We start from the raw sequence: 287848 nt of genomic DNA, 5'->3' as shown, positions 1-287848 counted from the left end.
ACCAACAATGTTCCAACATCTAGGGAAAACCCTAAAAGAGTTGCGGCTGCTAGGGCATCAATGGTAGGCCATATTTCATACTAATATCCTTTGTTTGGGAATGTGATGCCGGAAGGGTAGGAATCCGGATACTTCTATCAAAATAGTGTATGTTTGTAATTACGCCCCGGGGTCTTTGTAATGGACACTGGTGACATGTTTTAGTTATAAACAAGCTGAATATACACATAAAGAAAGCTTGGGTGAGGTATCTGCCACAAACATCCACACCCTTTTCCCACTGAAAGAAACGGTGTGTTTTTCCCTTTCCTTTAAAGCCATGTTTTACAACATTTCTGTCTGTATTGCAATCTGATTTGACCTCTGCTTTCTGATGAAATCTTTGTATATACTGATTGAAAGGAGAACATGGTAGGCATAGGCGGAGGGTGACTTTTTTGTTTGGGGAGGCTAAATATGGGCCGTACACAGACTGACCTATAGCTAATGTGAGACTTAGTGGATTCGCTGCTGGTGTAAAAAATTAACCTCCCAACTACCTCTTGCCGTTCCCACTGACTCCCAGGGATACTGTGCAAAAGTAGTGGTTTAAACAAGAGATGGGAATATGAATAGTTAAGGGGCCTCCATGGAAAAATAAAACTGTAGCTTCACAGAGCAATACTTTTTGGTCAGTGACCCTCATTTGAAAGCTGGAAAGAGGCAGAAGCGAAAGGCAAATTATTCAAAAACTATAAAAAATTAACTAGGAAGACCAATTGCAAAGTTGCTATGAATAGGCCATTCTATAACATACTACAAGTTAACTTAAAAGTGAACCTCCCCTTTAGATGTGTTTAAGTTAGCTTTATAGAGAGAGAGGCAGCAGGTACTGACATCCCAGGCACGTTATATACAGTGAGATGCAGTCTTTAGATACAAAACCAGCACATTATATGCAGTGAGACGCAGTCTTTATATACAAAACCAGCACATTATATGCAGTGAGACGCAGTCTTTATATACAAAACCAACACATTATATGCAGTGAGGAGCAATCTTTATATACAAAACCAGCACATTATATACAGTGAGACACAGTCTTTATATACAAAACCAGCACATTATATACAGTGAGACGCAGTCTTTATATACAAAACCAGCACATTATATGCAGTAAGGAGCAGTCTTTATATACAAAACCAGCACATTATATGCAGTGAGACGCAGTCTTTATAAACAAAACCAGCACATTATATGCAGTGAGACGCAGTCTTTATATACAAAACCAGCACATTATATGCAGTGAGGAGCAGTCTTTATATACAAAAACAGCACATTATATGCAGTGAGGAGCAGTCTTTATATACAAAAACAGCACATTATATGCAGTGAGGAGCAGTCTTTATATACAAAAACAGCACATTATATGCAGTGAGATGCAGCCTTTATATACAAAACCAGCACATTATATGCAGTGAGGAGCAGTCTTTATATACAAAAACAGCACATTATATGCAGTGAGGAGCAGTCTTTATATACAAAAACAGCACATTATATGCAGTGAGATGCAGCCTTTATATACAAAAACAGCACATTATATGCAGTGAGGAGCAGTCTTTATATACAAAAACAGCACATTATATGCAGTGAGATGCAGCCTTTATATACAAAAACAGTGAGTACAATGAGCTTTGTCAGGGGGAAAAGTTAACTTACCCTCCATCTGTTAGGGTAGGGGATAGGGATATTATAGATATCAGGTGACAAAAAACAATTTAATTTCAGCTAGTGGGTCAGTCTTTAGAACATATAAAGTATAGTACTTGTGTACAGTACCTGTGTATAGTGCCTGTGGGATTAAAACTGCAGCAAAAGTTCAAAGTTGGTTCTTGGGTAAAGTTTACAGCCTGAAGATTCTTCTTTTTTTTGTCTTCAAATCTGCACTGCCTCCAGTTTGCAAAATCTCCCGATCTCCCGATCCCTGTCTGCATCTGCACCTTGACCTTGGTCAATTTTACTGCCTGTCAAGAAAGCTGTGCTCTGATTGGACAATCCACAAGAAGAAAGATCCAATCAGAGCACAGCTGAATTCTGCAGAACCTGGAGAAGATTTGCAGGACAGTGCAGAAATGGAGCCAGGTTTTAAGGTGCCAAAGCAGGTTTGGGGAGGCTTAGCCTCCCCTAGCCTTATTGAAAATCCGCCTATGATGGTAGGGTGAGTTTGACAGTTACCCAAACTCTGACCTTGGGAGCCATTCAACATTTAAACATACTTGAATGTGATTTTAAAGCTCAAAGGGATACAAAAAATCCTTTGTGACCTTCCCACAAATCCAGGCCTGTGTTCGATCTCCTGTGCTTGTGTCTTCCTTTAATAAATGAGCCAATTAATCCTAAGGATGACTGTATATGTGTTTCACACAACTACTGGTTATGCCCACCCTGCAAAATGATGTAAAGGAAAGTGTATTAGAGCTGGTCTTTAAACAAATGTCATCAGTGCAGAGACTCAAAACTACATTAAAAAGAAATGCTCCCAGGGCCAAATGTGACGTTGCTGGTAGTGATGAGCGAATCTGTCCCGTTTCGCTTCGCCAATAAATTTGCGAATCTCTCAAAAGATTCGCGAAATGGCGAAAAATTTGTGAAACGGCAAAAATGTCGCGCTGAAAAAAAATTGCCGCACGACTATTCTTTTGACGCCTGAGACTATTCTTGCAACAGTTTGGACGCGCGACTATTCTTTTTTTTTTCTTTTTTTAAACTTTTATTCAAGATTTCAAAAAGCAGTGTATACAAATATGCGATATATTAAAAAGATTATGTTGCAACATGTTTTCACAAAACATTCTTATGTTTAGTAACCGATCTTTATATCCTGCGTCTTTTTGTCAATAGGATGTTCACTGGAAGGCTGGATTCTTTCCCTTCTTAGGTTCCAGACCTATCCTGTCCTTTGTTACTTTTTAACATGCAGTGTAGCAAATATTAAGTTCGGTAATGTTCGTAACCGTTCTTTTTACAGTTCTATATTTGTATCCATTAAATCTTCCTTAGCATTAAAACAAGTTTCTTAAAGATATAACAAAAATATATGGCTACTCATAACTTGTAAAAGTTTAGCACAATTACAACCTTAATGAATTTAACAAATTTAACAAGTGGTGCCTCCTTTTCCCTCTAGTCCAGGGATCCCCAACCTTTTTTTACCTGTGAGCCACACTCAAATGTAAAAAGAGTTGGGGAGCAACACAAGCCTATAAAATGTACCTGGGTTGCCAAATAAGGGCTGTGATTGGCTATTTAATAGCCCCTATATGGACTGGCCGCCTATAGGAGGCTCTGTTTGGCAGTACAACTGGTTTTTATGGAACCAAAACTTGCCCCCAATCCAGGAATTCAAAAACAAGCACCTGCTTTGAAGCCACTGGGAGCAACGTCCAAGGGGTTGGAGAGCAACATGTTGCTCACGAGCCACTGGTTGGGGATCACTGCTCTACTTCTTTATTTCCCTGGTACTTTAACATAAACAGTTCCTATCATAACAGTTTGTTTTCAGATATAGTCTTGTTCGTAATAGGTTTTCCCTAGATTATTAATTGGTAAAGATAGTTCAGTTTACTCTCGAGTTTTGGAAATTAGTTCTTCCTCTTTGGATATACTTTATCCTTATTTACCTTAGTCAGTTGGAGAGGAGGGCATGGTTCCCACTGGGTGATGCTATATAGTTTAGCCATGGTTCCCATATTTTTTTAAATTGTGTTTGCTTATCGTTGAGGATACTTCTAAGTTTCTCATTCACTAGTATCCAGTTTATTTTATGTTTAAATTGTTTTATTGGCAGAAGAGGGGATTTCCACGATTTAGCAATGGTCAGCTTGGCTGCTATGAAAATTTGAGAGATAAGAATTCTTGTATATCTGTTTATATTTGGGATTCTGGTTCCTATCAAGGCTTAATCTGGTGATTTACGTAGATTTATCTCAGTTACTGAGAAGATTAACTCATAAACTCTGCTCCAGAAGCGTTGGGCTCTGGGACATTGCCACCAGATATGATAAACTGTGCCCTCCCCTCCACAACCTCTGAAGCATAGGGGACTATAAGAATTATTTATCTTGTGGGGACCAGATACCATCTTAGCAGGACCTTATATCCTGCATCCAGCAGGGATGTATTAATTGAACTGCGAGCCGTGGAGTCCCATACCTTTGTCCAGGTCTCTTCGTCTAGTGGGTGACCCAGGTCGCCCTCCCAAGCTTTTATATAGGGTAAGTTGTGTGGGGAGTATGCTTCTAGTAATATTTGGTAGAGTCTTGAAAGAACTCCTCTGGAATAAGGATATGCTATACATATAGTTTCCAAATACGAAGATGGTGGGGTTTTAGGTTCTTTATGTTTTGATTTCAGATAGTGTAATACTTGGTGGTACCGGAACATTTCTCCCGGGGGTGCCAAGTATAGTTGCTGAAATCTCTCCCACTTCAATGGGCCTAAAAGGCCGTACATATGTTTTAGACATTTTACACCTTTATTTTCCCACCATTGAAACGCTTTTCCCTCCAGGCCTGGGGGGGCGACTATTCTTTTGATGCCTGCGACTATTCTTGCGACAATTTGGACATGCGACTATTCTTTTGATGCCTGCGACTACTCTTGCGACAATTTGGACGTACGACTATTCTTTTGACGTCTGCGACTATTCTTGCAACAATTTGGACGCGCGACTATTCTTGCGACAATTTGTACGTGTGACTATTCTTTTGACGTCTGCGACTATTCTTGCAACAATTTGGACGTGCGACTATTCTTTTGACGCCCGTGACTATTCTTGCGACAATTTTTGGACGCGCAGCGAATTTTTCCACGACAAATTTTTTCATCCGTTTCGCAAAACAATCCGCTAATGGCGAAACGTGGAAATTCGCCGCGAATCCATGCCTGGCGAAACATTTTGCCCATCACTAGTTGCTGGGTCCAAAAGCTTGTGGGAAACTATATCACTAGATTTTGTACCTTTATTGGTAAACATGACAGTGGCCCTGGAATTATAAACACAGTTTTTAAGGCAAAATTGTAATTCCACAATTACAACAATAGAGAAAAGATGTAATTCATTTTCATGGATAGTAGCAGAGACAATATGTAATTAATTCAAAGAAAAGGGGCCACTGTGGGGGGAGATGTTTAAACCTTACAAGGTTTCAGTGTGCAAAGCTGTGTGAGTACAGGTAATGCTCAGGGAGACATCAGTGAGACACAATGTCCTCGTGGATGATCTGCTTTAGTCCAGACAAGGAAGAGATCAGACCTCTCCAACTAGAATATTTCAATTCAGTACCACAACTCCAGCTACACATTGTATAACTAATGGCCTGTATCTCTCAGGAAAGAGAATACAGAAGATGAAGAAGCTGCTCTTCTATTAATGGGCCTCTACTTCTAACATCAATGTGCTTGGCACCTCATTTTATTCCTGGACTCTAACTATTCAAAGGAAACACGAGAATCAAATGCCATGCACACCTGGTTTATCTCAAAAGCAATTTATGACTAAAATTAAAAAGTCAAAAAATACAAAAGTCAGTCATTGATTATCAATGTAATGAAAAGCAAGAGGCCTGCAAAGATTTTAGCCATTGGAAGTAATGGTGGGCAATCCCTTTAACTAATGGACTTTGGACTTCCTGCAGTCCTCAGTTTGGAAAAAGGTGAACTCAATGCAGAAAATAAGAAGTCCTTTGCCTCCATCCTGGGGGACCTCCTTTGCCTGAGGGAGGTAATGGACAGAGTTTAGCACTAAAACGGGGCAGGGCCACACTAGGTCAGCTTAAAGGGGTGGTTCACCCTAAGTTAACTTTTAGTATGTTATAGAATGGCCAATTCTAAGCAACTTTTCAACTGTTCTTCATTTTGTATAGTCTTTAAATTATTTGCCTTCCACTTCTGCCTCTTTCCAGCTTTCAAATGGGGGTCACTGGCCCTGGCAGCCAAGAAACTATTGCTCTATGAGGCTACAATTTTCTTGTTATGTTACTTTTTATTATGTATCTTTCTATTCAGCCCCTCTGCTATTCATATAGCTAAGAGCTACAACAAAACTAAGAGGCTGCAGAACACACTGTAGAACACAACCGTATAACTGTAACCCTATGGCAGGACGCTCTTCTCCAAGGGATTGCTATAGCCTTTAACCTGCCTAAGAACACCCCCAAGACTAGTCATTTTTTAGTGTCATCATTATTTCAATGAGAAAATAAGCTCCTATTTGCTTATTGACAGACACTATGGGGCTGATTCACTAAAGGTCGATAAAACGAACACTATTTATAGCATGCGTTAAAAATTTTATCGCTTCTTATTTTTTGCAACTTAACGCACGATTCACTAAAAGAACAGGCAACATGATGTTCTTTGCGTTATATAACACGCGATGAGCGTTCTTCTTGCGTTAATTCCCGCCGTGTGCTTTATTTCCCGCTGTGCGTAATATATTTTGCCGCTTGCTATATTAGCGCACGATTTTATGCACGTAACCATTACTTTCGGAAAACTACTTTTTCTGAAAAATACCATTTCCCTGAAAACTGGAGGCTGCATCACTCTAGGGCCAACACAGACTTGAATAAATCCCACTGCAAAGTCCATATTGTGTTGCCAAAAGCTCACGAACCACAATTTTCTTTAAGTACTGCCTGCCCCATGTAGGTGTTAATCTTCACACAGACTAATGCGATATTTAGCGTGTTTAACGCTTCATATGTGTTTGTGAATCATGCGTTAGTATTATTTCTATGCGAGAATTAACGCAATGCGAGGTAAATAACGTGCGGTTTTTTGCGCATGTGATTTTTTGCACATGTGATTTTTTGCGCGAAATGACTTTGATGAATCGGGACGATAAGCGTTATCGACCTTTAGTGAATCGGCCCCTATGATAACTATAAATGATGGGTTGTGGGCACAGTGGGTGCATGCCTATGTGGGCAGGGCTATCAGAATTCTATTTATACCAATAAAACATGTGTGACACCAATTATTTGTTGATAATAAGCAATAAATGTTGCTTAATGCTATGGTGGGTCCCCATGAACCTTGATCCAAAAATATCTGACACCCCTGGTTTATAACACAACAGCAGAGAATACAGTAAAGGCAGGAGATACACTCTCTCTATACTACACTAAAACTTTTTAGAAATCCTGCCAGCGTTTAAAAAGACCATGGAAAACAGTGTAGCATTCCCCAAAACATTATCAGTATTCGTGTCTCTGCTTTCTGTCACTTGTTTTCAAATACTTCTCAGTCCTGATACATTTGGCCCATGATGATATGGCTGCACCAGGAAAGCACTCTTTTATATCAGTAACTATAAATAACTAAATATATTTCAGTGAAAGTTGCTGCAGTTTGTTTTAACCTACATTTTTTCCTTCATCTGAAAGATAAAAAAGGTATACCCCTTTTAAAATTATCAGAACTCTAACATCCTGGGGCATGGCCTGTGCCTGCCAAAACATGCCATTCCCCCTGGCAGAAGTGCCTCATGCATGGGCAATAAGTGGAACAGTCTTCAGCCCTTTTGTGCATGCACAGTAAATGCCCCCCAGGGTTTCCTCTACTTTCACCCTTTGAAAAATATGCCCCTAAAATCCTATACAAGAGAGAGCTGTGCAGTTTAGCTTATGGCAAACCATGGCTTCACTCCTTAATAAATATGCTTCCTTGTCACCTTATATTACATATATTATACAGTATAAACTGTGATATTATCTTTATTTCTGGTTTCCTTCTTTTAGCACCTTCCAGCCCATGGTGATTCTGGGTTTAAATCATTGCTGAAGGCACAGGATACAGTCAAATCCATTTCTTAAACTAAAAACCCCACCATGCGTCTGCTGTGTGCTGAGAAGTGGTGAAAGAGTGAGGACCTTGGCTAGCCCATGCACAAGCCTCTGACAGTCTGTACTTAGCAGGGGAGTGTTCTTTACAAGCATTACATCTGCATTAGGAAACGTGCTCAGTAAACACATCCAAGCCTGACTCAAGGAAGGGGCTGACATCTTGCTGGAGCTGTCATAAAGTTCCATCATGAGACTTTGTCTACCAACTTCGATTCAATGGGATGTATGCACAGTCCTTGCATTGATTGTCCTTAATGTTCAGGCATTTCCACAGACAGAGATTAAACTCAGTCAAGGTGAGTGTACTTTACTAATGCAAATTGCTTTTATAATTGTAGTCTTATGCTTTTTAATGCATACGGTATGCTTTAGGCAAGCCACTTAATCTATCTGTACTTGAAGATTCAGAGGGGTTTCAGTGTGCTTATAAATTCTCTGTATTATACTACATGCATATTGGCTAAACTGTAAAACAATAATAATAACAAAATAATTATCATAAATTCCCATTATATATAATAAGTGGTTGAAGTACTAAACACTTAAATATAGCTAATGAAATGCCAGAGTCTAAAGTGTCTTAAGCCTCCCTTTTAGACTTTAGATACGGGCAGTAGTGGTGGATAATAACAGGGATCAGAAAAAAAGCAATTAAAACTTTTAGTGTTATGTTTTAGAACTGTATTCTTCAGATCATTAACCAGCTCTAGTCACTGTCAATACAGCCCCTCCAGATAGTGTATCACAGCTTATTGCTCACTAGCACTAGCCCTTCTAGCCACCTCTGCTGTTGGCAAGACACCTGCGTATGCTGGTACCCACCCTGCTAGGGTGCCTAAAGAACTGGTGCTGGGGGACCTACAAAGCTATGACTAAAAAGCCAGTGTATATTTGAATATGTAGACCAGGTCTATGCAATTCAGAGGAAACTAATGGAGTCACATGCGGCAAGGGGTTTGTTTTAATTTCTACACCCCCCCAAAAAAATAAAGCTTCAGGGGATAAGCTTCAGTGACAATATATCGATGTGGCACCAGGAGTTGTAGAAGTGTAGAGTTATAGCTGCATAATAAAAATGTGTAACCTATAATTTTTACAATTGCATCTTGCCTCATTTAAGGTGGCCTTAAGGTGGCCATACATGGCCATACAATCTAGCTGCTAATATTGGTCCTTTAGACCAATTCGGAAGCTTATCTGCCCATGTATGGACACTAACGATGGACCTGCCTGAAATCGGGCAGATTTGATTTTTCCATCATATTGGGGACCGCATTAAGTCTGAACCGACGGTGCCTATACCCACCGTTCTAATTCTTTCCCAGGGTCAAACAACTGAATTAGCCTGATATCGCCCACCCATAGTTAGGGATATCAGGAAAAGATCCGCTTGCTTGTCGACCTCTCCTACCGAGCGGATCTTACCATGTATGGCCACCTATACACGGGCCGATCCTAGCTGCCGATATCAGTCCTTTAGACTGATTCAGCAGCTTCTGACAGTGCCTATACCCGCCGTTCCAGGGCCAAACAACCGAATTAGCCCGATATCGCCCACCCGTAGATGAAGATCTGCTCGCTTACCGTGTATGGCCACCTTTAGCCTTGCTAGTATTTACTGGTATTAACATCATTCAGCATCATTCGCCAGCCCAGGAAACCCTGAATAACTTTTTTTAGGGTTTAGAAACTTACATTAGAGGCAGAAGCCATAGTATTGCATCAGTGATGAAAGGCATACACAGACTTGAGCATCACTGCTTTCGGCCCGATTAAGCATCTTAATATCCATCATTTTAGTCACACAAGTTAATAAGGGTTATTCAACGGCACTGGAAACTCTATGAATACACTGGCATCTCAAACTACCGTGGCAGTCAAGCAAGAGATTGGCTGTTTGTGGGCAGTAGTTCGAAAAGATTCCTGCCTGGAAACCAAAAGGCTGTTCAACCTGCAGTACTCCTACCACAGTAGGCAAAATAAGTGCTGAAACTTTATCCCACTGTGGCTGTTGGGGTATGTTCTGAAACTGAATACAGCTTCAGAACATACATGATTGCAACTATTATCCACCCCTTCAGTTCACTACTGCTCATATCTATGGTTATCAGGGTGCCTTGAGACAGTTAGGTTAAAGTTACAGCACTAATTGTGCTTACTGTAGTGGGGGGACAGTAGGGTAAAAAGCCATTTTGGTTTCCAGGCAGGAATCATTTAGAATCACTTGTCGCAAGCAGCCAATCTCTTGCTTGACTGCCAAGATAGTTTGAGGTGCTAGTCTATCCATAGTGTTTCCAATGCTGATGGAAAGCCCATAATAACTTGTGTGGCAGGAATGATGGATATTTGATGACATTGCACTGATGCCTTTGGCTATACCTGTGTATGCCTTTGTGTAGGATGTGTATGCTGCAGAGACAGGTTTAATGGTCAGTAGCAGGCCTGAAAGGCAAAGCTTAGTAGGAAATGAGTCTATAATCCATTTCAATGGTTTAATGCAGATACACTGTATATTTTAAAAATGTTCAAAAAACAGGGGGCAACTTTTGCACCCAGCTGCAACCAATAGAGACCATACGGCCCTGCATAGGCTTATATATAAGTACCTGAGTGTACAGTGCTGTACCTTGAAGGAAATTATACAGACATGCATTTCTCTTGGATGAGGCAGAGATAGTTTACATGTGTCCAGTGTTTCAGTGTTGTGCTTTTATGACCTGTAATTCATTCAGCATTTCACTGGAAAATTCTAGACAAGGAGTGGCACAGCAGAGGCAGCTTGCATTACTCCCAACCAGCTCTAACAATCCGACCTACTGTGCAATCAAGGTAGAAATCAGCATTGCTTTCTTCTGTCTCTGTGGGCATCTGACATCCACTGAGATATTGCACTCCCCTTACTCATGCTCCTCTCAAATTGTTACCAGTGTTAACTGGAATGTTTGACCTGTACATAACATAAATAACAAACTCCTTATGTCAGGTTTTCCATTCCAGCCAACAGTACAGATTTTGTTTATTACTGTTGTGGGAATGAAGGCATCAATTTCTAGCTCTTTAATTAACCTACAAGGTTGCTTTTGGTTCCTTGGAGATATTATTTAAGAAAAGTTATTTTTCTGATACTATTAGTTGTTTTGCAAAATACTTGTTACTGCATGTGTTAATCTTTGCTCTATAGTTCAGTCCTATATGTATGATACATTGTTTATCAGCAAATATTTGTAAAATTGTTATATATAAAAAATAATGAGGAAAAAAAAAGAAAGTTCTTTCTGTCTGACAGGTAGCTTAGCTATGCATTTCTCTCAATGTTGAATTATGCTGTTATAGTCATGATTGCAGTCATGATCCCCTGTATTATCTGTTTTATATGCACAACTATTCTCATCTAGATCAGCACATGCAGAGTACTGTGCAAAGCCTGGCAACCAGATCCCTTTGGATTCCTTGCCATTCTGAGCCCTTATCTTGGCATTAGTGTTCCTTCAGTCAAAGCTGTGTCTTTCCAAATTAGGACTACCCACATTATTCTTCCCACTGTGGGGCAGATTTGTCTTCTAGACACCATTTCTAGCTGTAAGTTTTAGAGCAATGCTGCACAACCTTTTGCCGAGGTGGCCAAGGGATTCCGCCCCCACTTTCCCCTCCGCTCTCTTTGCGTTGATGGGGGCTGCATCACTAGTGCAGAGAGCACAATAGCAATCTTTGCACAAGAAGAGCCAAATTCCAATTTAAAAATTGGAATATGGGTTTTTGAAGTTACCAGGAGTGACTTTTTGCTGCCTCTGGTAACTTCAAAGGGTACCTCCCCTGTTTATTTGCATTCACTAGGCTGATTTTGTAAAGCAGAAGAAATTCCTTACATTTCCATGTTCATGGGATATTCTATAAGCTAAAGCTTACCCACTGGGTTCTAAATCACAGTCAGGACTACATATACATTCTGTGGTATGGGGTATTCTATGAAAATGTTAATACCAAAACTGGATTTTAATTCCTTGTGCTTTGGGAAAGGGTTTACTCACTCTAAATTCCTTGTATCAAGGTTGATTATTTGATATTCTGCATGTTTGAGGACCACATTAAATTATTTCATACAGAGATGTCTGTGGAGTTCATTGGCAAGCTTGGGGTCATTACAGTCCTTGGAGTGCTGCGCACGCCAGTTGAACATTAGGGTTATGTAATAACAGGTGCAAGGTTTGCTATGGATAATATCCCTCACAGCAAGCAATCAGCAGGTAGCATATACTAGTCACCTTTTTAGGAACAAATATTTTATTGGTTGCTATAGGTTACTGCACCTGAGCAGACTCTGTGCCTTTTATTACATACGGGGGCTAAAGCACTTGATAAAGCATTTGATTGACTGGATCTTTGCTGAAGTTCCCTTTAGCTATAGGATGTTGGCCATCAGCTTCCCAGCACATAGTATACTGATTACACCAAACTGGGCACAGATTTCTAAAATTGTATGCATATACTAGAATTGTATTGAAAAATCCATACCCATTGTACAGAACATTGAATGATTGGCATGTAGTCATTTTAATACTAATTATTGTTTAGTGCTTACATATCCAGTATTCTTCTTATTTTCAGTTATACAATTGCATGTTCAAATTACCTGCTGTATATAATCGCCACCCCCAATTCTTTATTCTTTTCCCAGCATTCACAGATATAAGCCAACCTTTCACTTGCCCACTGTTTTGGACTGAGTATAATGGCAACTGCTACAGGTTCTTCCCAATGAATAAAACATGGGCAGAAGCAGATTTTTACTGCTCAGAGTTCTCACTTGGCAGGACGACCGCTAAATTAGTTTCTATCCACAGGTATGTTTATTCTTGGAACCCCAATCAAGCCCTTAAGTTGTTAGTAACACAACACTAATAGGATATTACATTCAGTAGTGCAACAGCATCAAGATGTGCTGCCACCAGAAGCTCAAGCCTGATGTTACCCCACTTCACCCCCTCTAAAGCTTACCTTGAGGGCACAGGGTGGGATGAGGGGGCTGCATCTCTAGTGCAGAGATAATCATTTAAAATAAATTCTTCTTCTAAAAGAACAATGGAATTGGGTGCAGTGCCACTGTCCCTTGAGACTTTGCATTTATTAGTAAGGCATGCGCATTACAGAAAGACAGAAGAACATTTTACTATACTTAGCAACATGCCTGGGAGCTCAGTAAAATGGCTTGTAGTGCTCCCTGCAAAATAGCCAAGCATGGTGTGTTTTTCTGCAAGAGGAGTCCCAGCCGTTGGTCCAACGATTAACAAATACATTCACATGAGGGGTGCCTAACAATTTGGGACCCCCCCCCCAAGCCATTTTCACCTTTCTTGCCTGTTAAATTTATCAAGAAAGGCTTTTTGCAGCTGTTTGCACTCCTGTTCCACACACTAGGATGCTGACACAAGAGCTCTGTCCATTGAACTTATGAGCAATTTTGTGCCGCTTAGTTCTCTTGCACTTACCTCCATGGCAAGTCATTATTTAGTTCCAGGGTCACTCCTGCCATCAGTTATGGTGAGAACCTTGCCTTTAACGGCAGTATGGGGCAGGTTATAAGTGGCGGGAAAAGCCACCTCTGTATTTCTATTTTTTTTTCATGGAAATTTTTTCAAGTTAAAAGACCACGATTGGACTTTCTGCACTAGCCACACACCCCCTCTCAAACTGCTCCGACACAAACAAGGTAAACTAGGTGGGGTGAGGGGTGGCGGTATTGGGGCACTGTCTCAAGAGGCAGCTGCAGCCCCTGAGTCCCCCTGTAGACTTCCCCTTTACAAGCAATCTATGCACATCCACTACTTCAGACAGTTCTACAAGGCATGTTAAGCAGATCACTCTGCCCCAAATATTTTTACAGGGTGTAGGGCTGCTGTGCAGAAACCTTATACACTGAAAGCTTTTGCCCCATTCTCCTGCCTTCCAGAAACACTGTCTGATCCTCCTTCATACTTGCAGGGGGTGCAAATGCATCTGCTATGTATACTGTCTGGAAATGAAGGATCCCAGTGCACGTGTGGGCTGATACAGACATGAGCAGGGCTGCGCATATGAACATATAGATCCAAAAGGTTATTGATAAAGCAGCTAAATGTATATTTGACAAACAGTACAAAATAGAAAACTTAATATCAACTGCACTTTATTCTTTTTCATTGCATGTTCCTCTTACCAGCTGGGATGAAAATGTTTTTGTCTTTGACCTTGTTAATAGCCAAGTAACAGGAGTCCCCACAGATATATGGATAGGATTAAGCGACAGAAGGCAGGTAAGCACCAAACCTAAACACATACAGCGTGTTATTCTTATACAGTTGCATGTGCATTTTCTACTGCATTCCCAGAACTGCTGTCAGAGACACCCCTTTGATTTCCCAGCAACAGATAAGGCCACATTTCTATTACAAGGAGGTGAGAATGATTGCAGATTTGCTTCCCTGGGGCAGGGAAAGTGTGAAGGCAGCCCATGCGTTCAAAGTTTTGGAGTTTTATTACCTTTCCCTATAATATTTGTATTGTGGATAACAATTCCTTCCCAGTTTTCTAAATTAATAATTCAAACAGCTGTGCTAAAAGGGCCCTTTATTCACTGACAGGAAGGTGAGTTTGAATGGACAGATGGGACACCAAATGATTACAGTTACTGGGATGGAAACCAACCAGATGATGCAACCAACTCCAGCCCTGAAGATGAAGATTGTGTACAGATGTGGTACAGATACTACAGCGGTAAGTACCTTATCTGCATAAAAAGTAGGAGTCTTAAGATATTTAATAAGGTATATTTATATTTAATAAGGTGATCAGAGCCTTTAAATCTGTGCCTTTTTTTTGTACTTAGTGCTTACCTTTTTTATGTATGCTGCCTTTGCTCTCCCTCCTTGCAACTGCCCTTGGTGCACATGCAATAAATGGAGAGAAGGCATCAAGGTCATTCCAAAGGCAAAATTATCTGTATACAGTTACAGGAGCTGCTGGGAAGAAGCTACCTGGTGTTTTGTGGAAAATACTGTGGGTGAAGTTGCTTGAGCCATTGCTGGAGGAAAAAAAGGATGTACCTATTTCTTACATTAGGAATCATTCTATTAACTTTCCCTTTACTAACAATATGTCTTGTGTGGGGTACGTACTATAACCCAGAGGCTTATACAGTGAAAAAATGATGTCTAACAAGTGAATCCCATGTACAAGGCACATTGTTTAGTTTAGTGTGGCCTAAAACCTGAGCCTTAAAAGGATTATTCCTGTTTAAATAGTAATTGTACTATTGCAAATGCATTATGTTATTACTATTAGAAGTGTGTGGCATGCCGTGCCAATGCAATCTGTAGCCGAGGGTGGATGCTTGTCATGTCCTATTAGCATATTCCTTCTAAAGGTTAATTATCTGCATTCCGCATATGTAAATTCACATCTCCAGGCTTTCAGATTTGTACTTCTGGTGTGTGGATCGTCATCCTGTGCATTTATTTGTGCTGAACTCTTCCTTTATTCTAATATTTTAGTAGCCCTAAATAAAGAATTTCAAATGTAGGTTTAGTGGCTTTTTTGAAGCCCCCCGTAACTGCTTGCTTACTGCCGCCTGAGGCAAGGTTGGAAGGGCCCTTCTTAGGTGACAGTTCAACTGAGCGAGCAGCAGGTCTGACATCTCAAGTAATACAAACTAGGAGCCACACACCAATACATAGGCTGATTGCCAGTTATTTCCAGGCATAGAGTGACATTGGGTTAATGCTACCCCAAGCATATTCTATAGGGAATAATGTGTCTACTACTGTAAAATAGAAGTTACCAAGGAGTTCCAAGACCATATATCCAGCTTTTATACAGGTCACTGCACTCTAAATAGTGGCTTCTAATAGCCTCAAGTCCTCTGATATCTATGCAAGAATGGCAAAGCCATGTGACATTACCTATGTCAATGTTTTTTTTTTTCACAATGCAATTTTTTTTCCCAGAAATTGAAATGTAATTGTCCATACAATTTAAGAAAAATAATGCTATGGGTAGAAGCTATGTAGCAACATCAGGCATTTTGGGTGTTAGGCAGGTGAGCCATGAGCATATAATTCCACAATTGTCTTTCTAAAGGTGCAGAAAAATTGCACGTGCAGGCACAATGCACAAAGGGGCCTTGTATTCAACTCCTGGTCAAAAGCAGGTGTAAAGTATATGTTTCCATTGAGCTCTCTGCATGTTGCACCTTGAACCTAGTCCCTAGTTTACATTTATAGTGCAGGGGGGCCATTGGCTCGAAGTGCAAGTAAACTCCTCCTTTGTGTATTTCAGACAGTGAGGACTTTAAAGGAACAGTAACACCAAAATATGAAAGTGTATTAAATTAATTACATTATAGTGCACTGTTGCCCTGCACTGGTACAACTGGTGTGTTTGCCTCAGAATCCCTAATATAGTTTATATAAACAAAGCTGCTGTGTAGCCTAGGCGGCAGCCATTCAAAGGAGAAAAGCATATATATTACTTATAGCAGATAACAGATAAAGCACCACGTTATTCCACAGAGCTTATCTGTTATTGACTATGTAACCTGCACCTTTTCTCATTTTTTCCAGCTTGAATGGCTGCCCCCATGGCTACACAGCAGCTTTTTTATATAAACTATTGTAGCAAACACACCAGTTGTACCAGTTCAGGGCAAACTCCTTAAAATATGAGTAAAGCACATTAGCATTTGCGCTAGGTGTACAAGACCAAATGTATCTTAGCAGTTATACACATTATCACACATGGCCTGTACTCTGTACTGAATCAGACTTTTATTACCATAACCCAACTGCAAAAAATCTATCCACAGATCCACATGAAAAATCCTTCAAGGTTTTCCCAGGAATGTTCCAGCAGATTTGCTTGGGAGCAGCTCACACATGTTTATCTGTCCTGCACAATAACATGTTAATTGTAGATGACAGGGAATGGTATGACTGTTACAAGTGGGTGAGCATGTGTCTGTGTAACTGGAGAAAGAGTCAGTATTTATAGGGTTCCTAGTATTAACTGATGCAATTCTTCATTTGACAAATCATCATTGCTTGACGGTTTCCAAGTACCCTCTAAACCATATATGTCAAACACAAGGCCCGGGGCCAAATCCGGCCCACTTGGCTGTTTTATGTGGCCCTTGGTGAGTGTGTCTGACCATCCAGATAGCTCAATTTCAATTTTCCTTACATAGTAACTAAGACTAAGGGGTATATTTATCATGCTGTGTAAAAAGTGGAGTGAAGCATTACCAGGAATGTTGCCCAAGGCATCCAATCAGTAATTAGATTTCAACAGTAGTAAAGCATCTATTGGCTGCTATGAGCAACATCTTACTCCACTTTTTATACATTGTGATAAATATACCCCTTAGTACCTTACTAAGTATATTGATAAAAAATTTGGCCCGCGACTTAGCCTGCGTTTTATATTTTGGCCCCCTTTTGTGATTGAGTTTGACACCCCTGCTCTAAACCAACTAAAGACTTTTTCCAAATTGTAGGCATAAACTAGCTTTTTAGGAGAAAGATATGTACAATGTTGGCATGGTTACTCCTATCACTCCCTCCAGGGAAGCTTATGGCAAAGTTCTTTGCTGCTTGTATCACTTATTCTATGATGTTTACATATAATTCAGCTAAGGTGCATGTTTCATACCATAAGCAATGGGTGGATGTCTTCTGGTAAGAAGTTCTATGTTATTATGCTGTCAAGGTCAATCTACTGATATCATAGACAGCTCACAGTTGATGTCATTTTTTGCATAATAGTAACAATAAGGCTAATGGCACTTTGGTTGTACTGACCTCCTGCATAGGCAGAAAAGAGGGGTTACCAGAATATGCCTATCCACCTGTTACCAAGCTACATAAAGATATATGGGAAATGGACTATCTATTGTAGACATGCCACTGGAAGTGGTAACAGGCATATAAGGTGCCTTTTTTACTTTTTGTAGTTAGCCCCTACAATTCCTGTTTTACTACAAAGAGTGATGAGAGATGAATTGCATTTTTGGATGTGATTTTTACCATAGAAAGAGATTGGACTGGGAAAAATAGGAAAGCTAGCATGTGTAACAGTTTGTGCATTGGGACCTTTTGACCATTTAAGACATAGCTGCTGCATTTGGGATGCCTTCCAAGAACAGCCAATGCTTCTTTGGGGTCATGTATTGGAAAGAGGCTATAAATCTAAAATGATTAGGTCTGTATATGAGAAAGCAAGAGTCTGGGATAGGAAGGAGTTGTTGAACAATAAATCTGGATGAGTATGGATACTTGTATGGAAGAACATGATTTGACCAGAAAATCTGATGGTAATAAAGAGGTAGGATACAGTGTACCCAGAGTGTTTCTGTTAGAAAACATGATTTAAACAGAAAAAGTTAGAAATGTGAAGAAATTCAAAAATATAAGCTCAAAACAACTGAAAATGAAGGGGTGTAAAATCACGAGTGGGAGTTTAGTTTATTGTATGTATGACTTTGGTTATTGCTCCCGACACATTGATTTATTTGGGTTTTTTATGTTTTGTCATCATTGGTGGGTGTTAGGAACACAAAGTACATGGAGGAAAGGTAGGGAGCTGCTTGCATGCCTCCTAGATGATTACAGCCAGTGTTCTTGGCCTTTTTCTTTTGAGACACATATTTATTTTTTTGTGGAATAAGGCTGGCAACCCACAAATTTGTTTACAATCAGTTATTCACCTAATTTAAAATACCACTGTCTAGCAGGATATTTTTTTTATATACAAGGGGATCATAGAAACCCACCAAGAAATAGCATGTTGACCCATTTTTGTGTCCCACCGCATAAGCTACTAATCCTTGTCCTAGATCAATGGTTCCTAAACTAAAGGGTTGGCCTTTAAGGGGGGTTGGAATAGTGGCAGGGGGGCTCAACCTGAAGGTCAGTGGTTAATTAAGGTGAGATTTGGCAGGAATGCCTATTTTCAGGCTTGAAAGTCCTTTCAGATAAGAACATATTTCTCCTAGATATTTTTAGCACTGTAGCTGAATGACTGGAACTTTTGATGAAATTTTTTTTCTATATCTGTAACCTTATCTTAATTTGAGGGGGACCTGGAACAAAGGTTGCACCTCCTAGGGTAATTGAGTTAGGGATGTAATCTAACTCTAACTTTGGTCTCCAACATTCCATGCTGCTTTTAATCATTTTTAATATGTATCTTATACTTAATGGTTTTCTAACCATTTTATATTGCACAAAGCTTTAATGGCCAGGTAAGTACTTCAACAATGTCCCTATATTTTTAGCTTAAAAAAACTTCTGGCACATATTCACTTCTGCCAGCCATTGCAACTATGTGATAGAATGCACGCTGTTGGCTTTTCTGTTATATTGTTATTAATAGCAACTATGGGAAAAGTGACTACTTTGCATGAGTGGATGTAAAGATAGCTTTGGCTTAACAGCTATTCCTTAATTTGGCACATTTGGTTACTATAGAGTTTCTCACTCATCTAATGTTTTACCCCTCAGCACTGCGCTCCTGGAATGACAACAGCTGCAATCGTGGGTTCCCTTTTGTCTGCAAGATACCCACCCCGACCAACATGTGATTGCTCTTCCTACCGTCACAAATAACAAAAAAACAGTGACTTTTTTATGGATGATTGGCAGCCCTACAGAATTAAAGATGCCAAGTCTACAACCAAAATTGACTGTCAAAAAAAAAAATCTTAGTTAATGGGTAAGCCTGAAGTGTACACATAGAACACTATTGATCTAGTCACAGAGGATGGAATCTCTTTTGGTCTGTACAAGCGCAAGACAATAAAGGACATTCCTGATTTAGCTCAGCTATGTGAGTGGACTTATTTTTCAACCCTTTTCATTTCGTTAATGTACATTATAGGATCCAAATGAAGTCATCCAGTCAAGCCACCCCATGTTATATAATGCATTTTTGCATCTATATCACTTTTCCATGCATTTGAAGTAGCACCTAGGCCAGCCGACATAATATTACTGGGTTACAATACTAAGTAAGGTACAGAGAGAAGTGTATTTCAGATTAACACCCCAAGTACAGTATTATATGAAAACATATAACAAAACATATTTAATTGTTTGCCTAAGTGTATATATATATAAACATTTCTACTCTGCATAATGCACTTATACATATGCATTGGGAGAGCCATACTGCTTGTCTTAGATGAAAATTACATAACCACACATTAGTGTGCCTATTATGTGTGCCTATTGGGCACAACTGGTCCAGTTGAGCCTGAATGGTGTTATGAAGAGGCAATAAGTAGAATGTTCCAAATGTGCTTGCAGGCATTTCTGTACCATCAGAAAACCTTGCTGGTAAGGAGCATCCAAAAGGGCACCCACATCCCAACCTTTATATGGCAAATGTTAGCCTTTACATGGCAAATGTTAGCTTAGCCTCCAGCTTCCCATTCACTATATGGAATGCAAATAATTGCACCTGACAGCAGTGGTGGCAAAAGAGTCTGGGGAAAATGACCTGTGGGCAAAAAAAACGTGTTTTGCCTGTTTGTCTGCAGCTTGCACATTGCCAACCTATAGAGCTCTATGGAACATTCTCTCTATAGGTTACAAAAGCTCGACAAGATGTTGGAATAACTTAATATTGTATATTTTATTCGGCTTTCATGTAAGCTGTAGTTAATGTACAAGATGCTAAAAATAAATTTATTTTGCACATACACTGTATCATATTCCTTTTCTCTGAAATGTAAAATAAAATCATCAACACATACAGTAAGTCAGGGCCATACCTTACCCAATATTTATTACAAATGCTCCATTCAACTTCTTTATGTTAATAAGCTGACTTATTTTGCTGTAAATATCAACCATTTTATTTTAAGACCAACACCACTACTAGCTATATTCTAGTCTTGTGCAAATCACTAGACTAGAATGTAGCTAGTAGTGGTGTTGGACTCATTCTTTATGATTCTTAAGCAGCCATGTCCTGAAACAGCACCAGTTTCTTACTCCTAGCCCTTCTATCCACCCATATCCCTCAACCTAATGATGCTTTGGGTAATGTCCCTTTCGTGCTACCATTTCTTTCTTCTTTTCTGATGAAGGATCTTATTATTTTCACCAATGAGGGTTCAAGTGCAGGCCCTAGCTATCCTCCTGATCAGAGATCAGAGTGCATACAGCTCTGGTATGTTCTACTTGTTCAAAGTGACACATTATTCCTTATTTTTTCTTACCTTGGTGCAAAAGTTCTGTGTAGGCTCTTGTAGTATTGATTGGCTTTCACATCTCACAATAATTGGCCTTGTTCTATTGAACTCTTCATCCTACTTTTAAAAGCTGGACTTTCTAATGAGCTCTTTTTCGCAACATTAAACTTAAATAGAAAATTTCCAAAGGTTTCTAAGACATGGGGCTGCCCACTCCCTTCAATGAAGCCCTATAAAATGGATGAGATTCAACCTAATTATATTAACTATTATAGCAATATCAAATGGATCTCTTACCTCGTTTATTAATAGCCTAAAGCCTATACAGATTCTAAGCCACAAAGGGTGACCCTGGAACCAAAGAAGTCAAAAGATCTCTCTTTACCAGCTGTGAAGTATAGCATTGTAGCTTAAGTAAGAATTGGCTCTCAAATTCTGCTTCTGACCACCATGGCAGGGATTTTTTTGTGCAGTAACACGTCTAAGCCTTTTATGTGGCAAGCAAAATGGCAGATCCTATTCCCAAACATAATACTGTATTATGTATCTATGCTCATATAATAGTAACTTGCTGTGAATTTTCAGCTTACCATTTTCCATTATAGGAACTTCATATGGAATTCAAGAATTGCCTCTTGTTAATGTCAGCATAAAATAAAATAAACTGCAGTTTTGGGTGCATAATGATCTTTTATGGAGCTAACCTTGCGACATGTGCCATAACACCGGAAAGGCTTGAGACTTAACGATTTGCTTTGTGGCATTTTCCCATATACTATTACACACATGCAGTATACATATAAATGAGTATATCAGATGGGAATGGATGGAGCTATCAATCTAACCTCTTTCCATATGTTTATAATTTCCCTTTTCTGTCATCAGTCAGCAATGACTGTGATATGAAACAATTTCATGAGCTTAACCCTTTGCATCACAGGCAAAAGCATGCCCATCTCCATAGTACAATATATTAAAAGGCATGTCAGCCTAAAAATAACATCTTGTCTAATGAAAGAAACTGTAATTCATAGCAGCTGTCCAATACATATTCATTCACACATTTTCAGTGGTTTATTAACTACTGATTTATTGGTATTTATTGTTAATGTATTTACAACTGAAGGCAGTATTGACCATGGTTGTATACTTTTTTTTGGTCTTACACTCCTTCTAAAGGGGCAGTTTTAAAGCATGATGCTTAAACAGTTCTCCTTTCTGTGGTCAGTGACCCAGTGGATATTAAGGTTTGTAAGTTCACACATTTTGGAGAAGAAATAGTTAAATATTTCCCCTCCATATGTAATAAAAGGCTCTAAGTTTGCCTAGGAGCAGTAGCCCTTAGCAATAGGATATTTGCTTCTAATCTGTCGTGGTACCTATGGACTGGAAGAAATCTCATTAGCTTATTTAAAAAGGGAGTAAGATCTCAGCCTGGCAATTATAGGCCTGTAAGTTTGACATCCGTGGTGGGCAAGTTATTTGAAGGCTTGTTAAGGGATCACATAAATGATGTACTGGAGAATGCCATTATGAGCAGTAATCAGCATGGCTTTATGAAGGACAGGTCATGTCAGACCAATTTCATTGCTTTTTATGATGAGGTAAGTAAGAAGCTGGACAGTGGGGATGCAGTAGATATAATCTATTTGGATTTTGCCAAAGCATTTGATACCGTTCCCCACAAACGACTGCTTTCTAAGCTAAGGTCTATTGGTCTTAGTGAAGTCGTTTGCACATGGATAGAAAACTGGCTACAGGATCGGGTACAGAGGGTGGTTGTTAATGGTACATTCTCTACTTGGAATAAGGTTCTCAGTGGGGTCCCTCAGGGTTCTGTACTGGGTCCACTTTTGTTTAACTTGTTCATAAATGATTATTATGAGTAATATGATATGATTATTATAAGTAATGTATCAGTGTTTGCAGATGACACAAAATTCTGCAGCACAGTCAATTCTATCCAAGATAGATGTGGCATCCTTGCAGCAGGATCTTGACCAACTGGCAATCTGGGCGGCAAATGAGATTTAATGTGGATAAATATAAGGTCATGCACATGGATGTAAAAATATGCAGCCACTTATACCCTTAATGGGACTGCACTAGGCAAATCCATAATGGAGAAGGACCTTGGAGTCCTTGTAGATAATAAACTTGGCTGTAACAAGCAATGCCAGGCAGCAGCTGCAAGGGCAAACAAGGTTTTGAGCTGTATTAATGAGGGTATAGGAGGAGGGGGTTATTCTTCCCCTTTACAGAGCGCTGGTAAGGCCTCATCTAGAATATACTGTTCAGTTTTGGTCTCCAGTGCTCAAACGGGACATTATTGAATTAGAGAGGGTCCAGAGAAGGGCAACTAAGCTGGTAAAGGGTATGTGAAAGTCTCAGTTTACACTGGGTCTGTTTACACTGGAGAAGAAGCGCTTAAGAGGTGACATGATAACTATGTATAAATATATAAGGAGATCATATAATAACCTTTCTAATGTTTTATTTACCAGTAGGTCTTTCCAACTGACACAAGGGCACCCATAACATTTAGAAGAAGGGAGGTTCCATTTAAATATTTGGAAATAATTTTTTACTGTGAGAGCTGTGAAGTTGTGGAATTCCTTCCCTGGACCAATCGTACTGGCTAATTATATACCTTTAATAAGGGGCTGGATGGCTTCTTAGCAAGTGAGGGGATACAGGGTTATGGGAGATAGCTCTTAGTAAAGTGAGGGAATACAGGGTTATGGGAGATAGCTCTCAGTACAAGTGAGGGAATACAGGGGTAGGGGAGATAGCTCTCAGTACAAGTGAGGGAATACAGGGGTATGGGAGATAGCTCTCAGTACAAGTGAGGGAATACAGGGTTATGGGAGATAGCTCTCAGTACAAGTGAGGGAATACAGGGGTAGGGAGATAGCTCTCAGTACAAGTGAGGGAATACAGGGGTAGGGAGATAGCTCTTAGTACAAGTGAGGGAATACAGGGTTATGGGAGATAGCTCTCAGTACAAGTGAGGGAATACAGGGTTATGGGAGATAGCTCTCAGTACAAGTGAGGGAATACAGGGGTAGGGAGATAGCTCTCAGTACAAGTGAGGGAATACAGGGGTAGGGAGATAGCTCTTAGTACAAGTGAGGGAATACAGGGTTATGGGAGATAGCTTTCAGTACAAGTGAGGGAATACAGGGTTATGGGAGATAGCTCTCAGTACAAGTGAGGGAATACAGGGGTAGGGGAGATAGCTCTCAGTACAAGTGAGGGAATACAGGGTTATGGGAGATAGCTCTCAGTACAAGTGAGGGAATACAGGGGTATGGGAGATAGCTCTCAGTACAAGTGAGGGAATACAGGGGTATGGGAGATAGCTCTCAGTACAAGTGAGGGAATACAGGGGTAGAGGAGATAGCTCTCAGTACAAGTGAGGGAATACAGGGGTATGGGAGATAGCTCTCAGTACAAGTGAGGGAATACAGGGGTAGGGGGGATAGCTCTCAGTACAAGTGAGGGAATACAGGGGTAGGGGAGATAGCTCTCAGTACAAGTGAGGGAATACAGGGGTATGGGAGATAGCTCTCAGTACAAGTGAGGGAATACAGGGGTAGGGGGGATAGCTCTCAGTACAAGTGAGGGAATACAGGGGTAGGGGAGATAGCTCTCAGTACAAGTGAGGGAATACAGGGTTATGGGAGATAGCTCTCAGTACAAGTGAGGGAATACAGGGGTATGGGGGATAGCTCTTAGTACAAGTTGATCCAGGGACTCATCCGATTGCCATCTTGGAGTCAGGAAGGAATTTTTTCCCCTCTGAGGCAAATTAGAGAGGCTTCAGATGGGGATTTTTTTCCTTCCTCTGGATCAACTAGCAGTTAGGCAGGTTATATGTAGGCATTATGGTTGAACTTGATGGACGTATGTCTTGTTTTCTACCTAACTTATTATGTTACTATGTAAACAGGTGACCAGTAAATGTTACTGATAAGGTATTGCTATGGTTTTCTGCACCAATGTAAACTTACTGACTTTTATTATGTAATCCCACAGTGTATTAAGACCATATGTAGTTTAGAAGAATTGGCACACTATTCAGCATATCCTAGCAGGCTGACCATAACCACAAGATGGGTTTTTGCTGCTATCCTACAATGCAAATTGCCTGTGGCTCTCTAGAACAGACCTAGAAAACAAGCAGTGGCCTCGAATGGTGCTAATAATGATTTTTGGGGAAATAAATATTCATTAAAAACACAAATAATTAAACATGCAATGGCAAGTGTTGATCTTTCATGCTGTATGTGCCCTTTAAGTATGGCTGAACAAAGTGATAGCATAACTACCACGCAGCTGCACCTCTCCCAAGCCCTTTCTGGCGGTTTCATTTTTATCGTCTGCTGCAAATAAACGAGTGGACAGGCAGCTGGCAAAGGGGTGGCTGAATTTAATTCTGAGCCTCCTAAGTTTTCTTTTGCCAGAGGAAGGGGCTTGGGCATAACTAGCTATGCCACTCATTCTCATACTTCAAGCTGTTGTATTGTTACATAATTTTAGAAGGCCTTGGCCACCAGTATTATGTAGCGATTATTAATGCAAGCCCCTTTGCATTGCTGCAGAATTACCATGGAAATGCATCACAGAAACTGTGCAGCTGCAAAAAAGTAACATTTTTGACATTTTAATTTTAGTAAATAATGACTTAATCTGAAAGGCAAGTTGGGGTGACCCTGACATTCAACTTTGTCAGACTGAAATGTGAAACGTGAACTTTTCCCATCTGTGACTTATACTGTAGCTAATGGTTGTGGGCGGCAATAACCTGTCCTGCATTGCTCTGAATCGTGATGTTTGTCACAAAGCAGAATTTGATGTTTCACCTTGAACTTTCAATGTAAAGATGAATGGAGATTTCAACCAAATTCTACTCTTGAATATGTATTTTCTGGAAGAATAATCTACTGTATGGCTTCTTTCTTGGAAAGCAGCCTTCTCTAGAGAGCTATGAGTCAGAAAGAATGAGTACTTTATTAACCAGTGGAAATATATACTGTGCAGTTATCTAAGCTACACTACATAGTCCATTATATCATTGTTTTTGCATGGTTTGAGCTGGAATTATTGGGTCAGCTTGTATAAATATTAGATAATATGTTTATTGCTTCTCCTTTCTTTTTATTTTTTTTGTAAGAATATGATACACTGTGGGCTGCCTGTATTATCCCCATGCTATAATAACTGATTTATAGAATATTGCTCTTCCAATAGACTCAGAGCAAGATTAGCTAAGGCAACCATCTTTTAATTCACTGAATATGGTTGGATATCAGAAACTAAATTGACACCAGGCCTGGACTAGGATTCAAAATAGGCCCTGCCATTTCAAGTACACAGAGGCCCAAAAAGCTCTACAGGCACAATAAATAGTGACTGTCTATGGCATCTTACAGCAGCCTCTGGGCCTGCTTGGAATGGATTACTAGGCACTGACACTGGCAACGCAACATGGATTCTAGTTCAAGACTCATTTTCACATTCAGGCTTGTAATACCAATTATGAAACAAGTAATTTGCTCAGACTGGCACCAGATATTCTTTCAACCAAATCTGAATTCGTTCAGTGTCATGCTGGTAGTTGCAGCCATAAGCTCCTTGTTTATAGTCATATGGCTGCATTATATTGCATATTAAACCTTAACATTGGTTTGGGGGCAGTATGAGGTTCTGACATGCCTTTTTCTTTAGTTCATTGAGACTGGCCTAATAGGTGTTCTGTAACCAGTGCCAAAACTAGGGGTAGGCAGAAAAGACATGTACTTAATGGTGGGGGGGGGGTGAATGCGTGCCATGGAAAGAGGGGCAGCCTTGCATTGGGTGCCCTGAAGCTTAGGTCCGGCATTGTCTAGGGTGCTCCTATGCCAAGCCACTTATCATTCTGCTTTAACATTGTAGCCATATTAAGCCATGACCGCAGAGTTGCCATCTGGATTGTAATTGTAAAATCATGTTTTTCTGAAGCCATTGATTGATGTAGCTTTTCTAAAGATTAAAGCAGACACTGATTTTATAGTACCATATGTTTATGGTTACATTTTTTGGTTACGTCTTTATTAACACCTTTCTTGAACCTCACTCCTTTGCTTTGTACCCTTCCCCCTATCCCTATCACTTACCCTATACCTTTACCCCTTATTTTCCTAGGTGGAATAAATAACCTCTTACACAGCAAAAAGCTGTTTTAAATGGCACTAGCAAAATTCCTATATTATGTAGGAAACAGTACAAGGGGCAGTCACTAGACACCTAACCTAAACCTTAGTAGGAGAAGTTCAATAGACCCCTATTTCTATATCAATATATAGTCTATATAGTATATACAGTATATAGTCTATAGAGTCAAACACCAACAACTCGAGCAACTATGGTTTCTTATATATCCTCTAAACAAATCATTGCACCCGTAAAAAGGACTTCTATAAGAACACTAGACTAGAATGTAGTAGTAGCTCCTAAATCTTGTGCACATAGCACACAAATCTGGGAGGTCACAAAGCTCTCATTGACTGAGCACTACACTTACCCTTTAGACTGCAGATGGGTGTGTTGGTAAAAAGGCTTCATGTTTGCTATGGAACATGCATGACATTATTAAAAGTGAAAAGCTATATTTACATTATATTCTCCTTTCGGCTACTGTAGGCAGCTCGGGGAGTAATAGAAGAAATATGTATGCAGATCCCATTTTTCAAAAAATGACATGTTAATAAATATAATGCAGTCCTTGTGCTTAGAAAGGTTGGATTTTTTTCAGAGAGCGTGTTGGGGAAACTAAAGTGAAACAGATTTATTCAGAGACATTTGTATTGCTACTGACATCAGCTATACGTATGAAAGCTGAGCTACAGTCATATCCAGCTGTCTGGTGAAAAGATGATGTGACCACATCTGGGGGCCTGGAAGGCTGCACAATACTGTAATTCCCACAGAAGAAATCAGCATCCCTTGAGGTTTCCTACTGCTTTTTATAAATTCCAATACCAATAGGAATATTGCTTCAGACACCACTTTATACAATTACAAGCCCCCAGCAGCCATCTCCTGCTAAAGGTTGGGGGCTTCTCAGTAGCCCGTATTTTATTTCATGATTACAGCCCACTCCATAGCCCTGGGGGGAAATTCATGTTTCCCCTTAGTTAACAATGGGGTCTTGGGGTCCCTTAAATTGTTTGATAGCCTCAAATACTTACATTATAGATATCTTGCAATCTAGAGGATATGCTTATCACTTTTGGGCAAGTTTAATCTAGAATTCTTTTTGCAACAGATAAACAGGAGCACTAAGGGTGCAAGAGTTTTCTCCTTAATGCTCAATCAGAGAGCACTTGTCTGGGTTCTGGATGCACACTACATCATTGCATTCCGTGCTGACACTCCCTAACTTGACCATCTAAATGACCCCACACACCCATCATGAATACAATGTACCCCTAAAGTGTCAGTCACAGAATCAGGCATAACAGAGGCTAGTTATGCACCAATTTGATGGTATTAACATACCTATTGCTAATTCACATGGGCCGCAAACAAGTAAAATAGGCTTTTACTTCCTGGTCTTCTTAAAGATAGGTTTCTCACTATTAGGAGATATTTGAGGATGAACAAATGATATTTGGACTATGGTATTTCTCAGTAAAAGCAATTTAGAATGGATACATCTAGTCTTTGCTATTTGTCCATTGTTGGTCCCCCAAAGTGCCCTGTACTACCACTTTGCAGCAGGTCTAGTAGTCCATAGCAATGAATCAGATATTTTCAACAGGTCCAGGAAATGCTACCTATCTACTGATTGATTGATATGGGTTGTTAAAACAAGGGTACAAATTATTATTGTAAGTTTCATTTCACATTTTTGCTGGCATCATTTCGGTTTCCAAAAATAACACCTTGAAAAGGAGGCATTATAGTCATTTATTCACTGGTACAAGGGCATATTTCATTAAAATGCAAGATCCCATTTCAAGTCCAGTTAGAATGGCAAAGTGTCTGGGTGTGACATTTAGAAACTGCACATTACATTTCTAAGTTTCCATGGCACTTTCTGGAAACATCTGGAGTTTGGCTCTGACTCTAATAGGAATTTCCAGGTCACTATAATAAAGGTTTTTAAGGCACCCCTCCCATTCTTCAAATGCAAACAAGAAATGTCCATTATTTTTGCATTGGGGATAAAATGTATCCCTTTCTGCCGACTAACGAAATGTTCTTTCGATTCTCCCTTGACATTTCAGCAATAAATCCCATTAGAAATTCTAAGAATTCTGTTACACTAAATGTTTCTTTTATGTGAAAATTCCTTTACAGTGAGAGCCACATCTTGTAACGTGGGGCTGGTTGACTAACGTAGGTGGGGCTGGGGTTGACTGACTAACATATAAGCTATACAGCATCAATACATTACATTGCAAATACATAGCATAGTGCATAGCAATTAAGCAACCATTATTTTTAAACAGTTTACAAAAACTTGGAAAATTAAAGCTAAAATATGATTGATGGCTATGGGAGACAGCACTGGTGCAATTGAGTACCTATGTCAGCCCCTTGTTTCTTTACCAATACTGCCCTTAACTTTGATAAATGTGAAATCTCTGTAGTTACATCATAGACAAACAGAAGTTACCAAATGTTTGGGTTCTAAAGGGAATATCAAAAAGTAGTGCCCCTTGGGGACAGCAAGGAAATGTTGTAACTATCAAGCTTTTGGTTAGTGTATAGCAGTGATCCCCAACCAGTGGCTCATGAGCAACATGTTGCTTGCTGACCAAAGCTTGGGATCCTACATTCAGGTAGTTGTGTCTTTTGGGATAGCTCTGCCCTGATTTCATCTTTTTTAAATGACATATTTTTCATCAAGGGGTTTTTTTATACTTGCAAAAGTGGCACGTCACTTTAGTTGGAAATTTTAGTGAATGTTTTAACTTATTATATTGGGATCACTATGGGAGGATTGTCTCACCTCCCTTACTGTATTTAAACTTTTAAGACTGTCACTAAACAGTATGGGAACAATTTGGAAGGACCACAAGGGATTCTGTCATTATTTTTATGGTGTACTTTTTATTTCTAAATTACTGTTTACATGGCAAATAATTCACTCTACCATTTAAAATTTTATCCGTGAACCAACAAATGTATTTGTTTTTATATTGGTGTGTAGGCAGCCATCTCAGTGCATTGAGTCTCAGCATGTTTCAGAAGGAGCCAGCGCTACACATTAGAACTGCTTTCATGTAACCTATTGTTTCTCCTACTCCCATGTAACTGGAGGAGTCCCAAAATCCACAACAGATATTTTTCATGCTTGTGTGGCTCACCAACACTTTTACAGCTGAGTGTGGCTCACAAGTAAAAAAGGTTGGGGATTCCCAGTCTAAGGTTAGGGATACAAGGGTATGTGCATGTGATGGAAGAAATTAGAATGAAAAAAAAAGAGTAAAATAGAAAAGGGGACCAGGAAGAAAGAGGAGATGGCAGCAGAAGATTACATGAGATAGGAAAGGGGGGTGGATTGAAAGAAAAGGAGTAAAGTAAAGCAGAATGTGCTTGAAAGGGGAAGGAGAAAATAGAAGAGGAGTCTTGAATATAATGAAGAAGAGAGGGATTCAGGTAGAGAAACATGAAATAAAAGAGAAATTGGGAGAACAGCACAAGATTACTAAGGAGAAAACATAAAAAGAAGGGCAAATAAGGAATGTAGGAGAGAAGGGAAAGGGGCATATTAAAAAGGGAAACAGGTTGAGGAAGTTGCAGAGTTTAAAGTGATCATTAAATAAGGATGAAAGGAGAGACACAGAAAATAAGAGAATGAGAAAGAAAACTGGAGAGAATACAAGGCAGTGAAAGTTAAAGGAAATAGGGGTTTTGGGATTAAATGCAATGCAAAGGGAAAGCAGGTGGATAAAAATGTTTATCCAATCTATATGATTTGTCAACCAAGAAAGAGGATTGATTTACCCCTTCCAGGCACAATGTATTATTCCAAGTAAAAGTACCAGAAATGGCCACTCTAAAGAGTATGGAGCCTCCAATACATAATCAGGACAGATGCAACAGTGTCCAGCAAGCCCTGTTGTGTGCCCCAGCCTCACTGTGCTGGGGGTAGCTGATGATTTCCTATTCAAACCTTTCACTGACATCCTAAGTAGGCAGTTAATAAATGTTCCCAAAACGGGACTTCTTGTTTACCACAAATAAAGTACCTCACTCCTATCAACCACACAAGTTTATTTTCTATCTGCTACTAACATGACTCATGGCTTGATTTTATTTCAGCAGATTCCATCATTGGAGTAGAAATGTTAAGCTTTGCGTTGTTTGGAATCTTTATAAACACTGTTCTTGGCTCATGATTTTCTAACATTGAATAATGTGCTTTCTGGCCTTGAATAATTGGCTTTTTATGGAATCAAAATAAATGAAACAGCTTGGGAATTGTAGAACTGGAGGATTGCTGCATACATTAACCCCACAATATACAATGCCTGCTATAGAGATTGATATCCCTGACAGCTATTGCTGAAGATAAACACGTTTTTATTAGATATTCATGAACATAACAATCTCTCACCTTCACTGAAGTGCTCCTATACCCTTTGTGGTATTGTGAGAGGGAAACAAGTGTTTTCTGCTACACTTAGGAAAACAGGAATGCAAATAGACAAGTCATGAACAAGTTTAGTTTGGCTTTTGGTGCATGCATCTACTTCGGTTGTTTTTTGACTCATTGGGATCATTTACAAAGGCTAGTGAAACCACCGAGTGTGCATTTTAATGGGTGCAAGAGTTGCATTTTCAGAGTTGGGGTTGTGTCACTTCCCAAGTTCCTTCAAAACAGCATTTGAATTTAATCATTGGGCGCAAGTCTGGTGCTCCTATTGATGCAATCGGCTGTGAAAACCATGGACTTGCTATCAAGTCTAGCACATTGGTGGCTATAGGGTTTCCTAATCCCTAATACAGTGTTCCCCAACCAGTGGCTCGTGAGCAACATGTTGCTCCCTAACCCCTTGGGTGTTGCTCCCAGTGGCTTATTTTTGAATTCCTGGCTTGGAGGCAAGTTTTGGTGGCATAAAAACCCAATATAATGCCAAACAGAGCCTCCTGTAGGCTGACGGTCCACATAGGGGCAATTAAATAGCCAATTATAGCTCTTTTTGGCAACATGCTTGTGTTGCTCCCCAACACTTTTTCCATTTGAATGTGGCTCATGGGTATAAAAGGTTGGGGATCCCTGCCCTAATAGGTGCAATTTGGCACACAGGTACTTTTGAATTGCAAAAAGAGCACCCCTATTGATTTTCTACCATAGATTGACAGGGGAAATCTTCATTATAAGGAATATTTGTGGCACTGTTAACAGCTGTGATGCAGGAGGAGCAGAAAACAGGTTGATATTACATATTTGATGGTCTGTAGTCCAAATGCAGAATGATCAGACTGTCCCTGAAGACATCAATCGTAATCCAAACTTAAACCAAATTTACCACTGAGACTGGTGGAAGCCAAGACAGTAATTTGATTCAACTTTAATAGGCCTTCTAAAGAAAACTAATTCTTCAGCACATCACTTACACATTTCAAGGGTGCATTCAGTTCCCTGGCTGCTTCCAAGCCAAACAACATCATGTCCTTTTAAGACACTGGGTCCTGATACTAAAGTGGAAACATTTTACTGAGGTGTCAGGGTCTACATGGACTGTAAGGTACATTTGTGGAAGCCTGGAATTCATGCATTTCTTTGTACCACACTTTTGAGAGTAACAAATGTCTATGGCAATGTCTAACCTAACCTGGAGTAGGCTCTGAATTTTTACTGGTATTATAACAGCACAAGTAATTCTGCACTATGGAAGAAAGTGCAAATAATTAGTGCCAGTCTCTGTTACTGTCTGAGAACCGTTAAAGGAAAACTATACCCCCAAACAATGTAGGTCTCTATAAAAATATATTGCATAAACAAGTTCATATGTAAAATCCTGCTTCATCTAAACTAAACTTCATCTCGCTTGCGAAGGGGACATGATTACTCTGTACAAGTACATTAGAGGGGATTATAGGCAGTTGGAGGATGTTCTTTTTTCCCATAAAAACAATCAACGCACCAGAGGTCACCCCTTTAGATTAGAGGAACGGAGCTTCCATTTGAAGCAGCGTAGGTGGTTTTTCACGGTGAGGGCAGTGAGGTTGGGGAATGCCCTTCCTAGTGATGTGGTAATGGCAGACTCTGTTAATGCCTTTAAGAGGGGCCTGGATGAGTTCTTGAACAATCAAAATATCCAAGGCTATTGTGATACTAATATCTACAGTTAGTACTAGTGGTTGTATTTATAGTTTATGTATGTGAGTGTATAGATTGGTAGGTGTGGGTTAAGTGTGCTGGGTTTACTTGGATGGGTTGAACTTGATGGACTCTGGTCTTTTTTCAACCCTATGTAACTATGTAACTACTATGTAACCATTCTCTTAAAAATATAGTTTTTTAGTAGTATGTGCTATTGGCTACTCAAATAGAAAACTGCCATTTTAAGAAATAACGGCTGCCTTGTGGGATCATAGGATTCACAGTGCACACAAACAAGCCGCGGCACACATACATGCTAGGCCCCATCCACAGTTCCACACTTCTTCCGGTTATAAGTTAAAGCTGAAATATTTCTGGTCATGTGACCTTTGAGGGAGCACACAGCCCATCACTAAATGGTGGATCAAGGGAAAGGATGTAAAAGGACAATATTTACTGATATACTGTATATATTCCAGTTTGGCGAGATTCTTTAACTGGTCACTTAACATAATATAAACTGTCTGTTGGTCAAGTATTCATTCTGGGGGTATAGGTTTCCTTTAAGGCCAACAATGGGCATTTGCCAAATTTATAAAATCTAGTCAACTTGGCTGGAAATAGAGAGATGGATATGATCAACTCCCACTGCTCTAAACAGAAGAAACAACCTCTAAGTGTGTACAGAAAAGTAGGGAACAATTCACTTTAAAAAAATCTGTGCTTATTAGGGATGCACTGAATCCAGGATTCGGTTCGGGATTTGCCCTTTTTCACCAGGATTCTGATTCAGCCGAATCTGAAAAATCACATCACTTTTTGTCACATGAACACAAAAGGTGAAAATTCTTCGCTGTGTGCTTCATGTTCGGCAACATTTAACCCTTCCAAAACCTAATTGGCATATGCTAATTAGGTTTCGGTTTGGTATTCGGCCAAATCCTTTACGAAGGATTTGGGGGATTGGCCAAATCCAAAAAGTGGATTTGGTGTATCCCTAGAACTTATCGGCACCATTCACGTCACAAGGAAATAAGTTCCTATGTAATGCATGAAACTTTACGTTACTGGTTTCATAATAGCCAGATAACACCCACAGCCATGTCTCTAACATGTGTCTTTTTTTTAAGATTATGAGTTGAAGTTGTCGTAAATAAAAACAAATGTTTCAGTTAGCTCTACATACAGTAGATATAAAAAGTCATAGAAAAACATCTTTTGCAATTGCTAAACTTAAAGGTTTGTCCAGTAAGATGTCAAGTAAATCAGATTTGCACATGCTGAAGGTCATGGACCAAGACCAAGGCCAGCAATGGCCATTAGTCCTAAAGTGGCCACAGCTGTTTACAGGCTCTCTGGTTGTGTTGAAGGTATTGAATAGACAGTTTTGTTGCACGGGGAGGCTGAGATGTTCTGTCTCTTTTGACCACCTCATGCTCTCTCTCCTCCCCACTCATGCCTCCTTGTTTGGTGCCTCTCTAACCCTTTTGAGTCTACAGATAGCTCCTAAAAACTCTTTTCCAGCAAGAATACAATCCGACAACCTGAGAGTTAAGCCACTTTTCCACCTATTTTGCAATAGATACCCCTCACTATTCTTTGGTTACTGTGCACTACACCTAACACCATATTTCCAATCAAGCACTAGGGGCACAGCGCTGCCATACTATAGGTCTAGCTGCTTTTTAAATGATCCATAAGGGGTGAACTTAGTACCACTCAATGAGCCATAAGGGGTGAGCTTTTGTACCGCTTAATGCTCTAGCATTAGCATTTGAAGTTAATGACCCCTACACTTTTTGTCTTGTTTTTTTCTTTGGTGTTTCCTTTGCAAGAGACAGCATGCCATCCACCAACTCATTGTGCTTCACCACAGTTACCAGTTAAGAAGTATTGCCCTTTTTTTCTGTTTTCTTTCCTGTTATTCATAATTAAAATGGTACAGCCATGTAAGAATAGTTGGAGCTGTACTGAGCTGAATCTGGCTTAATATTGACTTGCGCTTCTGGCTAGCTAAAGCCTGTTACAGTATGTTTTTAGATCTTGAGACAATGAGCTCACCCTCGCAGCTTTGTTTAGTTGTTCATTTATCCTAAGCCCCATGAGGAAGAAGGCGAAAACAAATTGAAGCACAATGGCCTTTAAGCGATGTCAAGAAAATATGTAAATATACAGCAGGATAACAACCTTTCATTGGTGTCTAAAGCACAGATACAGTTTTAATTGCTGTAATCATCTTATTATATACATTTGACCAAATCGAATATTTTCTACTTAAAGAACTAAAATCTGCTAAGAAGCTACTGATCATTTTCCCGAGAACACGGTGCCAGCAACAGCTGAGGATCCCAGCTGCGTCCATTCTTCTGCACAATGACATTTCTTCATTGCTCTCTTATTTCTTGGTTACAAATGTCAACACTAAAATACACCATCAATGAAAACTCAGCAGCTCTTGGCCCTAAATAAAAAAAGAAAAAACTGGTGCAGAAAGGAGTAAATGTTAAATACAAAAGCAAGTGTAGGATGGTAGTGTTTAATAGCTAGTTTTATGCTACAGCTGGACACCATCTTGAGATGTTTTCTATATCCACAGCACCGGGAGATACTGGCATCCAGAGCCAAACTATGAAGTATTCTATTACTGTATTTGGTTGGCCATGTCTCCCGATAATGACATGTCCCATCTCTGGTCAAATGCCCACACACCCAATGTTTTTTGTAAATACATTATTTAACACCAAAGGAAAGTTATAGGAGGTGGTAAGGAGGCTGCTACCCAGCCCGAGTGATGTTAGTAGCTCCTTCATAGAATTTGGGGCAGCGAAGATATTGTAAAAAAATGGTACCTTCCCTTTCTGATAAGTTTATGAAACATTTATACACATATAAAGGGAAAATAGATTAAAATAGATGCTAACCTTTTCAACCAATATTCAGCTAAGCCTGGATCAGATATCAGTAAGCCAACTAAGTCAGAATGCCCAGGTTGGCAGTCAATATTGGCCAATGAATGGCCAGCTGTAGATTAGTCAAAGAATTAGTGCCAAGGACTCGGCACTAGTAGTCCTAGTTTGGTGCACACCAACAATAATTTGATGATTTTGTCGGATCACACTGAAATGGTATGGTCAGCTTAATATATAATTAATCCATGTTGGAGGCAAAACAATTCTATTGGATTTATTTAATTTTTAAATTATTTGAGTAGACTTAAGGTCTTCCAAATTACAGAAAGACCCCTCATTCAGAAAACCCCAGGTCCATTCTGGATGACAGGTCCCATACCTGTATTTATTAATGTCTAAACATTAACCTTTCCTAGCAGCTGATTTTACTGAGCCAAGCTCAATATTACATTAGGAAACCATTATGCAAAATTAAATAAGCAAAGAATAAGGAAATTCTATATTTAATAATATCATCCAGTAATTATCATTTTGGGTCACATCACTAGAACTCTATGAAATGGAACACATTTAGTGAAGCACAGTGTTGTAGAATGTGGCCACATTTCTAACAAGTTTCATGGTCCCTACACACATGATCAGGGGGAAACAAAGTCTTCTAAAACCGTTTTAGATATCCATCAAATAAGTATACTGTTTTCAGACATAGGCTTGCTTTCTGCCTCTCTCTTGGCATGTCATACTGTATTTATGAAATTACATATAAAGTCAATAGGGAAATTTAACAACAGAAATCTCAACAGGACACCTCTTAATCACATTGGCTAACCAGAAACAGATGAGGGCATGTAGGGCCTCTTCTGCTCTACACCCCCCCAGAGGGAAAAATGTTCCTCAATAAATTTCAAAGACTCTGATAAGGAAACCAATTACCAACCTCCTGCTGAGAGGAGCTGAATATGAATTTTCCTGTCTAATGTAGGCCTGAGCAACTGTAGAAGATACATTGCAGAGTTATTTTAAAAGTTCCACAAGGGTGAATCATAACAATAGAGGAAAATGTAACAAACAGTTATTTCTTTTTGACAGTTTTGCCTTCACTTTTAACAAGAAAGAATACAAATTCACTGAAGCAGTAAGGCTAAATTCCATTTCTTGCCTAAAGTAGTAGCTTCTTAGCTCCCTTTGTGACATGTTCCTTAGACTAAGACTATAAAAAAGATTCCAAACTGGTAAACCATTTACCTATTATGGATGTGTTCAATTATCCTAAATTGTACACAAGTATTAGTTCCATGCAAGATGTTGGCACTTGGCGTATTAAATTGGACAACTGAGCAGCAAATTAACATATGAGGTTCAATGTTGATAAATGCATGGTTATGCATTTGAGTAGTAATAAAATAAATTCCAGTTATACACTGTATGGTGGTGGGTTGGTGGTATGTTTAGCTGAGAAGGATTTGGGGATTTTTGTGGATAACCAGTTGTGTAATGCTAAGCGTTTTGTCACTCAGTGGCTATTGTCTTGCAAAAAAAGGGCATTAAGTTAAGTGATAAAAACATAATTATGCCTTTTTATAGATCCTGGGTAAGGCCTCATGTTGAGTGCAGTTTTGAGCCCCAACACTGCAGATATTAATGAGCTAGAAAGTGCAGAGACATGTAACTTAAAAGGTTGAAACAATTAAAGAACATGTCCTAGTTGTGTTTGTCATCTAAAAGATTATGTAAAACATTTTAATTCCATCATCCTAACACTACTACCAGATCTTCTACATGCCCAGAATAAGCAGGTGCCTTACTGTGATTGTATGAACGTGCATCACCTGTGCATTGTGTAACTGCAGAGCACAAGCTCTTCACATTTCCAACATTACAGTGTTCAAGGAACAGAACAATCTGGTCTGTGGGTGTGGCTGGAAGCAAATGTACTAAACATTAAGCACACCACTTGTTTTCATCCAAGATGGCGACCTATTGTAAACTGAGCAGTTTACAAAAAAAACTATTTCTGGTGCCTTTGAACAGACATAAATTGTTACAGTGGGTTTCCTTGTCCTTTAAACTATAAGCAAAGAATATAAAAATTGGGTTGTTTTATTGGCTTGAGTAAATTCTTGGACAAGCATAATATCCAAGGCTACAGTAATATCAAGGTATTTAAGGCAGTAGTGTATATGCAGGCACATTTAAATATAAGTATGTTTGTATTTATAAATGGATGTACAATGAGATTATTTGGAGGTGTTAAACTTTTCTCAACCCAAATTAACTATGTAATGATTCTACCAGAGTTGCCCCAAGCAACAACAGAACACACCCCTCATCTTGCTTCTTATTATTATAATACAGGAGAAAGTGATAAAAATGTTGAGATCAGTCAGACTTGAGGTAGCTTGAGATAGGCTAAAATATTCATAAATACAATTACAAAATTTCTTTGCCTAATTTAAACATTCAAGAGGTGGGCAAAGTCAAGCTAATCAGAAAGTTTGGAACTCAGGCCAATGATTAGATAATCTGCGGAGTAGTCCTTCAGTGGTCGAGTACAGTGCGGGTTGCAGGTAGGATTTTCAAATGCGTGAATAGATGGGGGTCAGCAGGTTGCAGATCTTATCCAAATGTCTTTGTTATATTATATTAACTATATTATCTATATGTTACTCCTTTAAACATTTTTTCTACCCCTGCCCACTTCTGATCATGTCTTTTCCTGTTTGCAGCAACAGCACTTCCTGTTATTGGTGGTCAGGGAGTTACAGATCAGGTTGCAGATAAGGTAGTTGCAGGTCGGGTAGCGGGTCAAAGCAAGCAAAAAATGCGTGTTGCGGGTCTGGGTCAGGGGTCCGGGTCTCTCTAATGTGGAGTGATAGTGATGAGCTGTTTGCTACAAGATACCGATGGTATAATGCAGTACTCAGGGTTTTCTGCCTGGCCCAATAGATATCTAAAAGCCCAGACGAGAGAGGCATGTCTGGCTGTTTATAGGCACCTTCAGATAGCAAACCGAGTTATTTTCATTAGACAATAATGAAAGAATAGTGTTCCATTAAAACAAGAGAAGCGTCTATCATATTTAGTTTTCCTTTGATAATCTATTTAACAGGAACTCAGGGATATGAAAATTTTAATTTTCAATTAAAAAAAAGTTTAATTGGTGCACTGTTCTTTAGATTTATTCAGAACCAGGTATAAATAAGAAACACCTGCTTGCTACAGAGCCTCCAAGGTATTTATCTCTGGATAACTGGATGCTCAGAAAGTAAGTTTTCTTTCACTATTTATTTTTTTTCATACTTTGTTGACACACCCCTTTAAAGGAGAAAGAAAGGTAAAAACTAAGTAAGCTTTATCAGAAAGGTATATGTAAATACAGCCATAAGCACTCACAGAAACATAGGATTTCTTGTTTTCTTTTTTGTAAACATGTTCATCGGGTATCTGACTTCCTCTTTCAGAAAAATCCTTCATTCTTGGGGCTCCAGTCTTCACAGCTCTCTCCCTTCTCCTGCTCCCCCCTCCCATAAGAATTCACTCCCCCTCCCTTAAGAATGTGTGATCTGAGCTATAACAGCTAGAGCTGCAGCAGGAAGCTACGAAGACCAAGCTAAAATGGCAGCTGCTATCTTAAACAAATGGAGGGAACTTCAAGAGCTCTTTACTCAGGTATGGTGAAGCTTTCTGCAGAATAAATATATTGTTCTAGGCACTAATGTGGCAAATCTATTGGCAGTAAAATGCCAAAATGACTTTCCTTCTCCTTTAAGTCAGTTACAATTAGATACATTAATTGCTGTCAAAACTTTAAATCAGGGAATATTTTCAGCGAGGGCTGAATCTGCTGCTACTGAAAAATCCAGAAACTAATGCATAAAATTGTTACAGGTTAGAATTGTCAACTTGGCTTGCTGAGCAGCTATTGAGATCAATTAATTGCAGCATCAGCCCTGGACTGAGACCATCCCCTTCCCCCCCACCCCCCTGTTCTGCCCCCATCATGCCCCAACTCCTTTCCCCGGTAGTTTCCCTTCTCCACCATGTAGCGGTGATGGGCTCCCTGAGACCTCCTGGATAGGCCTAATGGTAATCAGCCACTGAACAAACAAACTCAGATTCATGTGAATCTTAGAAAAATGGTGACAAAAATATATAGCAATTTTTAAAATTTATCATTATCTGTGATGTTCTGTTTGAAAACTCTCACTCAGAATACTGATCAGAGAGACAGAAGAAGGACTGAGTTAACAGTTTTAAAAAGTAGCTTTAACAGTGGCCTTTTTAGTTTTGTACTGTTTGTTGTTGTCCCAAATTCATGAAACTGCAAAAATTTGCAAGATGCATTGTAGTCAATGAGTGGAATTTCAGCCATTGGAGTCCATAGAAAAATGTCATCAAAATGACATATGTGCGTGATTCTTTATGGTGCGTGTATTGATCCAAATCTGTACAAAAAAGCTGCATCAATTTCATTTTAAGAAATAATCAATTTTAACAGAATTAGTAGAGATATAAGAAAGATTTACCATCTGATTAAAAGGAAAGCTAAAGCCACTCCAATTCAGCACAAGCATACGATCACCTATCATTAACCTAAATCTAAATTGGAAAAAATATGCACAAAGCAAAACTTTTCTTTTTGGTGGGAACAAGTTTAATTTCTATTTATTACATACAGGTATTGGATCTATTATTCAGAATTCTTGGGGCCTGGGGTTTCTGGATAATGGATCTCCATAACATAAGTATGCTAAAAATCATTACAAAAACAAACCAATAGGGTTTTTCCCCAATGACCCAATATGGTTTCGTGCAGCTTAGTTACCATCAAGTATGAGGTACATTTTTCTTATTACAGAGGAAAAGGGAATCATTTTTGTCTCTGTAATAAGATTGGGTATCTATGGGAGGTTTCCTTCTCATAATTCAGGACGTTCTGTATAACAGGTTTTTGGATAAGGGATCCTATACCTATATTTTAAAACCCTTACTTCATCTCCCAGAAGACTGCACATTTTATTGTTTACACAAGGGCACATAATAAATAATAAAACTTCTTGCTGACAGAAAAATTCAAGCAAGTCTTATAATATGTTAGGCACAATTAACATTAGCAGTGTCATAACTGTCTAATGTACAATATTACATTGCCGAGAGCAAATTTTTGCTCTTTATTGAGAATATTTTTCCATTTAAAACTTTTATTACATTCCCCCAACAGAGAGATTTTTTTTTTTCACCCATTCTGAAATCAGTCCAGATGGGAAAGCATTGCAACATGCAGCAATCATTTAACTGCTTAGAGATTAAATAAACATCTCTAATGTCTGGATTCGATTAGCAGCAAAGACTCCTTACATCACACTTACTCAATACATTGTTTTGCTTAGCTTAGCTGTGTAACATAATATTTAAAAAATGACAATGTACCTAGCTTCCTTTAAAATATCAAGGAAACATTCTAATGTTTATTTAGAAAGCAAACAGCAGAGACACGCCCATGAATCTTGTTTCTTGGAGGCCCTCTTGTGGCTACTATTTGAGAGAAAGTTAAATGTCATGTCTATGTTTATATATATTTTCAGCAATATGACCATGAAAAAAGCAAAATACTGGATCATGTGGGACAGGGAGAAAAGCAAGCACCAGCAAATAGTCACTAGATTAATGCCCAAGGCATACCCCATTACCTAACCCTCTACAACTCCAATTGTGCATGCACAGTACAGACTACAGTCATATGATAAGGCTGGAGAGTGGCCACCACAGCATTAGATTGGAGATTTTTTTTAAAACATAGTTATTTACAGGCACGTGCCTTGGGTGACTATTTACAAAATACAGCCCTGGTCCAAGTAGTGAGATTCAGTAACTTGGGAGACACATTTACTCCTCAAAAATATGAGACAGTGCAAAAGTCTCCATCTGTATTTTTCAAACAGAAAATGTTGCTTGAGTTCTGTACTATCAAGAGGAAGGGTGTCACTTCTAAAAAATGCTGTGAATCTAGAGGGAAATGAAGTCAGGCTCATGATTTTGATCATTGCCTCGTTCAATTGAAGGGCTCCATGGATGTCTTTTTACAATATCATTAGTTTAATATATTATTTATTATTCCATTTATTACCATATAATAAAACTAGGTTACCATATCCTCCCGATTCTCATGGGGTTTCTGTAGTGATTTAGGCTGATGGCTCAGGGTGTGGGTATCAGCCAGCCAGCATCAATGTTTTCTGGTTTTAAAAAATGCATTACCCATTTAGGTTAATTTTAGGGGCAGAGTCGCAGAGGTGATTTTGGGCCATTTTCAGATGGCATAAAATAGCCCTGTGTGCCAAAACATGTAAAATGATTCTTAATGATTCTACAGCTTAACTGTAACATGTTGTGGGCAAAAAAATCCAAGGCATTATAATTGTTTATAGAAGTAAGTTATGCTAGCTGCTGGGGATATCTCAGATGAGATAAGGGCAAGGATGCACTTCTGTATGCCAGTCACAGAGCAGTGCCCATTGGTGTACAACATTTATGTCAGTGGAGTAAGAGTATGGCTGTTGCATGCAGGGCCGCCATCAGGGGGGCATAGTTGTCCCGGGCCCAGACGTTCTTTGCTCTTTAAAGGGGGCCTGGCCGTGATACAGTTTTTTAGCTCGGGCCCCCATTAAAGTATTAGGGGCCCTGATTGCTTGCGCCCCGTGCGTGCGCATGACATCAGTAAGCAGGGGGCGCAATAATTTAAAAATGTGCTGATGCAGCGGGGAGCCGGGGACAGATGCAGCCGAAGGACAGAGGAAGCGGGCAGAAGCAGGAGGATGGAGCTGGGGGAGCCACAGGAAGCTGTAGGCCACTGGGGGGGAAAGATGGAGGATGCTGGGGGGAGTTGGAGGATGTTGGGGAGGATGCTTGGGTGGAGTTGCAGGATGCTGGGGAGTGGAGATGAAGGATGCTGGTGGGGAGCTGGAGGATGCTGGGGGGGAGCTGGAGGATGCTGAAGTGAGCTGGAGGACGTAGGGGGGAGCGGGAGGAAGCAGGGGGGAGCGGGAGGAAGCAGGGGGGAGTGGGCCATAGTATGAGGACACTGGGGGAGGATCAGCAATGTTTAGGGGGCCCTTGGCTGGCACCAATGCAAAATGTAACCCCTGGCTACCAATGTTTTGGGGGGGGCCTGGCTACCAATGTTTTAGGGGGGCCCTGGCTACCAATGTCTGTGTGTTCTTTGTACTGATGAAAGGGATCACTGGGGGAGGGGCCATTGGGGGGGCAGGGTGTGGGAGGAGGAGGGCCCAGAAAATTTTGTTGTGATGGCCCCGTGATGGCTGATGGCGGCCCTGGTTGCATGCCATAAGCTTAAGGTTCTCCTTGTTCATATACTGATGAAAGCACATTACATATTTTTTGGCCCAGATTAAAGGTTTTGTTCAGTAGTTTATTCAATCTTTTTTTAGCATCAGCAGTAGGATACCTGCAAAAAATGAACAGGGAAAGGTTACACTTTTATTGGCACACCACTAGGCTTATAGTTAAAATATCTTTATTAAAGTTAATGTTAAAATCACAAAATCATAAAAAGATAGAAAAAGATAAGAAGCGGAAAAGATAAGATATCCAGTAGGATACCTGGTCACTTTAAGGTATCAAAGGGCCAAGGGCAAATATATAATTTCAGCCCGATAGCTGCCCTGAGAGTGTGTGGCAGAGCTGCCTTTCAGAATTTCAATATAACAAGGCAGGTAATAAAGAAGTGGTTTCTGATAACCAATGAAGGACCAATAGCCATGGGAAAGAGGAGAGTTCTTCCTGTTGATTAAAATGAAGAGTGTGCCATTTCTGGGGATACTACTCTCCCGGTGGGCTCTGGACAAATGCACCTTTTGCCAATTTATTAAAACCGCTTACGTAAGATAGCAGTAGCGACTAAAGCTCTGACAAGGTTTAGTTAATGCTGCAGAAAGACTGCAAGTTATAAGAGAGGAAGGTGAATGTAATGTAGGGGCTGGAGGATGTTGGGGAGGATGCTTGGGTGGAGTTGCAGGATGCTGCCTAATTGATTTCTGTCAATTGACCCAACAGCCCCTGTGCCAGTCATTTGGTGTCCAAAGTAGTAAACAATCTAGCAGAAGCCAGCCAAGGTGTATTGTTTTTAGAGTAAAAACTAGGGATGCAGCGAACCCAAAATTCTTTTCCCCCTAAAATTTAACCCTTTCCGAATGCTAATCAGGATATGCTAATTTTGCTAATTAGGATTCGGATTCAGTTTGCCCGGGACTGTGGATTCGGCCGAAAATGAATCCATCAAAAAAAGGCTTGATTCGCCCCGAATCCCGAACCGAATCCAGGATTCAGTGCATCCCTAGTAAAAACCAAAGAAGAGAAACGGTTAAACACTGTTTTCATTAGCAATTACATTTACAAATAACAAACCATTAAAAATGTGTACTTATAATGTATATTGGAAAGTTGCTTAGAATTACATTTTCTTTCATTACGAAATAAACAGATTTTGGGTGGAGATCCTTTTTTATTATCATGTATCTGATTTTGGAGCATCTTATTTTTGACTAATGAGAGCAATTGGGAAGTATTAGGTTATTACACCATGTGCAATATGACATCAGCTAAAAAGCTTCTGGCAAGACATTAGGATGTTTTTATAAACAATTTCAGGAAACATTCATAAAAACTCCCTCTTCTGCTCTCTAAATGGTGAACTAAGGATTCTCCTTTGGACTATCATCCTGGGACTTCATGGCATGAAACCATCATCATAAGGAGAGCAGACTTGCGTAGCTTAATTCATAGTCCTAGAAAATCAATACCTCCAGAAATGGAGAGAAAGCAATGCTGCAGGGTTATTTTTCACATTGGCTTTGGCGTTGCTCACGCCAGATACACTTTGTTTATTGTGTCCTCTTGTGTGCATCAAACAAGGTTAGGAAGAATTGATGAAAAAGTAAAGTGACATGGCAAGATGAACCTGTACTGACTTGCATGGCTCCAAGACACATATAAATATACTGTGTGTGTATATATACAGTATATATATATCTATATATATATATTTCCCCCCTCCCCTTTATATAAGAGCTATGAATAGGGTTGCAATTATTCCAGAGTTGGAATTAGTGGTAGGCAGAAGAGTAGAAGTCAGAAAATGCCTGGGGGGCAGAACAGTTGGGGGGTGCTAGGTACACACCTCTTGTTTCTACCTACCCCTAGTTTGGGCCCTCTCCCCCCACTGGTGCTGTTTATGTACCTCCTTCCCCCACCCTCTGTCACTGTGCATGTGTTGGGGGGGGCGAGGTGACAGGCCAGATTGACTAGGGTGCCTGGATACCTTGGCCCAGCTCTGGTAAATTCTATCCTTATAAACAATGCTAATCAGGATATCATTAGTTATAACTGGTGCTTAGTAATGTAATTTCTGTCATGTGACTCACCAAATCTTGAGTGTACGCCCTGCTATAAAATATGAAAAAATTAGACATCATCTCTGAGTTCAATGACCTGTATGAAAAAAAAAACTTGTCCTTGGAAAATGATAACATCCTTATATTTTAAACAGGATGTAACATAGTAACATAGTAACATAGTAAGTTGGGTTGAAAAAAGACATACGTCCATCAAGTTCAACCATAATGCCTATATATAACCTGCCTAACTACTAGTTGATCCAGAGGAAGGCAAAAAACCCCATCTGAAGCCTCTCTAATTTGCCACAGAGGGGAAAAAATTCCTTCCTGACTCCAAGATGGCAATCGGACCAGTCCCTGGATCAACTAGTACTAAGAGCTATCTCCCATAACCCTGTATTCCCTCACTTGCTAAGAATCCATCCAGCCCCTTCTTAAAGTTATATAATGTATCAGCCAGCACGACTGATTCGGGGAGGGAATTCCAGAACTTCACAGCTCTCACTGTAAAAAATCCTTTCCGAATGTTTAAATGGAACCTCCCTTCTTCTAAACGGAGTGGGTGCCCTCGTGTCCGTTGGAAGGACCTACTGGTAAATAAAACATTAGAAAGGTTATTATATGATCCCTTTATATATTTATACATAGTTATCATGTCACCTCTTAAGCGCCTCTTCTCCAGTGTAAACAGACCCAACTTGGTCAGTCTTTCTTCATAACTGAAACTTTCCATACCCTTTACCAGCTTAGTTGCCCTTCTCTGGACCCTCTCTAACTCAGTAATGTCCCGTTTGAGCACTGGAGACCAAAACTGAACAGCATATTCTAGATGGGGCCTTACCAGCGCTCTGTAAAGGGGAAGAATAACCTCCTCCTCCCGTGAATCTATACCCCTTTTAATACAGCTCAAAACCTCGTTTGCCCTTGCAGCTGCTGCCTGGCATTGCTTGCTACAGCCAAGTTTATTATCTACAAGGACTCCAAGGTCCTTCTCCATTATGGATTTGCCTAGTGCAGTCCCATTAAGGGTAAACGGGGCTTGCATATTTTTACATCCCAGGTGCATGACCTTACATTTATCCACATTAAATCTCATCTGCCACTTAGCTGCCCAGATTGCCAGTTGGTCAAGATCCTGCTGCAGGGATGTCACATCCTGGATAGAATTGACTGGTCTGCAGAGTTTTGTGTCATCTGCAAACACTGATACATTACTCATAATACCCTCCCCTAAGTCATTTATGAACAAATTAAACAAAAGTGGACCTTGTTTACATTTATCGTGTGTAACCCTTTAAGCACCATATCCTGTGCCAACCACTGTGCAGTTGGAGCTGAGGCAACAGTGCAGCTATTGGGTGGGACTTGGCCCACTGGCTCCTCTACTGTATACACAGAAGAAAAGAACTGATTAAGCACATCTGCCTTTTCTGTATCCGCTGTAACCATATTGTTATTGTAACTCAATGGGGCCACACCCTCAACCTGCATCTTTTTACTATTAATATACTTAAAAAACTTTTTGGGGTTAGTCTTGGCCTCGGCCGCGATGCGCTCCTCATTTTCTATCTTTGCCTTCCGGATTGCTGTTTTACAACACTTGTTATAGTGTTTATATTCATTAAACGCAGCTACTGTCCCCTCTGACTTATATTTCTTAAAAGCTTTCCTTTTTCTCCCTATTAACTTCTTTACCTCAGAGTTAAGCCACATAGGGTGATTCTTAACACTTCTACTTTTTCTTATTAATGGAATAAATTGAGAACAGTAATGATTTAATATCATTTTAAATGACAACCATTTCTGCTCCGTGTTTTTATCAGAAAACATAATGCCCCAATCTATGCCCTGAAGCGCTGCCCTTAAGGAGCTAAAATTTGCCTTCCTAAAATTCATTGTCTTTGTTGCCCCCGTGTAAATTTGTTTCCTGCACCAAACATTAAATTAAATAACATTATGGTCACTATTACCCAGGGGTTCAACCACTTGCACATTTGCTATACGTTCTGGGTCATTAGAGATCACTAGATCTAGTATAGCATGGTTCCTGGTTGGCTCCTCAACAACTTGTGACATAAAGTTGTCGTGCAGCAAGTTTATAAACTTGTTCCCATTTACTGTCCTGGCAGTACTATTGCCCCAGTCAATATCAGGGTAATTAAAATCCCCCATTATTATCACTTGCCCCAAACTAGCAGCCTTTTCTATTTGCAACAGGAGCTGGGCCTCCTCCTCTTCGCTTACATTAGGGGGTCTATAGCATACCCCTACAATTAGTTTGGTAGATTCCTTACTATCTGTGAGAAGCTCAACCCATAAGGATTCAGCTCCCTCTGTTAACCCCATCACTTCCTCCCTAATACTTGCTTTTAATTCCTACTTAATGAACAGACACACTCCTCCTCCTTTTCTATTGCCCCTGTCCCTCCGAAACAATGTATACCCCCCAATATTAACTGCCCAGTCATGAGACTCATTCAACCAAGTTTCAGCAACTCCAATCACATCATATTTCCGCTCCAACGCCAGTACCTCCAGCTCTCCCATTTTACCAGTCAGACTCCTTGCATTGGTAAACATACATTTAATACTGGTTCCGGCGTGAGAATGACGTGTAAACAACTTATGGGCCTCCCTGCCATTATCAGTATCCCGAAGCAAGTCTCCTCCCCCATTTTCCCTTACTATGCCCACTACCTCATCTATCCTGTCTACCACAGAATTTCCCTCTGCACCCTCCCCCCCCACTCCTAGTTTAAAATCTCCTCCAACCCTCTAGCCATCTTTTCCCCCAAAGCAGCTGCCCCATCATCATTGAGGTGCAGCCCATCCCTGGCAAAGAGCTTGTAGCCGATTGAGAAATCAGCCCAGTTCTGGAGAAACCCAAAGCCCTCCTCCCTGCACCAATCTCTCAGCCACGCATTAATCTCCCTAAGCTCCCGCTGCCTTCTTAATGTTGCTCGTGGCACAGGTAATATCTCTGAGAAAATTACCTTGGAAGTCCTCGCCCTCAACTTCGCACCTAGCTTTTTAAAATCGTTCTTGAGGACTTCCCCCCCTCCTCTAACTTTGTCATTGGTACCTATGTGTACCAAGACCGCCGGGTCTTCCCCAGCCCCTCCCAACAATCTGTCCACTCGTTCCACCACATGCCGAACCCTAGCACCAGGCAAGCAACACACAGTTCGGCATGTAGGGTCTTTGCGACAAATTACCCTATCCACCTTTCTAATAATTGAATCCCCTACAACTATAGCCTGCCTTCCCTTCCTAGCACTATTCCCCCCACCTGTATTAGAGGTGCCGGCTCCCAGGGTGCTCTGAGAGTCAGCCCGCTCCATACATGCCAGCTCAGAGCTGTCTTCCCCAGCATCTTCACCTAAAGCGGCAAATCTGTTGGATTGTACAAGCTGTGAACCAGCCCCCCTACCCTTGTGTCCCCTACTTCCCCTCTTAACTGTTACAAATTTGTCTCCCTCATTAACCTCCACTGTCCCTTCTCCACCCCCCACTACACCGGCCCCTGCCAGTGGTTGCTCAGTGAGCCTCCTGTTCTCCCCCATGTTTGCAGCTGCCCTCAGTGCTGCCAGTTCCCCCCTTAGATTCTGCACCTCAGATTCCCAAAGGAAAACCCACCTGCATCTCTCACAAGTAAATGCTGCATGGAACTGCTGCTCCAGGACCACATACATGCGACAAGATGCACACTGAGTAACACCAGCAATCATACTGCAACTCATATTGCCACTGGGTACTTACAGTCTCCCGAGTGCAATCCCTTGTATAGTGCCTTTTAAGTTTCAAACGCCTTTTTTGTTTTTAACGCCTACTATACACTTAGGGGCTGATTTACTAACCCACGAATCCGACCCGAATTGGAAAAGTTCCGACTTGAAAACGAATATTTTGCGACTTTTTCGTATGTTTTGCGATTTTTTCGGATTCTGTACGAATTTTTCGGATCCAATACGATTTTTGCGTAAAAACGCGAGTTTTTCGTATCCATTACGAAAGTTGCGTAAAAAGTTGCGCATTTTGCGTAGCGTTAAAACTTACGCGAAAAATGCGCAACTTTTCGCGTAAGTTTTAACGCTACGCAAAATGCGCAACTTTTTACGCAACTTTCGTAATGGATAGGAAAACTCGTGTTTTTACGCAAAAATCGTATTGGATCCGAAAAATTCGTAAAGAATCCGAAAAAATCGCAAAACATACGAAAAAATCGCAAAGTACCGATCATTACGAAAAAAACGCAATCGGACTCCATTCGACCCGTTCGTGGGTAAGTAAATCAGCCCCTTAATCTACATGCAACACTTTAAATTACATGCAACACTCGCTAGCAGCTCCCAAACTCGCTGTGCAGTCAGAAACTTATTGAGGTTCAAACCAAACAGCCAAAAGTCTGCTGAGAATTTACCAGATTTACTCCACCCCCTTAATTAGTATGCTCAATCAGCCAGGTAGCCCTCGAAATGTTAGTTTACCCACAAGCAGTACTTTACACACAATTCCTGTGTAAGTTCATGGGTTCCACAGTGTCAACAGGGGCAGAAGAGGCAGGACAAATACAAAGGCGCTGGTGCAAACCCATACAGCACAAATACAATGGTGCCTGGTGCGTACCAATACAGCACGAATACAATGGTTCCTGGTACATACCAATACAGGACAAATACAATGGTGCAAGAAATATGTTTAGATGTAAATTCATTAATTCATCAATGAGCACACTTGTGAACGTGTTCATAAATGACCTTTTTTAAACATGTATTAGGGAGGTACCTTACAGGCTGCTTTAAATACTATAAGCTTAGGGGGTTTAGTATATAGTAATTGCAGGAAAAGGTGATGCACCGTGCTAGCCAGACAAAATGTATATAGTAATTGTATCTACAGAAAGCTACTTATTCTCTATGGAAGATAGGTTAGATTAGGCAGAGGGAAAGGGAAAATGGGGTTGGAGATTAGGCTAGGGGTAGCAATAATGGCAGAGAGCAAGGCTGCCTTGCAGTACATGTCCATGCAGGCATAGGGCAAGGTGGCCGACCAGGCTGCCTAGGGTGACCAGCAAGGAGGACCACAAGTTGTATTTACACAAGTTACAAGCTAGTACCAGTATTAAATGCATGTTTACATATGCAAGAAAGCACTCTGGTAAAATGAGAGAGCTGGAGGAGACATATATAATTGGCATTGCTGAAACATGGCTGAATGAGTCACATGACTGAGCAGTAAATAAAGGAGGCTATACTTGGAGGGACAGGGGAAATAGTAAAGGAGTGGTATGTCTATTTGTTAAGCAGGATTTAAAGGCCAATATAAAGGAAGATGTGATGTAAATGAGGTAAATGAAGCCTTATGAGTGGAGCATGTACACAGACTGTAAACCCATCCAGCAAAAAGTGGTAGAGGAATGCTATAGACCCCCTCACATTTGTGAAGAAAAAGAGACTAAGCTACTGTTGCAAACAGAAATGGCTGCTAGTTTGGAGATTTGTAATTACACCGATATTGATGGGCACAACAGTGCTGCCAGGACAGTTAATGAAACAAGTTTATTGACTTGTTGCATAGCAATGTTATGTCAAAGGTTGTTGAGGAGCCAACCAGAAAGCATGCTATACTGGATCTAGTTATCGCTAATGAACTTTGCTAAGGTTTCGCAAATGTGCAAGTAGTTAAACTCTGGGTAACAGTGACCATAATGATATCTCATTTAATGAATGTTGCTAAAAAGCAAAAAACAGAACTGGCTGTCATTTAAAATTATATAAAATAATTACTGTTCTCAGTTGAAATGCAAGCAATGTCAGCCTGCAATGCCAGGGGTCCTCTAGACAACCGTGGACAATGGGCCAACTCTCCAAACGTATTGCTCCTCTCTTCTGTTAACCCTTAATTATACTAGTCTGTTTTCTGTTAATACTATACGTTATTCTTCCAACTATTAAGCCTTTTTGATCCCATACAGAAATAGGGAATAACTATGATATAAGTCAAAAAGTCAGAAGCAGGACGGCTCACTGACACACGGGCCCACTGGGAGTTTTCCTGATATCCTGGTGGGACAGTCTAAATATAAGAGGGTTAATGAACCACTCTATGGGGTGAATTCACAAAAGTGGTGATATTGAGACAAAATAAAAGTGGAGATAGATTTGTCGGATTTTCCACCATATTCACAAACCTCTATCTCCACTTTTGTGAATTTGTCTTTTAAACAGACAGTTTTCAGATTTTGTCATTTTCCAGACCTTTTTTTTTTTTTGAATTTGCCTTTAGCTCTTAGGTGCCATCAAACCCAGTCCCACAGCTACAGGAGCCTTGGGATAAGGATTTTACCAGCAGGATTTGGCATTTCATTTGCCATTTGTCATTTCACTTTGGGGCATTTCCTGAGGGGTAATTTTAGTTTGGCCAGGGAAGCGGCCAGGAAGCGGAAAAACGCTTGCCGAAAAATCAGCCCTACGCCTGCTACCTGTTCCTGCACCCGAGCGTATCCCATTCATTCGGGTGCAGGCACATGTAGGAGGTGTAGGGCTGAATTTTCGGCAAGCGTTTATCCGCTTGCCGAAAATTTCAGCCCTACGCCTCGTGTGGCATTAGCCTAAGAGAATATTGGGAGCAACAACACCATGAAGTCCAAAGAACACACCAGACAGGTCAGGGATAAAGTTATTGAGAAATTTAAAGCAGGCTTAGGCTACAAAAAGATTTCCAAAGCCTTGAACATCCCACGGAGCACTGTTCAAGCGATCATTCAGAAATGGAAGGAGTATGGCACAACTGTAAACCTACCAAGACAAGGCCGTCCACCTAAACTCACAGGCCGAACAATGAGAGCGCTGATCAGAAATGCAGCCAAGAGGCTCATGGTGACTCTGGATGAGCTGCAGAGATCTACAGCTCAGGTGGGGGAATCTGTCCATAGGACAACTATTAGTCGTGCACTGCACAAAGTTGGCCTTTATGGAAGGCCAGAAGAAAGCCATTGTTAACAGAAAACCATAAGAAGTCCCGTTTGCAGTTTGCCACAAGCCATGTGGGGGACACAGCAAACATGTGGAAGAAGGTGCTCTGGTCAGATGAGACCAAAATGGAACTTTTTGGCCAAAATGCAAAACGCTATGTGTGGCGGAAAACTAACACTGCACATCACTCTGAACACACCATCCCCACTGTCAAATATGGTGGTGGCAGCATCATGCTCTGGGGGGGCTTCTCTTCAGCAGGGACAGGGAAGCTGGTCAGAGTTGATGGGAAGATGGATGGAGCCAAATACAGGGCAATCTTGGAAGAAAACCTCTTGGAGTCTGCAAAAGACTTGAGACTGGGGCGGAGGTTAACCTTCCAGCAGGACAACGACCCTAAACATAAAGCCAGGGCAACAATGGAATGGTTTAAAACAAAACATATCCATGTGTTAGAATGGCCCAGTCAAAGTCCAGATCTAAATCCAATCGAGAATCTGTGGCAAGATCTGAAAACTGCTGTTCACAAACGCTGTCCATCTAATCTGACTGAGCTGGAGCTGTTTTGCAAAGAAGAATGGGCAAGGATTTCAGTCTCTAGATGTGCAAAGCTGGTAGAGACATACCCTAAAAGCCTGGCAGCTGTAATTGCAGCAAAAGGGGGTTCTACATTGACTCAGGGGGATGAATAATTACGCACACCCCACTTTGCAGTTTTTATTTGTAAAAAATGTTTGGAATCATGTATGATTTTCGTTCCACCTCTCACATGTACACCACTTTGTATTGGTCTTTCACGTGGAATTCCAATAAAATTGATTCATGTTTGTGGCTGTAATGTGACAAAATGTGGAAAAGTTCAAGGTGGCCGAATACTTTTGCAAGCCACTGTATGTAGCTAAACTAGTTTTGCACTATAGGCAAGTACTGAATTGGGAACTGTGCATAGTTAGGAACTCTAGAAGCATGGGTAACCAATGGAGTACTATATAAGCTACGTTATTGTACCAGTTTGATGAGTAGGCGGTAGGAATAAATGAAATAAGTAAATGAAAAGATGGGTGTAATTTTCAACTCAGGCTTGATAGTGACAGTGATGGAAAATTCAGTCAAATAACAGGCAATTCCGAAAATAAACATTTAAATAAACATTTACATTTATGAGACTTTTCACTAATAATCACACTCACCCAAAGTGTGATATATCTTGGATAAAAATTCAAAAATAACTGATATTGTCATATATCCATGAGAAAGCCTAGGAAATGAACTTGTTTTTAAAGGATAGTTCTTTAACAACAAACGTGCCCATTTCTATTTTTCCCAGTATTTTTAACTGGTTTTGTTGACTATTATGGGCTCAATTCACATTTCTTTCAATATGTGTTAATTTTACAGTAAAATTGAAGAAATTAATGAAAATAACTCTAGTGCAGGGACTGGTCCAATTGTCATTAATAAATACTGTATTAGCAATTAGGCAGGTTTTCACAAAAAATTCATGTCTTGCAACCTCATCTACTATGCAACCTCTACGTGAATCTACTGGATATTATGGAACAACAAAACATGCAGGGGACATCTAATAAGGTAAATGTTGTGGACATTATTATTATAACAATAATTGCATTCATTAGCCAGTACCTAGAACATCAGGTTTGTGGGGTGCCAAAGATCTCCCTTCCTTTCCCTTGCCTACTTTTCACATGTCCTACAAGACTTATGAGAAATGTTGCCAATATGAGTACATTTTTACTGATTCCTTAATAGATATTTGGAAAAACAATAATAATGGTCGTGATTGTGACGTGCTGCACTATTTTTACTTAGAACCTTTAGAACTATTTTATTTACGTATCTTTATTATCAAAGTGGAAAATATATTTTAGTAAAACTTATCACTTTGGAGACAGAAAAAAATAATGTTGCGCTTCTTTATCAACATATATGTGCATAAATGCCTGAATCATTATTCATATTTAATCAGAATGCACTAATTAATATCATTTTTGTAAATAAACACATACCCTGTTAATTCAGTGTGCTGCTGTGCCTATTTAAATAAAAGGAGCTCAAATCAAACTCGAATTGCAAACAAATGTAAGGTCATGAAGTTTCCATAGCTACTCCAGATGAAAATGAAGAGTGATCACATTAATTAAGGCCGTGTATTTGAGGCTAGCAGGAAAAGAATAGAAATATAGTATGGGGTCCCTGTAGGAGACAGAATTCTCCTTTAGTAGTATAGACTTGCCCTGCATTAAATGAGGTAATGAACCCGGGTAATTTGTTTAAAATCTACTAAAGATAGAATTGCTGGGTACCACTCTGTAAGATACAGTAGGTAAACCTGCAGCCAGCAGTGATGCTGCCCCCCCCATTAAATCAACAGTTCCCTCTCCCACAGCAGCAGTAGAGCTGTGTGCCCTACTGGCCTTGCTAGTGTCTAGCAAGGAGGAGTGGCTTCCTCTTTTGGCTGCATGCTGTGTCCCAAGCAAAGCTCCATATGAGCCTGGGAGCAGACTGTAGGCCCCAGAAGCCATTGTACCCTAGAGGACACTATACCTCTAGTGAAAGTCGGGGACAGGGCCCCATGAACGAGGATAAGCCAGCACAGCAGATTATTTAAAAGCACTTTCTAGGAAAGTGAGCATAGTCAGCTCTAGCTAGAAAGGGCAGCCATTAGCCCCACCAAAGGAGCGATTAGATTCTGGAGTAGTCTCCTATCCGGCAATGTTGCCTCAGTGCAGGGCCACGGAGTAGAGATAGTGACAGGCAGGATAACCCCTGATCCTACTCACCCGGAGGACTCATCCAATAGAGGTTATCAACCTGAAGGAGTCCCTATTACCTGAACTACCTTCTAAAGGGTACTGGTTGAAAGGTGTGTATCCCGGCCCAGACTCTACCAAGAGGTGGGATAAAAAGGTGCATACCCTCTCTTCTACAGCAGAGCGTATCTCAATTGTACCATCTTACTGCTTGTAAGTTTTTGATTACCCTGCTTAACACCAGTGGGGTGTAACAATAAATCTGTATCATAGTTTCACCATAAGAACCTCTCTGACGTCCATTTATACCATCCGCACCACACAACCTCAGCAAGTTGTAGTTCAACTACACCCTCAGCTCCATCTCATTTCTCCCACATAGCAGAGACCCATGCCTAAGAATTAAGAGTCGCATGTAACACATGCTCTACACTACGACACTAGCCTGGGTTTGCCTAATCTAAGTCAAAATAGTGTTACACATGTTTTGCTTTCTTTGTCTTTTAATAGAAACCATTCCATCTACTGTATTAAAATAGCATTGATTTTAGCAAATAAATGTCTGAAACTAAGCACATTACAGCAATAGAGAAATACCCTTTTGGCATAAATGATCCCCATTACCTGGAGAGCATACCCTTTCCCTATGATTAATGGAGTAAAGGTAAAACTTTAAATTTTCAGTATTATAAGAGAATCATCATTTATGTGTCCAAATTAAGTACAGACAAATGATGCACCTACCTAATAGTTGTCATGTGCATGCTATTACTTGTATAAGGCCATAATTAAATGATTGGACTAGTGCTTCACTTAAGCCTAAAATGGGACATAGTACATACAGTATGCCACATGGGTATAATTAGCAGTTATGCTCAAGCACTATTTTTAATTAGCAGTAGATTACTAAAAGAGGCCAGACATATGGAACTGCTTTCAGGTAAACGGTGCACTTAGTTTTAAAAATGTAGGAAATTCCAGGGGCAAGTATTTGGTACAGAGCCTTGTCTGGGTGTGTGCCACTTGCTATAGTGCTTTCTTAATCCGTAGCCAGTGTTGCTGATGGATTTCAGGGATGGAATGAGGAGGTTACACATCGCCTTAGAGTCTGAGGTGATCCTGGCTGTACTTGACTGCTACACCATTGGCATCTCAGGATCCATTGGCCACCATTAGGGCTGTCACACTTTGTGTTTTCTCTGCCAAAAATGCTGCAGAGAAACCACTGATTCCTTGCTTTCCATCTTGACTTGCACACATAGGGTAGAATGCAGTCTGATAATGCTTATTGTCCCCAATGCCATTCCTATAAGTGCATGCCAAAGTCAGGGCAGAAGGTAGCAAATTGGCGTATTTTATGCAGGTATATTCTGGCCAGCAGAAAAAAAATGCAACATGGGACATAATCCTTTAGAGACACAGACCTCTCACTGTCCTACACTGGACTTGTGTAAAAGTCACTGCCACTGGGCTCTGGAGAAGTGGAATTTTGTGTTTCCTACTTTGTGTTAACAGTTCTATAAAGGCCCTTTTCTGTTTTAGCAGGGTGAAAAACCCTCGCACAAAGCAAGGTCTGCACAGGATTAGTTTGCTGTAAGGGACAATGCAGAACTTAAAATAAATGCACATCCCTGACCTCAACCCATCTGACCACATGAGGGAAAAATTGGCATGCCAACCGCCAATGAAAAGCCTTTTCAGAAAATTAGAGACTGTTACAGCAAAAGGAGAACCTACCTGATATAAATATCTGTGATTTCAGAATTAGATGATGGACATGCAGGTGAATTGGTATTTTGGTAATGCAGTATAAATTCTAATATGAACATATATTTTAAACTTTGGGTTTATTTTGTGGGGGTAATTTTACAATCCTCAACACATACAATTACACAATCCTCAACATTTTGTGCTCAAGAACAAAACATTTTTTTCATTTTAACCCAATAACTTTTTATTAAAACTATACCCAGATGATGCAGGAATATAAATTTAGACTGGTATGGTAGGTTAATATCCCATTATTTAAAGAGGGACTTGCAAACGTGTCCTGAAGAGAAGCAGGCAAATTTGCTAGACATGGGAGAAAGGGACATCTGGTTTTAGTAAATGTTTAACATTTTGGCTTAATCCGCAAGCTATTTACTACTTTCTACCGACCCTGGATTATATATGAAATCTTTATTACTGTGTTGAAGCAGATCTAATGAATAGTGATTAAAGACACCCACACATTTCTAATTTGGTAATGATATACATATGTAAAAGGGTTGTTAAATGTTGCTCCTTACCAGAGATCTGCAATTTTCTTATCTTGTTTCAATACATATTAAACTCTCCAGGTATATCAACTTGACAGCTATTCAGCATGATTATGGATGGCATTTTTCAATACTTCATTTGTTGCAAAGAGCAAAGACATTATTCTGCACCTCCACTAACATATTTTCATTACCGTTTTGTTCTTTTATGAGAGTATCAGGAAAACATAAAATAAGAAGATATAAAGAGCATTACCTGATACCTTATACATATTTTAAAAGTGCCTTATACATAGTTTAAAAATATCAAGCAAGATATTTATGGACACACAAAAAAATAGGGGAAAAATGATTTAGCATTTGACAACTTCAGGAGTCTTAAGTTAGCCATACCCACACACATATATATAGTAATTTTATATGATGGGAATTGTAGTTCACACTTCAGCTCAGGGCCGGAACTAGGGGTAGGCAGAAGAGGCACCTAGTAATGGTGGGGGGGCACCAGGCAGGTACCTCTTCTTTCACCAACCACTAGTTCTGGGCCCTTTCCCCCTCACTGCAGTCCCCCCGCCAGCAGCCCATAACCCCGCTGCCCTGTGTGCGCATGGGGGGGGGAAAGGTAGGCGGGCAAGCGGACCAGGTTGCCCGGCACTGCTTTTGCTACAGTGTCATCTGTTAGGCTAGTGCCACATGGGGCTGATTCTTGGCCTACGGAAAAATGCAGGCTGAGAATTAGCCCCTAAGCTGGCACCAGTCTCCTACCTTGCCTGCACCTGGAAGTATTGTCACCACCTGGGTGTAGGCAGTTTCGGGCGGATATTGGCTGTGAAATGCAAACTCTTGTCTTTTTTTGCTGTGTTTATTTGTTGCCCCTTAGACTTTCCTTATTTACACAATTCATTTCCTCAATTTGGGTAGAGGTCAAGGTTGATTATAAGGTCAAAAAGGAAATTTGCCTTGAGCCACAACATTTACAAAATGCACAGGTATGGAATGTGTTTTATGGAATCCCATTACCCAGAAAGCTCTGAATTATGGGAAGGCCCTCTCTTACAGACTTTATTCTAATAAAATAAGAATCTGTAATAAAACAGAAAATTGTACTTTATCCCAGCTTAATTTATTAAAATTACAGAAAGAATCCTTATCTGATAAACCCCAGGTCCAGAGCATTCTGGATAATAGGTACCATACCTGTAAAGTACTGCCCAACTGTTTCCATATAATGAGAAAATTATTTACTATGCCACATGCACAGTGGCCATCTTGAATAAAAAAGATAATGTCATCTAAATATGTCTGTGTATCTGTGTAGCTCTTAAGCAGTACAGGGGCAATAAAAATCCTTGCAGGGCCATAGGCCTTCAGCTGGATGGCCCTATGTTAGTATACACATTAGAAATCCACGCTGCAGCCCCCTATCTGATGCTGTGGTTCAGCCATAGCTATTATTACCACTTTCGTTTATAAAGTGATAACATTTTTTACAGCATTGTACATAACAAACATAAAGAAAAACCCCATACAGTAGGAATCTTAAGGGCTTGCAATCAGTCACACCTGTAGTGCTGAAGGACCCCGTGTCCTTTTGGGCATGCTCCCCAGGCTTCCATAGTTGCCTGGGCCCTCTATTCTTTCACGTTATCTCTTTGCAAAAGTTGATCCAAAATGAGCCTCTTCACTAACTTTATAAATGGACTCCAATAATATATGCATGTACTGCTGTTATACTGTAAATACAAAAGCAAAAATGTTATGCATTGATTTCTAATTCAATTCCCCATTGCAAAATAACATATGCACAACACTATTTTTTGCCTAATGATTTCCTAAGAGAGAAACATGAATATAACATCATTTATCCACTGCATGCCATATTTGTCTTGACGTATAATCCCAGGGAGCTCTAGCTTAAAACATTCAAACTTGCCTTTTTGTTTTTGAACAAGGCCTGTTCTGTTGTTTTACTTCCATCAAACCAGCCTGTCCTCATCCTTCCATACAATTAATTTATGAAATCAGCTCACGTTTAGTAAAATAAATAAGAAAACATAAAGTATTTTTCTCTCCATGCTTCATTAAAGATTGTTTTCCAGACTTGTAATGGTTCCATTAATCAAATTTAAAACAAATATTTCTCAACCCATTTAAATCAGTGCAATGAATTGGCATGTCCCAGCAGGCATACATTAAATTAATTTTAAATTATATTCCAAATATATTTGGTTCAGCCTCTACCAGCTTAATGTGCTCAGACTGGGAATTATGATAGAGTAATAAACTGATGAGTGCTGAATCATACTGGTCTCCAAAATATTTTAATAATATTAAAGCATTGGTATAACTAGGCTGTGCTGGACCCCCGGGCAAAACCATTTATGGTCCCCCAAACAGCAAAACAGCTTATTTTTCCAAACATAAACAGAATATACACATTACTCAGAGCCTGCCATTTATCAGAATCTGCTGTGTCTCTTGTTACATCTCTGCATAGAATGAAGCATACAGTTACAATTTAAAATATGTTTGGCAAGTGCCAAAAAAAAAGCTTGGACAACTACTAAATATCCACAATTCCACTCTATTTGATACACTGTGATTTATCATTCACATATGTACATAAAATGTAAAATATAAGATGTGTAACAGCCAATTATCCTTATGTTTCTAGTACAGACTATGGTAATGCTAGGCGCATTAGAAATATATGACTAGTCTAAACTAAGCCCTGAAAGAACTCCCTGGAGCTTGGCCTACATACTGAAAGGATTTTTGATTGGGCTACTATAAGTCAGGGGTCAAGCTTGTGCTTAGGGTAGTAGCTGTCATTTTGTGCTCAAGCAACCTGAAATTACCATCCCTAAAATCTCCTTTTCCTTCACAAGGTCCTGCCTAAACTGTACCTCTTCTTTTGTCTCTCCATAATTTCCCTGTTTGCTCTCTTAATGTCATACATGTTAAAATGCGTTGCTTTCCTCTCTTGAGATGACTACTAGAGAGTACAAGAAGGGAAATGAGGGCAAAGTAGATATAGGACAAAGGTCCACCAGGCTATAACAGTTATAGGATCGGTTATGCTGAATGCTTGGGACATGGGGTTTTCTGCATAAAGGTAGCCATACACAGGCCAATTCTAGCTGCTGATATCGGTCCCTTAGACAAATTTGGCAGCTTATTGGCCCATGTATGGCCACTAACAATGGGCCCGCCCGACCAACATCTTGCATGAAATCGGGCAGATCTTAATCGGGCAGGTTTGAAATTTAGTCGGTTCGAGGACCGCATCAATGTCCCCAAACTGTCGGACGCCTATACTTGTTGTTCTGTACCCTGGGGCCAAACGACCGAATAAGCCTGATATCGCCCACCCGTAGGTGAGGATATCGGCAGAAGATCTGTTGCTTGCCGACTTTGCCAAGTGAGCGAATCTTAGCATGTATGGCCACCTTTACTGATATTTTAGTAATTTAGATAACTAAGATTTTTTTGCCACCAATATGGATGCTTTGGTGGCATCTGCTCTGTATGTAAATATTTAATGCAGGGGACCTATAATATTAAAGGGACAGTAACACCAAAAAATAAAAGTATTTGAAAGTCATAAAAATATAATGTACTTTAGCCCTCACTGGTAAAACCGTTTTGTTTGCTTCAGTAATACTACTATAGTTTAGGTAAACAAGCTGCTGTGTAGCCATGGGAGCATTCATTAATCCCTACACCCCCCCCCCCAATAAACATTACCTTTATTCAAAAGCCCTAGGTTACTTCAAGCAGCAGTAACGTAACTGGGACAAGTGAGTGCTCACCACTTAGTAGATACTGAACAATAATTAGAAATATGATTAGAGATTTAATCTATTGTAAGACTTCAATAAAAGGTCTTGTACACAGTTTTTCTACTTTTTAATTTTTTTGTTGTTTTGGGGAAAAAAATGCATATTTGAACTATAGTGAACAATTTCTGTGTTTCTTTTAATTTTAGATGTAATCTTCTTTGACAGGTAACTATGTTTAGAAATGGCTCAAAAGTGATTCTCCTTTGGGGCCCAGTTGCTAAGCAGCCATCTCCTGGCTCTTGTGATTAGTTTGTTAGCAGGTGGATAGCAATGTTTTCATACACTGATCACCTTGACAAGTAATGCTACTGTGTCTTAGCAGTATAATTCATTATCAGTATATTTGTTCCTTACAAGTTGTTTATAGGTTTATAGTATAAGCAACATGTTATTGCAGTAAAGCACCCACAGAGCAGCCTGTCTGCAGAGGGGCCCATATCTGTAGAGATGGTCATGCAGTAAAGCCAAACTATTGTTCAGTGTCAAGAAGTGGGGTGATGGTAGAACCGTGGGTGTGGTAAACCTTAAATTCTATTGTAAGTGAACAGCAGAAGCTCTAATAATTGTTAACAGTATGAAGGAATGTAGTAGATAGCCACCCCTAATTAAATTGTGGCCCATATGTTAGCTTTTCATAGGGGGAATGTCAGTGCTGTGCAACACCACTGGCCACTGGCAGAGGTCAGAGTAGCAGTTGTATATGCTCAAATGGGCATAACCTGTAGCTTACAAACCAGCACTTGTGCTCATGCTTATACAGGTATAGGACCCGTTATCCAGAATGCTCGGGACCAAGGGTATTCCGGATAAGGGGTCTTTCCGTAATTTGGATCTTCATACCATAATCCTACTAAAAAATCAATAAAACATTAATCAAACCCAATAGGATTGTTTTGTATCCAATAAGGATTTTTTATATCTTAATTGGGATCAATTACAAGGTAATGTTTTATTACTACAGAGAAAAGGGAAATCAGTTTTAAAATTCTGAATTATTTGATTAAAATGGAGTCTATGGGAGACAGGCTTTCTGTAATTCGGAACTGTCTGGATAACAGGTTTCAGGATAAGGGATCCCATATCTGTACTAAATAAGCTCTTTAATTTGACTATGTCCTGGTGCCTCATTCCACACCTTGCCAGGATGGATCATGAGAATGGCTATATTTGCAAGGGGACAATGATTGACACAACAAACAATTCTGGCTTGTACTGGTTTCAGTTTTATGGCCACTTAACAATACAGCTATTGTGGCATTTTTAGCCAAATAATATTGTTAATAGTATCAAATAAATAATATTGGAAGCCAGCTAAACAACTACAGCAGCATTATTTTATCTAGAGTCATTTTCTCAAGATACAAATTGATTTTCATTTAAATTAATGTGCATTTAATCTACTTAATTGGAGGCTGGGGTCTACACCTTTTCTTAGGCTGATATTATTAGTCACTAACTGTTCAAGGGTTAAAAGGACATTATTCCTTAAGCCAGAAAACCATCCAAGCTGCCTAGTGCCTTCTGCGTGTCTATAAAGCACTTGCTTACAGCTGCACATACATACTCAAAGGGGCTGATTTACTAAGACACGATTTCGAATCCGAATTGGAAAAATTCCGATTGGAAACGAACATTTTGCGACTTTTTCGTATTTTTTGCGTTTTTTTCGGCGTCTTTACGATTTTTGCGTAAAAACGCGAGTTTTTCGGCGTCTTTACGTTTTTTGCGTAAAAACGCGAATTTTTCGTAGCCATTACGAAAGTTGCGCAAAGTCGCGATTTTTTCGTAGCGTTAACACTTGCGCGCAAAGTCGCGCCTTTTTCGTAGCGTTAAAACTTAAAAGGCGCGACGTTTCGCGCAAGTTTTAACGCTACGAAAAAAACGCGACTTTGCGCAACTTTCGTAATGGCTACGAAAAACTCGCGTTTTTATGCAAAAATCATAAAGACGCCGAAAAACTCGCGGTTTTACGCAAAAATCGTAAAGACGCCGAAAAAAATTGCAAAATTACCGATCATTACGAAAAAAACGCAATCGGACACATTCGGCCCGTTCGTGGGTTAGTAAATGTGCCCCAAAGACTTATACAAAGGGTTAATGATGGTTAAAACAAGATTGCAGAAAGTGACTTAACTAAATGCCCTGCCCACTTATATTAACTGGTACTCTCCTATACAGTAGCCCCCACCCCACTCCAATACCACAGGTTGGCTTTGGGGAACATTTTCTTTGTTGCAAATGGTACCTGTTGCACAGCTCTGTATATCAACAGCAAGTTGTAGATACAAGGGAACAGCTGGCTTTTAGGAAGTGGGGTTAATGTAGCTGGGTAGGAGTGGAAGGACTGTGCAAAGGAGCTAGCAGTTTAAAACTAATTAGGCATTTAGGCACCTTGCTGTTTTATCTATCAGGAAAACTGCAAACAGACTTTAACCTTATTAATTTTTAATAGGTAGGCTTAGGCAGCTGGCCATATCCCCAGGCTTTAATTTTAAAGTTCAATTAAGTTTGTAAGTTCAATTAAAGATTCCTGTATTGGTTTAAGTTGGTATTTCCCACCTTTTATGATGTTAACAAGAACAATATGCTGCAATACTGGAAGAGTCCACACCAAGTGCCTCTGGTGCCACAGACTTCAGGTGTCAAGGCATAGACTCTTGGGTACATCCTTCAGCCTGCAATTAAGTGCAAATGCCAAACAACTCACTTTCAGAACCAACTTCTATGCCTATTTGACAGCCAGCCAGCTTTCAGACAGGGAGATTAGCCTGTGAGTTGATTCAAGTGTGCAAGCATTGCTGCTAACAGGTCAGAATTATGCCTATCAGATAGTGTGAGGCAGTGTGCAAGCATTGCTGCTAACAGGTCAGAATCATGCCTATCGGATAGTGTGAGGCAGTGTGCAAGCATTGCTGCTAACAGTCAGAATTATGCCTATCGTATAGGTTGAGGCCTGCAGTTTCACTGCAGGCTGCAAATCTCCTGCAGCAGATGACATGGGAATGTGTCTTGTTTTTTATGGTTGCCCTGAATTAGTTTAGGTGCTTTGTTGCAACTTCTAGATACAGAGGTGACTGATTGGCATGTAGGCGATCTGTGCAGATTTGGCTTTTCATACCCACACTATTGATTTGTGTAGTTTAGACTTGCAGAAGTGTCATTTAAATAAATACATATATTCAGTGCAGTGTCTCATCTCCGGATGGAGCTTTGCAAGGTTTTCTATTAAAGCTGCAAAGTGATCCCCTCATGAAGCTACACATATGGGTGGTAAGAAACTTGTTATCATTGTGTTGGGTTGAAAACCCCAACAGACTGTTCTTCGACTTTGGCTTATTCTTCCGCTTCTTCTTCTTCTTCTTAACACCCCCCATATTCTAAACGCTACTCCTCCTACAGTTTTAGGGGTACAACACCCAAACTCTCCACACATCTTCGCCCTATAGCGGAGCAGGTTGCTTGTGCTTTTCTAAGCGATCCGGCCCCCCATCTTTTTGTGGCGCCGCTCCGAACCCCCCAATTTTTCCATTGACTTTGACAGGGAAGATTTTCAAACTGCTGCCACAATTACAGCTTTGAAGCTACACCCCCCAAACTTGAATAACATAATCATGGGTCACCCCGAATGAAACAGCAACATTTGTTGGATGACCCCAAAGTGGGAGGGGCCAACAACAGCCAATCAAATTGCACCCATTGACTTTAATGGGGAAATTGAAACTGCTGCCAATCTTACAGCTTTGAGGCTACACTCCCCAAACTTGAATCACATAGTCATGGGGTCAGCCTGAATGAAAATATGATGATTGCTGGATGCCCAAAAGTGGGCGGAGCTGTGAACAGTCAATCAGATTTTACCTATTGATTTGGCGGAAATTTAACCTGCTGCCATTCTCACAGTCCCCAACACCAGGGTCCCCAAACTTTTTACACTTTTAGATTTGAAAAGTGGGCGGAGCCACCTACAGCCAATCAAATTTCACCTATTCATTTTTATTGGTTTGATGCCAGGGTTCCCAAACTTTGCACAGTCAGTCACTGGGTGACTACGCATTCAAGTTTTTTTTGTTTTTGTTTTTTTTAAACCCATAAAGTGGGAGGGGCCAACAATAGCCAATCAAATTTTACCCATTGACTTTTATGGGGAAATTGAAACTGCTGCCAATCTTACAGCTTTGAGGCTACACTCCCCAAACTTGAATCACACAGTCATGGGTTCAGCCTGAATGAAAATATGATGATTGTTGGATGCCCAAAAGTGGGCGAAGCTGTGAACAGCCAATCAGATTTTACCTATTACTTGCCATTCTCACAGTAATAACATAATCAGATTTTACCTTTTGACTTTCAATGGGGAAATTCACCCTGCTGCTATTCTCACAGTAATAACACCAGGGGTAAGAAAAAGTGGGCAGAGCCACCAACAGCCAATCAGATTTCACCTATCGAATTTTATTGGTTAGGTGCCATGGTTCGCAAACTTTGCACTGCGTGACTTCGTACTCAAGGTTAGAAAAAGTGGGCGGGGCTGCCAAAATCCAATCCCATTTCTTTCATTGTTTTCAGTGGGGAAATTTTAATTGCTGCCATTCTCATTTAGTTTTGAAAAGTGGGTGGAGCCACCAACAGCCAATCAAATTTTACCTATTGAATTTTATTGGTTTTATGCCAGGGTTCCCAAACTTTGCACAGTCAGTCACTGGGTGATTACATATTCAAGTTTTTTTGTTTTTTTTAACAGTGGGTGGAGCAACCAACAGCCAATCAGATTTTACCTATTGACTTTTAATGGGGAAATCCAACCTGCTGCCATTCTCACAGTACTAACACCAGGGTCCCCAAACTTTTCACAGTTGGTCACTAGGGGGCTGCAGTGTTAGTTCGGCGGAACCACCAACAACCAATAAGATTTCACCTATTAAATTGTATTGGTTTGATGCCAGGGTTCCCAAACTTTGCACAGCGAGTCAGTGGGTGACTACGCACTCAATGTTAGAAAAAGTAGGCGGGGCCTCCATAAGCCAATCACATTTCTTTCGTTGTTTTCAGTGGGGAAAATTTTAACTGCTTCCATTCTCACATGTTTAATGTCAGGGTCCCCAAACTTTGCACAATTTGTCACTGGGTGACTATGTTCCAAGTTTGGGAAAGTGGGCGGGGCCAACAACAGCCAATCAGATTTCACCTATAGACTTCATACTGTATGTTTAAATTTAAACTGCTGCCATTCTTTAAATATTAGTACTAAGGTCCCTAAACTTTGCAGAGCTAGTCACCAGGTAACTGCGGTTCCGAGGGAGCCACCAACAGCCAATCAGATTTTAACTATTGATTTTCAATGGGGAAATTCAGCCTGCTGCCATTCTCACAGTATTAATACCAGGGTCACTAGAGGACTGCATTTTAAGGTTTTTATGTCAAGGTTCCCAAACTTTGCACAGTCACTGGATGACTACATATTCAGGGTTAGAACAAGTGGGCGGAGCCACCAACAGTGTATCCATTTCCAACCATTAAATTTCATTGGTTTATATTTAAATTGATGCCATTTTTTAAGTATTAATTCCAGGGTTGTTAAACTTTTCAGAGTTAGTCACTGGGTATTTGCCATTCAAAGTTAGAAAAAAGTGGGTAGAGCCACCAACAGCCAATCACATTTCACCTATTTACTTTCAATGGTGAAGTGTAAAATGCTGTCAGTCTCACAATTTTTACGCCCCAAACTTTGCACAGTTGGTCACTGGGGCACTGCAGTCCAAAAATAGGAAAAGTGGGTTGGGCCACTTACAGCCAATCAGCTTTCATCCATTGAATTTTATTGGTTTAAATTTAAAATGCTGCCATTCTCACACTATTTATGCCAGGGTGCCCACTGTTTGTCACTGGGTGACTTCGACTCAAGGTTAGAAAAAGTGGGCACACCCACCAACCACCAATCACAATTTACCTTTTGACTTTTATTGGTTTAAATTTAAACTGCTGCCATTATTTAACTATTACTCCTAGGGTCTCTAAACTTTGCAGAGTTAGTCACTGGGTAACTGCAGTTCCAGGTTAGAAAAAGTGGGTGGAGCCACCAATCAGATGTCATTCGTTGACTTTCAGTGGGGAAATTTAAATTGCTGCCAAGCAGACACTATTACAACAAGGGGCCCCAAACTTTGCACAGTGGTTTTTACTATATAACTGTGGTCCAAGGTTAGAAAAAGTGAGCGGAGCCAACAACAGATCAGATTTCATTCAGTAACTTCACGTTGTTCAACCCAACACGAAGTTTGTTCTCAAACTTGCCTTTCTAGTTAAACTTGCTTTTCTTTTTCCAAATGATTTTAGTCATTACATATTTTACAGAGTCAATGTAACAAATACTATCTTATTATGTAATAACATTATTTGCTTATTGTGTTGGTTATCCCAGCTTGTATTAGCTGCAGATATCAAACAGATGAAGTCTAAATGCCAGAGGATAAGCTGCTACTGGGTTTGATCTTTACAAATTTTGCATCTTAATCACACTATACCCTGTACAGCAATATAACTCAGAATGGTCAGACTGAGCCACCTGCTGGTGCTTTATGATATGACATTGTGGGTATTTTTATTTGCTTGAATCATATTTCCCCACCCACTCTCACTGTGTGTTCCACTATCCAGCTCCTGAAAGGTGCACTTGAAGAAGGGCTGGAGGGCCTTTTACTACATACTAATGAGCATAGCTTTTATTTATCCAATTATCTGCTTATTTATTAATTTCTGTTTGAAGTAAAAAAAAACCCTACCTTGTGGGCCCTGGTCTTAGTATTTTTCATTTTATCTTTCTGGGGCTCCTGTAAGTCAGGTAATCACACCCAAAATTTGGGCAACTGCTTCTTCTAGCATTACTTTCGGAGTATAGGTGCCCATTTACACCCAAAGTGCCATGAGGAAGCCTGAAAGAGCAAAATGCGCATTGGGCCTATTAACCTGGGACTCATGGACTTCTACTTACTCTAGCATTGATGGTGGTGAGAAATAATTAAAGATCTGTGTCCAGCCAGAACAACATATAATGGCATTGTGATTTACATGTTTGAGGATCAATTTTGTTTAGTCATTTGTGGTAAATGCACTTTTGGTATTGATGTGCTCTGGATAGACACATGTTATAACTCGTTTGGTTACCGTTTGCCATTCTAAGCAGATCCATCGTGTACCAGGGTGTACCTATTTAAATTTTAGTCTGGGCCCAGAAAGGATATAACAGAAACAAACCAGGCCAGAACATCTAACACAAAGTGTATATTGTGTGCTTCTACCTATGAGTCTCATGGAGTGGGACCTTTACAGGAATTCCCCTGTGTGCCTCAGGACACCCATTTCTGCAGCTGTGGAATTTCTCACTGTTCTTGTGTTGTCCTTATCTGCACTTGGCATATTCTGCTGCTCAGCCCTAATCATCATTGCAGCAAAACATTGCAGGGGTCACTGTGGAAGTTGTGCTGGACAGGTATATACATATCCCAGTTCAGAAAGTAGTCGTAGTACCATGGAGAGCAAACAATAGGTGTAGCAATAAAACAAAAGAGAGAATACACTTTAACTGAAACAATTAGAACATGCACATAATCAAAGTGTATAATGCGCATTTCAATATCTGGTTATCACAACACCAAGGAGACCCCCCAGAATGAACCGCTGCCCCATACTTGAACTGCAAAGGCAAAGTTGTAGGCTGCTAAGTCTGGCCTTCCATTACCTTGCCCAAATCAACCATCCAGCAGCATACATACTGGAATCTATTCCTTGCTTCAACTGCACATGTTCCAGGTCAACAATTTCTACCAGAAACCCAAGGACAAGAAGTCAAGCAGCCAGACACAGTGGCTACTAACTGCAGTGTGCTTTTCAGGTCAGGCATGCGCAAGCAGAACTACTCAGAGGAGCTCTTCTTGGTGTGATTGGAAAAAAGTAGCCTGTGCATCATTAAAGTATGGGTTTAATTCTTTTTTAAGAGACCAGGGTGAAAATCTGGTTTTAGAGGAGACCAAATAGCACGTATTTCACCATGAGAGAGAAAGAAAAGTGAATATATAAAATTATATATTCCTACTATAAAATACAAAGATATTGGAACTAGTGGAACTAATTTCATACAGTACTAAGATTTCTTGAGTCGTCTACCACCAACCTTAGTGGGTGGTACAGGTACTATAAGTACTTTTGTGATTGAGTTGTGGCAGCGCAGTAAAAGAATGTAAAGAAAAATACAAAAATCAAATGCTCAAGCACTGCTAATATAGGGTGTTTCCATTATTTTAAAACTTTTTTAGATGTCCCCTCCTGAGAGCAGATGGATGTCTGGCCTCTGGCATGTATCGTTGCTCAGCTACATCTTAGTCATCCTCTTTACTCTAAAGATATTGACTTCACCGTCCTTCATTACATCTGAGAATAAGGCCGTCAAGTTTCTTCAGGGAGGAAATAAATGACACAAAAAATGAAGCTACACCTGGCCATTTAAAAGGTTGCTTTTATACATATAATATAGGGACACTAATACAACTGCTCCAGGTATAGAGGAGAGAGACTGTACTGGTGGGTATTCTCCATTGTCTTGAGCCTCCACGGGATATATTCTTGTACTTCAAGGGGATCTAAAACCCAAATATGAATTAGTTTTTTTAGTTAAATTAATTTTCTGCTTTTTAGACTGCTAATACTTGCCTTTTGGCATGTCAGTGTTATCTAACAGTCATCAACACTAGGGTTAATTGAATACAGGAAGTATACATAAAGTGCATAGGCAGTTAGGGTCACTGGTGCTTGTATACTTTGGGTGATTATTGCTTTAAATGGCCATAAAAGGATCCAGTGGAGGCTTTAGACCAGTGCTGTCCAAGTTCTGTGGTACCGAGGAGCAGGATTTTTCTGGCCTACATGGTAGAAGGACAATAATAGAAGCCAGTTTTGACCACTCCCCCTTTTTCAACTGCACCCAGTTCAAACCGCACCCATGTAATCACAAGAACATTTTAATGATAGTGCAGCAAAAACCCAAATGGTTGGTGGTCACTGTAGGGATATCACCCCTACAAACAGTGACACAATGCTGGCACTGCCCCTACAGTCTGTCATAGGTGTAAACAGGTAAACAATGTGGGGGCTTACAGCCTGATGTGTGAACAATGCAGTGTGTGAATAATGCAGGGACTAATAGGTTTACAGCCTAAATCTGGGATGTGAACAATGCAGGGGGCCAGTTAATCTCAGTACTGATACTAAGTTTACACTAAGGTAAGCAGTCACAGCAGCCAGACAGGTTGGGGGCCACACAGGGGTGTGGGCTGCATCTGGCAGTTGCACAGCACAGCTCTAGACCATGGAGGAATAGCCAAGGTAAATAAAAGTACAGTAAGATAAGGAAATGTGCTCCAACATCAATGGAGAAGAATAAGGAGGCACAATGTGCCAGATGCTCAGAAGTGGGTTGCATAATACAAAAGTAAGAAAATATCAAAAGAACATGTACATCGGGTACTCTCAAGAACTAGTCCAGCAACTACTCCTAATCAAGCAGCAAATCTTCTCTTATGAGCTGAAGCCTAAGGTGAGATCTCACAGTAGGCTTGTTTCTACTAATGAGATGCCTGAATTCAAACACAGAGTACCATTCAGAATACTGTTTTTAGGGTCTAATTCATGCAAGCCAAAAAAAAAGCCATCAAAGTCCCAATCCACACCTTTCTATTCCTGGCTGCCCATTGTAGACAGCAATAGAACAGCATCACCACCTACAACTAAGACACAGCACTGATGTCTGAAATATAATACAATACAGCTCTCTCATATATGGCACTGTCCTTGTTTTAATAGCCTGTGAGCTCTAGGGCATGTTGTTTCCTAGACAATATTATATTATGTCTTTATTAAATAGATTTTTAGTCTACTGTGGCACAATTATGGGCCTTTAGGCCTTGCAATAAACTCTTATTTTGAAATTATTTTGCATTGCCAGTTGAATCTAAGAGACTTAAGGCCAATTAAACAGTACTGTGATGGAGCAGATTTATCAAAATGTGAGTTCAGAGCTGAATACATAAAAACTCACCCACATTCTATTCATTCCTATGGGATTTTAAGAAGTGTATTTATCAATGGGTGAACGTTAGAACTCACTTTTTGATTAATATGCTTCTAAAAACCCCATAGGAATGAATAGAACGTGGGTGAGTTTTTATGTATTCAGCATTTTGATAAATCTGCCCCTTATTGTTCTTTTATAGAGGGACCTACTTCCCTATGTCTGGACATTTTGTTTAAATCATACCAATCAATTAGCTTATATTTCATAATTATACCACCTCCATGCCCAGAGGGTTTTGCTTTTAAATACGCAAATTTGTGCTTGTTTGGTCATTTATATGACTCTGACTCAAGACCAGCATAACAGTGAGCTGTATATATGCTCTTCTATGCATATCAATAATAAAACTATTTCTAACTAAGTCTTTACTAAGTCAAAACATGAATCCATATGAATAAAAAAAAAATACAATTTACAGAATCTGATACAAAGGGTACAAAGTGCCCTGCTAATCAACACCATGCATGCCAGTACAGTTCTAGTACAGCTGGTAAAGTTAGAGGGAAGATACGGAAAATAGAAATATAAAAGTAAACCTTATTAGGAGTGAGGCAGAGAGAGAAAACCTCTGTACACTTCATGGAGGGATTGTTTTAAAAGGGAACATTATCATAGAAAGACACTGGAGCTCATTTATCAACACTAGGCAAATTTGCACAAGGGCAGTTACCCATAGCAAGCAATCAATGTTTTTTTTTCAGCTAGCTGCAGGTAAAACAATGAATGCCATAATTTGATTTGTCTGCCCAGTCTTGACCTGTCCTTTTTTATAGTGTAACCCTTTCTTGGCACAAATACAGTGCTTAAAGGGGTTGTTCTCCTTCGAGTTAACCTTTAGAATGATGTTGACAGTAATATTCTTAGACATTTGTCAATACTTTTTTCAATATTCTTTGTTCAGCAGCAATCCAGGTTTGAGTTAAAGCAGTTATCTGTTTGCTAGGGTCCAAATTACCTTAGCAACCAGGGAGTCAGTTGAATAAGAGACTGGTGTATAAATAGGAAAAGTCCTGAATAAGAATATAAGTAATAAAAAGTAACAATAACAATAAAACTGTAGCCACACAGAGCAATAGTTTTTAGCTCCTCGGGTCAGTGACCCCCATTTGAAAACTGCAAAGAGTTATAAAAAGAAAGCAAATAATTCAAAAACTATACAAAATAAATTAAATTAAAAAGTTGCTTTGCATTGGCCATTTTTTAACATACTAAAAGTTAACTCAAAGGTGAACCACCCCTTTAAAGGGATTCTATCATAATTTTTATGGTGTACTTTTTATTTCTAAATTACACTGTTTACATAGCTAATAATTTAAAATTTCATTTTTTAGCTGTACTATTGGTGTGTAGGCAGCCATCTCAGTGCATTGTGCCTGAGCTTTCAGAAGGAGCCAGCGCTATACATTGTAACTGCTTTCAGGTAACCTTTCTTTTCTCCTAATCCCATGAAACTGGAGGAGTCCCAAGATGGACTTGGATTTCTTACTATTGAGTGCTATTCTGATACTGGGAGCTGCTATCTTTACCTGCGCAGCAGTAAAGTGTCACTGAAGTTTATCAGAGCACAGGTTACATGGCTGTGGCACTCTGGGAAATGAAGAATATGGCTAGCACTATAACTTTCTGACGGATACTTGCGGTTGATGTTTGGAGGAAGGGATGGTGTTGCTAAACTACACAATAAATGCTGGGTAGCCTTAAGACAGTAACATTTATTGGCAGAGAAAATACACTGGCCCAACTGTGGAAATTGGACTATTCATCCAAGTTCACCTTGTGAAGATACACTTTATTGGTCCGATTCCCCTCCAGCAGAAGCCTCAAAAAGTAAGTACTAGCCAGTGTCAATATCCAGCTCTCGTCCCAGTTTCAGTATTAGCTGCGAAAGCTACCTCGAATCTATTGATCCTAGTTGGAGCTCAGTGCTTCTGCTTTTAGCTAGCCTGCCTAGCTTACACTCCTGGGGTGTCTTATCACTGTCTAAATACTTTGTTCATGGGGACTGTTATAAGTTCTGGCATACTAGGAAGAGGGCACGTAAGAGCCTGACCATCCATGGCCCTGTTCTGACTATCCTTGGTTCTGTTTTGATGTGGTGCTACCCTGGGAGCTAAACCTTCTGTTCTCCTCAGCTGCCTGACCTATTCAAAGCACCCTTTAAGACGAGCTCCAAATCATACTAGCTGGCCTGACTACTCAGAAGTAAAAAGAAGATGAAGTGAAGATGGGTCTTAGCTCAAACTCACTTGGGTCACTTGGACCAGCTATGTAAAGCACAGCATTTTATCTTTTATCCTATGATATAACTGTAGGCTATGTTATGTTTGCTGTTTGTCTGGGGTTTATATAATGCACTGACCCCTATGCCATTAGCATTAAAAATATTTAGAAGCCTATATTTTATACTTGGACTATCTAATGGGTTGTGCGGTTATCAGAAATAATATAGCAAGTCATGTGCCAAGAAATGTGTACTGCTCGTGTACCTATTCTCTGTGCTGTAGGCTGCCTGTCTGTGCTGTAATCTAATACACAGGTCCCAGAGCCCAGCAAAGTGTGTTAGTCTTTACCCACAGTATGGAAGCCATGAAACACTGCTTGCTCCCCCCCGAAAGTTATAGTTTAAGTATCAACCACAGCAACACATGCCAACATCCCCCCATCATCACATAAAAGAGTAGTAATAAAAATGCAAAGCAAATGCAGCCAATGGATCAAGTTGTAGTGCTGACAGCTTAGGACTGAGAGGGTGAAGCAGAATAGGAATCTTTTTCTGTACTCCCCAGTCCCATTGCATGCTGGGTATTGTATTTTCCCATTAACCTTGGTAGCATGCAAAAATTTTAAGGAAAAGTACATTATCCAGCATGCACTGGGTACTACCTAATTAAGGATTCATTGAAATAAGGGAGAGGCAGGCCAGGCAGGAATGCACAAAAAGAATAAAGAGAGGGAAAGATAGTAAGGGGAATGTGGAGTGTACATATGACAGCATTACAGGACTGTCATGCCAGGGGTTCCATATCTTTTCAAACTTTTGTGGGCATCCTCTGGATAAGTAGGTTAGTCTATAGAGTTCCACTTGTAAATCAATCAGTTTTATCCAATTGGTGACATTTGCCATTTATATTTAAAGGAAAGGCATTTTGGCATTTAACTGCCAATAAATTAGCCAAATTAATGCAAGCTAGAACAATATATTTATTCTGCAGAATGCTTTACCATACCTGAGTAAACAGCCCTAAAAGCTCCCTCTGTTTGTTTAAGATAGCAGCTACTGTTTTAGCTTGGTCTCAGTAGCTTCCTGCTGCAGCTCTACCCGCTGGTAGCTCAGATCACGCATTCTTATGGGTGAGGGAGTAAATTCTTATGGGAGGGGGGAGGAGGAGAAGGGAGAGAGGAGAGAGCTGCGCAGACTCAGGCCCCTGAAATGAAGGATTTTTGTGATAGAGGAAGTCTGATACAGAAGAATATGTTTACACAAATGAAGAAATCCTGTGTTTCTTTTGATAGAGGACTTTTCTATGAGTGTGTATGGCTGTATTTACATAGAGCTTTCTGATAAAGCTTACTTAGTTTTTCCTTTCCTTCTCCTTTAAACAAAAAAAAGTATGACAATCTAAAAACTAGCCATACACTTGTGGTTTGTACCACCACTATTGCCCTAAAGCAGCATCCCAATTTTGTTCCTTAAGCTTAGTCCTTTGCTTAATATGCCAACTGGGTTGATAATACATATATTCCTCCTCTGCCAATCTCTGCACTGGCTTCCCTTACCATCCAGGATAAAATTCAATCTAATGACTCTCACATTCAAAGCAGTCTATGACTCTGCCCACCCTACATCTCTGAACTTACTGTATCTCTAGATACCATCCAACCCGCTTGTTACGCTCCTCTACTGACCTGCTCCTCAACTCCTCTCTCATTCCCTCCTCACACGCTCGCATTCAAGACTTTGCAAGGGCTGCCCCCATTCTCTGGAATTCGCTCCCACAAACTGTCAGACTTTCTCCCAATCTCTCTGCCTTCAAGAGATCTCTAAAAACACATTTATTTAGAGAAGTTTACCCTAATCTAGTTTAACATAACCTCAGTGTGCTGCTTAAAGCAATAACCTGTGCCAAACCTCTCACAACTCTCGTCATGCCCATTCCCACACCTTGTGTCTCAACCCTTTCTCCTTGTTGATTGTAAGCTCTTTTGGACAGGGCTCTATTCACCTCTTGTATCAGTTATTGATTGCTTTATATGTTACTCTGTAAGTCCAATGTATGAAACCCACGTATTGGACAGCGCTGCGGAATATGTTGGCGCTTTATAAATAAATGTTAATAATAATAATAACTCTGGTGCTGCTTAATGCCCTGCTTACAACAGGTAAGAAAAACTTGTGTCATTATAAAATGCATTTACACTTTTGTACTGGTCAGCCTTAGGTAACAGACAAAATTTAACTGTAAAAGCAAGATAATAAATATATATGGCTGCAACTTTGAATGGTCATGGCCAAAGAAGAGTGTGGTCAATAATCTTTGCCATGATCTAGGCGTCATATTGTACACTGGCGATAGACTATAGACATGAAATAAAAGTTTTTCCAGGGTGCAGGTGCATACCAAGGAAATATTAAAAGGTAACTTCTAATGGTCAATCAATAATCATTAATAAAATAGTACCATGAACAGAATCTCACTATTCCTCAGTTACTGTGTTTTATGTGAGGTATAATATGAAATTGCAGCTATTAAGAATAGAATAAGTTAGGTTATACTTATTGGTTTTCTTCTAGGATTAAAAAAGTCCTGTGATAATATTAATATGATCTTATCTAAAGTGATGTTTAATATTTTACCAGTCCATGTATACAAAAGAAGACAGGATCTCTCCCGTATTATGAATAAACCAAAGGATAAATAAAAGCTTCGGTCAGACCTTTCAGGCAAAGCACAAAAAAGAAAGTCAACAAGCTTTCCTCACCTTGTGCTGTAAGGTATCAAGAATATGCAATGTGGCATAATCATCATCTTGTAGCCATGGCAATAGCATATCAAGCCAGGAAAGGGCATCACACAAGACGCATATCAGACATGTTTCCCTGGCAACAGCCGAGCAGCGGGACAAAAACATCTGCATGCGGAAATTAAAAGGCATAAGCTGGGTGAATGCCTTAGAAAGTGGCATTGATTACTCCATGCAGCCTCATTTCGCAAAACCGCAAACAACATGACAACTGAACGACACCACCGACCTTGGATAAAAACTCTCTCTGCTCAAAGCTTCTACACTATTCTCTATCTTCGCAATCCCTGAAGTAAGTCAGTAATGGATTGTATTATGCTTCTCTGTGTCAGTTTACTTGTCTTCATAATTAGGCCTGAATTAGGTACTTTATTGTACAAAACTTGTTTGGTTATTTGTTGGCTACTGAAGAGCCTGAAAGGCCTAGACAAGCAAGAATTTGTCTAGGGGTTTGGGTTTTCCGGATAAGAAATCATTCCGTAATTTGGATCACCATACCTGCTAAACATCATTGAAACATTAAATAAACCAAATAAGATTGTTTTACAACCAACATGGGTCTATACAGCTAAGTTGGGATCAAGTACAAGGTACTGCTTTATTACTACAGAGAAAAGGGAAATCATTTTAAATAATTAGAATTAATTGTGGGCTCCATAGGAGAAGCCCTTCCCATAATTTAGAGCGTTCTGGATAACTGGTCTCCAGATAAGGGATCCCATACCTGTATAGCATTTGCTGGGGTGGTGAGTAGCCAAATGCCAAATCAAAAGTTTTAGAAAAAGCTTAATATAAATAAAAAACTAAAATTTAAAGAAACAGTAACACTTGTGTTTGCTTCAGAAACACCACAATAATTTTTATTAAAAAAAGGTTCAGTGCAGCCATTCAAGCTGCATACATAGCACATTAACACAGCAGATAACAGATAAGCTGTGTATAATACATTGGTTTTCATTCTTACACAGGAAGATATACAGGGGCCAAATGTCATTCATGGCTCTCTACAGGACTACAGACATCTCTCATATAAGGGCTAAAGAAGGCATTTCCCCGTGATTAAGCTGCATTGCTGTGAGTAATGTAAATTATTGTGGCGAATGTTAGCAAAGGGGATGGCCTTTTTTGGGCAGATTTATAAATTTCATATTTTTACTGATGGCGACAAATTTCTCTGTGTGCTATTGCCCTAGAACAGGACATTAATTGCAAATAATTGGTAGGTGCTAGATGAACAGATGCAAACTTTAATAGTAAATAAAATATTTTCACTTTTTAATGCTATTAGTCCTTTAATGATGTAACTGTGACTCACAGACATTAGTCCAACTACAAGATCATCTTCATCAATTGAGTTTCCTTGTCTGGATTTTTCATCATCCAGCACTCGGATAGGTCTCCGAGTAGAAAGGAGAATTTCTTTGTGGGACAATTATTGGATGTTTTAACATTTAGCCTTCATGGAAATTTGTCAGTTTACATAACTGATAATCACAAAGGTGAAAAATTCTCTATACAATGCTACCAACTTTAAAAATCTTGTACAGAAAATAGTTTGGTTAATTTTGGGCTGTTTGGAAAGTCCTTATTAGTTTTTACGCACATAGTCAGTGAATAATTAAAAAAAAAGTTGTATTAACTCCATTTAAATGACATTATACTCAAAAGTTACTAATATCTTGACTTGCAGTTGTGATAAGACAGTCCTGCAATTTTAAAACTAAATACCTTGAGGGCCTCATTGCCATCCCATCATAGGGTATCAGGAGTCTGTCAAAAAAATATGATCCGCAAAGGAGTGTTGATAAAAATGTTAATTCAAGTTAAAAGATATATTAAGTTTTTAAATGTTATCAATTTAAAACAATTTGCACTGATTCATAAATGCTGTTGGTAATAGCAATGAGACACAGACATTGTGTAATGAAATTAGGTAAGGAGATAAACAGGAGGAGAAATACACACAGAGAAGCACACCGATGGAACCCTCTCACAAACACACCTACCTTGCCCTTGGGTGCCACCCAGCTGAGCAGAGAGGACAATGCACAGAAATGGTGTACCAGTGCATGCTGGGGGGGGGGACGGTACCAGAAATATTAAAGCAGTAATTAGCGGTAATTAGCAGTAAATGACTTGAAACTCAAACCATACACAAAATGTGGATTTTTGCCTTATTTTAGGGCTGATATGGGAGCCACAAGGGGGGCCAACACAGACAAGTCAGTAGAGGACCACATCAAAAGCCTCAGGAGCCCCTTTTCTTATAAGATTCTCAGATCTATAGCTAAATGGCCAATGCTGGACTTGATCTTAATCGGTCACACTACAGTTTTGGCTTCATGCATGTGCCAACAAGCTGCCAACTTGGTCTGGAAAGGCCGATTGAGCAACGAATGTCAGCCCACATTACTACTGTAGCATGTAAAGACAGGAACAATTAAAGATGTAGTAAGAACTTCTAATGCATCTCTATGCTATTTTAGTCTTAATGCTCCCCAAGTCTGAAGAGGGGCTTTATCTGTATAAATAACATATACTTTAGTACACCTATACTCACCAAACACAGCTCTCAGGTACCAGTAGATACAATGTAAATGGCTTGGTGACATTTTAAGAAAAACAAATAATTAAATCAAAACTTTTATATAGTAGAACAGTTTAAAGGTGGCCACACACGTGGCGATTTCCGATCTTTCGTGCGACCATCGGTCGCATGAAAGATCGTACAATCGGACACTAACCGCTCAGGGCTGAAACGGCAGATAAGGAGGTAGAAACAATAGGCTTTCTACCTCCTTCTGCCGATTCAGTCCTGAAGGCAGATTTTGATCAGGCGCCTTCTATGGCGCCTGATCAAAATCTTTTAACCTGGCCGATCGGCGAGTCGACCAATATCAGCAGCCTCCTGCGATATCGGTTGACTCGCCAACTTGCCATACACGCACCGAATATCATACGAAACGGGGTTTCGTATGATATTATCGGTGCGTGTATGGCCAGCTTAAAGCTCTACCACAGCAGAAAAAATATTTTAAGACAAACAATATAAAAAATTATTATGAATTTTATCTTGGGCTTTGTGGCACAAGGAAAATCATACAGACAGGGCAAGGATAATTTTAAAGGGGTAGTTCACCTGTTATTTAACTTTAGTTAAAATAATGCAGGCAGCTATCTGGTTGCTAGGGACCAATTTAACTTAGCAGCCAAGCTTTGCCTCTCTGGCATTTGGCAGAATCTGGGACTAAAAAATTGCACTGCATGAGACATTCTCTAACATACTAAAAAGTTTACTTAAAGGTGAACTGCCCCTTTAAAAGCCTGCAGAAAGGGTGCAGGAGGATCTGAAGTTAAGAGGTCTTGTAAATGTGTTTTATTACTTTAAAGGAGAACTAAACACTCCCCAGGTACAAAAGCCCCCTTAACTGTCCTGCATTGACCCCCTAACCCAGGGATCCACAACCTTTCTTACTCGTGAGCCACAGTCAAATGTAAAAAGACTCGGAGAGCAACACAAGCATCATAAAAGTTCAAGGAGGTGCCAAATAAGGGCCAAGATTGGCTATTAGGCAGCCTCTATGCACACTATCAGCTTACAGGAGGCTTTATTTTGTAGAAAATCTTGTTTTTATTCAACCAAAACTTGCCACCAAGTCAGGAATTCAAAAATAACTACCTGGTTTGGGGGGACTGAGAGCAAAATCCAAGGGGTTGGGGCGCAACATGTTGCCCCCGAGCCACTGGTTGGGGATCAGTGCCCTAACCTCTCCCTTCTCACATAGCATATAACTTTGAAAAGTGGCCCTATAGAAAAACCCAAGCTAAAAAAGCAGAGCAGTGCAGTACAGTACCTAGGCAGCATCTTCCGTTAATTAGAAAATGCTTCAGTTTCACTGCCGATACGGACTCTGCTTGAGCATGTGCAGTTGAGCTTCAACTGCGCATGCTCAAGCAGGGTCCATGTTGGCAGTGATACGCAAAACATTTTCTAATGAACGGAAGATGGCACCTAGATATGCTGATGCAGGGGCCATTAGTTCTTCTTTAAAATTAATAATTACTGCGTGAGATACCCCATGTTTGCCTTATAAATGCTTACTGCTAGGGGCTGATAGGAAGGATTACTAATAGACTTACAGTTAACACTAGGATTCATCTGGTCAAATCAATAGACATGATGTGGGAGTAATGTGTTGAAGGATACTTGTACTGAAATATACCTTGTTACTGTAAGGCAAGGGAGATTGAAAATTAGCAGAATGAATACCGTATATACTCGAGTATAAGCCGATCCGAATATAAGCCGAGGTACCTAATTTTACCTGAGAAAACTGGAAAAACTTATTGACTCGAGTATAAGCCTAGGGTGGGAAATGCAGCAGCTACTGCTAAGTTTTAATAATCAAAATAAATACCAATACAATTGCATTAAATGAGGCATGAGTGGGGTATATGTTTTTAAATATTTATTTCAAAGAAAAACAGTAAATTAGCTCTGTAAGTGGAGAAGAGGGTCAACAAAAACAATATGGCATCAATAATGATACCTTAAGAGTACTACCCCCTTAGCTCAAGCTGCAACCCAGCTAAAACACAAAGAGTTAAAATCCTTCAAAACTATATATAGATTATATAGAATATAAAGTGCAATGTATAGTGCAGAATGGGACAGGTGAGGATGGTAGATGAAGATGAATTTGGGAGTGGGCCAGGGCACTGGAGGGTCTGGTTGCAGGTGGCCTAATTTGCACACAAAAGCAGAGGGTGCTAGTCTGGAGGGACCCATGGCACCCAACTCGAGTATAAGCCGAGGGTGACTTTTTCAGCACATTTTGGGTGCTGAAAAACTAGGCTTATACTTGAGTATATACAGTATGTTTTATCTGAATCAAAAGACTGAGAACTTTATACAGTAGCTGATTTGTTCAGAATATTTTTTATTCCACCAGATGCTTTTAAGAGTTTGTGTGCCTATCAATATAAGCTTTGATTGAAAGGGGATACTGAAAGTTGAAGTTGAAGAACTGGTGGTAGGCCACAGGTCTAACATGCCACTATATGCAGCAAGGGTATGGCCAAACTGAATTCTTTAAAAAGCAGCTAGCAAAGCACACCGGACGGCCAAGACGTTGCATAAAACTTAGTCTTTATTCATGTTCATAAAACCTATATGCCTAACGCGTTTCGTGCATGCGCACTTAACCATAGGCATGCCTAAAAAATTCTGCTACTCAAATCTAAAGTAGCGTTCTCTGATCTTTTCTTTAGGAAAAATAATCCCTTGTTATCTGTCTATAATGCCCACTAATGTACTTGTACAGAGTAATCATGTCCACTTGCAAGTGTACTCATTGTTTAATTCTTCCTTCCCTTTTACTAGTTTAGTTTCAGGTCTCTGTGCTCTCTTCACCTCAATAATATCCCTCTTAATAGGGTTGTTGACCTTTGAGTTAACTATTATTATAATGTAAAGACAATTTGCAATTGGTCTTCATTTTTTATTAACTTTAGTTTTCCAATTCACATTTTGTTTAGCAACTCTTCAGGTTGAAGTTTCAGCAGCTATCTGGTTGCTAGGGACCAAAAGTAACCAGGGAGTAAATGTGGCCATACAAAGATCTTGCCAAACAAGCAAATCTTTCCCCGATATGCAAACCTTGGGTGGTCAATATCATGCTAATGTGATCATTTGGCCCATCACATTACAATGTAGGGCAGGGGTAGGGAACCTATTGCTCGGGAGCCAGATGTGGCTCTTTTGATGGCTGCATCTGGCTCGCTGTAAAGTCTTTAAAAAAATAACAGGGGGCGTGGCCTGCACTCGGCGGATAGAAGACATGTTCTAATCCTTGGAACACGTCTTCTATCCGCCGAACACAGGCCACTAGCGAATCTGTTCCGTTTCGCCGAAAAATTCGCAAATCTTTCAAAAGATCCGCGAAACGGCGAAAATGTCGTGCGGCAAAAAAATTGTCGCCCGCGGCTATTCTTTTGTTGCGCGGCCATTATTTTGTCACCCGCGGCTATTTCCACGGCAAATTTTTTTATCCGTTTCGCAAAACGCGGAAATTCACCGCGAATCCATGCCTGGCGAAACATTTCGCCCATCACTACATCGCATCCGGCATCCTTGGCACCCACCCTACCTTGCCCCACAGCATCCACGGCCAAACATATTGTATGGCTCTCACGGAATTACATTTTAAAATATGTGGTGTTTATGGCTCTCTCAGCCAAAAAGGTTCCTGACCCCTGATGTAGGGGATACGAAAAGTCGGAATGAGGACCTCATCAATGAGACGATGTGGTCCCCGATCCAACTAAAAAAATCAAACCCACTGAATCGACACCTAGGCAATTTTTGACAAAATATTGATCAGGTAGGGCCATTGGGGGTCCACATACATGGGCAGATAAGCTGCTAAATCTGTCTAAAGGAATTGAATCAGCAAACGCATGTGACACATGACATGTAGCTGGGTGCGCCAAAAATATAATGGGACTGATACAAAAATCAGAAGTGGAAACCACATGTAATTCTTTTCCATCCGACACAACCCATGTGTCATGCTGAGTGTGTCATGCTGAGTCCGCGTCTGATTTTATTTCCCTTTGAAATACATTGATTGTCGCACGTAGATGCAGGAACAAAACACTCCATCCAACTTCATCTGATCCGACTTTACATTACAGCCTATAGAGATAAGATTTTGTAGGATCCTACTAAATCTTGTACTCTTGAATGCCATTGAGTGCTGTTACTCAATTATGGGCACATGTGTAAAGTCACAAGCACATACTAAAGCCTCATTTGTATGCTTGTGTCCCCAACATTGCCACCTCCCCCAGGAGCATAATGCTCCCTAACACCATTTAAAAAAAAAAAAAAAAAAAAAATAGCATTATTTCCCCCAAGCCTTTTTTTAAAGTGATACTGACACGAAAAAACTACTTTTCAAAATATGAATATACATAAAAAACTACCTGTAGGTCGTGTTGACGGTTTTTTGCTGACAGGTTTGGTTTTGTAAGTAATTGTTACTTGAAGTTCCTAAACCTGACTGTTTTGCCAACCTGACTGTCCCTTCCCAACCTGTCAGTTATAGCTTCTAATGCCAACAGACAAATATGGCTGCCTCCTCAGAGGAACACAGGGGATCAGACAGGTTATGTAAACGCATCAGGCAAATATTTTTATGGCAAAATTATTAAGTTCTTGCAAATACAATGTTATGATAGATGTAAAAAAAAAAGATTTACTTTCTGGTGTCAGTATCTCTTTAACTCCACGAAAAAATGTTTGCCCCATAGGGTGCCCTTTAAGTAAAAGCTGAAGCCTCTCAGTTTAGGCTCTTTGCGTACCACTAGAGTAGCTTCTATTTTCATATGTATTTCACCTCATGCACCCGTCCTCTGGAGGGCGCACTCTTTTCTTTAACGCGGTGATATTTTGCAAAAGCAAGATCCCCGCTAATCCCACGCTTCAAACAATTGAGAAGAGCGTGTAACCCGGCCTCAGCCAATCGTACATCGCGAGTAGCTTGAGGGGCGGAGGTTATATAGCTGTAGCCAATGAAGATACGGACATATGTAGAAAAGGTGGAACAACTCAGTACCTGGCCAATTGCAGATGAGAAGGCTGTAACAGTGGGCGGGAATATTATTTCTCCGCTAATCGAATTGTAGACAATACTCAATGGGCGGGGAAACTTCCTCTAGCCGTTCTCGCAGCTATCAGAAGCCGCCTCTTCCTCCTCCTTCTCCTCCTCCTCAGGAAGCCGGAACCGAAAAGACTACTCCCGCTTTCTGTCTGTAACCCCCTTCTCCCTCCGTGCCCGCATCGTGTGGCCCTGTCCCTTCTCCCGCTGCTGGCCATGCCGGCTCGGAGAGGGTAATGAGCCGCAGAGCCCCAGGGTCTCGGCTGAGCAGCAGCACCAAGCAGTACCAGCGGGGCTGGAATGACTGGCATCCCAGGTCAGTGAGCGGCCTAGGCCTGGCTCGGCTATATAGGGGGCGGGAGAGCAGAGCAGGGAGAGAGGCAGCTGGAAGCTGACAGGCACCTCAGTATCCCAGGCTTTGGCCTAGGCACTATAAAGAAAGTATACTGTGGCAGAGCCCTCAGAGCCGGGAAGTTTTACCCAGCATCACCCCGGGCCTTCACGTTTCTTTGTATGCTGTGCCCTGTAATAACTCCTAGCAATGCCTCCCTGCTTGTCACTGGACTTTACTTCGCACCATCGTCTGCCTGAGGATACTGGGAGTTGAAGTTACCAAGTGCTGTAGTAGTTAGCTGCCAATTCGTCAAACGTGTATCCATTTCTACTGTACTTTCTATATGCTTGTCAGTAGGAAAGCCCCGTCCTCACTGCTACAATTGTCAGTAATGGCTGCTTGCTGTGACCCTATGAACACTTTGTTCTACAATGTTGCACAGGACAAAAATGAAAACAAAAACCCCATATATTTATATACATACACAGAACTCTGTAACTGAATACAGTAGGACCTCACTTTAATATAACATATATAATATATTTTACAGCCTGGCATTTGCTAAGGCAGGACACACAGTCACTCAGTGTAATGTTAATTCCTCCTGCATGGATTTTCCCTAGCAGGCTAACATGGACACTAGGTTATGTGATGGTCAGATCTGGATTCACAGAATTTTTGCTCTTTTTGGATTTTATCAGTGTAGGCTCAATTAAGGATTGTTCATGGTGCATCTATGTATTACAGGTTTCAGTGAATGTATAATGCATTGACAGGTTCTGCATAAAGCAGGTTTTTCTTTAGGATAGTCTGAAGAAGCGTTTTTATCAATGGATGAACTGAAACTGACCAAACTCAACATAAATAAGTGCTTTTAGATTATAAGGTCTTTTCACCAGTGTCTACTTTACCTGTTGGGTTGGTTACATTTTTGTATGTAATCTGTATGTTCAGTGTACACACCAGTTTATTGTACAGCGCTGGAGAATAAATACGTGTTTATAGTAAGGGTGATAGTATTTAATAGAACGATGGAGTTCTCTTTTGGTAAGTTTGCTGGTCTAATGGTGAACCTGGCCCTAACCTGCGGTTGCACATGATGTGCCAAAAAGTTTGTTATTGTGTGTTTATAGGGTCGTTGTTTGACTGCAAGTTGCACAAAGTGGGGATAGCATCACCTCCAGGATTAGCAAGAGATTTACTTTGCACAAGTCCTTGTCAATGTATCCTGCTATGGGAACCTGGACTTACACATGATCATGGTGGAGGTAATACCAGGGTTCCTGGGCAGACATATTTGTGCTTTGTAAAATTGTTCGGAAGTGCACGAAGCGTGTTTGGGAACAAGTGCCCTTAATGAATTGTGTCATTACATGAACAACTTTACAACAATTTTAGCACTTCACTCATGAATGTGGCTTAGGTTTTTCTGAGGCCATAGTCATAAAATTGTCTTACTGGATTATAGAACTGTTGCACGCCATAGGTTCAGGCTGAAATAATTGTTAACTTGTGCAGGTTTTGGGCTCACTCTAATATTGCTATTGCAGTGACCGAAACACTCAGGGAAACACATTGTTTTGTTATTGTCTGTGTATGTTGTTTCTGGCATTCTATGGTTGGAGTGATAGTTGTGGATTTTTGATAACCTCGTTAAGTAGCAACATTCAGGGGCACATTCATTAAAGTACGACAGGTCTGATTACAAAAAATTTGTATTTTTTTTAAAGTTGACTACTTTTGCGTATTTTCGTTAATTTGTGCGACTTTTTCGTATTTTGTGACAATTCGACAAAATCATATTTCTGGCAACGAGTACGAAAGTTTTGGATTCATTCAAGCTTCGGTATCGTGACTTTCTTTGGGCGCCAGGTTGGAGCTGCAGAGTGCCATTGAGTCCTATGGGAGGCTTCCAAAATCATGCACTGAAGGTTCAAAGTCAGGTTTTCGTACCGTTTACGATCGTTTCGGATCGTACCACAATATTTTCATCCAAGCACAACACATTTAATTAACACACATCAGAAATTTATGTATTTAATGCGAATTTTCACAAATTGTAATTTGTATTTTAATGAATCTGGCCCTTATAATCCTAGCTGTTTGCAAAAAAGAGGATTTCTTTTGACAGTGATGCCTTTTGAGTCATATAAGAAGCCACAGTTGTTAACCAGATAGATCCTGTGCCACAAGCAGCCTTACTCAATAATTTTGCCATTGAAAATGCAACTTTGGTAATCATACAACTTTTTGCTTTTTCCAGCAGCGCTCGGAACACTGTCATGGTCCAGGGCTGCCACCTAAATATTTATTTATCCTGAATGGTTCCACTGTAATGGACTCTGCACTATAGCAGTAAATGTTCTACGGGCTTGGAAATGTATCCAGATTAAATAATTGACCAGGCTGCACAGCTTGTTTGTGAAGTTCAGTTTTTTTGAATAAAAATATATGACAAAATATGTAACAAACATATGTAGCAAACATTCTTGAACAGTCAAAATATTCCAAGGCTATAGTGCATATGTACATATAGTTTATATATGTAAGTATATAGATTTGTCTGTAACAGTATTTGCATATATATTGCACTGGGGTTCATTTTGAGGGGATAAACTTAACAGAGTTTGGTCTTTTTTCAACCCAAATAACTGTGTAACTATATTATAAAATACAATAAATATGCACATACCTGTATATATTTATATAGTGTAGACCTTTTATTTAGAGAGCAGCTGTTAGTCAGAACCTTAGATTTTATTTTTCCAAGGGCAGACTGAAAAAAACGACAACTACAGATGTTGCAAATTGTGTGCTGACTGGCTTATTTCTGAATATTGTTTTGGTTTTAAAAATGCCTAAATAAGGATGAAATCCTTGTCTGCCATAACCTTTAATTCTCAGCATTTTGAACCTAGACTCTGTAAGCCAGGGGTTCCCAAACACTGGGCCGGACTCCCATGGGGGCATAAATAGAGGATGGTCAGGGGCCAGGAACAGCACGAATGTCATGTTGACTTTTAAAGCAATGCAACAGGTTCTAGGTCTCCTTTAGATCTTTTAATCAGCTGGTTTTGGGAGTTCACTGTTTGAGAGGTTCAGCGAAGGTAAATAGACATACTGATTTAGGGGCGTGACAGATGCGGAGATTATTCGCCCACTACAAATCTCCCTTTTCGCGGGTGACTAATCTCCCCAATATGCCATCCCACTGGCTTGAATGTAAATCGCCGGTGGGATCGCATATGCGGCGCTGCGATTTCCCGAAATCGCTGAACTTTCCTCTCAAGGCAACTAATAATAGTCGTTAATAGTAACTGCCTTATGATGGTTTTAGGCCTTTGCCACATGGGGCGGATTCTCAGCCTGTGGATAAATGCAGGCAGAGAATCCGACCCATGCTCAAAATAAGCTTTCAGTTGTGAATTTCAAATTCAGTGTGTGTGCCTACACTCAGGCCGACGCATTGGCTCCGGGTGTAGGCTCAACCAAAGCTTTTATGAGCATATGGGCAGATTCTCTGCCTGCGTTCATCTGCAGGCTGGCAATCCACCCCCTCTGGTGTCAGCCTTAAAGTTATATAGATATATAACAAATGTACATTGTAAAGTTGCCTAAAATGGCACAGTTGTATTTGTTTCTGCCTATTTAACCTGAAATTAAAATGCTATCTGGTTACTCAGTTCAGAAACATCGAGCAACCAGAAAACAGCTTTATTCCCCATCTTTAAACAATTCAAAAACTTCAGTGAATACAGAATTGGCCAGCTTCAGATTGGCTTGGTCTACTTTTATCAGCATCATGTTAAATTTAAGGCGAATATTCCCTTCAGGGCAGTGGCACACAGGGAGGTTTTTGGGTTTTAGTCAATACATATGGTGTCAAAATAGGCGCATATTGGTAAACGTAGAAATTACAATGTGGGACAACGAATTATTTTCCCAGGGTGACAGATACGTTCCAAATGGGTTTTGTTTTCTTTGTGTGATATTGTGTGCAAGTAGATTATTGCAATTTATATGAGTGCACATAGACAACTAGCAGTTAAAGTAAAGCTGTTAGTAATGTCCATAGGCTTACATCTGTATGCCAAGTGTTAAAAAAGATGAGCGCAAAAGAATTCATATCTGGAATGGTGGCAGTATTGCCCTGGTGGTTAAACACACAGCCACTTATCTGCTTTGTACCTGATATGGCCTTGAAATATTTTTTTTTTCAATTTCTTGTTGACTTTGTAGCCTGGGGTAAAAAAAGCATTTGTTTCATTAATCCCTGCCTATAATTATTTTGTATAGCATACCAACATAAATGTTTTGACCTCTCACACCAGTATAATGGCTAGGCTAGATCCACAACTATATGATTTGTGTTGAGTAAAGCAGTTAGGCCTTTTGTGTGATTGCTGCAGAGCTGGCATTGCAGAATGAATGTGATAGCTATTCAAAGTTGGTAAATGGTGACCTCATGTTAACCTTAGGGGGGACAGTATACACTTTTTTAAACATTAATTTTATGAAGACTTATGCTGAGCATGCCTTTTGACTATACTTTTAATTAGAAAATATCTGTTTTTTTGTAATTTCTTTCTCTAAGCAGCAAAATTAAAAAAATTAAACTAAAGCCACATTCTACTTCCTGATCAGAGTTACGGTCTGTCGAGAAGCGCTGTATTATTAGGCTATTGCCATACGATATTAGGCTAGTGCCACACAGTGCTGATTCTCAGCCTGCGTTTTACCGCTGAATGATACCTTACGCTGGCACTAGCCTGCATATCAGCTGTGAAATGCAAACTCATATTTTTTTGCTGATATCACCGTGTCTGCCTGCACCTGGATGGAGACAATATTTCTGGGCACAGGCAGAGTAGGAGGCTGGTGCCAGCATAGGCCCCATGTGGCACTAGCCCAATATCTAAAAAGATAGTAGGCTGTAGCTGGGAGAAGGTTTATTAATACATCTCAGTAGACTGCTGGTTTCTTTGCTCTTTGGTGTTGGAAATTAAAATGTGGTTGCTAACAATGTCTTCATGGGTTAGGTGTGTTTTTGACCAATTTTGCTTCTTTATTTTGATTTATGTTAATAAAAAATGTAGTTTTTTCTTTCATATGAATTCAGTGTTGCCTGTAGAAAGTGGCTTTAGTTTCATTTTCTAAAAAAAGAAATAACAAAAACCGTATACACATTTTGCCTATAGGTTTAATTAGTAAAAAATCTATGGGCAAAATGTTAAAATCAAACTAAAGTAGGGATGTACCAAATACATTATTTTGGAATTCGTCTGAATCTTTTGTGAAAGATTAGGCCGAATCCGAAAAGGAAGGGTTAAAGACAACCGTGAGGTGAAAAACTTCCATGTCTGTAACAAAAAGTCACGTGATTTTAAGGATTTTGTTCAGCCAGGAGCATGAATTTGGCCAAATGCTGCTGAAAAGGGCCAAATCCTGAACCAAATGCTGGATTTGGTGCATCCCTAAACTAAAGCCACATTATACTTCCTGATGCCAAAGATCAAACAAACCACAGTATGCACTTTAATCACTGTGCATGTCAAATTTGCTAGGTTGAAATTTACATATATGTAATTTGGTCTGGTAAATGACAAAAATAAATTTTAATTTATCCCACTAAGAATCTGGATTACACCATGCAGTTTTAAGGGAAGAGATTGTTGGTCCACTTGGGCATGGATCCCTCAATCAAGACAACTGGGATTTCATAACCTTAAAGGGATTCTGTCATGCCATCCCACCGGCAATTTACATTCTCGCTGGTGGGATGCCATTTCGGGGTGATTAGTCGCCCGCGACAAGGGAGATTTCTCGCAGAAGCCACTAATCTCCCAGTGTCCCACAGCCCTAAAAGGATAAGAGGGGTCTGGGTGTCAGAAAGCATTGCATTTGATTGTATTTAGTGTATTTGGGCCAATAATTCTTAATGCTTCTCACTGTATTTAATGTATTTTTTGGTGCCACTACTTCTGCCCCTCACTGTGTAATGTATTTAGGATCTGGAGTTAACGTTCATAGAAGTCAATTTATCATTATTTGCAAGGGCTGACTTTGTTTATCTATCTATTCTTTACTGTACAAACTAGTTGAGGATAATAGCACATAGGGAAGTTTTTTTCGCAGTGTATTTTAGCTGGCAGAAAAATGCTTGAAGCCACCCTAAATTATTGGGAGGCAGTATAAAATAGTCCAAAGGGTGCACACCATTTGCAGCAACAAAACCTGGATGCTAGTACCAAAAAAATATACACTGGAAGAAGGACAGCACTCTTGGATTTAAAGAATTGTGAAAAAAAATGTGTAAATGCAGAAAGAGAGGTTTATTTAGTAAAATGTACCAACATATAATTAATAAGGATCTAAAGCTTCCCTCTTTCTCTCTGTATTTGCTTCAGTTGTTTGGCAGAGATTGCTGGCCCACAGACTGGCATGAGACACTGGCACAATGTAAGCCCTGTGAGAGATGTTGATGCGAAAGACTAAAATACAGGTGCTTACCAAACTATAAAGTAGTTGCTTTCCCTTTAAACTGCTGTTTGTTTTTTTAACCTTGTGTGTACTTCTATAATAAACAGACTGAAGTAAAAATGTTGCCACCTCAAGTAAAGTACTCTGTAGCAAACTGACTCTGCTGGAGTGGGACAGGCAATTAAGCAACTATATCTGCCATTCAGGCACAGAGAAAGGAGGCTGTGTTCTACAGCAGCTCACCAGGCTGGACATCCACAGTGCCCTTTATAGTTGATGTGTGGAGGACATCACCTACAGCCAGATATGAAGAGGAGCTGTGACTTTACTTTATACTGACAAATTAATTTCCACCAGGGCAATCAACTTTTGATCCACCAGGACCCTGTCCACACATGCCTAGTTGGTTAGGCAGTATAGCAAAATCAGCTATTTTTAGGCTTGATACTTTTTTGCTCTAATTTAAGGTTGCAAGCACAGATCCCATGCTTTCATAGTTTAGTATTTGAGTTGTGTAGACATATTCTTAAGCCTCAGTGAGGTAGTAGCTATGCAACAGCTTTTTGTCGTCTTTATCGTTAGCTCAGGTATAATTGTGCTTCTAACCTTGGAAACATATACTTTATCATTGGAATCTCTTGATGCATCATCTTAGTCAGAGAGTTTGTTTTATATCTGAGAAAATGATGATCATTAAAGGGAAGTAACACCAAAGAGTGAAAATACTTCAGCGTTATAGATTCGTATTCATGTCTAACTGCAAATGGAATATAAACCATAGTCCTTTAATGAGGACATATTTACCTTGCTTATCTACAGCAATTTGGTCACATCCAAATGTTTAGCCTTATCACGTAATTTTGAGTACCTTTATAGAGCCATTCTGCAGATTGTATGTACAGTACCATGATATGTTTTGGTAATCGGATTTTCTGCCATTGACAACCATTTTCTAGTTTAGTGGTTGTCAAACTTTCAGTTCAGGAGGTTCCACCTGAACCCGTAACATGTGGTATATTGTATAATTTAGACCAGTGCTGTCCAACTTCTGTTGTACCGAGGGCCGGAATTTTTCCGACCTACGTAGTGGAGGGCCGATAATGGAAGCCAGTTTTGACCACTCCCCTTTTTGAAACCGCACCCACTTGAAACCACACCCACCCACAGCGTGTGCCATACTTTCACTGTGTGTGCCATTCTTGGCTGGTTTGTGCCAAACTTGGCCTGTGTGTGCCATACTCTGCATGCCCTACTCTGCCTGTGTGTGCCATACTCTGCCTTCCCTACCCTGCCTGTGTGTGCCATACTCTGCTTGCTCTATGCTGCCTGTGTGTATGGCACACACAGGCAGCCTACAGTGACATAATGCTGGCACTGCTCCTACAGTCTGCACAATAACTATATTTTAAAAAACTTTTTAATTGCAGTACCACCTCAGTATATGTTCTTTTTGTAGTATGCAGGGATTATTTGTGGGTTTCTACTGCTCCTGAGGTGTGAATAGGGGAACAATGGGGGTGATTACAGCCTGAGCCTGAGGTGTGAACACTGCAGGGGGTGAACAATGCAGGGATTAAAAGGTGTGAACAGTACAGGAGATTACATATTTAAACAATACAGCCTGATTACAGCCTGAATCTGAGGTGAGAACCATGCAGGGGGCCAGTTAATCACAGAGTACTGATACCATTTAAAGCTTACACAAGAGTAAGCCATCAAAGCAGCCAGACAGGTGGGGGGCCACACAGAGGGGGGTCGCGGGCCGCATGCGGCCCGCGGGCCGCCAGTTGGACAGCACTAATTTAGACCAACACATTTAGCTGTAACAGGGAAAGCACTGCAAATATTTATTCTAAATAAATGATTTTTACATAACCACATAATAATTGTTGATAATACTTCTGACATTATTAAAACCTTTACCTTTGCATTTGCTTGTGTTGGGTCCTGGCCCTTAGAAATGATAATCGTAAATGAAACTGTTTGCAAATAATTCACTCTACCATTTTAAATGTTTTTCTTAAACAAACAAATGTGTTTTTGTTGTAATATTGGTGGAGGCAGTTATCTCAGTGCATTGTGCCTGATTCTGATTTCCCCGAAATTGCGGAAGTTTCCTCTCAAGGCAACTTCCGCGATTTCGGGGAAATCGTGGCGCCGCGTATGCCATCCCACCGGTGATTTACATACTCGCCGGTAGGATGGTATTTCGGGGAGACTAGTAGGCGAATAGTCTTCCCGTCTGCCAGAGCCCTTAGGGTAAAGACACACTGAGCTACTAATAGCAGATACTTGTCACGGCTACAAAAATAGACAATGCTGATCATTTACTGATAATTGTGTGTTTTAGCAGAGGCAAGTCTCAGAATTGTCTATGGCAGGGTATATTCTGCCATTTATTAGCCATGACAAGAAGCTGCTGCTAAGTAGCTCTTTATGTCTTCACCCTCAGAAGGAGCCAGCGCTACACATTAGAACTGCTTTCAGAGAAGCTATTGATTCTTTGCTCCCATGTAACTGAAGGAGTACCAAGCCAGATTTGGATTTCTTACTATTGAGTGCTATTCTGATATCTACTGGGAGCTGCAGGCTTGTTACCTTCCCATTGTTCTGCTGATCAGCTGCTGGGGGTGGGGTGGGGGGGTGATATCACTCCAACTTGCAGCGCAGCAGTGAAGAGTGACTGAAGGTTATCAGAGCACAAGTCACATGGCTGTGGCTCCCTGGGAAAATAAGAACTCGCTCATTATGCGCATGACGTAGGCAAGTCACATCCACCACTCCATCACCACTACGTCACACGCATATGCATAATAAGCTCACTCCTGGTGTACAGGGACTGCTTTTTAAAAAATAAAAATTTCTCACATCAGGAGTGTGGGCTCTATTAGCCCACACTTCTGTTGGAGGAAGCAAATTTTGCGTGATAGGTGCACTTTAATATCCTTTTATTTGTGTCTTTAAGTTACTCACCCACTTAGATTGTAAGCCCTACTGGCCAGGGATCGCCTTACTCTAGTCTCTGACACATTGCACTTAATCTTTAATGTAATTGTACATTGTGTTTATTTGTATTTACAAGTGTATTGACCCCTGTTTGCTGTATTAATTTTATTGTTCTGCTGTTTAGCGCTACATACATAATTAGCTCAATATAAATAAAATTATACCCTTCCTGGCAAAAATGCTTGTTAAGGGCTTTGGTGCACGGGGAGATTAGTCGCCCGCAACAAGGGAGATTTGTCGCGGGCGACTAATCTCCCCGTGCACCAAAGCCCTTAACAAGCATTTTTGCCAGGAAGGGTATAATCTCCCTGATATGACTTCCCACCGTCGAAAATGTAAATTGCTGGTGGGATGGCATACGCGGTGGCGCGATCGCCAAAGTTGCATCTCGAGGCAGTTTCGGCGATTTGCGCAAATCGCGCCGCCACGTATGCCATCCCACCGGCGATTTACATTTTCTCTGGTGGGATGTCATATCGGGGAGATTAGTCGCCCGCAACAAACAAAAAACAAACAAACACATTCCTTACTCAGATTTAAAAACATTTCTAGGCTATTCTCTTACTAACCCTAATAAATAATTATATGCTTATGGATTAATTTTCTCTGTTTTTTGCTTCTGCAGACCAGACAGTGCTTCAGCTGATCACGACAGTTTAAAATACTCTTCTAAAGACCGGGGCAATCCTGCCTCCTATGGATCACACACTTCAAATTCAGCTGGGCTTACTCGACAAAAACATGATGATATCAGAGTCCAAGCAGATGTGCAGAATGAAGAGGAAGGTGCGGAGTTGCAGTTCCTATATTATAAGCACATAATAAAATTGCAAACCATGTAAAGAGGGCTGATTCTTGCACAAACCCACATTTTCAGCTATGGCTAAGGTTGTCTACTTAGATGAGCTTTTGGCTTTGTACTGTGGTATAGGCAAAAAAGTTTACTTAGTTCTGTAGTAAAGATATAATACATGAGAAACTATATAAGATTTCTTTCTAAATGGTGCTTGTTTTTGTTGCTTGTTGTGTGACGTATTGGAACTTGTAGATCCTATTCTGAAAAATACATCAAGTCAACTTGGAGTCTAATGGCCTGTATATAACCAGTTGTCCTGGAAATAAATATATATATATATATATATATATATATATATATATATATATATATATATAATATTTTTTTTTTTATAAAGCATTGAAGGGTGTGCTGGCCACGGATGATTATATATTATATATATTATACACTTTGAGAAAGGCTGGAACGCCAGCCGAAACGTCAGGTTTTTGTTATAATCTACAAATAAACCTCTTTGTTCTACATAAGTCCTGTGTGGAGCGGCCTGTTCCTTAAAGAATTTTATGCATATTGATGAAGACTGCACCCAGGCAATATTGACTTTTCTGTATCGAGAGTGCCTTTCCTACGAACTCTGTGCTATATATATATATATATATATATATATATATATATATATATATATATATATATATATATATATATATATATATATATAATATTTGAAATACTTTGGTGACTTCTGATATCTTTCTTTTGCAATAGGGTGTATGTTATTCCATATATAGAATAATTTAGCATGTCTGTTTTATGTAAAAAGTGTTTTTATATATCTTTCAATATTTTAGACGGCTACAGTGTCAATGGTGGATCTGGAGAAAGTGCTTTTGGTCGGAAGTCGTTGGGGCAAGAGCTGAGGGTCAACAATGTGAGCCCTGATTTTACCACTGTTCAGCATGGAAATCGTGCTTTAGCATCTAAAGATATGAGGAAATTACAAGGTAGGTTATGTGGCAACAGAAATAATGGTAAAACCAAAACTGCTATTATTGCTACTGAATTGTGTAAGGTGTGTATGTTTGTTTTAGAATTTTTTTAATTTAAGTGAGACTGGCACTTAACTCTACTGCATGCTATTGTTAACTGTAGTAGGGCATGCAGCCAAATTCTCATTCCTAAGTGGTTTGCCAAATCTGGCTAATCTAATCCGTTGTCACATTCAGATTGCACGAGGCCAGGTAAATTTCTGCATCTGTGCATCAATGTGGTATTCTCCCGATTAGCATTTTCCTTGTTTAGGCATCATGCATAAGCCAAGAGTAGCTATGTAGGTAGCCATTATTAGCCAGTGTATGGTTTATTCTGCATCAGTGTTTTTATTTATAAAGTAGGAGCTGATAATCATGTTATCTAATTTTTTGTTTGTTGTTAAAGGAATATTGTCATGGGAAAACATTTTTTTTTCAAAACACATCAGTTAGAGCTTCTCCAGCAGAATCCTGCATTGAAATCCGTTTTTCAAAAACACATTTTTTTAATATTTAATTTTGAAATTTCACATGGGGCTAGCCATATTCTTCATTTCCCAGGGTGCCCCAACCATGTGACCTGTGCTCTGATAAACTTCAGTCACACTTTACTGCTGCGCTGCAAGTTGGAGTGATATCACCCCCCTCCCAGCAGCCGATCAGCAGAATAATGGGAAGGTAGCAAGATAGCAGCTCCCAGTAGATATCAGAATAGCACTCGGTAGTAAGAAATCCAGGTTCGGCTTGTGACTTAACCGAACAAACAATAGGTTATATGAAAGCAGTTCTAATGTGTAGCGCTCGCTTCTTGTGTAAGCTCAGACTCTGGCACAATGCACTGAGATGGCTGCCTACACACCAATATTACAACTAAAAAAAATACATTTGTTGGTTCAAGAATACAATTTTAAATGGTAGAGTGAGTTATTTGCTATGTAAACAATGTAATTTAGAAATAAAAAGTATACCATAGAAATCAAGACGGTATCCCTTTAAGGGCAATCGTTTGTCCTATCAGACGAAAAACAACACATGTGACATTGCCCTAATCCAGCAGTCATTATCAGCTTACCTTAGTATTTCACATTACACGTGCTGAGAAATTTGTTAAAGCAGAGTGTGGAGATATTGTGCTTTTGAATCACTCAGCATAAGCTTACTCTACCTGTCTAGCTGTGTTTGACTTTAATTTTGTATTTGAAGGCTTTGACTCCTGCAAGTCCATTCTAGAAAGCAAAGTGTTTTTTGTAGATATTATTGCATAGCATACAAATTTAAGTTTAAATCATTATTCCTTTTTTTTTTTTTTTCCTTAAAGACCGATCGCTGTCTTATTCTGATGAGTCTCGACTGTCGAATCTTCTTCGGAGGATCACCCGGGAAGACGACAGGGACCGAAGACTGGCTACTGTTAAGCAACTGAAAGAATTTATTCAGCAGCCGGAAAACAAAATGGTGACTCTTTACATTTTACATCATGTCCTACAAAAAATGCAGTGTATGCTTTAGTAAAACACAAAATATTTTGTGCATATAATGCAGCCTCATTTGATAGGGGTTTTTGTCATATTACATATTATTTGTTTGTGAGCCACTACTTTCTGAGTCCACTGCAGACTATAGCCAGTAGAGCTAGCTATAAACGCTCATATGGCAAGGTTGCCAAATCAGTTTGAACGGATTGTTTGACCTCTGTGCCAGTATTATGATACAGGCCTATGCAGAGCCATTGGTAGAGGACCATCAGTGGACTCACCAATGAGTCCTTACCCGAGAGGCTTTTCTAACCTGTTTGATAAAACCTTGGAGAAGCTCTGTACACAAGCCAATAATCTGCTAGCTTCATCTGGAGTGGCTTAATCAACCTATTGAATCAGCTTCTGCATGGTTAGCTTTACTCTTTTCTATATATTAAGTACATTTTACAACTTCTGACATTCTGTTTCAATACATTTTTTTTTCTTTGTAGGTGCTGGGTAAACAACTTGACAATATCCTGACTGCTATAAATGATGTGCTAAATGAAAGGTATGTGTTGGAAAATGAAAAATAATTTACTCTTACGGTAGCTTACACATGGGTATTTGCTGGGTGCATAGTCATAAGAAACTGTTTTTTAGTTTAGTTTAGTTTTAGTCATCCCTCAGGTGTCAAATTAATTGTTGTTTATTAAGAGCCTGACTGAGGACACTAGTGTTCCTAGGATGTACATTGGAGTCAATCTCCTTTTCTGTACACCTTTTGAATGGTCATCAACCCATATAGAGGTAGTAAAGAGTGTTATTATCAGGATGATACATGAATGGATATGAATTGTGATGAACTGTGAAGCCATAGGTTGAGTAGTGCACCAGTAGTTATGTGGAACCTGGGCAAAACTTTCATGTATCAATATTAACTTTTTTTCTTTTTCTCCCCCCCACCAACAGTAGCAAATTACTTCAGGAATTGCGACAAGAAGGAGCACAGTGCCTTGGCTTGCTCTGTGCTTCTCTGAGCTATGAGGCGGAGAAGATCTTTAAATGGGTTTTTAGCAAATTTAGCTCATCTTCTAAAGATGAAGTCAAGCTTCTCTTTTTGTGCTCTACCTACAAAGCTCTGGAAACAGTGGGGGAGAAAAAGGCGTTTTCTTCTGTAATGCAAGTAAGTGGTAATTAAAAAAAATAAATTTGTTGATTCAAGAATAACATTTGAAATGTTGCAGTGAATTAATTGCTATGTAAACAGTGTAATGTAGACATAAAAAGTATACCATAAAAGTCATGACATTAAGTAATAGGTGTCCTTTAATATTTTTTATGCTGTATGTTATTATTTATTTCAGTGTACATAATATTGATATAGCAGACTTTCTTTGTCCTTCTTAGTTGGTTATGACCAGCCTACAATCGATTCTGGAAAATGTAGATACTCCTGAGCTTCTTTGCAAATGTGTTCAGTGCATCTTACTTGTGTCCCGTTGCTACCCCCACATTTTCAGCACAAATTTCAGGGTAAGTATTTTACTTGGTGAATTAATTTCCCCAAATACTTATCAAGTGCATATTATTACTTGTACAGAATCTTTTGCGTGTCAAAATCTCTTCAAACAGTACTAATAGAAAAAAAAATACTGTTTATCCATCTGTTACTGAGATTGCCTATTGCATGTTTAAAGGGGACCTGTCACCCTTTAGAAATTCCAAATTATTTTCTATTATGAGGGGAAAATAAGCATGTTACTTAGACTATATAAAATATATAAATCTTGTTTCCTTCTCTCTTGGAATCCACAATCATAGCAAGCAGGCAGGAGCCATTTTGTGGGCACTGTTTTCATCTTAAAACCTTGTGTATGAACCAGAATGGGGGACCTAGTGCCCATGTACAAGCTACACATTAATAGATTGTGAAGAGGGAGCGGGAATGTAAGCAGTGCAGTGACATCTAGGAAGTGCAGAATGGAATGTGAAACTTAACTGCCTGCCCCCCATGTTGGTTTTATGTTACATTTGAAAATGTCCCCTTTCCCTTTAAAAGCCTTACAATTTCTTAAATGTTTATAGGACACTGTGGACATTTTGGTTGGCTGGCACATAGATCATACACAGAAAGCTTCTCTTACACAGCAGGTGTCTGGTAAGAATCTGCCTTTCAGCATTTCTAACCATCATCAAACACTGAACAACTGTATCTGCACTTATCTATTGCTTTCAGAAAAAATTAAATGGGCTGTAAATGTAGACATTTCTACCTAGATTGACACTGACATATTAGAGGGGTCTCTGCAGACTGTATAGTACGAGTTGAATAGCAGTGTCTTATGTACATTGGAACATAAATTAAGACAAGTGATTATTTTGAAAGTTTAAAATGACCATAGTTTTATTTTTTAAAGTAAGGTATTTTGTTATTCACATTAAGCTGTGAACTAAGTCTCACCCCAGGTATCATGCTGGAATCGCATTGGAGCTAAAGATACAAAGTGTGACACTATCCTGAATGTGCTATAAAACATAGCAGCATCTCACAAAAAGACCATAGTGATAGTGGCAGGATTCTATATAGCCAGTTGTTTTTGCTTATGCTGTGCTTTTGTTGTACATGTCACAGCATAGAACAAAGGGTTAAAGCATTCACAGATATTTTTATTGCTATCAGTATATTGTTCTTTACCTTCCTAAGCTAATGGAAAATACCCCTGGCAACATATTTCATGTAAACTTTATATTTGACAGTTGTTTGTTGGTTATACTGACTGTTTATTTGTAGGGTGGCTGCAGAGTTTAGAACCATTTTGGGTAGCAGATCTTGCATTTTCCACAACACTTCTGGGACAGTTTCTTGAAGATATGGAGGCTTATGCAGAGGTAATACTATGTATTTTTTTTTTTAACAATGTAGCACAGCACCCTGTTGCTGATATTTTCAGATTTTAGTCTCAGTCTCTTTAGCAGACCCTGGGAAAGGTAAACAAAAAGGGGACAGAGGAGTTTGCTACTCTTTTCCTTGTACCAGTGATTTTTTTCAGGAGCACTGAAACATTTGAAACACCCAGTGAATATGGGTTTCCTTGTCCTTTAACACAGTTCTTGCTTTCTTCGCCTAACCTCAAATATTATAAGCTGTCAGATACTGTTTGCTTACTGCATCTGTGTTTTGCGGTTGGCATCAGAGAGAACCTCACCATAATCACTGTGAAAGCAAACCAGGCAATAATACACAGGCCAATATTTTTTGCCAATTTATTTGTCGTCTTATTGGACCATATATTTGGCTTAAACCGCAGTCTCCTCCACCAATACCTGATTAGGTATTGCCCATATATCTATTTTGTAGGTTTGAAAATACTGTTGGGTTAGGATTGCTTCAGCCCATAGATCTGGTCCTCTCCATATAGTATAGACCCCTGTTATCTTTGCTTATTTAACAGTAGCAGGACCAATTAACGTTTTTTGTTGGTACTTTTGTGCAGTGCTGCGGAGTTTGTCATTCTGTAGTATGTGGCATTATACTGATGTTGAAAACAAATGTTATGATTTTTATTAGTGGATACAGCAGTGGTGAGAGGTTGTGAACTCATGGTGCTAAGTTATGGTTAATTTAGGCAAGTAATGGCAAGCAAGAAGTCTGCTATGTGTCTTTACAATTAACCTTGTAAGTTTTTCTGACCTCACCCAAAAAGTTTCATAAATGTCTTATAGGAAAAGGAAAGTGAATATAAATTTTCTGTAAAACAGTATAGTATATTTTCCCGTTTATAAAGTAACTTAAACATTGTTGTCTTCTACCTTAGGACCTTGGCCATGTTGCTTCTGGTGAATCTGTTGATGAAGATATTCCTCCTCCATCTGTCTCATTACCCAAACTTGCTGCTCTCTTAAGGGTGTTTAGCACTGTTGTGCGGAGCATTGGTGAGCGATTTAGCCCAATCCGAGGACCACCAATCACTGAAGCGTATGTGTCAGATGTAAGTATTGCATTTACCCAGATAGTTGCAAAATGATAAATAAAATAATTTACAAAATGTTTCTGGCCACAGTTAAGAAACCAAATGTAATTTGTGGTTGATAAATTACTTTACTATCGGAAACACTGCAGATTTCATGCTTAAAAATGTACATTTTATTTCGTCTTTTACTCTTAGATCCTTTTCCGTGTAATGAGATGTGTGACTGCTGCAAACCAGGTGTTCTCTTCTGAAGCTGTGCTTACTGCTGCCAATGAGTGTGTGGGAGTTCTGCTTGGTAGCATGGACCCTAGCATGGCAACTCATTGTGACATTGTTATCACATATGGTTTAGATCAGCTGGAGAACTGCCAAACATCTGGTACCGATTACATCATATCTGTTTTGACTTTACTTACCCTGGTAAGTGGTTTAATTATTCGTTTGGTGTATGGGTATTTTTTTATTTTTTTTTTTAATTGTTGGGGCTTATGTTTTGTATAAAGCTTTGTGTATCATCAGTACAAAATAAATTATAGAGTGTATTGACACTAGTCATTAGCCAGTTATGTTACCAGTATTCAATATAATGCAGTACTTATATTTTCACTTATCATATGTTAACAGCATTTCAAATATTCACCTTATATTATTCGTTTATGAATACAGATTTTTCTTTTGTCTGTAGATTGTTGAACAAATTAATACAAAATTGCCAGCAACATTTGTTGAGAGGTTGTTTGTTCCAGAATCCAAGCTTCTTGCACTACGTAATCACAAGGAAAAAGAGGTAAAATGGAAAAAGAAGTACAAAACATAGAAATAGTTCTGGATAATAGTGCAAATCTCTACCAGTGCCGTAATGGCAACAACTAATATAATACAAATCTTCCAGTGAGATAGAATTAAAAGACGTTATTATGTCAAAAGGCAAGTGGCAGGAGAAATCACTTTATGGAACTCGTGATTGGTAGCAGAGAAGTTGACTATTTCTGTCCAGAAAATGTGTGGGTCTTACCAGACAACATGGAAATAAAATCTGTCTTAGTTTCACATATAGTGTAGAAACATTGTATCCTGTCTTTGACTGAAATAAGGCAGTTATAAGCATTTTGTATTGTTCCTTTCCAGTCATGCTGTGTTAAGTATGGTAATTTTGTAGAAAATTGGAAATTTAGGGGTGTTTTTGTTTTCTAAGACAAGCAAGTTGTGAGGTATATGTATAAAACTGTAAATGAAAGACCTGTCAAAGTTGAAGAAATGTTAAAAATTGCATTGACTGGCATTTTTACTGCACTTGAAGGTATGTTGGGGACGTAGAGTTTTCACTGAGGTGTCCTAAGTATTTAATGTTGGGGTGCTGCCAAAAAATCAAACCTTGTACATTTCTCAAGTGTAGTATGGCGAAATTACCTCAAAGCAGAAGGTAGGGGGATAGTGCCTGTGCAGGATAGCAAAGGAGTTTAGTGCCACAGACTAGGCTGTATGTGGTGTAGAGTGTATTGTTGGAATAGCAGCTAGAATTTTAAATTGGTTGCAGAAGTAGTGTACTAGCCGCCTGCTTCCAATTCCTGACTCCTTGCTTAACATTTAAGGGACGTTTAGCTAGGCAGCATATGTGCTGTGAAAATTAGGACTGTGTAATAATTTACTGCTTTCAGGTACATTCATTTTTGTCTTAGGGCTATTTTTCAACTTATACGGCCCCTGTGCGTGTCATTTGGACCATAGAATTATTTCCCTATAACTGCAAGCATTTCTTTTGTGGTGTTTCATATTGTTCTCTGCAGCCTGTTCAAATGGAAACTCCCCATCATTATGCACTGGAAAATCCCTTGATCTGCTTCATTCTGTTACCTTGCTATATATCTGCAACACAGGTTATGGATCATTCACACTGGTCCCTGCCCCAGAAAAAATGATGCTGTGATTACAGTCCATATGGCATACATACATACATACATACATACATACATACATACATACATACATACATACACATATATACACACACACACATACACACACATTATGGCCAATTTTATCAGGGTCTGTTAACCTGCCTATATGTTTTTTGGAGTGTGAGAAGGAATCAGAATATCCAGAAAAGAACAGACACAAGCTCAGACAGAACATGCAATTGCCCTGCTGTTAAAGCCCTGAAATCAAACCAAGGATGCACAAGGAAGGTTCTTTGGAATTGAACCTAGAATCTCTGCTTGCAAGGCAGCAGTTCTAACCATTGTGCGATTGTGTGAAATGAATTCTAATGTATAATAGATGTTATATGTATTTTATTTAGGTGTCTTAATTTCCAATCTTTCCTTTTGCTCTCAGGTGATCGGAGCAGCACATACTGTATATCAAGCAGTCCTAACTCTTAAAAACATCCCAGTACTAGAGACAGCATACAAGTTGATTTTGGGAGAAATGACGTGTGCTTTAAACAGCCTTTTACACTGTCTGCACTTGCCAGAAGCCTGCACTGAAATCCAGCATGAAGCTTTCAGGAACCATGTATTCACAGTTGACAGTGCAACCTTTGTTGTTCTGTTTGACTTAAGTGTTTTGACCACAATTGGAAATGCCAAAAATTCATTGATTGGGGTATGTGTTTGTCAACATATGCAGTTCTGTACAGAAACAGTAGTGTTTTGACTTTGTTTTTCTTTTGTTCACTGGTGAGGCCACAAGAGGGGCAGGCAGAGAGAAACAGATGCACTCCCAGGTATCAAAATGCATAGTTCCCCATTTCTGCGCCAAATCTGCTCAGTGTGTTTGTGCACAGGCTGACACTGTGCCTGTCAGTACAAAGGAACAGCAGATTGGATGGTAGCGCATCTGTTTTTGGAAAAAACATTGGCAAAGAGAATCTGAACCTGTGCCTCGTGTGCCCTAAGCCTTACAGTTTTTTTGCATCACAAAGTGTTCAAAACAGATACAGTGCAAATAAGTCTTGGCCATGGCCACTGTAATTTATGAAACTTTATCTTTTAACAGATGTGGGCACTATCTCCTACAGTCTTTGCACTGCTGAGCAAGAACCTGATCATTGTCCATGAAGACATTGCCATCCACTACCCAGCTATTCAGTATTCTGTGCTATACACATTATATTCACACTGTACAAGGTACAAAATTTAATAAATGTACTCTGCTTTTCTATTCAAAAATTATGCATGAATTTACATGAATACAATTGCACCAGTTACATTTAGTGCTTACAATGTTATATTTTTTTTATATGTTATATACCCTGAATTGGATTTTTTTTTTTTTTTTAAACAATTCTATTATTGACCATTCAATATTACACATTTACAAACGGGAGAAGAAAAACTACTGGTATAAAATACCTAGGTCTATACTAAACAACATAACATAAAACATTTTAAATGGTTATGTTTTTTGCTTTCCTCTTTTAAAGGAACAGTAAAAATGAAAGTGTATTAAAGTATTTAAAATATAATGTACTGTTACCCTGCACAGGTAAAGTTGTGTATTTGCTAAAGTAACAGTACTATAGCTTATATAAATAAGCTGCTGTGTAGCCATGGGGGCAGCCATTCAACCTAGAAAAAAGGAGAAAAGGCACAGGTTACATAGCAGATAACAGATAAGCTCTGTAGAATATAATGGGGCGTTATCTGCTTTGTGCCTGTGCCTTTTCTCCTTTGAATGGCTGCCCCCATGGCTACACAGCAGCTTTGTTTATATAAACTATAGTAGTCTTTCTGAGGCAAACACACCAGCTGTACCAGCACAGGGCAACAGTACATAATATCGTAGTTATTTTTATACACTTTCATTTTTTGGTGTTACTGTTCCTTTTTAAGTGTGTTCTTGGTATTATTGCCTAAACTTGTTACATGAATGAAATATTGACTTAGGAAATTACCTAGTGTAGGCCTGGTGTATGCGCTTCAGTATTTGTTACATTTAATTGGTCATTTAGTCTCGTCTAGGTCTATAAAAATTGGCCCTGCATCTTATTTAATTATTCAGGACATTCCCTCCACTCGTACTGAAGCCTTTTTACCATTATGTCCCACACAAAAATAGTTGGTCCACCTGATGATTCCCATTTGTGGTGGCAAAGCTGGTGTAAAAGACTTTATCTACCCACCTAAATTCTGACTCAGCCTCCACTTTTCAGGTTTTTTTATAGACCCTTTTTTTGTAGACACTTGGTGCAACCCTTACCCCTGTGTCAAATCAAGTCTAAGCCCTTCTGCCCTTTTATGAAAGTGGAAAAAGAGGTTTATGAATAAGGCAGAAAATCTGACCAATCTTTTTATTTTGTCTTAATATCACCACTTTTGTGAATTCCCCCCTTACTGTCGCTCATAAGCAGAGAGGCAGTACCTCTGTATAGTAAAATGTAAATTGTTAAAATAGTTAAATTCTTTCAAGTATCCTATAATTTGTCCCTTCAGGAGAGTTCAAGCATCCGTTAATGATAGGACAGTCTACTTCAAGGCAACCCTAATCTGTGTGGTTTAATAGTACAGAAAATGGTTTGAGGCTACTTAGCCACTTGGTTTTGTTGAAAGTTGTAATGTAGACAGATATTCTGGGAAACTTGCCATTCCAAAACAATGTCAACACAAGACCTTTGACCTTGGCAAATGTTGATTTTAAAAAGGTTCAAGTGCTCTTTCAGACATTTGTAGTATTAGGGAAATGTTTAGATCAGAACACTTAGTTTTAGGTCAGTGTGCATCCACACTCCCAGATAGCTGGATTTATCTACCCACTTTAGGTCATGAAGGGGTCAATTGGAAAGAACAGAGACCAAGATCAGTTAATCTTTAGTCCAGAGTACAACATGTGGGCATTAATAATGTCTAGTGCTTCTGTTAATGCGTGACTGGGGTTGGCCAAAAATACTGTTAGCCATCATGAAAATTAGCTTTGTAATTGGTGCCATGTAGGTGGCCATACACTTTACGATCTGCTTGCTTGGCAACCTTCTCCCGATAGACACTTTTAAGGCTGGGTGATATCGAGCTAATTCAAATCAAACTGCCCGATTGAGATCTGGCCAATTTCAGCAGGGCTGTGGAGTCGGAGTCGGAGACAATTTTGGGTACCTGGAGTTGGAGTCTGCAAAAAATGAACCGACTCCTACTAAATTTAAATGGGAATAAAAAAAAATAAAAATAAAGCAAGTTTAAATGTCCCAATTCACAAACAGTCATAATTAATTACTTCTCTGCTATAAGAATAAAGCCCAATGCACGCAGTGCATAAACGAACACGTTGAGCGACCATGAAGCATTTCATTGACTGTATGCTTCACTAAATGGAACGTAACGCACAGTTAAGGTGTGGCAGCTCCACTGCGTCGTGTTCCTCTGTTACTGGGAACACAATGCCCACTGTGAACCTAGCCTAACTCTCACTGATAACTAATTAAGTAAAAAAAATTTGCAGGACTAGAAATACTTGTATACATGAAGGGAATGGGTAGTCAATAGTTTAAAGGAACAGTAACACCAAAAAATGAAAGTGTATAAAAGTAACTAAAATATAATCTGCTTCTCTGCACTGTGTGTTTACTTCAGAAAATCTACTATAGTTTATATAAATAAGCTGCTGTATAGTATGGGGGCAGCCATTCCTGCACCGGTACAGCTGGGGTGTTTGCTACAGAAACCCTACTATAGTTTATATAAATACCCCGCTGTGTAGCCCCGGGGGCAGCCATTCCTGCACTGGTACAGCTGGGGTGTTTGCTACAGAAACCCTACTATAGTTTATATAAATACCCCGCTGTGTAGCCCCGGGGGCAGCCATTCCTGCACTGGTACAGCTGGGGTGTTTGCTACAGAAACCCTACTATAGTTTATATACAGTGGTGTGAAAAACTATTTGCCCCCTTCCTGATTTCTTATTCTTTTGCATGTTTGTCACACAAAATGTTTCTGATCATCAAACACATTTAACTATTAGTCAAAGATAACACAAGTAAACACAAAATGCAGTTTTTAAATGAGGGTTTTTATTATTTAGGGAGAAAAAAAATCCAAACCTACATGGCCCTGTGTGAAAAAGTAATTGCCCCCTGAACCTAATAACTGGTTGGGCCACCCTTAGCAGCAATAACTGCAATCGAGCGTTTGCGATAACTTGCAACGAGTCTTTTACAGCGCTCTGGAGGAATTTTGGCCCACTCATCTTTGCAGAATTGTTGTAATTCAGCTTTATTTGAGGGTTTTCTAGCATGAACCGCCTTTTTAAGGTCATGCCACAACATCTCAATAGGATTCAGGTCAGGACTTTGACTAGGCCACTCCAAAGTCTTCATTTTGTTTTTCTTCAGCCATTCAGAGGTGGATTTGCTGGTGTGTTTTGGGTCATTGTCCTGCTGCAGCACCCAAGATCGCTTCAGCTTGAGTTGACAAACAGATGGCCGGACATTCTCCTTCAGAATTTTTTGGTAGACAGTAGAATTCATGGTTCCATCTATCACAGCAAGCCTTCCAGGTCCTGAAGCAGCAAAACAACCCCAGACCATCACACTACCACCACCATATTTTACTGTTGGTATGATGTTCTTTTTCTGAAATGCTGTGTTACTTTTACGCCAGATGTAACGGGACACGCACCTTCCAAAAAGTTCAACTTTTGTCTCGTCGGTCCACAAGGTATTTTCCCAAAAGTCTTGCCAATCATTGAGATGTTTTTTAGCAAAATTGAGACGAGCCATAATGTTCTTTTTGCTTAAAAGTGGTTTGCGCCTTGGAAATCTGCCATGCAGGCCGTTTTTGCCCAGTCTCTTTCTTATGGTGGAGTCGTGAACACTGACCTTAATTGAGGCAAGTGAGGCCTGCAGTTCTTTAGATGTTGTCCTGGGGTCTTTTGTGGCCTCTCGGATGAGTTGTCTCTGCGCTCTTGGGGTAATTGTGGTCGGCCGGCCACTCCTGGGAAGGTTCACCACTGTTCCATGTTTTTGCCATTTGTGGATAATGGCTCTCACTGTGGTTCGCTGGAGTCCCAAAGCTTTAGAAATGGCTTTATAACCTTTACCAGACTGATAGATCTCAATGACTTTTGTTCTCATTTGTTCCTGAATTTCTTTGGATCTTGGCATGATGTCTAGCTTTTGAGGTGCTTTTGGTCTACTTCTCTGTGTCAGGTAGCTCCTATTTAAGTGATTTCTTGATTGAAACAGGTGTGGCAGTAATCAGGCCTGGGGGTGACTACAGAAATTGATATTGAAATTGAACATTGAATTGATAAACCACAGTTAAGTTATTTATTAACAAGGGGGGCAATCACTTTTTCACACAGGGCCATGTAGATTTGGAGTTTTTTTTCTCCCTTAATAACGTAAACCTTCATTTAAAAACTGCATTTTGTGTTCAATTATGTTATCTTTGACTAATAGTTAATGGTTTTTGATGAGCAGAAACATTAAAGTGTGACAAACATGCAAAAGAATTAGAAATCAATCAAATAGTTTTTCACACCACTGTAAATACCCCGCTGTGTAGCCCCGGGGGCAGCCGTTCCTGCACTGGTACAGCTGGGGTGTTTGCTACAGAAACCCTACTATAGTTTATATAAATACCCCGCTGTGTAGCCCCGGGGGCAGCCATTCCTGCACTGGTACAGCTGGGGTGTTTGCTACAGAAAGGAATGGCTGCCCCCGGGGCTACACAGCGGGGTATTTATATAAACTATAGTAGGGTTTCTGTAGCAAACACCCCAGCTGTACCAGTGCAGGAATGACTACCCCCGGGGCTGCACAGCAACTTATTATATAAATTATAGTAGTGTTACTGTAGCAAACACACCAGTTTTACCAGTGCAGGGCAACAGTGCATTATATTTTTATTACTTTAAAGCTCTTTTATTTTTTGGTGTTACTGTTCCTTTAAGACTGAAGCTTTAAAACATTTGAAAAACTGCTGTAACTCAGCTGTAATGTTAGCTTAAACTTTAAACATGACTATGGGATTCTAGGGAAATCATTAGAAGTAGGAGTATAGATAAAATTGTCTATCAGTTTATTATCAGTTCAGTTGTGTTTTAAGTGCCCCTTCCCCTTCCTGGATGTATAAAATACATTAGCATATTAAAAACAGAGGAGTCGGAGTCGGAAGTATCAGAAACTGAGGAGTCGGAGAATTTATCTACCGACTCCACAGCCCTGAATTTCAGGCCAGATGTCAGTCGGGGAGGCTTGTCGCTGTTGACCATACACGTCAGATAAGCTGCCGAATCGCTCTAAAGGACCAAAATAGTCCGCTAAATTCGGCCTGTGTTTGGCTACCTTTAATTCTGACTTAAGCCACTGGAAGGTTATATAGTGCCTTCACCCAGTCTATATAGGTGGGGTGTATCCCCACTCTCCGCAGGGTGGCCCATAGCTATTCCCACTCTACTGAATCGAAAGCTTTCTAATTATCCAGTGAGGCAACAAGTCTACTCCCTGCGTTGTCATGCATAATGGAGATATTTATGAAAAGCCTGATATTAATGTATGTCGATCTCCCGGGCATGAAGCCTGTTTGATTGGAGGAAGTTTTGTCAGCTTGTCTGAAAGTCTAAAAGGAATCTCTCCACAGCACATGAGAAATCATATCAGTGCAAATAAACTGATAAGAATCACTCACGAGAGGTTACACATGTGGTTCAGGAATGAAGGGTACCAATGAAACAGTTTTTTGTTTTTTTTTCATCATTTTTTGTGCTGCTCATTTTGAATGACGTTTTTTTTTCTTTTTTCTAGGCATGACCATTTTATTTCAAGTAGTCTCAGCTCCTCTTCCCCATCTTTGTTTGATGGAGCTGTAATAAGCACTGTTACCACTGCCACAAAGAAGCATTTTTCAATTATCCTCAATCTTCTGGGTACTCTGCTCAAGAAAGATAATCTTAACCAAGATTCTCGGTAAGCATTTGTTATTGTTGTATAAAATTATTTACATATTTTTTGGTCAAATTAATAAAGTTGACAATTTGCAAGCCTGTTAAGGTCAAATTTCTTTAATACTACTTCTACAACAGACTTTGGTTTTTGTCTTTTGTAAAACCTTATAGTTTCTCAAAGGACTGAAACTTTTATTATCTTTTTATTAATGTAATTTTCTTTTATCATGGAACCCATCTCTTAGGCTACTTTATCGCTGGGTGCCAGTTGTCATCAATATAAAAATAATGTTGCCAAATGAGTTACTATGCAAAGAATTATTATTGCTTTTGCCCGTTATCAAAAGTCGATAGGAAACAATGTTCTGTGATCAAGACTTTAAAGGAGAAGGAAAAGCTAATAAAGAGTTAATGCCAAGCTGCAGGCATACCTTCAGTTCTCTTAATAGTCCCCTTAAGTCTCCCCATATTTCTTCTGTTCAGATGATTAGAGAAAAAAAAATGCTGAGCTCTGTAAAGAAAGTTCCCATAATGCCTCGCTCCTGCACCAAGACCGGAGTACATCCTCAGTTTGTAAGACTATGAGGAAGCTTCCTGCTGATTGGCTCAGATCACACATTCCTAAGGAAAGGGAAGGGGGTTCTTAGCATTCTTGAGGGAGGGGGGAGCAGGAGAGAGGAGAGAGCTGCATGTCTCTGGCACAGGAAAACAAAGATAAGAAATCCTGTTTCTTTTGACAGAGAACCCAGTGCAGCATTTCTGTGAGTGTTTATGGCTGTATTTACATAGACCTTTCTGATAAAGCTTACTTAGTTTTTATCTTTCCTTCTCCTTTAACACTGAGAATGTGGGGATTATTAATTTATCAAGATGTCCCTACACATTTATAATTCAAAATGGAATTGTGATCAGTTATATGTAAAGTTTCATTGCTATCATCATTTAAAATACAGTTGAAATATTCGAACCAAAATACACCAATTCGATTGTTGGGCTTTATAGCGAATAGTAGTTGATTCTCTGTTTCAGCTTGTATTTGTGATGTTTAAGTCAAAGGACATCCTCCCATTCCATTTTGTAATCCAATTGCACCAGTTTAAAATAACTTGTTGCTTTAATGTAATTTCCCTGTTTAAGATGAAAATTATTAATTCCTCCTGTGTAACAGCAAATTTTTCTTTCACGTCCATTGGGTATTAAAAGGGAGTCATGTTATTATACTTGTGCACATATAACCCTTTTTGTTGAGATAGAAGCCTGTTTTATTTTTAGGAAACTTTTGATGGTTTGGGCATCAGAAGTAGCTGTACTCATGAAGAAATCTGAAACCTATGCACCTCTGTTCTCCTTGCCATCTTTCCATGTGTTCTGCAGAGGGCTACTGGCAAATAGTAAGTATTTAAGGGTTTATCTTTCTAAAGTACATATTACAACAATTGTTGCAATTGTTGAATTTAGAATGTTGCAAGGGGGCTAAAAACTATTGGCACTATGGCACTTTTTTCTAAATGACAGCCATGTTATGGTGCTACAATCCTGATTGTAAGAAATGGTTTCTGAGTAAATGTTTTTGTACTTACATTCACTTGCACATGTACACTTTTACCTATTAGTAAAGCTTTATTAAATTTCCAAACATTTCTGCATACTTTTTTTTTGTTATGAGTATTGTGGTTTGTTCAGCTATTGAAACTCAAGCTTGTTTTTCCTATCTGATTTGATACTGATCTATTCAAAGACAGATGGTAATCCCATGCTTTGAAACTTTCTTAACAGCTCTTTTTGAAGATGCAAATATTAGTCTCCAAGCTTGTAGTAGCCTCCATATTCTTTCCTCTTCATTGCCAGAGGATCTCTTGCAGAGGTAAAGTGTTTTCCATTAATTAAATTTGCCTTCGTTTACATGAAATATTCACAAAATAATTTTTGCTATTCTTAATGTACCAATCCAGGTGTGTAGATGTGTGCCGGGTTCAGCTTGTGTCCAGTGGAACACGTGTAAGACAAGCATTTGGAAAGCTTCTGAAATCGATTTCTTTAGACTTTGTTTTAAGGTACATTTTTTTTTTTTAATAATTTTTTGCAATCCAACAAAACTTGGGGGCGCATTCATGAAAACACGAGTTCGAATCCGGAATGGGATAAATTCGGATTGGATACGATAATTTCTTAAGATCGCAAATATCACAAATATGCATATGAAAAAATCATAAGAATCCGAAACTTCCGTACTCTGCGCGACAATACGATTTTGTTGCACAAAATTTGTCACAAAGTACGGAAAAGTCGCGAAAAATACGCTCGGAGCGTTCGAATGAAAGCTCCGCGAGTTCGTGGATTAGTAAATCTCTCCCTTAGTGTTTGGGCTCCTCAGACAAAACATTTGGCCTGTCAAGGTAAAGTCAGGTAGCCAAAGCATAAAACTAAGCTAAGTGATGAAATTATGTGGCACATGTATATGTAAGTGCCCAAGCTAAAAGAAATTGATGGGTGCACTTGCCATGGGCACCTCCTTTAAATCAGAATAATTTTTATTTCACATGCATCAGAAGACAGAAGATGAATAAAATATACTTTCCTCGGTTTTATACTTTCAAAAAACCTTTTAATATCTTTTTGTTATGGGATACCCATGTTTTACTAAGAAAAGAAAAGACCAACATAATATCAATTGTCCCAGCTAAGCAGAAATAATCATGTTCTGTTAACAAAAGGCCCGTGATGTTCAATACATTTTCTTTCATTCAAAATACTTTTGTTGGTGGACATCCCTTTATTGTATGTTTCCTGGCTCTAAAAATGCAGCTGAATTTTGTTCTGGTATAAATCAAAACGTGCAGATCCATTAAATAATTTGTATTTATCTTTATATAGCAACACCAACAACACCGAAATGCAGGAAATTTCTTCTGCAATAAGAAACCATATGAGTAAATCTCCAAGCAACACATTCCACCAGCAGGACTTTTCTGATGTTATCAGCTTTATTCTGTATGGCAGCTCTCACAGATCAGGGTAGGTTTTGGAAACTAATCAAAATACAGTAATTATTTCTTAAATGCTATGCAGCATAGAGGCAAGTGTGGCCTCTACATTTGGGCATTTTTTATTTTTTAAATGTGCCTAAATGCATTTTTTTTCAGCTCCAAACTCAACCCTTTATTGTATTGTCTTGTCTATTGATTTTTCATGAAGCACAGAAATGAGTACAGCTAGGCAGATAATAAAATCAGTTAGCTGATGCGATAAGGTATACTCAAACTTGCTCGTCAAATGCAAAAAAATATGCCTGTGTGTAGATCACTTATGCTGCAACCCAATAGTGTGCACTGAAAAGCTATGCAATCTATATTTTTTGCTTTATGCTATGTAAAACATCATGCGTTACAGCACAGTGTATCTTTTTGCCTTGCTTAGAATTACAGTCCTCTTTGGTTCTTAACTTTATAGTTTGCCACCTCAGAGGTGGGTTTAAAATAAATGTGGAAACTCATTATTTATTTTGAGTTATTTCTTCAAAATGAATACAATGTAAGAATTCAGGCAGTACTTCTTGCTCCCGTACACCAAATGCTCACCACTGTTCCTTTTCCTTATTAGTAGCACACAATCAGAATTAAACATTGTTTTATATTTTTTTACTAGTGACCACATAGACTGTGAAATGGGCTTGTATGTTCTTAAAATGTGCCTCTTTAAGGGATTCTGTCATGATTTTTATGGTATACCTTTTATTTCTAAATTACACCATTTACATAGCAAATAATTCACTCTACTATTTAAAATTTTATTCTCAAACCAACAAATGTATTTTTTTAGCTTTAATATTGGTGTGTAGCTGCAATCTCAGTGCATTGTGCCTGATTCTGAGCTTTCAGAAGGAGCCAGCGCTACACAGATCTGCTTTCATATAACCTATTGCTTCTCCTACTCCCATGTAACTGGAGGAGTCCCAAGCCGGACTTGGATTTCTTACTATTGAGTGCTATTGTGATATCTACTGGGAGCTGCTATCTTGCTACCTTCCCATTGTTCTGCTGATCGGCTGCCGGGGAGGGGGGCACCCTGGGAAATGAAGAATATGGCTAGCCCCATGTCAAAATTAAATATAAAAAAAGATTTAAATGCAGGATTCTGCTGAGGAAGCTCTATTAACTGATTTGTTTAAAAAAAAAAAAAAAAATTTCCCATGAGAGTGTTTCTTTGATAAAGTCTGCATTGCTTTTCCTTTCTTTAGAAAGGAAAATTGGCTGGAGAGGTTGTTCTGCAGTTGCCTAAGGCTAGACAAACGTGATGTCTCGCCCATTCCCAGAAATCTATTAAAGACTGATGCTGTACTGTGGCAGTGGGCAGTATGGGAAGCTGCTCAGTTTACTGTTCTGTCGAAGTTACGTACCCCTTTGGGAAGAGCTCAAGATACATTCCAGACAATTGAAGGTACCACCCTGTCCAAAAACAGACTTCTTATATTTGTCCTTGACATAGCTCTTGTATTTGACATAAACAATTTTTTTATGAGTTTTTTATTATGCTAACTGTCTTTCCTCCTTCCAGTAAAGTCCCATTTGCTTGGGGGGTGGGAGGGACCAAATACACAAACACCTTATTTTCTTTTCCATTGATATCTTAGTTTTAATATGTTACACATCAGAAGTTGAACGGCTTTAAACATCAGCAAATATTTTTAGGGGAACAAGCCAGATTCAATGCATAAGTATTTATCAATTCTAATGACAAATTAGCCTACTTAGCACTGGTGAATATAATAAAAATTCAAGCTAATTTGCAAAGGCTTGAACCTGTGGACCTTTCCATGGGTTCCATGTGGGGTGATAAACTATGGCTTATAAATCACAAATTCATTCATATGGTGATCTGATCACCAGTTCACTGGGGGCCCAGGTTTAATTATTGCATTTCCAACCAACATTCTCATTCATCCAGGTCATGCTATACAGTATCTAGTACAGGGGTCCCCACTCTTTCTTACTCTTGAGCCACAGACAAATGTAAAAAGACTTGGGGAGCAACACAAGCATCATTACATTCCATGGAGGTACCAAATTAGAGCTATGATTGGCTATTAGGTTGCCTCTATGGACATTTCAGCTTACAGCAGGCTTTATTTGGGTGTAAATCTTTAATTCAGCAAAAACTTGCCTCTAAGTCAGTAATTAAAATATAACTACCTGCTTTAGGGACACTGAGAGCAACATACAAGGGGTTGGTGAGCAACATGTCGCTCACGAGCCACCGGTTGGGGATCACTGATCTAGTAGAATTAAGTCTAAACCTGGACTTTTTCTGAGTTTTCTTGAAAACATTTCACCACTCATTAGAGTGAATTCTTAATTTCAAATGAGTGATTGGGAATTTCCAACCAACGTAAGTTTCTTGCTTGTTTAAGCAAGATAAGTTTGATTACAAATGGATTTTGAATGGGCTTTCGAATATGTTTGGGACAGATCAATAAACTGTGTGATTGTAAGAAACTTTTAGAATGCTATAATTTCATTATGTAATGTTTTTAAAGGCATCATCCGAAGCCTTGCAGCCCACACATTAAACCCAGATCAGGATGTTGGACAGTGGACTTCAGCAGACAACGATGAAGGACATGGCAACAATCAACTTAGACTTGTTCTTCTGCTACAGTACCTTGAGAACTTGGACAAGCTAATGTACAATGCCTATGAAGGATGTGCCAATGCATTAACTTCTCCTCCAAAGGTGAGAACACCATTTCAAATAGCTGTCTAATTACCTTACAAATCCTTGGCAAATTTATCCCGGCTCTGTACTGGGATTGTTCATTGAGTTGTTAATTCCAGCGCAGAAATGTACATTTTTACATTCACTTGCCATTAAAGTATTTCTCCAGCTAGAATCTGATTATTGCATAATGAAAGAAAATGTTATTCTAAGCAAGCTTCCAGTGTACATTAATTACACTGGCAATTAAGTTTGTTATTTTTAGATTTTTTTTTTTAATGAAATTATCATTTGAAAACAGTTTCAGTCTTTACTTGTATCATTGCAGGACTGTATTGGTAGTCAGTCCTCCGGTAGGCATGATTTTAGTCCCACAATGCCTTGGATGTTCTATGATTAAGGGACAAGGAAACCTATATTTACTGGGTGGTGCCAATATTTTAGAATCCAGTTATTAAGTTTGTTTCCCAAAGTGAAAAAATGTACTGGCCCAGGAAAGTTTCTTTCAAATCATTGTCACAATACTATTCTGTATCATACATGGGGCTTAATATACTTGGTATAAACTGAGCAAAATGTTACCTACATTTTCACTGCTACCCTTTGTCCTTTGAACCTTATTGCATAATTACTGGTCTTTTACCAGCATATACAGTAATTTACTGTGATAGTGCAATGAATCCTAGTGGTGTGAACTCAGAACCCTCCCAGTCAGCAGCGCTCTGGTCCCTAATGCCACCCTGAGTAGACAGCTTATGGGATACAACCCTCCTTGCACCTTCACACTTAAGCTCTTTCACGTTGGAGGGGTACAAGCCTGGCTGCATCACTAGTGCAGAGCGCGCTCTTTTTCAAAGAGGACACAGATCTTTGGTCACTCTTACCCACTGTGGATCACCCGACTGGCCAAGTCCACTGCCATCCCAGTCTCTAGCGCTGCTGACTTTAAGGACCCCATAATTAAGCAACTGGACAACTTCTGCAAATCCATCTTTTTTGCGCCTTCAGGCCCATCTGTGCCACAGCTTGATCCAGTCATGCCTTTAAGGTCTGGGCAGACCAACTCTACCAAGTAATCTTTGACTGCTCTTACCAAGCCTCCACCCTACAATGTGTAGAACAGCTCAAGGAAGCCTCCCAATTCCTGGCCTCCCTCGGTTCCACTAAGATGATTGCCAGGACTTCCACCACCTCTATCACAGCAAGATGCTTTCTTTGGCTCGAACATTGTTCTGCAGACCTAACTTCCAAGAAGTTCCTGGTCTCCATTCCTTTTTCTGGAAACATACTTTTCGGCTTTGACCTTGACAATATCATCAACCAAGTCACCCGGGCTAAGAACTATTTTGCCAAAGAACCAGCCCTCAAATCACCACTTCCAGGCAGCTCAAACAGTCGCCCATGGAAAAGGGACATTCCTGTAAAGGAAAAGGGAAACTACCTGCCTGGTCCTCTGGCAGGCAGAACTGGAAAAATCCACCATTGCCTGGTGGTTTCCCCATCCCAGAAACCGACGGGAAAGGAAGGGCGTCTTTTTCGTTTTGGGAGGTGTGGTTTTATGCAGATGCCTCGGTGCAAGAAATTCTCCTTAATGGCTACTTTATCGAGTTCTCGCAACCCTCACCGGAGAGATTTCTCTCTTTCTCAAGTTCAGGTCTCTGCAACAGATGCAGTCCCCTTTGCTCAGTTCCACACCCGTCCCTTTCAGCACACCATTCTGACCTAGAGGGATGTGGAGACCTCTTCTTTGGACTCCCCTAATTCCCTTCCTCTCCCTACGAGGCGATTGCTATCATGGTGGATGCACCCAGCCCGCCTTGTTTAGAGCAAACCCTTTGTAATTCTTCACTGGACCATCCTCACCACGGATGCAGGCCTTCAGTGTTGAGGTTGACACACTGACCGCTCCATGGCCTTTTGACTTCATCTAGGTCTTCCCCTTCTCCCCAGAATTCTCAAGAGGATCAAGCAGGAACAGCTCAGGACCTTGCTTATTGCCCATCATTGGCCTAGTAGAGCCTGGTTAACATAACTCGTGAAGCTCGCAGAGGCGGCACCTGTCCAGATCTCCTAAGCCAAGATCCAGTATACCACCCGAATTCTCAGTTGCTATTTTGACGGGCTGGCTATTGAAATCTTAGTACAGGGACCTGACAGGGTGATCGCCGCCATGATTGCTGCCAGATTTACTACAGAACATGGCAGAAAATTGTGGTGTACGGCCCACAACTTTACTGCACATCGCTATAACACTGCTTGCCTTCCTCCAGCTCAGTCTTGGTAAGGATCTCAGTCTGGTCCCTCTCAAGAGCCAGATCTGTGCTGTTCTGTGTTGTTCCAGCACCAAATCGCTCAGGATCCTGACATCTGAAGATTCCTTCAGGCAGTCTCTCATGTTGCCCATCGAATTGTCCCTCCTTCCCTAGGCTGGGACCTCAACTTTGGCCCTTTTAGCCCTCCAAGGACCCCATTTGAGCCGCTCTCCTAGGCCTCTGACAAGCTGATCACATGGAAGACCATCTTCCTTTTGGCAATAACTTCGGCCAGAAGGGTCTCTGAACTGCCATTTGGTCGGCAATTTACACCTTTACCCAGTTCTCTTGGGTGCACATGGCTTCCTTGAAGGAGATGGTCTTTGGCAGGAAGGTGCTGCAGGCAACATTGCAGGCTCAGGTTTTACTCATATCTCACACTTTCCTAGGGACTACTTTTGGTCTGTGCCCCCCTGAAATGAAAGAGAGAAGGATTATTGTCTTACATGTAAAATCCTTTTCTCCCTTTATTGAAAGAGAAACTGGCATGCCCTCCCTTACTGATCCTCAAGCCTGTTGGGGGAGAGCTTCCTCCTGCAGGTTTGTCTGCGTAGAGAAACTCCAGTCCTGTCACTCCAGGTGGGAGCCCTATTTGCCTCCCATTCCTTCTTTTGGAGTCTTCCCACTCTCTTTATTGCAGGGATAGTTAGCCCAGTGGTTCAGTTTAGGCAGTATTTCTGCCTTGTTTCTTCTAGTTTTCAATACTTGTTTACATTCTGTGTAGGGACAGCCCCCTGCAGGTGCTGTAGCATGGTAGGAATAGTTTGGTCAGCCCCCTGGGAGTGCTGTCAAAAAAACCTTGTCCACTAAATTAAAAAAAGATGTTATTATGTTTGGAGTTTTACCCGATATATCACTAAGTGCCTCACATGTGATGTGCACACATATTGAAAATCACATTATTGTAATAACTGTTTATAGTATTCTTGTGTCAGTGTGCATCTTATTTAACTAGGACTTTACATTGTAGGTCATAAGGACTTTCTTTTATACCAACCGCCAGACATGCCAGGACTGGCTTACACGGATAAGACTTGCCATTATGAGAGTGGGGTTGATGGCTGGGCAGCCTGCTGTAACAGTAAGGCATGGGTTTGACTTACTGACTGAGATGAAGAACAATAATACGCCACAGGTAACTGCTTAATTGTTTTGCCCTTCCATTAACATATTAGTTCTGTATGCAAGATGCTAAGAAAATGATTTTAAAGTGAACTTTGCTGTTCTGTGAAATCACATTCTAAAAATTTTCCGCAGTAAAAAATTTTATGGCAATGCAATTCAAAACATACATTTGTTGCCATCCAGCATGTCAACTACTCTCAAAGTCTTTTTCTCCAGCAACATTAAGAGTCACTGGTGAAAAGTCTGTAGCATTGCTTCAATATTGCTAAGACACCTGCAAGAGGAAACTTTGCCCAACTTTGGAATAACAAAGCGATGGAATGGCCTTTCCACCAGCGACTTTGATTGTTGCTGGTGGAAAGGCGTTTCAGAGTGGTTAGTCGCCTGCAATAAGATCTATCGCGGGTGACTAAACCACTCCGTGGCACCTTAGTCTTAGGGGTTGCCTTTCTAATAAATTATAAGGAATGGTGATAAGAATCTCTGACTTGCTTCTGTTAAGTGTGACAAATATATTTGCTTATGATTTTTCTTAAATTCTTCTTAAGTCTTAAAGGAGAAGGAAAGGCTAGTAAAGAGTTAATCTCAAGCTGCAGGCATACCTTCAGTTGTCTCAATAGTGCCCTTAAGTCTCCCCATATTTCACCTGTTCAGAAGATCTGAAGCCAAACAGGAAAAAAAAACGCTGAGCTGTGTAAAGAAAGTTCACATAATGCCTTGCTCCTTCACCGATATGCAGACCAAGTGAACATGCTCAGTTAGTAAGACTATGAGTCAGCTTCTTGCTGATTGGCTCAGATCCACATTCCTACGGAGGGGAGTGAGTTCTTAGCATTCTTGAGGGAGGGGGGAGCATTAAAGAGCAGAGAACAGAAAGCTGTGTGTCTCTGGCACAGGAATTACAGATACAACTAATCTTTTTTCAGAGAAGTCAGTGCAGCATTTCTGTGAGTGCTTATGGCCGTATTTTCTGGAAAATCTTACTTAGTTTTTACCTTTCTTTCTCCTTTAAGTGACTATCCATAGTTTCAGATTTATTGCTCCACTACATAATGTTTTAAGGTCTTAAAATTCATATACAATGATTCTTGCTCTTAGCTGAAAGGTGTGTGACCTTCTCTTGAAAAAAGGTTCACCTTTGTCCCAAGTGCTGTTATTTGTGAGCAATATGTGCATAGTATAGCCACAGCACAGCTGCTATTTTTACCTCAAAAAAAGTATACCTCTGTTGTGCCATACGTTTTGTTATTTTAAAGAGATGATTCTTATTCTAGGGAACAGAATTTGAGTTAACAGTGATGATGGTTGTTGAAGCTCTTTGTGAACTGCAGTGCCCTGAAGCTATTCAAGGTTTAGCAGTGTGGTCATCTGCTGTTGCTGGAAAAAGTCTATCCTGGATAAGCTCTGTAGCTCTGCATGCAGATGGAAGGTAAGAAAGCCTTCAAAATATCACCTGCCATGCAAAACACCAACGCTTTCTTCTTAATGTGCTTCTGTGATAACTAAATTTGGGCTATCTCTTGATCAGACTCCACCTTTACTAATACAGCATGTAATATTTGTAAGGTTATTGCCTTGAGAACTTGATATGTTTCCTGTATAAGTTAAGTATAATTTACTACCCATATTGTATTATTTTTCCTTTTACTTTATCACTCTGTCACCTCAGTAGTAGCCCTGGAAGGACCTGAATGGAAAATTTGCCTCCCTATATGTAAATTAGCTGTAAGCAGTTGTTCAACATGAGGTAGTTATTCTTGCCATTTTGTCACTGTAAATCAGGCCTGTTGAAAATACAACAGGCTAAATGCCCAAAATTGTCTTGTATACAGTTGTCCTAAACATTCAGGTCAATAAGGTGACATGTTGAGTTCTTTTGTTTATTAAGAACTATATGTTAGAGTTTATTGGAATAACCATGTTTGACAGTTGGAATTAATAGTTGTCAGATCTATTGAGAACCAGTCAAGGAGACATTCTGACATAAGTTCCTTTACTTTTTATGAAAACAGGTTTGAGAAGGCTGCTGTTGAGTATCAGGAGCATTTGTGTGCAATGACAGGCGTAGACTGCAGTACCTCAGGCTTTGATAAATCTGTTTTAAAGCTGGCAAATGCCACTGGCAACTCTGCTAGCCCAAAACATTCAAATGGTAAGTTGAGTTTAATGGTTACCTTTTCTAACCTCAGTAACATCTGTCTCAAATATGTACAGTAAATGTATGTAGTTAGCTGGAACCTGGTTAGTTTTAGATCTGAATGTAATAGGTGTGAAAAAACTACATTATTTTCATCCTAATAAAGACTGTACACAGATTTTTTTGACATATTTTAGGAAGTTTATTTCCTTTCACATAAACTTTAACAAAGATGTACCATTGACAATCCACAGATGGTATATTTGTCAACAGTACAAACACTGAACCATGCTTATCAATAATGTGGTGGTTAATAAAAGGCTGCAATCACAAAGTGGAGTTCTTTACATAATGTACAATATAAATCTATTTCTTTATAACCCCTGGGTTGCATTTTATTGGTAATGCAACTTATTTTATTGTTCTACAAGTGGATTGCTGGAAATGTTAATGCTTACAACTCCTCTTAATGTCTATTCTCTACAACTGTACACAACAACATGACTTGGGTGACTGTTATGGCTTAGTATATATATGTGTTTGTGTGTGTAAATAAAGGCCCTCTGCTTTTCATTTTCAAATTTCTGCCTGTTTGTGTGGGTCATTGATCAGGTACCCGTTTACATATTTAAAAAGTTAGAGAAAGCTAATAACCACATAGAATTTTTTTTTTCCCCAAAATACGCTAAAAATTTATTTTATGACAAACCTCACATTTATTATTCAGTTTTTTGTTACACATATACAGTACCATATCCATGTACATTTTTTGGAAAATATTTAAATTGAGGTACACAATTATAATAATCTTGTTCTGTGAAAAGTTATTTATTTTTGTTTTTTAAAATACCAATTTGCTATTTTTTGCAGGTGATGCTCGTAAGACTGTTCTGACCAAGCCAAGTGACCCGGTACCTGAAGTAATTAATTACTTGGGTAACAAAGCTTGTGAATGCTACATTGCAATAGCTGACTGGACAGCAGTCCAAGAATGGCAAAACTCCATGCAGGATCTCAAAAAGGGACCATCTGGCATTTGTGTAAACTTAAAGGCAGACTTCAATTACATAAAGTGAGTCTACTTTGCTGTTGATAAAAGACAAAACTGCCAATCCCCTTTTTTCTTATCTCTGTACTTACACTTTCTCTGCATCTGCATTCTTTAGTTTCAAAACAAAATTTATGTTTAGAATAGTAAAAAAAAAAAAAAAAATTCCGTTTTTGAGGGACCAGTAATATCAAAAATGAAATTATTAATTTTTTTTTAAGCAGCAGAGTGCTAACTCTGTTTAGGCAGACCGAATATGGTCTGAACACTATAGCAACTTCCACATGTAATCATGTAAAGGAAGTCACCATGTAAGTGGCATACTCCTAATTAGCCTTCATTAATTGTAAAATTAAAATGCTGCCGGAGCAAGCCCCTGTTTTTTTTTTCTGATAAGAATGTTGAGTTTTTCATCCACTCCAGATGCTTCTGTTTGTCACACTTGCTGGAAAAAAGAGTGGTGGCTTTATTTTAGTAGCTTGCTTTGCTAGGAAGATGAGTTGCTGTCCTCCATGAGCAGTGCTACAAGGTTTTCAACTAAAACCTTTTGTCTCGCCAGCTGCAATAAAATGCCAAGAGCTCATTTATAGAAAAAAAAAATCTAACAATATATAAATATCCTAGAGAAAAAATAGGGGTAGGACCCTGCAGGGACATATGTAAACCATAAATGGAAAGATGACTGGATTGGTGAAGTTATTAGGTAATTGTTTGGGTGGAGAAGCATTATACGTTACTGTAGACTATACCAGGGTTTTTCAACTGGAGACCCACAGGCCAGATGTGTTTTTTTTTTTTTTTATGATAAATAATTAGCCTACTAGACTACTATTAAACTGGGAAGAGCAATGCTTTCTTAGTTTCATCATTTGGATCCTTGAAAATCTGAATGATAGAGACATGGTGCATCTTAATCTGTACATCTGGGCAGAGTGCAGAGCAGAAGAGGTTTAGTTTGAAGGGTAAGGAGTATCAAGGCTCTGAAGGTTTGGTTATTTATACATATATACACATATAGGATCCCTTATCTGAAAACAGATTATCCAGAAAGCTCAGAATTACGGGAAGGCTATCTCCTATAGACTCCATTATGATCAAATAATTTACATTTTTAAAAATGATTTCATTTTTATGTAATATTATTGGATCCTTATTGGATGCAAAACAATCCTATTATCTTTAATGTATAAATTATTTTGAGTTAGGGTGGAGATCCAAATTAAGGAAAGAAACCCCTGGAAAACCCCAGGTCCAGAGCATTCTGAAAAACAGGTCCCGTACCTGTACTATTATGGTGATTTGTCTCTTGAGTGTTGCTGTCATCTAGTATCTCCTTTCCTAACAGGAAAACATCCTTTTTTTTTTTTTTTTAATTTTCATTCTGCCAATATCCTTTGGTGTTCCATTCCCTTACTAGTTCTTTTTTATATTGTTAACATGTTTTTCTTTGCTAGAAGAGGCAAGGGGTGGTGTGGTCACTTGTTGTTGTGTTTTTTTTTTTTTTGTATACAGTCTCCTCATAGAGGGTTTGGTGCTGGTGAGAGCAAATTTAAGAGGGTTGTTACCTAGAGAATGGTCTCTGTGACCAAAACATTGGGCTTCTAATAAAATCATGTTTTTTATTTCAACTTGAGAGCTATTTTTCTAGTGCTGTTGAGTTATGCTTTATTTTTTTTTTTTATTTACTAGGACCCAGGCATGTACAGTATAATTTCAACAGTGTTGGTGTGTAATGTTAATTCCTCTTTCATTTCAGGGGGACACAGGCACTGATGGGTTAACTCTACCTTCCGGGAGGAAAGGACACTAAAAGAACTGTGACAGCCCTCCCAGGGGGCCTGGCTGCCTCTCTCAGCAGGCTACATCCCCCTGCGGGGGCTGGAACTTCCCAGTTCTTTTAGTGTCCTTATGGGAGGAGGACACAACTCCCTTTGGGAGTTCCTTTTATTTATTTTATTTTATATTATCCTTATGTTTCTCAACTTTTTATTTCAGGTCCCTGGGGCAGAAGCTACGGCTCAGCCCCCAGATGTGCTGAAGCTCTTGGCAAGGGCGGGAGTTTCGGCTCAGCCCCTTGCGCTCCTACCCCCTGAGATTTTCCCCTTGGGGGAGAGGGGTACAGGGGACCTTTAGCCCCTGTGGCACGCCGTCGGTCATTTGGACCCTGCGGCAGCAGACCGCAGGACAGTTTCTCTGTGCCTGCGCCTGCGGAGCTGCGGCGCCGGCGCCTTGGAAGGGCTTGCCCTGGGGAGAAAGGGCGCTCCTATTCAGCGGCTGCACGCTGACATGGCGGCGCGCAATGCCGCTCCGTTTCACTCTTTCAGAGCGAGCGGCAGGCCCTACAGCGACGCGCCTTCTCAGCGCGCTCTCCCCTTACCCGGAAGTGATGTGCTGATAGCGCCCGCCCCCCTTTTCTTTGCGCCTCCTGAGCGTGCTCTCTTCAGCACCGCCTCCTTCCTCCCCAGCGTTTCTGGAACCAGCTGCCTGCAGACCAGGTCCCAGTCTCTCTCTTCAGGCTACACCGATCCGTTTTTTCTCTGGCACAGCAAGTCAGGTCAGCAAATGCTTCTTGGCAACTCAATTACCCTGCCACACACTTCTGTTTTCCTGCAACAGGTGTTCTTACCTCATTGCACCATATTCTGCCATCCAATAAATTATTATGGCAGATTCTTCCAAGGAGGGCCCCAGGTTGCACTCTGCACAGGCTACTTCCAAGAACCTGGTTGCAGCGCGGGTTACCTTCCTTGCTTGCGCCCGTTGTTGTGCCAGACTCCCCACTGGACATTCTGAGCCCTTATGTGCCTCTTGCACACAGCCTGCTCCTCCAGTGCCTTCTGCCTCACCTGATGCCTCAGGACCCTCAGCCTCTATGCATGAACCTCCTTAGACAAGAGGCTTGAAGGATTCTGCAAATCCATCTTCTTTGCCTCCGGCTCTGCCCTAAGACCCACCGCCACTGCCTGGGTCAGTCGCGCCTGCGAGGTTTGGACAGACCAGCTTAGCCAAGCAGTCCTCGACGGCTCTGACCAATCCTTTATCCTACAACTCACCGCACAGATCAAGGAGGCATCTCAATTCCTCTGTCAGGCCTCCTTTGTTTCGGCCAAAATGATTGCCAGAGCCTCTTCTACCTCCATTGCCGCCAGACGGTTCCTTTGGCTCAAACACTGGTCGGCGGATCTTACCTCCAAAAAATCCCTGGTCTCAATCCCCTTCCTGGGGAAGGTTCTCTTTGGCTCAGAGCTGGACAAGATCATCAGCCAAGCCACGGGAGGCAAGAGTACCCTTCTCCCTCAGAACAAGACGAAACCTCAGAACACAAACCGGCGCTTCTCCCTTTTTCGCTCCTTTCGTCCCAAACAAACTAAGCAGTCTTCCTCAGACAAATCTTCCTCCTTCAGGGGGAGGGGCAAGAGGCCCGCCTGGTCCTCAGGCAGACAGGGTCAAAAGCCCTCCTCAGACAAGCCCACATCCGCCTGAAGGTGTATCCACCCCCGGAACGATAGGCATAGGCGCCCGCCTTCTCCTGTTCCGGGAGGTGTGGGACCATCCATTCACAGATTCCTGGGTGAGGGAGATTCTTTCTCGGGGCTACGCCATAGAGTTCTTCCGGTCGCCCCCCTCCAGATTCCTACCATCTCCCCTCCCCAGCAACCCCCCTCGCCGAGCAGCCTTCTGGAAGGCCATCCTATCTCTCCAAGAAGCGGGAGTCATAGCTCCCGTTCCCAGGGAGAAAGAGCGCCAAGGATTCTATTCCATCCTTTTCTGCGTCCCCAAAAAGGACGGAGGCGTCCGACCCATTCTGGATCTCAAGAAGCTCAATCGCTGTGTCAGGCGTTTCACCTTCCGGATGGAATCCATCCGCTCGGTCATTGCAGCGATGGAACCCGGGGAGTTTCTTTCCTCCATAGATATCAAGGACGCCTATCTACATGTTCCCATTCACAGGGCCCACCACCGGTTCCTCCGATTTGCCGTCCTAGGGAAACACTTCCAATTTGTGGCCCTGCCCTTCGGGCTTGCAACAGCCCCCCGGGTATTTACCAAGGTGCTGGCCCTGATCATGGCACTCCTCCGGTCTCAGGGAATCTCTATCACTCCCTATCTGGACGACCTGCTCATCAAGGCCCCCACATTTTACCAGAACCTTTCCGCCCCCAACCAGGTGATTCAGACCCTGCAGTCCCACGGATGGGTCATCAACCTCAAGAAGTCATCTCTTACACCCTCGCAGGAAATGACCTTCCTGGGCACGGTTTTCAACACCCAACGATGCCTCACCCTTCTCCCGCCAGACAAGGTCCAGACCCTTCTCCTCCGAGCACAATCCCTCATCTCTGCTCCCAGGGTCTCCCTCAGGACCTGCATGCAGGTCCTGGGCTCCATGGTTTCAGCCATAGACACAGTCCCATTTGCCCAGTTCCACACCCGACCCCTCCAACGGGCCATCCTCAGTCAGTGGGATCCCGATCACCCCGACCTGGACTCCCAGATAGTCCTCCCCCTCTCGGCGAGGAAATCTTTATCCTGGTGGACCCAGCCAACTCGTCTCTCACAGGGGAAGCCCTTCCCCTCGCACAACTGGACAATCCTCACCACGGATGCCAGTCTTCGGGGTTGGGGTGCGGTCTGCCAGGAACAGGTGTCCCAGGGCAGGTGGCTTCCACAGGAATCTTCTCTTCCAATAAATGTCCTAGAGCTACGAGCCATTCGCCTGGCCCTACTTCATTGGACAACTCTCCTCAGAGGCAAGCCCATCAGAATCCAGACCGACAATGCCACCGCGGTGGCATATGTCAACCACCAAGGGGGCACTCGCAGCAAGGGGGCAATGCAAGAGGCTGCCCACATCCTGGCCTGGGCAGAGGAGAATGTCCCAGCCATCTCTGCAATCCACATCCCAGGTGTGGACAATTGGACAGCGGACTTCCTCAGCAGAGAGACCCTAGACCAAGGGGAGTGGGCACTCCACCCACAGGTCTTCCAGAATCTGACCTCAGTTTGGGGGACCCCAGAGATCGACCTCATGGCATCCCGCCACAACTCCAAGCTCCCTCGCTTCATATCTTGGTCCAGGAACCCAGTCGCCGCAGGAGTAGACGCAATCACAGCCCCCTGGCCCTACCAGTTCATTTACATCTTCCCTCCTCTTCCTCTTCTCCCCAGGATCCTCAAAAGGGTCAAGAGGGAAAGGGTCAGGACCATCCTCATCACTCCACACTGGCCCCGGAGAGCCTGGTTCGCGGACCTAATCAATCTCTCCGAGGCCGCACCCATTCGTCTGCCAGACCGGCCAGACCTCCTAAGCCAGGGTCCAGTGTTCCACCAGAATTCTCAGCTGTTCCGGCTCTTGAAACCCTAGTTCTGCGCCAACAAGGGTTTGGGGACAGCGTTATCACCACCATGATCGCAGCCAGGAAACCATCCTCCTCAAAGATCTACTATCGTACCTGGCAAACCTACATCTCCTGGTGCTCGGTCCAGGATCTCCCTCCCCATCGCTTCAACATAGCCCACATCCTGGGCTTCCTCCAACAGGGTCTCGACAAGGGCCTCCGCCTGGCGTCCCTAAAGACCCAAGTTTCGGCCCTCTCTATACTATTCCAACGCCAGATCGCATCAAATCCCCACATCAGGACCTTCCTTCAGGGCGTGGCTCATTTAGCCCCCCCTATCCGCCCACCCACTTCAGGGTGGGACCTCAATCTGGTCCTCTCTGTCCTCCAGGGGCCCCCCTTTGAGCCCCTTGCCACGACATCTGAGACTCTTCTTACATGGAAGACCGCCTTCCTTCTTGCCATCACCTCAGCCAGAAGAGTCTCAGAGCTCTCAGCTCTGTCCTGCCAATCTCCGTTCCTTGTATTTCACCAGGACAAGGCCGTCCTCAGGCCAACCCCTGCGTTCCTGCCTAAGGTGGTCTCGGCCTTCCATCTAAACCAGGACATTGTTGTTCCGTCCTTCTGCCCTCACCCCAAAAATCCCAAGGAGACAGCGCTCCATTCCCTGGATGTAGTCAGGGCTCTCAAGTTCTACATCCAAAGATCAGCAACCTTCAGGAGGTCAGATGCCCTCCTCATCATACCCGTAGGCCCCCGCAAGGGCTTACGGGCCACCAAAACCACCCTTGCAAGCTGGATTAGAGGCACCATCACCAGAGCCTACCAGGTCGCAGGCAAGCCCTCTCCTGTCAGAGTCACAGCCCACTCGACCAGATCCCTGGCCGCCACTTGGGCAGCTAAGAACCTTGCCTCTGTGGATCAGATCTGCAAGGCCGCCACCTGGTCCTCTATCCACACATTCACACGATTCTACCAGCATTTGGCAGAAAGGTACTGCAGGCAGCAGTGCAGGCTCAGACATAAATTCGATTCCCACCCTATCTATCTATCTATCTCGGGACTGCTTTTAGACGTCCCATCAGTGCCTGTGTCCCCCTGAAATGAAAGAGGAAGAGGGATTTTTGTCTTACCTGTAAAATCCTTTTCTCTCTTCATTGAAAGGGGGACACAGGCACGCCCCCCCTTCTAGTCTCTGCCTGCCAAGTTAACGACTCCTTGGAATGCGACCGGTGTCTCAGTCTTCCTCGGTCCTCCTGGGAGGGAGTCCTCCACTCACTGACTCCAAGAAACCTCATCACACAGGGCTCGGTGTACATAGTTGTCAAGACACAGCTCATAGACCTTGGCCCACTGTTATAGTTTTTGCTCCTTCTTCTACTTTTTTACTACTGGGAAGTTCCAGCCCCCGCAGGGGGGTGTAGCCTGCTGAGAGAGGCAGCCAGGCCCCCTGGGAGGGCTGTCACAGTTCTTTTAGTGTCCTTTCCTCCCGGAAGGTAGAGTTAACCCATCAGTGCCTGTGTCCCCCTTTCAATGAAGAGAGAAAAGGATTTTACAGGTAAGACAAAAATCCCTCTTTGTAAAGCACTGTGTAATGGCATAAACAGTGTTTGTAAGAATGTTACTATAGATGCTGTTTTCAATTGTAGCTTTCTCTCTACAGATCTCTTAGCAGCTTTGAGAGTGGGGAGTTACTTGAATGTACAGAACAACTGGAATTGCTGCCTGGTGAAAATCTCAATCTTCTGAGTGGAGGAACAAAAGAGAAAATAGGTAAATTTTATTCCAAATACAATGTTGCTGGGCTATTCCGAAATTTGTGGCATAATCAAAGATTCCACCTTTTTTTTTTTTTTTTTTGTTACGTAGCTTAGGGCAACATAAAATTATTTTACAAATTTATATTTACTCTAGATATGCTAGCACAATCTGGTTTCTGTAGTTTTAGCCCAGTAGTAGTATATGTTTATTAATGCAAGGGGCACAATAGATGTATGCTGTTCTGTAGCTCACATCCCATGTGCTGATGCTGCTTCTGTTAGCCAAGGATGTAGCCTGGCAGAGATTGCAACCAGGGGGTAAGTTTGGTGCTTAAGTGGAGAGCTGAATACAATAATCTTTAGTACTGTAGTCATTGGGCAATTTTGTAGCAGCCATGTGCTTTGATTTAATGTAAATGAAAAAATATCTTGGAGAAGTACAACCAAAAGAGCATGATATCACCATGGTGCACAGTTCAAAGATCCAATAAGACCTAGAAATAAAAAAAATCCCTGTATGTGTTAACACATACATACATGTTGAGAATATGATACATGTACTCTAATGTGAAAATACAACTAGTTTATCTATTTGTTAGATATGTGTTTTTCAAATTATGAGGCCAGCTTTGATCATGAGGCCTTTAAACAAGTCCTTTGGAGAAGCCGGAGTTTATTCTCTGCTTTCCATATATGACCTCAAACTTAAGGTATACTACTGTGGTGAGGAAAAAAAAATCTGTTTTTAGGGGAATGAGGCCTCAATTAAAAAAAAGGTTTGATAACCTGTATGTTAAACACTATTGTTTTTGTCTTTTTTTTTTTTTTTTTTTTTTTGCTTACACAGATATGAAAAAGCTGCTCCCTAACATGCTTAGCCCTGACCCAAGAGAACTTCAGAAGTGTATTGAAATTCAGCTGCTGAGAAGTTCAGTGTGTTTTAGCTTGGCTTTAAATGAACAAGACCAAGAACAAAAGTGGCAGGCCACAACTGAGTAAGTTAACATCATCTTTCTTCTGTACTGACCCCACTTCTGGACAAGCAAACTTCTCCAGGATCCATGTAATCTATCCTTAATCCAGCATTTGCTTTTGTAAATATATTTACTGAAGTTCTAAAAGCTTTGTATTATGCATAGTTTTCAGCTACACGGCAGCTTGTCAACATTTCAATCTAAAATCATGTCCTTATGAAAGAGGAGTGTAATATGTGTTAAGCCTTACCATAAGGCACAGTTAGTGAATACTGAGCATTGATGTATTCTAGTACTGAGATATTCAACCTTACACCCTTCCCATTTCTGTCTGGATGGTTACATTTGTAGTTAAAATTGACAGGTGAACTGTTAGTTTTAAATCCATAGTAAACATAAGGAAAGTTTTTGTGTATTTGTGTTTCCTATATTATTATTATTAACATATTTATATTGCTTGGTGTTAAATCCTAGGTCTAATACTAATACATATCTAATGACCTGTGTTGTTGGGCAGTAGTTTTCTGGGGAATTTTTTTTCTCCTGTTCAAGGTTCCATTTAACGACCACATCATTTGCTTAGGGTCCCCTTGCTAATAGCATGCTACTGATATATGAAAATGCTGATGTTCAGTCTTTCTGATATGATTTCAAAAATAACTAATGCAGAGAGTAACCGTCAGTTGTTCCTAGTGTAAGTGAACTGTAATGTTTATTTTTCCTTTTACAGAAACCTGTCAAAATACTTAAAGCAAACAGCTAGAACTGCAATGGGACCGTTGCGACTTTCCACACTGACCATTTCTCAGTACCTGCCAATGTTGGGGACGCTTCAGCTCTACTGCTCTTCTGCTCTAGAGAGTACAGTGTCCAGTAAACTATCATCTGAGGTATACTATCCACTTGTATATACTGCATTTAATATCTTTAATGTCAAATTGCTGTTACTGCCTGGAATATGTTGAACCAACTCTTTAAACCGCGTATCCCACACAGTAAAATACTCAAGATTTTGGCTAAATATAGAAAATATAATTAACAGGGCTAAAAGTTAAGTTGACATTAGCTTTATGTAAAATGGAGGATAGAATATTAATTTTGCCCAAATTGCCCTAAATTACAAAATGTACACATTGCGTCTTTGTACAATGTTATATTGATATGTTTTGTCATAAAATACATGATGTATTTACAGATTATTACAGATATTACAGCTATTGTCTGATGAAGCTCAGTCAATAAAGCAGGTCCTGTTGAATCTAAATGTGTTGCATTGTTTAGAGCCCGAGCAAAACAACAAAACAGAAGTTGAATGTGATCTGTTGATGCCTTATTTACAGGATTGTCTGATCCCTCTCTTCAGCGAAGCTTTGCGTTTATGTAAACAACATGATGTGAGACCATGGATCCATGCTCTAAGATACACTGTCTTCCAAAATACTATAACCGATAAACTGAAAGGTATTTATTCAGACTGTTTTTAAAAGCTTAGGCACTGGTTGATTATCAAGTTCAACCTGTAGAACCTGTTGGGCAGCTTTATGTTAAGAAATAAATGACTAGGGATGGAAAAAATACTTTCCTTATTAGAGAGAAAAATAGGATCCAGTATGAAGGAGTTTGGGCAGTTTGAGATCATGGTCGTGGCATGAGGCATGAGGTTTTATGGCCAGAAGCTCTTTAGAAGTGGTACAGAGTGGTGCTTACTCAGCAGAAATGAGGCAATAGATAACACAATAGTGGTTACAGCCAAGAGTTAACCACCTTTATACAAGACAACTCCATGTCCTATTTTTAGAATAGCCTGTTATTCTTGTGTAGTTTTTAAGGGCTCAGTGTTTTATCCCTGCATAGATTCATAGAGTAGTGTTAATTATATTTATTATCCATAGGCAGCACAGAAAAACCATGGGTTACTATTAAATCTTGCAGAAATGAGGGTGCATCAAACTTAAATCTTTCCTAAATACGTAGTAACATCCCCCATCCCCTTAAGTCTTCTCTTATCCTGCTGGTAGAGTTGTACCTCGCGTAAACCACTGTTATTCTTTTTATGTTACTTTTTTTTTTTTTTTACTTTTGGAATTTTGTTTTCTGGTTCTGGGGAAATCCCTTAGTCGGCTTTTTTGCCACCAGAGGTGCAAAATTGCACCAATCATTGCCTGCTTGTTAATATTCTGAAAGCTGTAGTGCAAGCACATGCCAAATGATTGTCCTTTGGAAATGTGGCAGTCCACATTTCTAAGCATCATTTGCCTGCAGGACCTTTTCAGAGTGACTGCCACAGTGAGCAATAGGGGCAGCTACAGCTACTGCTGCCTCAGAAGCTACTTGTATCCTTGACCTTGTTTTTTTATTTATGTATCTTTTTGTCCAAATAGCCACCAGCTCTTTTTGTGTGATTGTTTACCTTGTTTTGTTTTTATTAGCTACTGTACTTTTAAAATCACCTTAAATCATAATTGAAATGTAACATTTTAGAACCAGAATAATCTTTAAAGAGGCCCAAATGTATGAGTGCATGACCACCAAGGGCTGTTGCAATGTTAAATAATACTCAAGCCTACCTGTGCTGAGGTAAGCGTTATGGAGCGGCTGTTTGGTATGCAATGAAAACTGATGAAAGATTAACCAGATGTTTAAATGGGCAAGACCAAAAAACAGGGATTCTTATCTCATCCCTATGAGATAAGGATCCCTGTTTTTTGGTCTTGCCCAGTTATTCAGAAGTTCAGGGGTATAGTACTCCAATTCTTAGAAGAAAAACTTTGCATGTGCACATAAATTGTTGAGCACACAGAGAGAGAAAACACATTTTGTATTTTTTTGTTTTTAAAAATCTGTACAGAAGTTTAAAATGTGCACACACAAGACTTTTTTGATTACAGTCTTTCTAATGTGAGAAATTAACGGTCTTAACCTCTACCATACTATATTTCCTTTTTTTCTTGATTTGTTTTCTTCATTTTTTCATTTTGTATCGTGTTTAATATGCAAAATTTTTTAAAAAAATTAACCAAATTTTTCACAACCATTAATTTAAAAAATAAATAAACCTTCCTTCACAGATCAGACAGTGTCAGTGAAGAGCCATCTTATGGAGCTGGGCTTGACCGCAGCAAAATGTTCCCGCAAACGTGGCAATGTTACGCTTGCTACAAGATTGCTAGCCCAGTGCAGTGATATACAACTTATCCAGGTCACTAATGCCCAAGATTTAGTTAACCATTTTAAAAAGCTTTCTATACAAGGACAAATGGATGAGAAGTGGGGGCCCGAAATGGACATTGAGAAAGCAAAACTTCTGTATGTTGCAGGTCAGTATGAAATATTTCAAAAATGAAGTTGTGTTTAAATTAACATATAGAAATTGGTATGATGCTGCTCCTTAAGATGATTATGTCTCAGGATGAGCATAAAAGAAAGCTGGGAAGCTCTGCCTTGTTCGGCTGAACAAATATTTACTTAAAGTTAATTTTACTTGTTGTTGTGTATCCCTTTCTTAGGCCAGTCTACCCATGCAATGGAAATGCTTAGCTCCTGTGCCATTTCATTCTGCAAATCTGCAAAGGCAGAATATGCTGTTGCCAAATCTATTCTTACCCTTGCAAAATGGATCCAAGCAGAATGGAAAGAAATATCAGGGCAGATAAAGCAAGTGTACAGAGCGCGGCAGCAATCAAATGTTTCTAGTCTGTCTACCCTTGGTAAAAATATATATACTCTGATTGACTTACCACCTGTAAATGCAATGGATGAGGAATACCCACAAATTGAGAGTGAATCAACAGGTGAGTGTTGTGTGTGCTTCTAATTATTTACAGTTTTGTGCATTAAACTTTTAAACAGAATACTATATTGAACTGCTGTTTTCACCACGCTTCAGATCTGCAATAATATTGCTTTACTACCTTTATTCTATTCAGGTCCTTTTCTGTTCATCTCTGGTTAGAAATACAAAGGAAAAAAAAACTTTCTAAATATAAGCAATAAATATTATTCTGTTTAAATAATCCAGTTTCTCTTCACTATCCCTCTCAACAATCTGTCCCTCTACATGCGTTGTTTTGTGTTGGAAAGTTAGCTTTCATACATCATTGCTCTGTCTCCACTTAAATTATGTATTAGAGCTAACTGTCCTTCAACTCTGGCACAAAGGACAAAGTCAGGCATATTTTCCTAGTGACTGCATGTTTAATTGAAAAATGTACTTAAGACTTTGCTAGCATAATGTGCTTAAATACGATTGGAGTATTTGCACAGAAGTTATGACATTTTTAATGACATGAAAAAGTGGGTGCTATATCTTTTATATATATATTTAAAAATATGTTTAATGGTTTGGTTTCTAACATCTGTGCTTATCTAACTTTGCAATAGTGAGTATTGGAGTAGGAGAGCCAGACTTTATTATGGGGAAACTCTACCATCTGTCTTCAGTACAAGCTCCTGAAGTTGCCAAGTCTTGGGCTGCATTGGCTAGTTGGGCTTACAGATGGGGAAGAAAGGTGGTTGACAATGCTAGGTAAGTATTTTGGCTAAAAGATTCCTTTAGCAAGATTGTTTTTACAGACTGTGTTCTAGTAAAGCAGTAGCATGCATCCTAGTTATGGCTATGGCACACCAGGCATTTTCTCCACTGGATGCCATGCCTGTCGGTGCACACTGATGTCAGGATGGAGTGTAACTGCATTAATTCTTCTGGCTTTTAGTGTGACATAGATATTGATATCCTGAGACAATTTGCAATTGGCCTTATTTTTTTTATTTGTGGTTTTTTAGTTATTCGGCTTTTTGATCATAAGCTCTCTGTATGGAAATTCAACAGCTATGTTGTTACTAGAGCCTTGTTTACCTTAGCAACCAGGCAGTGGATTACACGAGACTGAAATTAACAATAATGTTGTAGCCTCACAGAGCAACATTTGTCTTCCGGGATCAATGACCCTCATATAAAAGCTAGAAAGAGGCAGAAGAGAGAGGCAAATAATTCAGAAACTATAAAATAAATAATGAAGACCAGTTGCAAAGTTACTAGTATTAGGATGTTCTATAACATACTGAAAGTCAACTTAAAGGTGAACTACCCCTTTAAATAAGCTGTTGGAGAAAACACCCAGTCTGACCTAACTTGACCTAAATGTCTTTTCCTTTTGCTGCTTTTTTTTTATTTATTTTTTTATTTGCAGTTTTGTTTACTAAATCAGAGGACTTTATATCGGCAGCTAAGGTCACACGGGGTGGATTATCAGCCTGTGGATAAGCTTGTATTCTTGAAGGAAAAGTAGTGTAAAAATGAAACTGGGTAAAATAAAAAATATTTGTAATATAGTTAGTTATGCAAAAATGTAATCTCTAAAGGCTGGAGTGAATGGATGTCTAACATTATAGCCAGAACACTACTTCCTGCTTTCAGCTCTCTAACCTCTTAATTAGTCAGTGACTTTAGGGGGGTGGCACGTGGGACATAACTGTTCAGTTAGTTTGTGAGCATGCAGGTCAGGTTAAAATGCAAACTAACTGCACAGTTATGTCCCATATGGCCCCCCCCCCCTCAAGTCACTGACTGGCTACTGACTGCTAACAGCTTAGAGAGCAGAAAGGAGGAAGTAGAGTTTTGTCTATTATGTTAGACATCTGCTCACTCCAGCCTTTATAGATTAAATTTTTCCTAACTATATTGAAAATATTTTTTATGTTGCCATTCTATCTATTTTACCCTGTTTAATTTTTACACCGAACTGTTCCTTTAAAAAAAATTCTAGTTGTGCTGCTTCCGGAAGCATTGAATCTGCCCGCGTGCAGGCACACAGCCAACATCCGCCAATAAATGCCAAGTTTGACCTTGCTCTAAGAGTCTGCTTCCCACTAGAGAAAATATGGAGAACAGAACTAATCAAACTGAGTTTCATTAGTGGGGGAACTGCTGAAACTCCCTCTGCTAAATATTGTATTTTGTTTCCATGTTTTAGTCAAGGGGAAGGTGTAAAGCTGTTACAGAGGGAAAAATCAGAAGTGCAGACCCTTCTTCCAGACAATGTCTCTGAAGAGGACAAAGAGAAGATCTTTGGGATTCTGGGACAAGCTATGTGCCGACCAGCTGGAATCCAGGCAGGTTCAATGTACAACCTCTTGTGCCTATTTGCAAGTGGAATGGTTTTCTGTGTCAAAAAAAAAACAATTGTAACCTGCTAGCATATATGTTAACAATTTTTTTTTTAAATTTATTTTTAAATGTTGTGTTGATCCTTCAACTATTCCCAGCCAGTGTTTCTTAGCTTTCTGCACTGCCCCTGCTTTAGTAACGTACGGGAAATATGTTACTCTCACGAGTCAGAAAGATGTTTCACTTGTGTTTATCCAGTCTTTAAGCAGTGTATTTAATTTTCTCTTACATTATTGGGGACACAGGAGCCACTGGGTTAAGCTCCTCCCACTAGGAGGCAGGACACTGACAACAGAAAAAAACTCCTACTCCGATTCCTCTATATGCTTCAAGCTTAACCCCTGTAATAATTTTTTTTCAGTTTCTTTGAGCAGGAGGTAGGACGACTGGTCTCTAGGCTGACCCAACACAAGGACTAGCACTGGCACCAGTGGTGTAGGACATGAGCATTAGATGCTTCTTTGTGCAAAAATTCTCACCTGGACTCTAAGAGTGAGCCCCCAACACAGGACACCTCTGTCGGGGTGCAAGCAGACCACCCAGCTTTATTGAATCTCCTGGGTTTGAGAGAGAAAAATTGACTGGCCAGACAGGGAGGCTTTACTTGGGGAAGGCTAACTCCCTAAATTATGTGCTTTCCTGAAACAGGTGAGGCATGGCCGTGGTAAATACAGACCAATAACCACTGGAGGACACTCCAGAGAGCTACACAGGGGGAGCACATGCAGGGGAAGCAGTACAGGATTTGCTTCCATCTTGTAATTCTGTCCCTCTGGAGGCAGGTACTCCCTCTTCCTTTCCAATGAAGAAGGGGGGGGTTTAGACACCACAGGCCCTTGGAGGCGAAAAAGAAAAGAGACCAAATTACCAAAGGGGCAGGGGGAATTTGCGCAGCCTTCACAGCGGCTGCGGAGCAATCTCAACCCTTATCTGTGCAATCTGTTACTAACAAAAACTCTACAGCCATAGCCTCACCTGGGGATACCTCTGGGAAATCTATTCCTACAGTTACAACCCCAGGTGGTCCATCTGTCCGGCAAACCTGCAGGAATGCTGTTTTCATCCTCCTGAGAGGAAGCCATAGAGCTTTACTGGGAGGTTCCACACTATATGGAGTCTGTTTGAGCTATCAAGGAATCACTAGAACTGGAGGAGTCCGATTAGAGCTATCAAGGAATCACTAGAACTGGAGGATCACTCAGAGTTAGGGAAGAGCTCTCAGGGACCATTTAAATGTCATCTCAAACAAGCAGCTAATTTCCCTTTTTCACCACCAACAAGGGGACATCATTCAGCAGTAATGGAATGCCTCAGAGAAAAAGTTTTAGCCGTTTAGGCGGTTTTCTCGTTCATATTCCTTTGCCAAGGAATTGGTAGAGAAATGGAGTGTTCAACCCACAGTGGATGCACTTGTATCACGTCTGTCTAAGAACACAGTGCTCCCTGTACATAACACAGCAGCCTTTAAGGATCCCAACAAGGCTAGAGGGCTTTCTGAGGGCTATTTTCACATCTGCAGACTCTACCTTTTGCCCAGTGATTGCCGGGGTGTGGGTGAGCAGGTCTCTGGCCTCATGGGTCCAGGCACTGCCGGACAGCCTAAAAAACAACACCCCAAGGGTACAGTTAGCCTCCCTGGCTTCCAAGATGGTAGACACGTGACTTATTACAATCCACAGCTAGAACGTCTGCAGTGGCAGACTGTTTAGCCTATGGCTAAAGAACTGGATAGCAGATTTAAGTTAAAAAAAAACACTTCTGTCTCTGAAGTTCAAGGACAAGCGCTTGTTTGGGGAGAAACTTGAGAAGATTATTTTGTTAGGCAATGGGAGGGAAGAGTACTGGATAGAATTGACCTCAGACATATGGGTTTGCAAACTGCTCAGTGAAGGCTAGAAGCTGCAATTCTAGTCTTGCCCTCCAAGACGTTTCTTCCTTTCCAGAGTTCCACAGCAGAATCCAAAACGAGCCTTCTTCAAGACCGTACAGGGACTCCTTCATGGAGGAGTCATAGTTCCAGTTCCTACCAATCAAAGTTTACTCAGACTTGTTCATCATACCCAAAAAGGATGGATCCTTTCAGCTGGTACTGGACTTGAAAGAAACTAAACAAGTTAATTCGCTATTCCAAGCTCCACATGGAATCTATTAATTTGATCATTCGATCTATTCACAAGGGGGAGTTTCTATCATCCCTGGACCTCAAGGATGCCTAACTACATGCTCCAGTTTGGACGGGCCTCCACAAATACCTACAATTCTCCATCCACCACCACCATTATTGGTTATTCCGTTCAGGCTCACTTCTGCCCCACAAGTCTTCACCAAGGATATGACCGTGACCCTGTGGCTTAGGGACATATCAATCACCCCATACTTAGACAACATTCTTGTGAAGGCAGACTTTCCCAAGGGCCCAAAAACATTTTGACATCACCATAATAATCTTGGAGAAATTCAGGGTGGCAGATCAACACATGAAAGTTGTTGCTTCTTTCCAGTATCATACCTTCGCCCACTACAGATACTTGTCCTGCACAGCTGGAAGAAAGAATACCTGATTCAATGAATGTTATTCAAAACAGATTACAGCATATGTAGGAAGGGAAGTAGGATTTTTTTTGTTAGGGTCCTGCCTCCTGGTGGGAGGGGCTTAACTAAATGTTTGATCTTTCCGTAATATGGTCCGCAGCATGAACATTCAGTGTTCAGTGCATTTACAGAACTGAATCAATACTACCTCTCTATCTAAAATAGCAAATATATGTTAAATATTGCAAATATGTCTCATTTTACATTAATAAGATTTGGGGGTGGATTTATCAGTTTTGAGTTCAAAGAAAACAAGCACAGCTGCGTAAAAAAAAAAACTCTATTAAAGTATTTTCTTCTGCCACGTTATTCGCATAAAGAAAAGTTGCTTTAAATCCTCTGAGACAATTTCAATTGACTTCTGTAGAAATTCAGCATCTTTTACTTGCAGAGATTTTTTATGCAACTTTTTAAAATAAATTTTACTATGTTTTAAAAAATATTGCGAAAACAATTGGAATTTTTATAAACCTGTGTGTTTTTCCTTAAACTAACATGACTCTTGTTAATGTGTATGTAGGATGAAGATATCTCTCTTCAAATAACTGAAAATGAAGACAATGATGAGAACAACATGGAGGATGTCATTTGGAGACAATTATTGGCTTCTTGCCCCTGGCTGGCAGATCTGGAGGAGAAGGCTTCTGAAGGTCTCATAAAGCTGTGGAAAAAAGTTGTGGATAGAATCTTTAGCCTGTATAAGCTGTCCTGCAGTGCATATTTTACTTTCTTAAAACTGAATGCTGGCCGGGTAAGTAGTGATGTCAATTTTTTCAATTTTATTTGTGTATGAACTTAATGCATTCTCCACTGCTTTTTGACCTGTGAATTTATTGCCAGCTTTAATTGCTCAGAAATATTTTGATTTAAGAATTTATAGTTTGTAAACTGTTTGAAGGTTTCCCTTGATGAAGATGACCCCCGCCTGCATTTAAACATCCCTTCCAAGCAGAGCACAGATGATGTGATTGTGATGGCAACATTAAGGCTACTGAGGCTGCTTGTAAAACATGCTGGAGAGCTTCGCCAATATCTTGAGCAAGGCCTGGAGACCACACCCACAGCTCCATGGAGAGGTAATGTACAGACCAACTGTGTGTGTTCTTGCAGCATTAAAAGTACATTGTTTTGTCATTAAAGATACAGTGTACAACATCTTTATTTTAATTTACAATGTCTAGGTATAATTCCTCAGCTCTTCTCTCGACTTAATCATCCTGAGGTCTATGTTCGCCAGAGCATCTGCAATTTGCTGTGCCGTGTTGCACACGACTCTCCACATCTCATCCTTTACCCAGCAATTGTGGGCAGCATTTCACTGAGTAATGAATCGCAATCATCAGGTCAGTGTCACAAACAGATTAATTGGTGGGTGTATTGTCTCCTTAAATGTATTCTGGCATAATCTGGCGCAGCTAAGGAAATGGTAAAAACCTAGGTGATTTTTTTTTTGTTGACACAGACTTGTAGTTTCTTTTTAATATAAATCCATTTAATTTTGAGGCTAATATTGAAGTACTTTTTTCTCTTTCACAATCGCAAGAGTTTCATGGAAATAAACTGCTCCATACAAGGACAAAAATTGACTAAATTTTTTTTTTTTTTAGTTAAATAAAATAATTGTTTTTACTTCTGGAAGCTTTTTCTTTTCAAAGCTACAATAATTTACAGAGTTACAGTTTCCACCTAAAATTAAACACTTATTTTTTAATAAATATCATGGGAAAACATGTTTGTTTTTGGTTTTGTTTTTTTTTAAATGCATCGGTTAATAGAGCTTCTCCAGCTGAATCCTGTATTGAAATCCATTTTCTGAAAGCACAAACAGATTTTTTTAAATGTAAATTTCAATTTCACATGGGGCTAGCCATATTATTCATTTCCCAGAGTGCCCCAGCCATGTGACCTGTGCTCTGATAAACTTCACACTTTTGAGCTGCAAGTTGGAGTGATATTACCCTTCCTCCCCCAGCAGCCAATCAGCAGAACAAAGGGAAGGTAGCAAGATAGCATCTTCCAGTAGATATAAGAATATCACTCAATAGTAAGAAATCCATATCCGGCTTGGGACTCTTCCAGTTACATGGAGTAGGAGAAAGAATAGGGTATCTGAAAGTAGTTCTAAAACAGTGATCCCCAACCGGTGGCTTGTGACCAACATGTTGCTCACCACCCCCTTTGATGTTTGCTTCCAGTGTCCTCAAAATAGGTGTCCATTTTTTAATTTCTGGCTTGGGGACAAGTTTTATAAGCACCAACACTGTTTTACTCCAAGCAGAGCCTACTGTAGGCTGGCAGTCACATGGGGCAACCAAATAGGCAATTGCGGTCCTTAATTAGTATCCCCCAAGGACATTTTTCATGCTTGTGTGGCTCTCCAACACTTTTTCATGTAGCTCACGAGTAGAAAAAAGTTGGGGATACCTGTTCTAAAGGGTAGTGCTGGCTTCTTCTTGAAAGCTTAGGAACAGGCACAATGGCTGCCTACACACCAATATTACAACTAAAAAAAAAAATACATTTGTTGGTTCAAGAATAAAATTTGCTATATAAGCAGTGTAACTTAGAAATAAAAAGTACACCATAAAAATCATGACAGGATTCCTTTAATTTTGCTGCATGTGTGATATTTCTGGAGTAGAAATATAGTTTAAGAATGTTGCAGGGGAGCTCATTGGATCATTTACAGTTTAAATATAATTAGTAATATTTAGGTTTCTATCTTGCTACCACAGGAACCAAGCTCTCATCTGCCATCCCCACATTGCTGGGAAATATCCAGGATGATGAGTTGATGGGTGTAGAAGGTGAAGAAGGGAGCCCTCCTGCATCACAAGAAAGTAAAGATGAGCTCAAGAATGCCCTGAATGAAGACCAGGCTATGATGCAGGACTGCTACAGCAAAATTGTTGATAAATTATCCTCTGCAAATCCCACTATGGTGTTACAAGTCAGTATAGAAAATCTACTACAGGATTTTGTTGACTATAGCAAACTTATGTTGTTTATTATATTTTTCAGTTCTACGACCCTTTTTTTAATGTTTGTCTTTGTCGGTGTCAAGCTGCATAGTCTGATGCTCTGATTGCCCAAAATGAGTGTATTAGCTTCCTATGAGATTATTAACAATACTACCCTTATTAATTAAGCTTAATCGTTTTAACAGTCACATTTCTGATGTTTTTAAGAGCCAGAAATATAATCTGATCCTCCTTTTTTATTTTTTATATCTTGGATTAGAATAAAGTACACATTTTGTTGTATTTAGGTTCAGATGTTGGTTGCTGAGTTAAGGAGAGTGACAGTTCTGTGGGATGAGCTTTGGCTTGGAGTCTTGCTACAGCAACATATGTATGTTCTACGGCGTATTCAGCAACTTGAAGATGAAGTCAAGAGGGTACAAAACAACAACACACTTCGCAAGTATGTTCTGCTTCCTTCTTAAAACATGTTTGAATTTCTTGTCAGTCACCTGATTGGTAACTTTTGTATCTTTTAATTTGTTTCCTTTCAGAGAGGAGAAGATTGCCATCATGCGGGAAAAGCATACTGCTTTAATGAAGCCAATTGTGTTTGCCCTGGAACATGTCTGTAGTATTACTTCTGCTCCTTCAGAAACACCCCATGAAAAATGGTTTCAGGATACTTACGGGGAGGCTATTGGAAATGCCCTGGAAAAATTAAGAAATCCATCAAATCCCGCAAATCCTGGAAACAGCTGGATGCCATTTAAACAGGTCTGTGGAAACTGTAAAATGTTGTATGTTCAAGAAATGTGTATATACTTAAAATGAAGGTTATACTGTATGTGGGGTTGTGAATACAAAAAAAATTCAAAGGTGAACCATATCGACTTGATATCACTCTGCTCATTTGGTAACCACATTGACTGTTTCAGTACTTCTCCTTCTCTTTCTTTGTGACATACCAGGTTAGTTTGTGTACAGCTTTGATCAGTATGAATCTCAGAAGATCTCCCTATTACACATAATTTAAGAACTGGATAAAAGCAACCACTAGGCACAAAGACCAGGGAGGTTTGGTTGTGGATATTTTGAAGTCTCGCAATTCCTAGGCTGTATATTAGTGGATGCAGTTGATCTGCCCTGCCATTAATTTGTCTTCGAATGAAAAGTATAGGGCTTATAGTATTCTCCATTATATATACTCCTATATTGTTTTGTACAGTGTGTAGATTAAAGAATACTGTCCCCACATGACTTGGAACCTTAAAATATTTGCATTTAGACCTTGCAGTGGTGCAGAGCTTTTGCAGAAACCATATTCTGACTGTAGCTAAACTAATATGCTTGTTAGAGAGAGTCAATTTTTCACTTAATGTTCATTTTAATATAAAAAAAAAAGTTTAAAATCCCCAGATTTCTGCTTAGAGATCTGCATACGTATCAGCAATTCGCAGCACTTACTCTTTTGAATATGTTAAACTAATCAGTGATTTGTTTTTTTGTTACACAGTTTAGCAAAAGTTTGAGTGCTCATTTCTGAATTTGTAACTATGTAGCACTGCTGCCTCACTGTGCTGTAACACAGCAACACAGGCATTTAGTTTGCCTCGCACTTCCATAGGGCATAAAGAACAGCATGGTAGATTCTAGTACTGCATGAACAGGCGGGCCTGGGTTTTTGGGCTGTTGTAGTCTTGAAAATATATAGCACTGGCACTCAAGTGCTGCTATATCTACACCACTGCATTCTAGGCCAATATGTCTGCTGCTTTCTCTGACTTCCACCTTGTGCAGGTAACAGACAAACAAGCAGGTTGCAGCGGAGTGGACTGGAATCGAAAGTAGAGCAGGGGGTGCGTGGTGGGGCAGTCGTCGCTGTCTGGGTAGCTAGAGGAGAGGGGTGGTATGTTTGCAAGGGGTGTTGACTGCTGGAGCTCTTGCTTTGGGTGTCCCACTCTATTTCTTGTGAAATGAACACTCTTATTTTTGTATCTTAATGACTTAATGCTATAATAAATATCAGCTCCTTTTAATGGCACTTTAATTTAATCAAGATCTTGCACCTTTAACCTCACACATCAGTAATTAATTCAGATCATACCAAAAATATTTAGTATATTTTAATATTAATATATTTACAGTAGAACCCCCATTTTAAGCTTTTCAGGGGACCAGAAAAAAATGGTGCAAAATCCGTGAAAATGTCAAATCAGGGAAGTTTATTATGTGTTATATAATAGTGGGGCCACAAAACAATGGGGTAAAAGCAGGAAAACTTAAAATCAGGGTATGTAAAATTGAGGCTTCAGTTTATATGTATTGTTATATATCTTGTTATATTTGTTTACTCAATTTTTCAGATTATGCTAAGCTTGCAGCAGAGAGCACAGAAGCGTGCTAGCTACCTATTACGTCTTGAAGAGATCAGTCCATGTCTGACTGCAATGACCAACACTGAAATTGCTCTCCCAGGAGAAGTTTCTGATAGAGACACCATCACAATTCATAGTGTGGGAAGCAATATTACTATCCTTCCTACAAAAACAAAGCCCAAGAAATTCATCTTTCTGGGATCAGATGGGAAAAACTACCCATACCTTTTTAAAGGTAAAGCTTCTTAAATGTTTAATTTATTGTTTACCTTTAAAGAATTTGCGGACCACTGGTAAAAACTTTGCCCTTTGCCTTTTTCTTTGTCTCCTTATATAAAGGCTTAGAAGACTTACATCTGGATGAGAGAATTATGCAGTTTCTCTCCATTGTAAACACAATGTTTGCAACAATAAACTCCAAAGAATCACCTCATTTCCATGCCAGGCACTACTCTGTCACACCACTGGGCACCAGATCAGGGCTTATTCAGTGGGTAGATGGAGCCACTCCTCTGTTTGGCCTTTACAAACGTTGGCAGCAGAGGGAAGCTGCTTTACAAGCACAAAAGGTAATGTTCAACTTCTATGTAGCTTTGTTTTGCTATTGTAATTGTACTTAAATTTGATAAATAGACTAATGGCACAAGAGGTGATTTATCTGCAGTGCTGTGAAAAACAGCAGCTGTCAAAGCATGTGCGTGTGATTGCTTACCACAGATTTGTGGGAAATGCTCTACCTTTGTCCTTCCTATCAAGAGTTCTACTTCTCAAACCTCAAAGCAGCCATTTCTGAATAATTGCTGCCACTACTAGATCCTTTGTAGGCTGAGTGTTTTACACGCACAGTATGCATTGATAGGCTGATAGTGGCAGTTTGATGGCTACTGTTTTCTACCTGAGCACAAGGCCAGCTAAAATGCCTTTAGAGCATGGCTTTCCAAATGGGGGTTTGACTGGTTGTGGCCATACAAAGAATATGTCCTTTCCACAGCCATCCCAATGGATTTGTAGACTTTTGTTTATGGAATCATATTTTCCTTTTAATCCAGTCTTTGAAAAGGTAGGACAGCTCTGCTTTTTTTGTGGTAAAAAAAAAAATCAGGAATCCATTAGAATGTAATTTTTCTTTTAACATATAATTCTCTCCTTACTAGGCTCAAGATTCCTATCAGACACCCCAAAATCCTGCAATGGTACCACGACCTAGTGAGCTATATTACAGCAAAATTAGTCCTGCTCTGAAGGCAGTTGGTTTAAGTCTGGATGTGTCTCGTCGAGACTGGCCTCTTAATGTGATGAAATCTGTGTTGGAAGAACTCATGGAAGCTACCCCTCCCAACCTGCTTGCTAAAGAGCTCTGGTGCTCATGCGCTTCTCCTGATGAGTGGTGGAGGGTTACACAGGTACCAGATGTGTTTTGCACTTCATGTAAAGCATGGCGTTTGTGTGGACTGGGAATATTAAATTGGAACATTGGTTGGAAATAGAATGAAATGAGAACAGTTGAATTTAAAAATGAAACTGGGTAAAACAGGTAGACACCCCCCCCCCAAGTCACTGACTAAGAGGTTAGAGAGCTGAAAGGAGAAAGTAGTGTCCTGGCTATTTTAGACATGAGCTCACTCCAGCCTTTATTGATAACATTTTTGCCTAGCTATAATATAATTCAGCGACTTGGGGGGAGGGGCATACGGAACATAATTGTTCAGGTAGTTTGTGAACATGCAGGTCAGATTCATGAGCGAATCTAACTGAACAGTTATGTTCCGTATGCCCCTCCCCCCAAGTCGCTGATTGGCTACTGACTGCTAATGGCTTAGAGAGCTGAAAGGAGGAAGTAGTGTTTTGGCTATTATGTTAGACATCTGCTCACGCCAGCCTTTATAGATAACATTTTTGCCTAACTATATTAAAATTTTCTGTTTATTTTACCCAGTTTCATTTTTACACTGAACTGTTAAAAATCTTTAAAATAATTTCAGTTTCCTTTGGTGGCATGCTCTCAGCAAGCTTTCCGCCTTGCCTCCTGTCTTTTAAATAAATAAGAAGAATGGTTGCTGTGTTATATTATAAATCTATGAAGTGTACACTTACATGTCATGTATTTTTTTTTTCAGTCCTATGCCAGATCTACTGCTGTGATGTCAATGGTTGGTTACATTATTGGACTTGGAGACAGACATTTAGATAATGTTCTTATTGACATGACAACTGGAGAAGTAGTTCACATAGATTACAATGTCTGCTTTGAGAAAGGTCAGTTTAATTATTTTCAAAGAAAAGCATTACTCTTAAATTATCAATATGTAATAAAAGGTAATTTCTTCATAGGAAATAGTCATCCTACTAGTAACTTATGGGGGGGGTACTATTTTTTTTAAGTGGTTCTGCCTTATTAGGGACTTCTGAGCGCTATAGATAGTTACAGTTCCTAAAAGTTTTGCTGTTTGCAAAGGTATTGACTTTCTGTGCTGTAGAAGCTTGTTTATTTATTTACCTAGGGGCTGGCACCCCCACTGTTGAAGCATTAAAATAACTGCTGCATTTCTCTAGATAGAAATCCTACAGGTAAGGATTTATTCCTCAGTTTGAAAATGAAAGGCTGCAAGCAATGGAAGATTTCATGCAATTTGGTGCAGGAGAATTTTAGTAGCTTGAGAGGCAGGGTTAAAACACCTACATTTGCCAATGGTAGTCACCTGAAAGTATGCACGCAGATGCTTGTCAGTGATTATTGGCCGACAAATGCTTGCACGGGTACTTTCAGATAAATGCCATAGGGATAATATTTGGGCACCCACCTCCCTAGCTACTAAATGTTGCATAGCCAGAATGCCCCTAATCTGTAGATTCCAGGAAACTTAAAGGAGAAGGAAAAACTAAGTCACTTGGGGGTGCCAAAATGTTTTGCTTACCTTGTACCCTGGGCTGGTCCTGGGCCCCTGTTAAGAGAGAACAGCACCCAGGGTAGCTGTGAGCACTTCCTTCTTCCGCGTTGGCGTGCTGCGCATGCAGTCGGCTTTTTGCTCTAATGCGCATGCGCCAGCCCAGGGATTGCCGCGGAAGAAGGAACTGTTCGCTACAGGTACCCTGGGCTGGTGCGGTTTTCTCCTAACAGGGGCACCAGCCTGCCTGGGGTACAAGGTAAGCGATTTAAGTCACTTGGGGGTGCCTAACATTTTGGCATTTAGGTGCTTAGCCCTTAAAACTTATGACTCCACTCCTTAACCAATATTCAAGTGACAAAAGAATTAGAGAATATTTTTTCCTTTTGCGCCCAGCTAGATGGTCTTATTATATCAGAATGGGATCATCCTGACAAAAAAAAAATCTTTCCAGAGATTGTACTCCTTCCCACAGGAAACTGGTCTTCTCCCCCTCCAGTAGTCACTTTTTTTTCAGTTTTGTGTCTTTCTAAAATACAGCTCTTCCAGTCCCAGATGCTTCCTCTTTCAAGGACTCTATGGACAAGAGACTAGGAAACTTAGAACCCTGCTTGCTTTTTCCAAAGAGACTCTCCGTCCTCTCTTGGCTTCCGCTTAGGTTTCCAGAGTGGTACAATCCTGGACCAGCTCACTGATTGACAGTCTCAATACCGGTACTTCCAGACAAGAGAATCTCTTGATTAGTCATACATCAGCACTGGCGGTCGGCGCACATCGATCATTATAGCTGAAACTCTGATCAGCAGACTTATCATCAGTCCCTCTTAACCATTCCCTTTAAGAGCAAACTACTTTTCGGTCCAGAGATGGACAAAATCATCAGTCAGGCTACTGGAGGGAAAAGCACTCTCCTCCCTCAACCTAAATCACGCACCCCCTTTGGGAGGGGGAGCCCCTTTCATTCAAAAACCACAAAAGGGTCAGCTCAGCGGGATTATCCATCTCACAATCAGTCTTCCAAGAACCGTTTTCAACCCCGGTTTACACCATCTTGGCAAGGCAGCGCTCCCAGTCAAAACCTGGGGATAAGTCCACCCCAAGCCATCACATTTTAGTAGGGGGAAAACTAGTTATTTCAAGCCACTTGGTTAGAACTCACTCAAGACCCTTGGTACAAGAGATTGTATCCACAGTATATCACCTAGAGTTCCAATCCCTGCCTCCTACCAGATTTTTCATGTCATGGATTCCACAGGAAACCCAAAAATATGCGGCTTTTCTTACAGTTGTAGAAAACGTTTCCCATGAAAATGGCATTACTCCGGTGTCCAATTCCCAGCTTTCAGGGGTTGTACTCGTACCTGTGATTTTCTCACTTCAGTATGGAATCCCTTTGTTCCTTTATAGCAGCCATGCATCGGGACAAATTCCTTGTAGCTCTGAATATTGGGGATGCGTACCTTCATATCCCTATTTATGATTTGCCTTCAACAACAAGCATTTCCAGTTCACAGCCCTGCCCCTCGGCCTGACTTCAGCACCTAAGGTGTTCACCAAAGTCATGCCAGCGGCAGTGCTGAGATCCTAGGGGGGTATCTATTACCCCTTATCTCAACGATCTCCTTTTGAAAGTGCCTTCATTGGGACAAGCCCAGAGCCAACTGTCCCTGTGATGGCCACTCTGTCCAGACTAGGCTCAAAGATAAACATGGCAAAGTCTCATCTTTCCTTCCAACATCAGAAGGCCTTTTTAGGGAGTTTTCCTACATACAGACAAGATTCAACGGATTCAATTCCTGTTGCACCAACTTCTTCAGGCACAACATCTGTCAATCAGATTTGCCATGCGAGTCTTGGGATCTATGGTATTTTCCATGTAAGCGGTCCCATTCACACAATTCCACCTTCGGGATCTCCATTGAAACATCCTAGATCAGTGGGACCGTTCCAACCTTTCTCAGGTTCATCTCCAGATAGTGGAATCCCCTAGCCATAGCAGTGGATGCGCTTACAGTGCAGTAGGATTTTTCTCTAGCATACGTGTTTCCCCCCCCCCCCACTTCCCCTTATCCCGAGAATCCTCAGGAAGGTCTGAACAGAGCATTGATCGGTAATCTTGGTTGCACCTCATTGACCTCAAAGAGCCTGGTTCACCGAGCTCAGGTGGACCCCTGGCATCTCCCGCAGACTCCAGACCTTCTTTCTCAGGGTCTGGTATGGTATCCAGACCCTGGGTTCCTGAATTTGATATTAAGAGGCTAGCTTTACGATGAAAAGGATTCACATTAGATGTGATCCGCACTTTGATGGCAGCCAGGAAACCATTGTCTTCCAGGACTTACCACCGGGTCTGGAAAACATACTTTGAATGATGTCAGTCCTGTGGGGCTCATCCACAGGTCTTCTGCCTTCCACGCCTCCTTGCCTTTTTTTCAGGCTGATCTGGACAAGGGTCTTTCGATAGGATCCCTAAAGTCACAAATTTTAGCCCTTCCCGTTCTTTTCAAAAGAAGCTGGCAGCACTTCAGATGTAGCCACCTTCCTCCAGGGAGTTGCGCATATCAGCACACCCTTCAGAGAACCTCTCCCCGTGGGTGCTATCAGCTTTGCAGAGTCCTCAATTCGAGCCTCTAGCATCAATTCCATTTCCAGGCTTACCTGGAAGGTAGTTTGGCTATAGCTTCAGCCCACAGGGTTTCAGAACTTAACGCTTTATCTTGTCACCTTATCTGGTCTTCCATTCAGACAGGGTGGTTCTTCGCTCAAGCCCTACCTATGTGCTTAAAGTGGTCTCCAGTTTTCATATTAACCAGGACATCATGGTACCTATCTTCTGCCCCGTCCAACCAATCCCATGGAGGAATGCCATGCCTTGGACCCAGTGCGGGCCCTCAGTTACTACCTAGACCAAACCAAAGAGTTTCTTTCCTCTTCAGCCCTATTTTTCCTTTCTTCAGGTCTTAATAAGGGTTCCCCAGCTTTCAAAGCCACTATATCCAGGGGCATCAAGAAGAACATTTGCAGAGCTTACGTTGCATAAGGGAGGTCCCCACCCCAGAGGATCACTGCTCATTCCACTAAGGGCATCAGCACTTCCTGGGCCTTCAGGAATCAAGCCTCAGCAAAACAGATTTGCAGGGCTGCTGCATGATCCATTCATTCACAAAGTGTTACAAATTTGAGGTGTTTGCAGCATCCGAAACTCATTTCAGAGGGAAGCTTTTGCAGGCTGCAGTGGTTCCTGCCTTGGGGAAACTTCTTTGGTATGTCCCCTGTGTTCCACAGACACCTGTAAGAGAAAATGGAGTTTTGTATTACTTACCGTTAAATCCTTTTCTCTTAGGATGTCTGGACACAGGGCTACCCACCCAGGAAGCGATTCCTATGGTGCTGTTTTTCATTGGTTAAAGTTGTTACATTCAATGTATTTAGTTTTTAGTTAATGCTGTCTTACCTCTTTGTTATACAAAACTGACTGGTTCAGGAAGTAGTAAGGGGTATAGCAGCAGGGAGGAAGAGCATCTTCTCTTCTTTAGTGTCCTGCCTCCCCTGGTTGTTTATTTTGTGACTTTTTTTTCAAATTAAAAGCCTGTAGCCTGAATTGTTCGCTATTTTTTCCCACAGGTAAGAGCCTTCGGGTGCCAGAAAAGGTCCCTTTCCGAATGACTCAGAATATTGAATGTGCACTGGGAGTCACAGGAGTTGAAGGAGTGTTCCGTTTATCTTGCGAGCAGGTAACACCTTTTCTACTAATATTATATATTTTTATACAGTTTTGTTTTATGTTTGGATTGTTGTTATTTAAGTATTTAAGTGATTACCAACACTATAAAACACTTTTGCAGCGATATGGATGTTTTGTATCTCATACAGGTTCTTCATATTATGAGACGTGGAAGAGAGACCCTGCTCACATTACTAGAGGCTTTTGTTTATGACCCCCTTGTGGACTGGACTGCTGGTGGCGAGGCAGGTTTTGCAGGAGCAGTCTATGGAGGTGGAGGTCAGCAAGCAGAGAGCAAGCAGAGCAAAAGAGAAATGGAAAGAGAGATCACGCAGAGCCTTTTTTCTTCCAGAGTGGCAGAGATAAAGGTTTGTTTGTCAGTCGGCTTCCAGCATAACTGACCATGAGTTTAGAAATGTAAATAAAGGCTAGTAAACAGAGTGAACTTGGTTTTGCATAGTTAACATAAACTTTAAGGGCAGAGGCCCACTGAACGGATCATCAACTTTCTTCAGCCTGTGTTTAGTATAGGGATGCACTGAATGCAATATTTTGGTATTCAGCCAAACCCTGAATCCATCATGAAAGATTCAGCCGAATACCAAACCAAATCCTAATTTGCATGTGAAAATAATGTTGTGGAAAGGTTAAAGAGAACCACACTTGTAAAATTTTCAACTTCTGTGTTTGACAAAAAGTCGCCTGGTTTTAAGTATTCGGATTTGGTTTAGCCAGGCACATGAATCTTGCTGAATCCTGCTGAAAAAGGGCCAATCTTGGCCAAAACCCAAACAGAATACTGGATACAGTGCATCCCTAGTTTGACACACAGGTAGATGAAACAGATCTGCTGTCATCTGCTCATGTGTAGCCCCATTGATAGGCATGCATCAGCCTGTGCAGTGCTGCACTGAGCCGGTGTCAACTTAAAAAGTCAAACATTTGCATTTATGCACCGGTATCCACTCATTGTAGCTCCACACAGGCCAATGCCATGCCTGTCAATGGGGCTACACAGAAGAATGGCCCCAGACATCCCAGTCTGACGCTGCATCTGTGTATACTACAACTTTGGGCCGATCCAACCAATTCCATGCAAGATGCATTCGAGATCTCTTAAAGAGTTGCAACCATGGTACAGTACTTCTGCATACAGCTTTCATGAAACTAGTTAGAAACAATTTGCATGTGTCATCTGTGATTGTCATATGGTTGGATCACTTTAATTTGAATTATGAAAAAGAAATCGGCATTAAAAATGGGGACAGGTTCAGTGTTGCTTTAAATCAGTGTGATACCTGTTCCTTAGATGTAAAAAAATTGCGTATGTATATAAAAGACAAAAAATAGACTACAATAGTATCATATTTTTCTTGAACACATAATTTGGTTCAGAAGCTCCCACCCACTTTAGCCAGGTCAGAGGTCCAGCAGGGGATTGTTCATCATAGCCTTTTAGCTGAGTTGGGCAGAGTTGTGTCTACTAAAAAATAAACATGTCATCATACACATAGAACCTATAACCCAAGCACGGCTTAGGCAGAATTGCTAACCACTAAGAAGCCATGATGCTGCTGTTGCAAAAAGAAAATGCTTTGTGCTTTTGCCCTTTAGATTATTTTTTGTTTTTATTTTTTTTTTAATGTACTTTTCAGGTGAATTGGTTTAAGAACAAGGAGGAGATGCTGAGTGTGTTACCAAAACTAGATACCAGTTTGGAAGAATATCTAAATTTGCATGAAGAGCTGATGGATGTAGAAAAGCTGCAAACAAAACTCATGGAAGAGATGGAGTTCCTAGAGGGAGCAGAATCTACAGAGCACCCATCCCATACTTTACAACACAGGTCAGTCATGATTATAAATGACAGAAGGCTAAAAGAGACTGGAATGTATAGTTAAGTTTTAAAAATATGAATACAGGGTCTTGGATTATAGCTCTCTGTTGTAATTCCCTGCAGTTGTTTAGTGGTTTTAAAAAGATAATAAACGTATCTCATACGTGCTGGCAGTAAAAGGGCTTAAACGCCAACGACGTGTCTCAGGGGGGCTGTCATGAGGGTCCTGCGATCGATCGGGTCGCAGGACCCTCCAGGAAGCAGCAGACGCGATCGCATCGCGTCTGCTGCTTCCTGCTTCCTCCTTCCCCCCCAGCGCCGGCCCAACTGAGCAAGGAGCGATCGGGTCTTCAGGACAGGTAAGGACTTTTATTTTTCTTGCATTTACACACCATTTACACACTTAGACACACATTTACATACATTTATACACACTTACATACATTTACACACACTTACAGCACACATTTTAGCATTTTTTTTTTTCATTTTTCACACTTTTATACACTTATTTACACTCATATACACACTTACACACTATCACACAACTTTTACACATGTACACACATGTATACACAAACACTTTGGTTTTTTTTTTGTTTTGCTTTTTTTTTTTTTTTTCATTTTACCACTTTGTTTTTATTTTCTTTTACCTAAAAACTGTTTATTTTGACAGCGTGACTATTGGATCAGATATTCTGGCCACTAATTACACTGTCATGTAACTTATTTTGTTGTTTCACTGATTTGCACAATTTTTGTGGTTTTATCACATTTTATCCCTCTATAAGTGTTCCTGATCTGTTTTTAGCGTAGCTTTGCCAGGTGTAACTTTGGTGTACAAAAATAACTTTGCCTATTTTGAATTCATCAGAATGTGTACTTTCCAAAAATATATGGTTTTGTGGGGGTCACTGTATAGTTAGGGGAAGTTTTGGCACATAATACACTGACAGGGGGCTCTGTGTGCAAAAGCTGAGTTGGCAGGCGAGAAATCCTTATGCGCTATTTTCATTTTGGGTTCAGTACATACCGCAGACTTTGGTATATCTATGCATATTGGGCATCAAACTGTTCAGTAGGCCTCTGGTGTTCCTTTTTGGGGTGATTTGTCTTTATCTGATCTTTATCAAGAAATTGTGAGAGATAAATGCGGCAAATTGCAACATTTTTATGCGATTTTCGAAATGTCATATAAATCTGCAAACTTAGGAAAGCTTTACAGCTTGGTACTTTGAAGCAAGAAGAAATGATTACCCATTATAGATTCGGGGGGATGTGTACTTTCCAAAAATATATGGCTTTCTGGGGTGAATGTACTTTTTTTGTAGCATTATCCCACATAAAAGATGTAAATGTGTTGATTTTGCAGGAGCTGAAATGATAGATCATATGGGGTTATGTTCACATTGGGGCCCCTACATGCCACATACTTAGGTAAACCTATACATATTGGGCATCAAACTGTTCAGTGGACCCCTGGCATTCAAATTCAGAGTGTTTTAACTTGGTACCTAATGCTATGTGGGAGATAAGATGCTTCAAAATGGAAGCTTTGAGGGGATTTTTGGAAATGTCATCAAAATTGCTAACTTTAGAAAAGCTGTGCGGCTTGGTACTTTGGAGTAGAAAGACATGGGTACCCATTTTAGATTCGGGGGAATGTGTACTTTCCAAAAATATTTGGGCCCCTACATGCCACATACTTAGGTAAACCTATACATATTGGGCATCAAACTGTTCAGTGGACCCCAGGCGTTCATATTTAGGGTGTTTTATTTGGTTACTTTATGACCTGTAGGAGATAAGATACTATAGACTGGAAGCTTTGAAGCGATTTTTAAAAAAAATCACAAATTTTGATAAAAACCAATAACTTTAGGAAAGCATTGCGACTTGATAGTTTGGAGTAGACACACAGTTGTGCCTATTCTGTATTCCCCAGAATCTGTTCTTTCCAAAAATGTACAATTTTCTGGGATAAACCTTCTGTTAGTGGAATTTTGGCCTTGAAATCCAAAGTATGCAGTTTTTTTGGAGCAGTGCTTTGGAAATTTGGTAATGTACTGCTGGGAGTTTTTGACCTATACAAGTGAGAAATCTCCATAAAACTATATATATTTGGTATTGGCATGTTCAGGAGACATGGGACTTTCCAAATCAGTTGTATATTCGTGCATAAAATAATTTTTGTTTCTAGTATGTGTGATTATATTATGGAAAATTTGATTTTTTTTGCATTTTTAGACATTTAGAAGCCTATATCTTGTTACAGAATTGGAATTACACAAAAATTCTACCATATTTTGAAAGCTTAGGTTGTTCTGAAAAAAACGATATATTGTTTTCCTTGGTAAACTAAAAGTCCCCCCGAGGAAAGGCCCCTAAAGTGAAACAGTGCAAAATGTTCAAAAACTGTCTGGCAATACAAGTTCCGCTTTGTCCAAAACGGCTGGCAGTAAAAGGGTTAAAATGTGGGAAACAAAAGGCACTCTTAGTCATTGAATTATATTTAAGAAGAATCCCTGGTTTCAAATTCTTTAGCCTTGGGCACACCTTATACCGTTTCCTCTCTGGGGATCTGCAAACTTCCCCTGCTTCTTGGTCTGCAATCTTTAGTTCCAGTTAAAGCTGTAAAATCGTTGACCAGATACAAGGAAATCCCTAAACATACTCCTTGTTCATCATATGCTTAGGTCCAAGGACGATCTAATATCTTCCAAGTCCTCTGTCCCTGTATGGTGAGGGAGGCTATCTGAAGAGCATATATTCCTCCCATTACAGCCCATTCCACCGAGGGTGAGAACTTCCTGGTGATGTTTTGCTGATGCTTGGTACTACCAACCATTGGTGAAATAACTGTTTATGTCCACTTTTTGTGAAGTTCTGTCATTTTTAAAGTGAGGTTCTTTAGGCAGCAGTTGCTGGAAAATGTGCTACATAAATGCACTATTGTGCATTAAAAAGAAAAGCCACCATATTTACTTGTATTAGTGTGAATCAGAAGCTTAATCAAAATGTAACCTCTATTACTAATATATTTTTTTCGGGGTGTGCCGACGCAGCAGAGGATCATCCCATGAAAGAGCAGTTCTGTATGCTGATCCTGTGCTGTTTTTTTTGTTTTGTTTAAGTATACTAGGGTAATTAAAAGCAGACCGTTAAGTTCCAAGATAAAGTTCCATGTCAGGACACTACACAACAAACATTTTAAATAGATAAAAAGACTACAAAAGATTAAAAAAAGAATTAAATATCAACATCTACATGTTGCATTTAATGGGCTCCGTGTGTACCATTTAAACTATTTATTTTGTCTTACGATGAGACCCAATTTTTTTTACCTTATGTAAAAAGAAAATTTCAATATCCAATTTCTCTAAATTAAAGAATAAATTAAAGAGTACTTTCAAATATATTGTGAATAATGTACCTACTACTGTAAAATATAAGGTTGTTCTAAGTCACCAAGGAGGCCAAAGGCCATACATTATTTATTATAATATGTACATTCCTGGCCGACTCCTCCGTTCCTTGCAGAGCAACCGCTTGGTTACGCCCCCCCACCACTACTAATGCCTTGCTGCCCCTTACATTTGGAATGCCCTCCTTGATTTCCTCTGGAGAGAAACCTCCCTCAACCTTTTTAAAACTAAACTTAGACTACCTCTTGGAGCACTTGCACAGCACTTGATCTGGGAACTAGCACTTATATTGTAGTGTCACCCACTGTAGCCTACAGCACTTAAATTTGCCTATTTTGTGTCTGTAAGTTACCCTCCCACCTAGATTGTAAGCTCTACAGGGCAGAGACCACCATCCTTTTGTGTCTTTGACTCTTAACATATTGCAACTGTATCTTTTATTTATTTGTTATACTTTGTATTTATCTATTATCATCTTAATAACCCCCTGTTTGTATTAATGTATTCTACTGTACAGGGCTGCGTGCATAAGTAGCACTTTATAAATAAAGATATACATACATACATACATACATACATACATACATACATACATACATTATACACAAGTTTGTCATGTGATGTGAGAAATTATCATTATAACTATTCATCGGACAGCTGTATTTGTTTAATAATAATCTTATTTCTGAGCATTTTCACTTGGTTTATACGTAAAACAAAATGAAGATATTTCTAGCGCATGGTTCTTCACTTTGTCATGTAATCCCTATGCTCTGGTTTTTTGTTTTTTTTTTGTTGTGTTCACATTTTGAGTGTATTGTGTAACACAGCCTTCGTGCTTGTGCATAATTTTATTTAAAATGTTTTTTAGGTTTTCTGAGCACACACAGCTGCAGACTCAGCAGAGGGCAGTTCAAGAAGCAATCCAAGTAAAGCTTAATGAATTTGAACAGTGGATTACCCAATATAAAACAGCCTTCGGCAATCTGGAAGCCACTCAGCTTGCAGGCCTGCTTCAGGAGATCAGCAGCCCAATGGATCTAGGTGATTTATTTGGAACATTATCCTCCTAGAACCTCGTTTATTAACCTTCGTTGCTTAGACAAAAAATCAAGAATTTTAGTCTGCTAGAGTCCTAGATGGTTAGAACTTCTCAAAGGTGTTTTTAATGCATAAGATTCAGTTTTGTTGTTTAGTTGCAATGGGCTTCTCATGTTCATTTTAAAAGGATAATATATTCCTAAAATATCCCATGTTTGAATTCCTATACTGAAAACAATTTTGTCATAAAATTCTCTATTCCACTCCAAAACTTTTAGGGCCGTGACTGCACTTTTATTGCCCAAGGGAAATCTCCTCTCACACAGGCTATTATAAAGTGCCTTAAAATACTTGCCCATCTGTGTTCATTTAAATTGCTACATGTAAAACACTTAGGGGCCGATTCACTAAAGTGCGATAACGCTTATCGCATGCCTTTTTGCGTTAAAAGTACCGATTCAAGTAACGAGCCATTTCACATGCGTTAAAACGCACTATCGCATGCGTTATTTACCTCGCTTTGCGTTAATTCTCGCATAGATATAATACTAACGCATATGAAGCGTTAAATGCGCTAGTCTGTATTAGTCTGCATTAGTCTGTGCGAAAATTAACACCTACTTGGGGCAGGCGGTACTTAAAGAAAATTGTGGTTCGTGAGCTTTTGGCAACACAACATGGACTTTGCAGTGGGATTTTTTTCAAGTCTGTGTTGGTCCTAGAGTGATGCAGCCTCCAGTTTTCAGGGAAATGGTATTTTGTAGAAAAAGTAGTTTTCCGAAAGTAATGGTTACGCGAGTTAAATCGTGTGCTAATATAGCACGTGGCGAAATATATCACGCGCAGTGGGAAATAACGCACGCGGCGCAAAATAACACAAGAAAACCGCTCATCGCGCGTTAAATAACGCAAAGAACGTCACGTCTAAATTATGACGCCTGTCCTTTTTTAGTGAATCGAGCCTTTAGTCACAAAAAATAAGAAGCAATAAAATTTTTAACGCATGTTATAAATAGCGCTCATTTTAATGCACTTTACTGAATCGGCCCCTTAATATGTGGCAGTCATGGGATTACCTGGTATCGCTGGATGTAAAGTGTTTTGTGTGCAGGGATTCCATTGAGTACGGGGGGGAGGAGATTTTCTGCTGGCAATAAAGCATCAGCCAGCATCATTCTCCAGAACCCTTAGACAAATACCTAATCTGTAATGCATAGAAAAAACAAGTTTAAGCAAATTTCTTGCAGAATTACTTTACAAAATAATAATACAGCCACAGACAGTGTTTGTTTCAATCCTCTCTAATTGAAACATAATTTCTTATTATTGGAGTTCTCATATAAACATTTTTTTTAGTGACGTCACATATCGTAATGTATTCCAGGTATTTTGAAGAAGTTTGTGTTAATTTGTTTATTAATGGTGTTTATTTTTTATTTATTTCTATTTTAAGGCCCACCCAGCTATGTACCAGCAACAGCCTTCCTTCAGAATGCTGGCCAGGCACACCTTATAACACAGTGTGAGCAGTATGAAGCGGAAGTTGGTGCCCTGCTGCAGCAACGCCGATCAGTGTTGCGTGCTTGCCTTGAACACCTTCACAATTATGCAACTGTAGCTCTTCTGTACCCAAAAGCAGTGTTTCAGAAACACAGAATTGAGCAGTGGAAGACATGGATGGAAGAGCTCATCTGTAACATGACTATGGAGCACTGTCAGGAATTGTACAGGAAGTAGGTTTCAAAAGAGGAGCTTTTTACTAGTTGTGTGCTGTCAACTTCTCATTTGCTTTAGGATGAAAATAATGCCTATCTAGCCTTAGTCGCCCCTGGTTAAATCTCTGCTACCGCAGGCAACTAATCTCCCCAGAAATGCCTTTCTACCGGCAATAAAGTGAATCGCTAGTGAAAAGGCATATGCCTTGCTTTGTGTCACTTAAGAAAACAAAGTGACTTGTATGCCTTTCCATCTGTGATTCACTTTATTGCCATGGAAAGGCATTTCAGGGAAATTAGTTGTTTGCGGTAGCAGAGCTTTAACCACGGGCAAATAGTTGCTATTGCAGGCAACTAATCTTCCCGACATGCCATCCCACCAGCAAGAATGTAAATCGCTGGTGGGATGGCATACGCGGTGCTTCGGTTTTTCAAAGTCACCTGAAGTTTCCTTGTGAGGCGACTTCGGGAAACTGAAGCGACACATATGCCATCTATAGTGGCCAGCATAGCAACTCAGAGCTGCTGTTTTCCATTCTGATCTTTCTATTTTGTAATCTGGAAATTGTTTTGCTTCTGTCACAGATATGAAATGCAGTATGCCCCTCAGCCACCGCAACCACTATGTCAGTTTATATCAGCAACTGAAATGGCACTGCAGCGTTATGCGGGCGATATAAACAACAGGCTTCTTCGACAAGTAGACCGCCTAAAACAAGAGGCAGTATCTTTGCCAGTTTGTGAGGACCAGTTAAAAGAAATTGAGCGTTGCATTAAAGTCTTTCTCCATGAGAATAAAGAGGAAGGCTGTCTTAGCCTGGCAAGTGTTGTCATTTCAGCCCTGTGCGCACTTACAAGGTATGTGGTGGAAGCATTGCATCCAAAGGTTGCACACAATAGGTGTCATCTAATTACAGTGCCACAGTTGCACCCTGCCATAGTCAGTTTTGCATATAAATCCCACTTATAAATGTCACCATATCTTCCTTTTACTTTAGTATAGTTACACTAAGCACCATTTCCTGCCTTCTGTTCCAAACTGAAAACCCTGGAACTAACTCCACCTCCAAAGCAGGCCATAGCTCTAATGTCACACCTGAAATTATGCCAACCGGACATTGCAGTTGCATTCCATTTTGTGCTGGTGCAAGTGCTTCTGCAGCAAATGTGATGCTTGACATAGAATTGCATTAGACTCAACCCCCACCAACCACAATGACACAGTACTATATTTTTTTTGCTTCCCTTACAATAAATGTCATAAATTCTGCAAGAAAACAGGTTATACAGAAAAAAAGTTAGTTTTAGTTTGTTTTATTTTTTGAATAAGGAAGTTCATTTTCTGTTACCCGTGAAACACTGTATCATGATTTATAACCAAAATTCTGGAATAGAAAATAGAAGGGAAATACATATACATTAAACTATTTCCAGTTTTCCACTGTAGAATAAAAATTGTGTGTGTTGTGTACTTTTAAAAAAGCCAGTATGAGGGCATATTATGTACACTGGACTTTCTCTGCTTACCTGCTTTCTCATGCATAAACAGGATTCTTTAAAGAAAGGACTTTGATTGCAGTTGCAGAGACTGCTATATATACCTTATGGCTTATGTGATTGATCTCATATCTTTGCAGACGCAATTTGATGATGGAAGGAGCAGCATCCAGTGCTGGAGAGCAGCTGGTGGATCTAACTTCTCGAGATGGAGCCTGGTTCTTAGAGGAGCTTTGCAGCATGAGTGGGAATGTCACCTGCCTGGTACAGTTACTGAAGCAATGTCAGCTTGTTCCTCAAGATTTGGATATACCCAACCCAACGGAAGCTTATGAAGCTGTGCATCTAGCTAATGGAGTGTACATTTCTCTTCAGGTAAAATGTTTTGCCCCCCCCCCGGGGCAGTCTGGCCTAGAAGTTGCAGTGTGATTTTGGAGAATTGCCATTTGCACTCATAGATACTCCTGTATGCCTATTGTGAAGGTCAATGTGAGGTTTATGGCAAACAGGATTTGCTATCCTAGATATTCCTGACACTGTCAGGATGGATGAATCCTTATGAGTCAAGGGGGCATTTAACAATTTTTAAACCTTAAACAAGTACAGTACTGCCATAGGGGTAGATGCTCTCACAGCCCCCTGGCTATTTGCCTTTGTCTACATCTTCCCCCTCTGCCTCTTCTCCCAAGAATCCTCAAGAGGATCAAGTGGGTATGAGTCAGGACACTGCTGATTGCTCCACGTTGGCCCAGGAGAGTCAGGATTGCCGACCTTATCAATCTATCAACCGATCCTTTGGCTCTCCCAAACCGTCCAGATCTGTTAATCTCTAGGGTCCAGTGTTCCACCCAAATATTCAGCTGTTCCATTTAAAGACCTAATACTCAAGGGTCAAGGCTTCAAGGACAGACTTCCATCAAGGTTTACTACCAGGTCTACATCTGATGGTGCTCGGCCCACGACATCCCTCCAAACTGTTGCAAGACAGCATATGTTCTTGACTTCCTTTTACAGGGCCTTGAGAAGGGCCTCCATGTGGCCTCTCTCAAGACACAGATTTCAGCCCTTTTCAGGTTATGTTCCAACAGTAAATTGCCCAGGAGCAGCTTATCAGGGCTTTTCTCCAGGGGGTGGCCCAGGCTGGGTCCTTAACTTGGTACTTTCCCTACTTCAAGGGCCCCCTTTTAAACCCCTTTCTTGTGGCTTGGGCCATTTGTTTACTTTTTATACCCTTCATTATCTGAATAAATAGATTTTATTACATGTGTATTTACTGCGTTCAAATAGCTGGTTCCTTTTTTCCCCCCATGTTTCAGGAATTAAACTCCAACTTCCGTCAAATAATTTTCCCTGAAGCTCTCAGATGCCTAATGAAAGGGGAACAAACTCTAGAAAACATGCTGCAGGAGCTTGATAACCTAATTGAGCAAAGTACAGATGGTGCTACGTTACAGACTCTAGTCGAATCACTTCAGACATATTTGCGAAATGCTGCCATGGGGCTGGAAGATGAAGCCAATGCTCATTACATTGACATCGCAAGGTACACATATAAAGATATGTGCTTTATTGTCTAATCACTGCTGCCTGTCAGAAGGCTTATAAGTAGTTGTCATCATTGCTTCCGTCTTGGAAGTGATTTTGTTTATATAAGGTTTAGTGTTTGTCCTATATCAGCCCTTGTAAATGATAGTAATTATGTTACTATTCTTGAAACAGATATCACCATTTTATTGCAGGTTGCTGCATTCACAGTATGGAGATTTAATTCAGCCAAGGAACGGCTCGGTCGAAGAAACTCCAAAAATGTCAGCTGGTCAAATGCTGTTGGTTGCTTTTGATGGAATGTTTGCTCAAGTTGAAACAGCATATGGGTCATTGGTTGAAAAGGTAGAGTTAAGGCATGAAAAGGCATACTAAAGACTGTGAAAAATAGCATCAAATATACCATTGTCAATCGCTTACTTGTAAAATATGGTATTTTCTTTGTGCTATACAATGGGGTGTGGGGGTTATTAACATAGGCCTATTATTACATATATCCTTGCACTTCATAGCTTCTACTTGTCACATGACACGGCAGATTTTGATTAAAAAATGCATGAGCCAATTTTATCACTGAAGGTGTAAGAGTTTGTCTCTTTGCTTTCCGTGAATTTATTTCTATTCTTTACTTTTAAACAGTTGAAAAAGATGGAGGTGCCTCAAGCTTGGAGAAAAGTCGACATAATCCGAGAAGCACGAAGTACACAAGTAAACTTTTTTGATGATGATGGCCTTCAGCGGGTTTTAGATGAGATTTTCTTTCTCAAAAGGCTGCAAACTATAAGGGAATTCTTCAGACTCTGTGGAATATTTTCACAGACTTTATCCGGTAAGTATAATATATGGCAAACTAAAATACAAAAATGTTGTCAAGGTGTATGACATCTCTCACGTTTTTATGCGGATTTTGGCTACATATGCCTGCACCTGAGCATATTCCATTCATTCAGGTGCAGGCACAGGTAGGAGCATATGGTGTGTATGGCGCATATTTTCAGCAAGCGTTTTTGGCTTGCCGAAAATATTCGCTGTACGCATGGTGTGGCATTAGCCTAATGCTAACAAAGAGCCACAGTGCTGCCGTTAACAAAAATCAGTTTGTGTATAATGGGTCTCTGTCTGTCTACAGGTAAATGTTCACTTGAAGATCAGAATACTGTAAATGGACCCATGCAGATGGTCAACGTTAAAACAATGTACAGAAACGCTTGTATTAGTGAAGACCAAATGTCAAAGCCGATTAAAGGATTTACAGCTGATTTTGTTAGACAACTATTAATTGGCCTTCCCACACAGGCCTTGGGACTAACACTTTGTAGCTTTATCAGTGCTCTGGGTGTGGATATCATTGCCCAAGTAGAGGCTAAGGATTTTGGGGCAGAGAGCAAAGTCTCAGTTGATGACCTGCACAAAAAGGCTGTCGACCAAAACCTCCATCTTAACAGGTTTTCTCAGCTAGTGATGAACAGGGCTACTGTATTAGCAAGCTCTTATGACACAGCGTGGAAAAAACAGGACCTTGTACGTCGTCTTGAAACAAACATTGCAGCTTGCAAAACCAGCCTGCAGAGAGTGCAGCTGCACATTGCAATGTTTCAGGTAATATTCCATCTGTTTCTTTAGTTTGCCCAGTATCTGCAAAGCAAAATACCCTATTTTAGGTTCATTGGTTGTGTGCATAGAATGTGATTCCCCAAAGCAATATAGGTTATTGAAAAATTTTGCATGACAATACAGCAGATATAGAACATACTGAAAACTGACAACATAGCAGACAAACCTCAGAAACATTGCTTTGAAAGAATCTGACTCCTTAAAGGAAACCATCTAAGCCATCAGTATGCTGCAAATTGTTTTATTAGATAATGCATATTTCATTAAGTTTGTGGAACTAGTCTTTAACAGTAGGGAGGCTGTGGTGATACCCAGTAGTTTAGGGGCATCAATAATTTTGTGGCATTGCGTAGGTGGGGTTCTAAACTAGAAAGATAGATGGTAATTTTGCTCCATTGCTTCATAATGAAAATGCTAACAGACATTTACAAAAGAAAATAATTTTTTTGACATTAGTTTTATTGTCTCTTTTGCCTTTAATTCTTAAGTGGCAACACGAGGATTTCTTGATCAACCGCCCGCAAACGTTATCTGTTACGCCACCACCTCGGTCTGCAATTTTAACCAGCATGAAAAAGAAACTGCATACACTTGGACAAATAGACTCTTCTATAGTAACTGTCCAGGTACACTTGTTTTTCCTTGTTGAAATCAAAATGATTGACTCCTTGTTAAAGTGATAGAACACAATTGTCTGGGTTAACAGAATGATTGATTGGGGCCTGCTATCCAGAATCCTCTGGACCTGTGGTTTTCCATATTTGGGGTCTTTCTATAATTTGGATCTCCATACCTTAAGTCTATTAAAAAATCATTTAAACATTAAATAAACCCAACAGGATTGTTTTGACTCCCATAAGGATCAATTATATTTTAGTTGGGACAAGGTATTGTTTTATTCCAGAGAAAATTAAAATGTTAAAAATTTTAATTATTTGATTAATATTTGAGTCAAAAGATGGTTTTTAAAACATGATATACTTCCCATATCCTTAACATATATAATTATATATCCTATACATATATTTTGTTTTTCAGACCCTCACACCCTTATTTAAATTTAGTGTCTTAATTGTAAGCACATTGCACAAAAATCCAACATTGACAAAGACATTGAATTTAAGGGTTGCTGGTCTGAAAACACATTTTGTATTAAATTGATGTGACTGAGCACCCCGCTAAGAAAATGTATTCTTCCTCAGGGACAACCACTGAGTTTGTCCCCGACGAAGAGCAAGATCCGTGCTCGAAACGCTGGAATTTTTTCTATAAACACTTTGTTTCTCTCCCCTCTCTTATACCGCAAATCGTAATTTTATCTACGCACAGTGCTTTAAGCTACAGGAGCCGGCTGTTGAGCATAACACAAACATACAATATGAAATCCAGCCCTTGACTGCATTCAGGCTCCGTTATGATTAGGCGTATTGTTTAATAATCATTTGTTTCTTGCACAGGAAAAACTAGCAGCACTAGAAGCCAGCATCGAGCAACGTTTGAAGTGGGCAGGAGGTGCAAATCCAGCTTTGGCACCCGTCCTTCAAGACTTTGAGGCCACTATTACAGAAAGGAGGAATCTTGTTTTAAAAGAGAACCAAAGAATAAACCAGGTATCTATTGCACAAATGTTACAGCTGTTAATACAGCTGATACTGCTCTTGTGAGAATAATCCTGTACCAAAAAACTAAGAAGAGAAATGTTGTTTTAAACAACTTTCCAATATACATTCATTACAAATTTTCCCTGGCCTTTTAAAGATATTTGCTATTGAAAGCAGCATGCCTTTTTACATTGCACTCTGCACTCCTGGCTCTGACTCCTGAAACAATGTTATTAGTCATCTGATTAAAAGAAAGAGAACAGACTTCTGTTACATTGTTTTAAGAGTCAGGGCCAGGCAACAGAAAGGGATAGACATTACTTTTAACTGCAAAAAGATTTTTAAAAGAATGTTAAATCTAAATTACATTTTTTTTTTTTTTAGTTATGCAAAAAATATAGTTTTTTGGGGTAGATTCTAGTGCAGTTGGCTGGATAAATGGATTGCCCAACTATTGTGGCCACAACTCTTGTAATGTTGTCTGGCCAACAACAAGGACAGTTTGCACAGGCAAATATCATTGGCAGTTAATAGCTCTTCAACCACTAGATTTTTTTTATGTGTAGCAGATTTAATAGTGAATATGTAATCTACTGCTATCCCCTTTTCAGGTCACTTTCCTGTGCAGTACCATTATACATTTTGAAGGCCTGCGTACACGAACAACTGAGACATTAAGCTTAGATGCCAGCCTCTTCGAATTGATCAAGCGTTGCCAACAAATGTGTTCATTTGCCTCCCAGTTCAACAGCTCTGTTTCAGAGCTGGAGCTGCGATTGTTGAAGAGGGTGGTAAGTATTAAAGTCTAAAATACTTTCTTAGATAGTTAATTACCTTTCATCAAATGAGCCATCCTCAGACGTGACCCTGTAGCACATCACAGAGACTCTAAATTATCTTTGATTCATAAACTGATAGAAGGGATTGCCTCCCATGTAGAAGTCTTGGGCTTCTGTTGCTTTAGTCTTTACTTCCCAAACAATGGTCTGTGATTAGCAGTGGTTAATTTCATGCATGATCACAACCCGAAAAATGTCATTTCTGAATGTAAGACTTTGTTGCAGGGAACCAGCAGTGAACATGCTATTGGGAGTCCTGAGTGGCTGGTTTCAGCCCATAAGCAGCTGAGTAATGATATGTCAAATCAAAGAAGTCTGCAGGGTGAAAAAGAGCAACAAATTGAAACAGTGTGTGAGCTGATACAGAACTTGGTGGACTCCATAAAGAATATTCTTACTGGCCACAACAGGCAGCTTGGAGATGTAAAACACCTCCTTAAGGCAATGGCAAAGGTAAGTTATGTGTCATTGTGTATATGACTACAGTGTGAAAATCCAAGCACAACACAATGTAGTTAAAGTAAACTTTTTCATTAAAAGTCAAGTTTCTTATGCAGTCATCATCACACTATACTGTTGGAGCTGTTTGTTTCTCCTGATACAAGGGTGCATACAGGTCCTGACATGGAGGACTGGCACTAGAGTGAGCATTGTAGCTGGTGCAGGATATTCATCAAGCTCCGTAACAGAATTCTGTTTTTAAATTATTTTTAGTTTCTTCCGTTTGCTTACTTTACTAGGTTTAGTTGAAATTGTTTTTATTTTACCATTTTAGTGATGTAGTTCCATTGTAGATTGTGCTGTGTAAGATAGCTCAGTCATTTTCAGTCTAACCTGTAACACCTTCCCTCTCAAGGATGAGGAAGCTGCCATGGCAGATGGTGAAGATGTTCCTTATGAGAACAGTGTGAGACAGTTTCTTTGTGAATACAAATCATGGCAGGACAACATCCAGACAGTGCTGTTTACATTAGTCCAGGCTTTGGGACAGGTTCGCAGTCAAGAACATATAGAAATGCTGCAAGAAATCACCCCTACCCTGAAGGAGCTCAGAAACCAAAGCCAGAGGTAATGCATAGCTTAATCTCTAGAATTTGCACAATCTGTGGTGGTGTTTTTTTTTTTTTTTTTAATCACATGACTATAGCTTATATATATTTTTCCTCTGTAGTATCTATAACAACCTAGTGAGCTTTGCATCTCCATTGGTTACTGATGCAACAAATGAATGTTCAAGTCCTACCACATCATCAACCTATCTGCCCAGCTTTGCTGCAGGTAATACTTTTACTTCCTGTTTCACTCATTTCTCTTGTTTCTTCTGTGGCTTGCTTCTCTGCTAACTATTCTTTTCACATCAGAAAACCACAGTAGTACCACAGTGTAGTAGATTGCAAGTGTTTATAAAGTTCCAACATATTCTACCCATTAGTTAATAATGTGAGAGAACCATAATTACATTTAAAAGTCTATATATCAGAGCTGCCTGTAGATACTTAAGGATCCATGTTCCGAATAACTAATACCAATATTTATCTATATAAAAAAATTAAGTGATTGTAAACTTTTTATGAGTTTGTTCTAACCAGTTATCTGTCAGTTTGCGCTGCTTTTTTAACATCGTATTTGGTGGGAGGGGGTGGTCTCCATCAGTCTGGAAACGCTAAAGCTTCATTGCCTGCACTCTCGGGTTTGTTCCCAGTATAGATTGTGCATTGCAGGTTGTAGGCAGTTAAAGTTAACCCCTTTATTTGTGCGTAGCTTATTTTTAATGTATTTGTTTTCTTGTGCATTTCTCGTGACCAAAAGCTGTGCGTAGCAACACTGTTCCGAAAACTCAGCCTGAAGGTATGTCCCAGAATACAAAAAAGCCTGTGCAACGAAATCTAGCAACTTCTGCAGATACTCCACCAAGTGCTGTCCTGGGCCCTGGCAAAAATGTTGTTTCCAGTCCTAAAAAGGCTGTCAGGGATCCTAAAACAGGCAAAGGTAAATGCGATCATCTCTTCTCTCTGCAGCTTTCCCTTTGCAAACCAACCATCAAGTTTGCTGTATGATTCAGTTAGAGATGCTATTACTTGTCACTGAATTAGAGGCACATACTGGTTTGTCATTCATGTAAAATTCATTAGAATCTTCAACTATGTAACCATATAAACAGTATTGTGAAAAAACATATTTTCAATGCATTTTCGTTTATTCTTGTTTTCCTTTTCTTGCTTATGAACTTAATTGCTGTCCATTGATGTTAAAAAGCCTCAAATGAAATTGCATAGGAAATAAAAGCATATCTCTAAGGCATGTCTAAAGAGCAGTCATGTAGTGCATAGTCACGCATGCTTATTTTCCATTAATTTCTTCCCCTATCATCAGGTAATATGCCCTTAACCCTTGTAGCAGGCAACAGGATCACTACTGGCTGACCAGTGGCCAAGTTCACTAAAACACGTTATAGTTCCCTTACTGGCCAGTTTTACTCATGCCAGCCATGGCAGTTTTCTCAACTACTTGAAGGCAGTTTTCTCAGCAGAACAGGCTACCCATATGGGCCCAGCCTATAGCAGGTTTAGTACTTAGTCATGTCTGTAGATTGATTTCTTATCAGAGTATTTATTTGGTATCTCCCAGCTGTTCAAGAAAGGAATTCATATGCAGTCAGTGTGTGGAAGAGAGTCAAAGCCAAGCTGGAAGGGAGAGATGTGGATCCAAACAGAAGGATGTCTGTTGCTGAGCAGGTATGCTTTATTACAATATTCCCTACACTATAAAGTGCAGGTCTCTCCTACCCTGTCATCCTTTATAGACCCTGATTTAGCCTGTTTTAACTGTTTTGCTGACCATTTATTCAGTATAATGTCTTGATACTATGGCCCCTGAGGCAGTTAAGAAATCAATCATGGCCTAAACTTATTGGTAGGGGAGCAAGGCAAAACATGCATGTGTATGCATTGTTTGTGGAAGCAGCTTTGAGGTGAATGGGGATGCACTTTACTTCCTATAACTGTTTATAAAAGAATCAGATATTTCACCATTCAAGACTTTATTTGGATTGAATGATTCCATTTCATTATCTCTGCTAATTTGTTGCAGGTGGACTTTGTAATAAAGGAGGCAACAAACCTAGAAAACCTGGCTCAGCTCTATGAAGGTTGGACAGCCTGGGTGTGAGAGAGAAGAAGGTATATTTGCCTGGTTCAGCAAAGTCAGACATCCACCAGAATCAAAAATGCCTCAGGCATCCACATCCGCGCCAAGGCCGGTGGTGATGCATACTGGGGCTTAACATGAGGTAACCTAGGAAAACCTGGTGCAGTGGGAAGGGAATCCCACAGGAAAGCTGCACCAAGAGAAATGTTAAACACCAATGGTCAGCAATCCCCAGGGTACAGAGTATAATGATCCGTCTGGCTAACACGATTGTCTTTCTGCTATGGAAGAACTGACAAAGTATCTGAGAGCACGGCAGAAAGAAATTGGTATCCTACAGACCGCAGAGTGATCTAGAACTCTCTTCCATGTGACCCTGTCAGCACTTGAGGAAATGCTGCACCCTGTGCAATAAAGGGAAAAATAACTGAGGCCATCAAGGATTTGCTGTGAAGAAGTAGCTGTCAGTTTCTTGGGTTACCCTTGTTGCTTGGCAGCAGCGCTTGTTCAGTTGACCAGTAAGCACAGAGGAGGCTAGGAGATGAAGCATGGCCTTTCCATTAGCTGAAAATACGCAGCCAAAGAACAGAAATACTACGTTGGATGGACTTCTCAATAGAAGAATAAAGCCTTGTTCTCCCATTTGTTTTTTCTTTTTCTTCCCTGCCCCAAATTCTTGTAGTTTAGGAATACTTGTTTATTTACAATTCTTGTACTCCACACGTTGGCCAGTCTAGCAGATTTGGTTTTGTTTGGCAGCTGGGAATCTTGTAAAATGATTTCAAATGTCTGATCTATCCAAAAAAGTGCTTAGTATTAGGTTTGTTTGTGTTATTCTGTAATACAGTACAGTTTCTGTACAGCTTCTCTTACATCTGTCACTGTACAATGCGACAAGCCAAACCATGTAAGAGCCCCCCAACTTCATTCTACTCACATGAACCCCAGCTGTAAACCTCTAACCTTCTTTCCCCTTAAACCAGCATAGACTAACCAGTGGAGTTACACATTGTTGCTGGCAGTTAATAAATAAAGTCACGTTTTGGTGGAGGTAGAGTGAAATGGTGTTTAATTCACATTTTCAGTGTAAAGTAAGAGTTAATTTGGTTTTAATGCATTTGTATTTGATGATTTTAGCACATTTTTGGGTCTGCCCAGCCTTTGTTTTTTTTGTTGGATTTATACATGTTTGTGACGTAGCAGTCACCCATTCATGCAGCTCTTTTCTGTATAGCTTAGCAGAAGTTTTAAATCTATATATATTATTGGTACGGCTTTTCTAAATGTGCGGTTTATTTTGATTTTGACATAGATCGATAGATCTTTCCTTCTTGGTGCAGTTTAGAGTAGATAGTATCACCCAGCATTTGGGCCTTTCCAATTAAATCATAAATTTTCCATTGATGTTCTCTCTGGGGATGCAGACCTGCCATCCTTTATCTTAATTTAGCCTATATGGGATCTATTATCTGGAATGCTTCGAGTCTGGGATATTCCTAATAAGGAATCTTTCAGTAATATAGAGCACCCTTCCATAAAATTTTAAAGGGGACACAAATCCAATGTATGACGATGTAAAGTTTTGCAGAGTGCTAAACAGCTAGAGCTGCGTTGCAATTTTTTTCAATAGATTTCATGATTTTAGCTGTTTTTACAGTGCTAATATCATGAATGTGCAACAAGAATGCCCTCTGCTGTTCAGTCCAGCAAAAGGCCAGACAGCTGCAAAAGGTTGTTGCTCACACAAAGTGTCTCCGTACACTTTACTGCTCCATTTTATCGCCCCTGAGCATTGGCACAGCACTGAGCAGAGAAGCATCTTCAGCACAGAGAGAGCGGAATCAGTGAGAGTATTATTATTCTGTCTGGCCCTTCCCTGGGGAATGACCAGCAGAGGGCGCTTCTGTAACTGCTCTTTTCAGCCCATATGCAGTACACATAACGTATATGGTTTGGAGAATGTACCCAATAAGGGTGATTTCTAGTTTGGTTTGAAAACAAATGCTTATTCTTCCAAAGAAAAACAAGTTCTTTAGATATGAAGTATTGCTCTAATAGGAAATGTTCAGAGCTTTCTGGATAATGTGTTTCCCGATAGTAGATCCCATACCTTGTACAATGAGGTCCTCAGGTGGGGGTGTCTCTAAGAAATCTTAGAGGCTATTATTAAATAGGAAAGTGATTATTTAGGCTTTACATTTTTCTATGTCTGCAATGGTATTGATCTGCGGGCCACGTGCTACAGAATGATGGTGCCTGTAACGCGTTTAGCATTAGGAAGAGCACACGTTGTGTTGTCAAATCTCAAAGCAACCAGCAAATACCGTTCATAAATATTTTTATACCAGCAATGTGGCACCAGGCGAGCATCAACTTGCATAGCTGTCAGTCATCTTATTGGCTGAGAGGGCCACAAGCAGCAGGGCTTTTTGGGTAATGAAAGGGTTAATCTCATCACAGAATCCAGAGCCCTTTTTTTCAATCAAAAGTATTAATACAGTAATATAGACTATAGAGTTTACTATCTGCAAAAAAAAAAAGAATATATTTTCAGTTTATGTAAGAATGACAGTCATATTTATTCTGACTGCTGAGCAACGCATGCCTATTTTATGTACCAGTGAGCAGCCATTACTATACAGTGGCGCTTGATGGTCAGACATTTCTGTTGGAAATTGTGAAGAACAAATAAAAATGGAAGCGTTTTATCCAGTTTTAATCCAGTTTTATTCCTTCTTGTTACCATCCTCTTGCAAGCTGTAAAAAAACAGGTAAGGCTGAAAGCTCACCCATTTCCTTCTAGATATTGAAAGTAATGCTCATCACAAAGGCATCTGTAATATGACATTTCTGCTATAAAATACAAAGGTCTATGAAGAATCCAATTCTTGTTTAAATAAAATTAAAATACTTCTGAGTTCATTGTATTCTTTTCTTTATTGTTGTCTAGTTACCAGAGATTATACATTCATGGCAATCGGAATAGTTTGCCCAGGTGCAGTAACCCAGAGCAACCAATGAGCAGGTACAATTTACTGGCACACATCCTATTGGTTGCTCTGGGTTAATCTCCATCAAGATAAAATCATGCCATTCCTTCATTTTTGGGGCAACCAGTGGATTATATGAAGGTGACACTGGATCTGATATAAGGAGGACAACATCTAAAATAGAATGTCTACTCGTCCTACCTTGCACCATTAGAGCCCCCCCCCCCAACCTTCCCAGAGGGTAAGCAGCCGAGTTCAGGATCCTATGAAATAGGGAACCCCAACCTGTATTTATTCATGAGCCACTGCAAATGTACAATGTGTTGTGGAGCCACAGAAGCATACAACATGTTCCAAGGGGTTGCCCATGTCAACTGCCAGCCTGCAAAAGCCTCTGTTTGCAATAGACCTATGTCTTCCAATATCTTTCTATACCTTCAAAACTTGCCCCTGAGTGAGAAATGTAAAATAAGCACCTGTTTTGGAGGCACTGGGAGCAACATCATTGGGGCTGGTAAGTGACATGTTGGGGCGATGCTAACATTACATACATTTCAATTGTATTCCGGGGACTTTCCATGCTGTAGGACACAGGCACTTTTAAGGGTCTGACAGTACAGATATGGAATCTGTTAACTGGTAACCTGTTATCCAGAAAGTTCGGAATTATGGGAAGGCCATTTCCAATAGACTTAATTTTAATCAAATAATTAACATTTTCAGAAATGATTTCCTTTTTCGCTTTAATAAAATCCGTACCTTGTGCTCGTTTCCAAGATTTAACTAATCCTATTGGGTTTATTTAATGTATTAATAATTTTTTTTAGTAGACTTAAGACTTAATATAGACAAAGATCTATATTATGGAAAGATCCCTTATCTGGAAAAACCCTGGTCCCAAGCATTTTGGATAACAGGTTTCATACCTGTATCAAATGGCCACTTCTAAACATGTCCCTGCTAAACATTTGCCCTGTATATTTGGTGCCCCAATCAGGACAAACAACTGATCTTAACACATTAATGCCCATGTTGGAATTCTTTTTTCATCTAATCCTTGCTAGCTTAATGTGACTTGATGCCTATGTATGAGATACACTGGTTTCTATGCTGCCGTGCAATGCACATCTAAAGTGCTGTAGGTTTAAGCTTCTCCATGCCCTGGGCCAGCACTACCTCTCTTCAGATGACAGACATATAACTAATATATATATATATATATATATTATGTATATAATATAATTCCACATACCTCCCTGCTTCTGGGAACAACCTCCCTAACACATGGAAACTGCTCACACCCTAGACCTCACTCCCTTGTGACCCCATGGCCACTGCTGCACTTTCCTTTCTGCTCTTCATCTGAGAAGCGGAGCAGGGTGAGGCTCCACACCCTCTGTTCCTATGGCAACACACAACATCCACCTCCGGCAACAGCAGAGATAGCAGATATGATGGGCTGCAGCACCCCCACCAGCATCATTATCAGTCAGGTGGCTGCAAGACTGTAAGTAGTGGTGTTTGTATAAAAGTCAGGCAGTGGGGAAAGGAAAAGTGGTGCCAAGGTGTTGCTGAACTTCAACCCTTAGCATCCGTCTTTATGTGCAGAAAAAGCTTTGGGGAGCCCTCTCACCCTAACTGTCCTTTTAGCTGGGGTTTCGGGTGTATCTAGTAGAGTAAAAGAATTCTCCCCAATTTTTCCCCAACTAGGCTTCAGTTTGATCCCCCCCTACTGATGCTTCAAATCCCCCAAGGAAATGTAATTTAATTTAGGAGCCACTGGTAAGGTATACATGTTCAAATGTTGCAACAGATTAATATTGCTTTGCCTTTTATCACAAATGTATTTAATACTGGATCCATCTTACACAGGTCCCAAAAAGCTTTAGAATCCGCTAATAAAATATCCTATCCCACTGAGGTAGAAGTTTGGGTTGCTTTGCCATCCCCCTAGCCCATCCTACTTGTCTAGGTGGAAAGACTTTATTATGATTTTTTTTTAACTGAACTACACAAACTTGAATTTTGAAGAAGTACAAGATGTTAGTCATATTTTTGAAAGCCTGGGGCTCTGTTGCCTCCTTTTGGCTGATGGGCAAGCCTATAGATTCCCTAGATCAGTGCCCCCCACCTGTCTGGCTGCTGTGACTTCTTACCTTCGTGTAAGCATTAAATGGTATCGGTACTGAGATTAACTGGCCCCCTGCATTGTTCATACCTCAGATTCAGGCAAAAACACCCTTTATTGCTTACACCTGTAATCCCCTGTATTGTTCACACCTCAGGCTCAGACTGTAAGACCCCATATTTTTTTTTATCTGTTCAGACCTCAGACTGTAGGAGCAATGCCAGCACTGTGCTGCCTTTGTGTATGGCCCACACAGGGAGGGTAGGGCAGGTAGAGTATGGCACACACAGGCAGCATAGGGCAGGCAGAGTATGGCACACACAGGCAGCATAGGGCAGGTAGAGTATGGCATACACAGGGAGGGTAGGGCAGGGAGAGTATGGCACACACAGGCAGTAAAAGGCACGCAGAGTATGGCGCACACACACGCAGTATAGTGTGTGCGCCATACTGTGCCTGCCCTACCATGCCTGTGTGTGCCATACTGTGCCTGCCCTACCATGCCTGTGTGTGCCATACTGTGACTGCCCTACCATGCCTGTGTGTGTGCCATACTCTGCCTGCGCTACCATGCCTGTGTGTGCCATACTCTGCCTGCCCTATGCTGCCTGTGTGTGCCATACTCTACCTGCCCTACCCTCCCTGTGTGTGCGCCATACTCTGCCTGCCCTACCCTGCCTGTGTGTGCCATACTCTGTACCTGCCCTACCTTCCCTGTGTGTGCCATACTCTGCCTGCCCTATGCTGCCTGTGGGAGTTGAACCTTGCTCGGTTTGTTCTGTAAGTTTGTTAGCATTTGGAAATAGTCATTATATGGTCCCTAAGGTGTGTAATTATGTGCTGGAGGTTGCTGTGCTATCCATTATCGGCCTTCGGTAACAGAAGTTGGACAGCACTGACCTAGACAAACGCATTGTAGCAAACAAAAAAAAAATCACAGCTGCACTCACCTTAGGCAATTTTCTGTGGTGCAAAGTCTCCTAGGCGTATGGCAGCGCCCCAACACTGTATAGAACAAAGCAGAAATAGAGACTGCACTCAAGTTAAGCTGGCCATACATTTCATATGATTTTTAGACCATGTGTGGGCTCCGACTTATCTTCCTGCTAATTTTTGCACCATGTCTATCAGTTGTTTAGTCAATCAGGTTAGAAAAATCTGTGCATGTAATGGGTATCAGATGATATGCTTGGGTGACATTTCTGGGACATCAGTTTTGATTCTCCTCTCAGATTGGGGACAGCATCGGGTCATTAATATAGTCCTAAGACCACCGTTATTATATGATTGTTTGGCCCTAGGGCTAAAAGATCGAATTTGCCCAATATCTCCCACCTCAGGTGAGCATATCAGGAGAAGAGCCGCTCATTTAGCGACCTCGCCAAATGAGCGGATCTAAACATGTATGGCCACCTTTAGTCCTGGCCTAGTCTAACCTATGGGGCACACCTCCTACTCCCAATTCCCTCTATGAATGCATTCCACGTTTAAGTGCTGGTGGTGCCATTGCCTTTCAGGAAGCATTATGTGGACGTACAGAGGAAGGAAGCCAGGTTTGACCTGGGAATGGTAGATAAACTCGACAGATACCGACTGTATCAGGTATGTTGTATTATATTTCGAATACATTTATGCAAGGTTTTCTTTATTCTAGACAAACCCTTGTTACCCAATAGCATATTTATTTTGAAACTGGATAAAATGATATCTTTATTAGGGGATTCCGTATTACTGTTAGGTAAACATATCAGCTCTGTGGCAACCTCTACATCAACAAATACCTTGGGCTATACAGGAAAATCTGCCAATGTTTGCTTTGGTCACAGCCATCAGTTTGTTTTTTACTGCTTTAGTGCTGCTGCAATAATGAAAGAATACATCTAATTGGCTGCTGGCCACTAATTAAAGGTATAATGTTGTAAAAGGCACTATGTATGCCCAGGTATACAACTATTCAGATGTTTGCTTTTACCTGGTTTACCAACTGATGCTACCTGTCAATTGGTTGCTATGGGTTACTAAACCAGTAGAAAACTTTGCACCTTTTATTACATAATCCCATAATCACATTTAGAAACAAACTTAAGCTGGCCATACATGCACCAATATCACAAAAGGCTGCGGATATTGGTCGACTTGTCGATCGGCCAGGTTAAAAGATTTTGATCGAGTGCCATTGAAGGCACCCAAGCAAAATCTACGTTCAGGGCTGAATTGGCAGAAGGAGGTAGAACTTCTATAGTTTCTACCTCCATATCTGATGATTCTGCCCTGAACGGCAGTGGGGGGTGGGAACGATCTTTCATTCGACCAATGGTCGCACAAAAGATCGAAAATCGCTACGTGTATGGCCACCTTTAGGCTCTGCATAGGACAAAAAACACCCTGAAGTTACAAGTGTAAAGAGTACCATGGAAAATGGCTAATAAAAGATAATTCAACCCCAGGTAAGCAAATTGCAAGTCACATTTTGTGCAAGTCACATTTTGCATATTTATGTCAATATTAGGTATCATGCTAATGCAGTATTACATGTTAATCAGTAAATCGAATCAGATATTGGTATCAAAATCAGAAGTGTAAAGGGAATTATGGCATAATACCAAGCCCCCCCCCATTCATTGGACTGACTGTTCCAATGTCCAACTCTTCCTCCTGGGGGGCAGTAACCTAAAACTGCAGGATATTCTACTCTCTATTCTAGTGTATGTATGTATGTATATCTTTATTTATAAAGCGCTACTTATGTACGCAGCGTTGTACAGTAGAATACATTACAAACAGGGGGGTTATCAAGTTAATAATAGATACATACAAAGTATAACAATAGATGCAAATACAGTGGCTTGCAAAAGTATTCGGCCCCCTTGAACTTTTCCACATTTTGTCACATTACAGCCACAAACATGAATCAATTTTATTGGAATTCCACGTGAAAGACCAATACAAGGTGGTGTACACGTGAGAAGTGGAACGAAAATCATACATGATTCCAAACATTTTTTACAAATAAATAACTGCAAAGTGGGGTGTGCGTAATTATTCAGCCCCCTGAGTCAATACTTTGTAGAACCACCTTTTGCTGCAATTACAGCTGCCAGTCTTTTAGGGTATGTCTCTACCAGCTTTGCACATCTAGAGACTGAAATCCTTGCCCATTCTTCTTTGCAAAACAGCTCCAGCTCAGTCAGATTAGATGGACAGCGTTTGTGAACAGCAGTTTTCAGATCTTGCCACAGATTCTCGATTGGATTTAGATCTGGACTGTGACTGGGCCATTCTAACACATGGATATGTTTTGTTTTAAACCATTCCATTGTTGCCCTGGCTTTATGTTTAGGGTCGTTGTCCTGCTGGAAGGTGAACCTCCACCCCAGTCTCAAGTCTTTTGCAGACTCCAAGAGGTTTTCTTCCAAGATTGCCCTGTATTTGGCTCCATCCATCTTCCCATCAACTCTGACCAGCTTCCCTGTCCCTGCTGAAGAGAAGCACCCCCACAGCATGATGCTGCCACCACCATATGTGACAGTGGGGATGGTGTGTTCAGAGTGATGTGCAGTGTTAGTTTTCCGCCACACATAGCGTTTAGCATTTTGGCCAAAAAGTTCCATTTTGGTCTCATCTGACCAGAGCACCTTCTTCCACATGTTTGCTGTGTCCCCCACATGACTTGTGGCAAACTGCAGACGGGACTTCTTATGGTTTTCTGTTAACAATGGCTTTCTTCTTGCCACTCTTCCATAAAGGCCAACTTTGTGCAGTGCACGACTAATAGTTGTCCTATGGACAGATTCCCCCACCTGAGCTGTAGATCTCTGCAGCTCCCCCAGAGTCACCATGGGCCTCTTGGCTGCATTTCTGATCAGCGCTCTCCTTGTTCGGCCTGTGAGTTTAGGGGGACGGCCTTGTCTTGGTAGGTTTACAGTTGTGCCATACTCCTTCCATTTCTGAATGATCGCTTGAACAGTGCTCCGTGGGATGTTCAAGGCTTTGGAAATGTTTTTGTAGCCTAAGCCTGCTTTAAATTTCTCAATAACTTTATCCCTGACCTGTCTGGTGTGTTCTTTGGACTTCATGGTGTTGTTGCTCCCAATATTCCCATAGACAACCTCTGAGGCCGTCACAGAGCAGCTGTATTTGTACTGACATTAGATTACACACAGGTGCACTCTATTTAGTCATTAGCACTCATCAGGCAATGTCTATGGGCAACTGACTGCACTCAGACCAAAGGGGGCTGAATAATCACGCACACCCCACTTTGCAGTTATTTATTTGTAAAAAATGTTTGGAATCATGTCTGATTTTCGTTCCACTTCTCATGTGTACACCACTTTGTATTGGTCTTTCACGTGGAATTCCAATAAAATTGATTCATGTTTGTGGCTGTAATGTGACAAAATGTGGAAAAGTTCAAGGGGGCCGAATACTTTTGCAAGCCACTGTAAATACAAGATACAGTTGCAATAAGTTAAGAGTCAAAGACACAAGAGGATGGAGGTCCCTGTCCCGTGGAGCTTACAATCTAGATGAGTGTGAGCACCAAATGGTCAGATGTGTAATGGGTATAATGATCATGAGGCCTGACAGGGAATGGTGGGCACAATGGTCTTATTCATTATAGCTGGTATATTTATACTGTATGTTGTTTGGAGGCACCAATATTTTCCCAATGCTCATGGAGTCAACTAATATATAAACAAACAGTACTGGGAAAAACAGTAGGGTATAAACTCATACAAGGATTTGTCTGTATCTGTACTTAAAATATAGTTGAATAACTGGTGAAATAATTTTATTGAGGCAAATATTATGTCTTTATATTATTCAGTTATAAATATTGTATAAAAAATAACTATAAAACGCCTGTTGGCAACATTCTCACATTTAGTAAGTAAATACTGATTGCTTAAATCTGGAGCTAGCGGAGGGGCTGCACGGGGCAAGGCATGAATGCAGGACTCCCTGTATTTAGAGAAAACATGATTAAACATTAAACAGTAATGGTATCCAGTTTGTAGTAAACATTACTACCAATTGCTATCTCCAAAGTGGACCCTGTTGCTATGTATGGGGTGCAGGGAAGACAACCTCTGTCTAAATGTTTTGGGAGTGGCCCCTGGAAGTCAAGTGGCCAATAAGAAGCCCAGTCCTACACTGTGTTTTGATTACAGGAACAACAATCTTCAACTTTTTAATTCTGCCTTCTGATTGTAAAGCACATGGTTTAGAAACGTATTCTTATTCTTAGCAACTAAGATGTGTTGGAGAAAGAAAGGAAGTACAGTGGGCATGAGGCCACCTTTGTGTTTATTGTATTACCCCCATAGTGCATATATTCTGTCACCAAGTTGCACCAAATAAGCAAACCTCTGGGAATAGGGCAGTATTTACAGAATATTACTATTTAAAAAGAAACTCTCTTTGTGTCAAAAGAATATGTTACAGTACTTAAAGCATGGCCCATAAATCAAAAGAACTGGGCCAACAAAAGCAGTTGAGCAATAGAAGTGATTGAACTTGTCTGTCATAATTCATTGTGCTTTGCCAGCAGTCTTTTTGTTTAATGGGTTTGCAGTTGCTTAACAAATCTTTATATTCAGAACAAAGCAAATCTATTGAGAAATACACATATCAGATGTCAGCAAGGAGTTCCATGAGTTCCATATAATGGTCAAAAGCTTTTCTACAGGTCACTGAATTCTTAAATACCTTGTAATATCCTTATATTTGAATAAAGTGTACCATATTATTTACAATACACAGTTCTATAAACAGAATATATATATATATATATATATATATACTGTATATATATATATATATATATATATACTGTATATATATATATATACACATCAATTTTACAGTATTTTACTTTAGTAATGTTCTGCATTTGCTTTTGTAATATTAGCTAACGAGCCCTGACGGCCCCCCTCACACTCTAAGTGCCAAACAATACTCTCTGGATAACCAGATAGAGGCCGTGCTTCGACTACACACCCGTAAAACTGATGAAGAATGGAATCGAGAGCTGAATACCTTCCAAAAGAGAAAACAAGTTGTGCAGAAAAGAATCAAAAAGAAAATCATATCTTTGGACATGCCTGTAGGTTCTGAAGTCTGTTTTATTGGTGTCCTGTGTGCCACTTTTAGGCATATAAAGCCTGCATTGCATTTTGATCTTAAGCCTTTTGCTCACTCTTAGGTTCCTACTTTCCATTCATCAGTTTAGACCTTATAATAATCCTGATTCTTGTACATTTTGCATCAAATCCACCTCAAAGCTGATATTTAAGCAAGCCCCAACTGATTTGTTTTACAGGAACAAAAATCCAGTATATCTCTAAGAAGAATACATCTCAGACAAAGGTATTCATTTACCTGTTACTAATTATAAAATGTTTAGATGGCTAAATGCAGTGCTAGAAGTAAGTATGGGGCCAGCTGGTTAAAGTAGATGGTCATCAAGTTCACCCCACCTTCTTTTTATCACTAGGTTTCCCCCTGTATTTTCACCTCCCGCCACTGTAACTGCATTTGCCAAGTCAGTAGACTGAAAAGAGTTCAGGGCAGGGCAAGTTTGCCCAGGTGCAGTAACCCATAGCAACCAATCAGCAGGAACTATTAACATTAAAAACACTTCTACTGACAGCTATAACCTTTTACAGAAGAGTTAGCGACTTGCAAGCGTTTTCAGCATCATCAGGTGATTATGAGACCAGTGCCAGGATACTGACCTAAAGCAGTCTCTGTGTTTCATTTAAATCCTGATTTTGCCTGCCTGTTTGCCTGTTTTGCCTGCTTTTTTCTGAAACCATCTTCAGATCAAGAAAAGGCCTGGCAGACTTTGGATCTGATCTACTGACAGAACTAGCACAAGTGGGTGCTTTTTGGGCATTTCAGGCTAATCTGCCATTGGAGAAAGTATGTAATCTGTATGGCTTCAGACAAGGCTTTTTTTTTTTTAAAACATTACCATCAGTGTTGGACTGGTGCAACCGTGACCCACCAGGGCTGCCACTTGAAGTGCCCCCCTCAGAATCTGCAGGGCCCTCCTCCTGACATATTGTGTGCGGCATGGCATAATTCTTGCCTGCAAATCAAAAGGGACTAGGCAGGTGCCCATGAGGGCCAGGGTCCCCCGGGTTTTCTCCCGGTGCCACTGCCAGATCAGTCTGACCCTGATTACCATGTGGATATTTTTCTTCTATTGGCAAAAGAGTTTTGGGAGCAGTTTGTTCTTCAAAATAAAAATCTTTTTCGGCATTAAGTCCTGTCAGTTATAGGATTATTTTACCCACACTTTTGGATTGCTGAGGTGCTACTAACCCTTAGGTGTGAAGGCTGCCATAGTAATCAGGGAAAACAGGAAATATAATTCATACTTACTGTAATTTTCATTTCTTTTTTTGGGCATTTACACCGACCTTACCCAAAATAGGGCTCAGACTGAAAAGGCAAGAGTCAATAGCAGAGGAGGGGTTTTATAGTGGTGTTAATTGATTAATTGAGTTTATATAGTAATCGGGAACAAAATAAAGTTTCCTGTGACCTGTAACATTCATAATGCATGAATTTTGAGTTTACAAAATGTATTTAGCGATTCAACATGTACTTGACAAAAGCACTTTAGTTAACAAAATAAGTGAAGCAGTAAATACAGAAACACAGGTGAGCACATTTCTGTGTTAAAACTTTATAGATGACAGCTGTTTGTTCTGCAGTGGATACAAAAGATATTATTTATAGGCCAGTAAATCAACCATTTATTCGCATAACTCCCAGTCCTCACGCTACAGTCTCCAATGTAAAAAGGTAATGGGAATGACTGGCGTGATTCCAAACACACTGGGAGCCACTGTTACTTTTCTCCACTCTCCATTCTGGTTGCTCACATCACTGAATGAGTGTGATATTTTCTTTAGCCTCTATGAGTCAGTAGGCGCCCTTGGGATACGGTGCCTGGGAATCCAATGTTAGGCATCTGAGAGTGCAGGTTAGGGGCTGATAGTTACACGGTGAACTCATTAATTTAATGTCCTTAATATATTATGTTTTGTATATCATTGCAAAATAAACATCATTCTAGTTATAATGCACTGTGGCTCTGTATTTCTATTGGTGGCCTGTAACAGGCTGGGCTGCCGGATGGATATTCAGGTATAGGACCCATTATCCAGAATGCTTGGGACATGGGGTTTTCCAGATAAGGGATCTTTCCGTAATTTGGATCTCCACAATTTAAGCCTGCTAAAAATCATTTAAATATTAAATAAACCCAATAGGATTGTTTTGGCCCCAATAAGGATTCATTATAACTTAGTTGGGATCAAGTACAAGGGACTGTTTTATTATTACAGAGAAACAGGAAATCATTTTTAAAAATTAGAATTATTTGCTTATAATGGAGTCTATAAGAGATGGCCTTTCCGTAATTCGTAACTTTCTGGATAAGGGATCCCATACCTGTACTATACATACAGAACACTGGAAAAATTAAACTTTTGCTATATTCTTTTCTATATTTGATGACAGGACAGACAGCTACTGGGATCCCTGTCACTTGCCCCCATCTAATATATCCCAAGGAGAATTCACAAGGCTCCTTTGCTCAGCTGCAAAACTCATTGTTACCACTGTAAGTACAAAGTTATTTATGAAATAACAAGCTGTGAGTTTTCATGCATTCCCACCACATCTGCTTTTACTTCATTTGTCATTACCATCTCTTGTTTAGAGAGAGCCAACATATATAAGGCCTTACAGAGGGAAATATTAATCAGTCACATCAGGCCCTGCCCTAGCGGAGCTAACAATCTATTTTATTCATGCAAGCTCACGAAGGAAATACCAAATACCAAAACCAGGGAGGCATATTTATCAACATTTGAATTTTCAAGGTGATTTTCATTTGAAAATGTAAAAGAAAAAAACTCGAAAACTGAACCTTTATGTTAACTTTTAGTATGTTATAGAATGCCCTATTATTTACAACTTTTTAATTGGTTTTATTTTTAATAGTTTTTTAACTTTTAGGGGAAATTTACAAACAGTCTGATTTTTTTTTTTCTGGTTCAGATTTTTTAACACTGAAAGTTGCAGAGAAACAAATCTCCAATTTTTCAAGATTTACAATGCTTCGAAATGGCTAAAAATCCGAATCTGACAATTTGCCTGCTAGTTCATGTAGGAGAGTTTTTAAGAATTTTTTAAAAAAGAAAAATGTTTTAGTAAATGTGCCCCAAAGTCTTACCTGTTTCCAGCTGTTGGATAGGGTCCCTGATCCCAGCAGCCAAAAACTATTGTGCTATGTGCTATTGTGCTATGTGAGTCTACAATGTTATTGTTACTGGTTATTACTTACCGTATATACTCGAGTATAAGCCGAGTTTTTCAGCACCAAAAATGTGCTGAAAAAGTCACCCTCGGCTTATACTCGAGTATATATATTTGGGAAGCCCTGCCATTTGGGAAGTACTTGCCATAATGCTGTGCACTTCCCTGTACGCGCTCCCATCCTGCTGTCTTCGCTCCTCTGCGTGCGCTCCCAGCGTTTAATCGTGCGCTTCAATCCTACGCTGTGTGCGCTCTCTTGGTATCAGTGATTCATTCCAACGCGCGTGCTTCAATCTAACTCAGGTCCCTTTGGATGCAGACGCGTATGCACGTACGCAAACAAACACGCACGCGTCTGCTGAAACCTAGAAACAGCCATCAGCACGCGTGCGCACCACCCCTCGTGCGTGTTTGCTTGCGTACGTGCATACGCGTCTGCATCCAAAGGGACCTGAGTTAGATTGAAGCACGCGCGTTGGAATTAATCACTGATACCAAGAGAGCGCACACAGCTGATCTGATATATTATTTGATTATTGAAACTTAGCAGTAGCGGCTGCATTTCACACCCTAGGCTTATACTCGAGTCTTTTTTTTATTCCAGCCCTCCCCTATACATTCCACAGTCTCTCATTCAAACCACTGCCTGGTTCCTAGGGTAAACTGTAACTAAATGAATACTTTTTATTCCCTACACTTTACATATTGTTTTCAGACTTATTTCAAAATTAATTTTATGATGATTGTGTTTCAAATATGTGATCTCTAAGGGAGAAAAGGTGTAATACTTGCAATTGAAATTAGTAAAAAGGGGGAAAACCAAAATATAACTAATCTATGATTGCATTTGGCAATTTTTCCCTAGACGCCAGAGGATCAAAAGCAACAGATTCCTTTGCACAGAAGACAATTTAGTTGGGAAAATCCAAAAAACAAAGCCTGTTTTTTACCCACTGTTCCCAAAGGTTTGTGTTTTTAGAGCTTTGCCCATAGGGGGCTGATTCATCAAAGTAAGAGTTCGAATCCCGAAACGGGTAAAATTCGGATTAGATACGATAATTTCTGATGATCGCAAATATCACGAAAATGCTTTCTGTTGATCCTTCAGTGCATGATTTTGGAAGCCTCCCATAGGGCTCAATGGCACTCTGCAGGTCCAACCTGGCCCAAGGAAAGTCTCCCATAGGGCTCAATGGCACTCTGCAGCTCCAACCCGGCCCAAGGAAAGTCTCCCATAGGGCTCAATGGCACTCTGCAGCTCCAACCCGGCCCAAGGAAAGTCTCCCATAGGGCTCAATGGCACTCTGCAGCTCCAACCTGGCCCAAGGAAAGTCTCCCATAGGGCTCAATGGCACTCTGCAGCTCCAACCCGGCCCAAGGAAAGTCTCCCATAGGGCTCAATGGCACTCTGCAGCTCCAACCCGGCCCAAGGAAAGTCTCCCATAGGGCTCAATGGCACTCTGCAGCTCCAACCTGGCCCAAGGAAAGTCTCCCATAGGGCTCAATGACACTCTGCAGCTCCAACCCGGCCCAAGGAAAGGCTCCCATAGGGCTCAATGGCACTCTGCAGCTCCAACCCGGCCCAAGGAAAGTCTCCCATAGGACTCAATGGCACTCTGCAGCTCCAACCTGGCCCAAGGAAAGCCTCCCATAGGGCTCAATGGCACTCTGCAGCTCCAACCCGGCCCAAGGAAAGTCTCCCATAGGGCTCAATGGCACTCTGCAGCTCCAACCCGGCCCAAGGAAAGTCTCCCATAGGGCTCAATGGCACTCTGCAGCTCCAACCTGGCCCAAGTAAAGTCTCCCATAGGGCTCAATGGCACTCTGCAGCTCCAACCCGGCCCAAGGAAAGTCTCCCATAGGGCTCAATGGCACTCTGCAGCTCCAACCCGGCCCAAGTAAAGTCTCCCATAGGGCTCAATGGCACTCTGCAGCTCCAACCCGGCCCAAGGAAAGCCTCCCATAGGGCTCAATGGCACTCTGCAGCTCCAACCTGGCCCAAGGAAAGTCTCCCATAGGACTCAATGGCACTCTGCAGCTCCAACCTGGCCCAAGGAAAGTCTCCCATAGGGCTCAATGGCACTCTGCAGCTCCAACCTGGCCCAAGGAAAGTCTCCCATAGGGCTCAATGGCACTCTGCAGCTCCAACCCGGCCCAAGGAAAGTCTCCCATAGGGCTCAATGGCACTCTGCAGCTCCAACCTGGCCCAAGGAAAGTCTCCCATAGGACTCAATGGCACTCTGCAGCTCCAAACCGGCCCAAGTAAAGTCTCCCATAGGGCTCAATGGCACTCTGCAGCTCCAACCTGGCCCAAGGAAAGTCACGATAACGAAGCTTGAACGAATCCAAAACTTTCGTACTCTGCGCGACAATATGATTTTGTCGCACAAATTTTGTCGAAAAGTACGAAAAAGTCTCAGAAAATACGCTCAGTATGAGTCGGATTCGGAGCGATCGTACTTATAATAAATCTGCCTCATGGTGTTAAATTGCACTTGAGCAGATGCCCATATTCTGTATCCAGAATGCTCGGGTCCTGGGGCCCTTTCCATAATCTGCATCTATATAGTTTACTAAAAATTCATTTAAGCATTAATTAAACCCTATAGGGTTGTTTTTCATCCAATAAGGGGTAATTATATCTTAGTTGGGATCAAGTACAAGGTACTGTTTTATTATTACAGAGAAAAAGGAAATCATTTGTTTAAATTAGAATTATTTGTTTAAATTGAATCTATTGGGCATGGCCTTCCCGTAATTTTTAAGTTTCTGGATAACAGGATTCTGGATAATGGATCCCATGCCTGCATGAACAAAAGTAATTGGCAGTTAGCTGCTACTGGCAGACCGTATGCTAGAAAATTAGCCTCAAGTATATTATATAACTTTTTTAGATTTTTTAGAGTTTAGATTTTCTCTAAACAGTATAATATGGAAAAAAAAAACTTTATTTGGGATGTGAGCAGTATATCTACTGCCTTTGCTACTAGTAAGGTATCATTTACACTAAGCTCCCCTGTGGCCCAAATGTAACACAGGTGATTTATTGTACAGTTCAAAAATATCTGACCCATAAGCAATCTAATTTCTCAAATTTATATATATTTCTCTGCCCAACTGAGCCCAAGGAGTTTCTGCCTCATATGCTTTCTATTCCTCTGATCAAGTGTTATTTTTATTTAGCCAACATTAGTTTGAAAATCCCATCATCACTGCAAGAATCCAATGGCAGCACAGAAGCAGCACAGAATGAAACAGCATGTACCGATAACGATGGAATTGGTGATAAATTGAATAAAAAAGTAAGTTCTTTTATAAGAATATAATATGCCAAATCCTCTGGCTTTGTTTTAAATTCTAAACACCCTTATGTAAATATGTATTGGCAAAACGGACATAGAGATATGTAATACACTTAGGGGCACATTTACTAAGACACGAATTCGAATCCGAATTGGGAAAATTCAGATTGGAAAACGAACATTTTGCGACTTTTTCGTATTTTTTGCGAATTTTCGGCGCCTTTACGACTTTGCGGAAATTGTCGCGACTTTTGCGCGAAAAAACGCGAGTTTTTCGTAGCCATTACGATGCGCTCGTAAGCAGCGGGCGAAACTTTTAGACTTTGCATGATTTTAGAAGCCTCCCATAGGACTCAATGGCACCCTGCAGCTCCAACCTGGCCCAAGGAAAGTCTCCCATAGGGCTCAATGGCACTCTGCAGCTCCAACCCGGCCCAAGGAAAGTCTCCCATAGGGCTCAATGGCACTCTGCAGCTCCAACCTGGCCCAAGGAAAGTCTCCCATAGGGCTCAATGGCACTCTGCAGCTCCAACCTGGCCCAAGGAAAGTCTCCCATAGGGCTCAATGGCACTCTGCAGCTCCAACCTGGCCCAAGGAAAGTCTCCCATAGGACTCAATGGCACTCTGCAGCTCCAACCCGGCCCAAGGAAAGTCTCCCATAGGTCTCAATGGCACTCTGCAGCTCTAACCTGGCCCAAGGAAAGTCTCCCATAGGACTCAATGGCACTCTGCAGCTCCAACCCGGCCCAAGGAAAGCCTCCCATAGGGCTCAATGGCACTCTGCAGCTCCAACCCGGCCCAAGGAAAGTCTCCCATAGGGCTCAATGGCACTCTGCAGCTCCAACCTGGCCCAAGGAAAGTCTCCCATAGGGCTCAATGGCACTCTGCAGCTCCAACCTGGCCCAAGGAAAGTCTCCCATAGGGCTCAATGGCACTCTGCAGCTCCAACCCGGCCCAAGGAAAGTCTCCCATAGGGCTCAATGGCACTCTGCAGCTCCAACCTGGCCCAAGAAAAGTCACCATACTGAAGCTTGAATGAATCCGAATCTTTCACGCAAGTATTAACGCTACGCAAAAAATCGGCAGATTTTGCGCAACATTCGGAATGGCAACGAAAAAGTCGCGGCAATTATCCGAAAAATCGCAAAATACCGATCATTACGAAAAAAACGCAATCGGACGCATTCGGCCTGTTTGTGAGTAAGTAAATGGGCCCCTCAGTGTAGTTATTTATTATGGCTGTGTTTAATTGTAATTATTGGTGATTATATTGCAAACTGACATTATGGAGCAGATTTATCAAAATGTGAGTTCAGAGCTTAATTCATAAAAACTTACCCACGTGAGTATTTAGCAAAAAGTTCTAACTTTCACCCATTGATAAATACACTTCCCATAGGGTCACGTTTACTAAAACTCTAGCATTTCTCAAATAAACTAGTTTCCATGAATGTATGACATTTACTTTAAAGTCTGAACTTAAAAAAGTCCATGTGGGGAAAAAGTCACAAGACTGAATTTTTAGAATTGTCAAACAGGTTTTTGAATTGTAGCAGCATTCCAAAACCTGTAAAGTTTAGAAGCAATGAAGGAGAGGAATGGGACATCTGCCATTGAATCCTACATGATCTTGGCAGGTTTTAGCTGGTGAATTGTCGGATTTGGATTTTCAACAGTTTTTTTCCTGTGATTTTTAGCACTAAAAAAATCAGAATTGTAAAAAAAAAATCAGATCATTTGTAAATGGCCCCTTATGCCTCAGAATGTGCAGGAAGGTGATAGGACTGGAAGACATTTTATTCAGCCTCAAGCCTGGGGGGCTTTTTTTGTACAGAAAGAAGAGCTGGCCCCTACTCTAAATACAGAGGGTATAGCATTGTTTTGCTTTGCAGTTAATAAAGCTGGAGCAGTTTGGGTGAGGAAGAAGCACTGTTGTCATGGGGACAGCTGAAGACAACCTTGTCTTTGGCATTGGCACTATGGCGCAATATATTGGTACATTCTATTGGCAGCCAATAATACCATGTATAAATAATATTTATGTTTATTCATATGCTTCTTGGTCATTGTAGGAAGCAACATTAAGTGATACAATTGAAGAGGAGGTGGATTACAAAATCACAGTTTATACAGGATCAGTTACTAAATCACGAGGAAGACAAGTCCTATTAATAACAATGGTTGGTGAAACAGGGAGATCTGGAACGCTCTACCTTGCTAACTCCTCAACCAATGATTTCCCTTTTTGTGCAGGACAAGTAAGACTCAATAATCAATTTCTACAACAATATAACTCTCGTGGTAAAAAAGAACCTTACTAACTTTTATCTCTTTTCTATTTAGGTTGATGTTTTTCATATGAAAGCAAAGCATGTTGGGAAAATCAAATATATTATTACAGGAATTCATAGACGAGAGAGAAGTATGTTTCTATTTCTTGTGCTTTAACTGTATAATACAACCACAACCATAGAGGTCATTCAAGACCCCAGGGGTAATAACACCCCCCCTTAGTGCTCATTTTCTCGTCACTTGTGCCCCCCTCCATGGCATGCACTCTGCACTGAGCATCAGAAGAAAAATCCAGTACTCAGTGAAGAGTGCAGCATCAGGAAGCGCAGCACAACCCTGTCCTTACTGCCTGCAATTGGGCCCCAAAGTGGGCTGTATGTCCTGTTACTCCTACCCTGCGCCTCAGAAGGTAGGGATGGGAGGGGAAGACAACTACATACCCCCCTGCCAGCCCCTCACTAATATAGTGCTGATATATGCAGTCAGTGCTGTATTATTGAAGGAATTGGCAGGTCTCTGCCCTCCAAAATGAAGCACAAAGACCTATATGCACACACCGATTGTAGCTAGCAAAGTGCAAAAACTGCCCGATTGCGGCCATCATTTTTTTGTACTTAAAAGTTTTTAGATTTGCATTATTGCTAAACACAAAGCAACTTGGAATGAACTGCTGTAAACTTTTTATGGCTGTTACATGAACTGCTTTATGTTGTAACCATTAGTAATTGTATTTAGAACTTACTCTGTAGAATTATTAATGGAGTTTAATTTAAATGATATAACTGTCCTGTTTTTATCAGCCCTGTCATTTACCTTGGCATATTATCCCAATATGCCAACCTTGAGGTGGACGATATCAGATTGAACCGATCATTCAGCCTTTGGTGCAAAGACCATATCAACAAGCTGATGAGTTTCTTGCCCCAGCGGAATTTTTAAACCTGCCTGAACAACATCTGCCCAACTTTCAGACAGATATTGGCAGGCCTGTGTGAGGAGCCTATACAAGGGTTACCTTTACTGTTGTAATGTGTAAATTACAAAGAAATACATAGTTCAGGGGTCCCCAACCTTTCTTACTCGTGAGCCACAGTAAAGAGACTCAGGGAGTAGCACAAGCACCTTAAAAGGTTATGGAGGTGCCCAATAAGGACTGTGATTAGTTATTTGGTAGCCTTTATGCATCATCTCAGTTTACAGGAGGGTTTGTTTGGTGGTACATCATGTTTTTATTCAATCAAAACATGCCACCAAGTCAGGAATTCAAAAATAACTACCTGGTTTGGGGGCACTGAGAGCAACATCCAAGGGGTTGGGGAGCAACATGTTGTTCACGAGCCACTGGTTGGGGATCACTGACATAGTTGTTTGCACAGGTTATGCTGAGCACAACAGGGTGCAAGTACCCTAGGATGTGAATGTAGGTGAGGAAGATTTGGTTATAATAACATTACAGTGATTGGACAACACTTCTTATTTTCATGTTGGTGTGTGTATCTCTAGAAATATTAGTTTTTTTCGTAAATCGTAGAATATGCAATTGAATAATGGCAGCAAATATCCAACAATTCCCTGTTTCATCCTGTTAGGTGGCAGGTATTACTGTAAAACTATCACTGTGAGGAAAGATGCAGATGAAGTCTATATATTCCCCTGCAATCGCTGGTTTGATTCTTTCAATACAATTGTGCATGGTGCCCCATACTCCTTGGAAAGAAGATCTACTGAGGATAAATTTATGGAGACAAGATAGCATTAACTCAAACTATAAAAACAAATCCAAATTGGCAACACCCAACAGCGAGGCTGAAAGGGAATGGTCTTCTGCATCTGGTACCCATTTAGACGAGGAGAGTAATGGCAATATCTCACAGTTAGCCTTAATAAAGCAAATTCTTTCAGACCCAGCAAGCAATTGCCCTACTGCTCCAGATTTTTACAGCAGTTTGAAGGAACAGGAAAGAGCACAAATTACGGTTTCTCCATTATTCTCTGTGGGGAATGTCATCCAAAGTGCTTCTACTGGGCAGGCGCCTTCTAGTCATTGCCAGCTTACTTATCCCAACACACAGATGTCAGGTTGTCCACCTGAAGATCAGAGCAGCTTTTTCTCAGATACAACCCTGGATGAAGAGTACCTGTTCTCCGACACATCTGACGAAAATGATGAAAATATCTCTTTTTATTCAGAGTCCAGTAGTGTGGGTAATCGGTCAGAAGAAGCATGCAAGGCAGCAGACATGAGGGTAAGAAATAGCTCCTTGTTTTTTACCCTACAATTTATTATAGAGATGAAGCAGTGGGTATTGCAAAACAGCCAAATAAATGGTGATAAGCAACTTTGGTTTAACCATGGTGATATGCAAGTGCAAGGTCCCTATGCTCCATCTGTATGCTCATTTCGGCTCACTGTCACAGTCAAGCAATATCCAGCAGTGTTTTGGACCTGGGCAAGGTGGTGGGCACACAAGGGGATTGGTAGGCTAGAGAGGTAGGAAGCCTACATGCCTCCCCTACTCACCCCTCATGAGTACAGTGTTGCAAAACTCAGGCAGTGCTGTATTCAAGGGGGAAAATGCACACAGTTGCTAACAGTGGGGCAAGGAACAAAGTGCAAAAAACATGGCAACCAAAGACCACTTCATATTTTCCTTTATTAAAAAATCCATGTGAATGTACTTTTTACTGTGAATTCCTGCTGACATATGAATATGTACCTATTTAACATTAAAGGAGAATGCAAGTCAAAGTTAAAAAGCATACTGCCCAATAGTCCTCCTATTGTTTAGTAAAAACGCCACACTTTTGGCTCACCTAATCAAATATTTACTCAGTCACACTTACTTCACATTTTCTAGAACAGGCAGCCATCTCTAAAAAGGTATTCTCCCTTCCTTTCCCTCCTTTCTTCATACTGCACATGTGTTTCATTCCCTCCCCCCCTCCCCTCTGCCAGATCCGCTTCTGATTGGCTGGTGGGCATGTGTAGCTCAGAGCAGGAGACAGGATCAAGTTACACACATGCTCAGAGAGTAGGAAGGCTGCCGCTGGCACCTACAGGAAGGGGAGAGAGATTTCAGTGATGTCACTGTAGGCTTCACACTGCTGTAGGCTGCCAGCACCATATCTCAGAGAAGCAAGCAGGGATCTGGGAATTTAGATATGCAGTAAGTACTTAAAAAGAATGCCTTTAGACTTACTTTTAATTTATATTAACCTTTCATTGTCCTTTAAACTTTTAACACTTTAGTTATCCTAATGGAGAATTTTTTAGATGGGAAGTTTTTTAAGGTTTTCCTCACAAGACCACACTCAAAGCCCACAGATTTCCACAGTGTTTTGTATGTTCTAAGATTAAAGGTGATGTTCGCCTTCATATTAACTTTTAGTCTTTCGATGGACCTTCTTCTAAGTTAACTTGTAATTTTGTCACGGCAATGCTTCGAAAACCACACAATAAAAAACGCAGACTAAGTGCAAACTGTCTTCATCATACTAAATCATACTAAAAGTTACTATTAAAGTGAATTACTCCTTTGACAGACCTGTAAGGTGTGCAATGCTTTTCACTATAAGCTGAATGAAAAATCTGGTGCTCAGTAAAGAGAACAGCGTCAGGGGGCTGCGCAATCTTACTACCTGCCCTAAGGTAGGCACTAAGAAAAGGGCTCTGATAGGGGCTGCCCCTCTGGCCACTCTGTACCTTGTGCCAACATGGCTCCTCCTACCTGCTTCTTACTAATACAGGGATAACACAGTCAGCACTGCATTAGTGAAAGGAGCTGCGACTAGTAACGTTTCCATGCACACAACCAAGCCTCCATAGTTTGTGCTTGATGCTCATTAATAATGCAGATGGCATTCCCAAACACCATAAGTATAGGAAAATACCGGCTCTTCCAAATGGGGACTAGCCCCTATGCTTTATTAAGCAAAGTTTCCTTCACTGAATTAAGCTGCAGGCCTCCTGACTAGTGATGTGGGCGTCAGGAAAACTCAACCCACATCTAAACCTGACCTGTAAAACCTTATCCCCAACCGTGCAAAATTTTGCTATTATACGACTTGCACCCAACCTGTACTTGTGTCCTCCTGCTCCATAAGTTTATTCTATACATGCCTCTGGTTCCAAGACAGGGAATCTTTGGGGGGTGGGTGTGCTTCCCCGCACCCTACCTGAACCCGCAATGGCTGCTCAAACTTCAGCCCAAGCCCATCTGACCCATGGGTCCCCAGGTTGCAGGTCAACTCCTTACCTGTATCAGAAGGCACATCTAAACCCAGGGATTCTGTCATGATTTTTATGGTGTACTTTTTATTTCTAAATTACACTGTTTAAATAGCAAATAATTCACTCTAATATTTAAAATTTGATTCTTTGTTTTAGTTGTAATATTGCTGTGTAGGCGCCATCTCAGTGCATTGTGCCTGAGTCTGAGCTTTCACATTAGAACTGCTTTCAGGTAACCCAGCCCCTTTTGAAATTTCAAAATTAAATATAAAAAAATCTGTTTATGTTTTTGAAAAACAGATTTCAATGCAGGATTCTGCTGAACTAGCTCTATTAATTGATGTGTTTTGGGGAAAAAAAACATGTTTTCCCATGACAGTTTTCCTTTAAGTTAGGGATGGGAGGTTTGATGCCTACATGCATCCCCTTGCCTGCCCTTCAGTAATACAGCGCTAACCCAGTCGGTGCTATATTAGTGAATGGAGCCACTTCAGAGTGCAGAGGCCTGCGGCCCCACGCATTGTGCGAAAAAATTGGAAATTGTGGCACTTTGCACACTGTATGGGCACTGTAAATGAGGCTTGGTGTCTTGGCTGGGGGAGAGCAGAGCACTGCTATATTCTTTCAGTGTATGTAAAGAACAAGACCTTATTTACCTATAAGGAAAAGGATAAGATAAAAGCAATGAAAAATTCTAGCATATTAATGGTTTTAAATCTAGTGTGTGCCACAGTAATATCTCCAAAGGCCCAGATTATCTGTCATTTAGAAAAAGCCTCCCCCCCCCCCCCCCCCCACATCATCACAAGCTTTAAGGTACTGTCTATTTTAACTTGCTCTCTCCCTATATCTAGCCTTATGCCTACACTGTATTCTAGCTTCCAGTCATTCAGTAAAGTATTTTATTTGCAGGATGGAGCTTCCAACCCCGTGCAGAAGAGCCCTACAAAAGCCAGCAGTGAAATGGCCCATATATTTCAGATAGCTTTGGAGGCAATACAGAGTGAAGACCAGACTAAGCTAAAGCATATGTGTGAGCACCACTTTTTTCTCCTCAGGTACAGGATGTGCAAATTCATATGGATATATTAGTGATTACGTTAAATAAGGTATTATGAGAAAAACATTTTCCTGTGATAGCCAGCTTATTTAAAGAATAAGTGAAGCCAAATTCACTGCCAATATTTCAGTCCAGTCGCACAAGTTTTCTCCAGACCAGTGCTCCCTTTAAAAAAATAAAAAAAAGAAAGCACAGTCTTTGAAAAAAAAAAAAAAAAAAGTATCTTAGGGCAGTATTTATAAGGCACCTTGGCACCTCAACCCCTAGGGCGGCACAGCCCCCAGCCTCCCCATGGATTTCCATAGGCGGCATTGGACCAAAATCACAATATGGCACTGCATTCTACGTACCCCGGACATTTCTGGCAGATTTACCTAACTGTGAGAATAGAGCCCACCACATTAAAATGTTGCCACTTTTTATTCATGCCTATAGGATTATTAGAAGAATATTCATTTAATGGTAAAAATCACCCCTGAAAACCACAGAATTTTTCTGTGGTGAGCTCTAATGTTATACTTTCATAAATCTGCCCCTAAGTCTGAAGAGGTATGCCAAGCAGGGTCAGACAGGGCCGCCGGGACACCAGGAAAATATCCAGTGGGGCCCAGACCCGACCCTATTGCTGCTTCCTCTGGTGTCCGATGTCCTACCCTGACGGGTTTCTCATACGCGTTCAGGGGAGGACGTCGGACAGGGACCCCTGCGGAGGGGGGGTTTTGGGGTGTGCGGTTGGGGGACGTGGTTGGAGTAGGCACCTTGGGGGGTGTGGGGCCCCTGGGGCGGCAGGTTTGTGTGACAATTCTATGCATTTAAATATATTAGATAAGTTCTGGGAGATATTACCGATAGTGAGAGACAGACCTGTTACTGCAGGAGACCAGGGAAGAGGGGCTTAAATCCGGAAGGCTCTCAACAAAACAGGGTACTGACTATTCTGGAGTAGCTTCTGTTTTCTTGTTTGTAAGTTAAAGGAACATTAAGACTAAATTTTTTTTTTTTAGTTAATTCCCCCCAAAACAACTATATTGATAGGTAAGGCTTACTTCCCCTTGGATTTTTAAAACTCTTTAGCTTGAATTTGACTTGCAAAATGCCTCATAGGAGAAAGGGGAAATGGTGACAGCAGCTTAAATTCCACTGTGCGCTGAACCAGAAGCCACATCTTTAAATATATGCTCACATCATTACCCCCACAGCTGTCCTAAGAAATAGAAACATACATTTATGTATAGCTTTATTATAATAAAATCTAAATAAACAGTGGCAGGCTGGCGGGCTTATTTAGGTGTTTAGAGTTAGAAAAAATGATCACACTTAATGCCTGAAACTCCATTCCCTGAGGAACAGAGAATAGGGAGCAGCATTCTCCAAATTCTTATTGGTGCTAGAATGTCTGTGTTATCTACTAATTCAGTATTTATCTTGGTTATAGTTCTACAGACAAGGAAGGTAGGACCCTGCTACATCATGCAGCTTCCCGTGATAATACAGCAATATGCCAGGTATGCCACAAAGAGAAGTACCTCGGAGAGTTTAAATGCACTATGTACTGTAGTTCATTATCTTAATCACTTAGTTGTATCAATAGCCGTTGCTCAGCTAAGAAGTATCAAGTACAAAGATGTACCCTGCTTTATGCATTTTACATTACTGCCATGATCGACAATCACAATTGCTATATTCTATATTGCTTCCACTTAAGCTTCTCCTTGAAAACACGGTCGGGATGATTAATATAGACAGGCAGGATGCATATGGAAAGACAGCGTTGCACTATGCTGTAGAAAATGGCAGCAGTGGGACAATCAAAGTGCTTATGAACAACAGAGCAAGTGCTGCCATTCCGGATGGATATTCCAAAACTGGCCTGGACGCCGCACTCCAGAAGCTTCAAGAGATGTAAAACAGAGACTGATATCACCAATTGTATAGTGCAAGCAAACAGGTAGGAGCTCCTATAGAAATGCAATTTGTAGGCCTTTTCTCTTTACAGTGTTAGTATCATCACAATTTATTAGTATTATCACAAGCACCACCATATTCCACAGTAAAATAAATAGGAGAATGCACTGAACATGCAGATTTACATGCAAAGCAACCAATAACTGAAACAAGAGGTGAAAATGGCCCTGTCTGAAAGAGCTTACATCTGAAAAGAACTTTACCCTTGGAGCTGTGGTTTTGCTAAGTCATTGCCGATGTGGCCATTTGCCCCGCTCTAGGTATTCTCTTCCCTGCTGCTGGGGTTGCAAGCTTCTGTAGCCCGAAGTCTATAAGCACTTCACTCCTAAATCTTCTCTTCCTGCTTCTTTTTTTAGGAAGGGAGAGAACAATCACTGTAGTAAACACAATGCCCACTTATGGTCTAGTCTTACCTGTAGGAGCCTGCCCTTCATACATTTTTTAGAAATATCCAGGTGGCAACTCCTTTGCAGATCTGATTTGGCACAACCAACCATATTACACAGATTGGTTAGATTGTGGACTGTTTAGTCCATTTTAGAAGAAGCAGAAAGAACAAGGAGTCTTTTATAATTGTTACTACTACAGGTATGGGACCTGTTATCCAGAATGCTCGGGACCTGGGGTTTTCCGGATAAGTGGTCTTTAAATAAGTCTGCCAAAAATCATTTAAATATTGAATAAACCCAATAGGCTTGTTTTGCCTCCAATAAAGATTAATTATATCTTAGCAAGTACAAGGTACTGTTGTTTCATTATTACAGAGAAAAAGGAAATCATTTTTAAAAATTAGAATTATTTGGTTATAATGGAGTCTATGGGAGATGGCCTTTCCGTAATTCAGCATAATTTTCAGTGTGTGCAAGTGACATTTTTAGTGTGCAAGTGACCCCCAATTTTTTAGGCGCAAATGTGCCGTTCCTATTGGTGCTGGGTGGGAAGGGAACCCTGAAGCTACCAGTCAGGAGGTGGCAGGAACTCCAGGATTCCCCTATGTCAATAGGAGCAGCAGTGCTTCTCTGAGAACTGAAGGCAGGAAGGACTTATTGGTGTGTCATGATAAATAAAGCAGCCTAAGGTATCCAAAAATCTTTCTCTAATATTTCTCTATTATGTTTCTGTAAGGAGTTATGGACATGACTAATGCAGCGTCGAGCCTGTTGTGCCCCCTTTTTCTCCCCCTGTTCCGCAAGAAATACAACGGACACTTAATTGGGGAGAGAAGGCCGCAGTTGTTTTTTGCAAATTATTTAATATAAATCAGCAATTGTATATATAAACCCAACCATAACTAGTATTAAACCATTTGTAAATCCAAACATTAAACATTAAGAACTCTGTTTGGCACAGTATAAGACTTCTGTGTTTTTTCCCTTTTATTTTAAAAATACTGTTTGTAATTATTTTTCTGTATGTCCTCTTGTAACATCCTTTTGTATACTGACTGTTATACCTTTTATAATATTAAATACAAAATTAAATAAGTTTTGTCGTTGATGCTCTAAAAGTGAACCCTAGCCTCAGAGTGTGTAACTGTGTGCCTTAGCCCTCTGCATGCTGATTAACCATTTGACTGCTGATAGGAAGTGTGTGTCAGTTCCCTTACATTAACCCTTTAATACTAGCATGCTTGGCATCTCTCATTGCCAGTGTGAGACGTATGAGTGGTGGCAGCAAATTTTGTATGAGTTTTGTGGGTGTTGGTTGGTATTTGGGTGACCAAGCAAGTGACCCTCTACACTACACAGCCACGCCTAAAGTCACGTGCAGAGTGCATTTTGAGCATTTTTATTAAAGTACATTTAATAAAACTGTTATAGTGTTGGTAAATGAGCCCTAATGTTTTAGCCAGTGTTACTCATTCCCCACTCAACACAGGTGATTGGGAATCTTATATTCCTTAATCGGAGGATAGAGGTTGGCTTCCCTAACTTACAAAAGCAGATCTGTGATTCACTACAATTTTGCCTTTTAGGTCAAGGCTTTTTCAGATTTAAGGAAGAAAAAAGCAGCTACAAAGTCATTAAAGGACTGTTTGAATTTATTACAGTTCCAGTAATCAGTTCGACACTGTAGGATGGAGGAGTGGCAGGTTCTCCAGTTCATTTCACTGGGGTGCAAGACCCATCATATTTGGGGCTCCAGCAGAACAGTCCGTGCATATCAAGTTATTATCCTGGGTTTAGCTCTTTATGGCACATGCCCTGTCCGGCAGTGCTCTAACTTGTGCAGGGGGGACTCCGTATCCATGTAGCAGAACAGAATTTAATTTCCCTCATGTTTTTTGGTGGAGGTGGTTTGTAAGTCTGTAACCGCTGCATGCTGCTTAGCTACAGTCGTTCTAATTCTGCCTTCCCTTTATCTCTTTTTATCTTTCCTGTTCCCCCTGCAAATGATTATTTTTACAACTCTTTCTTTGTATTCCTTTTTTTATTCCTCCATACTCCTGGTCAATATTCTGTTTTCCTTTTTTCCTTCTATCCTTCTCCCATGGAACTTGGTAGCAGTACAAAACTGCAATACCTTATTTCTGGCTGTGTAATTACCCCTTGATGATTCAGGCCATTGGTATCTTCTGCTCACGAGTGCCATTCCAGTCAGATGTTGCATCTTGGTAGCTACAGCCAGCAGAAAGCATGAAGGTACAGCCAGCTATGTAGAGTAGTATTGTAGAACTTTTTAACATAAATGTCCTGCTGATACCAGAGAATGCTGGATGGAAGTGTAGGATATGAAAATCCATGAGCTTACCATAATAGAACCCAAAGCTTCGATAAAGGCATATTTATGATTATGTACGTGCAGCTGCTGAGGGCACCGGCGGCAGCCAGAAAGCACACAGAGCAGTTCCCTTAGTTAACGGGATGTCCACCAAAGTACAAAGATCTTTACTAAAGCATAAAATATGATCTTTCTACTTGCTTATGAGTGTAAATACCCAGAACACAGCCACTCTGAGGAACATCCGCAAATAACTTGGGACAGACATTTTCTGGGGTCTTTATAAATAAACCCAGTACAACAGGTATTACCTCTATTATATGGAATCCCATTATCCAGAAATATACAAAATAAGTCAACGCCATTTCCCATGGAGTCCTATTTAAGATATTCTTTTCTCTGCAATGTTAAAAGAAAGGTAAGTCCGAGAATTTCAGACATGTCCAAGAATCCGCTATTTCTATCTGTGTGCAGTGCAGTAAAGCTTACAAAAGGAATAAAGTAACACTTTCACACTTATTTGAATATGTTTAACAATAAAGTTTAATAGGAACATTGTCAGTTTCACCCAAGTTAAAATATAATTTTATTATAATTTAATAATCTAAAAATGCCTATAATTACAGCAGGTAACGGTGTGTGCTAAATAATTGAACAGGTAGTGGAGTTAATTTATCACTAGTAGGGGCAGCTGTAAGGCCGCTGTATAAGCCCAGTGGCACAGCAGTACTAATGTACTCTCACAAGACTAGGTGAGCCCAGTAACAGAGGTTACTAGCGCTGTGTGGCAGAATCACACCGTGCCAATGAAGCACACAGAAGTTGCCTCCAGTCTCAGCCCCGAGTGAAATGTCAGTAGTTTTATCTGCAATTTCAACCCCTACACAATTGTTGTGGGTGCCCCATATAATATAGCTACACTAGCCATATAGAGGGGTGCTGTGAGACAAGCTGAGAATATTGCCTGAGGTGGCAGCGCCCTACTCCTGGTAATTTTAAAAGCCAAAATTCCGGTTTTAAAATCAGAATTTTGGCTCTTTTATTGCAGAGCATTGCTGCCCAAGGCAACATTCTCAACTTGCCTTATATAGCAGCAGTGCCCCTGTACATGGCTAGTGTAGCTATATTATAAGGAGCTGAATTGTGCAGGAATTGGTCCAACCAACACTAATAAGGAAGAAGGGGTGTATCGGAAAGGCCAGAATTGCCCCTAGCCATATATACCCCTTCCTTAGAAGTACAGAAACCATGTTTGTGCAATAGAATGCACAGATCAGCAGAACAGCTATAATGTTGAAAACTGCAATGCTAATATATTATACATAATACGAATCTTAGCTGTATTTCAAAAACAGCTAGGATGTTGGAAGCTGGAAATCAGAGCCATAAATGCCTACAGCAGTACAAACAAAGTATTTAATAAATAAGTGTGAACATACAGTGCCTAACAAAAACACCTGGACCCTTGACCAATTCCTCAAGACTGGATAACATGTTACACTGCAATTTTCTAAAGAGACAGTTTTATTTAAAACCACTGAAAGCTTTTTTTTTTAGTCTGACAATATGTTTTATGTTAGAATAAAATAAAAATATGCTGTTAGTACAAATTTTCCATGCCAAGATTTGTATATTTTAAAGAGACATCTCTAACAGTGAAGTATGCGTACGTCCCAACAACGCACACTGTTCAAAAGTGATTTTCGTCCATTCCTCCAGGCAGTTCAGGTTCACGTTAATTAGATGACAACTGTACTCCTTAATATTTAAAAAGTCCCAGAGATTCTCTGTTGGATACAGATCAGGGTTTTGACCTCACCACTGCAGGACATTGTTTGTGGGATCACTTTAGCTGATGCTTTGCTTCCCTTCATTCTGCACCATAATTGCTTTTTTCTATAACAAGATGCCCAACCCCTGCGGATGAAAGGCAGCCCTATAAACACTATCACCCCTTTATTGTAATAGTACTGTAAAGTATGTTGGTGATGGGATCATGCTGGAAATAGCAGTAAATAGGCACCTAAAGAAAGTAAAATGCAAAATACAAGGAAATACTGCAAGGGAACCTTTGTACCTGTTTTTTTTACAAACTGAAGCTTCAGCAGAAGATTGTGTTTCAGCAAGGCAGTGATCCCAAACACAAGAATGTCCTATAATGCCCCAGGCAAGCTCTGATCTTAATCCAACTGGAAATTTAAGCCACTATTTAAAAACAAAGGTACACAAGGATCATCTAACTTGGACAACCTAAAATAATGGGCCAAAATCACTCCCAAACAGAGTGCAATGGTAGTAAATATGTAATGGTAGAAAATAGAATTTTATTTTTTTAACATTAAACAATGTCATGTTAAATATATAACTGCATTTCAGTGCTTTGAAATTAAACATATCAGAGAACAAATTTGCTATGACAGACTTAGCCAAAGGTCTGAGTAATTTTGCATGGGACTGTATGTATGCCTGACCTAATAAAAACACATTTTAATTCAGTATAACTAATGTAACAACTGCACTTTATGTTTCCGTCCATAATACTAAAACAGGCTGCCAGGGCTATTGGTTCAGATTCGTATAGAATTTCAATGCTTGTCAGACGTTTTCAATATAAAGCACTAAATACACATGAGCATCTAGCCTTCCAGATACTGATTCCCTTATGTATAGCCTCTGCGTGGCACCTTCTATAGATTTTCCTGAGAGTTCATGGCCAAAGAGAACCCATCTCTTTCCCTACTCAGCTCATTTTAAAGTAGAAATGCACAATGACATCAGGTAAAAAAATGACATAATATTAAATTAGAAAAACAGAAGTGAAATAATTGATAAAGCAAAACCAATATGAAACAAGCCAACACTTTCCAACTAGTACATAGATTCTCCCAACCTTAGTAGTCAAGTAGGTGACATTTTTCCAGTAGTGATGCACTATATTTTAAGTTCCAGAGAGCGGACAGTCACAAATATGGAAATCAGTATTAGCCTTTTGTACTATGTGGTCTTATGCCCTAAAATCTTTGGTTTAGCTTAACAAAACCAATCCACGGTGCCAAACCACTCATCTTGGTGAATATAAAAAGGAAGAGTGCATAACCTAAAGTTGCTTCACTTTTCTTAAATGCCAACACCAGTAAAAAGAGGTTGCCTTTTATTCCGTATCATTCAAGGGACCCTAAACTTTGATATGGTGAACTTCAGTAAGCCGTCTTATGAGAAAAAGTTTGTCCCGACTTTCCTAAAAAAAAAAAAAAAAAAAAAGAAAGAAAAGTTGAAGAAATGAAAAATACTTTACCCCTTCTCCTCTACCCACTACCACCATTAGTGGCTGACACTACAGTCTAATAAGACAAAGAAAGCTCAATGAGGAAATTCTGTAACTTCATGTAACCATGATGGTTTAGCTTCTTGACAAGCACTGGTGGCATCACAGATCCAGGGGGTGTCTCAAGCACTGGGTGCCTGCTCATGGGCACTTGCCGGCTGTGGCTACACTGCTCATTCCACACTTTGTGTAGAGATCTCCACCACTTCAGAATTAACTCTGTGTACACCACTGTAGCTCTGCCGGAAGATTGTGTTCCAAATATGCCAGCAATGATGGTGGCACACCTTGAAGAGAGGAGGCCTGCAAAAGTAGCTCAAAGCACTGCAACCCACCTAAAGGGTATATCATACATTAAGACTACAGAGTTTCAACATGAATAGGAGTCAGTAACACATCAAAATCTTACCATGGCTAGTTGTTCCTGTAGCTGTTCCACAACTTTTTTATGTGCTCCAGCAAGAGCAATGAAATAGAACATGACAAGACTGTAAAAAAAAAATAACCAGTTTTATTTTAGAGCATTTGGCAACCAGTGTTTTCTCCATGGCAAACCTTGGGGTATCAAAATGATACTATTTTTAAAAGCCGACTTACCATGAGAGTAAGAAAAAGGGGACAGCAAAAGATTCTGAGGCTATGACATAGATGAATTTCTGCAGCCCATTTGGAAATGTTTTCACAACAGTTGGTATAATTTCCCATGATGTAGTAAAATTCACAAACAGGCCACATGCTTTAGATGCAGGTATGCTGTGAAATAAACAAAAAGGGTGAGGCAATGATCCAAAACAAAAGGGAACTGCTTACACCAGAGACTACACATCAGCATAAGATGGGTTTCTCTTCTGCATGGGCAGTCAAATCATATGGGTTGTTTCTATTATCTAATAGCAAAGGGGACACATATTCAGATTTAGAGAACAATCCTATTGCTATTCTGGGGTCAGAAAGAAATGTTTTCCCCAGGGGGAAATATATATTTTTTTGTCTGTATGTATGTTTACATATATTTTTCTCCCTCTTGTGACCGATGGACTTTAATTCATTGTTTGCACAAGGGGATGTAAACCCAAAAATAAAATTTGCCTACTGAAAGAAATAGAAGAAATTGTAATTTTAAGTAACTATTTAGATACCTTCATTACATTTTCTAAGTTTTTTCTAAAGGTAATTGTAGGATCTGTCTGTCCTGTCTGTATAAAAATGTAGTAACAGCAGAGATCCAGCAAGTACTGCTTCAGGCTGTAAGCTAAATACTTACTTTTATAGAGAAATTCTGAGTTTAATGTTCTAACTGTCTCCACGTAACTGCTGCATTTGCAATTTGCTTTCACAGCTGAGCAAGTTTTTTCACCTAATTTTTTTTTCAACAGATTTGTGGCAAAATTTAGCGATTTTGAGACTGGTGAAAACTTTCATTCATTGGAGTGAATGGGGGAAAAACCCATTCACTCCGATGCATTTGGCGTTAGAAACAAAACATGGTGAAAAGCACCGACAAACATTTGCCAAAATTTTTACATTTTGAAAATGTTTCTTGGCAAAGCAAACATGGCAATTTCATCACTAGTGGCAACCCAATATTCACTGTCCATCAAAGCACAAATAAAATGCAGCAGGGCCCAAAGAAAGCTGAGAGGAGATAAAATCACCTACCTGAGTGTGCCCTAAGCGCTCATATACATGGGCATTTGTGTTTGCCGTGTGGTAGATTTCATATGCCTTCCATAACGTGGCAACATAGCCAATTATATTTGTATGCACTGTGTCCTTGGGTACAGACCCATGGAGACAGATCAGCTCATACCTCCAAGATAAAAAATCCACCACTGGGCAAACAAAGATACAAACACGTGTAAGGGCTCAGGTTACCACCTTTTTGGGACAAAATGCCAACCTTCCTATATTTTTCTTCTCTACTACTAGCATTGGCATCAAGCATCCTTTTAATTTGCTGGGGGGCAATATTTTTGCACTGAGTGGGGCCAGGCAGATCACCATACAGCTGGAATGGAACCAGCACCCTTTACAGTCCACACTCTACCACTGAGCTATCAAAAGGAACCGCCAGTTATAGCTATAGACAGGCTCATAACTATGCCCTTTTTACTTATGAAGCAGCAGATTGGCCATGACTTGAGCTAAGGAAATGCTGCCCTGATTGCAATTTTATTTGCATGCTGCCAGCGTGGCCCTCCAACATGCAGTTAGTATAAGTACTAAATGACTCCAGACTGTAATTTGGGAATGATGGAAGCTGCATAATGCAGCTATAGTTTATACAGGAGCAGTGGCCACCTTCATTTTGGTTTGAGGTCAGAGCTCTGTACAAGCAGTTCTCCCATAGGCTTTGCATATGTATTCCTGTGTTGAAACAGGAGAGAACCTTCTGAAACTACTGCACAAAGTAGGTAACACACAACAGAATTGTCAAGAATGTTATTGTACACTGTCACCTTAAGGTTAAAATCTGAAATGGAACCAGGAGCTCTGCCCCAAAGAATGGGAAACAGCCACAGACAATTATTTTTTTGGCCAAATGTTACCATCTGCATTATACATGCAGGCAGTTAGTGTTCTCCTGGCACAAATGTTCCCTCTAAGCTGTGCACATGCACACATTTTGAGGCCCCGCACACAACAATTCTTTGCACACACTTTTCTGCAAAAACACATGAGCACATGGGTTTAATATGTGGCAAAAAATAATTTCTTTCTGCACAAAGTCAAGAAGCAGTTTAGAGGGATCATTGCTTCTGCCTTCAAGAGACAGAACCAGCAGTGCAGAAAGGGACAATTGGGTTTACTGTTTTTAACTGCAATTGAAAATTACTTTAAAACCCTTGAAAATATGTAATTAATTTATACTGGAATTTTCATCAGTTTGTTGAGTAAAATACTGAGATACTGAAAAATAAATCTTAAACAGTAATAGAGAGGAAGAAAATTGGGACTAATAACTGTGGCTCTGTGGGGGACCTAGTTAGTGGTTGTAGTGATTATAATGATTTAATAAATAATACTTAATAAATAATACTGCTTTAACCTGGGTAATTATTCAATAGAATGTCAGTATGTAAGCAATAGAGCTTAACCACAGTATCTCTGTAACTGATATGTAGAAGTTTCATGTTAAATATCAACCCTTTAAAGGAATACGGTAATTAATTTTTTTTTTTGACAAAACGCATCAGTTAATAGAGCTTCTCCAGCATAATCCTGCATTGAAATCTCTTTTTTAAAAACACAAACAGATTTATTTATATTTAATTTTGACATTTCACATGGGGCTAGCCATATTCTTCATTTCCCAGGGTATAGTTACATAGGGTAGAATAAAGACCAGAGTCCATCAAGTTCAACCCATCCAAGTAAACCCAGCACACACAGCCTATACTTACCAATCTATACCAACACATACATAAACTATATATACAAACACTAATACTAACTGGGCCACAGCCATGTGTCCTGTGCTCTGATAAACTTCAGTCACTATTTACTGCTGAGCTGCAAGTTGGAGTGATAACTCTCCCCTCCCAGCAACTAAAAAAAATACATTTGTTGGTTCAAGAATAAAATTTTAAATGGCAGAATGAATTATTTGCTATGTAAACAGTGTAGTTTAGAAATAAAAAGTATACCAATAAAATCATGACAGTATCCCTTTAATAAATGTCAACATCAAGCATAAAGATTTTACCAAATTATCCTATTTTATCCCCTGCCTTTAAGCAAGGGAAAAGTGTGTCAGAACAAACGAAAGGCTTACTATAGCATTACCTGTAAAAATGATTACTTACTATGCAATTCCAAACCCTACGGGAATACAGGCCAAGACCAGACCTATCAACAGTATCACCTGGAAAAAAAAATTAGAGCTGGAGGCCCGGAAAGGCCTTGTTGATGGTCTACAGTTTTCTATTAGACTGACCTGAAGGAAAAGCAAAAGTCATATAGTGAGAAAGTATTTAGTCCAAGCTATAGTAAATCAGATACTTGTTGTATGCCGGAATTTTAAGTATTTGTGTGTTGAAATTATAATCAAGTATATCATCATGTCTACAGTGATTTACAATGTTAAGAATATGAAAATAGTAACTACTGCATTGGAATATGGAATGCTGGAACACAGCTTGTCCCAATAATTGTTGAAAAGTGCTAATGGTGAGCCCTACAAGATAAAATATCAATGTTTATAACAGTGCCCACTTGAGTCACTTGGTATATATTAAAAAAAGTATATAACTTAAGGTTTATGTATAATTTGCAAACTATATGTGAATATAAAACTATATGTGAGTATAAAAGGTCACAAAAATGCATCACAGGCCAAAAAGTATGGGATTGTGCATATTAGTATAAGACAAAGTACAGAAGTCTGATATTTACTTGGGGTTTAGCCATTAGTACTAGAAGTCAATATCCTATGAAGAACAATATCCTACGCAGAACAATATCCTACGCAGAACAATATCCTACGTAACAAAACCTGAATCCAAAAATCTAGAAATGAAAGCAAATGTTTGGTTATTAAATGTACCTTTTTAATGTAAAATATAATGAAGTACTTCACAGTTGCAATGGCTGGTAGAAGAGGTGAATAAAATATTCCAATCCAGCAAATGGTCTGCCCATAGACAATCTCTAAAACGTTCTGAGGAATCTCAAACTCCTGCTGACCCCACCATTGCACAAGTTTAGATGACCAGTATGTTACCATCAATCTGCAGAGAAAGAATTTAATTGTATAATCATGGCTATTAGCCAAAATAAAGAAATATGAAACATGTTCTGACCTGATGCAAAGGAGAAGTAAAGTCTGATTTACATCAGAGAGGGCCACTGGCTATTCTCCCCAATTACAGCAACATACTACAGAAAGGGCCCCCCTGGTCCCCTGTACCTGGGCCCCAAATGCTGTATTGTCTGCCATGACTGTCTGTCACATCCAGTCTCAGCTGTGAAAATCTGGTAGCCACCACTTCCACTACACAACTCTGCATTTTGGAACAGGGGAGCTGAGGCCCTTTTGGTTATATTTCACTTATTGTATTATTAATGGTAACATTTTACTAGCCCTATACAATTGCGATGCCTTTTACTACTTTTCTATATGACAGCTGATGCCAGTTTTCTAATAATCAAGAGCCAATGCCAGTTTTCTAATAATCACGAGCCGATGTGGTCCCCGATCCGACTAGGTTTTCTAACCTGCTCGATCAAGATCTGGCCGATTTCAGGCCAGATATTGGTCGGGCAGGCCTGTCGGGAGTGCCCATACATGGGCCAATTAGCTGCCGAATCGGTCCAAGGGACCGATATCGGAAGCTACTATCGGCCCGTGTATGGGGATCTTTAGTCAATACATGAACACTTAAGGAGAAGACACATGGAGCTACCAGTAGCAGCTACTTGTCACAGCTACAGAAACAGACAATGCTAATCACAGACAATTACTGATAATTGTCTCTACTTTGTTTTAGAGATTCTCAGTATTGTCTATAACAGGGCAGTAGCCGCGATAAGTAGCTGCATGTCTTCATCCTTAATTGTATTATGGATTCTATTGGCTCCTGTATAAATGGGTTTAAAACGATGATCATTCTGTTTTATGCATGCCTAAGTCCTATGGGCTGTAGCATTTTATGATTAAATGGCAAGTAGGTCAGGGTAAGGCTAAAAAGAGTTGAAATGCTCTTAACAATGCAAGAAATACAGCGCAAGCCTTCTGAAAGCAGAATGTATTCACTTGTCTCACAGAATATAACAGTATACATATCATTGCCTTTATAGTTATTTTCCCTCAGTTTAAAGAATTATGGGCAAACATATTATTTGTATTCCTGTGGCCAATTATTCCACACAATACATTTGTCTCCCACCACTTCTAAACATGTATTTATCTGCACAGTGGAACCAACAAATATAGTTACTTACTTGCGAGGAAACTCTACAAATAAAGTCAACGCTACAATAATTAAAAAGTCAAAAATCATCAGCTTATACATTTCCTGACCCACTCGAGATTCCCAACACTGCAAAAAGAAAGAAACATCCTTCAAGACCATAGTCAAAACAATGTCAAACTTCAGTTTATATTTATATAAACCAAAGAATTACTCTTGCTGTACTCAGACATACAATTGTGCCTTTATAAATCAATAATTATTACATTATAATGTAACACAAATACAACAACTTATGGTCTATAATATTAATGTATATTTGTCATGATTCCTGCAGCATCTTCCCTAACCACTTATTCGACATGCATTTGAGAAGTTAAAAACAAGAATGTATTGAGTATGCAACCTCTGTCATATATAGGATTATCCCTAATTCATTCTGATGTGTGCAGGATGTCTTCAAGCAACTGTCATGCATGTACTCTAGGCACCCTCAGTGTCCTAAGTCCCTGTGCTTAATTTACAAGTCCAGCACTCTAGAAAAGGAGTCTATTTTGGGATCAAGGGCCATAATGTTTGATTTACCTATAACTAAATAGTATGAACAAGCTATTTAAATCAAGGTTTAATTATGTTTTATATATATATATATATATATATATATATATATATATATATATATATATATATATATATATATATATATATATGAGAGATGCGTAACGGACTTACTGGATACATCTTATAATTATACCCACAAAGGTTACAAGTCTGGTTTTGGCAGGATGTGATTCGAGTCCAAAGGGAAATTAACAGTACTGCAATGCTGGCCAACCGCACAAACACACATCTGTAACAAAGATCAAGATTTAGATTACAGAAAGATTCAAAGATGGTGAAAGAACTAGCCTTCTCTGTGGTATATTATGCTTATAAAAGGTATGGAAAGTCTTTAACAAGGAAGAAGGCTGCATTGGAGGAACCTAATAAGCGCCATAAAACTGCTTGCCACATACGGAACAATTCTGTAGCAACTTCACTCATTTGTGAGATTAAACATATGCCACTTTAGTATAACATTTACAAATATATTTAGATAATTCTTTGTCAAGTAGGAATGCAGTTGGGTGCAGACAGAAGAACGAGAGAGCTCAATGACACCTAAAGACATGGAATAATACCCAGTGCCAATGCCAATCAGCATTTAGTGCTTTCACAGTGGTACAAATTTGCTTAAAATACAAGCTATACAAAATGTTGTCATTACTGTAAATAGCTCATAATTGAATAGTGACAGTAACGTAAATAGGACAAAAGACAACCTGCATGACCACACAGTGTAAACAAGTAATTGAGCAAGGGCAGGGCAGTGAATTTCTTCTGGCTGAGGTGGCTAAATAGTGTTAGCTGAATGCAAACTCACTTGCATGCAGCCTATGGGGCCATGAAAAAAGTAATAGCAACAGAACAGCTGGAAATGCCATAACCATGATTATATAATTGATAGTCACAGGCACTGGCCATACAATATTGGCTAATATTATATAAAAAATATAAATCAATACACCACACAGCATAAAACTAAAATAATTCTTACCGTATTAATGTAAATCTTATTTCAAAGGCTGGAGAGTAATCTTCATAACGAACAATACTTTCGAAGATCAGAGGCGTTACAATATTGGCAATAGTGATAACAATTGACGGTAAATACTCCACTAGCAGGTTTATAGGGTCAGCGTTGCTTCCACTCACCTACATAGCAAAACAAAACAATTTCTATTTTGCAGGCAAAATTAACCATTACTTTGCTCTTTGGCCTTTTATACCACATTTGCAATTTGCCAAGTACAACATTACATGGGGAGATCAATTTATACATTTTCAATCTAATGTTTTTAAAAATGGCAATTGCAGGAAAAAAGAACGCTACAAAACTCCTGCAACCTTTTACACTTGATCATATTTAAACAAACCTCAGTTAGTGTAAATACACTGTAAACACCTGGATTGCAAATGAAAATTGTATTTGTTTCATTCATTTCAATGAAGCTGTAAAATCTGTTAAAACTGTTTAAATATTTTTTTTTTAATTGCTCACTTAAATATGTGGGAGAGTTGCCATATTGATGCCACAACAGAAATATTCTCTGTAAACATGACTGTAAAAGACTTATTCATAACAGCCATTAACTAGATGGAAGATTTTTTTGCTTCCAGTTTTTGTGGCTAGCAAAATGTTCAGTTGCCACAGTCTCCTTTGCAATGGAACCCATGGCATGCGAGGAAAAAAATATATACACACAAACACGTATCCACATACACTAAATGACTTTTCAGATAAAATGAACTTGTATTTTAGTGGGCAAAAAAATGGAAGGTTAAGTCTTGGGAAATAAAGCAGAGAGGAGAATGTGGCTAATCATGTACTGTGAACTAGAAGAGTCAGCTTTAATGTTTTCCAGTACTGTTGCTAAAAGCAGGTTAATATTTCAAAGAGGAACTGCATCTTGAACAGGAATAAGGATGTTCTTACACTAAAGAAGGCTCGCGGAACAAGGAAATGCAATGTTTGAACTTCCTGCTTCTTTGAAACAAGTGGCTAAGGGCACACAGCAGGTGACAGGTATAGCTACCGGTAGCAAAAAGTTATTATTCTCATTTGTCACTTACCACAGGCAACTAATATCCTGGAAATAAATCTTCACAACCACGGGTAACTAATCTCTCTGAAATAGTTTTCCAAGGGCAATAATGTAAATCCCCAGTGGGAAAACATATGTGGCGCTTTGTTTTTTGTTGTTCTCCCACCGGCAATTTACATTATTGCCAGTGGGAAAGCATTTCAGGAAGAGTAGTCACCTGTGTTAGTAAATATTTGTTGCGGGCAACTAATCTTGCCTTGTGCCAGTGCCTGCTAACAAAACAATAAGAAAGGGGAAAGGTAGGAGGTTGTATTCCAATTATCTACTGTCTTGATTAAAACAATAGGCGCAAGTTCTATTCTTTACAAACTTTAAACACATTGCATCATAATAAGCTGGTACAAATTCTAAAACGAGACTAATTACAAATTAAAGGAAATATAAATACTAACCGTGTTGCTATTTTCCAGTGAATATACAGTAGCTCGGTAAATTGCATAAAAGCTGCCAGCCAACACTCCAATGACAATTATATTTAAAAGAAAACGGAAAAAATAAATACGGAATGTTTCTCCCCTTGTCCGCTTCTGTTTCCTTTGGCGGATTCTTTCCTCCGCCAGGTCTGTCTGAAAAAAATACATTGATTGTTATATTCCATTTTCAACTAATTCTCCTACATTTCAGCCAGACTGGTTTTAGACAGGCATGGGATCCATTATCCAGAAAGTGATAAATTACGGAATGGCCATCTCCCATAGACTCCATTTTAATAAAATAATTCAATAATTTAATAATTTAACACATGATCAATGGTGGGCAAATTGGATGGTGCGGAGCTGGACATAAGGCAGTGGAGCGATTGGTTGCGATCAGTTCTAAGGGGAGACCTGAGGGTGCAAGAAGGGAAGTGTGTGTGTGTGTGTGTAATCAGTGCTGGCTGCTTAAGGGAAAATGTTATAAGTTTGGGCCATGGGTGCAGGCTGTGTGTGTGCAATCAATGCTTGGAAGTACAGGGTACACAAAGGAAAAAGTGTGGGGTGGAACGGAGGTATGTGCAATCTATGTTGTGCAGAGAGGAAAACTGTACAAGTGTGGGCAAGGAGGGTTGTGTTAATAGGTGTGTTCAGTGCTAAAGGAACAGAAGGGTGTGGAGGGGATAATTTATAACATTACAAGGGGAGGACAGTATCAATGATCAATAGGGAAAAACTAATGGCAAAGCCTGGACGTGATGATATATAGGAAGTTCTCAGTGTGTCGGGTTCAAAATAGGCCACTCCCAACTTTCCAGAAAACTGATCAGAGAGACAGGAAAAAGCTTTTACAGTAGCCTTTTTAGGGCTCTGGCACACGGGGAGATTAGTCGCCCGCGGCAAAACTCCCTGCTCGCGGGCGACTAATCTCCCCGAGTTGCCTTCCCCTGCCATCCCACCGGCGAACATGTAAGTCGCCGGCGGGATGGCACACGCGGCGGGCCGATTTCGCGCAAATCGCGCCGCCGCGTCTGCCATCCCACCGGCGACTTACATGTTCGCCGGTGGGATGGCAGGGGAAGGCAACTCGGGGAGATTAGTCGCCCGCGAACAGGGAGTTTTGCTGCGGGCGACTAATCTCCCCGTGTGCCAGAGCCCTTACTTTCCTTAATGAGTATTGTTAGTGGTTTCACAAGATTTGCACATTGAAGGTGAACAACCCCCTCCATAAGGTATGGAGATCCAAATTACGGAAAGATCCCGTATCTGGAAAACCCCCAGGTCCAAAGCATTCTGGATAACAGGTCCTATTTCTGCATGATAATAGAGAGAGGATGAGATTTACCTATTTTAGCATCATCTTTGGTGTGCAAATTGACACATTTTTAGAACAGCATTTGTGTGTGAATGGCAGCCTGTAAGAGGCCATTTATGAATGGTACGGACAAAGACAAGAGGTCATCTGCACTCACCCATTATCTATAGATATATATATATATATATATATATATATATATGACATTACAACATTCTGTGCCTTGCGGTACCAAGAAATGCCCTCCCCTTTAAACAAAACTGGGATAGTTTGTCCATATACTGCATTTTACTCAAGCTGGCCAGCTACGTCAAAGTCACTCCTGGTCTGGCCATTTGTTTATGAATAGTAAAAAATAGGATCTAGTTTATTATAAACTAATAATTAATATTATATATATATATATATATATATATATATATATATATACACATTTTTATTGGTTTTGTAAGAGATATATTTACCTCCTGATCTGCAGTGAGCTCCAAAGTTACTACACAGAGGGGCACATTTACTAATCCACGAATGTCCGAAAAGCGTCCGAATGCGTTTTTTTCGTAATGATCGGTACTTTGCGACGAATTGTCGCGACTTTTTCGAGCTCTCAATACGAAAGTTGCGACAATTCGCGAAAGTCGTAATGGCTATGAAAAAGTCGCGACAATTCACGAAAGACATAATGGCAATGAAAAAGTTGCGACAATTCACGAAATTTTTAATGGCTATGAAAAAGTTGCGACAATTCGCGCAAGTCGTAACGGTTACGAAAAAGTCGTGACAATTCGCGCAAGTGGTAACGGCGACGGAAAAATCGCAAAAAATACGAAAAAGTCGCAAAATGTTCGTTTTCCAATCTGAATTTTTCTTATTCGGATTCGTGGATTAGTAAATGAGCCCCAGAGTGTTTACATCCCACTTTCTGCCCAATATTTCCTGTTGTTGTTAATATAAAACAAACGACACAAATTCTTGCATAAACACAGACAAACAAATTAGCGGAGAATAAAAAGAACAATGGCAACATACTTTTAATTCATACTGCAAACTGCTGTGCTTAAGACTCGCCGAGTACTGATCAGTGATACAGAAATCCCATCCTGCAAATATTTTATTGCAGTAGCTCTGAAATTTGTCTTCATCATGTACCAGGCTTTGTTTAAAACCATTTACAGCCCTATAAAGCAATCCGTCATTTAGTAGGAAAAAAAGGGAAAAAAAACATAATTACACACAACAATATGAATTAGTAACAACATTGCATCCTGATGTCCTTATATATGGCTTAAAGGTGGCCATACACGCACACATATTCGGTGCGTGTATGGTATGTTGGCGAGTCCACCGATATCGCAGGAAGCTGCTGATATCGGCCGACTCGCCGATCGGACCAGCTGGAAAATTTTGATCGGGCGCCATAGAAGGCGCCTGACCAAAATCTCCCTTCAGCGCTGAATCGGCAGAAGGAGGTAGAAATCCTATTGTTTCTACCTCCTTACCTGCCGATTCAGCCCTGAATGGTGTGTGGCACATCTGACGATGTTCCGTGCGACCGATGGTCGCACGAAACATGTCAGATCGCCACGTGTATGGCCAGCTTAAGGCACTCCAAATCAGGCCTATCTTTGATAATAAACAGCAAGAATAGGAATGCAGAGAGGTTAAGCAAGAACACTAAGTCACAATTGAGGACGTATTTGATATAACATTGTATAAAGCACTGAGATTTTGGTTTATGGTCTACTCTAGAACATGGTTTGGAACTCTATGTGGCTACAGCCCTATTTTCAGATAAGACAACACTTTCATAATGCTTTGAGCAACATATGTCACAGAAATAGCAGGTCTACATCTAATATATATGTGTGTTTTGGATAAAAAGCCAATACAATCCTGTGCCATTAGTTTCAGTTTTTGTACAACAAGTAAATAGCCCAGAGAAGGAAATGTGCTGTTACCTTTTTACTATCCAAGCAATGCTCAATAACAGGCAGCTTATTGTGACCAACACATAAGCAAGTGGAAGACTGTAGTTGAAGACATAAAAAGTGACAGTCTCTATGGTATAATATCCATAAAACAGATAGGTGAGCTCTAGAAACCCCTGAAATAAATTTATACATGTAGCATCAGTACAAAACCCATATAAAAGACAATATGTAAACAAGGAGATGTTGAATATATAACACTATACAGGCCCATCCTGTACATGTAATGAGAAATTCACAGTAGTCTGAACTGCCTGTAAGAGGAAAGATGCCTTATCTAACTTAAAAGCAGTTTTGGATAGGACACTGTTCCTGTAAGTTCTCCACTAAATATGCATGTAAAAATAAGTAATTTATAGGCCTGTGTATTATGTCTGAGAAGTTCTAAGTTCAAAAGTAGAGATACCATGGTTTTACTTTAAAGGGAGAGCATGTCTTATAAAAAAAAAATGCAACTGATTGCAACAATGCCCTTTAAAACATACCGTTCCGGAAAGTAAGTCAATAATATTACTGTAGAAATACAGAAGTCCATAGCCACCTGGGGAATAATATGTGCATTCCGAATCTGTGGAAATGAAATACACAAAATGTTTTCAGATGTTTTAAATGTTTACAGAACACTAGGAAACAACAAGCATGTATTTATTAAATGAATTACAAGGCTTATAGCTTACCAGCTAGAGATGGAATTATATTGCTGCTGTTGAAAGCTCCTTGTTTGGAAATGGCGACAGGAAGTGTAGTAAAACAAAACATCAACAGGAACATCACAAAATTCAAAATGACCAGAAACCTAAGAAATGAGAAATAAGATCCAATGCCAGTTCCAAATTTACCTGGAAGAGAGGTTTTTAAAACACAGTTTAGAAAACTCTGTCATATTCATGTCATCTTCACATCTTGCGCATTTGATGATGCACAATTTTTTACATTTACTCCTATTTCTGAGGGTCACCTATGTTTCCAGTGACAAATACTGAATATAAAAACTGAATATGTGGTAATGTGCATTTCAGCTTAAGATGAAATGGTTTAGATATCTAGACAGGCACTTCAGTTATTAGTTCAGTGAGGAATAATGTATATTTTCCTTGTATATCTGACGGATTAAAACTGGATGGTGGAAAACTGGAACAAGGAAGCTATTCTTTAAAAAGATTGAGATACATGAATGTGTTAAACAGTAAAGGAACTCAATCAGGCATGGAGAGAATTAAACAAGATGTTTACTATGTGATGAAAAGAGAGCTATTTCCTACACTGAAAAGAGACACTGTGACCAATAACTGTGTAATGCTTCAGATACACATTTTCTAAAATTGTTCTGTTCCAGTGTCTAACAGGGGTGGAAGGGTAGTCAGCAGAAATCATAATGACTCAGTATATGCAAACTGTGGTGTCACAAATAATGCTCAGAATATAATTATTTGTACCATATTTCAGCCGTGGGAAATTACACAATATCCTGGCTGAATACTAGGGATGCAGGATTCAGATGAATCATGAGTGCCAAGCCAAACTGAATTCAGACCTTGATATGACTTTTGACTACTAAACAATTCAAGGAGACATTTTTTTTTGGGGGGGGGAGGGGTGCTCAATTGTATATTTAAAGTAGGTTTCAGATTCAGTTCTATATTCTTCTGAATCATTTGTGGTGGACAAATCCTAAAATTGGGTGTTTACTGAGAAGCATCACTAGTATGCATTATATTTACCACCAAATCCACAAATAGACCCAGTAAACACCCAAATCCTAAAATTGTGGATTCAGTTATGAATACGATGCATATCAGTGATGCAGAAAGTCAGCTTCTTCGATAACCGTGCCCGTCCAGCCTCTTTCTGACTTTAGCAGAGGAGGCAGGGCAATTGTAAGGAAATTAATAAACAATAGTAGGAGGAGGAACAGAGGGGTGCTAATGTTGCAGACGGGCAGGACAGTAGGCCCATGACCTGCAGAAAATAAAAGTGTTGCACATGTGTAGTGATGTGTTTTTCAATATTGTGAATTGTTTAGTTATATGAAGTATGGTACACAGTGAGGTTTATAAAGTGGCACATTTAAGTTTCTGGATATTGGAGATGCCAGTATTTTCTCACTGTGGTTGGTAAGGTTCTATATTTAAACCAGAAGTTTGGTTTGCTTTGTTTATGTCACTACAGACATGAATTAAGGGATGAAGCAAATAAAAAAACCTACACCTGCAGCCCACCAATGCCTGAAAGTATCATAAAAGTATCACACAGTGAAAAAGTGACATAGAAACTCAACTTTTTTTTTTGTACCTTAGGCATTTTTAGAGCAACCCTATAACAATGTAGATCCCTATCTCTATCTACAGTCTGATCCTGATTGGCCCTCTCCTTTGTGTGAGTAACAGTGAACATATTTAGTGTGATCAGAGGAACTGTAGGAAATCCTAAACAAACACACTATATGCATGCCCAATGCAATCACCTGTACCTTCAGGTTCCCTCAGCCAACCTGTACATAAGATGAATCATTTTGTACCCTAATTGTTTTTAACAAGTCCCTTTATTTAATGATAATGTAAGTCTCCCACATTCTCACATAACCAGAATTAGGAAAAAATAATTATGCACCCTCAATGTTGTGAATGTTTCCTCTCCAAAGTGTTAGATGACAGAAAAATTCAGCCATGTCCTCCTTAAATTTTCTGCATGAATTCCAACTTGATTGTTTCCACTGGCTCCATCCTGTGATGTACTGGGAGCACAGCTTCTGCATATCCCTAGGTACAAAATAACCAGCAGTTATTTACATATTTACAGAGCTCAACAGTTTCTAAGGGCCCAGAGTATAAGCTATCCTGTCTATGCACATTCTATGCAGTTATTACACAAAGTGCGTAGAATGTGCATACACAATTAACACCTTGAGTCTCTGACTTTCAGCTGAGCCAAAAAACTGGTATTAGCATTCTAAAAATGCAAACATCTCAAATGAATCTAAATGGCAAAACTGCCAAGGTTAGGTTTTTAACTGCTTTAAGATATGGTGATCCAAATTAGAAAAAAAATCTTACCTGGTTTCCAGCTCCCAAGCAGAAATCCCAAACCTGTAGTTGCATTTCTACTTTTATGAAAATCAGAACTAATTTTCCAAGAGCAACATTGTAAAGGCCCAGAACCCCCTCTAATATAACACTGGGAAACACAGGTCACACCATGACTATCTCTGATAGAGATGTCAATTTTATAGTATTTTATCTATTTTTTTATATATTATATATGAATCTTGTTTAAGTATTAAGAACTCTGGAAAAAAAAGAAAGCAAACCTTAATTTCCTTTTTTCTTGCATACTGAGTGCACACTCCCTTAATGGTTTTGTCATCATCACCTCACTTGCTGGCTCAAAAGTGCTCGGATCAACAGAAAGTGAACCTTTAAGTTGACGGGTGCTCCTGCGTCTTTCAATGGTTCCATAATAGGACGTTTTTCTCCTTAACAAGGACTGGTAGCTTGGCAATTCCTGCAAGAATTCACTAACAGGCGCTGGACTTCCATCTGGAAGAAACACATCTGAAAAAATGAGGAAAAGAAAAAAATTAAATATGCACTTTTTAAATGACAGAATTTACCTAAAAATACAATGGCAGACAAATAATTTGGGGAATTGTCTGCAAGCACACTAGGAGTTTTCTTTGACGGTGCTGAAAAAGGCCAATATGTCTAAGTGATTTTGCTATTTGTTTAGCAGCTCTCCAATCTAGACTTATTGCAGCTATGTGGTTGCTATGTCCAATTTACCCTAGTAACATGTGAGTGGCAAACAAGAGAATTATGTAGGTATAGAAGACCTTAGACAAACATAAGTAATAAACAGTGATTTAAAAGCTCATTCATGCCATTCTTCATAAAATCTTTAATCAGGACCAAGCTGGGTTCATACCTGGTCGAAGGGCTGGGGATAACATAAGAAGGGTCATTAAATTAATTGATATCGCTAATGAGAAGTCCTCCCCAATGCTTTTACTAGAGTTGGAGGCCAAAAAGACATTTGAAGGCTTCAATGTGATATTATGTTTATACATAATACATACCCCTGACCACAGCAAACCTTGTTGTTGTCATTGCTGTTCAACCCTGAGTAAATCCTATATATCCAAGATGACCTGACCAAACACCCTGAGAAATGGCAGGTATCCCAATATCTATATCTTCAAATTAGCCATTATGTTGGTCTTTTCCCTTTAAAGAAACATCCCACCTCTCCATCCCTTGATAGAAGCAAGTAAACTTGAGATCAAAGGCACCTGATCAATAGATTTTATTCTAAATCATTCTAACTAAGTAGATATACAGCAGCACCCTCACAGGTATATGGCTCAGTGGGAACAACTACTGGAATCCTCCATAGACATTAATACATGGAAATGCATCTGGAACAATGCAAGAAAGATGCCCCCTTTGTGTAGTACTGAAAGAGACCATATATAAAATACTCTTTGGGTGGCATCACTTACCATCTTTACTATCTCGTCTCTTCCCAGCCTCCACTTCAGCAGATTACTGGAGATGTGGGTCAGACACAAGTACCTTGCTTTATATGTTCTGGACCTGCCCTGGGTTAACTTTGTTCTGGGATACAGTCTGACACAGGGTAAGAAAGGTGCCATCCATTAATATCATTTGGAACCCAATGGTCTGTATTCTGGCAGATAAAATACCTATTTGTATATAGCATACTTAGAGTGGCTAGGGGGGCAACTGTAAAACCATTGAAAATGATACTGTGACAAATTTCGACAAAGTTTGGTTGAACTATTATTATGTTGACCTTGTACATGGTAAAGAGCATAAATACTAAGACACCAGCCTAGTGAACTGAGAGTGAAGGGGCCTTAAAGGAACAGTAACACTAAAAAATAAAAATGTTTTAAAATAATTAAAATATAATGTACTGTTGCCCTGCACTGGTAAAAGTTGTGTGCTTGCTTCAGAAAGACTACTGTAGTTAATAGAAATAGCTGTTGTGTAGCCATGGGGGCAGCCATTTAAATTGAAAAAAGGAGAAAAGGCACAGGTTACATAAGAAGATAACAGATAACTGTGTAGAATACAATGGGAATCTGCTACTTATCTGTTATCTGCTTAGTAACCTGTGCCTTTTCTCCTTTTTTCAATTTAAATGGCTGCCCCCATGGCTACACAGCAGGGTATTTATATAAACTGTAGTAGTGTTTATGAAGCAAACACACAACTTTTAACAGTGCAGGGCAATAGTACACAATATATTAATTATTTTTATACACTTTCATTTTTTGGTGTTACTGTTCCTTTAAGCAAGTTTGGGGACAGATGACTGAAATGTGAATTTTAAATTGATCTGTGACTCTGCCTTTTATATGGTGTGACATATTAATGTTTAAGCTCTCCAGCAATGTTGGCAGGGAACTCAGGACTCATTGTCTATTCTAGTTAAATGCATATGTATCTTTATTAACCTGGTGTTTCTATTTTCCTATTCTCTGTTGTGCTGCTGTGTCTCTTCATTTTCTTTATCCTTTTATTTTTTTTATAATTGTTAAAAATCAAAATCCAATAAAACGTTAATTAAAAAAACTAATTAATTACATTAGTCTTCAATTGTTTTTCCAAACACTCTGCTACCTGGGTGCCAATATCTGTTTAATTTTTTATATATCTGAAAGGATTTGGCAAGATCTGCATGGTATATTCTAGCAATCCCTTGCTCTATAGAGAGACAAACACAATATCTGTGGTAAACTGTAATTTATTCTGCTACCCTACTACTAGTACCCTCCATAATTGAGTTGTCAAGGGCTGGTGCAGCCAGACCACAGGTTTATATGGTGGGTTCATATACTGCATGACATTACTTAATGCAAAATGCTATAAAAAGAACATACACACAAGCCACAAATCTGACCTTTGCACCTGTTTGGGCCTCAGGGCTCTAAACTGGACCCCCCCCAACCAGCAACCCTTCTATCTGACATCAATTTACAGTTGTACAGAGCAGCGGGCATAAGCAGCCCTATATAAATATATTTGTAAACAGTAAAATCTTTTACTGTTGCGTGACTGATTTTGTCAGTCAGAAAAAATCTGGCCTTCAATATCTGATCAGAGTGTCACATGTAGTTCAGCCTTAAGCCACCTGATACATGTGTGAATACTGCCTTAAGGTCCCCATACACGGGCCGACTATAGCTGCCGATATCGGTCCCTTGGACCGATTCGGCAGCTAATCGGCCCGTGTATGGGCAGAACAGAGCAGCCTGGCTGACCGATATCTGGCCTGAAATTGGCCAGATCTCGATCGGCCAGGTTAGAAAATCCAGTCGGATCGGGGACCGCATCGGCTCGTTGATGCGGTCCCCGAACCGACTGCCCCATAACCACAAATGTAATCCGATCGTTTGGCCCCAGGGCCAAACGATCGGATTATTTTTTTTTTAAGTTTCTTGTTACCCGATATCGCCCACCCGTAGGATCTTATAGTGTATGGGCACCTTAAGACTCTGAATAAACAATATAGTAGGTGGAGGTGTGATGAAATGTTCAGTGATGCAAAATGCATTAGGAGGTCCTCAGGGACCATAGAGCACTAAGGTACCTCTGTCCTTTTGGTATACTAATTTTTTTAGAATATTTGATCGTTTTGTGCAAAATATAAACATTTCATATATGAGACTGCCTACTACTTGTATTACAGGTATAAGACCTGTTATCCAGAATTTATCCAGAATGCTCGGGACCTGGGGTCTTCCGGATAAGGGATCTTAATTTGGATCTCCGTACCTTAAGTCTACTAAAAAATCAAGTACAGGTATGGGATCCCTTATCCGGAAACCCATTATCCAGAAAGCTCCGAATTACGGAAAGCCCGTCTCCCATAGTTTCCATTTTAATAAAATAATATTGAATTTTAAAACTGATTTCCTTGCAACTGATCCCAACTAAAATTTAAATAATCCTTATTGGATTCAAAACAATCCTATGGGGTTTAATTAATGTTTTATTGATTTTTTAGTAGACTTATGGTACAGAGATCCAAATTACGGAAAGATCCCTTATTTGGAATACCCTTGGTCCCGAGCATTCTGGATAATGGGTCCTATACATGTAGGAAAAATACAGATGCAGCATTCCCTTAAAACAGGCGTGTTGTGTTGAATGGCAAAACTTGCATATATGCATATAGTTTACACATTAGATTTTTCTATCAGTCCCATTATTTTTTAATTGATGTGACTACATCTGACATGTAGGATGCATTAAGTAATTAGGGTGCTAATTGTATAGTATCTATAAAATGGGTACAGTAATTAGCAGGGCCCTTCTATCTGCCTGTAGGTGCTGAGGTTAGATTTTGCAGACAATCTCTTACCAATGCCTCAGATATGATGCAGGAATATCCATCCTCTCGCGCTCTAGTTTATAGCTACAACTCAGTGGGGGTCATTTATAAACATTTGGCAAATTTGCACCTGGGCAGTACCTCATGGCAACCAATCAGAAGATTGCTTTCAGCGTTCAACCTGCAACTGTTTGGAAAAATGTAACCGCTGATTGGTTGCTATGGGTTACTGCCCAGGTGCAAATTTGCCTAGTGTTTATAAATATGTTTAGATTTTTCAACGTGTCATAGGAGAAGTAGTTAAAAATAATGAAAAAAATAGATGTTGGCAGTTGGGACATGCTTTAAATATTTCTAACTTTAGCTAATCCACAATACAGGGGGCTAGGGGGAGAGGTGCAGTAGGAAGAGAGGTATGAGAAGCTGTTAGGACAGAACAGTGACACTGGAGGGTGGGGAAATGGGGGCATAAATGTGGGGTTCAGAAGAGTGTGCCCCAAACAAGGGCTAACCACTTTCACACTTTACTACCCTTATACTGTAGCTCCCTGCATGTTTTTGTTTCTTCAAGCATTTTATGACAGGCACAGTGAGGCCCTCAAGTATTTCATGACAGACACACTGTAACCATATACTTTTGACAGACACAGTGTGGCCCCCAAGCATTTCATGACAGACACAGTGTGGCCCCCAAATATTTCATGACAGACAGTGTGGCCCCCAAATATTTCATGACAGACAGTGTGGCCCCCAAATATTTCATGACAGACAGTGTGGCCCCCAAATATTTCATGACAGACACAGTGTGGCCCCCAAATATTTCATGACAGACAGTGTGGCCCCCAAATATTTCATGACAGACACAATGTGGCCCCCAAATATTTCATGACAGACAGTGTGGCCCCCAAATATTTCATGACAGACAGTGTGGCCCCCAAATATTTCATGACAGACAGTGTGGCCCCCAAATATTTCATGACAGACACAGTGTGGCCCCCAAATATTTCATGACAGACACAGTGTGGCCCCCAAATATTTCATGACAGGCACAGTGTGGCCCACAAGCATTTCATTTTAGTATGTCTCCTAGAGAATATATGCATATACCGATTCTAGTTTAACAGAAACTAGAATATCATAGAAAAGCTTTGAAGCTTATTTAGCACAGAAGGATTAACTAAAAAGGATGATCACCTGGCCAAATAAATACTACTTCAATACTATAAATACTGCCGGGGCTGATGTACTACAAGATGCTTATGTTGTGTTTAACATGGAAGCTACTCTCCTAGCAGGTTCCTAGCTGGTCTAAGGAGTTAATAAAATAATAAAAATACAGCAAACCCTCTTGCAGGCAAACATACTCAAGCGGAGATTCTATGCCGCTACGTGTCTCTCTTTGCGCTGAATGTGACTGCTATGCTCTATGTCTGCGCTTACTTGGCTCTAGCTCTATACTACTTTACTGAAGTCTCTCTAGACGCGTTATGCGCATGCGTGCCAACAATATACGAAGAACCAGCCCCTAAGTTTCAGGCAGGCACCAGCTGCACTGCCGCTTTTGTCACTCCACACACAAACATCGCCTTCCTAAAGGGGCCCGCCACTTGTTACTCACACACATAGCCACTCTCAGCGTCTCACCGTTATCTCCGTCGGAAGACGGGCTGTCCGGGAACCGGTGTGCCATAGGTAAACGCTGGCCGCTATCCATAGGAGTCCTCCTCCTGCCTCTTCCGTGCCCCCGGGCACAATACACTCCTAGCGATGACACGCCCCCTGAGCCAGAAGCTAAACAATCAGTAGGGATTAGGAGAAGCGGGCGGGGTTTACACCTGTCAATTAAATATTTCTGTAAATTGATTGGTTTAAGGGACGTGTTTTGGTCGCAGGTAAAGGTTGATACGTTTCCAGACTTGTTTGAAGTTTTTTGCGTGTTTGTAACTTGAGCAGTACAGTAATGGAACATGATAGTGTCATTTCTAGAGGGAATGTTATCTGAGAGAGTTCAATACCCATAAAGGGCAACTGTCGAAAATACAGTGACTGTATCTCAGATTCTGTACTCACTGTGTGTTTCCCTGTACAAGGCACGCCGAATTCGTCCTTATTATACAGTAACAATTCCCAGCATCCTTAATAACCATGTATATATCCAGTGATATAAGACATAAAGCCATTCTTTACCCACACACACAGATGAAAAAACATTCACAGAAACATAAGGGTTGATTCACTAAAGTGCGTTAAAAATTTTATTGCATCTAATTTTTCGCGGTTTAATGCACGATTCACTAAAAGCATACTTGCGTTAATTTAGATGCGATGCTGCTTGCATTATTTAAGTCGCGAAGACTATTTTCGTGCGGTATTTGACTGAACGCGCGCTAAACAAGACCCCGCGCACAAATAGTCATCGCGTGCGAAAAAACGCACGCCATATTTGCCATACACGGCATTACATTCGTAAAACTACTTTTATGAAAATGACCATTTCCCTGCATACTGGAGGCTGCATCACTCTAGGGCCAACACATACTTGAATAAATCCCACTGCAAAGTCCATATTTTATTGCCATTAACTGTACTTGTCTATAATTACCGCCTGCTTCAAGTAGGTGTTAATTTTCGCACAGACAAATGCAATATTTAGTGCGTCTAAGTGTTTGTGAATCATGCGTTAGTATTATTTCTGCGCGCTAATTAACGCAATGCGGTAAAATGAACACATGCGGTTGCGCATAAATTAATTAATACTTTAGCGTATCGTGCGTTTTTTTCACATCAATTTTAATGCAAAAAAACATGCAATATGCGTTATCGCACTTTAGTGAATCAACCCTATTGTCTCCCACACGCCCTGCCCAACAACTCCACACTTACTGGTGGGTAACAGTGACAGGACAATGCATGTTCGCTGGCAGCTTATTTATTTATTATTTATTTATGTGAATACACAAAACAACTACATTTTACTGTAGAATAGTAACAGACCATAGCATATAAAATACCGTATATACTCAAGTACAAGCCAATCCGAATATAAGCCAAGGAACCTAATTAATTAAATAATCAAAATAAATACCAATAAAATTACATTAAATGAGGCATCAGTGGGGTATATATTTTTAAATATTTATTTCAAAGAAAAACAGTAAACTAGCTCTGTAAGTAGAGAAGAGGGTCAACAAAAACAATATGGTATCAACAATGATACCTTAAGAGTACTACCCCCTTAGCTCAATCAGCAACCAAGCTAAAACACAAAATCCTTCAAAACTATATATCGTTTATATAGAATATAAAGTTCAATGTCAAGTGCAGAATGGGACAGGTGAGGATGGTAGATGAAGATAAATTTAGGAGCGGGCCAGGGCACTGGAGGGTCTGGTTGAGGGAGATCTAATTTGCACACAAAGGAGAGAGGGGGTGCTAGTCTGGAGGGACCCATGGCAACCGATTTGAGTATAAGCTGAAGGATATGTAAACCTTAAAAAAATTTGCTTTTCTAAGCACTTTAGCAATCTACGTTATATTTTTGCATTTTAATCTATTAAGCTGTATATAAAATTCTAATATAATACATTCTGTAATAACAGTACCACCTGCTGGCCAGTCTTCCAACTGTAAAGTCCTGGAGAATATGTTCAGAAGGAAAACAGTGAACTCATATGATGTTGCTTTACTCAAGGTAAAAGTTCACCTTAGGTTTCTGATTTCTGTCCTGAGCAGAGCAACATCAGAACAGAGCTCTGTGTTTTATCTGACCATATTCTGGCTGACTGTTCAATCAGAAAACTAACTAGCAGGTGGTGCTATTGTTACAGAATGCTTTGTTTAAAGGAGAAAGAAAGTAAGCTTTATCAGAAAGGTCTATGTAAATACAGCCATAAGCACTTACAGAAACGCTGCACTGACTTCTCTGTCAAAAGATTTCTTGTGTCTGCTTTCCTCTGCCAGAGACACGCAGCTCTCTCCCCTTTCCCCTCTCCTGCTCCCCCTTCCCTCAAGAATGCTAAGTACTCACTCCCACCCCTTAGGATTGTGGATCTGAGCCAATCAGCAGGAAGCTGACTCATAGTCTAACTAAATGAGCATGTACACTTGGTCTCAGTCTTGGTGAGGCATTATGGGAACTTTCTTTACACAGCTCAGTGTTTTTTCTTCCTGTTTGGCTTCTGATCATCTGAACAGGTGAAACATGGGGAGACTTAAGGGCACTATTGAGACAACTGAAGGTATGCCTGCAGCTTGAGATTAACTCTTTATTAGCCTTTCCTTATCCTTTAAAAACCACTTAAAGGGACAGTAACACCAAAAAATGAACGTGTATAAAAGCAATTACTATATAATGTAATGCTGCCCTGTACTGGTACAACTGGTGTGTTTTCCTTAGAAAGACTACTATAGTTTATATAATAAAGCTTCTGTGTAGCCACGGGGGCAGCCATTTACAGGAGAAAAGGCACAGGTTACTTAGCAGATAACAGATAAAACCCCATTATATTCTACAAAGCTTATCTGTTATCTGCTATGTGCCTGTGCCTTTTCTCCTTTTCCCCAGCTTCAATGGCTGCCCCCGTGTTGACATAGCAGCTCATTTATATAAACTATAGTAGCGTTTCTGTTGCAAACTTACCAGTTTTACCAGCACAGGGCAACTGTACATTATATTTGAATTACTTTAAAACACTTTCATTTTTTGGTGTTACTGTTCCTTTAAGGCTAATGCTACACCAGGCCCTTATGCTTTGATCAGCCTACCCCTGTGCCTGCACCCAGAGCTACTGTGGCCCAGGTACAGGCACACAGAGCTGATCTCCAAAATCCACTCCATGTGCCTGCACCTAGGTCGACACAGTGGCTCCATGAGTAGTCACAGGGGTAGGGCTAATACTTGGTCTGTGTTTATCCAGCCCAGTGTGGCTGGATAAACTAATAATAGTTTAAACCTAATAATAACACACTTGACTTCAAAGGTGCAGGGCGAGAATCAGCCCCTGTGTGTGCCTGCACCTAGGCTGATGCAGTAGATCTGTGTGGAGGCACAGGGTAGGCTGTCCGGAGTGTAGGGGCTGATTCTTGGCCTGCATTTATCCACAGTCTGAGAATCTGTCTGGTGTGGCTGTAGCCTGTCTGGTGTGGCTGTAGCCTATTAGCTTTGCAATAAGAAAACAATTATGTAAATTGCTAAAGTGCTTAGAGTGCCCAGAGCAATGTTACATTCTTTTTTTAAGCTTTACATTTCCTTTACCAATGTAACCCATGACTTGGACATGGCCCATTGCTCTCCACTTCCTACTACCTACAAATACACATGTGACTTTGTCATCTTTTAGATTAAATGGCCGCAGCATTAACTGTTTACAACAGTCATATGATAACAGTTAACAGTTAGATGTGAACAAAACAAACACAATATTTAAATACTATTATTTAACATAGTACAAGAATGTAACAAACTGTTGAGGCCCTCTGTCAGTTTACCCTTCCAGGTGCCCCTGATACCCACTAGCCGCTTACACCTACTTCAGCAGATACACACGGCATTTTCCATTTTCACAACAGCTCTTTAGCAGACAATCTGCAAGGGAATAAGCCCATGAGGAAGTCAAATGTACCACCACTAAAATTCACCATAGTTACCCACCTTAAGGGTCATCATAACCATCAATACTGTCTAATACCACGCCTGGCAGACTGACAAGAAACTAAGGTACGCCAAAGAAAAGTAAGCTTGAGACCAAAAAATAATAAACCTAACATCTCACAAACTAGGGTGGGTGGATGGGAGAACCACTCTTATTGCTGCCACTTAGTGAAATGGAGGACAATTTCTCTTAATCGGTCTCCTAATCCATCAATTAACCCTGCAGTATTTAAAAATAGTCCAAAATGTGTATCCTAAATGTTATACACTGTCATCATATTATGTTTCCTAGTAACATAACAAAGCTTCTTATTATGGATTACTTGGTGAAATAAACCCATACTTTTATTGAGCATTGGACTTTAAACTATCTAAACCAGTGAGTGTTAATCAGTCCTTTTTTTATGTAAGTGCAGTAGCTTAGAGTTTCATATCAAAACAGAGAAAGTTTTGTTGCTTTACCCAGCTGTTAGTGTCATGGTGACTTGTCTTGCTTGCTGAAAAGTTGCCAAGAGGTGGCATTTTTAACCACTTGTTAGAAACTATTTTTCTGAAAAAACTTTATCATCATTGGAATGATTTATATGGATCTTAAGGGTTGTTAGGCAACTTTAACATTAATTGATCATTGCAGTTTAAACTGTGCTTGATAATCTATTTGGTGCTGTGCACTTAAACTGGCTGGCACTCTCATATGTAAATGCAGCAACAGCAATATGGTACCACACACCAGTGGTGGAAAACTAGATAGCTCACACTGCCTTTGTGGCCATGGGCTATCAGGAATGTGGTAACTTTTCTGTTCAAAAGTCATTAATTGCAGTCAGTCTGCCTGAAATATCATTCATGATATCCCTGGCATTTTTGTGTTGAGTTTGTTTATGGCTGTTCTTTGCGCAGGCCAGGGGCACACTGGGATACAAAATGATATTTCAGTGTGTAGGATTTTAGAAGTTGTCCGCTATTTTGTGCATTATGCATATGATACATACAGGCTATAGATAATAAGTGGTTCCCATACTGTGGAGGGGTTAGAGTGAAAATTAGGGAGAACCCTTTCACTTTCCTACCATGTATATAAGTTGGGCATGTCTCCCCCACCCAAACTACACCATTTGTACTGCATATATCTCCTCCGTTTGCCTGCATCTTCACATTTTCCTAAAACAAATATCATCGCTCACCCTGTGGCCATTTTCCCTCTCACACATCTTCTGTGACATTTACTGTATTTATCTGTAAACAACATATGTGCGCTGTAGAGTTCATGCAATCAAGAATGCAGGCTTACACAGGCAGAACTTACTTTGATAAAAAGTCCTTCTTAGATTAAGCACTGTAATGGTTAAACTGAGCTCAGGAAAGATGGTTAGGAGCTAGAGCTGAGTTTCTATGGAAACCAGCAGTGACATATCTTCATTGGCTGCTAGACTGGAGGGTGTGTTTGGTAACCTGAGTAGAAAAGAACTGAGCATGCTCAGTAAACTTACCAAGTCAGTTCCTAAGGGACGGGGCAAATGGGTTAGATGAGGAGAAGGAATCCTAGTTGATTAAGGGGATGCTGCAGGCTTACTATTAACCTTTGAATAACGGGAGTAGTAGATATTTAAAGATTTGAAAGAGGCTGTTTACTGATTACATTTTTTGTGGGGGTTTGTGTGTCCTTTAAAGAACCAAGTTACAATAAGTTTTGGAGAGTACACTTATTTGCATGCCGCCCCGCCGCAGGCAAATTTTCAAATTTTGCTCCCATACGGAGCAATGGGGACCTCTTTCCACTTTGGGGGGAGGATAGGGGGGCGCTGAATGGGGGGCAACCCCAGTAGAAATCCGGCGCTGGCCATAACCAGCTGTTCATGTAGAATCAACAATAGAATCTAAAATAGTTTATGGAATTTTCCCAATTATCCTTGATTTCATTAGCTTCCTATTGCACATTAAAGGAAAACTATACCCCCAAACAGTGTAGGTCTCAGTAAAAAATATATTACATAAACAAGCTCATATGTAAAACTTTGCTTCATCTAAATAAACCATTTTCATGAAAATATACTTTTTAAGTAGTATGTGCCATTGGGTACTCCTAAATAGCAAATTGCCATTTTAAGAATTAAGGGCCGCCTCCTGGGATCATAGGATTCACAGTACACACAAACAAGCCAAGGCACACATACATGCTAGGCCCCATCAGCCAATGAATGGACAGAGTTCTGCCTTTTGCTCCCACACTACTTTCTGTAACTTCCTGTCAGGTGATCTCTGAGGGAGCACACAGCCCATCACTAAATGGTGGATCAAGGGAAAGGATGTAAAAGGGCAATATATACTGATATATATATTCCAGTTTGGCGAGATTCTAAAATAGGTCACTTAACATAATAGCTCACTCATGTACTGCTCCAAACATCAACTTTTGTGTTCAAATTAGGTGCTAATACTGCACAATGGGTTTCATGCTTATCCTAGGCAATTCATTGGAGGCCTCTCTAAAACACAAAATATGGATACCTCAGCAACCCCAGAAGTTCACTCTTTGTTTATCAAGTTATCTACATCATTTTAGAAAAAAAATTCTAGTTTACCAAATGCAGGATTCTGTTCTGGCTTTGCCGAAATCACAGATGGTTCAGTTTTGCTAAAATATGTGTATACGGATTAAGGCTCAGATTTGGTTTGGTATTCAGCCAGTTTTTTAGAAAGGATTTGGTGCATCACTAATATACACATACTATATTGTAAATGACCAAAGTGTAGCATGAATGTGCCACACCTCCATTTGTATTCATCATCTTGAGTTTACTCACTTTATTCTAGATATAAAAGAAAAGATTAAGGACACAAAGGCATAAACTGTTTTTTATTTCATGGCTTTATCTGGCTACCCATACATTGTCAGGCTCCAGCCACTCATTTAGCTGATTCTGTTTGATGGTGCAGATTTACTAAGAATGTTGTTAAATTGAATTGCTGTAGTTACCAATATCGACCAACCAGCAATTCGTTTTGAACAGTTTACTACTAGATCTGACGGGTTTCTGATGACACATTGGTGCAATTTATCATCTGTCTTAGTAAATCATTCCAGTATATCTATGTGAACCCAAAGCCATGAGCACTCACATAAAAGCTGCTGAGTCCTCTATCAAAAGAAACACAGGGTTTCTTGTCTTCTTTTGTGTACACATGTTCTTCTGTATCAGACTTCCTGCTGTCAGAAAAATCCTTCAGGGCAGGGGCAGAAGTCTGGCAGCTCTCTTCTCTCTCCCTCTTCCTTCTCCTGCTCCCCCTCCCTAGAGCTGCAGCATGGAAGCTACTAAGACCAGGCCAAAATGGCAACTGCTATCTTAAACAAACAGAGGGAGCTTCTAGGGCTGTTTACTCAGGTATGGTAAAGTTTCTACAGAATAAATATAGCGTTCTAGGTGGCACTTATGTGGCTAATCTATTGCCAGTAAAATACCAAAATGCCTTTTCTTCTCCTTTAAACAATGCCATTTATAAAGTAGCACAATAATACAATTCTGGCATATCATACTGACAAAACCTTGCACTATATGTAAATTCCAGCTATTGTTATTCTTTGATCAGGTGAAACAAGTAGACAGAAATGTTGCCACAGCTCTAAAAAACAGACCTTGGAGCATCAGCCCCCTTGGAGATGGAACCCCACTTGTGACTTAGCTTAATGGTGGGATAATGCAACAAAAAAAAAAAAAAAAAGTAATTTTCCTGCAGTTAAACCATATTGGAAGACATTTTCAATGCAGATTTACTGCTGGTGACAAATCCCCCAGTGTGCCAGTACTCTTGTCATACTTGCCCCTAAGCTCCTTGCAATGCAAGAATACAGGGAAGGAATTGTACTTAGTCTCCTGCTGGCTACTGGGCTTTTAGGGCTGCTTTGCAATGTATCAGGTTAAGGGTCCCTATTCTTTTAAAGCAAGACCCCTCAATCATGTCCCTTCTTCTTCCAGATTTCATTTTTTATCCAACAATTGCCTAATAAAGATGTACATGTAGAGGATGAGAAGAGAATGTATATAAATGTGTTTCTACTAATCTAAAGTTAAAATATACCAGCAGTTCCATGATGTGCATGTATTTTATCCGAAACCCCTAGCATAACTTATAAGCCTTCCTAATGTTATTTGAACAGTTAAAAACTTTATTCATACAGAAGTGTATTGGGTTATTTGAGTTTCATACATGTAACATGTAATTCCTACTCCCAGTATGATTCTCAATGGCGTATTGTATTGTCATTAAACAAATACAGTATTGCCAAGAAATACTGACTTCTGCTTTCTGGAGCAATGCTCTTATGAAGGAACTATGATGCCAGCAAAAAGGCAATTGCTACCACTATCCTAATTTTGCCTAAGAGGACCATGGCAGCCAAAACATCTCTTGTGCCATTTTTCGTAAAGCCAGGTTAACAAGGACTGGATTTCCACTTTTCCACGTTTTAAAAAAAAAAAAAAAAAAAAAAAAAAAAGGGGGCTGAGATCTGGGCAAGTACTGGATTCGGTGTATACCTGATAGTTTCTTATTCAATAATAAGTGTAATTAAAGAGATAAAGAAATATTCACTACACACAAATAACTCACTCCTGGCAAGTTTTAGAAATTAAAAAGTATTAATATTTATATTTGTGAACACATGTAAACTGCATAGCACTGTGCAAATGTATCTAACACACCATTAAGCACTGTTAGATATTAAAAACTATTTAAATAAATACTTGTGCATTATCATTTGGCATTAACAAATCAGATATGCACTGTACCACAGTACACTTGGTAGTGGTAACCACAGGCTTCATCTGCTTGAGTACATATCAGGCAGCTCCAGCCCATTCATCTCCATCAGCCTGCTGTCTTTCAGTCTTTTAGAGATTCAGTATTCACCCAACTCTTGCTATATGGATAGCTCTCCATGTGAGTTTATAACTTTGCTCTCCTAGATTTCACCACTTGATCTGATGAGTGATATTAACCAGTGGGTGGTCCTCTTTCAGCCAATTGTCTTTCTCTCATAATCATTGCTATTGCCTCTGATCGCCTATCATTGTTCCGAAATGGCTCCCTGTCTGGGTCCTGCTGTTTTCTTGAATTCCGTGTTACTCCCGGTGAATCTGGAGGGTAACCATTATTGCTTGAAAGTCTACTATTCAGTGCCGAGGATCTTTCCTCCATCTCAGCCTGTTGCCTCGCCCTCATTGCTAGCCCCAGAACATCTGAAGTCCCAACACTTTCACTTCTGGGTTCAAGTGGAATGTGTTCTGTAAAAAAGGTCAATGAGACACATCAAAGCTATTCATTCAGTACAATTGACTGTACCATTTTGAGGTTAAGAAACAAAAGGTTTCAACATTGCAGTTGCATATGCAGTTCACCCATTACCTATATTTTTGTGGCTTATGGATAGGATGTTATCCAGAATGCTTGGGACTTTTTTTGGTAATGGATGTTTACATAATTTGGATCACCATGCCTTACGTCTACTAAAGACCATCTGAACATTAAATAATACCAGTAGGATTGTTTTACCACCAATATGGATTCATGCAGCATAGTTGCAGGAAAGGATAGTTGTTATAATTTGTTAGTTTTATTGCCTGGATCAGGTTGAAATGTTTACTTCTGCTTTTTTATCGTCTCTGGGTCAAACATGCTGGTCTGTGCAAGTAATATGGGATCCTCTTGCTTTAATCCAAAAGAAAAGGCATACACTATGTTGCCCGATTTTCTGTATATGGTAACTATGGCAGCGCTCTAGTACTTGCGCCAAAGGAATATGTAAACCTATAGATTTTCTACATTATATTATTGATCACAATGTCAGCAAGTATGTATGGTTTAGCAACAGTTTGAGTGCCACTTTTGGAACTGAAGCACCAAACTCACCATTAACAGTGTGCATTTCCTGACTTCTGTATGAAGGCTGTATCTGAAAAATATGAAAAGATTTTAATGTCAAAACTCTGTCTGCAGTAAAGTTAGCAAAATAAAGAATTCAGATGGGCACGTTAGCAGTTTGAGTACATTCCACATACACACCCTGACAGCAAGCACATTTCATTTCTATATTTTATCAGTGCTACTTCTGGGTCATTATTAGGATGAACTGGTATTCAAAGGGGCCAGGGCCTTTATTTAAAGACACAGAGAAGGAAAATATAAATAAAATAATCTTTGTGATCTAATTGATCAGAGCAAAGCTATGTTACTGAGCCATACTGTATTTCAGGTTACAGTACGAGATCAGGGAAGGCATGCGTACAAGCCCAAAGACATTATTGCTGATACCCTTTTTTCAAGTCAGAGTGATTTGCTACTCTGATAAAAGATGCCAGTGTAATCAAATGACATGCAAACAAATACCCCCATACTGTATGTAATAAAAGGCACTAATTTTTCCCAGGAGGAATAATGCATAGCAACCAATAAGATATTTAATTTTAAAAAGGCGACCAGTAATTTCTAAATGCTGATTGGTTCATTGTTACTGCTCATGGGCAAAGTTAGTGCCTTTTATTACATAACTCCCCTATTTAGTCTAGGAAAGTTTTATTAACTGTGACAAAACACAGTGTGCTGGGCCAAAATCTAGTTTCATGCATGTTTCCAGTCATACTAGATTGCTTTGGTGACGAAATAGCCAAAACTGGTTTGAATGTGAAAAAAACACAGCGCATTTTCCTTTTGCAGAATGGAACAAACCTGTTTCTGTGCTGCTTTATATGGCGCCCTGTCTGGAGCTTTATTTAGACTCTGGGCTTTCCGAAGTTCATCAAGTAAAAAGGATTTATCTTTTCCTTCCTGTAACAATAAAATAAGAAAATTACATAAAATCAGGGGAATTAAATGGAATACATTTTTAAAGTTTTTATGCCAGCCTTCCAAACTGAAAATATTCACTAACTGATAAAGGAAAAGAGAATTGTTCATTAAAAGTTGATAGTATGAGAATATAACTTGCACCTTTTGCCAAAGTAAAATCATATAATTGTATGGACTGATAGGGCAGGGGTTTTGTGTTTAAGGATAATAAGGCAAGGGCTCCAGTTTGTTTTGTACAAAAGAGATGTGTTGGTCTGAGGTAAAGGTAAGCAATTGTATTCCCTGGGGGGCACTCCCTAGTGAATTTAAGTTTCTTTATTTTTTAAAATCCCTCTACATACTTCCCTTCACCTAAGAACTGGGCACCCCCAACTTCTAGTTGCATTCACATATTCTTGGGTTGCCCTGACTGCTACCACTGTTATTTATGGGGTGTGAGGGTACTTTTTTCTCATTTTGAAGAGGCAGATGTTACACTAAATATAGAAACCCTAGTTCATTAGTTATTAGTAATGGCAAAATGGGAACTAAAAATCCTTTCTCCTACTAATCATGGCACAGAAAATTCTACCAAGTGGTAATCACAAAGTTCTAACAAATTCTGAGCCCACATGCCCACAGAACTAAGCAAAGCTGTTCAGGGCCAGAGCCAACTAGAGGCAGAATGCCCAGAGCACTAGTACTACTTGGCCCAGCTCTGAATGGCAGCATTGAGCTACTCTGTTAGACAAGTAAGAGTGTAGAGCCAGTAAAAGTACATGCAAACTGTCAGTTCAGTTTCAATAAGTCTTGGTACCTGTGGTCTGCGGTTACTGTTATAAGGAAAAGCTGGCACACTTAAATACAAGGTGCTTAAATAAGTTGTGGTTACCAAAAATATATTACCAAGTAGTTGCCAAGGTTTTGTTTGGCAATACAATTAATTTTAATAATTAAAAAGTAGTAAGTTAAATGCAAATTATGCAACACCAGACCTCTCTGTATATAAAAAGATTGTTGGAATGAATGTTATGTGCCAGGGATAACAAACATTTAAGCTTCACAAGGCGGTACTAAAATGTGATTAAGTATTCATATATGTGTCCATGTATTATAACTGCAGATACAAGGACTTGGAAAGTCATATCTTTTTCACCTGATATATAGGATATGTCTTCTGCAGGGAAGCATTGGGCTCAGTGCAGAGGCGAAAGGTGCATATTAAATTGTCACATTTAGCTGTTCAGAGCATTAAAGTCCCATGAAATTAAAGTTTTGTATTAGGTATGTCTAAATAGTAATGAGCCAAAGCCAAATCTTGAAGTGGTTCCCATTCTTGATTAACATTACTTTCTAATATCGTAACATAGCCTCTGTAATAGATATGAGGTATGCAATGTTAGACATCATTGCCATTGTATCCTCTATGTCAGTGCTGTGCAACTGTTTTACTTTACTACACAATCAGTGGCCAGAATATAATAAAATTTATGTTTTCCAATGTGATCACTGGAGCTTTTGAGCAGTCTGGGGGCAATAAAAAGTTCACAGAGGGCCATATTTAGCCCACATTAATTTATTGCTAATGAACAACTAGCATTTTACCTAAAGTAAAGGTTATACATATAGGTTATATATGTGATTATACTCACATTGGCAATTTGCTGGTACAAATGCTTCACCAAAATTTTCCGGCCTTGTATAATTTGCCAGTACAGATAAGAAATTATGCTGAAATAAAATGGCAGATATAAACCAAACATAAATAAATATCACATATTTCAGTGCAACTGTGGAATTACATGGACATACCTGCAGCAATTTACATTGCCAGCAATGGAAATAAAGGACTTTAATGTCTACTAGATACAATTATACGTAGACTGTAAAAGGAACAGTTTATCCTTGGTATGACATATATAGTTTGTTTTGAACATAAGTAGGTTAATTGGCTCTTTATGAAATTCACCCTGATAAGAAATGTAGACTGTAAGATCTACTAGGACAGCAACTCATGTACATTATTACCAATAGCAGGTATAGGAACTATTATCCAGAATGCTTGGGATCTGGGGTTTTCTGGATAAGGGGGTCTTCCGTAGTTTACCTTAATTTACCTTAAATTTATTTAAAAAAAAACTTGCAAAAGAGAAATTGCAAAAGTTCTTAGAAGATTCTCTTGTTTTTTATTGCTGAGGGTTTAAATTTTCTTTAAAATGAACTATATGGGTGATAGTCTTTCCATATTTCGGAGCTTTCTGTATAGTATAATAATATGGTAACCGCAGGAGGGCTTTGCAGTAACAATCGAGCATTACTAGAGAGCTTGAACATGGCACTGCTGGAGGGCATTCTTAAAGGGCTGTGCCTAATAGCATGGTCAGCGGTAGAATCTCAGCAATGCTGTCTTGTCATGTACACATTGAATGCAAATGACATCAAACAGTGAACTGTAGGTATAAAAAGTACTTACAGCACAATTAGCGTCAGGATGTAGAAGAAAAGAACACTCTCGATTATATTTTCGTAAATCCACACAACCCACAGTGAGTTATTAAAAACGGTCAAGGAAGACACCCAGTTGGATATCGATTGATAGGGAGTTTCCAAGCCCCGAAAAGGACCACAATTTTGTGAAGGCTGTCGTCTTTGGGGAAAAAACATCATACGCACTGGTTATATTAGGACATTTACAAATCTTTACTATCTAATGGCTATGGTACATGGAGTATTATGATTGCTGCTTTTGAGTAATGGTGATTACAATATTGGGTCCCACTACTGGTGGCCTCTCACTGACTGTATTGGGAAGTACTGCAGATTGCCATTGGCACACAGATGTCACTGAGTAACAAAGCTTAGCTGAAGACTAGTAGAGGTATTTAGCAATGCAGTCAATAAGAAGTGACCATCAGCAATTTCTCAGGTTTGGAGAAACTGTGCCCTACCCTAAAAGAAGCCTTATATATTGCTGAGCTATTCACTGTCCCTTCTGCGCATAGTAGGAAAACAATGAAAACAGGTGGACTAGACCAGAGTCCATAACATATATTATATCACTAAGGACAGTTTATAAGGCTATATTTTAGTGGTTATTGGTGGCTTTTATGTTTCCTACCTCCAAATAGTGACACCGATCATGCAAAGGACTCCAGCAAATGATGGGAAAAATAAGAGAAATATGAAGATTGTTGTCATTTGAGCTGCTCTCCAGGCTCTGCGAGGTGGGGTACAGTTCATCATTAGGCTCACCTAGGACAAACACAGCTTGCTATATATACAGTATACTCCATATATATATCACCTGACTTCCAATCCATCAGTAACTATACTTACCTTTTTTACATAAAAAATGATAAAGAGTTTAATAATCTGGATTACTGGCAGGAGGGGGGAGAAGTACATTCCAATCCTGGTAAAATATGAGAAAAGGAAATAACTCCCCTGAATTTCACAACAACAGAATATACTTTGCATTTTAAAGAACTTTACTTTTTAAAGATGGCATGCATTCATTTTACATTACATTACATACCATGCCAGTGTCTGGGCATATATCAAATCTAAGACATTCCGTGCTATATCAAATTCAGGCATCCCTAATTTTTTGCAGCAGTGCATCCCGATGATCCTAAACAAAGATAAGACAATAAGAAAAGACAATTATATAGCATAAAAGATAATTAAAATTTGAATGAAATTCAAGCCACTGAACGCGTTGCCGTGTTAATGCAAGGCTACTGTACCACTTCCAAGAAACAGCAACCCTATGCAATTTATAGCATGCTCCCCTTGCCTCATGAATGTGCATTTTATATGATTCTAAACTGATCCCAGTTGACATGCCTATGTCCAGTTTGGAACCCAGGCACCACATGGTTTAGGGAAAAGGACACGTGATTTAGACACTTAAGGTAAAGTTGGATGGCGGTGGAGAAGATCTGAATTGCATTTAGGTGCTGTATTGTAGATGTCATCAAAAGCCCTATGCATTAACATTATCAGAAATTACAAAATTTACCTTCTTATAAATTCTCCAAAGAAGGAACCGATCAGGGCAAATATGAAATCGATCACTACAAGCCGATAGATATCTTCTCCCACAAATGATTCCCAGCACTAACGCAATGAAATATATACATAAATATAGCATAATAAACACACACTACATATGCACATTAATGAATATACATGACTGTAGGCTATTGACACAACGCTTACAACAATGATATCATGGGAAGGACAACAAATATTACAACCCTGCTTTTATAGAAGTCTTATATAAGTTTTATGCCTAAACTTCTTACATTAATGGGGCCTCGGCCCCATCCCTTTCATCAGCTGAGAGAGAAATGTAACATACTAAATACACCTGAAGATTCACATCATGTGATGTTTTATCAAGATGAGAAATCATTTTTCACATTCTGTTACATTCCATTACTGAACAGGCAGTGACATGTGCAGAAGAAAAAAACATGGGGAAAATGAATTCACATGACGAGCATTAAATTATTACCCAATGTACAGAAAAATGTGCACATAAATGTTACATTATTCTTTCTTGCATGTAACCACTTTTTGTGTGTTAGCCATTTATATGCATTGAAATCTGGCAAGTTGTTCCTTTGTATATATTTCATGCTGGTAACTGCCATGTAAAGTATGGCCATTAGGGGTCTGCATCGAGCTTTCTATCAGACACAAATTTGCATTCTGATTGTGTTTGTCAATTTACAAGTATGCATGCCAGTAATACGCATACAAATGTATTATAGCATTCTAATCCACACAATATGCCAGTCTTTTGACACAGCTGATCAGTAAGGGTGGATTGTCCTATAATTCTGAACCAATGTCCTCTGCTGAAAGGGGTTGTTCACTTTGGATTAACTTTTAGTATGATGAAGAAAGTGATATTCTAAGACAATTTGGAATTAGTCCTCATGTTTTATTGTTTTTAAATATTTAACTTCATGTCTGCAACTCTCCAGTTTGGAATTTCAGCAGTTGCTAGGGTTTAAATTACCTCAGCAACCAGGGAGTGGTTTGGTGGATAAGAGACAGGAAGAGGAGGGGACCAGAGCAATAGTTTTTGTCTTCCGGGATCAGTGACCCCTGTTTGAAAGATGGAGTCAGAAGAGGACGGCAACTGATTTAAAAACTAAATATTAAAGATCAATTGAAAAGTGTCTTAGAAACTAAAAGGTAACTGAAAGGTGAAGCACCCTTTTAACTCATCTCTTGTTTGCCACTTTATGCCGCATATTTTCCATTCTCTCTCTCCTCCACTCCCTTGCATTTTGTCAATGTGACAAAACATAAGAAAATTTTGTGTCATTGTGGGTGCTGAGAATTGTAATCACTGTAAAACACTCATATCACATCACTGTATGAACATATGTTTGAATACACTTTAGCACAATTATGCATTTTGTGTGTTATACCTGAGATTCTCATACCCACAATGCCAACGAATTTTCGAGTGTTTTGTCGCTACAAGTGTTATTGCCCTAATGGTTTTTATTGCTTATACAGGTCCTTCTCAAAAAATTAGCATATTGTGATAAAGTTCATTATTTTCTGTAATGTACTGATAAACATTAGACCTTCATATATTTTAGATTCATCACACACAACTGAAGTAGTTCAAGCCTTTTAGTGTTTTAATATTGATGATTGTGGCATACAGCTCATGAAAACCCAAAATTCCTATCTCAAAAAATTAGCATAGTTCATCTGACCAATAAAAGAAAAGTGTTTTTAAAACAAAAAAAGTCAACCTTCAAATAATTATGTTCAGTTATGCACTCAATACTTGGTCGGGAATGCTTTTGCAGAAATGGCTGCTTCAATGCGGCGTGGCATGGAGGCAATCAGCCTGTGGCACTGCTGAGGTGTTATGGAGGCCCAGGATGCTTCAATAGCAGCCTTAAGCTCATCCAGAGTGTTGGCTCTTGTGTCTCTCAACTTTCTCTTCACAATATCCCACAGATTCTCTATGGGGTTCAGGTCAGGAGAGTTGGCAGGCCAATTAAGCACAGTAATACCATGGTCAGTAAACCATTTACCAGTGGTTTTGGCACTATGAGCAGGTGCCAGGTCATGCTGAAAAATGAAATCTTCATCTCCATAAAGCTTTTCAGCAGATGGAAGCATGAAGTGCTCCAAAATCTCCTGATAGCTAGCTGCATTGACCCTGCCCTTGATAAAACACAGTGGACCAACACCAGCAGCTGACATGTCACCCCAGACCGTCACTGACTGTGGGTAATTGACACTGGACTTCAGGCATTTTGGCATTTCCCTCTCCCCAGTCTTCCTCCAGACTCTGGCACCTTGATTTCCGAATGACATGCAAAATTTGCTTTCATCCGAAAAAAGTACTTTGGACCACTGAGCAACAGTCCAGTGCTGCTTCTCTGTAGCCCAGGTCAGGCGCTTCTGCCACTGTTTCTGGTTCAAAAGTGGCTTTACCTGGGGAATGCGGCACCTGTAGCCCATTTCCTGCACACGCCTGTACACGGTGGCTCTGGATGTTTCTACTCCAGACTCAGTCCACTGGTTCCGCAGGTCCCCCAAGGTCTGGAATCGCTCCTTCCCCACAATCTTCCTCAGGGCCCGGTCACCTCTTCTCGTTGTGCAGCGTTTTCTGCCACACTTTTTCCTTCCCACTGAGGTGCCTTGATACAGCACTCTGGGAACAGCCTATTCGTTCAGAAATTTCTTTCTGTGTCTTACCCTCTTGCTTGAGGGTGTCAATGATGGCCTTCTGGACAGCAGTCAGGTCGCCAGTCTTACCCATGATTGCGGTTTTGAGTAATGAACCAGGCTGGGAGTTTTTAAAAGCCTCAGGAATCTTTTGCAGGTGTTTAGAGTTAATTAGTTGATTCAGATGATTAGGTTAATAGCTCGTTTAGAGAACCTTTTCATGATATGCTAATTTTTTGAGATAGGAATTTTGGGTTTTCATGAGCTGTATGCCACAATCATCAATATTAAAACACTAAAAGGCTTGAACTACTTCAGTTGTGTGTGATGAATCTAAAATATATGAAGGTCTAATGTTTATCAGTACATTACAGAAAATAATGAACTTTAACACAATATGCTAATTTTTTGAGAAGGACCTGTATAAACTGCTTATGTAAACAATGGTATAGATGGTATAAGGCTTTGATTACAGAAAAAAAACACAGATCAAACTATTTTTCGTGCTTTATGCCATCAGGTTTTTGTGAGCCTCTTTGCATTTACTAGTAGTGAAGTAGTTACATTTAGTCAAAATTTGTAACCTTTATTTTTTATTGGATTTCAGAGCCAGTGGCCATTCATTTTGTATTTTTATGAGGTTCTTTTCTCAGTTAATTTACATACTAAACTCTGGGGAAGGAAGAGTCCAGTATGGTTATTGCTGACTTGCGGTGTGTAGATAGAGAAGAAGCTGATTTATCTGGCCCACACAATGAACACAACGATCCATTCATTTTAGTGGGACAAAGGGTGCTTTATTGCTTCCGTACAAACTGAGAATCAGGTCTTTACAGCTATAATTACAGCAGCTGTAAGTTGAGTCCTGATGCGCTACATGGGTTTACGGAATAAAGTCAATTTTTCAGTACAAAATTGAAACTATTCAGCGCTGGAATGGATAACAAGAGGACTCCCATTGGTTCTTCCATTAACCAAAGGACTATTTGTTGTTAATTGTAGCAACAATCAGAATTCCAAGACTTTTTGGTGGTCACTTGTAGGCACCAACAACAAGGGCAACAAGTAGTCTGCACAGGCATCAGTGCTCATTTTTCAGTAACAGACTGAAGTGATGTGATGAATTCAGACAACTGCAGCCACTGAGCATATTCTCAGTATACAGGCATTCATGGCAAGAGCAAAATGACTTTAGACCGGAGCTTTTATTACCTGGTCATGCATGCGTTGTGGCAAACAATAGCTGAAACACACAAGAACCACTTCACAAAGGAACTAAAGGTTATGCATCATTTAGCAGGAGGGTAACAGATCCAGCAAAGGTCTATTATATTTAAAGGAGAAGTAAAGGTAAAAACTAAGTAAGCTTTACCAAAAAGGTAAATACAGCCATAAGCACTCACAGGATTTATTTTCTTGTTTTGTGTACACTGTTCTACAGTATCAGACTTCCTCTCCTTCAGTGCTCTTTCATTCCCCATGCACAGCTCTCTCACTCTCCCCTCTCTTTTTTTTCTTCCCCCTCCCATAAGAATTCACTCTGCATGTGTGATCTGAGCTACCAGCAGCTAAAGCTGCAGCAGGAAGCTACTTAGACCAAGCTAAAATAGCAGCTGCTATCTTAAGCAACCTGAGGGAGCTTTTAGGGCTATTTACTCAGGTATGGTAAAGATTTCTGCAGAATGAATATAGCATTCTAACTTGCACTAATGTGGTTAATCTATTGGCAGTAAAATGCCTTTCCTTCTCCTTTAATAATGGCACCACAATACACATGCTGGCCTTCTTTTGTTAGCACAGTGATATATTTTCCCAGTACAGAAATATATTTCTTTGTAAAGTTCAAAACTAATTACCTCAGACTGGGATTCAGCAACGGATTGTAACCAATAATAACACAGAATGCCAATGATGGAAATCTTCAGGAGAACATTCCTAGAAAAACACATTGGTTATAGTTATTTTATCTTACCAGTATATTGTATTGCACATTGTATATGCGTTGTATACACATTATTTATAACATGTGGCTATAAAGGACTAAATGCATGAAAGGAAGAAGCATACAGTGGAGCAAAGTTTGTTTTGACACAACTTGGCTCACAAAGTAAATCATGGTACGACAAGTTACAGGATTCATTTAATTAAATAAGGGTCTAATGATACCAGAAAATCATCTAACATCAAACAATTTCTGAAGTCTATAAGTGGGGCTTCAATGTCTCTGGAGAGGCAAAATATCCAGGGCTAAAGGTAACTTTATGTAAGTGTGCGTGCGTGTGTGGTATATATTTGTGTATGTCTAGCAGTGGGTCGTCAGGGAAAAGTGCGCAAATGGACTTACCCGGTAAGATCTGGATACATGGTAACATTATTATTTTCATTTGTGTATGTCTATATATATGTGTGTGTATTAAATGACAGAGGCACTCAGTGATAATGATGAATACATAGGGTAAAACTTCAAACATAACAACATTTTTCTATATTTAGTGTTGTTGACACAAAAAAATATATATATAATGCCAAAAGTGCTATATAAATACAAACAATAAGGAAATGCTGCCTTTTTTTAGCTGGTGTATTTCATCTGACCAAAGGTTTTTTTGGCCCAGACACATATGTTACACAATTTTGCTTCTATGTGTATCCCATTCAAGGCAATGGGAGCAGTGAGAGGTAGTCACAAGCACTTTTCAGCTAGCTAAAAAATGCTGGCGGGAAACCACACTGTATGCCATAAGCCAACAGCATTAAGTTTATCCTTGTTTTTGTCACACATTTATGATAAGCAAGACACAAACCTTATAATTTCTACGTAGATCTCATGCCGTGGGTACTTGTATTTCTCTACGAGGAAAAACATGGCGTAGACAAGAGGAATGATGACATTGATCAGGGCAACTACCACTGGAACCAGTAATGTTGCTGCTTGCTTTGTCAGTTCATTAGCACTTGCATTCTGTTGAAAATATATAAAGAATATGTTAAAAAGAAATAATATATTCTAAGCCAGTTATCAAGGGCCTCTATGGTGCAGCCCTGTCTGCTGGCATTATAGTTACTCCACTGCATGATAAAGCAATGGCCATATACAATGAGGAAATACCTCCAACACTGCATACTGTACTATGAAAAACAGTGCTGTTATTCCACAATGTGGTGGCTCAGACAAAGGTATAGATAAGGTTAATATCTGACCTTTTTCTAAAGCAGGTTCCTGAACATTGACTATTGTTTCCTTTAGAACAGTACAGGGAGGTTTCAGGTAGATATACTATTACACATTGTTTTAAGTAATAGCTTTGTTTTGTAACCAGAACTTCATTCCTCTGCTTAGAAAAGCTTTTCAGATATCATCTTTGTGCTTCACAGAAATAATAGTTTATTTGAGACTGCTGAGCAATTCCCTTGCAGGTATATGAAGACAATAACTAATGACCTTGTGGTTGAGTTTAGGATAGTGGTGTCTACCTAGACCCTGTTTGCATAAAGATATGTTGGGGACAGAACAGCCTTAAGTAATGGTGCTCCATATAACAGAAAGACCCCTGATCCAAAAAAACCCAGGTCCCACTGTGATGAGAGATCCAGTGTGTAATAAATTACTGAATAAACAAATAGGCACCAATTGGCATTTTCAAAACACGGGTTCAAAATATTAGATCAAAGCCAGCTTGGTGCTTAGAGAGGTAGTTCACCCTATAATTATATTCTAGTTCCATTACCCAACCTAAGTATGTTTCCAAGAGTGACAATTGTCTTGGCTACACATTCCAGCCAGTAAAAGAATGTAGGTAGTTAGTGTCCAAAGGAACGTCTTTTTTTCTTCTTGTTGTTTTTGTATTCACATACACCCCACTGAATATAACCTCTTCCAGAAGTTGCCCTATCATTTGGATGTTATATCCAGCTGTTAGCAGAGGGGAGTGGATCTGCTTCTCACAGCCTGAAAAAAAAGATAGCAGCGGAGCAAACCATCTGTGTGCCCTCAGCCCAAGTTAGAAAAGGGTTGCCATGTTGTTTCTTTTTTGCTATTTTGTTTTTGTAAACTACAAGCAAAGGTGGCACAGTGTCTTTAAATGTACCACCTTTGTGCTGATTAGCAACCAGTTTGACTAGTATAGACTAGTGTAGGAGTCACATGAAATACTGACATTACCCTCAAGCAAGTGAGGAAGAAATAACCCTTGAGAAGCAACTGACTGGCTGTTTTGATGTGGTTTTCATCAGTGTGAGCAGTACATTTTTGTCATTGAATAGAATTAAAAACATTTTTTTTATAACTCAGAAATAACTTGTGATAGCTGACCATCTATAGCTCTACTTTCCACTGTACAGGGGCTGCAGGCATCCCCAAACTCCAGTTTCAATCTCAGGCAGCATTAAATCAACTGTTTGGTGTCTATTTAGTTTATAGTGATTCATCTGAGTTTCTAATGGGGTATATAAGCTAAAGGTTGATGTGCTTAAAAAAAAGTGTAAAAACCTTGGGCAACTATTTTCACCAGTGGAGTAATTAGACCTGTACAGGCCATGGTGCAGGTGCCAGGCCAATTTGCACAGTTATCCCCCCCCCCCCCGGATGGGCCCCCCACCCTCCAGATGTGTCCCTGCACACACACACACATCTAAATATACTGTCATCTGCCTAACCTGACTGTCGTGTCTTCAACAGGCAAAGGTGAAAGGTAAAGGGGGAGGGGGATGGATGTAAGCATCATTAGCATTCCAGAAGCTTTCAAAATGAAAGTCATTTTGGTAAAGCTATGCATACACCCCACAATGCTGCTTGATAATTTGTCTCCTGTAGTTCACATTTATTTTTTACCTGTACACAATTCTATTAGAGTCAAAATTGATATTAAAAAATGCTTTATAAGTACCAGCATGGCATCTCCCATTACCAGATATGTCATCCCTAAGAAACCAAGTCTGGGTGATTTTATTGGTCACAGCATGCCCCAACCAGGCCCAGCTATGCCCCACCACATGCCTTACTCCATCCCTGCCAGAGTATAAATACAAAAATCCAGTTGTGTTGTCAGGTTTGCCTTACTCTGAACAAACACAAGCATGCAAATAAAGGCTGCCGGTGCAAAGTCAGTGATGTAAATATGTAAACTAAATGGAAACTCTGTTTGTAAATAATGCTAGCAAGGTGTTATCTAAAGAAAACAAATGATGTGTTTTGAGTGTAAGCACTAAATTTTAGATTGTAAGCTCTGTTGAGTATGGCCTCTTTATATCCTCTATTGATAACTTTTTGTAACTTGTATGATTGGCGTATATGCCCTTATAATGTATAGTACTGTGGAAAACACTGGCACTTTATAAATATTTATTATAAAAATAAGGGAAGAATACCTGAATGGATGTAAGGTTCAAACAGAGATAGTATACACCAGCACAGCATCCAACCGCAATCCCACTGGAGGCCAACCATGCTGCTAAATGGATTAGCAAACGTACAATCCTCTGACTCACAGTTAACTTTAGTTTCTCCTGTAATTTTTCTGATAGCATTTCCTGATAAGCAAATACAAAACATGAAAAAAAAAGTCTGTTTTTAACTCTGATGGATGGAAAACCTGATTGCATCAAATTAAACCAGATAATGAAAATTCTATTTCACCATGGTGGAAAATGGTTAGCGCCAGTGCCTCACAATGCTGGAGTCTGTTGTTCAATTCTACAGTATAGCACTGGGGCTAGCAAAAGAAAATCTGGTGAATTATGACTTTAAAATTTCTAAACTCACAATTATGACTTTAAAACTCAAAAAGGTGATATTTAAACTCACAATTATGACTTTAAAAAGTCGAAATAATAATATGAGTTTGATTTTGACTTTTTAAAGCCATAATTATGAGTTTAAATATCATCATTATGAGTTTGACTTCTACATGACTTTGGCAGCTTATAGATGGCGAAGTTTGGATTAGTGTTTTTAGAGGTTAAGGTTTTTAATTAAATAAAGACAACATTTCTAAATTAAAAGCAAATAAAACCTGCTGAAGTTCTTTTTTTTATAGACTGTGGCAAACCATTATTGTGAACTGCGTAGATGCAGAAATAGGTTGCACTGTTTTGTAAATACCTATAAAAATGCCACTGTCAAAATTACGTTAAGCTGGGTATCATGTATATAAAAGGAAAAGCATATACGGTATATGCAGATTAGGATTGTCTGACAGACAATACATTTTTTGCGGTCAGACTTTACCTTTTAAGGGTTATGACACAGTAGGTCATTTCTAGTATTTTGTCACCCCAGCAATTTTCTGCACCAGAGACAAAACTTTAGAAATAGCCTCTAATTCAAAGGTATTAGAAATTGACTGTGACATTGAATGTCCTGGGTCCTGTCTAATGGCAGCAAAGTGCTACATTCTTTTAGCAATATTTTCCTATCAGGTCCTGGCATGTAGTTATGAAGCTGTATGCAGTGTTTTAAGAGCAAAAAGGCCACAATTTTTTTGCACTTTGCACACTGCATTTGACTGTATACAAATAGCTTCAGACCTCTGTGCTCTATTTTGGAGTCAGTTTTGGCCAGCAGCATGGCCTTTGTATCCAGCACAGGATCAAAAAGAGGCAGGTGGAGCCATTGATATGTGCAAGGAAGGGAGCATCAGTAGGTTCAGCTGCAATTTGGGCCCTGTCCTTGCATCCTACCTTGGCCAGGGCTGGAACTAGGGGTAAGCGTGTGCCTTGGGTGCAAAGTTGGGGGGGCATTAGGCACATGCCTCTTCTGCTTGATTATCCCTAGTTTGGGAGCTCAGATTAACTGGATCTGTTTGGCTAGTTAGGCAAATATGATGGTTTGATTCTTTTCCCTACTCCATATAGTGTGTCTATTAAATGCACTGGAGGGTGCTGGCAGAGAGGGTGATTGGGTGATTCATTAAGCTCCATGAAACCCATGCAAGGCAGGGGGAGGCAAGGTGTTTATGCTTGTTACCAACTCCTGTGCTTGTCACCTTGCAGGGCAGGGTGGGCAATTATGGGCAGTGGGGTTGCCTTAGCACTGGCCTTAGCTCTGCCTCCTGAGGCTGCTATCTGCAGGGAGCTCTGGATTTCTCAAACGGTTCTCAGTGCAGCAATCATGGGGGCTCAAATGCTCTGTAAGTGAGAACTATAGGGCAGGTTCTTGCTCCACTTAGAGCTCTTGCACTTGTGCTCCTGGGCTGACTAGCTTTTGAATACTTTTGGATAAAATAAGATCTATGGTAAAGATCCATAAAGTTATTTACAGGTTCACACAACAACATAGCGAGCAACCATTTGTTTAGAAAGCAACCACTTATGTGAGACACTTCCTAAAGCAGTAGCAAACTCAAAGTTGGCAGGTCAAGGTGAAAGCTCAGAAAAAGAGCCAAAGGCTGAGGCCCCACCTTACACTGTGCTAAACCATCTCAGTTCTGCACAAGGCATACAAAATGTACAATTAAAATCAGACAATAAAATGCAACTCCTTATGTGCATATAACTGAGGTATTATTGATAGCACCATTGTTACATATAGAACAGTAAAATGTTTATTGAGGTCAGGGAAAAGTTGCTCAATCGTCTCATATATCATATTGTGTAATCAGCTTGAAAAAGGAACTACAGTATAATGTTCTGAAAGCTTGCTATGGTTATCTTAGTTAACCAATAAAGGTATCACCTTTATACAACTTTTGTTATTTTTTATTTCAAAAGGGTAACCCTGTAACATAAGCTTTTGTTAGGATAATGTGCTGCCAAAGGTCATGTTACCTGCATCCACAATTGGTATTTGTGTGGTAAAACCAGTTTTTCTTGAGAAGAAAAATTCATACATAAATGAAGTTTACCTTTATTTGTGTACTTAGATGCTTTCTTTTCAGGTTCACAGCCTTTTCATGGGTTATGCTGAAATCCCAACTGCAGAGAAGCTTGCAAGCATTGCCCGAGAAGGAAGCTGGATTAATGAAATTCTTCCGGAATGATCTTGCCATGCTGAAAAATATACCAATTTTTTTTTTCAGGTATACCAAAAAGTCTTGTTTTATTATTTGTTGATGCCAGAAGGGAATTAACAATTACCCGGGGCAAATGGCTGTAACCAATGTTAGTAAAAGTTTATTTTCATAACTGCATGCAATACGTTTAGGTCACAACTGAGTTGCATAGCAAATTAAATGCATAACTATGAGGAGCTCCAAGATGTTTTATAATATCCTTAGTTCAAGTGCACCAGCTAGACAAATGGAGCTCAGACCAACGATAGCGAGGAAGAAGGTACTGAAGAGTAACTTGATTATATTTAGAAAGTTACTTATATCGATGAGGTAGAGCTTACAATACATTTTAGTTTTCATTATATCTCCCCTTTAACAATAAACAATCAAATATGTTTGATTTTCATTTTTGCAGTACCTGTGGGCAGTGATTATTTCTGACAGTGAGAAATTACTACATTGTTTACTGTATGTCACTGCTTACAGGAAATGCACAAGGAAAATGAATGTTATTAATGCAAAGGATTCATTAGTTTTTAATGTGTCTCTATTAATTTAAGCATACATATCAGCAAAAACTAGCCATTTTTAGCTTTTAAAGGTAACTTAAATAGAAAAAAGCAAGGAGGGGTTTATGTTAGGCCCATACCAAGACTGCTGACTTAGTCAAGAGTGGTGAAGTTGGCAGCAAAATACAACATATTCAATTGATGGAGTTCCATCAATAAGCACAGTAAATATTACAGGTACTATCCATTATTGTTTATAAAAATGTATTTTATAACTCTCTATCTAATGCCAACACTGAACTATAAATATGCTATTTATCAAAGAAAAAGCTAATTAGCCGCAGTATAATTTATTGATGTAACAGGTATACACACTGTGCTGAATCCAATAAATATCAAGTCATTTAGCTCCTCTCACATTACCTGAACAGCAAGATAAGGAAGCAGGCTGCTAGGTACAGTCCGATAGTGAAGAAATATGCAAGCTGCATGTTGTAAGGAGCCAGGCTTTCATTGCTTCTGATTGTAGAATTTGTGTAAAAACCATAATACAAAATAGTGTCCTGAAAATATCCCTGTAAAGAAAACATTAATTATTATTGTAGAACATTTCCTTAACAAAGGTTTCTTAACAAATGTAATATTGTATCCAAGTAAGATTAATAAAGCTACAACTTGGCAAATGGGTTTGGTTTGATTTTATGGTTATGCTTGAGTTATATACACATACGTTTTTAATTTGTCATATTGGTGCCCCAAGCTTTTTTGCCAATCATTTCTTCTGTAAACCCCAGTGGTGAGTCTGCCCTCACTGCTGCCCTGAGGTGGCCTACTCAATGCCACCCCCTCACCCCCACATGCTTAAGGAGGGGCCTAAGCACTAGTGCAGAGAGTTCAGTTGAGCCCAAATTCCACTTTAAAAGCTCTTTGCAACTCTCTGGTAACCTTCAGGGTGCTGCTGCTGCTGCCTGAGGGGCCTTTCACAACTGGACTCATGGCAGGAGTGTCCCTCCCTGCCCCTGATATTACTCACTATAATAAAGTAGGAACATATCAGGCACTCTAATACCACTAAAAATAGTTTAGTTTTTCTTTTTGAACTTTATTTTTAAAAAATATTTTTGGGATCAATGCACTTGAATAAACCAGGAACCATTAATTAACAGTGCCTATTGCTATATAAAGAATGAATATTTATATGAACCTTGCACTTTACACTGAATCATCTGTAAAATGATGGTTTAAAGGGACAGTATACTACCTTATTCCACAGGAATTTAGCAGATAGGGTTGCATTGAACATACATTATTTTAATTAGAGTCAGGGCTGGACTGGGGGGGTGAAGGGCCCACCAGGACTCCTGTCCCAGGGGCCCTGCAGGTGCCCCCAGCCAGGCGCATCCCCTAACCCCCCCCCGCAGGGGCCCCCCTAACCCCCCTCGCAGGGCCCCCCTCCCTTCTCCAATCGCGTAAATTTGACACGTCAGGGGAGGAGCGGTCGGGAGGGGGAGCACGGCAAGGGTCGGGTCTGCGCCGCCAGGGCCCACTAGAGACGGGGCCCAGTCCAACCCTGATTAGAGTAAACAGGACAAAATGAGGGACTGAAGCTACTCCATGTTTCTAACTTGGTTCTTGCAGAGTAGATAATCAGATTTCCAATGCACACACAAGCCCCCTACACAATGAATCAATGCTCATCTGAGCAGTCACAACAAAAGCAAATCAGCAATGCAAATAGTTGAGTGTAAGCAAATCAACCCTCCAGTTCTACTTTTATATTATATTATTTTATATTATTATAATAATTAAGTAGAAACAATGTTGTATATAAGTTTATTCTCTTCCTTTAAACCTTAAAGTGACACATTCATTAAATATTCTCCAGTCAGAAGCCTCTCTGTATATTATAAACCTGATCCCCAAATGAAACAGCAAAAAAGATGGGAGAAGGGTAATGTGAGCTGTGCTGTGTCTAAATCTGGGAAATGATACAAAAATAATTTTATTATCTATAATCATTGGGGAAAAAACTGCTAACTGTGAACTAATAAGGTTAGCAATGAGCTATTGCACAAAATAAAAGGACACCATAAAACAATATAAGGGCTGAAGGTCAGTTGTGTATAAACAATTCATTACAAGGTTAAAGTGATAAGAGTACTTTATAAATTATGCCTTGGTAACCTTCAATCAATCAAATCCTCCATGCATTGCTATTGTTTTTACAACACTGTTTAAAGTTATAACAGTAATATATTAACACCAAATGTACCTAAAGCAGCTTATATTTTCCAATCCAGAGACTGATATACAGGAAGTTACTAGCTTAGATCAAGATTTGAATGCAACACACGAAAAACTAAATGTTTAAACTAGTATCATTTATTACACCAAATGTTTAAAAACATCCCTACCACTTAAAAACATCACATAATCAGAGTTCTGAGATACAGAACAACGTTCTCAAATACAAATCGGTACACACTGCTGCAGCACTAACGTAATCTTCTTAAATCCAATGATTGCTCCCATACATTAGAATACTCTTAAGGTGGCCACACACATTAAGCTCAGCTTGTTTGGCAAGGTCAGAGTGTTACCCCTCGCTCCCAACCTAAGGTGGGCAATATTGGGTCAAATGAATGAACTAGAACAGTGCTGTCCAACTTCTGTGGTACCGAGGGCCGGAATTTTTCCGACGTACGTGGTGGAGGGCCAATAATGGAAGCCAGTTTTGACCACTCCCCTTTTTGAAACCGCACCCACTTGAAACCACACCCATGTTATCACATGACCATACCCATATTAATGGTTGTAGTACAGCAAAAACCTGCCATACTCTGCCTGCCCTACCCTGCCTGTGTGTGCCATACTCTGCCTTCACTACCCTGCCTGTGTGTGCCATACTCTGCCTGCCCTACCCTGTCTGTGTGTGCCATACTCTGCCTTCCCTACCCTGCCTGTGTGTGCCATACTCTGCCTTCCCAACCCTGCCTGTGTGCCATACTTTCACTGTGTGTGCCATTCTTGGCTGGTTTGTGCCATACTTGGCCTGTGTGTGCCATACTCTGCCTGCCCTACCCTGCCTGTGTGTGCCATACTCTGCCTTCCCTACCCTGCCTGCGTGTGCCATACTTTCACTGTGTTTGCCATTTTTGGCTGGTTTGTGCCATACTTGGCCTGTGTGTGCCATACTCTGCCTGTGTGTGCCATACTCTGCCTTCCCTACCCTGCCTGTGTGTGCCATACTCTGCTTGCCCTATGATGCCTGTGTGTATGGCACACACAGGCAGCCTACAGTGACACAATGCTGGCACTGCTCCTACAGTCTGCACAATAACTATATATTAAAAAACTTTTTAATTGAAGTACCACCTCAGTATATGTTCTTTTTGTAGGGATTATTTGTGGGTTTCTACTGCTCCTGAGGTGTGAACAGGGGAACAATGGGGGTGATTACAGCCTGAGCCTGAGATGTGAACACTGCAGGGGGTAAACAATGCAGAGATTAAAAGGTGTGAACAACACAGGGGATTACATATTTAAACAATACCGCCTGATTACAGCCTGAATCTGAGGTGAGAACCATGCAGGGGGGCAGTTAATCACAGTACTGATACCACTTAGAGCTTACACAAGAGTAAGCCATCAAAGCAGCCAGACAGGTGGGGGGCCACACAGAGGGGGGTCGCGGGCCGCCAGTTGGACAGCACTGAACTAGAATAACACATAAAGGAGCAGTCAGAGTGAGGACAGCATCAATGAGCCAATTTGGTCCACAATTTTCAGATATCGTCAGGGAGGCCCATCAGGCATACACAGGCAGATAAGCTGCTGAATTGTTCTGACATATTTAAATCAGCAGCTTTATTCTGCCCGTGTATTGCCACCTTTAGAGGATCCAATGGTAATTACAAATGCACATAAAAATCTTCAACTCTGTTCTCTTCCGACTACAGCTGTTTTTTATACTTTGCACACTATGTGGTGTATTGTAAATGAGGTCTCTAATCTTTTGTGTGCACAATGTGCAAAGAAGTCCAAGCAAGGTCTGAATTATGTATGCTTATATAAAAGTTTATATGCTCTCCATAAATTCTGTGCACGGCTGTCAAAACGTGGAAAAAGAGGAGGAAGGAAATCTCTTTCTCTTAGGCTGGACTATCACATTGCATTGCACATAGGGGTGTAACTACAAGGGAAGCAGACCCTGTAGTTGCAGGGAGGCCTGGGATTGTAAAGGGCCCAGTGAGACCCTAAGTAATAAACCATTTTAATATATCTTGACAGAATAGGTCAACTTATCAATGTTTTTTGGTAATAAATTTATTTCTCTGCGGGGCCCAGCAAAATGTATGTACAAAATGTATTGCACAGGAAAGAAGAATAAACACTCGAAGGAAGGTAAGTCCTAACTCGTACTTACAGCACCCGTGAGCAGTTCCAGGCCAGAAAATGATAAGTTGTTGGGGCTCATAGCAAAGAACTGTGGAATTGTAATAAAACTGAAGTTCACAATGAATGAGAAGATGTTAAACCGCAGGAGCCACTTCAGGAATATAAAATAGGAGAGAATACTTGTTCCAAACTTGCTCCCTATGACTTTGAGAGTGCTGTGCCAAAGTTGCAGTGATTCCAAAATATCTGCTGTTGACTGCTTGGATTTCCGTAACCACTGGCAAGCAACAAAGAGAGAGGAAAATACTGTTACATACAAGTGGTTATGTTTGCAGGAATATATATATAAATATATAATTATCTTGATAAAGGTCCCAGGTGAGGACCGAAATGTTGATCTAATAAAATGAGCAACTTTTTTGATAAAATTTCCTGGTGTGCATCAGCATTTTTTATATATTCATATTATTTTTCTGATTTGCACTCAGGTTGTAACTCCTATATGTGTGTGTCTCAACCCTTTTCTGTATATATATATATATATATATATATATATATATATATATATATATATATATATAGACAGACAGAGTACCGCACGCAAAGGGACTTTATATAGAAAACAAAAATATTTATTGAAAAAAATCCGACGTTTCGAGCACCAAACTGTGCTCTTCCTCAGGGACAAACCAAAAGAAAAAATACATACACACCCCTTAAATACCCTACTGTGCAAAAATGGCGCCAAAAAGTGCAGGTCATCACCATAGTAACCAATGTAAACAGATAAATACAAAAAGTAAAAATCACAAATACAATACATGAACATAATTGCATATACAGCTGGTTACTAAAGGAAACCACAGATAAAAAGGAAATGAAACAAAAAGAATATGTGTAGCCGATGTGCAGAGTGAGAGTATCAATGTAGATAAGATACAATGTTATAGATCAGTGAAATGGGAGAGTCCCCACCAGAAGCAAGTGCACGTTGCCATTTAGAGCTGACCGAGAAGTGAAACAATAAATAGCTTACTGGGAAGCGGTGGGGAAATCTGCCGTTCTTATCTAAGAAGGATCGCTGCTGTGCATGGAGGTTAATGCCGCCCGACATACTATCATTACCACACTGATAGGTGACGTCATCATGTGGAGTCAATACACGGGGCCGCTGCCATAGCAACGGCTGAAGCTGAAACGAGTGTGGGGACTAGCGTGCCTCAGCCGTACATGCCATTTAAAGCCCGTTACACATACGGCAGGCGCTAAAAATAGAAAAATGAATGAAAAAACAAAAAACAAAAAAAGAAAAAAGAAGAAAAATAACACTACTATACGGGATTAATAGACATGAGTCGCACAAAAAGAGTACCTGCAAACAAATTGCTATTCTCCACAGTTCACTTCACGCCATACAAGGAGCCCCATTGGGAGGCCCATATATATGTATCGCCAAGGATGTCAGTAAAGAACTGCCACTAAGGGCTTTGCTCAAACTAGGATAAGTAAAACGAGTTTGCACCGCTATGGGCGCTAGTCAGTTGCACCACTGTCGGTGCTGAACAGTAACAAGTAAGAGGGCTGATAACTGCACCGCATTAGGTGCTGCTCCATGCCAGCTCTTTAAGAACTGTTCTTAATGGCATATATATGTATCGCCACGGATGTCAGTAAAAAACTGCCACTAAGGGCTTTGCTCAAACTAGAATAGGTAAAACGAGTTTGCACCGCTATGGGCGCTAGTCAGTTGCACCACTGACGGTGCTGAACAGTAATAAGTAAGAGGGCTGATAACTGCACCGCATTAAGTGCTGCTCCATGCCAGCTCTTTAAGAACTGTTCTTAGTGGCACTATGTACATCCGGTAGTAATAACACGATGTGTGCTGATTCAACAACACTAGTGTGGATGTTACTGATTGAGCAGCCGGAGGTGGCACAGAGTCAGTGTCTGCAGCAATGCAGGCCTTACTGCAAGATATCTATTCAGGCAGTGAATGTAGGTTAGAGGGTACTGTGTGCGACTATACAACATGCTAAGAAGAAACAATCCCAGTGTGTAAGTGTTAAGATATTAACGAGCAGCAAAAATTGAGCAGTGGCACACATTCATTACTTCAATCAAAGTGGCATATCTCCATTAGACAATAGATAGTGGGCATATGGCAAATAACCTATCATGCTAAAATCGCAGGATCAAAGTGAAAGAAAGAAAGAAACCAAATATAGTGACACTTGGAAGTGAAGGTCTAAGTGATCTTGGGATAGCAAACAATGTACATTAATAGTGAAAATATATACATATAGAAAATAGAAATATTCTGTATAAAATGTGAGAATAATTTAAGCTGTACTGAGTTAGGGAGAAAATCGAGATTATAGGACAAAAAGAAGACTAGGCTAAAGTATCAATATAAATTGGAGCACAAATATAATATCAACCAGTTGTCAAGAAAAAATCAAAAAGCCAAGAAAAAGAAATATGGATAAAAATATACAAGTTGCATGTGAGTCCAAACTCATAATCAGACGAAAATGGAGAGAGGAAGCATTTCATTCAGTCCACGTGGATTGACAGTGTCCAGTCTGAAAATCCATCTGGATTCCAGTTTAAGCAGTTCTGGACACTGTCAATCCACGTGGCCTGAATGAAATGCTTCCTCTCTCCATTTTCGTCTGATTATGAGTTTGGACTCACATGCAACTTGTATATTTTTATCCATATTTCTTTTTCTTGGCTTTTTGATTTTTTCTTGACAACTGGTTGATATTATATTTGTGCTCCAATTTATATTGATACTTTAGCCTAGTCTTCTTTTTGTCCTATAATCTCGATTTTCTCCCTAACTCAGTACAGCTTAAATTATTCTCACATTTTATACAGAATATTTCTATTTTCTATATGTATATATTTTCACTATTAATGTACATTGTTTGCTATCCCAAGATCACTTAGACCTTCACTTCCAAGTGTCACTATATTTGGTTTCTTTCTTTTTTTCACTTTGATCCTGCGATTTTAGCATGATAGGTTATTTGCCATATGCCCACTATCTATTGTCTAATGGAGATATGCCACTTTGATTGAAGTAATGAATGTGTGCCACTGCTCAATTTTTGCTGCTCGTTAATATCTTAACACTTACACACTGGGATTGTTTCTTCTTAGCATGTTGTATAGTCGCACACAGTACCCTCTAACCTACATTCACTGCCTGAATAGATATCTTGCAGTAAGGCCTGCATTGCTGCAGACACTGACTCTGTGCCACCTCCGGCTGCTCAATCAGTAACATCCACACTAGTGTTGTTGAATCAGCACACATCGTGTTATTACTACCGGATGTACATAGTGCCACTAAGAACAGTTCTTAAAGAGCTGGCATGGAGCAGCACTTAATGCGGTGCAGTTATCAGCCCTCTTACTTATTACTGTTCAGCACCGTCAGTGGTGCAACTGACTAGCGCCCATAGCGGTGCAAACTCGTTTTACCTATTCTAGTTTGAGCAAAGCCCTTAGTGGCAGTTTTTTACTGACATCCGTGGCGATACATATATATGCCATTAAGAACAGTTCTTAAAGAGCTGGCATGGAGCAGCACCTAATGCGGTGCAGTTATCAGCCCTCTTACTTGTTACTGTTCAGCACCGACAGTGGTGCAACTGACTAGCGCCCATAGCGGTGCAAACTCGTTTTACTTATCCTAGTTTGAGCAAAGCCCTTAGTGGCAGTTCTTTACTGACATCCTTGGCGATACATATATATGGGCCTCCCAATGGGGCTCCTTGTATGGCGTGAAGTGAACTGTGGAGAATAGCAATTTGTTTGCAGGTACTCTTTTTGTGCGACTCATGTCTATTAATCCCGTATAGTAGTGTTATTTTTCTTTTTTCTTCTTTTTTCTTTTTTTGTTTTTTGTTTTTTCATTCATTTTTCTATTTTTAGCGCCTGCCGTATGTGTAACGGGCTTTAAATGGCATGTACGGCTGAGGCACGCTAGTCCCCACACTCGTTTCAGCTTCAGCCGTTGCTATGGCAGCGGCCCCGTGTATTGACTCCACATGATGACGTCACCTATCAGTGTGGTAATGATAGTATGTCGGGCGGCATTAACCTCCATGCACAGCAGCGATCCTTCTTAGATAAGAACGGCAGATTTCCCCACCGCTTCCCAGTAAGCTATTTATTGTTTCACTTCTCGGTCAGCTCTAAATGGCAACGTGCACTTGCTTCTGGTGGGGACTCTCCCATTTCACTGATCTATAACATTGTATCTTATCTACATTGATACTCTCACTCTGCACATCGGCTACACATATTCTTTTTGTTTCATTTCCTTTTTATCTGTGGTTTCCTTTAGTAACCAGCTGTATATGCAATTATGTTCATGTATTGTATTTGTGATTTTTACTTTTTGTATTTATCTGTTTACATTGGTTACTATGGTGATGACCTGCACTTTTTGGCGCCATTTTTGCACAGTAGGGTATTTAAGGGGTGTGTATGTATTTTTTCTTTTGGTTTGTCCCTGAGGAAGAGCACAGTTTGGTGCTCGAAACGTCGGATTTTTTTCAATAAATATTTTTGTTTTCTATATAAAGTCCCTTTGCGTGCGGTACTCTGTCTGTCTACCAAAATTGTTTGACCAGCACCAAGGGCATTTGCTTTATCTATAGGGTGTGCTCCTCTTTTGTTTTTGTATATATATATATATATATATATATATATATATATATATATATATATATATACACACACATATATATATATTTAAATAAAAATGTAAGACAGAAGGGGAAATCACAACTTTGCACTCTCTGGGACCAGTTCCCTCCCACCTTAGGTTCATAGTGTAATGCAACACTACCCTCACCTAGTTTCACATTGTGAAGTGATGAATTCTGGGAAGTCCCTCTGCTTTTCAGAAAATCTATGCACCACCCACTAAGGAATGCAGAGGGACTTCAAATACCGGAATCACTTCACAATAAAACAAGATGAGAAGAAGTTGCACACTGTAAGACCCGTATCAAGTCAGAAAATAATATATCAAGATATATACGTCATATAGACTTTTTTATTCAGTTCCATAATTTTCTTGGTTTTGACACTAAAAAAAATCACAAAATAACTTCTCATTAATGATAATCTGGCCCTTTAAGAGGTTTCCAGTGCTGCTGGTATGAGTATCATACAGCATCCCCACCATGTAATGCCATAAAACATACATTCAACTTACCACTCTTATATTGTGAACACAACCGTTACAACAGTCCATATTGTGGGCACCTTTAAATGACTTCTGTTTCAGCAAGTAGACTTTGCTCCTGTGAAATGACAGCTGGTAAATGCCATGTACCTCAACATAACACCTTTAAATATAATACCATATGCACCCAGGAAATTAGTTTAATAGTTTAATTGTATCTCAGTGCAGGTGTTGCCTGTTAAGTTTTCTGAGCTCTCTGCTGAAAGCCTACGTGTTTAATTAAGTTTGAGAAACTTTGAATATTTTTAGCGTTCAGTGCAGCAGATCAAAAGGAAACAAGGGACTTTTCAGTAAGAACCCAGGAGTGCGGGCTGAGCTGTTAAAATTGGGGCTGTCCCATAAAAACTGGGTCAGTTGGGAGGTACAGGTATGTTTGCTGTTACAATGTGCACAGATTTGCCAGTGAGTGCTATCTTAGATCACTTTACCTCAGGTCACGTTTTTCTTTCACAGAAATTGGAAGCTTTCTGAGTTCTTTGGCTATGTCAGCAGTTGGGCTGTCTGCAAGCTTCTTAGCAAGCTTTTCATTTTCTGTTGAAATCATGAAAGTAATGAAGAATATTAGAATGCCGGCTGAATTCCAGAACATAAATTCCTTTTGTACTTTTGATGTAGAGATTTAAAAAAAATCAAAATGTGCAAAACACAGTAGTAGGGAGGAGGTTAGGGAACATGCAGCACTATGGTACCTGTGCTTAAAGGCACCTTTTAGTTTGAAATATTGTTTTTGTTCTTTAAGCCCCTCGAAAATGTTCATTACCTTTGGAAATACATTTTCTATTTGTTTTCTTAGGGACTCTACATGTTCCAGTAAAAACAGAGTGAAAAAAGCTGCTTCCCGTGCATTGAAAAATTTGTGACTACATATTTTTCACCTAAAAATCCTTAATTGACTCAGTTGAACTTACCTGACATGTATGTATGTATTTATGTACTTGTATGTATTGAGCAATTCAGCATAAAAGGAATATAGCATCCAAAGTTATTCAATAACACAAGTTTTAGCCTTCTTAGTATATAAATATATCAAGGCCCACCAGAAAAACCCACTCTCCTCATGATCCCATTAACCATCTTTATTTACTTTTGCTGCCACTGTTTTAGCCTATTTACCCTGTTTTTACTGTTCTTTCGCATCTTTTTTCTCTTTTATACTTTATTACATTCTTCTCCCTCTTCTCCCTTCCCAGCACTACCAAACAATATGGCCTTATGGTCTGTTATTCTTATCATTTTTCTTTCCAGTCTTCTTTCCATTTGAAAACTCCTGTAGTGGCCTAGGGTATGGGATGAGACAAATGGTGGCATCAAAGAATTTAGGTAAATATACTGGGTGGACTAGAGAACCACATGAAGCCTCTGATGCCTGGAAGACCCTGATTTTGCTACAATTTTACTTTCCTTTTTAGGGATGCCAACTTTTCTGAAAAATATAACTGTCCTGTGTCCTCCTCTCTTGGTTATCTAAATTAACAGGCAAGAGGCAACCCTATCTGTTTTGTACATTGTATTAGAAGATTATTGTTTAAGACCAGGGGTGTTTCTGGCCCCCTGGCCACCTCGGGGTGGCCTAGCTTCAGAGCAGGGCAAGGGGGTTGGCACATCTGAATTTCTGAATCTGAATCAGAATTTTGGCTCTTTAAGTTACATGGAGTAGCTTTTTACCACCCCTGGTAACTTGCATTCTGCTTCTGCCTGAGGCAGAACCCCTGCTTAAGTTGTCATCCAGTGTTTTAAATAGTGGCAGGGCTGTGGCTTTTATTGCTTAGAATATAAGGAAGTATTCAAGGCAATGCCCTTGTGTTTTACAAAGTAAATAAGTAATAAAAAGTTATAAAGTTTAAAAATGAAAGCAATAGTTTCAGCTAATGTATAATTTATAGGTATTTGTTAATGCAATTGCTATTAAAAGCAGCATTTAATTGTCTTTCTGTTCACTGCACTGCTGGTTCTGAGAGACATTAAGGGTGCTACTGCGGGCATATAATCTTCCCAAAATGCCATCACCGGCAAGAATGTAATTCACTGGTGGGATGGCATACGCGTTGCTTCAGTTTTCTGAAGTTGCCCAAAGTTTGGCCAGTGCCCGTCCCAGATGCTGCCCTAATCCCTATGAAGTTGACCTCACAAGGAAACTTCAGGCGACTTGAGAAAACCAAAAAGATGCGTATGCCACCCCACTGGCGATTTACATTCTTGCTGGTGGGATGGCATTTTGGGGAAATGAATTGCCCACAATAGCGAAGATTTATTACGGGTGACTAATCTCTCCGTGTGCCAAAAATATAAAAATCCCTCTGCTTTAAGAGCTATAACACAATAGGAATTTAAGAAAGCACAAGGGATCACCACAGGTTGTTTCCTGTTTAACCCATAGAGGCATTAAATCATTAAGTCATTAAATATCCCTAGTAGCAAGTACAATATTATAGGTTTAGTCTCTCTCTTATGAATTTATCTAAAAACATTTATCCCCAAAGGACTCCTAAAAAATATAGGCCTTTACACTAGCCACACTAAGGACAGTTCTGACTTTAACAGGAACCTCAAGAAACCTAGCTACTACATAGCTGCAGGAAAAATGCCTTGTATGCATTGTTAGTGAATTTAATAAGGAAGGCATTATTCCTACTTAAAATTGTATTCTTTTTTTTTTTTTTTAAAAATGAGCATATTATCATAAAGAATACTGTATGAGTACTGTATATACAGGTATAGGACCCGTTATCCAGAATGCTTGGGAGCAACGGTATTCCGATAAGGGGTCATTCCGTAATTTGGATCTCCATACATTAAGGGGCTGATTTACTAAGACACGAATTCCGACCGAATTGGAAGAATTCCGATTGGAAAACGAACATTTTGCGACTTTTTCGTATTTTTTGCGATTTTTTCGGCGCCTTTACGACTTTTCGGAAATTATCGCGACTTTTTCGTTACAAATACGATTTGCGCGAAAAAACGCGAGTTTTTCGTAGCCATTCCGAAATTTTCGATTTTTTCGTAGCGTTAAAACTTGCGCGAAAAGTTGCGCTTTTTTCGTAGCGTTAAAACGTAAAAGGCGCAACGTTTCGTGCAAGTTTTAACACTACGAAAAAATCGCAACTTTTTGCGCAAGTTTTAACGCTACGAAAAAATCGCATCTTTCGGAATGGCTACGAAAAACTCGCGTTTTTTCGCAAAAATCGTATCGGTAACGAAAAAGTCGCGATAATTTTCCGAAAAAATCGCAAAATACCGATCATTACGAAAAAAACGCAATCGGACGCATTCGGCCCGTTCGTGGGTTAGTAAATGTGCCCCTAAGTCTACTAAAGAATCATTAAAACATTAATTAAACCCTATGGGATCGATTTGCATCCAATAAGGATTATTTATATCTTAGTTGGGATCAATTACAAGGTACTGTTTTATTATTACAGAGAAAAAGGAAATCAGTTTTAAAATTCTGAATTTAATTAAAATAGAGTCTATGGGTGATGGGCATTCCGTAATTCAGAACTTTCTGGATAATTGGGTTCCAGTTAAGGGATCCCATACCTGTACTGTACTTATCAAAATGTGAGTTTAGAGCTTAATACTGTAGATAAAAACTCACCCACGCTATATTTATTCCAATGGGATTTTTAGAAGCATATTTATCAAATGGTGAACTCTAACTCTCACTTAGCATTAGAGGCATTGCTTTAAATTTGATGGAATACTACCGTTTAATCTACTTAATGACAGGCTCATTCCTTTCCTTTAGGATGATGGCACTTAAAGGAGATTTTTCACCTGCGGTTTCTTTGCTACTGGGGGCAACAAATATCTAGAAAAGATCTTCTATAGCACAACCTTAAGATTGCCACAAGCAAAACCTATTACTTGTGGCGATCTGGCTTAACCATGGGAAAATACCTCCCTTTGGGAGACTCCTTTGTTGAGCCTGGAATTTCACACATCTAAACAATATCCTTTTGCAGGTTCCCTACTGTAAAGAGTAATCCCTGGCAGCAGCATAAAGACTTACCTTCTTTGTCAAGGGAGGGATCCACCTCGGAAATCCTTGACTGAAGTGCAGCAGTGCTTTTTTTACCTGATCGTCTTCTGAAGCTTGGATCTATTAAAGTATTAAATAGGTCATGGTACCATGTACATTCTCCTCGTGACCAGCTCTGTTAGCAACACACTCCAAAGCAATGCTACACTTAGGGGCAGATTTACTAAAACTACTAATGTTTCTCATTTTTTTTCATTTTTTACATTTTAATGAAACTGATTTCCACGAACCTTCTAACATTTATCAAAAAATCTGAAATGAAAAAGCGCGTGCAGGAAAAGTTGCAGAAAAGTGACGAAAATCTTTGACTTGGCACATAAAAACTGCAACTTTCATCTTCCAGGGAAATGAAGGGACATCTGCCATTGACTTCATGATCTACATAATCTCGACAAGTTTTAGCTGGAAGATTCAAATTTTTAACCTTTTAACCTTTTCGTTGCATAGTAAATCTCGAAAAAAGTTGCAATTCGAGAAAAAAAAAAATCTGACCGATAGTAAATGGCCCCCTTCGTGAAACCACTTAGTAGGTTACACATATAACACTAATATGCTTAAAGGAACAGTAACACCAAAAAATGAAAGTGTTTTAAAGTAATTGAAACATAATGTACTGTTGCCCTGCACTGGTAAAACTGGGGTGTTTGCTTCAGGAACACTACTATAGTTTATATAAATAAGCTGCTGTGTAGCCACGGGGGCAGCCATTTAAGCTGGAAAAAAGGAGAAAAGGCACAGGTTACATAGCAGATAACAGATAAGACACCATTGTATTCTACAGGGTTTATCTGTTAGCTGCTATTTAACCTGTGCCTTTTCTTCTTTTGCATGGCTGCCCCCATGGCTACACACCAGGGTTTATATAAACTCTAGTAATGTTTCTGAAGCAAACACAAAACTTTTACCAGTGCAGGGCAGCAGTACAGTAGTTCAATTTCTTTGAAATATATACATTTTTTGGTGTTACTGTTCCTTTAACAGGGGCTTGCATTCACTGCAATGTTATACAAAAATACCAGAGAAACTGCTTCAGCTACTTTTTTTCCAAAGAAGTCATGCAAGTGTAGTGAGTAATATTATTGCCTCGCCAGCAATTATAAGACTCACCAGTAGTTCCTGTTGTCTTGCTACCCATACAGCAGTACTTGGAAATCAATAGGCAATAATATGATATATGTCAAATTGGTGCAATAATAAAATGAATCTATAGGGGAATGATTTCTGTTCTAACTGTCCCCAGTTTCAGTAGAAACTTCCAGTTCAGTGGAACACCTTCCGCTTTGTCAGTATTCTTTCTCTCTATCCTCAGGGGCAGTTTTTCATCTAAAATAAGCCCACTAGGCCAAGGACTCATCTCAGCGTATTACCCTACATAGCACATCTATCTCATCCCCCAACATATCACATTTAAGAATATTACTTACAATATTTATAATTTTATATCCCAACTTTTGACTAACATTCTCTTAAATGCAATATGCCTGAACAAAGTGCAACATCTGAATAATGTGAAAAAACAAAGCTGGTTCTTATAGGATATATTAAATATTTGATTAGACGTTATACCAGTTTTAATTCTGTACTGAACTTTCTTTCTGTAGAACAATCTTTCTATACTTATAGACAGGCATAAAAATGAGACAAATAGGTGAAATCTGCCAGAATCACTGGTCTCTCATGCAAAAAAAACCCATGTAGTTATATTTTTTGATACCTAAACTAGATACATTTTTAAAGTAAAGGTGAAAGACTTAAATGAACTTGCCTGAATTTTCTTCTCCCTCTGTACTACAGTATAAAGGATAAATTTTCAGTTTTTTTCTTCTCATGTTGTTTAGATGTTGAGGTTGCTTTTTCGCACAGACAACATGGAGTTTAAAATCTTCTCCAGTTCACACAATATGATTCTGTTTTATCTAATTAAAATCTTTGTTTGACTTAAAGTCTTTAAAATCAGTATAAATATTAGCTTGATATTATCCAGGCCTTTCTATGGTGCATTTTAGTCATAAGGCTTTACAACATCTGCTGACCAATCGGCTTGCTACTCACTGTAACCTAGCAACTGTGTCTGTACTGCAAACTTCCCCAGACAAAATCAACTTTCTCCTAAATCACTACCAGAACAAAACACCCTGACCATTTGCCTTTCAGTTGTTTTATTTGAAATAAAGCAATTTCATAAACTATTCTCCCCACAAAGAATATTGCTTATGGGTCATTACCATCAATATTCCCCAAAATGCCAGCTGACTGTTTATGGGGAATTCTGACACTTCACAAAGACATAAGGTGGGAAATGACCAGAGAATCTAAGGAAGAAATTATCCTATGTTTGTTTGAAACAACAAGCTCGTCGATAAAAAGAAGCAAGGGAAAACAAACCGAGAAGCTAATATTCATGCATTTGATTCTTTATATATACACTAGGCATATACCAAGGGCACTCCCTTAATTTGGCCTGGCAATGTTATTAGGGGGTAGCCTCTAAATGTTCTTTAACTGAAGCGCAATTGTCCAATATAACAAATTAATACTAGAGTTCATGTTATTTAGCACCAAATAATTCTGAACTACTTGGGCTTTGGTTTTAAATATGATCCAAAAACAAAACAAAGAACTAAAAGAGAATGCACACAAATATTTATATTATGTTAGCATACTGGTAGGATAAAGCATACCTTCAGCTAGGTCAATCCCTCTGCCAAAGTATGGGTGTCCTTCAGTGCCATTATACTCATTAGATGCCGCTGTATTGGAATCTGGTTCAAAGGCAGGATTACCTAGAAGAAAATCATACTGTTAACTGACAATATGGCTGTAAAGATATAGTTAGTAATTATTAGGTTTTATTCAGATTTACTGTTCACTGATATTTAAGATAAAATATAAATTGTCATTACCTAGGCTTTTGAATTTACTATAAATACTACACCACTACTATCAAAGTTAAGGGTTTATTGGATGCTATGGGACAAAGAATTGGTTTTAAAATCAGTTTCGGTAAATAAAGGCAACTTTTTAATTTCTGGTATATCTGATAAGTGTCAATTTTACCTTCAGTATCATTTTCTACACATTATTATCTTATTCTTTCATAGATTTATTTGAAACATTTAAGCCTTTAGACATTTGTACATGTAGTTTAAATAAGGTTATCATTCTATGCCATATCCAAATATTAACTTCTACTCCTATTTTCATCACCGTTACTTACTATATTCCCCTCCATAGGGATTATTGTTTGGAACATAGTTTCTTTGAATTTGCTGGCTGTATTCAGGATCTTGCCGCACTGAGTTCATTGGCAAAAACCCTCTGTTATGCCTCCTTTCAGGTGGTTGTTCAGCAGAGCCAATATTTTCATCATTGTAGGGATTGGGGTTGTAGAACGATGATTGCTGTCTTGAGAAAGATGTGCTATATGGTCTATAAAACATTGAAAATTATACACAATTATAGCACACAATATACTGTATAGTAGTATGTTTATTGTCCAGTTTTTCTGCCTGCTTTGTTATATAAAATAAATGCCACTGGTATAATTAGGACACAACTTTCAGCCTGACCAGGAATCCCAGAGCACCTAAATGTTGCCTAAATGTTGAGCTGGCTCAAATTGTTACACAAATTGTATGGCATGGGAAGACACAAACAGGACTCACATTAACCAACTGCACCTTTGTTCCAATGACTTATACTCCAGAAGTTAAAAGTTTGCAAACCCAAATCTATTTGACATCCATGATGGAAAAAATTAAAGGTACTTTAAGTTACATGTGTTCCTAGAGAGCAGTAAACTTTTATTTATCTCTTAATAGGGACAACAGCACAGCAGTGTGGTTTCCCCTGAGTCCTGCCAAACTTGGGAGACTGCAACAGTAAACATTGGTTTTAGCTGACCTTTTATATATATATATATATATATATATATATATATATACACACAGCATGTCTGTCAGAAAGATGCTATTTCTAGCAGGGTGTAAAAATAAAGTATTTACATATAGCATCGATAATGATAAACATTACAACTGTAAAATACATTAATAACGGCACAAAATCACACATATGTACACATATGAACACACACACACATACTGTTTATGTCATAGGAATACAATTCCTTGCTTCTGAACAGTGCTGTCATTTCAAAATGCTTGAAAATGTGAATAAGTATTTATGACTAATTGACATGTCATATGAGAGACACGTCACATGCTTTGGCCAGAGACATGGCCCGTGGCTCTAAAATGTAATATAGAAATGTAACAATCACATTGCAGACATACCCTCTGTCCATTTGCAGGGTTTCCGAGTCATGATAGGCTGAATTAATAAAACCATCACTGTTATTGCGAGACATGATTTTCTCTTTTTTCACTGTCCAGCTTCAAAAGTCAGGTCTGTTTCCTATTCTGTTATAAAGAAAATAAGATTACATTGCATTTTTGAACCGATAGCTGATGTCCCTGCCGGTCAGTGCCCATGCAACATAGAGCAGAAGACAGTGGATTGCCCATCACAGGCAGAGAAAATGCTCAGTGCGTCACTAGCCCAAAATATAAATATAAAACATGTATTACTTGCTAAGAAATTGGAGAAGTGATGCACTCATTATCAAAGCTTTGATAAAGTCTTTCACTACTGCCCCATAATTTTAGTACAGGTATAGGACCCTTATCCAGAATGCTCGGGACCAAGGGTATTCTGGATAAGGGGTCTTTCCATAGTTTGGATCTCCATACCTTAAGTCTACTAAGAAATCAATAAAACATTAATTAAACCCAATAGGATTGTTTTATATCCAGTAAGGATTAATTATATCTTAGTTGGGATCAAATACAAAGTACTGTTTTATTTTTACAGAGAAAAAGAAAATCAATTTTAAAAATCTGAATTATTTGATTAAAATGGGTTCTATGGGAGACAGGCTTTCCGTAATTCGGAGCTTTCTGGATATCGGGTTTCCAGATAAGGGATCCTATCTATACCTGTACTTGTATTATTAACAGTTGCAGATTAAATCATGAAATGGTGTGTATTTTGTGAAATAATTCAGATTCATTGGGGAAGACAGATTTTTTCTACCAGTGAGGACTGGGCCATGACTGCGATGTGCAGGGGACATATGGGAAGGGAACAACTTAAAATATAACATCTTGCTAGAATACAATGTTTCACAGCCTCAGTAATCAGTGTTCAATTACTACTTCACCCAATTTCCATATTGTTCAGGTCTAAAAATATTTTTCATTTTAAAATTTGAAAAAGTCCATGCATGAAAATGTTGCAAAACATCCTAATTTTCACACTGAAACCTCTACTTCTTAGAATTTTTGCACAAAAAAAAAACAGCGTCAACAATCTGAGACCTCTAAAGCAAAAGAAGGATCCTCCATGGAAGGGAAGGGACATCTTGCCATTGACTTCTACATGATCTCTGCAAGTGTGAGCTGCCCAGTAGTCGGATTCGGATTTTAAGCCATTTTTACACATAGTAAACCACCAAAAAAAAATCTAGTTTCTTTTCTGTGACTTTTAGCGCTAAAAAATCCTAATAGAAAGAAAAAAACCTGAGCGTTAGTAAATGCCCCCTTAGCACTTTCTGTTCTCTCTGTATTAACGTATACCCTGATGCAAACACCAGGTCCCACACTAGTAACTCTAGAAGCACTAGAGTAGTGAAAAAAAGAGGGTAGGACATCAGATCGGCAGTAAGAAGTAATCTAAAGTTCTTTGCAATAGGGCATGGTTTGCATGGGTGGCCTGCTTTACATGAGTGGCAAACAGACCATAAATAATTGCATGGAATCAATCACACAGTCTATGTACCATTATTTCCTAAGGCAATGATTACCTAGTTGCACAGGTTTTGTATTTGAAAGAGCTTCCGCCAGTTCCAGTTTCTATGGAATGTAATTATTTAAACAGAATGTTATAGGTTGGAACCATTCTTTTACAGAGAGCTCATCAGTGAGGCCCTGTAAATAATCCCAATCAAAGACAAGTATATAGTGCAGGGATTCCCCATGCTGGTAGACTGTCTCCTGTAGCACAAAATACTCTGCTTTCTGTACTTCATCACATTATTTCTTTACAAAATCATTTCAAGGGGCAACTATATTCTCAACATTTCGTGCTAATATGTTCTTAGTATTGTGCTAATAACCTATGCTGGTATAGTTTTATAGTATAGTATAGAACAGGCTATGAGAAAACTATAGAATTGTCGCTATAAATTATTAGATTTGTGGCCCTTTGGTTGACCAAACCCTGAAAATCTTTAGCTCACACTACTTGGGCTGTTAAGGTTCTAGCTTTATTGTAGGAGAATATAAACATAATGGAAAGACTAAAGATGACCATACACTTTCAGATTTTAGTCTTCTTCCGATGAACATTTGGATATCAATTGTACGTTTAAGACTGAAATAGTAGGATAAAGCCAAATGTACATAATTGACTTCCATTGTAGGTCCCCCAAGGATATAATTTGATACACAATACATGCACAGATTTTATCGTTATTTGACCCGGACACGGTCTGAAAATTGTACGATTTTGTAGGTACATATATGCCCAGCTTCAGGGGACCATTTATTAATGGTGGGATTTTTTCCTGATTCAGATTTTTTAGTCCTAAAAGTCACAGGAAAAAAGTTGCAACTTTTTTAAGCTTTACTATGCAACAAAATGGCTAAAACTCCAATGGGGCAGATTTACTAAAACCAACGTTTCTCAATTTTATTTTTAAAAATTCAAATAAACTCATTTCCATGAATGTCTGACATTTATAAAAAAAATCTGAAATAAAAAAGCATATGCGGTAAAAGTTCCAGAAAAGTCTCAGTCACACAGAAAACAGCACCAAAGATCCAAAGCAAAGAAAGATCTTCCAGGAAAGGGAAGGGACATCTGCTGTTAACGTCTACATGATCTCGACAAGTTTTAGCTGGCAAATTGTCAGATTTTGATTTTTTACCTGCTTTGTCACATAGTAAATCTCGAAAAAAGATGCAACTTTTTTTAAAGTTTTTTAAATATTAGGCACCCCCAAGTGAATTAGATCGCTTACCTTGTACCCTGGGCTGGTGCCCCTGTTTGGAGAAAACAGCACCAGCCCAGGGTACCTGTAGCGATGCGCTTCCTCCTTCCTTTTTCTTCTGCTGGCGAAATCCGTCGGCCGGTGCATGCGCAGTAGAGTGAAAAGCCGACTTTCTTGTTTAAGTTCGGCTTTTCACTCTACTGTGCATGCGCACGCAAGCGAATAGGAAGTAGGTCGCTGCTACCCCGGGCTGGTGCTGTTCTCTTCGTACAGGGGCACCAACCCGGGGTAAAAGGTAAGCGATCTAAGTCACTTGGGGGTGCCTAAAATTTTGGCACCCCCAAGTGTCTTAGCCTTTCCTTCTCCGTTAAGCACAAAATTGAATTGGGGGAAAAAATCCGACCATTAGTAAATGGCCCCCAATGGCAGATGTCTCTTTCCTTTCCTAGAGGATCTTTCTTTGCTTCAAAACTTTAAAAGGATTTCAGGTTTTTGACACTGTTTTTTGTGTAAAAAGTTTAACTTAGGCTAGGCTAAAACTGCATAGAAACTGCTAGGAATTGTATTTTCCTCTTTATTTGCATTAAAACTGTTATCATTTCATATATATATATATATATATAACTGCCTACTGTACAAATTGGGACCCCAACCTCACCAGCCAGCACCAGCTGAATGGCCTTCATCTCTATCTGTCAGATGCACACAGTGATGGAGGCAGGAGAGGTAGGGATCTGAAAGAAGTGATGTGTTCAGATCAGTGATCCAATCACACTCACAACATTCATTTCAGTTTTGATGGTTCCTGTGCCCCTAACACTAAGGGGGGCCTATTGGTTTATCCGACACTGGGTTTACTAAATACACAATATAGTAGAGAGAAAGGGTTCACAAGCAATTTACTACCAGGCTAATAGAAAATTCCTTTATCTTATGTGATCTGTTTCTCATAAGCTGACCATTTGGCCATGGAACAAGGAAGTTATGCTTTGTGAGCTTGCCTGTACTTTTTTCCCAAGGTGTTTCCTTATTTGTGAAATCCTTCAGAAGACAATGATCAGCTAAGGTTTAGACTAATTAACTTGCTGTTGGATTCAGTCTTTCTGTCACCAGGCAACTGTAGACATGTTATTTATTTGAAATACATTTGGATAAAATGCAATTGTTTATGATTCAGCACGGTTAGGAGAAGTTCACTTTTTTGGGTGTTGCTTTCTTACATGGCTATATTTTAGGGTACTGGCACACAGGATGCTGAAAGAGATTAAACATGAGCAGCAAAATGTCCTGTGTAACAGTACCCTTTGTGCATCTTAGAAATTCAGCCCTATGGTAGATGTTAAGGATTAGGCTGTCTTGCCCTGTAAAGGTGGCCATACACGGGCAGGTTGCTGCTGATTGGGGTCATTTAGACTGATTCAGCAACTTATCTGCCCATGTATGATTGAGCAGGTCTGATTTTTCCATTGGATCCATTCGATCGGGGGCCGCATCAACAATCCGATGCAGGCCCCTATCCAATGGCGCCTATGCCTGCCGTTGTAATTCGATTGTTTGGCCCTAGGGTAAGTAAATGACCTCTTATTTCGTATAATATGATATAAAGCAGTTCATTAACACACATTACGCTCCAACCTGAAGCTAACTGAAGCACACATGTACAGCTCTGTGACACAGTTTGAGGTGAAAATGTATTAAGTAGGAAATACTACATTCCCTGCATTGTGTCCAGCTTCTCTCAGCTCAAGAGATAAAAGCATAGAGCAAGTTTGGGTAGTTGTTCCAAGAAAAGCATGTAAGGCACATAGTTGTATGACCAGCACTTAAAGTTAATTTGCAGCCACAGAGCCAGTGGAACAAGAAACCTGAGATCCCTCACTGACCTATATGACTCTATGACACTAATGAAGGTTCCCCTCCCACCTTTCTCCCATTGCCTCAGCCCTTTATAAGGCTAGTGATCACAGCCATTATGTTCACACCTAAGCACACATAGGAAATCTATTTTCAATGAATGAATTAAAGCATACATTGTTTCTAGGTTCTGGATCCCATAGCAAAATTATTTTAAGACCTACTCAAATTTGTGAATAAGACATTATACATAAACATTTACTGAAGCTGCTTCTTAATTAGTGTTCCTCTGGACCCCCCTATACCTCCTAGGCCCACTAGTGGTCATAGGGTCTGCTTTTGCTTTATTTACTCCCCTGTTTTCAAAGTAAATGTTAACTAATATTTTTGATGTGATTGCAGAATATTCATTTACTACACACCTTAAATGCTATTGGCATGAAATTACCCTTTCTCTAAAAAACTAGTGTAAGATTTTGTAACTATAGCACTAAAGACTCTATGGATAATTTACTACAGACTGGAGGAAGAACTGCAGTGAACTAAAGGGGCACAAGAGCACACCCCTTTGTGCTCATTCAGCAAGCACCTGAGAATTTTTATTAAGGGCATATTTATATAGAGATTGCATAGATTTTCTTAAGAATACATATTTGTATCTGTCTCTTGATGATAACAATGTTTAACAGCTGCTGGCACTTGATTTTTCTTGATTTTTATTCTGTTTTCCTCTATGCTACAGATACAAGACCCTAAAAGGACTTGCCCTGAATCTGAATTATTCTGATCATCAATATAATCAGAGATGTAAAATCAGGTTTGTAACATGTTTTTAAATAGTTCAGTAGACTGAAGATTGTAATATTCCTGGAAGCACTAAGTAATATTTTCATTTAATGCGTCACAGCTTTTTGCTAAGCCCTCATTGTAAGCTTGTCTAAATATATCCTTAGATTTGTTTGGAGAGAGATGTGTATTTAGCCTAGCCTAGAATAGTTTTGTTTTCTTGGCATAAGGCACAGCAACATTTACTGATGGGTCATGGAAAGAGAGGTAACCAAGGCTATAATGTTTAATACATCTCTTTTAAATCCAAGAAGGTACAGGTATGGGATCCATTACCTGGAAACCTGTGACAAAGCAATTAAGTTTCATTTTCAATTTTTTTTCAAAGGTATGGTGATCCAAATTAGCAAAAAAACCCATAACCAGAAAACACCAGTTCTCAAGCATTCTGATTAATAGATGCTACACATAAACTAAATATGAGGCTGGAAACCCAAAGCTAAAAGCCAAATTGCACTAAAGAGTGCCATGTCTGATCATCAGGAATTATGGTAAGCATTATATTAATTAATTAAAAGGGTTTTTTTTTTATCCCAAAGCAGGATTTGCTAGTAGGAACTCACAAGTCAGCATGATGGAAAGAACTGTATATCTTTCTTTATACTGGCTAGGGTTTTGGGGATCCTAAATACAGCCAGCAACAACGGATCCATAAGTGATTTAAAAAAGCTGGAAAATGCAATTTCCACCTAGCCACTCCTAAGGCACATGGCAGTGCTTTCTATTTACAAAAATGTAAGGGCTCTGACACACGGGGAGATTAGTCGTCCGTGACAAAACTCCCTGTTCGCGGGCGACTAATCTCCCCAGATTGCCATCCCACCGGCGAAAATGTAAATCGCCGGTGGGATGGCATACGCCTCTCGAGGCAACTTGCGCAATTTTACTGAAACCGCGAAGCCGCGTATGCCATCCGCCAGCCGGTGGGATGGCAATCCGGGGAGATTAGTCGCCCGAGACACAGGAGATTTGCCGCGGGCGACTAATCTCCCCGTGTGCCAGAGCCCTAAAGCTGATCCTGGTGGAAGCAGACTTCATGGGCTGTTTGCATGCGCCCATGTGCCATTACCCATATGCTCTGTACCCACAGTCTGACTGGACACAAAAGAAATGATAAAGACTCATTTTTACATTATACAGTAGTGGGGTCTGCTGGGTATCAATCAGCAAGACAGAGAAAGATCAATGAACATTTGCCTTCCCATAAATGCTTAAAACTTAGCTGCACAGCAAATACGACATTAGATGACTGTTGAAACAGAACCTCTTCTACTGAATGAGAGAGTTGCTTCTAAATTCATTGTATGTGTTCATGTGTTTTTGCCTCAGGAGATATAAGGTTGCAATGGTGAGTCAGGCTGATGGGGATTATTTATCAGCGCTCTTAAATGTACTGCCATGTCTGGTTTATGTTTAGGACCTGCTTCTTTCAGCTAAACTGCAATCTGATCGTATCTGGTTTTATTGCAGGTAATAAGACTTTAATGAGGAGTATCCATTACATTAATCGCATATTACAAAGGCAGGAGAAAATGTGTTAATTATATATGAGTTTGTAGGCAAAGTATTTATGTGACAATTCACTGTCATGGGATGAGCAGATATTTGACATGGCTGTTTATGCTACACTAAACACAACAAAACGCAAATTTGTTCAACGCACAGTGTTTAAAATGCTGAAATATCAGAAATTTATCAGAATTTAATTTAGTCTTTCTTGTGGAAATCTAATAAAGGAAAATTATACATTTGAGCATAATACCATAAATTTATAAATGCATTGTTCAAAAATAGATTGTAGCATTCTACTGATGGCTATAAGAAGATGAGCTATATGGCTGCTTCCACACCCACACATATATATATACTCTGTTTATACAAGAACAAAGCTTTATGTAAAGAGTTGAAAGTAAAAATGAAACACTACTCCAGGGGTCTCAAACTCGCGGCCCGCGGGCCATTTGCGGCCCTCGGTACAGTATTTTGTGGCCCGCACCAACGCCTTCTCAAAAGCAATGAATGGACCGCGATTTTTATTGCGATTCAAGGGATAATGCAAGGCACGGCGGGCGGGAGCTGCTGATTGCGGAAATGACGTTATGCCATCATAACAGTTATTATGGGAAGACGTTCTGTGTGCAGAAATTAGCTCCTTAGCAGCTAATTGTGCACACAGAACGTCTTCCCATAATAACTGTTATGATGGCATAACGTCATTTCCGCAATCAGCAGCTCCCGCCCGCCGCGCCTTGCATTATCCCTTGAAAGCCAATTTTTTGTGAAATCCCTTATGCGGCCCAGCCTCATCCTGACTTTGCCTCCTGCGGCCCCCAGGTAAATTGAGTTTGAGCCCCCTGCACTACTCAAACAAAGAGACAGCTGCCACCTTCAAAATATAATCACCATTAAAAGGTAATTCACCTTATAAATAAAATTGTACCATGTTGTAGAACGTAGCATTATAAAGATGGCCATATGATATTCAGTGCATGTATGGCGGGAGACAAGGTGACTAAAGGCCTTGTATATCGGACGTCTCATCAATCAGGCGGGATGGAAAATTTTGATTGGGCACCTTTGAAGGCGAAGGCAAAAGCAAGTGTTTAGTGCTGAATCATCAGATAGGAAAATAATTCTTTTGTTTCTAACTTCATATCTGACAATTCAGCCCTGAATGTTAGTGGACAGTAGGAACGATCAGAATTATAATGTGTATTGCCACCATAAGACAATCTGCAATTTGCCTACATTTTTATTTTATTTACATTTTTTTTATTACTATGTCATAGGTACCCTAGCAACAAGAATGTGAATTTGATTTGGTAATGATAATTGACATTCAGTTTCATATTTAGTAATTAATTTGTGAAGTGATTTTCAATGGGGAGGAAGGATTCAGCTCACTACCCCTATTAGAGCAGAATCATGAAAAATTGAAGGTTTTTGTTTTCCCTCCCTAAATAAGTTGTATTGGCAGATACATTAGATAGCTTCAAGAAGGGGTTGGATGGCTATTTAGCAAGTGAGAAAATACTGGGTTATTGGAACCTCTTAGTACAAGCTGATCCACGGATTGGCTTCCAAAGGGTTTTTTGCCTCTGGGTCAAGTAGCAGTTGGGCAGGTTTTATATAGACAGAAAAGGTTGAACTTGATGGACATGTGTCTTTTGTAAACTAAGTTACTATATAAATAGGCAGTGTCAACAGTGATTGAACCTGGGAGTGTGTGTTGAAATAGTAAATATTGCTACTAACACTTTATGAATATGGCAATGAATGAGATAAGCATGACATCAGTGTTATGAAACAGTCACTGACCAATGATATCACAACCTGTTATGAAATAGGGGCAGGGATTTCTCTGAACAGCAGGAGCTTGTCTCACAGAATCACAACAGGGCATGTCCGTGCCCTGAGACGTCATAAATGTGGGAAGTATGGGGGTGACCAATGGAGTTATTTAGTGGCAAACTTTTTGTAACTCTTTTTTTATTTTACTCTTTAAGTGTTAAACTGTGATGCTAGTTCTAAACTAAGCAATTAATACACATAGCTTATAGAGAACTCAGAGGTGCGCGGTTTAGCCTGGGGGCTCATTTTCTAACTCAGTTTAATCACTGAAATGTAGTCCCTCAAGTTCTTATCCCTTGTGTGTGTTAGTTTAGTTGTGATTCTTTCTAGATATGAGACTCAAGTGGTGGCCTGGAGAAAAATGCTTTCATGATGACTTCAGGTAAAGTCCAGGAACTTAACATTGGTTAAAGGGGTAGTAAACCAAAAAATAAAATTTCCATAAAGTAATATTTAAATAACTTTAAAATCCTTAACATTTTTTTAAAATGATGTAGTGGAATGTTGATTAGAATTACAATTTTATTACATACAGTGTACGTCTGTATAACTTTATTTATAAAGCGCCACAAGAGTACGCAGTGCTGTACAGTCTTACAATATACAAAATTACACACAGGGAGGACAAGTGTTATAATAAATACAATGAATAAGTATAAATACACAGAGATCAAGTGCCATGTGGTATGAGACACAGTAGGAAGGAGGTCCCTGCCCCGTAGAGCTTACAATCTAAGTGGTTGGGTAACATACAGGCACAAATTGGAAGGTAAGAGTGCACTAGGTATGGGCATTTGCCCTTAAGTGCAAGACAAAATAATGTTTTAGTGCTCCGGAAGGTAGAGTTTTCTCTTAAAGAGAGTGAGTGTTCCCTAAGTAACATTCTATTTTTGTTTTTGCATCCCTTTTAATAACTTTTAGGAACAAAAACAATGTCAAGTCCTTGAAAAGTAAAAAAAACTTTTTTCATGGCAAACTCAAAAACAACATACATAAAAAAACTAGAAACAATAATAGATGGCTCATTTTCTTTCTGTTCTACGCCCTATCTTTAGGATTTTATGCTGGTCCGCAGTCCATAAAATATTAATATTTTATGGCTTAGGTACAAAGGTTTAGGGCAGTGTATTCCTTAAAACAATATTTGAATACATAGTTGAAAAAAACAGAAACTTGTTCCAAATAACCTATAGTTTGCTCTGTGGGTTTTACCAAGGCACAGTAAAATGACAGCAGTTGCCCCTGGGATAGTTTACACTTTGTCACTAGGCAGCAGCGACAATGGCTTAGCTCCCATCTGACACATCTGTGTTTGTGACAAGAGGCATGGAATTCAACAACAACAGGAACACAAAAAGGGCAAAACGCTCTAGAGAAAATTTCAAAAGCAAATATCAGTGTAGATTCCTGCACTATTGTGTTTCTGTCATAATAATAAGTGTAACTTGTGTTTAACTGTGGGAATCTGGATAATGTCTAATGGTACAAATCATCATGTGTATTGTGTGTCCTTAGGTAATTCTCTCATAGGGGATGTCTGCATACAGTTTGGAACCTATGTAAAATTGTACAGTGCCGCCTATCCTATTAGCACTATATAATAAATATTATAGATATATAATAATGTACATTATATACATATAAATATAAAATATACATATAATATATAAATATATACATATAAATACATTCATACCGCTTTTTTGTAATTTCTAACCTCCCCATGCTAAAAGTAAAACTATGCAGCAGCAGAACAAAAAGAGTCTATATAAAAAAAAATGAAGATCAATACCAAATTGTCCACCTCATACTAAAATCTTATTTCAATGTGGACTTCCTTTTGAAATGCAGTATACATAAAAATGTAATCTAACAATGATATATTATCCATATAACCTTCCGACTTTTATGGGTCCGTACATAGCCACCTTAGCTCATGGTAACTATTCACATATTTCTATTAAACACATGACTTTTTGACTTTTATTACATTACCCTCATATGTTTAATACAACTACAGTGTATATAACAGTGTTCCCATAAAGGTGCCAGACTGTATTTAATAAAATTATAATTAAATTAGAATTATTTTCATCATACCAATGTGCTGTTTAATTCATACATAAGTATTAAATGGTCCTGCAAGGTGTACTTATTGGGTGAGAACTGTAAGTAATGATATTCAAGTTTGGATAAAGTGCCGACTGGTCTTTCTTCTTCCCTATATAAGTACTAAAACCTTTATTTATAGATAGGCCATTTATTTTACACCACTTAATTCACCTTTTTTCAAAGGTAAAAAAGTTTACACACCCATTACAAATAAGCCCTACTTGCCAAATAACAAGGATGTGTACCTTCATTTGCTGAGGACGGAGCTCGTACAGACTTGGCAGCAGATATTTGTGGCACTGGGAAAGTTACATTGCTTTGCATATCAGCATTTCCAGTTATATCCACAACTCCAGGTGCTGGAGCGAGGGGAACCTCCGAATGTACAAGTAGTCAGAACTGTCAGTCTCCTGTTGTGCCTGTCCCACAGCCCAGTAGGAAGATAAAAGTGACTGCTCTGTATGTGCTCTAGCCCAGCAGCTATTTACATTTTCTGGCAAACATTAGTGCTATTAAAGTGGCAGGAACTGCAGAAGCAGTGCAGGAACTTGCTTCAGATGGCTGGCTTTGCTGTAAGAAATATTCTGTTGGTGGGGGAATGGGAGAGAATTTACTACACAGAGAACTCTGCAGGGACAGGCTGGTTGGTGCCTTCAGCAGATATCCCTGCTCTTCCTCGCAACCTGCCTCAGTGGTCAGCACAGAGAGAATACTGGCTGTAAGAAATCCAAATGTGTTCTAAATGATGCTCTTTAGTTTCTCTCCCTGCTCATTTCCCCAAGAGGCTTTCCTTATGTAGACTCTTATCTTGCAGGGATTGGCTCTTGCTCCTTGGGTTCTCCAACAATGACACTATTAACCTTTTCCTTGTAATAACTGAACATGATTTTTTTACAGTATATGCTAAGGTTGTTACATAAAAATGGCTCTGTTTAATTTACACTTTCTTTCGGTGGGAGTATCTATGAATTTGCCACTGCATTCATTTTGTTACGTGTTATGGGTCTGTTGTACATGACATTTTTACCCTGCTATATTAATTTTGTGGGCATTATAAATCAAATTGGCTCTGTATCATCATAATTCAATTTTTTCCTTTGTTGCTTACCTGGGGGAGCCAGAACCTGTATACTGTATATATTCTTTGCCTAGTGTTGCACTACAAACTGCCTTTCACTGAGTATAATGTGCTTGGGGGCTGCAAAAGTTGGAGGGGTGCTGCTTCACTATTGATATATTCACTGAAGTAAATGGAAAATGAGCCATGGTTTAAAAGGGCATATAAACTACCGCAAAAAATCCTCTGCACTCACCCATTATCAATATGTATAAATAGGACATTAGGACATTTCTGTGCATTCAGCTACTAAGAAATGCCTTCCCTCCCCACCCCAAAAAGAGGGATTGTTTGTCCGTACATTGCAATATACTTCAAGCTGGCCAACTACGTCAAAGTCATCCCTTCTGGCCAGTCCTACACTGACTGACCTATATAAGTAATTTAAGATTAGTACTGAGCAAAGGGACTAAGTTTTACCTGCAACATGCTTGCTTATAAGGTTAAAACTTCCATATGGTTGCCCTTTTATTGGCTCCATTGGGATCACCTGACTGTAGCTGGGAATAGTGGGGGCTACAACATGGAGCTGGCCACTGCTCCTGTATAAACAATAACACAGTACTAATCTTAAATTACTTATATAGGTCAGTCAGTATAGGACTGGCCAGAAGGGATGACTTTGACGTAGTTGGCCAGCTTGAAGTATATTGCAATATATGGACAAACAATCCCTGTTTTTGGGGTGGGGAGGGAAGGCATTTCTTAGTAGCTGAATGCACAGAAATGTCCTATTTCTACATATTGATAATGGGTGAGTGCAGAGGATTTTTTGCGGTTGTTTATATGTATTTTGTGGTCACAGCCTCATTGCACCCCCGCCTAATGGTTTACAATTTAGTGGTTGAGCACAACTTTCCCTTTTTCTTGTGTTATTGTTTAAAATGGCATGCCCAAAAAGTAGACACTATTTACTTGGTGCACAAGTGGCATAACTATAGAAAAAGCAGACAACAAGACCGCGGGGGCCTGTGTCTGCTTCCTCTGTAGGGTGGGTTTGCAGGTGACCCGAACTGTGGGTGACCAGATGCAATTGCAACTGGGTGGGGATGGTTTCATTTTTTACACCTACAATCCCCCAATAAAAATTTCCCATAAACAGCCCTGGAACCACAAATTGTAGGGCTGTTGTTCTATTGTAAGTAGAGAGCCTTAAAAAGTCCTCCTAGTAGCTTTAAGAGTTGAAATTCCAGTTATAAAACTGGAAATTTGGCTCCTCTACTGCAAAGAGCGCAGTTGAGATTTGCCCCCCCCTTGACCTGCTCCGACACTGAGGGTGAGATATGAGGCCATTAATTATATTCATGTGAACCATCTCTGGCCAATGCCACACCGGAGAAATTCTAGGCCTGCGGATAAACTGATACAAACACATGTACCAGCCTATGTTTGTAGTGGCTAATTTACCACCCTCAGTTAAAATAATTTTATTCAACTTCTACCCAACTTTCTGAAAGAAAACCAAGACTCTCATAAATCTATTCTTCAAGCACAACAGAACAATAAGAATTTCACTAATCAGAGATGAGGGTAGCATCCATTTATGGCCTTTTATAGGGCCATTTTTAGTTAGGAGGTTGATTAATCCTGTGGACATGCATTTCTTTTATAAAGCAGTGCTTACAAATAAGTCAAAACCTTATAAATAATCTATAAGACAAAATTATAAACCAAATTATGCTACCCCCCCTCACAAAATGGTTGAACTCTACCAGCAGTACAAGGCAAATTCTTGTACTGCCTACCACTCCCACTTTCAGCCCTGTGCCCAGGCCACCTACATGACCTAATTGTTAGCCTAATTACATGCTGCACTTTTACATGTCTCTTTCCTTGTAAAGTTATCAGCTCTCCCAGACCAAGAATGCTCCATAAAAATACTGACGTTTCACATACAACCCTTTTATAGCTCTCCTGCTGTGGGCAAGCCTGTATTACCATGGGAACCGCAGGACAAAAGGAACATTCCAGCAGGAAGATGTTGCCTTTTTACAGTAAAGACAGAGGAGTAGCTGTCTGAGCAGTAGCGCAAATACAGAACATCCGCACACTTTCATCCACCTGTGGAACAGGGGTATAACTTAGGGTGCCCGGGCCGCCCTGTGAAAAAAATTCCAGGCCCCCTACACAAAATCATGGGTGACCCGCAACACAAGCAAGATAGAGGGTCACCTGTGCCTTCCCCTCGCTGGTCTTCTCCTGCAAAAAATCATGGGTGACCCATGTGTGAACAAAGTCATGGGTCACCCCTGATTTCACATGTCTGAGTTACCCATGACAGCCCCTGCAGGTCCCCCTATAGCACAGGCCCCCCATGGCCAAGGTTCTGCTTTCTTGGTAGTTATACCACACACTTGTAAAATAGTTTACCTAAAGAAAAGATGCAATATGTTCTGTAAAATAAATGCCCTATCTATATATATATATATATATATATATATATATATATATATATATAGGCTTTCCAACTTATGTATAAATTAACGCATCATGAAAATAATCCACTGCAAAGAATTTATCCTGCAATTTATAAATGTCTCAGCATCTCACACCTGGTATCATCGATTGAAGTCAATGGCAAAAATTCTGTCATGAAAAGTGGTGTGAAACGCTGTGTAAAAAGTGTCAGACAAGGGTGGCAGAAATAAGGTCATTCTATTAAACACAGACTGACTACTATATGGGCACCCAGTTATAGAGACTGTTGTATGAAACACATGGGGTAATGGAATAAAAGTCAAAAAGCAATTTGATTGATAGAAATACAAAGTTGGTTACTATGCGGTAAAAGGAACTGTTCAGTGTAAAAATAAAACTGTGTAAAATAGATATACTGCGCAAAATAAAAAATGTTTTCAATATAGTTAGTTAGGCAAAAATGTAATCTATAAAGGCTGGAGTGGGCAGATGTCTAACATAAAAGCCAGAACACTACTTCTTTCTTTTTAGCTCTCTAAGCTGTTAGCAGCCAGTAACCAATCAGTGACTTGAGGGGGGGGGGGCACATGGGACATAACTGTTCAGTTAGTTTGCTTTTGAATCTGACCTGCTTGCTCACAAACTAACTGAACAGTTATGTCCCATGTGCCCCCCCTTAAAGTCACTGACTAACTAGAGGTTAGAAAGCAGGTAGTAGTGTTCTGGCTATAATGTTAGACATCCGTTCACTATATTAGAAATATTTTTATTTTGCGCAGTCTATTTTTTTTACCCAGTATCATTTTACACTAAACTGTTCCTTTAAGGTGGTCATACACATGCCAATAAAAGCTGCTGTCCCACTCCCTCTAGACCAGCTGATGGGCCTGCCCAGCCGATACCTGCTTGATCAATTTGGCAGGTTTGAAAAATCCTGTCAGACAAGGAGCACATGGATGCTTTGATGTGGTCCTTGTTTGATGGATCATCATACATAGGCACTAGGATATGATCCAATCGTGACCATGAGTGTTGGTGGCAAAATTGGGCCCAGATTGCCAAACGAACTGGCAATGTATGGTCAGCTGCAATATTTGAAGCTTTTTTTGTAACTCCCATAGCCCTCTGCAAAATGCAGAGTAGACAACTATGAGACAGAATCCCCCATTAAAAAACAAGGAAGCCTTTACTAGGATTTCCCCCGGGTTTAGGAAGATTTTACAGCAGTGCTGTCCTTTACAAACAGTTCAACCTATGCCTGCACATTAGTGTGGAATCAGAGATTTTATTCTGCATATGTGATTCTGGGTATGTGGAGAGACAGCCGGGCAAGCTAAGAAAGAAGATACAATACAAACATGAAAAAAATTCCTTGGGTGCCAAATAAGGACAGTGATTGGCTATTTGATAACCCCTATATGCACTGACGGCCTACAGGAGGTTCTGTTTGGCAGTACCCCTGATGTTTATGCAGCCAAATTTGGGCAGGAATTCAAAAATAAGCACCTGCTTGTTGGGTACTGGGAGCAACATGCTGCTCGCAAGCCACTGATTGGGGATCACTGTTCTAGAGAATAGACCTCCACCTACTCCTTCCCTCACTGATTGGTGGATGCGCAAGACATTCCATTAGATTACCCTCCTTAGTTGTAGCCAACAGTACGTAATATGTGATTACAGTGTTATAAGCTGTGCAAGCCATGTGTATTAATGACATAGTGACAGATGTATTAGAAACCACACATTTCTAGTCATTTTTTACAACCACAACCATAAATTGTGAAATCCCAGACCCTATTTCATAACATTTTGTGACATTATTGGTCGTTGTCTGTTCCATAACACTAATTGGTTGCTATGAGTTACTGCCTAGGTGCAAATGTGCCCAGTGTTTATAATTTATTTATTTTTTCCCCATTTTTTCACTGGCACAGGATTTAGATTCACCTAGGTATGCCTATTAAGCACCTCTACCACCATACAGACTGCATTCAGTAGAACTGTACTTCAAGGATGTATATATTGTATATATATTGCACATCTTATGTTGCATATTGCAGAAGGGCTGTGGTAACTGTCAAACTATAAAAACAGTACCAAGCAGGTAGTTTTGCAACCTGCTTGGTACCTGCTTTGCAGAAGGGGGTTGTCTCTAAATAACAGGATATTAAAAGAGTGATTTGTGAACACTTATATGATATGGTACAAGGAAACAGCGCTCTTTAAAGTTCAAATAACACATTCCCTTATCCCATAAACCATTCAAGTGTTGTTTGTGTCGGTGTAATGTTTATTTTTCTTCTGTTTCCTTTACCTTCAGCTCTCATGCCTTCTGGTAAAGCTTTCTGGAGTTCACATTACAATAAGTCTTAAGCCACACAGGGCATAATCTTGAAGATAAAAGCAGGCTAAGAATCCACCCCTACACTTCAAAAATCTTAAGGTGGCCACACGTGGCGATTTTTGCACGAAAGATCGTACAATCAGCCACAAACAGTTCAGGGCTGAAACGGCAGATAAGGAGGTAGAAACAATAGGATTTCTACCTCCTTCTGACGATTCAGTGCTGAAGACAGATTTTGGTCAGGCGCCTTCTATGGCGCCCGATCAAAATCTTTTAACTGGCCCGATCAGCTTCCTGCGATATCGGTTGACTCGCCGACTTGCCATACACGCACCGAATATCGTACGAAATGAGGTTTCGTACGATATTATCGGTGCGTGTATGGCCAACTTTATTGTTGAGTATGCACGCAGATTTGTTGCATCGGCCTGGGTACAGGCACACACGATGGAATTCAGTGCAACACAACTGCTTGTGTAGGCAGTTAAGCACCTGGGATGGCGCAATCAGGGTTGCCATTAGAAACTTTGGGGCCCCGCACAAGTTATATGGTTCCCCCCCATGAACACAAGTAAGCAGTACCAAAGTTTTGCCCATGCCCCTTATGTGTGCAATATAAACAGCTGATTTTACTCTATAATAAGCAGTATTATATAAAGAGTTTCAGCATATAAAGAGTTTCATTGATTAATGTGCTAATAAGTCATTCAGTTTATTGGGAGTCAGTTAAGTTTGCTCTAAATTTAACCCCTTCCCACCTTCCTGCCCATGCTCTGTGCTGTCAATGCTTGATATGGAAGTGATCTTGCTGTGGCTAGCCAGTAGTAGTAGTTCATAAAAATAGTAAAAATAATTATTGTTCTAGCAAATAATTCACTCTACCATTTACAATTTTATTCTTGAACCAACAAATGTATTTTTTTAGCTGTAATGTTGGTGTGTAGGTGCCATCTCAGTGCATTGTGCCTGAGTTTGTGCTTTCAGAAGGAACCAGTGCTGCACATTAGAACTGCTTTCAGGTAACCTATTGTTTCTCCTACTCCCATGTTACTGGAGGAGTCGCAAGCTGGACTTGGATTTCTTACTATTGAGTGCTATTCTGATATCTACTGGGAGCAGCTATCTTGCTACCTTCCTATTGTTCTGCTGATCAGCTGCTGGGAGGGGGTGGGGGTGACTGAACTTGCAGCACAGCAGTAAAGCGTGACTGAAGTTTTCTATCCATTTTTTTGCGTAAGTTGCATAAATTGCATACGTTTTGGCATAACTTTTTACGTAACAAGGATTTAGACAATTAATTTCTGCACTGCACTGCAATATATGAAATTATTTAAATCTGCTGCGGGTTCCTAGGGTAACTATGACCTAGAAACAATCAGACAGCAGTTTAAATCCCAAGCCTGGGATCTGCAATACAGAAAGTATAATAATTAGGAAAAAAAACTAAAACAAAATGTATACAAATTGATGATTGTCTTGGAATGCTACTGTTTGCAACTTACTAAAAATTAATTTTAATGGTGATTATATTTTGAAAGTAGTAGATGCCTCTGTGCGAGTAGTGTTTCATTTTTATTTTCCATTCTTTACAAAAAACTATTTACCTTGGTTCTTGCACAGACAGAATATATAGATGTGTGGGTGTGGGAGTGGTCATATAGGTTACTTGTTCAAAGCTATCAATAGAAAGCTGCAATCTATTTTTGAACACAGCATATAAAATAAACAACATATAAAATATTTTGCTCAAATTGATTATTTTATTTTATTAGATGTTGACTTGGAAGGCAACTGGATGTTCAACATATTCAAGTGTTGCCATGTTTAGTGGAAATACCATAAATACCATTTAGAGTTTCCCTAGAGAGTATGATCATCCCAAGACAGGGAATTGTCACATAAAACACTTTGTTTCCTTAGAAACTTAGATCATATATAATTAACATATTTTCTCCTGCCTTTGTAGTTTTGTAACTGATACTCCCCGTTCAAGTCTTATTACCTGCAATAAAACTAAATACGATCAGATTGCAGTTTAGCTGATAGAAGCAGGTCTTGAGAATGAACCAAACATTGCAGTACAGTAAGACAGAGCACTAATAAATAATCCCCCTCACCTTGACTCACCATTGCAACCTTATATACCCAGAGGCAAAAAGACATCAACACATGTATTACATACCTCCCAACTGTCACGCTTTTCCCAGGACACTCCCAATTTGCTGCCCATAGCCCACAGTCCCGGTTCGGCAGCTTAATGTCCCGTTTCTGGTGTCGGCAGTGCTGAAACACTGACTTGCATTGCACTCAGGACTCATTGTTGCTAGGCTGTGGGCGGTACTTGTGTGACACCAGTGAGCAGAGTAGTCAAGGAGCGGCAAGAGAAGTCACTACATGCCAGAGGATCGAGTTGCATCCCACTAGACAGGTTGATAATGGCAGTGCTGCTTAGAAAGTATGTTTTTTTTTGCTACCTGCTATCAGTAAACCCCAACCACTGGCTCCTGAGCAACATGTTGCTTACCAGTCCCATTGATGTTGCTTCCAGTATCTTCAAAGTAGGTGCCTATTTTGAAACAGATTTATTCCAACAGTG

The 287848-nt window shown here is 39.8% G+C and overlaps 5 protein-coding genes across 9 annotated transcripts; 3 read left to right on the top strand and 2 right to left on the bottom strand.

Annotated features, from left to right (window-relative positions):
* Window positions 1-7778: 7778 nt before the first annotated feature.
* Window positions 7779-19734, top strand: clec19a (C-type lectin domain family 19 member A). Its single transcript, XM_002932209.5, has 5 exons — window positions 7779-8182; window positions 12562-12727; window positions 14083-14176; window positions 14504-14636; window positions 19415-19734. Exons 1-5 carry the CDS (start codon window positions 8074-8076, stop codon window positions 19492-19494), a joined length of 582 nt encoding a protein of 193 aa, XP_002932255.2. The 5' UTR covers window positions 7779-8073; the 3' UTR covers window positions 19495-19734.
* Window positions 19735-84423: 64689 nt separating this feature from the next.
* On the top strand, window positions 84424-172651 carry smg1 (SMG1 phosphatidylinositol 3-kinase-related kinase). Its single transcript, XM_002932221.5, has 63 exons — window positions 84424-84725; window positions 94855-95015; window positions 95874-96026; window positions 97372-97508; window positions 98023-98081; window positions 98483-98696; window positions 98921-99046; window positions 99599-99671; window positions 100305-100402; window positions 101329-101502; window positions 101680-101904; window positions 102170-102271; window positions 103819-104088; window positions 104482-104612; window positions 110222-110383; window positions 111634-111752; window positions 112138-112225; window positions 112314-112415; window positions 113236-113376; window positions 114599-114798; window positions 115895-116091; window positions 119356-119520; window positions 120785-120939; window positions 121523-121662; window positions 122518-122719; window positions 129698-129807; window positions 130642-130789; window positions 131499-131658; window positions 132109-132229; window positions 133837-134085; window positions 134275-134559; window positions 135149-135293; window positions 136741-136879; window positions 140047-140277; window positions 140425-140602; window positions 140708-140869; window positions 142262-142476; window positions 142795-142949; window positions 143041-143263; window positions 144853-145099; window positions 145204-145433; window positions 146019-146267; window positions 146982-147120; window positions 151374-151483; window positions 151623-151841; window positions 153129-153319; window positions 157607-157779; window positions 159230-159509; window positions 160077-160349; window positions 161129-161363; window positions 162305-162531; window positions 162728-162878; window positions 163173-163362; window positions 163663-164132; window positions 164636-164773; window positions 165605-165757; window positions 166360-166539; window positions 166813-167040; window positions 167444-167655; window positions 167759-167865; window positions 168397-168576; window positions 169216-169322; window positions 169678-172651. Exons 1-63 carry the CDS (start codon window positions 84646-84648, stop codon window positions 169753-169755), a joined length of 10962 nt encoding a protein of 3653 aa, XP_002932267.3. The 5' UTR covers window positions 84424-84645; the 3' UTR covers window positions 169756-172651.
* A 1506-nt stretch (window positions 172652-174157) lies between these two features.
* LOC108648772 lies at window positions 174158-198812 on the top strand. Of its 2 annotated transcripts, XM_031892902.1 has the most exons (14): window positions 174158-174231; window positions 176370-176454; window positions 180767-180961; window positions 181178-181224; window positions 183391-183493; window positions 185057-185156; window positions 187375-187493; window positions 189566-189751; window positions 189837-189915; window positions 191375-192031; window positions 194929-195074; window positions 196512-196581; window positions 196782-197024; window positions 198167-198812. In XM_031892902.1, exons 1-10 carry the CDS (start codon window positions 174176-174178, stop codon window positions 191536-191538), a joined length of 1134 nt encoding a protein of 377 aa, XP_031748762.1. In that variant the 5' UTR covers window positions 174158-174175; the 3' UTR covers window positions 191539-192031; window positions 194929-195074; window positions 196512-196581; window positions 196782-197024; window positions 198167-198812. The 2 variants fall into 2 exon arrangements, with proteins under 2 accessions (XP_031748762.1, XP_031748761.1); XM_031892901.1 differs by having other exon boundaries at window positions 196782-198812.
* A 1475-nt stretch (window positions 198813-200287) lies between these two features.
* On the bottom strand, window positions 200288-224568 carry tmc7 (transmembrane channel like 7). The gene is made up of 16 exons (XM_018097565.2): window positions 224418-224568; window positions 218725-218968; window positions 218028-218176; window positions 216095-216256; window positions 215903-215985; window positions 215388-215533; window positions 214459-214606; window positions 212097-212270; window positions 210597-210754; window positions 209732-209849; window positions 209031-209128; window positions 207634-207817; window positions 206894-207024; window positions 203685-203840; window positions 203497-203575; window positions 200288-203000 (listed from the first exon to the last, which is right to left on the bottom strand). The coding sequence occupies exons 1-16, from the start codon at window positions 224485-224487 to the stop codon at window positions 202938-202940; spliced, it is 2163 nt and encodes a 720-aa protein (XP_017953054.2). The 5' UTR covers window positions 224488-224568; the 3' UTR covers window positions 200288-202937.
* Window positions 224569-233041: 8473 nt separating this feature from the next.
* On the bottom strand, window positions 233042-287591 carry tmc5 (transmembrane channel like 5). 4 transcript variants are annotated; one of them, XM_002932210.5, is made up of 22 exons: window positions 287435-287591; window positions 268455-268580; window positions 267380-267591; window positions 266844-266945; window positions 264133-264222; window positions 260549-260651; window positions 260091-260178; window positions 254880-255128; window positions 250877-251028; window positions 249798-249942; window positions 247324-247485; window positions 244761-244918; window positions 243813-243891; window positions 239267-239364; window positions 238781-238876; window positions 238582-238657; window positions 238364-238497; window positions 237719-237892; window positions 236898-236976; window positions 235147-235245; window positions 234331-234373; window positions 233042-233705 (listed from the first exon to the last, which is right to left on the bottom strand). In XM_002932210.5, exons 2-22 carry the CDS (start codon window positions 268526-268528, stop codon window positions 233416-233418), a joined length of 2703 nt encoding a protein of 900 aa, XP_002932256.3. In that variant the 5' UTR covers window positions 268529-268580; window positions 287435-287591; the 3' UTR covers window positions 233042-233415. The 4 variants fall into 4 exon arrangements, with proteins under 4 accessions (XP_002932256.3, XP_012826807.2, XP_012826808.2 ...); XM_012971353.3 differs by lacking the exon at window positions 287435-287591 and adding an exon at window positions 279619-280105; XM_012971354.3 differs by lacking the exon at window positions 264133-264222.
* Window positions 287592-287848: the final 257 nt, after the last annotated feature.

The sequence above is a fragment of the Xenopus tropicalis genome, chromosome 9 (assembly GCF_000004195.4).
Source record: "Xenopus tropicalis strain Nigerian chromosome 9, UCB_Xtro_10.0, whole genome shotgun sequence".
NCBI lineage: Eukaryota > Metazoa > Chordata > Amphibia > Anura > Pipidae > Xenopus > Xenopus tropicalis.
This window is presented reverse-complemented; position numbering and strand designations above follow the sequence as displayed.

Coding starts and splice junctions, on each gene's coding strand:
- LOC108648772 (XM_031892902.1), top strand. CDS start 174,176: ATGATGGGCTGCAGCACCCCCACCAGCATCATTATCAGTCAGGTGGCT. Junction 176,455..180,766: donor ACAGATACCGACTGTATCAG/GTATGTTGTATT, acceptor TTGTAATATTAG/CTAACGAGCCCTGACGGCCC. Junction 189,916..191,374: donor AATTCATAGACGAGAGAGAA/GTATGTTTCTAT, acceptor TCATCCTGTTAG/GTGGCAGGTATTACTGTAAA.
- tmc5 (XM_002932210.5), bottom strand. CDS start 268,528: ATGTCTCGCAATAACAGTGATGGTTTTATTAATTCAGCCTATCATGAC. Junction 255,129..260,090: donor GTGTTCACAATATAAGAGTG/GTAAGTTGAATG, acceptor GTTGCTTGCCAG/TGGTTACGGAAATCCAAGCA. Junction 247,486..249,797: donor ATCTAAGTACACAAATAAAG/GTAAACTTCATT, acceptor TTTGCTTATCAG/GAAATGCTATCAGAAAAATT.
- smg1 (XM_002932221.5), top strand. CDS start 84,646: ATGAGCCGCAGAGCCCCAGGGTCTCGGCTGAGCAGCAGCACCAAGCAG. Junction 114,799..115,894: donor TACATTCCAGACAATTGAAG/GTACCACCCTGT, acceptor ATGTTTTTAAAG/GCATCATCCGAAGCCTTGCA. Junction 160,350..161,128: donor GCCCTGTGCGCACTTACAAG/GTATGTGGTGGA, acceptor ATATCTTTGCAG/ACGCAATTTGATGATGGAAG.
- clec19a (XM_002932209.5), top strand. CDS start 8,074: ATGAGACTTTGTCTACCAACTTCGATTCAATGGGATGTATGCACAGTC. Junction 14,177..14,503: donor GATTAAGCGACAGAAGGCAG/GTAAGCACCAAA, acceptor ATTCACTGACAG/GAAGGTGAGTTTGAATGGAC. Junction 14,637..19,414: donor GTGGTACAGATACTACAGCG/GTAAGTACCTTA, acceptor TTTACCCCTCAG/CACTGCGCTCCTGGAATGAC.
- tmc7 (XM_018097565.2), bottom strand. CDS start 224,487: ATGGATAGCGGCCAGCGTTTACCTATGGCACACCGGTTCCCGGACAGC. Junction 218,177..218,724: donor CAAGAAAAAAGGAAATTAAG/GTTTGCTTTCTT, acceptor TTTTGTACCTAG/GGATATGCAGAAGCTGTGCT. Junction 215,986..216,094: donor TATAATTCCATCTCTAGCTG/GTAAGCTATAAG, acceptor TCATTTCCACAG/ATTCGGAATGCACATATTAT.